The sequence below is a fragment of the Anguilla anguilla genome, chromosome 3 (genome assembly GCF_013347855.1).
Source record: "Anguilla anguilla isolate fAngAng1 chromosome 3, fAngAng1.pri, whole genome shotgun sequence".
NCBI lineage: Eukaryota > Metazoa > Chordata > Actinopteri > Anguilliformes > Anguillidae > Anguilla > Anguilla anguilla.
This window is the reverse complement of record NC_049203.1, coordinates 13,827,667-14,101,356: the sequence shown is the minus strand read 5'-3', so window position 1 is coordinate 14,101,356 and position 273,690 is coordinate 13,827,667. Positions and strand designations below refer to the sequence as shown.

Below are 273,690 nucleotides of genomic sequence, written 5' to 3'. Positions count from 1 at the left end.
AATGTGCATTTAAATGTAGCAATGTGTTTTGTTGAAAATCCTCAGGGGTCAGCTGGAGTGTTTTGAAATTTTACTGCTCTTTCTTGGAGTAACAACCTCTTATGAAATCTGTCCTTGTGGTATTTCTGTTTCCTGAGGCCACAGCTGCCTCCCATCCCTTCCTGGTACATAAGCTCGAGACAAGCTCTCAGGTCGTTGCTAAGCAACCCACATAAACCGATGGGGTGGATTCCTCCAGTTGGTGAGATTGGACCCCCTGTCCTTCATGTTTATGTAAGCGCTATGAATGCATCGGAACACAAAACAAACTAATTGGAGCCGACAGGCGGCTGACTGCTCCTAATTGAGGGACGTACCATAAAATGACAGGAAAATATGATGATGCTTTGTCTTTCAAAGCAAAGAAAATCATAGGCTTTCCCACTGTTGAGCCTAAAATAGGTTTGAAACCAATCAATCACTCGTCCTTAGAGCAGGAGTGTGTGATTCTAGCCCTGGAGGGGCCATAGTGTCTGATTGTTGTTGGTGCGTTACATACTTCAGTGATCCAGAACTTTCTGACTAACCAAGTCATAGGTCAGTCAGAAAGTTCACACAGTTTCCAAGGCCAACATTAGCAGCTTATTGAAAGGAAATAATTAAAACCGGCAAATGCTGAGACCCTCCTCCAAAATGTCAGTTTGAAATACCCCAGCCTTAAAGCTGAAAGCAGGGGTCTGCAGCCCTGGTCCTGGAGAGCCGCAGGCTCTGCTGGTTTTTCATTGTCACTCTACACTTAATCAATTAGAGCAGTTGATGACACAGATAACAAACTTCACCTGGTTACTTTGGTCTGAATTGGTTGCTGATTTTAAGGTGAAAACAAGACCTAGCAGAGCTTGTGGCTCTCTACGATCAGGGAGTGCAGAACACTGACTTAAATGGTACACAAAAACAAGCCACTTCAGTAAACCAGAGCACACAGCCAAAAAAATAAATAAATTAGATGACTGTTGATGAACTGATTAAGGCTCTTTCAGAGGTTGAAAATACAGATTTCAGACAGACTTGCCTCTAATTCACATGGGACAAAACAATGCATCTCCGCTCTGACATGAAAAATGCAATTACTGTGGCTCTAGTGCCACAGTCTACAGAGAATTCCCTTCCAGGCGATAATGTAAGAATAGTTTTCGAGATGACATCTGAGATGATTCACAAGGCAAAAATCAGACAGGGTGACTATTCCCCCAGCACAAGGCAGGAATCAGAGAGTATGACTATCCTCCCAGCACAAGGCAGGAATAAAACAGGGTGACTATCCCCAGCACAAAGCAAGAATAAAACAGGGTGACTATCCTCACAGCACAAGGCAGGAAACAAACAGGATGATTATTCCTCCAGCACAAAGCAAGAATAAAACAGGGTGACTATCCTCACAGCACAAGGCAAGAATAAAACAGCGTGACTATCCCCCAGCACAAGGCAGGAAACAAACAGAGTAACTATTCCCACAGCACAAGGCAGGAATCAGACAGGGTGATTATTCCTCCAGCACAAAGCAGGAATCAGAGCAGGTGACTATCCCCCAAGCACAAGGTAGGAATCAGAGCAGGTGACTATTCCCCCAGCACAAGACAAGAAGAGTGAAAAAAAAAAATCAGATGCAAAATTTGCACAGACAGTGAGAAAAAATTCCAGCTATGTGTCACATGACCAGTTTAATTATTGCTCTCATGCTCTGAATTGAACACAGAACTTAGAGGTCTCTGGTCTTAGATGTTTTAACACTGAATGCTACACACTTATACTGAGAAACTGTAACTGACAGAATGATTCATACTTCTATTAAAATCATTTCCATAGGTAATTGCTTTATAGCATTATTGGATAATATTGAATCAGTCAATCAAAATATTATTCCAACAAAGAAATGTGCTCATGCAATGACATTCAACACAGTATAGCTCAAGTCTAGTTGAGTCTTATGCTGTTTAATTACTGTAATATAAAATAAAAAAACATGCCATTTCTACACATTTCAGAACCTGGTATCAAGACTGTGCCAAGTGCTTTAATCTGTATAAGTGCAGTGCAGGGGGCTGATGACATCTTTCCGTTGATTTAATTGCAACTAATTTTTATAGCAGGGGTCCCAAACTCGGGATCTGCTGGTTTTTGTCTGCAACTCAACTCATCTACTTTCTTGAATCTTAATTGGTTGCTGATTTCAAGTGAAGTGCTTTAATTGCTCAATTAAGTGCTGAGTAACAACGAAAACCATCAGAGCCCAGGGTTTCCAGGACCAGAGTTGAGGATCGCTTCTCTTCGTGTTCAGTTAACATTTCTGACACTATACTGTAGCTTGATACAAATATATAGCTCTGTGCTGTAGACCAAAAGGCCTGTACATTGTGTGAAAATACAGTAAGACTGATTCAGAATGATAAAGATTAAAGGAGAGAAGCAGCAAAGACTTTTTAATACCTGAACGCAAGATAAAATAAATGGTTCAAAAGAACCTCAACGGCATGGCCTTGCAAAAGGTACTGGCCACGTTTAGCAATTTTTCTCATTTAACAAAATTCTGAAGCCAGTTCCCAGAGGTCTAGAAAATTCTGAGCAGCAGTTTGTGACTGCAGGCTTATTAAAAGGGAAGGCTCCCGCCTTAGTTCCATTTGGCATTTACCTGAGAGAACTAAAACATTCTCTCTCTTACATACCTTTGAATGCCTAAACTGATGCTTTTAACTAATTCAAAGCTGCACATATATTTCAATTAGTCCAAAGCATATGGTGGTGACACTTGGAAGCCTGTTCCATTATCCCCATAAATACAAGGAAGAAAAGCATTCATATGCCCAGCTTTTGTTGTTGCGTATATTTTGGTGAAATTTTCTGATTTTGTTTGTAATGACATTGTGCTATATTGATCCTATGAACTACGGTGTGTGTGTGTTCGCTCTTGTGTGATTTCACGTGTGAGAGAGAGAGTGAGGAAGTGTGTGTATGCGTACATGTTTGCGTGCATATGACAGTGTAAGTCTGGGTCAATCACACAGTAAGGGTCAGTCACACTGCTGTACTCCTTCCGAAAATAGGAAAAGCGGTGGGCAGGGCATAGGTACGGTCCAGCAGGGGTGGACCCAGTCTTAGGTCAGCGGGTGTGGCCCCAGGTATGAGGGCGGGGTTGTGCGTAGTTCCAGGTACGAGGGCGGGATTGTGCGTAGTCCCAGGCACGAGGCCGGCGTTGGGGAGATTGTTGCAGTTCAGCTCCAGGGTGGAGAGGAGAGGGCTCTGGGAGTCACAGTGTGCAGCCGTGGGCAGGTGAATGACGGAGGAGTAGCCCCGCCCGGCCCGCTTGGAGAGCGCGCTGTCTGGGGCTGTCTTGCTGGTCTCGGAGCTCTCCGGCTCTCTAGCTGTCCTGCCCTTGGGTTCGGGGTGCGTCCCCCTACGGGCGTCGGCCAGGATCGCGCTGTAGGGGGGCGGGGGGTCCTCCATCAGCACAGCATCCTCGTAGCTTGGCGGCTTTCCGGAAAGATCTTGTGAAAAACAGAAAGCAGGATCTCAGTGTTCTGTTGCCATGGCAACAATAAGGTTTACATTTTGGCATTTAGCAAATGCTTTTGTATCCAGAGCAACTTACAATATGAAAGAAAACACGTACATCCATATTGGTTATATAGTGGATCCACGTGAGTTATACACTTTCCAGTATTCACTGGAAGGGCGGAGAAAGCAGTGGTAGACAGGAAATTGATTATGCCACAAAGAAATCTGGGCCAGTCGTAGGCACTATACACTGTTCATTCAAGATATGCTACACAAATGAAAAGCTTGTGCAGGAACATGAGCCCACACATGTGAGACAGAGACAAAACAGGTGAACCAAACTTCAGGAGACAATTATCCAGCACCAAAGCCCTGCTTACATTTACAAGAAATGATAAGAGCACTGGACTCTGGACAAATAAAAATGTAGTTTTACAGAGGGGTTACAGAGGATGTAACCTCGCAATTATTAATAGCTGATAATAGTAAATCATTGATGTCACGTTTGTGACCTTGTGTAGGAAACATAATGGAAAACTACCTGTGAAAATGATACAACGAACCGTTGAAGAGAGAAAAGGAGTGCACACTGAACACCGAATACAGTCAGTACACTGTGTTCTGTGTCAGATTGCTCCCACCCAATACGGAGAGCCTGCCAGTGTTTCCTGCTGTGTGAGGACTGTCAGATAGAAAATTACAACCCCAGATGAGGGCAGGGAGCTACGGTTCAGATGGTATGAAGGAAACTTTATTTGCCGGCGGTGCGGTTACTGCTGTTAGCGGCTACAGTGAAAGAGTAGCACAGATAGCTGTGAAAACGTTAGACAAAGCACAATCACACACAGGCACCTATGGGGTGTAGGACCCAGTGTAGAGTTAGTGTTGCTTGTTAAATTTACGCAATAGCTATGTCACATATCATGTGACATGAAAAGCTGACACATGATTGGTTGCCTGACTCAGGTTCAGCACTCTAGGAGCATTCCACACAGGCAGTGAGAGTGAATCAATGTAGTTACAGGCATGCCACATGTTTCCTCTCCCCTACCATGGGAGTAATGTTTTCCAAATATACATGGAAGCTATTCTTAAATATTACTGTTGAGTTATTGTGGAAAAGCTTATTATTATTATTTTCTTCTGGGATACATCACTCATTCCTAATACCAGCGTTTTTCAACAATTTATGATCCAGTGACCCCTACATTGGCTCAAAGACATCCAGGGGATCCCTGTCATAAGTTAAAAGGGTTACATTACAATGGTGTTTTGTTTTCAAATATTTTCCCAAATCTGTAATATAATCATTGTCTACCATGACTGACCAGGAACCTCCTACAGTACCTACAGTACTGCAGACCCCCTGTTGTAAACCCAGGCCTTAAACCCAGCTATGATGCTCAAAGCTCTCTTTCCTGTCAGTCTCACATCACTCTCTCCTGTAAGACCTTACAGGTCCCTCACCACCCCCAGACCCCACCCTTTCCATAGGCCACTCCCATAAGCCACATTTTCCATGAATAAAACTGAACACACTCTCACATTTAACCAAAGTGGCATGCTGTAGCATAATAATAATATTTGCTTTTCCCAATGCATTTCCCCATGTCTCAGAGGTTCTATTGTACTTTATTAGATTTTCACCAATGTGCAGGACTTTATACAATTTGGCCATATATCATTAATTTCTCAGTATGTGTTTCTTTCTTATTAATATTTTAGTGAATCTGGTGTCATAACAGAACGATTAGATTTATTGAACTGCTCTACAACTATATAAGCCAATGGGTAATAATCACACAAATATATACAATTTTAAAAAGAATCAGATAATAAAGAAAATATGGTCTCCAACCCTCTCTCATTCCCAGACTAGTGTGATGGTAGTTTTGCTTTTGAATGTGAAGTCACAATGTCTCTAAGAGCTTTAAGACAGGCTCACATTTGCCTGTCATTTCTGCATCTAGATCCAATGATCATTTTAAACACAGTGACCTGTTCCTCTCGATTACATCTTCTAAGTCTTACATAAGACTTATAGAAGAAGAAGAAACATATATTTTCACCAAAATTCAAAACGAAATTATTTAATACGATTTGATATATTCGTTTTTGAGGGCTTTCAAATTTTGCCAGCACCTGTAAGTTAAAATATTCCATATAGCCAGATTCGGTGTGCAGACATTACTGAGTATTGAAGAGGGTGCATTTAAATTGACTGTTGGGAGAAGAAAAGCAGGGACAGATCAGTCCTGAGAAAAGATAAGGCAGCGCTACCTGGGGGTGTGGTCCAGCTCCCCTGGGGGACGGGGGGAGGGGCGGGGCCCTGGGGGGGCTCCCCAGCGGGAGGCGGGTCCAGGATCTGTTGGCGGAGCCTCCTTTCCCTCCGGCGCTTCAGCCTGCGCTGCAGGGAGTTACAGAAGCAGCAGAGCAGGACCACAAGGGCCCACACCAGCCAGAACCCCGCAAAACAGGTGAGGAAGGTGTAGGTGCCCTGTGACATCACCATGGCCCCGCCCCCCTAGCCTCGCGGCGGTTCCGTCGTCCTGGCAGTGAGAGGAGGACCTATCCAGCATTCCCCTGGCACGGCGCGTTGTGCTCACATTCTACGTTGGACCGCTGAGCACACCGAGCACGGAGTTCTGGGGTCCTACCTGGGTGTTTTCGCAGGTTCACAGTGTTACTGTGAGAGGACACAAAGCTCTGAGTCCATGCGAAAGTGAAAAGTATGTGTTCTCCTCTTTATTAGCCCCGGGAGTAATGCAACACTGCAGCTGAAGCTCAAAATGTGCAGCACGTCCACCCCACACACCCCCTCTTCTTGGTCAGGCTCCCCCCTCTCCACGCTGGGTGCGGTCAGTGCTCCTAGGACCTCTACCTTTAGGACAGAAAGAAGAAAGACGAGGGTATGACATCTGTAACATATTTTGCACTAATAATATTCAGAAATGACGCATATCAAAACTTTTTTTCTATGAACAATTATATTGATGTAAATAGATATAATTTCCCAATTTTTTCAGCATGAAATATAACTCATAACCTGTGTTGTTTATTTTATACAGCCTTTTTTGGGAATCTATATCAAGGGTGCCAACAATTACGGTCCTGCCTGTAAACAACAGCAAAAACACCCAGCACCCTTCGCCAGAATCCACCCTTATGATTGGTGACGTAAAACGCAGTCTGACCCACATTGTCGAAATTGATAACAGTAATTATTAAAATGCAACATTTAGCCAACCAGTTGCATTTCAGATAGGTCACTTGTTGACAATATCCCAGGTAGATTTCAACATAAAAGACTTAGACGTCATCATGCAAGGTTACCTTACACACACAAACATACGCGCGCGCACACACGGTTACTTTTTGCTACAAAAAAGTGGGAATTCCTCGCCGGTGGCCAAATATGAACTGCAACAGCAGTGAACACCAGAGATGTCTCACATTGGGTTCAAAGTGAAGAAATCAACAGGGAAACATGACTGTCTAGTGACGCATTTCAGTGAAGGTTACACGTGAATGCAAAGCAGTATACACACATGCATGCAGAAACGCAACTGACCTTGCTACCGATCAGGAATGATAATTATTGACAGCATGTTATGGAGAGGGAGATGACACTGAGCATTATCTTCGCACAGCTAGTCTGGTCACATACCCGTCAGAGAGGATCAATCACAACTATCTATGGTGGTTTATGCGATTGATAAGTGTGACGAATGGCATTTTGTGGCTCGTGTCTCTTGTTAGATGGAATACTGACATTCATGCGACCGCGATCATTCAACAATTCTCGCGTCCCCCGCCCTCCCCAAAATGCACATACATGTATACACATTGCTTCGAACATACAAGATTATACAACATCACTACCATCCACTATTTATGAAAACATTTTTTTAACCACGGTGCACAGCACCGCTTTTTAAAAATATATATTTTGCATGCATCCGTAAAGACGTCTTGTTTGGATTCAGTCGTCAGTGTGTGCGTCTGTAAACGCAAATGTGTAGGTATTCAAAAATGAACCCTTGTCTCACAGATGTATCTGACAAGATATGTAGTAAGTATCTGTTTCAAAGTCTGCTTTCGTTGTCCGTTTTACCTGCGTGAATCCAATTCGCTGGCAGTGGAGTTCCTGGTGCTCTCCAGTGCTTTCGGACAATTGGAGCCAGATGAATAGTTACATCAGCAGAAACTGCGAATAAGCAAAACCCACGTTTCTCGTGTTTGTCTCCACCACGCAACTTCACTTGGCGTGGGTTCCTACTGTCAGTCCTATCGACTCGCCTCCTGCTCGAGCGAGTGTAGCAATGTGGGCAGGTCCCGCCTTGACGTGCGTCTGTTTTCAACAGGGGTGACAATGTTTTTAAATTCAACTGGCGCCTCCCTTTTTATCTATTCACAGTACATAATCATACACACTTATCGACTGACATGATGTTCTTCATGGTATGCGACTGTTTTCGGGACACACCCCCTTTTTTGTTCTTTTTTGGAGCTAATAATTTGTTCCATAGCCGAGGCTACATGCGGTACAACAATATCCACTTCTAATATTTTGAGAAAGGTGTGTGAACGTGTCACAGATCTGCACTAAGGGTAACATGCACGCTAACATAGCACAATCAGTATTCGACAGAGACAATGTTCACATCATACCCCCCCCCCCCCCCCAAATAGATAAATAAATACCACACAAGCAGACACACACACACACACACACACAACTGACTTTACCCAAATAAATGCCCTCACATTTAATAGTTGATAAGAGCCAGTTTCGCCCAGATCTGTCAGACCTTGCTGAAACTGGAATCAAGAAATGCGGATATGATGGCATCACCTCAGTTTGCCCAGCACGAACCCACCAGAGAAACCTGTGAGCTTGGCGCGTGCGTCGCAGGTTGGAACAGTCATTTAACACCCGCTGGGCTGTGTGTAGCACTGATGAGTGAAAAGAATTCTCCCGGAGGCAAATAAAAGCTGGCCTGGATTTGTCAACATTGGCCCTGAACCTTCAAGTGGTGTTTATGTATTTTCCTCGACAAACACAGTTATTACCCAGCTGTGTTGATAAAGAAAAAAAAACCAACAACAAACATTTGTGCTTAGATATCAGACCTGTTTTACAGGGATTTTTGATAGAAAAATTAATGCAATCATCCTCAAACCAAATCCCCACAACAAACCTACACTGAAAATCCAATATTGAGGGGGTCAGAGCAGAATGTGGCCCAGTGAGAATAATCGGAGCCCTGGTTTTTGAGTGGTTTGCATTTGTTTAGAAGACTCCATTTTGGGGCATGCCTGAAGTGTGTGGCTTATTTCTGAGTGAAGGAAGGCAGATGTGGCAGTGGGATTTCTGCCTCCATAATTACCCTCTCTTCCAGGATGTGGCTTTGTGATGGGCAAATATGTGAATAATGGGAACCTCATCAGTGCTTAAGTGGACCCTAAAGAGAGCTGAGGCCTCTTTCCAGTCTACTTACAATGTGAACACAAAAAGGGCTGAGCTTATTTGCAGCTGGCTCACTTTTTGTCTCACTTAGAGTTTTGTCTACTTAAAAAGAGCTATATGTGAAAACAGCCTAATATGTTGTTTTGCTATATGTCTCTTCTCGCTCATTTCAGTGTCTGTCCAATAAGTCACTCTTTTCCCTCTGTCCTTTCAGAAGTAGGAAATCCCTTGTAGCCCCACAGACTGCCTATCCCACAAATGACCGATCAAATAATAATCTGAGCTTGATTATCAATCAGTGGCAACTAATATTGAATTAACAGTTGCTCAGCCAATCAGTGCTCTCACAATACTGCTGAGTATAATGGCTCAACAAAGAACATTTCTAATGTTAAAAAAGCCAAGTTGCTCATAAATAATTATCATATACGCTCTATGTACCCGTAAATAAACACTAGCTAAAATATGCAAGCTCAGTTATCAGATCCAAATGGAATCAAAATGATGGCAAGTTGCAGCACTTACCCCCATGTGACACAGAAACCCAACAAGCAGCACTACTCTGTTTCCTGCTTGCATTTGTAAAGTTTGGCCCAGTAACATTATGATTGTTATTATTGTAATCTCCTCCACACATGCACTTTGGCACTTAACCTTGCATTGCAGGATCATGTACTGACTAATACTATTGGTTGTGACACTGAAGACTTGGCATTGGTTCTGCTCCTTGTCTAAAGTTTTCTGTACACAATGTTGTGTGTCACTCTGGATAATGGCATCTGCTAAATGCTTAAATGCAATGCAGCTGAGATGTCTGCACATTAGCATACAGTATGTGAAAAGAGCCGCCCGATTCATCTCCATGACGACCGCAAAGACAGAATTTCCCTCCTCAGTCATTCTGTTCTGCAGTGCCTCATGGCGAAGGCAGTGATTTCTGTGGTGATTCATTAAACCTTTCATCTCCTTCGTACTCGTCTGCACTTCTACTACACTTAGAGGGAAAGGAAAACAAACAGAGTAGTAGCAATCCACGTAAACCAGAGCAAATGGGCTTCTTATTTTTGCTTTAGTCATACATGTATTTTCAGAGCAAGATATCAGCATTGATGTAGAATAAATCCTGTGGATTAATATGTTAGTAATGTTGTGCATTCATGGATCAGCACATTTTACATCCTTGTATCAGTGATACCGTAGGGCTGATTTGTTAGCAATTTTGTATATTAATATGTCAGCAATTCTGTATGATAATTGGCTAAATATTTGTCAGAAAAAGAGTGTGCAAAGGCATTTTATATAAATGTACTGTAGATTTTCTTATTTTCTGCTCAATGTCCATATTTATACATCTATGTATATTTTCTTCCTGGGCTGGCTATTTCAGTTGAAGCTTGACTGGCATAATATATATATATATATATATACCAACTTTGTCAACTTAATATAACAGCAAAACAAGGGAATGGATTCCATAAATAATGTTCTTAAAACAAATGTATTCACTGTTGCTTCATTTGACTCCTAAAAAGGAGGAAAAACTGTTCACTGATGAAAGGCTTTTTGTAGGGTCTTGTTGACATGTATACAATTGTTTGTTCCTGTGTGGTATCCTACTAGATGTCCACTGCTTGGACATCTAGTAGCCGTCGGTTAATGTCATGCTTCTTTTTATCTTTAATAAATCGCATTTATTTCTGTGGACCAGATGATTTACAACACAATGCCCTATATTTTTTAAAATATAGACTTCTCTCTTTCCAAATGATTCTGTTCAGTTTTAGTTTGTCTGTTTGGTTGGCAGGTTTGAACATTGCTGCGAGACCCTACATTAGGTTGCCAAGAATGGGGAACACTATAAAATACTGCATTAGGTTGCCAGGTATGCAAATTACTATGAATCCTTGCATTAAGGTGCCAGACCTGGAGATTGCTGTGACAACCTACATTACATTGGCAGGTGTGAGAATTGCTGTTAGACTCTTGTTTCCAATTCTAAACATCTTAGTTTTACTTCTGAACCCATGTGACAGTTGACTAAAGAGACTACTCATGGCATGGAAACATACAGTATACTGTATACATACAGTAAGCCAGGAAGAGAGCAGTCCTGTCACACCAAGTCTCTCAAAACTGGGAAACTGAGAATCTTCTCCAGGTGACATAATTCACCATCACAACTTCCCTCCTTCTGACCTTGCGAACCTAGTGCTACCACACTGACTCATTTCCTAGTATGTACATACATATGTGTTTGATTTGCATATATCTGTGTAAAAATGTGTGTTCTCATTTCATGCCTGTGTTTTGTTACAAGGAAAATACTATGGAGTATTACTGTTGCTATTCTGCATTAATAATGTGGGAAATGTGTGGAGAATAATCAACTGACAGACAATGGGCTTTCTGCACTAACAGGCTGCCAATCAGCCAGTGTGGAGGAATAATAATAATAATAATAATAATAATAATAATAATAATAATAATAATAAGCTCCACACCTCATGACAGTGTCAGTAACCGGTTGTACCTAAATGCACACATTGTTTACTGTGTCAGGTTGTCAGGTGTGGTAATATATGTGAGACCCTGCAATGAGTTTTTAGGTTTTAGGATAGCTGTGAAACTTTGCGCTAGATGCAGTGAATTCTGGAAGATTTTGTGTTAGGTTGGCAGATGTAGCGAATTCTATCAGACCTTGTGTTGGGTTGCCAGGTGTAGTGCATTCCATTAGACCTTGTGTTAGGTTGCCAGGTGTGTTGGCACAGTGTGAGTTGAGGGGAGAGGAATGGCCTTTGCATGCTGCTTCTGAGCTAATGCCCTCTAAATGCCAGTGTATTTAATTCCTTCCATTAAGCATGCTACAGACCTTCAGGCACAGTGGGAACAATTTGCAAACACTCAGCAATCCTCTCACAGCACACAAGAATGTTTCTATCTTTTTTATGTGTTTGTGTGTTATCCATTTCATATCAATTTTAGCTTTGTTTGACAGCTTTATCTGGGCTTCTTTGTTCTTTTTCTTTTGTATCGTTTATGTCTTTGTTTTATTGCGAACAGAGAGAGAGACAAAACACTGTTTGCCTCTCATGATATATGTGGCACCTTCAAGTCTGGAATTTAATAACAAAATCTTTAACTGTAGTCACAGAGAAGGTGGGGTGGGGTGTATCTCATTTGTTTCGACTAATGTTAACGAACTCTGAAATTCTCACTGTCAGTTTTCTGTTTACTTCCATATCACTTTTAGCTGTGTTGCCAGGCAACAGAGGCGGCTTGTGCAGAGTGTGGTGCAAAGGCGCCAGCGAGGGCCTGAAAAGGAAGAGTGAAGTGAAAGCGCTCTCTCTCTCTCTTTTCTTTTTCTTTTTTTTCTCTCCCTATCTCGGTCTCTCTCCTTATCTGCGGCTGATGACCACATGCCAAACGATGCCTATTTTGGCAAGTGCACTCGGAAAAAAACGCACCCGCTGCTCGGGTAGCAGTGATGTGCGATCGGAAGTCTGAAGCTTGGTGAGCGCTGTTGCACGAAAGTTCAATCAGAATGTGTTTTGTGATCGCCTGGCACATGCTGAGGATAACACAGGGAAACCCGGCTGGCTTAAATCCACTCTACACCTAGCAGAATGTAACCAACTGTGCTTCAGCACTGTGAACTCTTACTGATGGCTGGTATTGACGTAGCCCCGCCTTAATGCTTCAACTGCATGGCCCAGCCTGCACTTCCATCTTTATTTGTGGATGACACAACAAATAGGCTGTAGCGTATGCGAGATGCTGCATATGTGTGGCTATTTGACTCATATTATGATGATTCTTGTTTTTGCTGTAAATTAAGTATTTACAACTGCAAACTTGTTTGTTCTTGTAATACAGTGTGACACAAATAATATATAAAAATGCACAGGCTCTCTTTTTTGGATTAGCTAATTGCTACTGTTGCTCTGATCAGGGCTATAGTTAAAAAAAAAAAAAAACGTCCTTCATCTCTCATATAGTGTGCAATCAAAGCATTACGTTAAAAAAACCCCAATATCTGTAACACTGTTGGTTTCTGTGCATTTAGAACTGAGTCATATCATTTACAGTTACAGTGATTAAAACCAACAGTGAGTTCAAATGAGGTACTTCCCACTTCTAATTGTAGCCTTCCTGTAAACAATGTTTTATGTTTTGTCACTGTGCCCGTGGAATTCTTTATCTTCCTTCCTTTGTTAGTATTTCCTGGATTAACACTGGAACACATTTAGAAAATGGGTGTTGGTGGCTTTCATTCCAGGGCTGAAATTTCTAGAACCACAGACAGATTTCAGGAGTCTGTTTGTCTGTTTGTATGTCACCTTTCAGCTCACAAATGTCTGCACCTTTGCTCCCCCTCCTTCTGAGCCATGACAGTGAACAATGTCTCTGTATTTTCCCGTTAGAATCTGTTAAAGGATTCTTGAACATACCAGTGCGTAATTATGCCAAATGAAAAAATGAAAATGAAATGAAATGATATAATCATTTTCCTTATTATTTATCTTTTTATGTCTACCTGCATGTATATAAGAACTTTAAAATTGTGATTTACATTAAGAAAGAGAAAGATTTACGGGATCAAATTCGACATGGGCAGCCACTGCTCTCCATGGGACTGTCCACTCTGAAATTTATCTGAAGATATATCTGGTCTCTATGGCAGTCTGCCTGCTGCCATGTTTTCCCTGATAAAATTCAAATGAGGACATTACTGATCTCTGTGTTCCAGTTCATATGTGAAAGGCATTGATTTTGAATGTACTTTCTGTGATGCAGTTCAGCTGAGGACATCACTGATATTTATGCTACTTTCTCTCCCACAGTTAATCTGAGGTAATCACTGACATCTGTGGTTACGTCCCTGCTATATTTTGTCTGAGGGCATCGCTAACCTCTGTGGTATTTTCCCTGCTAAAATTAATTTGAGGATGTCACCAATAGCTCTGCTACAGTCCATACCACAGTTCAGTTGTGGATGTCACTGGTTAGACATACAAACGATTAGACAGATTGCCCAGCATTATAGGAGTGAAATAGTGTGTGAGAGAGTTCCCCTATAATTCAGGCCCTTAAGGACAACTCAGACAGTGCTCTGCGTCCGGCTCTGAATTTCAATGCGCTGTCATCAGCAGCCAGGGTGAAATTTGAATGAGTGTGCCCGTTTAAGTCCACCTGATCTGGCCTGATCAAAGCATGCTGCCCCTCCCTTCATGTTCAGTCCACGGAGGGAGATATCGCTGATGATGTCACATCGCTTCACAAGTCCAGGTGTTTGTCTAAGTCAGGAGCATGCTATAATGCATATCCATCAGGACTGTTAAGATTCAAGTTCTTGTTTACTAGGTAATTATGTAATGATTTAACATGCGTAATATCTGCTGCATGCTTGTGTGCTATATAACCGTATTAACATATTATCTTAAGTTCAGCTTGGCTTTTTTAAACAATGTATTTAAAGTGCTTGAGACAGCAAATTGAAAACTTGATTGACAAATTGCTGATGATGATGATGACATTGATGATGACAATGATGAGGATGAGCTTAATTCAGGTGAAGATGTGGACAAAAATAAATACCAGGCAAGCTTATATTTCTGTAGTATGCCATCTATTTTCTGAGCTTGTCTGAATATAAGCTGATGTAATGTGTGTAGTAGGGGGCAATATTCGTTCTGAACCAAAATAAATAACTAAATTCTCCAGAGCAGCAGTTGTATTTGATGTTTCCTCTCTTCAATGCAAAGCCGGTTGAGAGCCTGAGGTGATATGTAAATTATAGGAATTTAATATTACATATTAACTAATGATAATTATAACTTGTTGTTATTGCTAGTGGAGTATGAATGTTTGCTATGCTCAGATTTATACACTGCAATCCAAGTTACTCAATGGCAATTCTATTTTTATGCAGTTTCCATAGTAATATGATTATCAGTTGGCTGAATTGTAACGCAAAGGCAATGTTAAAGATCAATCGCTATGCATGCTGTAGACATTCACTTGTTTGAAAAATCATGAACTTTCATATTTAATCTGATGAAGGCTTTTGAAAGCAGGTGCATTGACTTCAGGTAGATTATCTCAGTGAGGTTAAGACAATCGTAAATGCTTCAAATGCTCAACAGAAAGGCAGTTTCAGTGCCTAGCAGAAATTCGATAACCTGACAGATTTTAGTATTCAAGCTCTTTCCTTTCCTTTCCTTGGTGAGACCGTACATTCTCATGTGATACTTCCTATCACCTTTGTGCACTGAGAATTTTCACACCATATCTTCATAGCACATTTTCATGGTTCCCTGTAATATATCCTTACACCTACACTGCAGCCTATTAGAATCTGAACAGTGCCACATTTCTTATTGTTTTCGTTCTTTCTTCCAGGAAATTGGATTTGAAATGAGACAGAAAGGTAGCCTATTTGAAGGTATTTCCATCCATATTTAGTGATCCTTGTATAAATTGCAGCCCTTTTTACATATAGTTTCCCCATACACCATTAAATACAGTATAAAGTATGCATGCATGTACATAGATACTGAATACACAAATATATCTATTTTTAACAATGTGTATATGCATATGGACACGCATGCACAGAGACACGAGGGTATTAACACAATGTGTTTTCAAATGGCTCGCAGAGTCTTTCTGGCACAAGAGGTCTGTGCCACTTTGCCCCCTGCTGGGGAAAAGAAGAATGACACAATACTGCCTTTGGACTTTCACAGTACTGTACATCGGATCTGCGGGTTTGGTCTGATATCACACACACACACACACACACACACACACAAACAAGAAATACTTTTGGTTGCTCACTTGCCTTATTGATCTGACAGATTATTTTCCCAGAGCAAATTGCAAGACACAAGGTAAAAACAATAGATGGATTATTACTGCTAGAGCACCAGTTTCCTGTTACTTTTACAGATTGCCTGTACTCTGTTAACCTATTTGTTAAAAATTTAAAAATGTTATCTTTAATGATACTTAATTATTAAATATGTATGATAAAATACACAGTTCCTAAATACAGCATTCACGAGACATTTGTTCCCTTGGTTTATATTTCAGAAATGATAACAAGATAATTAATTGTAGAGCTACATATGTCGTTAAATACATGAAATCAAACTTGCCTGGGAATTGGCTGTGGGAAAGGTCTAAAGCATCATTTTTTTTGAATTTGCATTTATTTTTCCTCTTTAAAGGGGTAATTTTCCAGGGCTGTATAATGTCTATGACCAAAACATTTCTCATTATTGGTTACACAATCACAACAATTCACTAATTTACAGTTCATTTCATGAATTATTTCATGGTCTAACAAGGATGATTAATTGGGAAACCTTCAGAATTTCTAATACAAATGTATGTCACCGCCATTAAATGTATTCCACTAGCATAAATTTTGATTTAACAATTTATCGAACACTTTAAAACCAAAGTACCTTAAACTTAAACTAGAGCTTGAGGTAAGTAATGCTACAATCATATCAGTGCCACTGTAGAGATTCTCAACACAAGACCTGCAAAAAATAGATACATTTTTTTTTAAAGGAGAGGAAAGTTATAATGTTTTTACACTTTAATTGAAGAATAGTGAAAAAAGTAGGTTTTCAGTCTGTTGCTGAAAACAGGCAAATGATTCTGTCTTCTTGCTCGAGCGGGAAAGGTCATTCCACCATCACGAGATGAAGGCAAAGAGGAGAATTAGCTGAAAGGCTGAGCAGCCCACCCGCTCCTTTGTTAGACCACACACAGTGCCATACACCTCTAGCCAATTTCCTGCTGTTTAAAATAAACCTGTGTAGGCGTGACTGTGCCTCTGCAGGGGAAATTGCCAGTAGTTGATTATACCTTAATGTCCACCTTTTAGATCTGATTGCACCTCAATACTCAGCTCTTACTGTAGCAATCAAAAAGACTGTAAATGAAAGTGGGAATGAAACATAGGGCAGGTTCAAATGGTTATTCTCGGTACACAATGTAAATTCATTCCAAAGGTAAATAGCAGTAAGTTGAAAAAGCAGTCTCCACAGTGGATGAATAAAGCTGTAAGGGTGAGTTTGAGAAGAAACAATAAACTTTTTATACAAGATATATAAAAATGACAGGACTGAGAGTAATAAGCTTGAGCATTGCAACATGCGTGATAAGGTTGAAAAAAAAAACTAAGGGTAGCTGAAAGGCTATTTGCCAAAAGACAAATTGCCCAAGATGCTAAACGTAATCCTAAATGTTTCTTTCAATACAGCAGTAGAAAAATGAAAGTTAAGGAGGGAGTTAAGTGCATTATGCAACTTTGTTGAGAATTTTACCAGAGAGCAGGTTACCAATAGACCAGAAGGTATATTCAGTACTCAGAATGCCTCAGTAGGTATTGAGATAGAGAATAAAGAAGTACTAGATAAATTACATAAACTAAATACAAATAAGGCAGCAGGCCCTGATGGTAGAAACCCCAGTGTACTCAGAGTTAGATGAGATCTCTTTAAACCACTGGCAGGTATTTTTAGACACTTTCCAGAAACTGGTAGCAAGGTAATATAGTACCAACATGCTTTAAGAAAAGATACCATACTGATCCAGGAAACTGAGGGCCTGTCAGTTTAACTTGCATCACACGTAAATTACAGGAATCTATCATTTGAAACAAGTTCAGATTATTTCTTGAAAATAACAGCATTCTAAGAAATAATCGACATGGTTTTTACAAGGGAAGGTCATGCCCATTCTTTGAGGAAGATACCAAGTGTTTTGTTTGTAGCAAGGCTTATGATATTATACATTTAGATTAACAAAAAGTATTTGATAAGGCACCACATGAGAGACACATTATTAAAAATGAAGACAGTAGGAATTATAGGAGATATTTCAGAATGAGTTTGGAAATGGCTCTGTGCTCCTGAAGACAAAAGAAAAACATGCAATAAAGAGGATGTTCAACGGTGCGCTGGGTGTGCATAGTACAATGCCATCATGTGCGTGGCTGTAACGCATGTAGGAGAGTCTCTCGTGCTTAATCTCAAGAACCATTTATCCTACTATGCGCACTACACTACAAGGGGCATTCAATTACGAAACATGAAAACATGTTTTATGATTTTAAACACTTGTATTATGTCAAAAAAATTAAAGACTTTTTTCTGCCAGATTTCAGGAAGAGGATAATAATCTAAACAATTATATTTGCTCAGAATCACTGCCTGCGAAAACCAAAGCAAACCTAAGCCAACAGACTGTATCTCCCCTTAGTAAAGCAGAGCACCTAGCAATGCACAGAAAGAGGCCCTAGCACAACACTGGAGGAACCCTGGGCAACACATAGGAGAAGCTGGAGTCACGTATGAAATATTTGGAAAAATATTATCAAATGCATGCAACTGCAGAGAAGAGATTATTGGCTTATTTGGTTCATTGCTATTTAGAAAGTCAATATTTGTCACTGCACAGGTCATTTGGGGCTGAATACATACAAAACAATGCAATATTACTGCATTCATTCCTCCAGCGGATGAATACATATAACTTTCAGAGCAAAAAGACTATATAAAATTTGCATTAAATCTCTAACTGACACAATATTCAAGCTTTCATTTCTGACCAAATAAGCTAAATTTAATTGATAAGCAAAATATGGAGACTCTCTCATTTCCATCTCCCTGTGTTAGCTTGGAAATATTTTCACTTCTCAACTCTTGGGGTCAAGTAATGAATTTTAGCATTAAGCATAATTGCCATACCATATTGCATTTGTTATAGAGCACATGCAATGAAAGCTTTCAAAGTGAAACTGAAGCACTTCACATGAGAACACAGAGACAGTTTCATCTCCACTGGCATAGCCGATTGATCTTGAGACTGTACGAGAGGTAGTAGCAGACAAAAGGGTCAAGGGCGCTGTTCATCGAGGCCAAAAAGACCAAAGAGCGATGGGCAAAACAAATACCAGAAGAGGCTCCCTTCCCTGGACCCGTGGTCAAGCGATGGACAGCATTGACCATCTGAACGGTGTGGAAGGGGAGGAAGCAGACCGTCATTATGGCGATAAGGGTGACGATAGCTCTCAGAGATCTCGATTTCCATCTCTGCCGCGCCTTTGTGGACGTGGTCAGCTCTCGCGCTATGAGGGCGTAGCAGGCCACGATGGCAGCGTAGGGGAGGAGGAAACCGACAAGGGTCCCCAGCACCAGGATCATCGGCAGCCAGAGCCACTGTTCATCCGAAAATGTGTCCCCGCAGGTCAAGTGTCCATCCGGCTGGCGAATCAGCGGCCGCAGAGACACAGAGACCCACGGAAACAGCGTGGTGATGATAATCCACACGCACACGCAGACAAGCCTGCGGAAATGGTGGCGCGCGGTCCATCTCCCATAGGCTTCAGGAAATCGCACGGCGACAAGGCGGTCTGAGGCGATGCAGAGCATGAAAAGACTTCCTCCGTACAGGTTTCCGTAGAACACAGCCACGCACGCCATACAGAGGGCATCCCCAAAGCGCCAGATGCTACCCTGCAACCGATAGTCTGTCACCAGGGGCAAAGTCAGCGCCATCAACAGGTCCAGGGCTGCCAGGTTGGCTATAAAGAGCTTAGAGGAGGATTTTTCCTTTCTGAAGTAGTAGAACAACAGGGACGCATTCCCCGCCAAGCTGAGCAAGAACAAAATGCTGTAACTGACTGGCAGAATGATCTGCCCAAAGCTGCTCCTGTCACATGAATTCAGGATCGGCAGTGTTTGGTTGTTTTCTTCGGATTCAGCAACAGATAAATTTTCCATCTTGAGTGTTACAGCAGCAAACTGCAAAGGAGAAGTTTAACTGTCATTGCCTCATATGACGATAGCATATACAACCACACTTCCTTTTTAGAACAAGCTCGTCGGACAGAAGAGCATGTTCACAAAGCAGTGTGGTTAACCTCTGCTATGATTGACACAGTCTCCTGTCGAGAGATGAACAAAACAGTTTCCTGTCCTCAATACTCCAATTAACAAGACCAGGTTAAAACCTAGTATATGGCTGGACCAATGGTGTAACTTCATCACTCATTCAGTCAGTCACAGACATTCGCGTTTGTAGGGCTGTTGCAGTCCAGCCAAAAATAGCGCTTTCTGTCTCGTGTTCCAAATGTGGCATATTTTACAAGGTCTGTACATATATTGTCAATGTTTGCATATTATTGTGTGTCCTCAACACAATCCTAGTTGTGTGACAACCAACCATTTTGTTATGTTTGTAGAAAAAAAAATCAAAAATCAATGATTAAGGCTCAGGACCTGCATACTGCATACTACTGTGTGCGTGTGTGTGTGTGGTGGGAGGGAGGTACCCTGTGTGTGAATGTGGGAGAGGGTAGGGTAGCTATATGAATGACAGAGGTAGAAAGCAGGCTGCCTGTTTGAGTTCCATCAGAAAAGTTTTTGTTGTTCAGCCAAAATGTATTTAGCAACTTGTACTTTTTCCATGGACTGCAAACCTAATCCAAATATCATCCATATCAACTTTGGTGTGTATTAGATGTATGTGTAATTTGCAAAAATTTGAAAACTGCAATTTTAAAGTGGCACTTTAGTGCTATAGCACCACCTATAGGCTATATTGCACTGTACTGTAACAATGCATTCCTGTGCATACTGATCCACAATATGGGTATCATGCCCTGAAGTAACGTTGCAATTAACCAAAATTTGGAGCTATGTGCATAATTTTGTCAGGCATTTTTGTGAAATTCAAACTGTTGTCCTGCAGTCATCTTTGCACATATCTATGAGTCCTTCACAGTTGTTCATTAGCGAATCACAGTATTTTGCCATTTGGAAGGGGAGTGCCTCTTCAGCCCCTAACCTATCGCATTATAGAGCGACCATGAGTTCTGGGTGGTAATACTGGTATTTCATTTCAGAGCAGAGGGTTTTGAGGAATGCTGGAGATTGATTACTTACATTTGGCTGTTTAGTGCCATCTGCTGGATCCACAGTGCAAATAAAATTTCCACTTTCCCCAACTATTTGCATAGAGCACACTGATATACAATGCCCTCTATAATGTTTTGGATAGATACATTTTTTTCTTGATTTGGCTATGTACTCCACAATTTTAGATTTGTAATCAAACTATTCATATGTTCATTTTTGCCTCCACACTTTGTTCTTGCCATCAGTTTGACACAAGTAAACCTTGGGCTCATCTGTCAAGTCTTCACAAGACTTTTTTTCCAGAACTCTGTTGGCTTTTGTGTACTTTTCTTTTACAACTGTGCCCTGCTCATCCCGTTTTGTGGTTAGCTAATGGTCTGCACCTTGCAGTGTAGCCTCTGTAGTTGTTCTGGGGATAGTAGTCACTGAGATATCCACGCCTGCCTCCTGAAGACTGTTTCTGTTCTGTCGGACAGGTGTTTTGGGGTTTTTGTTTGTTATGATGAGAATTCTTCGGGCATCAGCTGTAAGTGTTTTCCTTGGGCTACCAGGCCCTTTGTGTTTACTGACCTCACCAGTACGCTATTTCTGTATGTATAAAAATACACCTAATAAAAGCTGAGAATCTGTATTTTAACCCCATGGAATTGTTTGATTGCAAATCTAAAAGCTTGGAGCACAGAGGAAAATCAAGAAAAAAATATGGCTTTGTCCCAAATGGAGGGAACTGCCTGCAACATTCAGTACAAAATGAAGGAGGCTGAATTATCTTCAGGTCACTTTATTAGTTTTAATTGTGGAGTAGGTGTTGTTATTGTGATAATACCCATGTGTAATTTGAGTATGCTGGCAGAGTGTAATATCCCAAAATAGAGACATTTACTGTATAATCACTATATAGACTGTTGTTTTCACAGACAGTGATGTTTATTCCATTATTATTGCTCAGAAATGCACTAGAAATGAATTCAGAATTTATTTTACTTCATTTTAAAGGATTTTCTTTAAAATGCATGATATATAAATGATCTGATTTCATGAAGAAAACTTCTGTGCCCATTTTAGGTTCACATAGAGTTCATTTGGATCTCTGGCAGGATATTTGAATGATTAAATAAACAGCCGAGTCCCAGGATTGTCTCAGTGTTGATATACAGTCGTAACAGCTAAGATGGATCCACAAATAATTTCAAATTTAAAATAATAAATAAACTAGACAAAAACTCTATCCTTACTTGTGTTAGACACTGTAAATGATAGCCAATTTTAAGCATTCACTTTTTATAAGCAACCATGAAAGAAAACAGGAAATCTGTAGGGAATCTGTAAAGTTCATGTGGAGTTCACAGGAGTGTTTGGCAGGAGAGGCCATGAATGACAATAAAAAACAGACACTTTACAGGATTGTTCCATTTTGCAATTTTCTCCTCTGCTCGGCACTACACTGTTAGGCTATGTGGCCCATAGGGTATAAAGTAGTCACTCTATCACAGGTGAGAGTATTGGAGAGGTGCACAGCCGTGGGTGTGCTTGTGTGTGGGTGGGGGCAGAAACTCAAGAGACACATTTCCAGAAAACAGTGATTCCTGAAAAAAAGTGATAAAACTAAACAGGTTACAGAACAGGTCAAGCAGAACTATTTATGAAAACTATAAATCACTGCGTTGGGGACTGGCTATGAATTATCACAGCCATTGCGTGGGTGTCTGTGAGAGTCAACATTTTTAAAGGGATAGTTTTCTTTCTGGAGGTATTTTTAATGATCTGATTTCAGTTTTAGTGTATGAATTTCCCAGAGAGCTTTTGTGTGTTGCAGGACATTTGAAATATTCAGATATCTCATGATATCCCACTGGATTTTCAATGGTGGGAATTATAGCGAATTCAGTGGTCTGTGGTCTAAAGAAAGAAAATACACTTCAAATAACTCCATAACAGCTTGTATAGTCACATTATATTTACTGAGGCCATGCCCTTGAGTCGATTCATTTGATAATATTTATTCACAGTTGTAAGCATAAAAATCTATTTTATATTCTTCTGGTAGTTCTTTTCCTCTCAGTTCTCAAGCAGCACAAGCACTTAGCTCCCAAGGACCCATTAAGTAATGTTGATAAGGAGTTGCATAGCCGTAGGAAATAGTTGAACTGGAAATAATATTAAATCTATTTAATAATATAAAACCCCACATGTACAACCTCAGGGGGTATAATGTCTCATATCGCACAAGCTACAATATTTTGGAGTTACCCATATAACTGAAACTATACTCCATATTACTGAACATGGCCAGCAGGTGTCATTGTATCCAAACAAAGCAATTTAAACATGCTCCTGAGAACAACAGTTCCCAAATCGTCTGATTTCAGGGCACACGTAATGAGTGCACAACTTATCTGTGACCTATACTGTATTAAAATACAAACTAGCTGTATGTGCGCTGTAACTAGCATTCAATTTGACCGGTGTGAGTGACTATGGACAGTGCTTGACACTGTGAGGAAAATGAGCCTCATGATCCACCTCAGCCCTTCTGTCACAAGGTAGTGTGGAGATGCAGTCATAAAGAGCATTACGGCTTTGCTGCTCTTCAATAAATTAGAATGGGACTGAGTGAGCTACAGACATGCAGACCTGCCCCTTGTGTCATTATATCTCACATCGGCCATTACCGCCTATCCCGTACATTTAAATAATAGGAAATGGCACTGCTGAAAGATGAACAAAAAAGGCACAATGAAACATGTGAGGAAGTTCTCTCAGGGTCACAGGGCCCTGTCACACAGGGCCACACCCCTTTTATTCAGGGTTTTGCCCTACTCCTGGGATCTGCCCGTACAGGCATTTCTTATGTATGAAGTCATGGCATGATATTTGTGCTGTGTGATGTCTGCACTGAATGATGTCAGTACCGCACGATGCCTGGTGTTTGTACTGCACATTGCGCGTACTGCATGAAGCCAGTGCTGTAAGATGTCAGTGCAGCATGGTGTCGATGATGCCAGATATCAGAGGAGCATGGTGTCTACATGGAGTGTTGTATGTGTTAGTTATCTGTGTGTGTTAGATATCTGGCATCTTTACTGAATGTGGAAGTCACAGGGCCATTCCACAGACAACAAAAACAGATATAAACACTCTGTTCTGTTCTCTGCTGTCCTTCCGAACAGAACCAGGACTTCTATTACTTGCTGTTTTACTTTGAAGCTTGAGCTACAATAAAAAACCCTTCAAGCTCTTTTTTCTTAAAAGAGAAACAAACATACAAAAACACAAAAAATCAAAACAGAAACAATTCTCTAAAATCTCTAAATCGTTCCAGGATTTCAAAACCCAGCTATGATGAATTATGGATATAACATCTTCACTATTTGTGAGAACTGAAAGCCAAATGTATGATCATGAAGGTTTTACATAACGCCACTGGCTCTAAACCTGCCTTGGAGCTATTCATTACAGGAAAGAGAAATAGCAACTTATCGCCTTATATTAGGTGATGCGTCTCATTCTCTTTCCTTTTTGGCATCTCCAATCGCACCTGAATTTGGATCGTCCAATTTGTGAACTATGCACAAGTGTGCTCATACTGTATATGCTCCGGTGAAGGGTAAAGACAACTTTTTCTCCTCCAAAACACAAGGTGCCAGCCATCAGCTTCTTTTCCCACTGCAAGCACGGAGGAGACCCAATCAGACCTGTGCACAGAGAGCAAGTCACGGGGGCCCAGACAACCAACAGAAGTTACTCGAGCAATGAACACTGCTACCCACACCCAGGGGGGCTGCATGGGATTGTGCATTTACAGAGTGATCTACCTAACAGGCCGTTTCTCTTTTCTTTGTTTTGTTTTGTTACTCAAGGACAGGGCTCAACATTAACACCCACCACCCGCCAAATGCAGGTAGAATTTGGCAGCAGTGGTTTGTAACTACTTCACTCTTACTGGCCAATTAGGCAGGTTAAAAAAATTATTGTACTGTAGTTTACAAAAGGCACATGTGTGCATATCCCATCGGCCACCCACTTCGCCCTAACATTCTCTCTTCCTCAGTGGGAGAAGGAAAACTCAGCCAAAATCAAACAACACCCGAACACACGTCGCATACAAACATGTATACATACAGCTTCATATGAATTCTATGTTTTTGATGTGCACAATGTGTGTGTGTTTTTGAATTTTTTTTTGTAATCAGAAGAGTCAAAGTATTTTAAATATGTTTTTGAACCTGGTGTGAAATGTCTTCCTTCCTTTGTCTTCTTTTGCTGTGTTGGAGCAGTATGGTGAATCTTCACAGAGGGATGTCAGGGGAAAGGTCCTGCAAAGTGCAGAGAGGAGAGGAGAGATCGATAGGAGAGGGACTGGGTTTCTTTCTTTTTCTTTTTTAGCTCAATGATTATGGAGACAAACAGCCCAATTACTCTCAACTCAGGCAGCCACTCATATTGATTTAACTATGGTTTGTAACAGAAATGTGAAAATGTCAACCACTATTTATTAATCAGTCCAGAAGAAGCATAAGGGTCAGAACAGTGGAATAATAAGTTATAATAAACAAAAAAAGAATAAATCATCGCCAGACCTTTGTCAAATATGTATTTTAAACATGCTAGTAACCAATATACTACTTGTTCTTGCTTAACATCCACAAAGACGCTTTTGAGTTACTAGATACAACTCCACACTATTAGTATTAAAAAATCTGCCATTGAAACCATAAATTCCAACAGGATGTCTAACAAAAAACAATACTGTGAGAATAGATTTTCTGGACTGTAATATTGCAGGACATAAATGGTGTTACTACCCAGAACTTTCTGTAATTGAGAAGTGGGATATAACATGCCATTATCTGGTGAGTCAAAAAAATGTATGGTTCCAACCAGCAGCCATTCCACCCTGTATACAGGGGTGAAAAGCATAAAAATACAGTTAACAGAAGAGCTATATCTATGTTAACTAATGTTAAAGGTTTATTAGTGCAGATTTATTAGATTTATTTTTAGTGCATTTATATTTGTATGAGATTGGGATTATTTGAAGTGTTGGCATTAGTTAATTCCACTTTCTCTCCTCATGAAGCACCTGTCATCTTTTATTTACAGGTTTAAGCCTGTCAGTGGTTATCTCCTCTGGGAATAGAGCCAGCCAGGGAGGATTACAAGAAAATGTCAGTCTTTTTTTATGAAAATCATTATGTAAAGATCAGGGTGTTAAAGATCACTTCAGAGATTAAACAAAAATAAAAATAGGTTAAAAAACATAGGTTATGCCACTGCCCTGTAATGTTGATGTTGTTGTAAAGATGTCTAAATAATCATACAGCTGCTGTCACTGTCAGTTACAGTCAGTAACACTCAGATGCTGTCTCTGTAACTTACAGTCAGTAACACACTGTGACTGTCAGTTGCAAGTCAGTAACACTCAGGTGCTGTCACTGTCAGTTACAGTCAGTAACACTCAGACACTGTCACTGTCAGTTACAAGTCAGTAACACTCATGGATGTACTATATATAGCAATTCTCTCTCTTTCACTCTCTCTCTCTCTCTCTCTCTCTCTGTTCTCTCCTCCATCCTCCTCTGTTCTCCCACTGAGAATATAAACAATTACGAGTTCTTGAAAAAGGCTTTTGATGAAGTGCAAAGTCAGAAGCAGATGTTATTGCTGTGCACAGTGACTTGTGTGAATGCCCAGTCAATCTTTTTCTTTTTCATTGTGAAATCAAGACAGGCTTCACAAGAATGACGATTAAAAGAAAATGAGTTTAATAAGCTGTGGGACAGGTTGTAGCAGTGGGTCCAGATTGTGCACATTATCAATGGTGATAGACATGGAAAAAGGCCTTCAGGGCAGCCAGAGAGATAAGAACAGAACACCTACCATAATCCCTTAAAATCCTAAACACTATTACTGGCTGGAGAGGGGGCACTTTATTAAGTATGATCATGTGTAAGGCTGATGGACAAAAGGTAAAATAAATGAGCAAATAAATGAGTCTTTTCAGATGATTTTGCAGTGTTAAATGTGTTAACAAGATGGCTACTCTTCTTATGAATAACCACATCACAAATACTATAAAAATTTATAAATTTATAATTATTCATATTTCAGAGAGCACTCCAGCCCTGACCCTACCCTGCTCCAAGCCCATGCCATTTCACAACCTGGAGGTCTAGATGTATCACCTCATTCTTCTGACCTGCATATTACTAATACATACTTCTTTGCTTGGACTTTCAATTTTACCAGCAAGTTTAATACCTCTGGCTATAATCTGGCCAACCATTATGATTATGTGTGTCTCCATTAGCTTCCTATTACCATTTAGTTCAACCTTAACAACTTTAACAATAAAGGGCTGACCAGTGGTGGATGGACTCTCCCACTATAGTCAGGTTCCTCCAAAGATTTCTTCCAAAAGCATTTTTTCAGACCACTGTTTGAGTGTTTTTATGCCCATTTTGTACCTTTTGTTTTTCTTGTTTTCCTGTAATGTGTCTTTATGACAGTGTCTCTGTAGAAAGTGCTATATAAATAAAATCTAATTTAATTTAATATAAACACATGTAGTCATATCAATAACGAGATGAAAGCACATAGAATGAAAATGAGCTGTAAGATAAGAGCTGTCTTTTGGAATAAGTTCTGACTAGGCATTTTAATATCTCGTGTAATTTGTTGAGTGTGTTCTCATAAAATAGAAAGCTCAGTCAGAGATCTGCCTGAAAAGATGAAAGTGAACTACAAACAGTCACAGCACAAAATGACATTGGTCTCTACTCTAAGGATTCAATGGCCCAGCTACACTAAACAACAGGGGGAAATGCTACTTTGGCTTTTTTACCTGAACAGCCCACTAGCAGCAATGTGAAACTTGGGAAACAGGATAGGATCCCAAGTTTCCCCTCCCCCAATAAAAAATCTAAACTTTCCTATTGAAACATAATGTATTTTATTCCCATATTTATTGAGATGTACTTTCCCAATCAAAGGTATTGAAATGAAACAATCCCTCAGAAAAGTTTGAATTTCATAATAGGCTATTAAATATTTATGTGCATCTTGAAAACACTATCGGATCTAAACAGGTTGCAGAATTTTCAGATGTTCTCTTAGCTGAGAAAATGCTATGGCATTTCTTGTTTTTTGCACTATAAAGCTTTTTTGTATTGTCAAGCTCCTTGACTGTCTTACAGAATTATTGAGACTGAGGGAGGTATTACTGCAGAAACAATATATGTATAGCCGTAAATATACATAGACAAGCACATACTGTATATGACTCTTCATATACATACGTAATATGATGTGATGTATTGTTTCACTCGCATTATCTCCTGTATACCTGCATATTGTTCTAAATTATAGATTTAATTCTAGATGAAAGAAACCACATTCCCATTATTGTCTTCCTATGCAACAATCTTTGTGCTGACAACAGATCCATGGCAGTTGAAATGACCCAACAGCAGCAATGTTTTACCGTGGTGGAAACTTGCAAATTAAATAATGAAGACTGCAACCAGTCTGACTCAAAAACAAACGCCTGGCTTAAAGAGATGGTTGCATCTGTGCTTTGGCAACAATTGTCATGGTGGTTAAATCAAGATAAATTTGGGTTTCTCCCCTGGACACCTCACACCTCAAAAAGTGGCAACAGCGAACCATGAAAATTTATTTTCAATAAATATGCATGAACCAAGTACCTGTTATATAGAATTTCAATCTCTCCACAATCGCACATACTTCAGGTGTCTAATGAAGAAAGGGGGAGCGAGTCTGCTGCATGGAAGGAATGTGCTGTTTCTCTTGATTTTCTGCTCCACTGTGTGATGTTTTATAGATTCTGCGAGTGAAAGCAGAACCCTTTAAAAATATGCTTTTTTCAAAATGTAGGATTTTTTTTCTCCCATTTTCTCCCCAATTTTTAGTCGTTATACCAATTCCCTGTGTGTATCACATTCTGGTCGATGCGCTATCCTCTGTCGGTCTGGGGAGGGTGTAGACTACCACATGCCTCCTCTGATACATGTGGAGTCGCCAGCCGCTTCTTTTCACTTGGCAGCGAGGAGTTTCACTGGGAGAGCGTAATGTGCGCAGAGGTTCACGCTATCTCCCCCAGATCCCCTCCCTGCTGAACAGGCGCGCCGACCAACCAGTAGGAGCTGCTAATGCAACGAGTTTTGCAGGTTTTTTGTATGTGTGGTGTTAGAAGAACGCACTAGCGAGATGTTGTGGTCCCACACATTGTGGTGGAACCATTCTGTTGTTTCCCATATGACCAATAAAATAAATTTCAACGTGCACACTTATGGACTATTGGACTCATATGTACTCTGTTAGAGTTGAATTAGCACCAAATATTTTACAGTGTGATGGTTACACGCATAGTAACTCTACTTGGGTCTGCCTGTGTCAACTTTTACACAGTAAATATAAATGCAAATACTCTGTGCACTGGTTTGTGACTTCAGCATGATTGGCTGTCACATTTATATACACACTGAGAAAGAGAGAGAGAGAGAGAGAGATGTGCAGGCTCCTGTTTTATCTTCTAATTCCCCTCTCACTCCTAGGTGATTTTGAGCAGCCATTTTGAATCAGGCCACATCAGTAATATTACAGGGGATTGACACATACTTCTGAGCTTAGCCTGTATAACCTTAAAAATAATAACACTAGCATTACAATAATGTGAAAGAACAGTTAATTTTAAACAATTATTGATGTTCCTGACTAAATCAACCCTAGCATGTAACTATCCTGTGTCCCACAGAGATGCAGGAGCTAAAAGTAATCATCATCAATCCGAGTCTTTATTCTTCATTACTCTAATATTGATGCCACCGGATGCTCTCTGCTGCATTCTAATTAATATTCAATGTTGCCACCTTCTTTTAATTCATTCTGATGGAACCTGGCCGTTTTCTACGAAAGGTAAAAGGCTCTGGCAATGGAAAGGTGAATGCAGCTCCATCAAAAACGATCATTCATAAAGGCACGTTGAATTACATCTATAAAATCCCACACCTCTGTTCTCTGATCATGATTGGAGGGGCCTTAATTGACCTGTGGCCTTTAGTACCTCATCATTGTAAGTTAACTGCAGGACATCTCCAAACATGTTGGAGGTATTCAATGAGCTCACAGAGATTCTGCTATTTCATATCCTGGCACTATGGTGAGCACTATGAGAAACACCTGATAACACCAATATAAATTTGGTGGAATGAATTTTAAACAGAAACTATAACAGAAAAAGCAGCCTCTCCTCCTTTACAGTGTTTTTCAAAAAATTATTATTAGGTTTTATTTTTTATATTTATTAACTATTCAACCAGAAAGCGGTTTCAGGATAGCCATAATATACATAACAAGTACTGTTACTGTCACACTGTTGGGCAATGCTGACACATTATGCTCATGGCAGGTAATTTTACGTGAGAACAAAATGTCAAATTGTAGAACAGAGAATAACTAATCACAGGAAGAAAAAAAGAACGTTAATCTGAGCGTCCTGTGTTAATTGGTAGGGAGAAAGGTAGAAAAGGAAGAGAGAGAGGTAGAAAAAGATCGAGAGTTAGAAAGGGGAAGAGGCGAGGTATGGGGAAAGAGAAATATGCAGAGAAAGAAATAGAGAAAGAGGATTAACTATATGTTAATTCTTTAACTTTATGAAGAAAAGCAGAGATATAGAGATATTAAACTGGCTTATTCATTATAAAATGTTTTATAGTGACACACTGCCATGTCTTACACAAAAACACTGGCGAGTGTTGCTTTCGCTGTCCATGGTCCTGTAGCTCACGGGGCATGACAATTCTGAATGCTGTGCACTAGGTGCAGTCTGGGAGACCAGACAGGTGCAATTCATTCAGACCCTTAAGGGCTAGCAACAACACAGTGAGGATCTGGAAAGCACTGCCCTGCCGGTCTCTCCCGGCTGAATTCAGTCTCCCCCAGAATCTTTGGCAGATTTCACATGTACCCTCCCTGTAGGAATGAGAGACATTGACTGTATGGGCCATTAATACCAAGTACAGGGCAATGCAGCATGCGTAGGTACCAAGTCTGGATAAAATACATACTTGAAATATAAAATAATGCATTGCTTTAATGTATATTTAAAGATGTTTCATTTTTCCATTATTTAAATGGTTAATCACAGTCAGTTTAATGAGAGCTCCCCGGCTACAGAGCCCATGCTGAGTCTCCAATATGAACAGTTAAATCTGTAGTCCTGCTGCTCACGATGCAGTTTCATAATGATTAACCTTTATGGGCAGAGCACTGACCTCCTGGACAGAGTAGTTCGCCACACTAATGGCTTTGGGGGATATGGTGTATATTATAGACTCTTCAACTGATGGCATGGGGGACAAATCCGGCTCACAACAGAAGTACACAATAAGTACTCCGTAGAAATACAGAATCGAACTACACAACAGAAGAAGAAAAAAATAGCATTATCCAGGTGCATAAAAATAGTAACTATGTCCATGTCTACATCTGTACGATTAGCACATGTGACAGTCCAATACGCATTTGCTGTGTGTCAAAAATTTCTTTATATCGTTTACAGATGTTCTATACATTTTATATATAGAATGATTACTTACATGAATAGTGTACAGAAAATGTTCATTTTCCAAATGCACAATTTTTTAAAGAGAATCTTGCATCCAAGAAATAAGTAACAAGGAAACATTATGTTCATTGTGCATCAATGTATTTACTAGTTTGATTTTATTCAGCACTTGGCAGAGGAGAATATTACCTTCCTTATCTTAGCATCTCTATTGTACATTGTAAATTTATAAGCATTTTTGTCTGGTCCCACCAGTTCCTGTTTGCTGATGACAAGAAGCTCAGCAATTCTGCATAAACAGTTATTTTAAATAACATAACCTTGGGGCATTTTACATTCCATTTAGTTCTCAAGTCCTTCATGCAGTTTCACATCATATTTGTGCCTTGGTCATACTATGCAATTATAGAGTGCTGTGCACTGAAATACTTCCTCATACCACCAAGGTTAATTGATGCCAAATGGGGGATGAAACATGTGGTTTGTAGTCTGGCATCTGGCCATCATAATAAACAGAAGGGTTTGTAGAGAGGTGCGTTTGCATTCATTCCATTGGGTCTATAAATGTTAAATCCCTCTAACTCAGCATCCTTTACTGTAATATACTGATGGCGCACATGCATCTTCCGAATGACAACAGATATGTTGTGTGAACTCAGCTAAGGCTCACACAATCTGAGATAAGGCAACTCACACACAAACTATATCTCTGTCTCAAATATAGCACCACACAGGCACACACACACACACACTAGCACGCACATGCACACACGCACATGCACACACACACACACATACACACACACACACACACACACACACACATACACAGAAACACACATGCACATCCTCAAAGTAGAGACCTTGCAGGACACTGATTTGTGCAAGGCTAATCCTGTTATTTCACAGTACGTATTTGAAACAAAGAGTCCTATGTCAGTGCACTGTGGTACAGCAGTACAGTATATTGCTTGCATGGTTACCTCTGAGCATTATGCCTGATTAAGTCTATCTACTGTACTTAAATGTATGATGAGGACAAATTAAACTTTATGACATTGACATGAGTTCACTGCTTAGTTGCTGTGCAAATTAAATACTTTCAGTTTACGACCATGCAAATGGGAACTAATTACATATATAAAGTGCATAATTTAGCTCAATTAATGAATCCCAGTTCCACACTTTTATTAGGTTTCAATTTGAACTTGGTGCCAATGGCCTGATTTCTATGCACATCAAATTGGGCAGCACGTGGGGGAAAATAGCAGGGACTATAAGTGTGATAATGTGTCCTATGCAGTAAAATCCTATACAGATTTGGGCTGGGCCCCTGAGTTCCAGTGAAGGGAAATCTTAATGGTGCATTATACCATCACATTCCAGATGATTCTATGCTTCCCCAACTGTTTGGGGAAGGCCCTTTCCTGTTTCAGCATGGTAATGCCCCTGGGTACGCAGCAAAGTCCACATAGAAATGTTTTTGTCAAGAACGGTGTGGAAGAACCTGACTGGCCTGCACAGAGCCCTGACCTCAATCTCATTCAACACATTTGGGACCAGTTGGAAAGCCAAGTGCAAGCCAGAACTAATCGCCCAATCAGTGCCCAATCGAGTGCTCTTCTGGCTGAATGGAAGCAAATCCCTGAAGCAATGCTCCAACATCTAGTTTAAGGCTGCCCCAGAAGAGTGGAGGCTGTTATAGCCGCTAAGGGTGGACCAACTCCATATTAATGTCCATAATTTTGAATGAGATGTTGGATGTCAAGTGTCCACATACGTTTGGTCACGTAGTGCATATATCTTGTATTACTATGTGGATCAGATCCTCCAAATCTATCTTGCATAAGTCAATGAGATATTGCTCTGCATTGCATATATCAGCGCTCTGTATGTGTATGTATACACGAGTGTGAATAAGTTGTTTGCTCTAGCACCACATTTAAAAAAATTTTTTTTAAAAGAAGAACTTTTCTAGAAAGGTAGCGGGTGGTTAAAAGACTGCAACAAGGCAGCAGATCTGAGGGAGGAAGGGTGGCAGCCCACGGGTGGCACATTAAACACAGAACAGTGATTATAAAGGGTTCAAAGTTAATGCTCACTCTGCTCCACTCGTGTTCTCTGGTCCTATATAGAACAGTTCTGCATAGATCAGAGGCTGAACCTTGGGATGAAAGAACTTTATACTTGTTTGTTCGAACTCTGCAAATGAGAGTCACCAAAACACAGTGTTCAAAAACTCTGGATGTTTTTATTCATGTTATTAAAGAACACAATTCACAAGATTGCAAGTGAATACAAATTTTACGCGCACACACACACACATACACACACACACACACGGCATTACTGCAATGTTATGCTCTGAATATCTTTTCAGTTTGCATAGAAGGTATAAAATTATCCATGGTCAGAAGCAATCGTCTTTTTGATCACAACTTCTTAACAAAGGAAATGATCTGTAAACTCAGTGGACATGATGGGAGACTGTAAACATGAAGCTTTATGGAGGAATATAGAGCCATTTAGAAACAGCTGAACTTTTTTTGCAGTCTGAAGGTGAATATGAAACAAATACCACCTTTAGTCCCATGCAGTTGAAAGAACATGCAAGCACATACAACAAATAATTTTTCTTCTTTAGCACTCGCCTTCATTTTTGGTTGAAGTGAATCTTCTTTTATTTTGTATTCCAAATTCCCTTTGAACTGCCTTTATTGTAGGAAACAGAATACGCCATATTCCAGATCTGATGTAGCACACTCAAGTGTAGTGATTTGTTTTTATAATGTTATAGATTTGCCATTCATCTGACATAAACATGTAATTTGAGTTGCAAGTGTTACAGACTGACAGCATTTGTGTCTTTGTTACCATATCCTTTTTGAATTAAGCCATAGTGTCCAAAAACAACATCTCAATACTTTTTAACACAACCAAGAATAGAAACAAAATCTTTCAGATCCCCTGTTAATCAGTGAAAAATGTGAAAAAACAACAGAAACAAAAAAAATCTTCTAAACTTTTATGTATACACATTTCTATGATAAAATAAGGCCAGTCAAGTGTGGCTAAATGATGCAGATACAGTGCAGCAATGATGAAAATCTGCAAATCTGTATCGGCAATGATGAAATCTAGCCTTTTTTTCACTTTTTCTGTTTCACTGAAGGGCTCACACGGATGTACTAGATGACGCAAATCTATTGCAACGCAAATAATTTCATATTTTATATTTAAGTAGATGCTGCCATGACTTTCTGGCTTTCAATAACACAAGGGTGAAGCAGGTTTATGAATACTCCACTTCTCTGTGGCTCTGGAACACATTTCTTTGTGAAACTCAGAACAAGCCTCACTGAGAAGAACACTGACCCCAGATCAGAGAACATTCTGAGAGTTTCTCTAAGGAGAACAGAACAGTGGCATGAGATCAAGTGAACCATGGGGAACCGGACGTCCTATTGGACTCCCTTTAATCAGTCCATCTTGGAGTTCACACTAGCAATTGTCATTGAAACCTAGAATCCAGCATCATCTGATATACATCTGAGTGTGGGAGAGGATGTGAGTGAATAAATGTATGAGCTTGTGAGTCTGTGAGAGAGACAGAGACAGAGAAAGAAAGACAATGCAAGAGAGTTAGAGGAAGAGAGAAAGTGAGTTGATGCAACGCATTTTATGAAGTATTGTTCTCCACATGTGATATGCCACTTGACGTAAGTTTTGACCAATGTTCATGATCAAATGCTTATTGACGGCTTATGAAAACATTGTTCTACGTTAATTATTTAATTATTGACTAAGCTTCATGAAGAATTCAATCATACTTTGAGTAAATTATGCCAGATTTCTCTTTACTCTTTGTTTACTTCGGCAATCTGCAAATTCACAAATTTATCAATGTAAAATTACATAAATAATATCCTTGTTCAAAATGTGTGGCACACTCACAAACTTTATTTCAAGGAGTTTTTTATTCTGTAAAAATATATTTATTCAATATATCACAACATTGTAAGCATTATGCCTTGGAGATTTCCATCTTTTTTCAATCCTAAAATTTCAATTCAAATCCAAAATCTTGAATTTGACTGAAAACCACATGTGATCACACACAAAAAGTAAATTTTAAAATGGGAAATTCTAAGATTTCTATATTCATTCTATTTATCACCCACTCACCTTCCTAAAAAGGAAATAAAGGAAGAAATAAATATTTCATATGTGGCCAGTTAATTGAATATGATGAGCTATGGGACATATTCTCACAACAACATATTCAGAAAACTTTCTTGTAGTTCACATTGATACTCACCAAATGCAAACATTTTTATACATAAAAACGGCAAAATATGATAAGAGAGTGTAATATTCTAGTTTCATTTCCACAGCTCCTCTGAATGCTGGTCCATTTCACAAACATTTCTCATTTAAATATGCCCTCATTATGTACAACCATCTCTGTAGCAACATTTCACATATTATATTTTAAAAATACTCATTCATTTTTATAGATTTTTTATGTATTTTATGGACTGTTTCCTGGGTGTATCAAATTTAACACATATGAGACTGCATTTACGAGTCAATATAAAATGATCGTTCTTTTCTTCTGAGAAAAAATATTAAAACAAAGAAGAACATTCCAATGGAGGAATGACTCATTAAATGACTCATTTGATAATAAAATGGAAGCAAATGTTTGGCTAGAGCTGGCAGTGAGGATATAATTTGACATCTCGTCTGTGACAGATTGAACAGAGGCCCTGAGATTAAGGCAGTGACGCCATTGCCCTCTTCAACTGTACTGGTCCAGATTGCTTAAGTTAGTACTAAGCCTGAATGGTTCTCTTTCATTACTTGGCCCTGTTGTTTCCCGTTAACCATAGTGGACCAGGCTGGTTCCGTTCATTCCTGGGCCCGTTATCCTGCTTTAACTGTGACCCAGAATGTTTCTTTCGAGCCCCGGCAAGAATGAGAGTAACCACATAGAGAGACCGAGGATGATCCAGATCTGGGCGCAGATCAGAGATTAGACTCATAGTGGGAGGGAAAGAGGTGATGTTACAGATAATGACACAGGCTGATCTAAGCTGTATCTGAAAGAGTCACAGCTGGTCAGACTATGGAAATTTGTGGCTATGTTTGGGAGATCGTCTTCTCATTGGTAATCAAACCTAACAGGGAATATTTGCTTGAATGATTCTGATTATCCACAGTTTGCAGGGAAATTAAAATGTAGTTTTGATGCTTCATGGCTTGCCAAATACATTTAGCATTACTGAGACACCAGATGTATAAGAAAAATTCAGACTTCTGGGCATTAAAAAACTGTACAGCAACCACTTTACAGATACTCTGAAACAGATACATTGAAGATTGATTATCTGATTTACACTGTACAATGTCACTCAGTAATAGGTGGAGCCAAAAATAATAAACTTTCATTTTAAACTTAGAAGAGCTCCATATGAAATGAGCATTTCAGTTTCATTGGATAGCTTTGTGTGGGGTCCACACTTAGCTGGGCATGGTGCTTCTGTTCTATGTTCCTGGACATGGCCCATGTTTTTGATCCTCTTCCTGGTTCCTTGTGCTGTTTCACTCATTATCCTATCAGTATACATATCAATCCCACCAACAACATCACATATATTATTTTTGTTCATGATCTCCATGGTGAAGTATTTTACTTGTGAGCGACAAACAAGTTACAAGTTACTAGCCACAAGCAAGTCAGTGATTGACAGGGTTTGTCAATTTGTTTAGGAATCTTTTTTAATCCTTAACACAGGAACGTCATGGTGGCTTTACTGGAAGTGAGCTAAGTGCAATTGAAAGAGTTGTGTGCTGTTTTTAGTCTTCAGATGGAGTGTAAAAGAAGAAAGCGGGGAGAGGTGAGGTGGATGCAAGAAAGAAAGCCTCTGGTATCCTCCTTCCGCCCAGCAGAGCTCTGATCATCGCCATCCTCATGGATCTGCCTCTTCCCATGCTGACCGATGAACTCACCAGGAATCACTGAACAACTAATGAGGACCACCGAATGCTGACCACGAAACGCTGACCGCACCGTCTGCTGACCGGGTCACAAAGCGTACGATCCTGGCATCTGTGCCGTCGGAATCACAAACAACTGGCCGTCTCTCTCCACCGGTGAGGGGAATGGAGGGCGTGGCCACCTGTCAGTCAGTCTGGTTGTCACTCCGCCCATCAGTTTCATTGGCATATGCTGGTGCTGGTCAGGCAGGTGGAGCCTGTTCCGGCCTGTGAGATGAAAAGCCTCCCGTTGGGACACACGCACGCCTCAAACGCCGCGTGCTTGGGTCCGGCTGACGAGGACTGACCCTGAGGCAGGCGAGGGAGCTTGATTCTGCTGGCGTCCAGCGTTATCTGGAGAGAGAGACACGTATGCACATACACACAAACACATGTACACACGTGGGTGGACACACATGCTCACCCATATGCACATAACAAAGGAAACATTCCCACCAACTGACACGGAACACTTCAAAGTACAGTAAGAGTCTTGGCACAGCTTTCAGAGCTGCTGCTACTCGACAAATCTCCAGGAGACACGTGTGCCTGAACTTCAATGTTAATTCAGTTTGAAGGGCAGGTTACAAGAGGATGCTGGGAAGGTTGGAAATCTCAGGCCGACTGAGAGAGTACATGACTCACTGTTCCGTGTAATGGAAGGGGAATCACTACAAATGAAGCGTTGCCTTTTGTTTTGAACGGTGCCCGTGGGACAGTGCCACACAACACGGCAGCATTTTGTACAATTCTTGCCGATTCCCTTTCAGGTTGATGAGAGTAGTCAGGTATATTGAGAGAAGGCAGCAGTAATGAGAATATTTATCTATGTAAGTGTGACCAAGTTTGCTCAGGCACCCCATAGTATAGGGCCAACTCTTTAACTGAACATTTCTCTCAAATTTATAGGCCCTGTTTTTAAAAAAAATCTATTTAAACAATGGAAAATGTAGGTTAGGCTAAATTTTCAAATGTACGACAAAGCAGCATTACTTTCCAAGTAAATTCCTGAAGCTGCTACATACCTAGCTAGGATACTATTACAGGTTCAATTGCTCATTTTTTAACAGTTATCATTTCATGAATAGATTTGTATAAATGTGTTTTTTAAATAAACAAGTAATTGGTCTGCTTTCCAGTCTGTCACAATTTACAACTTGTGCATAAGTGCATAAGGGTATGGATTGATATGGTGGTCTCTGTACGAGTGGATATTGCTTTAATTCCCTGCCATTTTAATTCCATTTGAAGTTCCCTCAAATCAGATCATGTGACATTAAAACTGCATGCGATCACATCGCACATGATTATGGCATGCAACATTTATTGTATGTAAATTGCATCAAGTGGCCCTTGGGAACCTCCTACACTGTGGCTTTTATCTAGCAGTATTAAGACAATGAAGGTAGACTACGCCATGATTGATAGCCTATGATGATGTATGCATTCATTCGAAGGGATTTTGCGGGTGGTGGTGGAGCCCTACCTGTCCATCCTTGGATTCCAGGCGCATCTCATTTCGGCAGGTGGCCTGGATGTCCCCCGCCTCTGCCAGTAACTGGACCCCCTTGGGTGCCTCCATGAAAAGAGACCGAGTGGGAGACTCCAACCTGAAACTCATTTGTTCGCTTGTTTGTTTTTTCCTGTACGTAAATTAATTTGCGCTCATGAAAAAAAAAAAAAAAAACACCCGCATAAAGTGCATCCCAGAACGCAGCGGAGCAACACATTTATAATACTATCAATAAAATCACGTATAATGATGACGGTAACCCGTTTTGTATGTAGTGCAAAACTGGCGACAGCGATGTTGTCGATCATTGTTATTGTCACGGTGATAGCGGATACGAGGCGGTGTCTGTTGTGAACGGGAGGCTGAGATCGGGGCTTCTGATTTGAGCTGAGAAGCATTAGAGACAGAGCAGTCTGCAGGAAATGAAAAGCTGGTCTGATTCTATCAAACAAAGGAGGCTTAGGCATAAATATTCTACTAGCACACTGCCCAGCTGGACACAAACACAACCAATGCACACTCCATGGGCTGAATCGCAAAACGAATATAAAAAGGTTTATGACTTATATTGTATTTGCATACGCACTCACGCATGCTGATGTGTACACAATCACCGATATGCATGAACTCTCACAACAGAACATACACAAATTTAAAAACACACACAGATGCAATAAGCAAAACAAGATTAAAATAGGATATCTCTACGATGTTCAAAAACCGTGCGTGAACAAACCACATGTAAACACCCAACATGTGAAGAGTACACATGTGAACAATAAAAATAATCCCACTTATAAAATGAGAGCAGAAAAAGGTAACCAATACTATTTTAAGTCACAGGTTTTGCTTTCACATGTGAAAATTGTAGTTCACATTTTAAAAACTAAGTGATAATGATGCAAAAGACTCAATGTGACTTATTCTCTATTCACCAAACACAAAAAGCCAAACACATGTAAAAATGCACAATTCACAGTTTTTTTCATGTGGATACTTTAATTCATATGTGAATATGTGAAATTTTCACATGTGACAAAACAGATTTGATGTGATTTGCCTTGAAAATCCAGGAAAACCTCAAATTTTTTTACAAATGAAGGGATCTTGAGGAATACTTGATAAATGTAGATATTGGGAGTAGCATACTGGTGATGTGCTTGAGCATGAGTTTGTTTGTGGGGGGGGGGTTGGTATTGGCGTGGTTGCAAAAAAAATGAGGGGGGGGGAGTCATTGGGGAACATGGTTGAACATGGAAGGGTGCTTAGAGGAAGGATGACTTAGTGAGGAGTGTGGCTCCAAACTCAAGACTGGGAGGGCTGCAGAGTCACTGGTACTTTTATTTCCATTCAATCAGCAGTGAATAAAGGTGTTCTTCTGTGGATTCTTTAACCAATCAATGATTTAAAATGAATCACTGGTACTGAAAAACACTGAAAATCAGCAGACACTATGGCCCTCCAGGACTGGATTCTGACACCTGTTGTGTAGAGAGGCTAGGCGGTTGAGCATGGGAGGATGAGGGGTGTTGAGAGAAGCGTGTGATGGGGGGGGGGGGGGGGGGTGTGTGAAGAGTGTGGTCCTTATTGCTCATTATTACACAGGCCGCTGTCTTTCATCCGCTCACCAGCCTCTCCTCCCCTCAGCTATCGGCTTTGCGTGCCGTGTGTTTGTTTTAGCTAATGAGAATCCACTTTAATTACTTTCTGATGAGCATCCAGCATTGATCCGCGAGAGAAGTGGCCGCCCAAGAGCGGCACGCGCCAAAACTGCGGGCATCGATCTCGTTAAGAGGCCGGCTTCTCCTTTTAACTCTTTCCAAACGCACCGCTACCGGGAGGAGGCAAACAGCCTTGAGTCCATTATCAAGCCTCTGCCTTCTCGGCCACTTCAAAGAGCTTCTGAAATCCCATACCGAGCCTCCCAGTTAAAGAGGAAGGACACCTATTAGCGATTACCTGTGATCTGCAGTTAGTTTGTGTGAGTGGCACAGATGTAACAGAATGCTTCACGAGCAGACTCGTTACAGTTCAAGGTTCAAGGCCCAGGTGGTGCACTGCTATGGGACCAGTGAACAAGGTGCTTGAATTTCACCAGTAAAATATTCCATTGTATAAAAGGATGGTAAGTAATCGTGTATGCTGTGTGAGTTTTCAATAGGAGAGTTGGGTAAATGCTTGAAATATAAACTGCCGTGTAAAAATGTACAAAAGGAGCTGTAGACTATAAATACAGGAAGTGCGAAGCTGTAGACAGTGCTGACATTCCGCTCTTACCGGAGCTCCTTGAAGGGCTCTGCTCGGACGTGCGGCGTTTCCACAGACCTGCTGAACACGGCTCCCTCAGCACCTGAAACCAAACGCCACAGGTGAGCCCTGAGCACACCGCGCTGTTTCCTCTGATACCTCTGAAAAACCAGATGGGTCTGGAGCAGATCCAGACATTACACAGCAATTCAGCCACAGCTGGCACTGGTCAAACAGCCATTCAGCTGCAGCCAGTCATGAATTGGACAATTATTGATGACCGCTGCCCCCTGATTGGATATTAATTCACCCCCAGTGGATTCAGAAATTTTGTCTGTGATATATCTACAATATCACAGGCCTCTGACAGCTGATCCCAGATCAGTTGATTCTCATTCGTCTTTGCTGGTAAAAGAAAGACGTTTGCCTTTCGGATGTAACATTGTCCCATTTATATCCCCTGGTCTGGCGCTGAGAGCTTTGTTTACGTCCCGAACCCTTGGCTGGCTTTCACAGCCACGCTTGTCCTCTGTCTCATCCCCCAGAGACGCCACGCTCAGTGTCCTCTGACAAGCACTCATTCACCTGCAGTAAACATTCATAAACATGCTGAGTGAAAATCAATACGGCCATTTTAGCCGAGTTTTTCAGGCCCCACAGAAATCGCTCCGCAGGAATGATTTCATCAAAGTGTGCCCATTAGACGGTCCCGAGGTCCTGTCAATCACAATCCCCCCCCCCAGGCCACGCCTAACCTTTTCATTGTGAATGACAAAAATCCTTTTTAAAAGCTTTCTGACTTTGGCTTTATATTCCCAGATTATTAAAAAAAAAAAGAAAATACACAACTCCACAGTGAAATAAAAAAAAGGGTGTTTCAGCCATGTCAAATTCTGAATGCCTCTTTGGGCAGGGATGTCTCCAGATGTGCGTGTGATTCATGACAGATCGAAGCAGAAATTCCCACAAAATGCAGATGAGATCAAATCCAGATTTCACCTTGAAGCTAATGGATATTCTCTGATGTGACTGTTGTTACTTTACATTGTTATTGATTGCTGATCATTTATCAATCATCTAGCTAAATGAAAAGTGTCCATTTCGCGAAATGCACAAGGCGTTGGTGAGCCTGTCCTGACGTAAAATACTGCTGATTCTTGGGAATATCATCTTACTCTGCAAAAAAATATGAACCAGCAGCACGAGCGTGTGGTTGAGTAGCTGTGCTGTGCAGTGTGTATAATGGACTCAATGCCCTGTAAACACTATATGTCTGCTGTCTTTGTCTACCTGCTCTCACCCCATGCATCTTCAGACTCATAAATCTTTACAGTAATATTGTTGTTCTTAATTTTATTGATACACATATTATTGGTATAATTCCAGGTAAAAATATGGCTGAAATAACTTTGGTGTAAACAGTTAATTTGACTATATAATCTGGCTGTAAATAGGATGGATATACAATAATTAGGCTGCAAATATGATGGGTACAGTATGATTAGGCTGTAGTTGTGATGTAGTTCACTAATATTATAGAGGGGCGTGTAACACCAGATTGGACCGAGTTCGCTCAGGAGGTCCCTTTGCAGATCCTTTAAAAAAACTTTTTTGTTTTTGAGAACATGAACATTTAAAAGAAAATGCTTATTCATTCTGGTTTGGTGAGTCCTGCAATCAACACTACTGACATGCCAAACTGACTGCAAAGAAAATTAAAAAAATACTGGTTGAATTCTGGTTACGGTCTAGATATAGTAATCTTTTTTTTAAATTCTGGAAGAATACCATAGCCTTTACCATTGGTGGCTGGCCTCCAACCAAACACAATTAAATAAAACAGAACAAAATAAAATGTGCAGTCACAGGCAAAGTTATAAACAGGGCTGTCTTATGGAGGCTGGTACATTCCTCCCGGTCACTTTGGTAGCATAATCAGTTTTGAGAAGAAAAATTAACTGCCATTATTAAAATGAAATCATTAAATAGCGCAAGCATACTATATTCTCTCTGTAGAGTAATACTGTCAGCAGGAACTTTATGAAAATTCCTCCCAGGAGCTGGCAGGTGTGATATACAGTATCTACACATATCCATATATATCCTTATTTTCTTGTAACCTGGAATGCCCTGGTTACGTGGGTTCCTGCTCATTGCTGCAACCTTCACTCTACAGTGCACCAGGTGAACTTGCACACACATGGGTTCCAAAGGCACTGACCACCCACAGACTAGAACGGTTCTTTAACAGGACGGGCCACACAGCAGCTCTTTATATGTGGTGTTAAACAGAGGACATTCACAAAGCAGACTGACTCCATCCCATCTTAGACTGTCCAACCCACCGGGGACCCGTAACCTGTCTGCTCCCACCACGATCTCCCGGTCGTCAGCGGAGAAGAGCAGCTTTCCGCTGTTGGATTTCACCTCCAGGAGCTTGCTACATGCGCGAACTCCACTTGACCCTGTCGAGAGAAGTTGGAAAATACACTTTTATGCACAATGCCTGAGAGTACTGAGACTTACAGAACACACAGACACACAGGAAAATTCACCCTGCACCATTATGGAACCATTAGAACATTTCCTTTTGTTGTTCACTACCTGTACTGTCACCCTGTGGTACCACACTCCAGGAGTACCATAATCCCATAGTCCTTTTATTTTGCACTCCAGTACTGCAGCATTGTGGTACTCTAGTACAATAATAATTTAGTATAATAGGTCTGTACTTGCATAGCATTATAATATTGCATTACGGTAGAACTATAGAATTTTGTGCTGAAGACATTTAGTACTGTGGTAGTGTAGTAGTCTTGTATTGTGGTCCCATAGCAGTGCACTATTATAATTTTACTGAAGCATTGCACCGTGGCTCTGTATTTGTGTAGCATCGTACCTGTTACTAGTTGGGTGACTGGCACATTTCTGCCATCTAGGATGTTGATTGACACGTTTCTGGAAGACTGAAGGAGCAAAGGACTACCCTATTGGGGAAAAAGCAAAATATTCACACTGGTATTCAATACATATAGTACTGCCCATACACAATTTCACTACATGCAACTAAACAGAATCATAAAACAAAACATTTTTCTTTAAAATTCAGATGATGGGGTTCTGTTTAGTTTCACAGGGATGTGCAGGAATGTTTTATATTTGCTTTATTAAGAGATAAAATATTTTATATGTGTATTTTATGACTCTGGGGCTTCTCCGACACACATCATAACCATGACAATGTACTTTCCTTAGTCCTACAGTGCAGGACTGACTGCTCTTTGCATCTCTTGATACGGGGCCATCATGAGTAATGAGCAAATTTCTATTCAGCAGCCTTGCCCACCTACCACCCCTCTGTCCAGCCCAGTGGAACTACAGAGTGTTGCATGCCACCAATTGTGATGTCATCACTCCGAGACAGACCTCCCCAGACTCTGCCCCCTGTACTCACTGGCCTTGACTGGATCTCTTTGGCATAGAGGGGCTGGAGGAATTCAGAGTCCCCCGCCAGCTCCAGGCCCGTTGGTGTAATTCGGAGGTTACCCATGCCATCCTGTGAGACAGAAAATTTCACTTAACATCACTGTGTTCACAGCTCCCCCACATGGGCGCACAATAAGATGTCACAGACTTAAAGAGTTTCATGGGAATTGTATGCATATTCCACACACCCAGGGCGCAGACCTGATCAAAAGCAAATCTGGTTCTGACATGTCAGCTGACTAACTACCCACAGCAGTCACCTTCTATGGTAAGAATGCAATGCTTCTCTTTAAAATATGGAAGTCAACAAACATCAAGAACTCAAACAGACTGGATTAATTACGAGATGTCAGTGATTTTTATTTTATCTCACACTGATAATTTTGGGATATAATGAATAAATAAAGGCTAGGAACTCCAAAGATTGTAATTGTTTTAATCATGACATTTTCTTCATGCACTTGTCTTTCTTCCTCATTAGGAGTCCTGGGAGGGTTGATGTATTCATTTATTCAGGTTGGGGTGATGCTTTTTGAATTACTTTCACAGAAAATAATTTTACATCAATCAGCATGTGCTGTATGGAATCTTTGAAGTTAAAAAAGGGCATTTCATAAGAGAATTTTGCACTGCTGTGGTTCCTGTTCTTTCCACAGGGTACATTTCCCATCATCATCATTATCATCATCAACATCATCATCATCATCGTCATCATCATCCACATCATCATGAAACACTGCCGTTATTCACATAATATGAAGTTCAGCCATACTATGATCTCTACAGCATTTGTGGCTCATATGAATTCCACAACAGCAACTGTGCTGAGGAGCTGAGAGTGTGCAGTGATCTGAGCCTTTCCTCTAGAGGAATAAGGCCATCCTGAATCCAGATGATTCGCTATCAGATAAAACCCCAGTTTATTGCTCACATCTTACCCTCTGCAATGTCCTGGACCTGATAATGCCCAATACACGATAACATCTTACGCCTGATAACATCCAGTGCCTGATAACAGCCTACACCCCATAACTTCCTATACCGAATAACTTCCCATATCTGGTTGTAGCCTCCACGCAGTGTTTCTTTATGGTCCACTCTCCTCCGTCTGCCTTGTTGGGAAAGTGCTATGATGTACTGACACACCTCTGTCCAATCAGCAGCCAGCCTTGGACTTTCCACTGAGAATTTATGTGCAGAATGCTTATTCATGGTGTTGGAGACCCACAATCCCAAACGAGTATGTGCAAGCCACTCCAATAAAAAAGCTATGATTATTTTACGACTGCTCAACAATTTACACCATTTTACACTGGGGGCTGTGGACATCAACCAATGCCAATTTTGGGGAAATTAGTCGTCAGAAATCAATTCTGCACAGTGTCTTCCAATGATAGCAATTTATTTTAATTTCAGAGCATGAAACTTTCAGAGAAACATGACAGAACAGACAAGTAGCCCTCCAGCCAAACCCCAAATTTGCCAAAATTGAATTTACTAAATTAAATAGACAGGCCTACTGATACACAGACAAGCTAGACCTCTAATGTAATTCATTAGATGTATCACAGCAAATGTCCAAAATCAAAAATTTACATTAGTAGAAATATCTTTCCTTATTACAGTGCACAACATAGTATACTACGCTGGTCTGTATGTACGCACATAATACTTTTAAAGAATAAAATACAGTGTTCTCATTTTAAAAAGAAAAAAACATTTAGATTAACCCTCTGTCACATCTACTGGGACTACTGTGATTTTTAGCATTGCATCAAATAAGAAAATATTCTAAAAAAAATTATCAGAGAAGACTGTAGCACCAAATGGCTCTCACATCCACATGTTGGTTTACAGAACCCAGAACCACACTACATTCACAGAATTCACCTTAAATGCACATATTCAAAGAAGCAAGGATGTTGAAAATAATTATTTGATGAAAGTGTGCAATTCTTATTCCGCAAATGCAAATTTGGTTTACTCTGCTGCAACTGACGCAGAGAAAATTCAGATGCGTTCATAAGATAAGTTGACAACATTGCAGTAATAATATTGCAGCAATAATGTCTTGAATGAGGTCACCACGACAGGGAGTTACTGCTTATTCTGCAGCCTGGTCAATAAGCTTTAAAATGAAAGGCCAGTTGAGACAGAGACAAAGAGTCTCAGTGCTGTGTTTATAGTCATGGGAATACAGAAATTGCCCGTACTCCAGCACCAAGCTCCAACCTTGCTGTAGTGTACGACTTAAAAACAGCAACCACTTCACAAACACCAAAGAAGCTTTATTCAATAGTGTGTAAAAAAAATAAAAAAAAATCTTGGGGGATAAATCTAAATACATTTGAGATCAAAAGCATCTAATCCCTTTCGGGTTTAAGCCAGGAAGAGAGAAAATGATGACTTTTTCCCAAAAGACAAATCCTATTGGATCCATTTCTATGGAAATGTGCCTTCAGTCCTAACTGTTCATTGTATGTATACACTTTTATTATTATCTGTGGCCCTTCAAATGCAGCTATTTCTATTTTTATTTTGGAAGCAAAGACTTATATGTTTAGACCAAACTAACAATGGAATAATGTGTTTTTAAAAAGGGAAATATGTCCATGGTGGTATTAAAATGGATGAAACATTTGTCCAGCTATGGTTTACTCCAGACCCACCAATGCAACTGGCTCTGCAACTTTTAAAGCTCTCTAGAACTCACCACCACACAGAAACTGCATTTATCAGAGCAGCTAATTATACATTAATGAATACCAACTCTGGGGATTATTCAGTTATTTTAGGCCAGGGCTGCCCAACACTACTCCTTGAGATCTAGCATCCTGTATGCTTTCACACCAACCCTAACAAAGGGCGCACCGTATTCAACAGCTAGAGCGCTCGTTAAGATGCTAATTAGTAGAATTAGGTGTGCCAAATGAAAACCTACAGGATGGTAGATCTCCAGGAACAGGATTGGGCAGCCCTGTTTAAGACCATAACGTAGCTGTTGATTGTTATGCAGTATACTGATTGCTATAAATCACCTTTGTTGCAGCTTGGTGGGTTCTTCTGGTACTAGTTTTAGTTGGTTTAATTCAAATCTGGTAGGAAATGCTCTCTGTATATTTGAGTATGTGTCCTCAGAGGTTCCCATTATGTGAGTTCCCCAGAAATCCATATTAGGGCCCATCCCAATCTTAATTTATGTGCTTCTTATTTCTGAAGGGGCCTTCGTTTGGACATTACAGTGACTAGCAATGTAAGTGACTTGTGATGTATGCTGTCATATTCTGTTTTCATAGCTTTTTTGTTTTATTCTATTGCTCTGATTTTTTTTTTTTTAAGGAAAGCAAAAAAAACCTGCTGTGTATGTTTTAATCCATAAACTGAAAGAAAAACAATACAATACATGGTAACAAAAAATATAATAAAAAGAAATTCTGAAAGTGAATATTGAGACTGAGCATCTTGTAGGCACTGTTTGAGTGGGCTAAAACATCCACCACCATGAACCACATCACAACACTGCAGTACAGAATTACGTGGACTGCTTCAGGGTATAGATCAGGATCTGACTAGCCTCACTTGTCAGACTTGTAACCTTACATCCTATGAGCCTGAACAGGCTGACACTGAAGAAACTTACATCCGCCCAGATTCTGGGCATGTGCTTTTCCAATAAAACAAAGGTCAGTTGTTTCTTTTGGGGAATCGTGATCTTGTGCTAGCAGGGCAGCTACTGGGGTTAGCTATTTCAGCCAACTCAATCAAGGACCTACAGTATAATATAACACTGAGTGAAACGTGCTTGAACAAATCTTACTGTAAATCTCACAAGTTGTTTGTCTCACAACTTTCATTCCAGACACCAGGAGATATGTTTGGAGTTGAGATGAGGGTGAGACCAGCTGGCTGTACAGCAAAACATATCAGGGTGAGATCAGCCAACTATGTTGCTAAATAGACCGGGGGAGACCAGATGGTTGCATGGCTAAATAAATCTGGCCGCACGAATTAGAACATCTGGGTTAGACACTGTAGTAACTTTTGGAGTGATTCAGCTCCCACAGGTGCATTTGCTTGATGGTGGTTTATGAAACCATATGTGAAATCCTTGATAGTCGTAGGAGGTCAAAGTACAAAGCAAGAAAACCTTAATTCAATGGTACAATGGAAGATTAAATGTGTTCAATTGCAGCAAACACTGGTGCAGTAAAACCTGGAGATTTGTTTGACCTGGGGAGGGGGTGGGGGGTGGGGGTGGGGGTGGGATTGAGGAGTATCTGGGATATGTCTGCGATCCATGCCTTGAGTTAGAGGCACATTGACACCCAGCAATATGAGGTTAGCCACCGCAAGCTCAGTGCCAGATATTGATTGTCATCGAGATTGTACGGTGATGTCCCAAAAATGTTATTACTGTTTAAAGTGCCGCTTTCCCGCGAGCTCTTGATTGTGCTGTCCGGTTGATTAATGGCGCCTCCTCGAGCCAGGAGGGCATCATGTCGGCGTCAGGGCACAGTCCCTCCGCACTCATCCTCCTCTCATTTACGAGGACTGGGGGAACGATGCTCAGCCGGACCTCTAAGTGATAAGCGGGCCCCATTTTCCAGCACGCTGGTGCGGACTGCTTCTCCACAGTCTGTGACCGAAAGAGCAAAGTCCACTTCTTCGGCTTGTCCCCGGCTATGTTTTTTTTCCGCCTGTGATTTCTAATCGTCGCTTTTTATTATTGATTGGGTTCCTCGTCCCTCGCTTTGCAATTATTCGCCATAAATCTGGCGTCCTTGGGAGTTTTATGTGAAATTCTAGTGGGGAGTTTTAATGGTTTACCCGGTCCCAACAAAACACCCCCAAAACATCCTAAAATGCCACAAATCTGTCCCCCAAACTATTTACACTAGTGTGACTTTAGTAAAGTTTTAGATGAATGAAATCTGTTTTGCAGATGGAAAGGAGGAATGTTAATGTTGAACTGAAATGGCTGAATTTATTTCTCAGCCGTACACCACTCTGCTGTGTTTTTCTTCATCTCATTTTGAAGAAGACCCTGTGGGCAGAAATTATACTGACGCCCAAGGTTCTGAGAAACTTGGAAGGTGTAAGGCTCACATATTTGAGGAAGGCAAAAGAGAATTCCCCTACTGCTGTTGTTCCTGGTCCTTTGAACCAAATTGTGAATTTAAAGTTTACAAGAATTCACTCTGGCTGAAACTGAACACCCATAGGAATGTGTGTGTGTGTGTGTGTGTGTGTGTGTGTGTGTGTGCGTGTGCGTGTGTGTGCGTGTGTGTGCGTGTGTGCGTGTGTGCGTGTGTGAATGTGTCCCATTCCCTCTTGCTCTGGGGGTGTCTTCTGGACACTAATGAAGGGGACGCTTTGTGCAAGAGCACAGAGGCTTTGAACTCAGAGAGGTTAAGGGTGAGACTTGGGAAGCAGAGTCAAAGCACCATTAATCCACATTTCTGTGGCTGGGGCTGGGGGGAAGAGGGGGGGTCTACTGTGATTCAGTCCTTTCTGCTTATACTGTCTTTTCTGTTATCACTGAGATAGAGATACCCTTTCATTTAAGTGAATTACTAATTATCTCTCCATCCCTTTCACTCCTCTCTCCTTCTCTCTGTATCTTCCTCTCTCTTTCTCTCAGTCCCTGTTTCATCCTCACAGTCTCTTTGATCTATGGGAGATATCCTTTTTCCCTTTTATGTACCACTTTGTTCCTATCACCAGAGCAACACTTCGTTCTCTGTCCTTTCTGCACCTTAAATGTGACAACCATGGTGGAAATGTCATTCTATATGATTTGACCATGATCATGGTTCCTGTTCCATACGATTCTGACAGTTTGCATCTCTTACAATCAGTCCAGGGTACAACCACAAGTTATGTTCCATATAATGAGGCCATGACCCTGGGTTTTATTCCATATGGCAGCACTGTGTGTGTGTGTGTGCAGGTGTGTGTGTGTGTGTGTGTGCGTGTGCGTGTGCGAGTGCGAGTGCGTGTGTATGTAGATGTGCATGTGTGCAATAATGCATAAGACTTCATAAGGTAAAAAACTGAAAATAATTATCAGTAGCATGCCAGTGTAACCAGCACAAATACTGAGAAGGAAGACTACAGCAGGCATTTCCTGGCCTGACGTGTTAAACTGGTTAATACGATATGACAACATTCCCACTTGCAGAAAACAAGGGCCATCTCTGTGACCTCCCAACATCTATAAACTGCATGAAAAAAATCTAACTAATTACAGTCCTTGTCACTGAACACGGAGTAGCAACACCAATGAAAGAAACGCTCACACACATTCAAGAAGTTTTTTCAGGGAGAGCTGTTGGGGCAAAGGGTATAAATGAGTTTTCACTGCCTCCGGTGGGTCCAATCAAGGATGATTTGCGTACTCAGACATAGCACTGTATTAATAGACTTTCAGTCAGATTAATGGACAGGACAGGTTGAGGATAAGGCAGGGTAGGTTGAAGGTGAAGCAGGGTAGGCTGTGGGTTGGGCAGGGTAGGGTGTGGTTGGGGCAGGGTAGGGTGCCAGTGGGGCAGATTAGGGCATTGGGTAGGGGTGGGTAGGGCACTTTGGTGGGCCAGGATAGGACATTGGGTGGGGCAGGGTAGGCTGTGGATGGAGCAGGGTAGCGTATGGGATGGGGCAGGGTAGGGTGTGGATAATGTAGGCTGTTGGCGGGGCAGGTTAGGCTGTGGCTGGGGCAGGGTAGAGTGACGGTGGGGTAGGGCAGGTTGTGAGTGGGACAGGACAGGCTGTGGGTGGGGCAGGGTGGGACATGTTCTTGGGTTGGGTGGTACAGTCAAACAATTTCATCCACATTATCAACCCCAATAGCTAAAATGTCTAACGCTGGTTTTTACTTGAAGCTGTCCCTCATGCCCTCCGCAACTTTAAACAAGGCATTCAGGACCTCATCTTGTCACCCCCCTGGGCTCGGTGAGAATCCTGCAATCATTTTCAAATAAAAAAATAAACACTTTCAAATAAATAAATGAAGAGGGGGGCTAAAACCAATGTTGTGGACAGACAGAACTGGTGACTGCAGTTGACTTGTTCATTCATTTTTCATAGCACCCCAGCGTGCAGTCAACAGGCCCTCATATTTTATGCATGCAGACACTACGCAAAACAGTTAATCTATAAGTGATACGTTTCTCTGTGCAGTCATCTCATCTGTCGTTTCAAACCCTGTGCTATACCATTCAAGCAGTTAAGTTCTAAACCTTCTGTTTGTTTGTGCCAATAGCAACTCTTGTTCCAAATCCTGCAATCAGCCCATTTGAACCCTCTACCATCACTGACAGCATGGACTTCTGGGCCAAATATCAGGTGAATATAAATCTGACAGGAATCTTTGTGCTCCAGAATTATAGGAATTTCCATATGCTGTTAGAGGACATGGGAAAACAGCATACAGCTTTGTTTTAATGTTCTGTTTTTGAGAGTTGGGGCACAGTAACTGTAGTGAGAATACCTGACCTGCGATTCTCAGACAGTTCAAATCTGCAGCCCGTCCAAAGTCACCATGGCTCACAGTGCAAAGAAAGGAATTTCTTTGCACTGTACGCTATTGTACGGGGCCATGGTGATTATACTGTAAATGGCGTTGTAGCATTACAGCTGATTCACAATGTTCAACGCGAGACCGACAAAGTCATTACCACAGAGATGTTTAACAAATCCATGTTTAATTCTGTTTCCCTTGTGTTTTAATAATGGATGGGCCTCATTCCAGAAATCTTTCAGCAGTTTGCAGAATATTTTTTAGCCACATTAATGTGGCGCCACCCTGCAACTTATCATCACTCAGTTTATTGCTTCTAGTTGAAGTGCAGGCTGGCTATGAGACAGGAATATCGAGCAGACACTGAAAATCTGAGTAGATGCAGAGCTTTGGCCAGTCTATCACTGAGCGTGAAGATTATGCTCAGTGATTTTAGGGAGAGCTTTATAAATATTGTCGATTGGACGTGAAGCTGTGATATCTTTGATGTAAATGAACAGACTGCCTTTCGCCAGCCAGACAGGAGAGTGAGTGGAATCAGAGAGCTCTGATGTTGATAAGAACACAGTTCATCCGACCTTTATCTTTTCGGCGCATGGCGTTATGGTACTATAATCCTGACCAGGTTGACACAGATGTCAGATTAGTCTGCCCAACTTTTAGAGATGTGCTTTCCTAATAAACCAATGGTTATTAACTTTTAATGACTTGTGATGGCTTTGATGGCACTGAACTGTATGGGAGATCTGCTTGATGAGAAATGCATACATGTGGCTTTCTGTGTACAACAAATGACCATAGTTTCATTTTCGATTTAACATTCACGCTATTCTTATTTTTCAAATATCATTTGTCCAGGAAGAAATTAAATGTGTAGGTAGTGTGTTATTGGTACATTTCCAAACAGGATATTCTGTTTCTGATACACCCCTAGCAGCTGTGTTGTGGATCACATGGTGCGGGTCACATGACGGTGATGTAAGCACTTACTATAGTGAAGTTCATGACTTTGAGGATCCAGATGGTGAGAGCGAGGTTGACCAGGATTAAAATCATGAGGAGGAGCAGGAAGAAGTACAAGCAGCGTTTCCTCCAGCCGGAAATCCCCGCTGGGCAGAACTGCTGTTTCTCAGAGGCCTGGACGTCGTTTCTCTGAGCAAAGTGTTCCTGGGTCATCTGAGAAACAGGACAGAGACAGAGACACGGCAGTGAGGCCTCGTGTGTATGTGCGTGTGAGTGGGTGTGTGTATGCGCGTGAGTGTGTGTGTGTGTATGCGTGCATATGTGCATGTGCATGTAAAAGCGTGCGAGTGCGCTTGTGTGCGTGCGTGTGTGTGTGTATGTGTGCATGTGCATGTACGAGCGTGCGAGTGCGCTTGTGTGCGTGTGTGTGTGTGTGTGTGTGTGTGCGTGCGTGTGGGTGTGTGTATGTGCGCATTCTTAATGCAGGAAGTAGGTGTGTGGCGCCTCTCCGTGTCAGTTTAAATGCATCAGTTTAAATGCAGTCTCTCGTGGAGCTCTGGTGTGTTGCATGCTGACAGTTCGAGGCTACCTGAGCGATGCACATGAGTGATCATTGTTTGCCTCGGTCCCTACTCCAGAGGCTGTGAGGAGTGTAAAACCCAGAGGAAGACATTTCTTACACATCTATTCACCATACCGCTCCCTGGTTCAGTATTGCTTAAAAATGTATTGCTTTCAGTACCATAAAGAGACAGTCCATACTCACAGTCCATTGCCATCATGTTTCTTTTTTTAAAGTTTTATTCCTGGAAATAAGAGAAGGAGACGTGGGGGGGGATGTGGTTTACAAGTGAACAAGCAAATGGACCAGAGGTCGGCGTGAGGATATAGACACAAATTCACTCTTGCTTTTGATTCGCCCTTGCTGACCTGACTGTGGAAATGCAGCTATTGAGCAGGCTGGATTTAAGGCACTTAGCGTAGAGAACTAATGAGTGCATTCACAGCTGAATATGTTCTGTCATGTATCCAATAAAGATGTAAGGAATACAAGAGTTGCAAGTGTTTTTCTTTTTCTCCAACGACCACATCCAGCAAAACAATCACCATTTTTTTACATTTTACAACGGATCAATTTAATCCTTTCACATCATGCAGACTAACTCACTATGCGATGTTAGGCTTTTCTTTCATTCGGCACCATATCACAAACATCATTTCTAATACCATTTATGTATCGATTTGTTCTTGCACAAACTTCAGCAAGCAAGTTAAAACGCTCTTGACGTCAATACAAGAATGCCTCACCACAGACCTGATTTGTCTGCCAATATAAAAACAGAGTCAATTTGAAACCATTTGTGCACAGACATCCTTTTTAAAGTTTTTAAGCTTTTCAGTGGAAAGCCTACAAGAATTTAGACATGGCCCAATCAATACAAGAGACAGAACAAACGTTTCTCTCCGTCTATAGTGCCGGCACTGTGCTGCAGCTCCCCTTCCTGATACTCAGCTCCATGTAATCAGCTTTGAAAGTTCTGTCTCTCTGCCCTTGAAGTTAAAACCTTCCAATTTGTTAGTCTTCTGAAAACTTGTTGCGCGTGTGGCCAAGGCCAAGACCAAGAACTTGTTTAGCTTCTTGTATTGTGCTCAGTTTGTTTGTGCTGTTCTGACCGCCTGAACGTTCAGAACCTGTGCCCCTGATTCCTGAATTCTTCTTTAAATACAGACGTGAGAAGAGGAGAAACATAAATGACTTATTAGTTAGTGTACAAATAACCAAACATTATGTTATAACATTATAGGACTGGCCACACTTTAAGGATCATGGGATTTAAGTGATAAGAAACCTGTTGTCACAGTTGAATTTCTGTAAGTGCGGACAATATTTTATTCTTATTCTCAGTGTTCCAGTCTGTCAGATGGGGGTAACTATATTTAATCAATCTTTTCACTTCTTGTCTAGACATTGAAGTGTTTTGAAAGAAAAGACTTTGTTCTGGACTTGTAACCGTGTGTATGAGTTCTTGTCCCACTGGAAAAGGAGGTCATTGAGGCTAGAATCTGAGCAGAGAGTTTGGATGCTGGTGTTAGCGGTAGGCAGTCTCCTGACAGGATTTTATTGTAAACCAGACGTAAAAAAGAGCACATTTCTTTTCTGTATTTCTGACAAGTGCAGGTGGGGGTTCAAATGTATGTGTTGTTCCCGCCTTATTGAAAGTCTGCAATGCTCTCTTAACGTTCTCCTGCAGAGATCAGATATGGCTCCCACAGCTTTCTGGAAAGAATCCTACTCAGAAAGATGCACATTATATCAGGATAAAAGTGGAAGTTTACATATTTTAAAAAACCACTGATCACGGATTGCAAAACTTCTTCACAAAGTTTGCACAGAGCCGATATTTAACAGGACATGGTTGTTCTGAAGCATGCAGAAAAAAGAACAAATTCACATTTACAAACAAACCCCAATTTAAGACAAAACCCCAGTTAATAATGCAAAACATATGCAGCAGTATCTGCAAGCAGTCAGAAAAAATAGAAAAATAGAATAAAATAGAAAAAAAAAATTCTGTTAAGGCCTGTTTGATTTCTGTTTCTGGTTCATTCACTTTTTTATTTTTCTTTAAAATTTCATTTTTTTATTTATTTTACTTTTTTACATTTTAGTACAATCTGCATTTTTTTGAATGCAGAAGAAGTCTCATCTTGGCCACACAGATTATATACTATTTTATGGTTCCTATAGAAATGGTTCTGCCTTCCGGCCTTGTCACGTTGAAGACTTCTGGAATAACTGTAAAATACTGTTCCCGAATTGTAGATAAACCATTCGACCATTTTAAACATTTATTTGTACACTTTTTAATGGGCTGACAGGTGCTGTCCATGAGGCTGGCCAGGATTATTTAATGCATGGGCACAGTACCTGCTGCAAATAGATAACTATTATCTTGAAATTCATCAAGAAAAGTAACACCCTCTGTAGATGAACACTGTAAAGTACATTGTCTAGTATTTGTTTGCCATTAATAGTACAAAACTGTATTTTACGTGTGTTTAGTGAAGAGGTGATGCCCTCGGAGTGTTTTATTGGACAACATTAGTTCCTTAAATAATGCAGGCACCATTAATCATTGGCAAAACAGTAAACACACACTACACTCTGCAGCCAGTAATGGAACTTTCTAATCCTCAATGCTGTATTACAATTTTGTGGTATGTGTGTGTGTATGTGTGCATGCATGTGTGTGTGTGTGTGTGTGTCTACATGTTTGTACTATTCTACTATACTAAATAAATGAATTAATAAAATCTATCACGGTCTGAAAAGAACAATGAGGGAGAATCTTTTGTCAGTGAAAAAACAGAATTGGGCAGCAGGCGGAGGTCACCCAAAATTTTATGGATATATATTTGAGTGCAAACATTGGATTTGAAAGAGCTGATAATCCTAAATCCTAAATTATTAAATAAAGGTACAAATGGCAGGGCTGTTGTCTCTACAAAACAACTTTGACAGAAGTAAATGTCGTAGGTTGCTTACTTGCATCAAGAAAAGATAAAAAAGCTGGTCGAGTTAGCTGGCAGCAGGTCTGCGGCCACAGATGAATCAACAGATGGCACAGATAATTTTGTTTTGCATGTTTTATTTTTCAATTACATCCAATTTAAAAGCTATTCTTGCTGACCCTGTGTAACTTTAGACTGTAAGTTAGAGCTGGGTTGTGGACAACATTAAAAAAAAATTCTAACTGAACTTTTTCAATATTTGTTTTAACATTACTGCATTTGTTTTGAAAAATGCAACTTAAACACTGGGAAAGCATACTGCTAGAAATTTCTCAAAAGTTAAAAAATTAGTGGGAGAAGTCGAACACTTTTTCAAGCATTGTCCAAGAAGAAAATTGCGCTCCACGGTGCTTCCGAAGCACACAACTGAATAAGATTCCAAACTAGTTAATTAAAAATTATTGGCATGGGAAAAAGACGCTGTACTGACACTCAGAGAGTTCTGACGGAAGAAATCATTCCAAATTTTGCGCAGAAGACAAAATGATACTCTGTTGATGGAGAAAGATGTGGCTCTTCCTATGAGCAAGTTAACACTAAGCATCACCAAAGAATGACAGTGGAGGCGATTAAACAACCGACTATGATGAAACTTAATAACAAAGTTTAAGCCCTGCATTTTTACTTCATTTGAGTTAATCTGTTTTAGTCTTTGATTTACATTTATAATCCATCAGAGCTGCAATGAATTATTTCATTGTTATTCTTAGTTTTTTCTTTTTCTTTGTTTAGTTTTTTTTTTTTTTACTTTTTTGTGCAAGGTAATTTATGTCTTATATCTTTTTTGTTCAGAGTTTTATACTTCCCATAGCTGGAAGAAAATAAATGTTACGACCCAGCACTATGCAAATGTCTGCCACATGCCTACAGTTCTATATACTGAAAGCAGCACACAACACGTGTGGTGGAACTGTTGTCAGTTATCATCTGTGCTTAATTAGTGGCAATTTATGTTGATTACTGGGGAGGGGTAACGTAGTAATTGACTGATATGAAGGCTCTATCTGTGTCCTTCTGAGGGATGACTGAATTGAAGGTGAAAAGGCTGCCTTAGATGAACTGGTGCCCCTAGTTATAATGACACAAGCGATTGAGTGAATTAAAAAAAAAAAATGTTTATGCGTCTAAATTGACTTTGCAAGTCTTTGCTCTGACTTTGCTCTGGATAAGTGTCTGCTAAATTGATGTAACAAATGTACTGTAACTTTCATCTGATGTGAAAATGGGCACTATGGTTCAAGCCGCAGCAGCATAACACTACACATGGTAATTGGGGTTGTTAAAGTTATTAAGAGTGTTTGCTAGAATATAAACGCCGACTAGGCTATAAGGTAATATTCCAGATTATGTTTACCTTATGTCAGTTTGTAATTAGTTTTGGATCCATCACATATCGACACATTGTTACTCTACCATATAGTACCTACAGAGTAACAAAGCTGTGCAGTCATGTGTCATCATTAGTTAGCTTTTGGCTACTATATAACCATCTCTCATAACACACATTAATATTTTCTTCATAAAATGAATGGAGAGGGTGATATGAGTTTCTCAGAGATCACATAGCATAGACTGTATTTTCTTATCATGCAGACAGCAGACCTGGGTTGCTATCTGCCAGTAAAATTTGAACAGACTCCTGCTGTCGCTGAAATGCATTACTAACCAGAGCATACAATTTAAAGGAAAGACACATTTCCTTCTGAAAACAGACTGTTTTAAAAATGGTCAGTAATCTGCAGGAATTTTACTGGCGTCGAAAGGGTAGAAGCATTTCAAGGGAGTACTTGGCTCAGGTCTACAGATTGGCAAGGCTTCTGAGTTCTTGAGAGAAGCAGGAGACACATAAAATAATTATTTTAAAAATCCTCCATGGAAAACCTGATGTGACACTGGGGCACACATAAAACCAGCCCCCCCTCTCCACAGGGAGGCTGAGCAGATTTTAATTACAATTATGATAAATAACATGTAAAAGGAAGGCTGGGTATTCCTGTAGCTCTGAGACATTTGAAGTACAAAGTGCAGCGCTAATACATTTCCAGGAACAGCCATCTGACCCTGCTTTACGGAGAGATCTGTGAAAAATTCAGGGGCAAGATTAAGTGTGCCTGCACCAAATTATTTCTTATACTAATGATGCGCTCACTTTAATAATTAAATTTCCCTGTCTTATGGCAGCTGTCAGGCCGTTTAATTAAAAATTTCCTTCGCTAATGAACTCTGAAAGTTATTAAAGGAGTGAGAGGCATTATGTAATGATTTCTAATATTCAATCTTACAGTGGAGCGACTTTACGCAGATCGATGACAGGGATATAGCCTCCCCCGTTTCTGAAGGAGGCGTGACGAATCCAGGAAATGAATCCTCCGGCCTCTGAGGCTACATGGCTTCAAACGGCCTTTCTGCTCCTGTGCCTCAAGCCAATATTTTCATCCTCACTTAGCCATTGTGCCAGACCACAAAGTGGGATGGAGGGATGAAAAGACATATGTCCAGGGAGAGAAAGAGAGAGAGATGGGGGCAGTGAGAGAGAGAGAGAGAGAGAGATGGTGTAGTGAATGAGAGAGAGAAGGGACAGTGATTGAGAGAGGAGTGGGAGAGAGAATCCACTTAAACAGGATCACATAACCCACTCACAGGTTCCACTCTCAACAATCTACTCTCATACGATATACTCTCGCACATACAACAACATAAGAACCACATAATATGATGCACTCGCACAGATACAATCACACAGAAACTACTCTATTATGATGCAATCTCACAGATACATTACAACAGGATTCCATTCAAATAATCCACAAATAATCCACTCTATTCAAATCTACTCTCAGAACTGTAAGATCTACTATCATGAGATGCAATTGTATAGAATCCACTACTACAGAATGAGTAAAAACTTGTAGATGCTTTGAAAGCTTTTAAAAATAATTATTTCTCTGAGTTGTTTTTCTCTGAGTTTAACTTGACCTCTCTCTGCTCAATGACCTCATTAAAAATGTAAACATAAGCCTTAACACGTGAAGATACATTAGCGTCTGTGAGGAAAGAAAGTTCTGGAGAAATTCAAGATCAAAACCACGGTCACACAAACTGGTTGAGTCACTCATCTTGAAGTAGAATGCATCCTAAAGTACATGTCAGGTCTGATCTATTGAGGATTTTCGATACACTGAATATAGAACGGATGCATACTAAACATTCAGCAATTAATTAAATGATTAAAAAGCAAAATAGTAGCAAATACAGTGAACCCACGATGATCAACAATGTAGGAGTATCTGAACATCCCGTAGATATTTCACTTCTTAATGATCGCTTATTTCAAACCCCGGTATTCAGCACATAAACACACTGAATGAGAAACATAATGATTTTACAAAGTTAAATCAAGGATAAGCGTTTCATATAAATAAACTTGCTAAATAAATGCATTACAATATAAGCGCATAATAAGCTCCTCTGAAGTAATGAATCACAGACCATAAAAATTCCCCATAATTTATGCATATCTCCAAGGACAATTTGATGTTGTTCAGCAGAGAAGCTCCAAAGTCGTAATAAAAATAGAATCAGCCATCTCCACTGACCTAATGAACTTCTGAACAAACACCAGCTCCGAGAGACCAGAAATAAAACGCAATTTAGGGCAAGGTGTGGTCTCCTAGGCCCCATGCAAGCAGAGCGACCAATTTCATAAGCAAAGTCCCCACCCCCCTGTGCGGTCATGTTTTGGCAAGGAAATGTTGCAATAATATTTAATGATTTCACAATCAAACTCGTCTATTGGTTCTCTCACAACCAGACTGGAGGGGCGACACGTCTGTGTGGAGTTTGCATGTTCTCCCCATGTCCGCATAGGTTTCCTCTGGGTACTCCGGTTTTCTCCCACAGTCCAAAGACATGCAGGTAGGCTAATTGGAGACTCTAAATTGCTCATAGGTATGAGTGTGTGAGTGAATGGTGAGTGAATGGTGTGTGTGTGCCCCGTGATAGATTGGCGACCTGTTCATGGTGTATTCCTGCCTCTCACCCAATGCACACTGTGATAAGCTCCAGCACCCCCTGTGACCGTGAGCAGGATGAGCGGGTATAGATAATGGATAGATGGAACAATCAGATTGGTCTGTTGATGTCCTTGTCAGTTACATTTAGAAGCAGTGGGAAAGATATAACTGAAATAACATGATAGTTTATGCCAAGCTGCTTTCCTTGAGTTATAATATTTATGGAGACTTATGTGCAGGTATTTGTTGCTTCCTTAATTTTCCCATATATTTGTGTCAATTTTAATCCTGGGAGAATATCAGTGTCTAAATATGTTGAAATAACAAAGGTTTTATTCTATTTAGAATCCATCCAATTGAAAATGTTTCCAAAAGTTAGTCAGTCAACTCCTTAATCTTGCTTCAAGAAAAAAAACTGATAGTCCTACCATCAAATGATTGGCTTTGAGCCTAGCAATCAGCAGGGAACTGAAAGAGGGTACATTGTCCCATAAAGCTAGCTCAGCAGCAGTCCCAATTAACTATTGCCAGCATAATGCCCAGTACCCGTCCAGCCTATCATCCACAGAGGCTAACGAGGTACGTTGGAACTGCCGTTCAAGGCCATATTTAGCACATGCAGTATTCACTGCAGGCTACACCATGACACTATACATTAAACCATCTTCCCCTTGGATATTTGCAGGATCTGTGGGTTGTTTTATGTTATTTGACACTAATTAGATCAATTTAAATAAATTATTTTGAACACACCATTCTTTGAGTTTGAATTGATTTTGATTTTAAGATGAAAATAACAAAAATCAGCCTCCATGCAATTCTCCAAAGGCCAGAGTGACTGAACACCATACATTATACTGTAACCACAACAGCACACATTACGTTACAAACACCACTATACCGCAACCAAATAGCTGATAATATATAATTCTACTGCAGTGTTGTGTATGGAAACAAATAAAAAATGCCCAAGCAACCTTTAAAGGTTTTAATTTAGTTTGTTTACCATACATTGCTCAGAAAGTAAAAATAAATTCTTGAGAAAGCATATTAGTGCACCAGTGTGATGCTAAAATCCCTGCATTTCCGACAACAATTCTCAGAGCCTAGATCTCCCTCAGCATTAACTCTTTTACTGATGCAGGGATCGGAGTTATTGATATTCCCCTCAGACGTTATGGGCGTAAGGGAAACAATAACAATAAACGCTGACAGACGGCAGGAGTCACAGGTGTCTCCAGGGCGTCGCGGTGCTAATAAATGGATTTATAAGGTGGGGATGTTTCCAGACTTCAAGTCCATTATCTGTGATTAGGAAGCTGGGAGAATGCCGCTCCTACTGATTCTAAACCGTGGCACAGTCACTGTTTACAGTGTCCTAAACACCAGAGCAGTGCAGTAACAGTGTTAAAAACATCTATGTCCTCCTCCTCTTCCTCCTCCTTTTCCTCTTCATGATCATCATCATTTCATAATCATCATTATCATCTCTCTTTCTCTCTCCCTCCATTATGCTTTGTCTCTCTAAAGGGGAATACAGGTACCTCTGTGCTCTGTGTTAAATGTCAGTACATGAGGCTTATAACCTGTAAGGTTACCTGGATATGCAACATAATGAGAAGTGAGATAGTGAGATTTTTTTTATTCTGACCTTTGCTGATAGTGTGATTGTGTTCACTTTTTTATTTTCACATCTACAAAAGCAACTTTGGGAAAATTGCATTAAACTTTAAACTTGTGCAAAAACTCTGCAACTGTATATGTCTGTGTTCAGCCTGGTGGAATTTCTCATGTTGTCACAAACAGAAATGAAGACATGAATCATTCTGCATGGCAGAGCAGCATTACCATTTGATGTCTACATTTCACTCCTTAATTGCTTAATTTAGCTAACATGTAAAGCTGTCAAAACAGATTAGAAATGACTATATTTTCATTGTAGTAATTTATAGACTGACATGAAAGCAATGGCATGGGTTTTACTATTTTATATCATGCAATTAAACAACATTGTGTATTAATGAATGACAATTTTCAAAGAAATAAAATAAAAATGTGTGTGTAAATGCAGGTTTAATTTTCACATAATTTTCACAACCTAAGAATTGTATGTGTATGCGGTTATAGGTCTCGGCTTGTTTTAAAAGATGTCTTTCCTTATATATTTTCAGAGACAGAAAAGAAACTGCCATCATTAGTCTACAGAGGCTTTTAAGAGCTGATTGTATCTGGTTGCCTTTAGGGCTGGTTTATCTGTTTAGCAAACAGGGCATGCAACTCACAGAATAAAATCAGCATTTTGCTCAAGGCTCTGAACATGCACAGCTAGCTCAAATCACTAAGCAAAGAAAACAAAAAATGCTTTAAAAGGATAAAATGTCAAATCTCTGGAAAACTGGCACATGTAGTCTCAAATCTACTGCAATAAAATAGTTCTACATTTTCTAAAGTATCCACAATTTCCAACCTACCAAAAAAAAGTTATATATTTAAATATGTGCTTGTATGAACCAATATACTTCTCACTCTGCAAACATTTAAGCCGCGTTTCCACTGCAGGAACTTTACCCCGGAACTAGGAACCTTTTGAGGAACTCCGTGCGTTTCGACCGCAGGAACTAGGGTCTCAATTTAGTTCCGGGGGCTTTATTTTACCCCCAAAAAAGTTGCTGCTTGGGGGGTAGTACTTTCCAAAAGTACCGGAACCTTTGGGGAGGGGCGCAAGCGCTGAAAATTTCTGATTGGTCGACTACTTGCAGTGTTTTATTTCAACTGCCATGTTTAAAAATCTGCAGCTGCAAACCGATTTATTTTCATAATAACTTCAAATCAAACTTGTATGTTATGCGGCACAGTAGCCTAGTTTTGGTTATAGCCTGCCAACGTCTTGGAATTATAACGTGTGCTATTCTGTTCTTTTCTTGCTTTAGTATTCGTTTTATAAAATGCTAAGCATTCGTGCTGGGACAGCATATTACGTACCAAAACATTCAAACGGATTAATTCAGTTGCTGAATATTTTCTTCCGGATTTTCTTTGCTAGCTCGTTGTAATTGACTCAAAACGTTTGATACAGTTATGTGAGGTATGCGGTAGTTCTGCGTAATTCACATTGGTGATACAGTAAAAGCAAACTGGAAATCACCTTCCGCACTTTTTGTCAGGGTAAAATAACAGGTTAATTCTAGTAATCGTCCCTTTAGCTTTTTCAGACTGCCATAATTTTACTCTGCCATTCTCCAATTCCACAAAAAGACCAGGAAGACTATGGACTAATTTATGGTGCATGGTTCGCATCTGGAGGGCACACTTCGCTGCTCGGCTAGCAGTAACTTCGAAGGAAAGCAAACGGTGGCTGTACCACTGCTAATTTAAATTTTCACGCAAGTCCAAGTTTTCGTTTATAGGAAATATAGGCGATAGCCTATATGGAATTGACGATGAGAAAGTAATCAAACAGCAAATTGTTTACAACATGTGCATGTTTTCTGCTGTTGTTGCCAGTTATATTGGAAATGTGAATGCATTCTGTCGCCTCGGATGTCAAGACATGAAAGTGAATGTTCGCATAAAAACATAATGAATGTGTTTGAGAGGATATATAAAACAGTTACAATCTGACTATTGGCCTGTTATATCCTATTTGTTGCATAACAACGGTCCAAGTTCAACTACCAACGATAGTTTTGCTTGACAACGGCTGCAGAAGAATTTTTCAATTCTGGGTGATTAAATCGATAAAAATCAATAAATACAAAAGTAATCATATATAGTCATTGTTGGTAACCCGTTGTATATAAGTGGAATAAACCCCTCCGGGCTGTCCCGGTTATTAGAAAATAATGTAGGCTACTTCGGTGGTAGTATGGGGTTACAGAAGAAATCATAGGACAGATGGACCGACGACAACGCCGCTTTTTCATACGTCAGTGGGCTAATTTGCCTAATCTTCGCGGGACTTTAGACCGCGGTGGAAACGCAGACAACAATGGGCTGAAGGAACCTTTTAGTTCCTTGAAAAGTAGTTCCGGGTACTTTTGGTGGAAACGCGGCTTTATTCAAATGGTTCCATGTTCTGTGAAAATCTACCCATAGTGTTAATGTATCCATATTTACATAATAGTAGTTCATCTACATTTAACAACTTTTAGCATTTACAAAAACTGTTTTAAATCTTACAAAATCTTCACATACTGCCTCACTGACAAATTACTGCACTATATTAAGCAAAGAACAATGGCTGCTCACTATGTGGCTTTTGTAGATAGACAAACAGTGTTTATGTTCCCTTTTCGGCAGTTAAATTTTCTCATCTCTGCGCACGGTATTGTGAGTTAGTGCTCGGCGGTGCTCAGCGAGGGTTTGGTGTCTGGTCTGTTTGTCTCCCCCAGTGTTTGTTTGCTCTTACGTTGAATGCGGGGGGAATGATACCCTCCGACAGCTCTTGAGAAAGCCGGCGGAGAGGAGGCTGAAAGCTGAGATCATTAGCAAAGCGAAGCGCTCCACGGATTGTCACTCCGGAATTGCGCATTAAACATGCGACACATTGAGACTCGCCTTTGTCTTAAGGGCACTTCACTTCACTTCTGCAAGTCACCTGCTGCCTGCCACAGCAGAGATCCTTATGAGCAAATAACCCTATTACATAATTGACATATGCATATGCATTATGCTCAGCTAGCTAATGCTAGTTTAATTCTCGTGGTCATGGATCATAATGTAGTTGATGTAGTTCATTACCGAGGAGTAAATAAGATAGAAGATAACGCCAGATAATGATACGGTTGGATCATTTGTCTGTTCTGTAGCCACGCAGGGACAGCACTCTTGCTCTGTTCGAAAATACCTTTGCTTTGCTGAAAACAACAATAAAAAAAATAAAAGAATTTGTGACATTATAATAAATTAGCAATTACTGGTGTTTTCACCTCTCCCTTCTTCCCACTATTCTATACGCTCACACTCTTCACTCCAATTCAAATCTTTTAATATTGTGAAGTGGGTGGAGGCAGGCCAAAAGCTGGTGTTGCTGTACACTTTAAGGACAAACACTTTAAGGAGTCATACACACTGCAAAAAAGGGTGTGGCTGATTCATTACACATAGAGAGAGCATGGGTCTCATTCATGAAACATGTGTACGATCATATTTGATCATAAACTGTGTGTAAAAACATTTCCATGAACATTTCGACATTCATCATTTTTTTCTTATCTGTCGGTTTCCTTATGCTAATCACATAAACAGGATTTCACATAAAATTTACAAACAGTCAGCATTCATCATCTCATACACTTGGGATATGCACACAAAACAAAGGTCTGAACATGTGTCATGAATTCAATATTGTTTTTTTCATAGGAACATTTTTAGAACAAAAGTAAGAATAATTTAAGAAAAGTTTTGAGACTGAGGCCCAATGAGAGGGAGGAGCTGAGAAGTAACACAATCAGAGACAGAGGGTATTAAACACAGAGTCATTAAACACAGGGAGGGCATGGCTGTGTATTTAAAACAGTGCAGTTGTTGATTTAATTGTCCTCATTCCTCAATATGATTAGAATAGGAAGTGACAATATTGCTAATGAGATCAATTCCAATCACAGGTTTTAATCTTCCAGGTGAGGTGCAGAAACATGGCAGCTCATAAAGCAGACGGAATAATAACATGACAGAAGAAAATAAACATCAAACAGTATGGCGGTTGGGGGGAGGGGAGGGGGGGGGTGGGCTTTCAATGTCCACATGGGGTTCAGAATAAAGCTTAATGCCCTGTGGAGACAAAGGATGTGCATTCATTATCCCTGTTGCACATTGGATATTGTTTCCTTGAGCTGGGCTGCACTGTAGATCAGATCAGTCTTTATTTTTTTACAAAAAATAAAAAAAGACTTCTGTCACACATACATTCAGTTCAGCTAACGCAGGGGTGTAAAAGTGAATCCCATGGGGGCTGCGGGTTTTTGTGTTTTCCTTTCAATCATCTGCCAATTAAGGTTTTGAGAGAAAGGTGTGTGCATTCCTTAGCCAATCAACGACTTAGCAACATAGCTCAGGAGGTAAGAGCTGTTGTCTGGCAGTTGGAGGGTTGCCGGTTCGATCCCCCGCCCTGGGTGTGTCGAAGTGTCCCTGAGCAAGACACCTAACCCCTAATTGCTCCCAACGAGCTGATTGGCGCCTTGCATGGCAGCCTTTCACTGTTGGTGTGTGAGTGTGTGTGTGAATGGGTGAATGAGAGGCATCAACTGTAAAGCGCTTAGGATATACAAGAAAGTGCTATATAAATGCAGTCCATTTACCATTTAAATGAAACACCTGCGCTGAGAACACCCCAAAAACCATCAGACACTGCGGCGCTCCAGGACTGGAGTTTAACACCTGTGATCTAACAGAACCAAGCCATGAACGTTAATAATCTGACCCATTAATTGGGCCACTGATAGGTCACTCTCGCCTGTCACACAACACCCATGTCTGGAGAGGGGGTAGATATATACCCACCCTCTCTCCACACAGCTATATCAGCTACACCAGCCTGTCAGTCAGTTATGCACAGCGAACTCTGGAAGTTGTTCCGTGTTTGTCGAGTGAAAGAAATGGAAAACGGACACTGTGCGCGGCTCATCAGGCAGGCTGACAAAAAAACCTTCTTCAAAAACTGAGGTCTCACACTTTCCTTTGTCACAGACTCTTTGGCGAAGGCACAAAACTTTTGTGTCAAAACATTGTTTTTAAAATGATACACATATGCTTTTGGAATAAAAATGAGTGTACAATCTCAGTTTAGGTGTTGTCCAAGTGTATCACAGTGTAGAGGGAGACCAGAAAGACCTCCCAGCAGTGGGGCAGGGTGATTAATGCCACGTGTAGTTTAAATACTAATACTAGTCTAATGTTAATGAAAGCTTTAAACTGACCTTTGATGTCTACAGTGCTGGAGTGTTGGCAGATATGGTGGATAATGAATCTACCAATGTAAATTCCCCCGTGAACACAACGTGTGCTGCTGCTATGGCCAGAAAAGCCCCATGCATTTATTGCATCCATAAGCCAACACACATCCGCGCGCACACGCACACACACACACACACGCACACACACCCACACACACACACACACACACACACACACACACTTCATTATCCACTATCCTTCCTCCTTTGTAAACCCTGCATAGGATTTCTCATTATTAACAGCTACAAAATGATCAAAACTGCTTTAACCTTGGAATTATTTCCACTGCATTATTATCCAATTATCCAATAATACAGCGCAGAATCCATACAGAGCTTTCTCAATACATTTCACACCAAAACCTTCTTTAATCTATCCATCCACCTGCTGTCATTTTAAGTGTTTTATAGATCACGTGCATACAAAACTTTGCATGTTTTCTCAATACATATATTTTGTATAATCCTTGCTGTATGTCTGCTTCACAGCAGGACCACATTTCATGCTACTGAAACCATAATTTTTCTTTTGTACAAGTTCATTATTTCACCTTGAGCATTCCATATGTCCAGCATTTACTAGTGCACACATGAAACATATTTCAGTTTACCTGTAAGGACCATGTTAGGTTGTAACACTGAGATTAAAGCATTTTGAAACTGGAAAGCAGTGTTTCTGAAGTAAATGCGAAGGAAATAAATCATTTTTACAGCTCATAATTTTATCGTCATGTTCCAGTCGTGGACAGAAACCCCCAACCCCAAGGCCAAATCCACATGCCCTACAACCTAACCCTCCATCTGCTGGAGTTTCCATAGATATGTGCCAAGCTAAAGACCGAACCCTGATTTGCATATGAAAGCAAGCCAATACCGCAACAGTCTGAATAATGGAAAATTGGAAAGTCAGGCAGTGACCAGAATGCAATAAATTCACAAAGTCAAGCAAAACTGAAGTAGCATGTAAGGGAGATGTAGCTGTTACTCAGTAATACATTTGTAAGCAATTGTCATTATTCAGTTGTACATAAGTAACACATCTGTTACTTAATAGCACACAATTCAATAGCACATTTCTGATAATTATTCCTTATTCAATAGCACATACTTTAGAAATATGTATTCTTCACTATAAGAAATGAGCTTTTCAGTTTCTCCAATGACCTTGATATGCACTTTTGTATGTTGCTTTGGATAAAAGCATCTGCTAAATAAATGTAATGTAATGTAAAAATATTCATTGCCCAATAGCACGTACAGTATTTGAATTGTAGTCATAGCATAATAACACATACCTGTAAATGTGGGTGATTGGTTTGCTACTCAGTAGCAGACAGGTGAGAATTAGTTGCTACTCTGGTGTGCTAATGACCATTACAGAGGAAGATTTATATGCCTTTAAAAGTTCTGTGTCTGGACTTCTCTACCACTGCATTGTTAATGAGTGGAGCTAGACCTTATAATGAAAACATTATCAGTCGTTCTGCCAACACTCAGAGGTCAGATCTCTCACTACAGAATCGCTGCTGATTTCTACCATTTCCCTCTCTTCTATACTCTCCAGCCCTAACTGAACACAAAGCTCATTATCACTTCTTTTATTATGATGACATAATACATAAAAGTGTCCCTTTTTTTTAGCATTCAGACTCACAAACAAAATGTCACGCAGCCGTGTCGGAAAGACTGACTCAAATGCCGACCAAAGATTTCACAAAGACTGACTGTCCTCCGGTGTGAAGAGTGACACCTGCATTTACCCAAAGGACATAGATCAACAAATAAGCTGATTCCCAGTCTGACAGAGCAGCGTAAATGAATCCATCTTGCTAGAGTCTAGCACAAAGGGTCCTGCATCCACTATTAATCCCATTTCAGCTCAGGATGTCTCCAGGGCAAAATTCATGAAAGCTGCAACATTCACGGTTAAGGGCACTCTCTAAATATAGTAAGTTATTGAGCATAAATGATCAGGGAAGAGTTTCAGGTCATCTCATTTTGAGTCAGCTTGAAGTACTGTTACAGTTCTAAATGACGTTGATCCTCTCTCGTTTGGTTTCAGTGTGTGTGACAACATGTGTACAGGTGGACAGGTGAACAGGTTATACAGGTGAGACAGCATGACTCCCATGATGCTTATTGATCCATCTGATCAAGTATTAAAACAAAAGCACCTGCAGAATTGGTACAGAAATACATGCAAATTATTGCATCTGTTTTCATAGACTGTGTTAACTACACTATTGGAATGCGTGACGCTGGAATAAAAATGAATGATGTTGTGTGGATTGGCATTGGCTGCTGGCCACAGCTGGCACAGGCACGATCATGAACAATGCAATAGCGTTCAACACCAATTATTCACATCACAATAGAGCCAACCACTAGGGGGTAAATAACACAGACACCTGTGCTGTGCTATACAGTGCCAGGCTCTGCCATGATAAGTAGTGCCATGCTGTGCCATGCTCTGCTATGCTGCCATGTTTAAGCTTTTACCAGGAAAGTCAGAGCTTGGCTTATATTCCCTACTGTTGAGATGCATTTTGCAAATTGTTGTTTTCCAGCAGTTTATGTGCAGCTGAGGCAGAAGGAAGTCACATTAAAAATACAGACATGCCTGCTGGCTACCCTGCAGGAGTAGGAGAGTTATTCCCTACCCATGGGACGAGCGCAGAGAGCAGCACGGGTAGTCACTGCTCCGGCCCTGCCAGTGAACCCTGCTAATCAAAAACCTCCTCCACGCCGGGTCACGGTGCACGGAAGTATCGACCAACCGTCAGAGCTAACCTGGGGGGGAATTCACAGGGAAACTGGAGACCTGGCTGGGCTGAACTTGTGCAAGTCAGGGCAGGCCTCAGATGCACACACAGGCAAAAAAAAAGAGACCACATTGTAGTTGTTCCTTTATTGCATGTCCCAAAGAACTGATGTTGCCTTGTATTTGAGCTTGATTTTTTCTTCTCTTTTTCAAGTGGGCACGATCTGCTGGGTACTAACGCAAAGTTCTGTGTCCTTGGTTTGACTTCAAATGGATTTGTATAGTCATTGCCTTGGACCGGGCCTGGCTAGCTCTGGTGAGTACAGCCATAAAACCCCTCCAGTCAAACAGAACCTCTCACACCCCACTTCTTCCTCTTCCTCAGTGTCAAAAAGGTCTGCATGGTTGTCATGCCAATCTGGGTTGGTTTTAAAATGAAGTCATGGTCACAGTTAAAAAAAAGTCTCACAGTATGGAAATATGTACATAGCAAGAGCTTCGGACACCCATGACCTGCCTGCAAAACTGCTCATGTATGAATAAAAGTAAACTACACGTATAAATGTAAAAAGCTGCCCTATTTCTATGATCACAGTGATTTCAAAGTAAAAGTGGATATGACAGTGCCAGAATGACAGTGGCAGACCATGAAAACCCATTAATTCAGAGACAGATTGATTGTCTGTTGAGTCATAGGGCTCTATTTTCTGGCCCGCACATGGCATGTGTGAGAATCCAGCTGTAACACATCCATTGATTATATATTCTGGCTAATCCAGCCCATTTTCCACCTGCGTTGCACGCTGCACGATACAAGCTGTGCTCTCCTCGCCTCTGGTCATAAAGATGCAAAGATTCATTCGCCATGCCCAGTGCCTATGTGAGTCAATTAGTGGGACGGGTGCAAGTTAATTTGTTTTATGACCAGGCTAGTGGATACATATTCCTGGAGTCAAGGTAGAGGTTATGCTCTGCATCGCATAGCGTATTGCAGAGACGAGAATCAAGTCATGAGGAGTTCAGATATTAACATCGATCCATACATCAACCACACAGGCAGTGGGGTCTACTGAGCGCAATATAAGATCTCTCTGCATTTGAAGTTAATTGTAGAATTGAGAAGGGTGAGAAGGATGAGTTGTGTGACATTAATCATGGAATTTACAAGCAGCCAACATTATACCAGTTTTTAAGCTATCATTAACATGGTATGAAACAAGACTGGTTCCAGATATCAAACATAAGTTTTGCAGTAAGATTTAAGACACTTAATCCCCCCATGCTTGGCAAAAGAAGACTAATGGGTGGGGGTTTGTTTGAGGTTTTTAAAATATTCAAAAGGATTAATAAAATGGATTACAGATGTGATTTAAACTTGAGTTCTGTCAGCTCTAAAGTCGACTTACCACCTAACCTGTGATATTATCCCTAAATAAACAGCTAGACATGCCAAGTGTCATCATTTTTTTGCCGTTGTCAAACTGCCAGGCCTTACAAAAGCACCTTTAACATCTCCCAGTAAGCTTCAACGGAGCAGAGAGAATCACTTTGTTTTCCTGAATACACTGCACTTTTACCCATAATCCATTGATTTCCTCGTGCTTTTTCACCCCCCTCTGCAGTTGACGGGCACTTTCCTTTGAAAAGAATGACCGCAGCGGACAGTGAGGGGTCCTGATTATGACTGTGGAGGCATCTCTGTCAGTGCCTGTGAAGACCTGTGCCTCTGTGCTCTGTTCTGCCCTCTCACACCCCCCCCCACCCCCCCAGGGGGATGAACATAACACATCATTCTGTGTGCTGAGAAGTCAAAAGCGGCATGATCGCATGAGGGAGAAAGGATCCCTTTTGACAACACATCTCCATGGAGATGCCACTTCTTCAGAGCTGCATGGCAAACAGGACATGGAAGATTTCTCTCTGAGGATTGCAGGTATTTGTGCGTGCATGTGTGTGTGCATGGGTGAGTGTGATTGGCCTATGCATGAGTGGGTGATTATATATATATACATATATATATACAGTATGTGTGTGTGTGTGTGCACCACCTGTATCAAGATAGCCCTTAAGTGGACCACATACACATACAAGATGTTAATGTAATATGAAATGTAAAGCTCACTGTAGGGTAATTACAGTGGAATTATATCTAAATCACACAACAGCAATCAACCCCATTCAGTACATGCACTGACACTATTGGAGGACTGTTAAGTGGCTGAGTGGTCTCATTAGGCTTGACATATAATAGCTTCTGTTCGCTTGAAATGAAAGGTAATGTCTGTTGCCATGGATATTTCATGTTGGCATTAAAATCACAACTGAAAGGCAGTCAAAGAGAATGCCATTCTAGCAGGGTTTTCCATTCGCTCTTTGGACCCCTAATCCACAGAGCTGCTGGAGGACAGAATCATAATGATTTCCTTAATAATGATCTTTTAAAAAAATAATTAAATTTAAGTTTTTGTCCTGCAATGGCACTATGGTCTAATTCAATTATTAAAGCTTCTTGCTTCTTGAGCTTTAACCAGTTCCTTGGCTCATGAAAAACCACAACTAGCATAGTTGTTGATGGTTAACTCTGGATGCGGCGAGAGGGAAGGCTTTAACTCACAGTAAATGAAGCATTTTTAATGTTGGCGAGCTACACCATGAAGAACTTATGTGAGTTCAGTTGTAGCTTCTCAATTATTAAGTTAGTTGTTTTCCTCATTGTAAATGATAGAGACAAGGGAGTTGGCCATTAATCCAAATGTTGCTTAGCTAATTTCACCTGATGAAAATCTGAGTGCAATTTTTGCAGTACTAAGCTACTGATCTTCTGCCAGGCTCCACCCACTCATAAAATCTTCTACCATACTATATCCCAAGCAATACATTCTCTCACAGGCTCCTCCCATCAAACAAATTTTCTGCCATGCTCCTCCCACCCATTCAATCCTTTCCCAGTATTCTATCAATTCAATCCTCTGCCAGGCTTCTCCCATCCAACCAATACTCCACTAGGTGTTCCGGATAGAGCCTGCTGGAAACTCAAAACACAAACGCCATGAATATTTCAATATGTGTAGCTCTTTGTCTGGATAGAAAAAATCAAACCCAATAGAATATGAAACAAAAATATGCACTCATTCAACTAAGTAGTATTAAAATATAAATAAAATAATAATTATTTTTCACAATGGATCCTTCATGCGCTGAATTCCTCATGGAATATTGACAAGTCTTTAAAATTCTGCTGTTCTGCTCCAGTGGCCTTCTCCTGAAACCAGTTGCGTTCAGGTTCTGACTGCTTTGTACTGTACAGTGCCTGTAGAAAACTTGTGTTCACTGTAATTATTTCACAGAGAAATGCTCCAGACTCCTTAATTGGGCTCGAAGGCATTGTTCGTTAATTTCAGATCACATTACAAAGCGAGAGTCTCAAACCAAATTACGATCTCAGATAATAACTTTGGGGACATTAGGATTTAAGCAGCATACCCACTGAGGTACTTTGCTCTGTCAAAAAGCCTGATATGTGAGGTACATGGAAAGGTCACGCATAAGCACACTCATGAATAAATTAAAGCTTTATGAATAAATTAAATCATTGTGAATAAATTAAATCCAAATACAAAAATGGAGAAAGGAAACTTTCAGCTTCATGATGACCCATACTGTACCTGTTTGCGAAACCACTGTATTTCCTCTCAAATCACCACATTCTACATCTCACCCTACCATGGACCCACAGAGAGTTAAACTCCCAAGTTCAGGCTTTCTGGGCAGCTGAAATACCGAGGCAGTTCTTTCGGGATCACACCCTGTGAAATGATCCGTTACCCAAAAAAAGACACTAAGGTGACACTTCAGCTATATACCATATACCTGCATGACATTGCCATAACCAAATATACATGATAGCAAATCACAGCTCAAGACAATGCCAGGACACTGGTATGATCATAATGTACACAGAATTTTTTACAGATTCACAATAACTGGTACAAATAGTTTCTGTATACATTCAGATGGTATTATGACACCTGTTGCAAGCTGTGATATGCTGTCATGTTGTGTACTTCTGTTTCTTACTGTGACAAGGAGACATGCCAAATGCAGTGTGTGAATGTGAGTGTGAGTGAGCGAATGAGTGTCTGAATGGTTGAGTGTGATTGAGTAAGTGTGTATGTCTGTGTGAGTGAGCGAGAGAGTAAATGAGGTAACGAGTTAATGAGTGGAACATGGCGCGTAATTATGCTTCTAAGTTTGAAATTATTTTTACATTAAAAATAAGTATGTGGCCAGATTTGAGTTTGTTTTTTTTTGTTTTTTTCTGACGTTATTTTTCAAATCACCACTCACAGCCTTCTGTTTTAGCACAAGGGTGCAGGGAAAATAATTTTCTAAAAAAGCATGAGACCATGTGTCCTCTCTGATGAAATATAATAATGATGAAATGCATTTTTGTATTCTAAAAGACTTCAGAATGGAATCACGGAATGTCTCATGATTACCTATGCCACTTGAAACCTTGTAAAGGAGGAAACGTAATAATAAAAATAATAATCTGCAGAAGCAGAATGATCATATACATACTATATGGGTTCGGAAGGGGGGGGGGCTTAAACCTGATTAAAGCACTGAATCAAATCCTAGTCTTGTTGGGAGGAAATGAATTTCTGTCTCTCCTCTGCAGACATGCCCATTGGGTTGAGCCCACAATGCCAAGGCTAGGGGTCAGCCAATAGTCTTTATGAGGAGAACCACTCAATAGATGCAAACATTTTTACAGCCCAGTTCCCAGAAACTTTAAAGTCTTTCTAGAAAGCATAAGGTTGATTTGCATGCAAAGGGCTCCATAGAAAGCAGTTAGAAGCATTAATGAAGAGATGAAAATTCGGCTAAGGAGGTTCAACTCCTGCTGGACACAAGTGATTTCAGTTCATAACGTGCAGAGCATCCGACTTATGGAGGTTCAGGTTGGCTAATCAGACCCACTCATCCTGGATGAGAGCTGTATGAGCTGGCAGCAGGACAATGGACAGCAAACAGGAAAATCTCTCTGGAGGGGATCTTCCCCTGAGTAAACAAGGGTGGTGAGAGGAGAACCAATAATCGCTGCTCCGTTATTACACCTGAGGATCTGAGTGCTGTCTCCAGTCTGCCCCCTGCTGGATGTTACTAGAAACAGTGTATAAAAAGTTACACACACACACATACGCATGCACACAAACACACACACATTCACTCATGCACACACACACACACACATACATATACACACACACACACACACACACGAACGTGCACACGCACACACATACACACGCATGGACACATACACAAACATACACATGCACGCGTGCATGCGCGCACACACACACATGAACGCATGGATGCATAAATTAATTCTAGAAGGAAAGAAGGAAAAACTGTTGTGAAATTCTTAAATGTCATTTATCATTTTTCTTGTGCTAATTAATGTATTTTTTCTTGTCACTGTGGATATTTCGATTCCCTTCAGCTAAAGCAAATCCTGGAGCTCCATTATGACAGGAGAGCTGGCTGAGACTATCAGATATCACTGCATTTTAGCACCCACAAACTCATACTTGTCAAAGTATTTTTATGAATGTGTCAGACATGGATTTGCTCTGGAAAAATCACTCTCAACAACAAAGCTACTTAAAACTGACAGTAGGAATCAGGAGTTGAACTACCAGAGCGTGGGGGGTCTTGGGGGATTATTGGGAAGTATATTTTACTTTGAGAAAAATCATCTTGGGGTGGGGGGGCTGGTATCATTTAAATATATGAGAAAATCATTACAACTCTTCCCTGGGAACAGCTCAGCTCAATCCTGAAACTCCACTATAGATATCTACAACCGATCTAGCTCTACTAGGGTTTAAAGGTTGTAATGCAGGTTTAAAGTACAGTAGTTACGGTTCAGACTGCTTGTTGTGCTTCTGTACAGCACACACTTGGGCTGTACAGTCTGGGCTGCTCTCAGTGCTTACGTACAACACTCTCTTTAGTACAGACTACCCTTACTGTAAGCATACCATACTCACGTTTGTTCCAACTGCACTTTCTTACAGTAAATATACAATACTTTAGTACAGAATGTTTTACTTAATGTTAAATGCAGTGCTTATTTTAGTAGAACTTTATTTGTCCCCAGAGGGGCAACTGGTTGTGCAGCAGTGAATACAACAGCACTAGGTAGACATGCTCATCCTGTTAAGATATGCTCATCCTGCAGATGCATAGTGCTCACTTTAGTATGGACTGCTGCTTCTGCTAAAGTTTACTTTTGAACAAACTTCTCTGACTGCAGAGGTACTTTAGTGAAGTGTCCGTCACACGGACGGTGCTGGCCTTGTTTCTGGGCCGATTGTTTGCACATTAATCACTGCACACAGGAGTGCAGGTGGGATAATCCACAGCAATGGCTGACCTTCACTCCCACTTCAAAGCTGGGTGTGAATATGATGAGCCAGGCTAGCAGTCCCTCCTACTGATAAGGTTGCCAGATTCCGGTTTTGTACCGGAAAGCAATCTCGCATCAAACTGGACCCCTGGCCAGTGAACCCAGACTCCACCGATGTGTGCGTGCGCATGGTGTCCGGTTCTGACGAATTTAAAATCTGGCAACCCTACCAGTAGAGTCTCTGGGACTCTGGGAGACCCGCAACTCCGGGAGTTGGAAATCAAATAATGAATGAACTCCCTTCACTGGTCTGGGCCCCTGCTGCAGGCCCGCCTTCCAGCTGGGCCTTAAAGCGACAGTGGAGAGAGGGGAGGGATAAGGAGCAGCTCAGCTAAAACACTGGTACAGAAAAGCAGCTCAGTAAACACAACGGCCTAGATTCAGTCAGATTCAGCATTTATCCTTAGCCATGAGTTGCAACTAAATGCAAGCATTCATTTAATTCTTCAGAGACACAGATTGGGCGAGTTTAGTTAATTAACAAAATTAATTTATCAAGCCGTTTGTGAAGAATGAAAAGAACACTTCTGTCTAATCATAAGTCAAAGTTATGGACGAATGTTGAGTGCAGGCGACTGTACGTAAGTGATATAGGGAGTTATGTTTAACTGATACATCGACATTAGCTCAGTAAATACACACACAGGCCATAGTTTAAAAAATGCTGATACAGAAAGCGTAGTTCAGTAAAGACTTCTATGAAACAGATATAGAGAAATTAGCACAGTAAAAATGCTGAGAGAGACAGAGAGAGAGACTCCTTTGGTATAGGCACTATGTGAGACTAAAGAGTGGTCAGTATTTCCAGTCTGTTAACCTTTATCTGACAGCTTCCTGCAGCTACAACTCTGCATTAGACTTCTCTCTGGTACAAATTTTATCTCATGCATTTTTTCACCTGGTCATAATGATTTACTGATATTAGGTACCATTGCCACATTAACCTTTGTTACCAGTGTGTCTGTCCACACTCTCTCTCTCTCTCTCTCTCTCTCTCTCTCTCTCTCTCTCTCTCCCTCTCTCTCTCTCTCTCTCTCTCTCACTCTCATTATCAGTTCTGTTTAAATGTATGTCTCTTGCACTCATACACTCTCTCTCTCTCTCATTATCAGTTCTGTTTAAATGTATGTCTCTTGCACTCATACATAACTAATATTTTCTGATGCTATGACAGCCTGAACAGGCTGGAATAATGTGGATACATTCAGCTCATAAAAAATGCATATATAATGTATGTCTGCACATACTGTAGAACAGATACCAGCACATACCGCACAAAATTGCACATATTAAGTATACCTGCACACCTCCAATCAGTCTCACTGCAGAATCTGTAGGCAGAAGCATATCCTTGCAGTGAATGTTGCTGAAACAAGGACTTGGCTAGGTTTTCATTAAGTAAGCAAATACATTCACCTTCCTGAGAATCCAAACGTGTTCTTACCTTCCTGACAGAGCAAACACGTTCAAGCTTCATGAGAGACCAAACAGGTTCACCTTCATTAGAAACCAAACATGCTCACCCTCGTGAGAGAGACAAAACACATTCATTTTCCTGCCAAGTGTCAAGCCAGTGAGCACCAATGGTGTAGATAATGCTGAAAGTCAGGGGTTTAATGAATGTAGCCAATATAGCTCTCAGTGGGCTAATCTAGAGCAGGTTCAGCAGAGCTCAGAAAATTATTAAAGTATTACTTATCACTGTGCTTTGATATTCATGCAGTGAAAAAGAAAAAGAGAGTGGGAGAGAGAATGAAAGAAAGAGAAGAGAGAGGAATTGAAAACCGAATATCCCAGAAGCACCAAATTAACTTTTATATTCACATACTCACAGACAGGTGTCATCTCTATTCACATGGAAACTTCACCACATCTTTCTTCCTTTCTCTCTCTCTCTTTCTCATGCTATTTTTATAGATTAATTATATCCAATGCATTTTCAGAAGGTGCTATAACTATTGCGCTCTCACTTTCTCACTTGGTAATTGACAGGATACATTTCAGTCCCATAGTTATAACTTGCAATGCAGCTACTGAAATTGCAAAAATGTTATTTTTTGTTCTGTTTTCCAGTCTAAGCCTTTCATTGAGCATGCAGCAGTGCAAATATATATATATTTTTAAAAATCCTCTCCAGGAAGTTAAAAAGGGTGATAGTCAAAGCCAAACGCTTCACCATTCAAACGAAACGCTCAGAGATCGTTCATATTTCTCTCTCAGTGTCACCAGTAAACTCTTTCAGCAGGGAAAGGAAGGAGCCCTACCTCTTTTTCAGATGCCAGCAGGTCAGGAGATGACAGGGGTGAGCGCTTCTCTCCCTCCTTCAGTGAGTTGTATCGGGCGATGTGCTGGGCTGCGAGTCGGAGCGGTCCACAGGAGAGGCGCGCTCCATGAGGCTCCGGGGGGGGGGGGGGAGGTGCTGAGTCTCACGGTCCCCACGCCGGGGATCGCTCCGACAGCCGCTCCCGCTCTCCCTTACTCGGCAGGAGAGAGGAGAGAGAGGAGCGCATCCTCCAGCAAAGTTTCTTTAATCCTCTGGCGTGTGCGTGCGTGTGCGTGCGTGTGTGTGTGTGTGTGTGTTTGTGTGAGAGAGAGAGAGAAAGAGAGAGACAGAGAGAGAGAGAGAGAGAGAGAGAGAGAGAAATGAAGAAGACAGGGAGTAAAGAGAGAGGTGGGAGCTGCTAATTTTCCTGAGTCTGAGTCTCTCTTCCCCCTCGCACCTCTGTGGCTCTCCGCCTTCCAGGCTCATCTGAGTGAGAGAGGGAGAGCGAGGGTGAGAGAGATGGAAGGAGATCAAGGGGGAGCAAGGGAGGGAGGGTAGGAGAATGGGAGGGAGGGAGAGAGAAGGAGTGAAGGAATATGAGAGGAGCAAGGAAGACAGAGGGAAGGAGATGGAGACGGTGGGAAAGAAAAAGAGAAAGTGGTCGGCTTTGGCAGGACTGAACCACATCAGCAGCTCACAGGACTGAAGAGTCTTCTTCTTTGCAGCAGAAAGAGTCATGGCTTGAAGAAGAGAGAGAAGGACAGGGGGAAACAGGGATGAGGGAGAGAGGGCAGCATAGAGAGAGGATGGATGAGAGCGGGGAAGACGGGTGGAGGAGGAAGGAGAAAAAGCAGAGACAATCAGTCGAGTGTCTGCAGCTGCCATGAAGTTGGCAGATTGACAAGCTGAATCCCACAGGAGGCGGCAAATATTTTGACTCAGAAATTTAAAGGCACGGTGCCCATTTCATCAGGATGATCAAAAGGGGGAAGTTATTTTTTTGTTTAGTTTTTTTTTTTTTTCTGTAGTTGCAATTTCTCATGAAGGAAAAACAACAGTGATAATTTGCCAGACCATATGTGTGCATGTTATGAAAATGCAACATCACTGCTCCCAGATCCAACTCCTGATCAGTGGAAGGTAGTAATTGATTACATGCATGTATTCAGTAGTAGATTCAAGATTGGATTTTAGCATATGTCTCCATCAGCATAAGAAGTGCACAGAAATATTAAGTGAAGATTAGGCACAACAAAAAACATTTTCTGGGCTGGGCTTGTAGCCCAAAGATTACAAGCGAGAAACCCCAGCTGGGCGCTGTCATTGCTTCACACACTGAGACACAGCAAATATCATGCTCTATAAATAGATCATATATAAAATATTAACTATGTTAGTATGAGGCCCTTGAGCTGCATCTCCTCTTTGGCCACAGTGAGAGCTCCTGTCGCCGGGGAAGCCCTCAGGACCATGGACAGCAGCAGCCTCAGCCTCAGCTAAAAGCATACACGGCAGAGGTTGACTGATACTGGGCCCTGCTGTGGCTGGGGCTGTTCAACAGCTTCCTGGCAGGCTTGGATGACTACGGCAACAGTGTAACAGCCCAATGCTCTTCCCTGAACTTCCAATGCAGACACAGTGCGCTCAGAGATGCAGAATGTTTTCTCTTTGAGTCTGCATGCATGCATGCGTGTGTGTGTGTGTGTGTGCATGCATGCGTGTGTGTGTCTGTGTGTGTGCATTCATGTGCGTGTGTATGTGTCTGTGTGTGTGTGTATGTGTTGGCGCTTCTTTAAAGAAATAAAGTGCCATGTTCTGTCATGTTTGTGTTTATGCTTCATCCATTCACTATTACATGTGGGGGAGAATGCAGACATAGCACCCCTTTTGAGGGACTGCGCCAAGCAAGGACATAATAAAATATAGTAAATACACTACAGATTGCTCCTCTGTGTCATAAGTTTAGCCTCCTAATGCAACTCTGTTATAAAAATGCTACAAAGCCTGCAGGCAAACAGAAAGTCATCCATCTGTTGGCAAAAATGGCATCTCGCAGTTTTCATCAAGGTTTCTTTTGAAACCAGAGCAAAACTATTTAAAGCACCTAACATTCTTTAATAAACAACAGTTTGCAGAACTGGTACTGAAAATAAAATGGTATCTAAACCAGGGTGATAATCTTAAACCATTACAGTTTTCTAGAATTAAGGAAGCCAAGTAGCATCTCCGTGATTTAATTAAATCCCAGCAATCTCCACTGCTTGTATACTTTCTTTATCCCCAGGTGTGATCGGGACTAAATACACAAACACTAAAGTTACTGCAATCACAAACGATTCTCCACGCTCAAGTATGCATTATTCCTTTCATAAACTCCCATAACACTGCTGGCTCACAGAAGATCTATGAAAGAAAGTGAATTAGCCGAGACCCGGGCATATGAAGACAAATTCTTTGAGAGATTTTTATATCCACAGCACTCAGGGTGGTAAGTTCATTCCCATACCATCAGTAGAATACACTTCTCCTTCAAGGTTGTTCCTGTCACTGATCCAGAAAGAAGACTGCCCCCTTGTGGCCCACCAACTCTACTTCCTTCCAAGAACTAATTAAGCCCAGCTCTGCTTAGATACATCAGGAAAGAGAAAGGTTCAGGGTGGTATGGCTGCTTGCTACGAACTCATAGACTCAAAATATCATTAAATGAAATATCACTAAATGAACGCCACAAAATTTTGGTATAAAAAATATTATCCTTATGTGTGTAAACTAATAGGTAGTCTTACATGTGACATATCACAACCTCTTGTACATAAGACCTTGTTTCCATTAGAGTGTCTACAACTATTAGCTCATTGTGTCATGTCAAATCTGGCCACCTTTTTAATCACTAATGTGAGCCAGAGATGTGTACAATGTAGACTTGAGTTGATATAAAGTTTTTTAACCGACCATTTTACTCCACTCCTTGTGTTTTACTGCAGCCTTTTGACCTTGAGACACGAGTTTCAAGATCAGGCTGTAGACAGAACTGGATGCACTAGCATGAGCTGGTGCACATTTCCTGGCTCTCATGGATAGATAGGTATCCGTTTGTCTGTGCAACTCGCAAGAGCAGTTTACTTATGCACATACTTACAGTCTTAGTCATGAGACCTCATGCATAATGGGGGCTTAATGGAACTTCTGCTACCCTGGTTACAGTTATTTATTGATAAACTAGGCTTTGCTTTGGGTTTTTGGGCTATTTGTTTCTATGCCTCCCCTTTTTGCCTATGAGAGATATTTAGCACACAGAGACTGGATTCAATCAACATTTGTCTTTCATCGTGAAGTAAGTATGAACTAAATTCAAGATTTTTTATTTACAATTTTCTAAAAAAAACTTTCCACATGCACGACTCCACTTAATCAAACTTAATTTTATGTGACCCAAATTTCACATTAAATTAAGCTTCAGGATATACACAGACCATGTCCTTAACGCAGTAGTTAATATGAGACACACACGCATCTAAAAAAAGTACATAATATAATCCACAGTCTTTTTTTTGTTTAGATGATTGTCTCACAGCCCAGCTCAGTTCCTTTCATGATCCACCACCGGGATCCGGCCCACCATTTTGGAATCACAAAGCAACAAATGATGTGCCTGACATGAAAGAGGAAGGATATCTCAGAACCCACCGCTCTGAACTAAATCCTTGAGCGTGGCCACACTTCTGTTCCTTGACCCTTTGAAAAAAAGCAGGGAAGGAGATCAGCATAAACTATGCCATTCATAAGGACAGACCAGATAGAAGTCGTTGAAAGGAATATAACTGGGACTGTGGAATCAAAATCGGTCATAAGAACATAATGCAACAATCAGCAGCAGAAATGCCCTTTTAAATTTGCTGTGCTTACCTCAACAGATATTTACATTTGCATGTAATATTATTTATTTAGCAGACACTCTTATTCAGCAAAACTCAAACCTAGTGCATGCGATAAGATTCAGTGAACACCAGCATAGATACCGAGCAATGTGCTGTAAAGCTTAGAGATGTAGAGACTGAGACAGTCACAAAGCTTCCTGCTTCTAACCACCACAGTGTGTGTCCCAGGGGTGGGCAAAAATACAAAAATGTTTCTATACAACTTCCATAAAATCCACACTTTCTTCATGACCTACTTTCTGCAGTTCCTAGTCCATGACTATTGCAATTCCCCACTTTGTAGTTTCCCTGACTTGGTACTAGCCTACAAGAAATGATCCATGATAACCAGTTAATCTTCAATGACCAGAGCTATTCCACAACCTGTGGGACACTGGCTAGAGCATGAGGCTATTTGGGTAGATAGGCTCATGAGGCTATGTGCTAGCTATATATGAGAATACACCTGGGCTGAGTTAGTGTTAGGGCCTTGTTTCGCGAAGGTGATTTGCAAGGATTTTCACTCGCAAATTGCAATATCTTGTCAAAGTGTGTTCCACAAAAATCCAACTCTTGCAAATTTCTAGTAAAAGTGAGATGAATTCTTTCTTAGTATGATATTTGCTTTGATTGTATGGAGACAGATGTACACTCCAAAAAAAAGGTGATCACACCTTTAGATAAATATGAAGACAATGAGTTGCTCTGAAAACATGGGTATGAAATATGGAATTAAATGTTATGTTTATGCAATCTTCTTGATGAGATCTTATGTCAAACCTTAACAGGAGCATGTTCTGCCCTTGCCAGTCTTGCTACAAGTGTTCCCATGAAAAAAAGCAGTACATTAAAGTTAAATTTTTGAAAATATACCCATGACCATCATTTAGTTTTAAAAATGTGTTTTAAGTATATTTTAATGTATATTATAAAACTAAATTGAACCATTTCAATTATACTTAAAGTATTTCTGGGAAATATACTTTAAGTATACCATTTAAGAACTACTTCTAAAATTTGTATCTTAAAGTAGTATACTTCATTTTAAAACCCTGAACTAAGTTTCACTTCTGGAAAGTAAAGTGAAAGTGCACTCTAAGTACACTACCTCAGATTTAGTTCAGAAAAAGTACTTAAGGCATATTTTTATTTTTACACATTTATTTTTTGCAAAGGTTGACAGCTGTGCAGTTCCTGGCAACCGGCAGCTTTCTCAGGGTTGCCGGACAATGCCACAGAATAAGCAAAGCCCCCGCGTGCTTCTCTCATGCATCCGTGAAGTGAAGACAGCTCTACGCACTGCAAATACAAATTTCATTCAGTTTCCTGAGCCCCAGCACAGACATTAGGTGAGATTATTTATGCACTGTGTGGCCGCCCAAAAGTCCTTGGTCAAGCTGATGGATAGCAAATTCCCATCGGGGCACCAACTGAGAACTGAGAGAGGAGGGTACCACTCAATAAAAATACTAGTTGTATGTGATGCCAATTGCAGAGTATTAGATTCTATGGTCAGATTCTATGGTTATATATCTTGGGACACATGACGGCTACATTTGGAGCAATTGTCATTTGTGTCACTGCCTTGTTACAGGTGACAGAACTGATGGATGGTTTCTAGGCGACAGTGGGTAGGTTTAATTTGAATATTACAAATAGCAAAATGTCTAACATTACCATAAAGTGTAAGCTATTTTAAGCCTGTCGGGGAGACGTAATAGTTCAAATAAAATAAATAGTGCAAATGACTATTTGCAAATTTTTATATTTTATATTGTAATCACAATTTAATCTGACCGCAGGCCAAATTCCCCCCCTTAGGTACCCCTTGCAGCCTTGGCACCTGACAATCGTGGCCAGACCATGATAGCCAATAATTGTCAACATGAATGCACTTTGTGACATGTGTTTGTGGCTTGCAATTGCAAATTCATCATGAAACACACACAAAGAGTGGAGGAAATCTACTGTATCTCATAGATCTCAGCTTGCATGTCGTAACTGTTGTGAAACGAGCCGAAGATTGATTTAATGACCCTTGATACCACAGACTGACACTGCTGCCATCTTTTCCCGCTTGAATATGAAATTATATTTGAATTAGGCTTGTAATGTGCTCATTGTTCCTGATACAATGTGCAGCAGCAATTCCCCTGGAGGGTGATTTGCACCTGAATCTTTTGATTATATGATCAGTTCCTTGAGCACTGTAATTCAGGACCATCCTCTGATCAGATGCTGATGCTCTACTCCTCTTACACTACGATCAAGATGAAGACCTATGTGGTCAAAGTGTTAACCCTTCACAGGGTAAAAGAAATACTATTATTGTTATTTTTGGAGCATCAAGCGAGTGTGTGAGCCTTTTTTTTCTGATCGTAATATGTTCCTGTGACCCAGAACCTTGCGCTGGTTTTTTGGTGTGCATTTGGTTTCTCTATTACCAGTTGCAGACCAGCTCCTGAAAAACTGCATCCTACCTGAGATATTTTAGAAATGAATTAAAATAGCATGACTACATACTGTCAACATGTTTAGAATGCCCTTCTTTACATGCATGACTGAATACGAAGATAGCACTCCAATTAAAACGTGAAATGTTTCCTATTGCATTCTTTAACACTTAAGCATTTTATCCAAAGCCCCATATCACTTTTATGTAGGTAGGCTGCAATTAAAGTCTAGTTTGCATCCCACACAGCATCATTTCTGGCCCAGAGTCATGTTTGGATTTCCTTCTGCCCCTGCTTTTGCAATATGAGCAGCAACAAAGCTCCTGGAGAAGGATTTCTTACTTCATCGTGTGCTCAGATCCTTAAGTACGATAATGCAAGGCCAGCTGATCTGGAGCTGTAACTCTATCCCTTTTTATGCACCACTGTTGCTATTCCTGAACAACCTCCTGCGCCTGCTCACCCTTACTGTCTGCAAGAGGAACCATTGCACCCTGTCACCAAGACAATAAACTATGACAGCCAACTAGCACAGGCAAGAAATCCATTCTCCAATTAAAAATTCTGTTAGACTGCTAGAACTGAGCATGGCCACCGAAGTCTAATACCACTGAGATGATAAAAAAATTTGATAAGCTGACACTGAACAAAAAAAAAAAAAAAAAAAACAACTCCCCAATTAACAAATAATTCTATTAGAAAGAAGAATTGAGTTGTAGGCTATTTGAGGGTAATTGGCAACCTGCTGATTGGGTTCTGGTAGGTATTGACAGGCTTCAGTCCCAGTTATCTTAATTCTGCATGAACATGTAAGTGTCCAAACACAGACTCTGCTAAACTGCTTTCAGTATTCAATGGGAATGAAAAGGAGTGTGTGAATTTGGTGGTGTGCATATGGGACATGGTATAGGGGAGGGGGTTGGGGGGTGTACCTGAGATATGGAAAGGTGATCCCGGGGGAACTCATATCATCAAACAGGATCCGCATTCGTGCGGAACTGAGACTGAACCGGAGACAGGCAGTTCCTTTCTGAACAAAAATCTCAAAGCATTTTTAGAAAAATATCACAATGTTATAATGAATGCAATGGAGGACATTACATAGACACACTGTAAATGAGACCACGTAAATGAAAGGCAAACTAGAAAAGACATCAGGTCAAGAGATTCCTCACGAAGCAAGTGTTTCATTATTACTACTACTATTGCTAATACTACTTCTACTGCTAACAGTACTACTGAACTCCTTGAGATTCACCGTCTTGTCTTCAAGGGGGCCTGTAATAACTGCAGTTGAAGATGTAAGATTGATGGCAATCTTAGATACCTAATTCTAAATTGTCATCACAGGTATAAAAGTTAATTATATTGCCCATGAGGGCCTCTATTTTCAGGTGGCCTTTTAATGAGTGCTTAACTCGCGGCAGCAAATCCAAAAAGCAATATACATTTTGAATAATGAATAATTACCTTCATTACTGATTCAAGAGGGTCTCTATATTAATTGGCATGTGATTCACTGTAAAAAAAGAGCAGGCACCGATAAAGAGGGGGACTGAAAAAAGTAAAGTCAAAGATATTTTAAAACCAATGATGTCAATTATGTCGCAGAGAATTGGAAGGAAAAAGAGCTAAATTCTTCACTCAGGGGGCTGCAGTTTGAGTCCAGCAATCTTTAGCATTTACATAAATGAAACGGTTACACAGTTGGAGCTGCCTGCCCTTCCTGGGCATTCCTTTAAAAAACTTACTCTGGATGAATGACCGTGTTCTGCCGTCACCCCCAAAACAAAGAGCAGCAGTAAAACTTGTCATACCTGGAGCATTTCTGTCAGAACTTGGTACTGACAGTAAATCTGGATAGGACCAAAGTTACAGCCTCCCAAAAAAAAAGAGGCAGATCTCAGGGAAACAGGTATCAGTTCACCTTGGAAGCCAGCAGCCTGGAGCAAGCCACCAGCACGTGTACCTGACTGGTGTCTCAAGCAGCTTCAACATGGCAATAAATGCATTAAGGGACAAGGTGCATAGGGCCTGCCATGCAATTTAAAAACCAATCTCCAGATTCAACCCCCCCCTCCCCGCCCCTTGTCAGAGTAAAAGACCCGAAACAAAGGGGCACAATAAAAATGTCCAGACTCCAGTGACCACAGCTTTGCCATTTAAACAGCTGGCCATAAAAAGGCCTGGTTAGCTATACTGAACGGGCTGCAGAATCACTGCAACCTTGCAGAGGTGGAGGACAAATAAAATAGCTATACTTCTGAAAAGGCTACTACGATAGAGCTGGCCACCCTATAAGGCTGCCACAATTTAAGAGATGTTGCATTGTCAACCAATGATCCATTTTTGTGTTTGTGTCATTTCACCTGGCCTCCTCATTAAGGATGAGCAGTGAATCAGTTGTTTGTTAGACATGTTAGAAATTCAGTTCTTGCCGTTGTTCATCATAGGTGAGTGTGTTCGGATGTGTAGGAGGAAGGAGGGAAGGTTGTCCATGTCTGCTCTTCTGGGGGAGGTTTTTTCATGTCATTAACAATGAAATGGGGGAAAAGGGGAGAGAGAGAGAGAGAGAGAGAGAGAGAGAGAGAGAGAGAGAGAGAGAGAGCATGATGGAGGTTTCTGCATCTGTCATTTATCCTCCTCTTTTCCTCTCTCAGAATCATCGTAATTCACTCTGTCCAGTCAACTGTGGCTCCGCTTGATTACCACATCATAACTTCATATTAATCGCCTGTAACTCATGTGCTGATTAACATATGATAAACTGAATATTATCCCATTAATTTTAGCTCTTCTTTTCCATTTTTTTTATCAATCTCGTCCACTTCAGACAAATATATCATTCCCAGATTGACTGAATAGTTTATTTAATCAATGCTGGACTGGGTAAATAGCCTGCGTCTGTCTTGATTAATCGAGATCACATGCAGTAAAATGCATTCAGCATGATGACGAACACACAGAAAATACAGTAATGTGATGCAAATTAATTCCATATGATGCAGTCACTGATGAAGAACATTTTCAGTGCTCTGAACGTTAAGATTCATTGTCATCACTCAAATCCAGCCTCTGGATGCCATGATGCAGAGCTGTTTCTATTAAAAAGCAGTTTCTATTAAAGAGTGCTTCTCATCTTTTCTTTCAAATAACAGTTTTTTACTTAATAAAATGCCACCCTGTAAGCAATAGGGTCTATTTCACATACTACGTGGATGAGATACATAGTAGTGTTAAAAGTCAGAATTTATGGAAATATGCAAAGTTTGTGACTGTGCAATGCAGCAGTTAAGGACTTTGGCTTGTAACTCAGAGGCTGATGGCCAGGGGCACACAGGGGCACTGCCATTATGCCCTTGAACAGTGAACCCATCCTAAATTGCCCCAGTAAAATATCCTGTGCATAAACTGTGGATATGTTAAAATATAAGTCACTGTGGATGAGGGCATTGATTGAGCAAATAAGTAATTATAAAGGATAAATGTAGGGAAGAATGAGAGGTGTCACTAGGGATAGTGGTGGGATAGCTTGGAAATAGCATCTGTCTCTTGCCTGTGGGTGCAGTTTTTTTTATGTATTCCTTTGTTTATGTTGATCAAAAACATATTGTCTTTTAGGGAAATGATCTGGTAAGTAAAGCAGGTACAATATACCAGGCACAACAAGGACGACAGGGTATGTATTTTTGAGGATGATTTGTACTGAACCATACAATTAAATAATGCTTTATACTCAAGTGCCTTTCATGCTGAGTGACTGCACCAATCTCACACACAGGCAAACATGAATATTAATTTAACTTATTATTCAAACATAAAAAATAACGTTATGCATCAGAAAGTATAAAGCCTTGAGCAACAGCACATAGAGAAAAAAGATACAAATATAAAAAAAAGTATAGATGCAATTTTCAATAGAATAAACTACAAATGAAAGCTGTCTCCTTGTTGCTAGATGCTTTTGATTATGCCCTCCCCTTTAATATGTTTTTGCCATTCATCCTGTTAAAATCTTCACATCTAACAAAGTATTGACTCCCCAAAATGAACTGCCCTCTTACAACCAAAAACTCTAATATTCAAAGAACCAGTATGCTCATGGCTGCAATAAATTTGTGTGTGTTGTATTGCTTTTTTGCCTTGATCAGGGTCCATATTCATAAGCATACCAAGTTAAGAGAGCTGATCTAGGATCAGGTTTATCTTTTCACTGATAATGGATAAGGTTTGCCCTGGATTGGAAACTGCTGGTCAAAGCAACCTTGAGTTTCAGATATACAGTGCAGAATAACAGGGGTTCTGGGCCTAGCAGAGTTGGGATCAGTACAAGGAGGCAATAGAAATTGGAATTGAAAATGGGGAAAAAAAATCCTTAAGGAAACAGAACTGGAAATGAATTGGAATTTCACAAACTTGAATTTAATTCAATTAAATTCTGTAGTTCAGTGAGTTCATTGCTTTTGTTTCTCACCACATATCTGAGTTTACACAGTGTTGTATATTATCAACAGAGTATATCATAAAATACTAAGGTTACCTTTTGGGTGGACTTTGATGTATGTAACTATTTTTCTAAATTCATATCATCAGATTGCATCTCACAGGCCAAAATACCTTGGCAGCGACATTGAAAATGGGTTCCACAGGTACAGATATTTCCATCAATAAGCAGTGTTCCACAATTCCACTGACTGACAGTCAATCCATGGCTGCACAAATGTGGTAATGCAGGCTTTTTCACAATGTTTAACATACCGTACCGGCTGATGTGAGCACATACATGCACCAACCAGAACAATTCCGCAAATACATGAACGTATCTCCACATACCTGCAAATACAATGTACATACCTGCCCATTCCAGCTTTATGTTGATGTGATTTATCTGGATGCAAGAATATTAATGTCAGTGTAACTTACAGTATATAATGAGCCCAGGCCTGATCTCCACTGGGCTGTATTCATTCTTATGACTTATTTCCATGAAGGCATCTTACTGAAGGCTTGACCCATGACATTAAAATTATGCACATATTAGACTTCTGCATGAAAACCAGTACAAAGGCCATTTTAAAGCTGTAATATTTGCTTTAAACCCGCAATTTGCCTATACATTGAAGTTCATCATGGTTTGTATTAAATTATTCAGCATCTGCAGGTGTTAGTTTGACCTACACATGCACACACACGCACACACGTATGCACGCACACACACCTCTTTATAGTAATGTATGAGAGGAAAGAGGCGGGGCCGGGGGATTTTATGCATGAAGACGGGATCTGCAGAGACAGGTAGCAGCTGTGATGCATGTTAGGCCTTTAGCTTCTCTCCAGGCTCATGACTAATACAGCACACATCCACACCTTCCCAGCATGCATACTCAACAGAAGCACAAACCTTGCTTTTCCTTTTCTATTTTGATTTGCTCCCTCTTTTTCCCATACAGTACTAAATATGTCGAATAACCATGATGATGCACACCTGTCATCCATATGCATTTTCCTCTCATTTTTTGGGAAGGGAAATTTCCTGCAGGCACTGATCTCAGTGTGGCCAGTTAATGTGCGCTACAGTTTTAGCAGGAACCGTGCAGGAGGGGACATGACAGGGCATGCATTATGAAGTTGACCCAAGATCAGCTGTGTAATGACGTGTGTGTTTGGATGCCAGGCTAAGATCATCTGTGGTGCTGTGGCATTGGGCAGAACTTGTTCAAATGGCAAAACACAGAGAGGTGAATAGTTTCATGCCCTCTTCAAGAACAGCAAACCAGCACGGTCAGACCAGTGCATTAAACCATGGGAAAACTCTGAATCTGACAGCTACAGACAACATTTAATTCAAAAGAGAGCACATTCCAACCTGAACACCTTTCAGTCCCTGGTAACATTCCATGCGTCCATTGACTATCATATCACGTCTTCATTTACCCAAATATTCCTCTTCCACATTTCAACTAGGTTGCCTAGCCAGTGATTATGTTTTCATAAATTAGCATAAAATTAGATTTAGAGGATAAAATAATTGTCCCACCTTGCCCAACATGTCCTCAGCCGTGTGCTCAGTCCTGGTAGGTTTAGCACATTCTGCTGAGAAGCCAGAAAGAGGTGGATTGTTATTTTTTACCCTGAGATAAATCCAGGCTCCACAGCTCAATTCATTGACTGTTATCTTGTCTTCTGTTCTGGCGATCTCCACCCTTCAGTAATTACGTATTTTCAGGTTTTAGCTAGTCTTAACCTCAGACTGCCTCAGACCTCTAGAACATCTGTGAAGGGAAATTAAAGTCTACAAGTGTCCTACAATCTGATTGGTCATAGTAAGATATAGCCTTCCAACCTCCCACACAATATCATGATTGATCAGAAGAAGTAGCAGCAACACAAATCACAAGTTGTGCAGGCTTTTCTCACTTTAGAGATCAGACTATATGATCTATTGCTCATTTTCCCTTACCTCCATCTGTAACTCTACCACAGAGTTTCTCCACCCTAGCTCCCCAGTGGTGGATCAAACTCCCTGTTCCTCTACGGACCATTCAGTCATTGCCCATCTTCCGCCAAGGTCTGATGATGCATCTCTTCAGTCTATACCTGGATTAGCCATCACCACTCTGCAGGGCACTCCCAATTTAAGATCTTTCTTATCACTTATATCCTTCCATTTGTTTCTGTAGCACTTTCATGTTACACATGCACCTCTATCCAGCACTTATATTGTACTTCATATTGTTATCTTGATGTCATAGCTTGATGTCATGCCTCCTAGTTTGCCTTAACATTACTCTCTGACTTAGCCAATGCTTCCTGTGTGAACAGGATGTAACGTGTTCATGGCTATGGATAACTGTTACATCATGAGTATTTCACCTTATCAGGCCTGTGTTTTGTAATTGTTCCTATGACCTTCGATATACCCTTATTGTATGTCGCTTTGGATGAATAAATGTAATGCAATGGAATGTAACTCCAGATTCACCAGCTCCATATGTAGCTACGGTCTTCTGCTCCCTTCCTGAGTTCAGAAGCCTGAACGACAATCTGTCTGAGGAGCGCAGGCAACAGGCATGGCTGCTTTCAAATCATGCAGTTCTGTGAAGCACCAGATTCATCAATGCATAATCTAGACTCTTGAATCTATAATGCAATGTGCTTTGTGAATGGAGACTGGGGGACTTTCAAGAGAACGTTGTCCTGGAATTGGATTCAATCAAATCTGAAAACGAAAGCACCCGTATTTTTTACACATATTTCTTTCAGAACTGGAGTTAGGGAGGTGGATAAGTTAAAATGTCAACTTCATTATACCTGTGGTAACCATGGTAATAATCATCTGAACATCAGCACAGCCAATCAGATTGTTTTATTTATTTATTTTTATTTTATCATTGTTCTTATTCAGATGTATGCAGCTATATGCATGGTAAGCAACTGTTCACTCTTTCTTCCTACGGTCAACTTCTACATTATTATTATTATTATTATTTTGGGTAATGAAAAATGCTAAATGCAGAGAGGCATCGAAACATGGCTGTTGGAGCAAAGAAAGCCTGGCCATTTTTATGATATTAAGTCACTGAATAGATGAATACATCCTTACTTTTCTCTACGATTTGATATCTTACATACTTTGCATATATTCATTAACTGACCGTTTCTACAGCGCTCTGTCTGCTAGTGGTGAGCCGCAGTGCTAATCTCACGCCCGGTCCCTCCAGACCCTCCACACAAAGCTCTTCAGATTGCTCCTCGCACCTCCTAATGACGTTCCAACACCTCCCATATCCGCAGACCGAGGAGCCGCCACGCGGGAGAGATAAAGAGCCACCATTGAACGCGGCGCAGATGGGGGAGGCATCACAATGAACGCCTTCTGATAAAGACGGCGGTGACGGAAGGCATACGAATGTTTTCTCGCTGTTGCACAGTACTGCAGAGTGTAATATCACACAATCGTTTTACCTGAGGTAGGTAACAAGCTAACAGGGAACATGAATTCTTATTGAACATGCGTCACATGGTGGGGGTGGGGTTGGGGGGGGAGGGGGGGGCAGGAGTGTGAAGGGTCAGAGAAGCTCCTGCCTGTTTTTAGGCTGCTATCGCATTGAAGCCTTCAGGACCATGGGCAGCATCAACCCCAGTCACCGGCAAATCCAGCTGAGGTTAATTGGTAATCATCCCAGGTGTTGCCCATTGCCAGTAGTAAAGGCAATGTATGCCTGGACAGAACTGCTGCACTGATAACTGCTGATTACATTCTGGGTACAATCTCAATATTTTCTTGTCCACACTCCAGCACAGTAAGTGGCTGTATGCATCTATAATTTGGCTTAAAACTGCCCATAAATCATATAAAGAAGAAGAAGAAAAAAAAATAAAAAGAAGAAGAAGAAAATGTGAGAAGGACATTTTCATGCAGGCAGGCACAGCAGATGCTTATGTACATAAAAGGCTTGCGTTTAAAGCAAATCCTTTCTTCTGTCTTTACATTGTGCTTTGGGATGAGTGACTTTGAATTTAGTATTTATATTACCAAACAAAACGATACTGTGTGTGTGTGTGTGCTAGTGACAATCATACACAATTTCAATTATATTTTTGATGGAAAGCTTGCCTTGCCTACCCTAACTGTATATTCCTGCAAGAAATGTGGCACACAAATAAACTTATGTGCTTAGTACTTTCTGGGTCAATTGGCAATTTGGCCCCTGGAAAATTGCTTTGTCACATTTAAACATTATACACTACATACTGCAAATCACAGCCCTGTACTTAGAAGATGCATCTTTCGCACAAGGGTACAAAAGATGCCTCATAAAAGAATAGATAAACTATGGAAGTAAATCTTCTGTAGAATTTGTTGGCTCCAGGGATGTCTTTACAAAAGCATACAGGACTTGATTTTTATTGAATTTGCACAGCACAGGCATTCAGTGATTTCTGACGAGAAATAAGCTCAGTGCCATATGGCACCTCTTATTTTCCCAACAGGAGAGAAGGAGAAAAAGAATGAGGAGCGGGACTAAAACCAGGAATACACCACTCTGCAAATCATCATCTTCAGAAGCTCCAGAAGAGGTCTGGAACAAGTGCCTCACCTTCCCTGAACCACAATATTTAGCCCTGCACCTTCTCTGTACCTCACAATAGCTAGTTCCTCCTTCTCTATGTGAACCACAATATCCAACTTATGCACAACCAGTTAACTTTACATGAACCACGAAGTGCATTTTGTGGTATACCATCCAGCAATCAGATTTGCCCTTTGTTAATGCTAGCTTCCTAGCTAGCTAACACAAATGTATAATTGGGAATATACATCTGAAAATCTAAATTTAAATCGTCAAAATATGTGAGAACACCATGAAACACGGAAGCAAGTAGTTATGTAATTGGTTTAGTTCTCAAGGACAGCTTCAGATGCCTAGGACAGGTGCCAACACTGAGGGGAAGCTGCACATCACTGAAGAGTAATTAGATGGGAAATGCTGGGAACAGTTCAGTGTAAACAGAAATAAGGGGTTGCAGCTACCGAACCAACAAGGCCACAAGCTAAACCGACACCCTAAGATGATTAGCATAATTAGTAAACATAAAGAATGCTGCTGACTCTGCTTCATAATTTCCCCTCCTGCTTTCTGTACATATGGGAGAATCACACTATTTAGCTGGAGGACAGACCACAGACCAAGTGTCAGAGTCACCACTGCTAACTAAGCCCCTTCAGATAAATACAGCCTTCAGAAGCCTTTTCAAGAAGGAAACACCAGATTAAATGCATGAAGTCCTGCTCTAGGGTATCCAACTCCTTGAGGGACTTCATCGGTTTTCAACTGATAAAATGAATCAGCTTTAGTCAACATGAAGGACTTTTTTTTCAGAAATGCATAATGACACTTACTATAGGTTGTGACACTCAGAACTTCCCACTCTCTTCCTACCCTTTTAGCATGCTCCTCTTAAGTTAAAAGTGTCTGAAAAATCATTTCATGTAATTGTGTAATGCATGAATGCTTTCTGCTCTACAGTTTCTATTCTGTATTTTATTAATATGTGACCCTGTCTCCATGCTGTTGAGTGGAAACAGACCATTATCTATATCTTGCAGCAATCTTCCACTCCGTCTAGCTTTCATATTTGCATCGTCTTTGGCATCCGTTTTTTTCCCAACGTTCACCTGGGCGTTTCACCAGGCTTTAATGTTCTGGTCACTTTTCAGAAGAGGACATTGTCTGTCTCACGGCTGGTCCGCAACAGTTTTGCTGGAACATTAAGCTGAGCTTTGAGTGATGGATCACTCTCCAGGACTCTTCCCTGTGGGATTCCGACTCCCCACTGTTTCGCTCCACAGATGAAAATAATTTTTTTTTTAAAACTGTGCCGGTGAGATGGCAATCTCTATGACCATGCTTCAGTACATCTTTCTGTGTCACTCATCATCACAGAAGAGCCACCCCTCTTCATCATGTGTGTTCCCCTTTAACTCAGAGAAAGAAAGAAAAATCCCTTTCAGCGTATCTGTCTGTTCCTGGCGCAGACAATCCAGTGCTCTTCAGCATGTTCAATTTTGTGGCTACGTTACGATGGAGAAAACCACCTCCTTCAGTGCGTCTCTGGGCTGTGATCGCACATAGAAGCCAGCTTATGTTTCCCTTTTGTTACAAATAAAAGTGTAGTGATGGATGACACCAAACCAGAACTGAATCTCTAGCTACAGACAGGGATGCAGCCAGACAATATATTGATTCAGTGTATACATACGCATAAGTCAGTAAGTTACATCTACAACACAACATTGTATTTACAGTACCGATATTTTGTTCTACATACAGTTCCTATTAATAATACTAGATTTCATCAGACTGTTAATTACAATGATTTTTCAAAGTTGGGGAAAGTAAATTACATAATGCATCATAAAGTCCCCTGAATAGAAATTATTTATTTGTTATCCAAGTATGAATTGCAGCTAAAAATACAAAAGTGAAAGAATTCATTATATTTTCACTTCATTAGTTTGTATCCGTAATACATTATATTCCATTGCCAGGAGAAGAATAGAATAGACAAATTTAGTATGACTTTGCAAACATCCAGTTTGTCATAGTGTCCCCTTCAATAATGAAATGTAAAACAGCCAGTGTATCACGTAATGAGGATAGCATACCAGTAAAAACAAAAATTATGGGGAATTAATATTCACTCAACGTGGCTCTCTCTCCCTGGTCTCTGAATACATATGTGGTATTTTCCTGATTCTCCTATTGTGAGAAAGCTTATAAAATGAAGAAGCATTTTTGCATAATAAACAATACATAAATAAAACAACTCCCTACCCCCTACCCCCCTTTCAGAGCAGCTGAAGGTGTGATGAAAATGTGTCCATTTCTGGGCAGGTCCATGTGAGCGCACAGGCTCAAAACCTGAGCCCTGTATTTGTGCCACCTGAGTAATGCTGTCACGGCTGGGTGGAACAAAAAAGAAAACATCCCATCATGCACTGCTCCTGTTCTCCATTACAATGCCTTACTGTGACAACCCCCCCAGCTCCCCACCCAAGCCCAGCAGAACGCAGTAGAGCTGCTCTGAACTAATGAGGACTCAGGAGACATGGGATCGGCCATTGGCCTGGCCCCTCCTTCACCTGTCTTCCTCAATATCCCCAAAACTCAATCTCACACCCGGCCCCCTCCACCCACCTATTCAACTCAATATTTTCAAATCTTACACTGATACAGAAGCCTTGCCGCAACTATTCTGTAACCCTCTGGCCAAGAGGGCTGCCTGGCTCAGGATCCTCCTATAGCACAGGCTCCCCATCTCTGCTGCATGTCTATGTGCGCGTATTTGTTCTTAGTACTGAGTGGAGGAACACACTGCATCCATGCATTCTGGTAATATGTACTTAGGTACATAGGTCAGATAATTACGTAAAGTGACCTAACGTTTTAGACACCAGTAAAATTGTTGACAGCTTTAAAAGAATAATATCTTTTCAGCACTAAGCAGAAAAAAATTCTTAATTCTAAGAAGATTTTTTCAATTTTTCTGCCATTTTATAAGACACTAACATCATCCCATCCTCTCCAGGCAACACAATGGCCAATCACGCACCATCATGGTTCCACTACTGGCACAATCTTGTCAGAACCACGTGCTAGAACAGTAGCTTAACATGGTGAGCCTCCTGGCACCCCTGAAATGCATTTACAACCCAGGTTTGAATGCAGTGAGGGACATCTGAAGATATTACTCAAGATATGTCACTGTTATGAAACTACTAGTTAATTGTTCTGTTATTTACTATCACATTCTGTAAATATCTTTGTGATGCATCCTGTGTTAGGCAAATAAAGTTATTATTATTATTATTATTATTATTATTATTATTATTATTATTATTATTATTATTATTATTATTATTATTATTATGGGTAATGAAAAATGCAAAATGCAGAGAGGCATTGAAACACGGCTGTTGGAGCAAAGAAAGCCTGGCCATTTTTATGATGTTAAGTCACTGAATAGATGAATAAATCCTTACTTTTCTCAACAATTTGATATCTTAAATACTTTGCATATATTCATTAACTGACAATTGTTTCACCATGTATGTTCTGTGGGAACATCCAGGATGACTTCATATGCTCTCCATCTCAGTAGAACTTTTACAAACTCATTAATCCACCTCAGCTTTTGTTTTCTGCTGCTAAAAGTTATGCCTTCATTCTTCAGCAGCTGTTCTGATTTATTAAGTTTCAACACTATTTACAATAGTAAACTGTTGCCAACTGTTCTCCATAGAGGCCAGACTATTTTATCAAGAACTCATTAAATGGTTGTACTTACTATACACAGTATACACACACACACACATATATATATATATATATATCCAACATCTGGAGGTGTTCTCGGCATGGCAACCGGGGAAGAGGCCCAGGGGCAGACCTAGGACACGATCGAGGGATTAGATCCAAAGGCTGGCCTGGGATCGCCTTAGGATCCACCGGGATGAGTTGGCGGAAGTCGCTGGGGAGAGAGACGTCTGGGCTTCTCTGCTTGCTCTTTTGCCACGGCGACCCTGATCTGGACCAAGCAGCTAGAGAATGGATGGATGGATGAACTGATATATGTATGTGTGTGTGTGTGTGTGTGTGTACAGTGATCTCCATGATGTTTGGGACAAATACATTTTTTTTCTTGATTTGGCTCTGTACTCCACAATTTAGCTTTGTAATCAAACAATTCACATGTGGTTAAAGTACATGCTCATAAATTCTCAGCTTTTATTAAAGGGTATTTTTATACGCTTTTCTTTCACCATTTAAAAGTGCTTGATAAAAGGACTCAATTTCACAGCTGGACACAGACAGAGACTCAGAACTGATGACAGACAGTTATACAATTGATTCGCAGCTCTGATATATGAGCCAATAACCTATAATGTATTGAGGTCACTTTTATTGCATCGCTCCAGTCCTTGTGTTAATAATGAATTATAACGTGTATAATATGATATGAGTTTGACAAGACAGACAGAGAACATTGTCGAATAGTGCTGAGCTGTGGTGCCCAGGGCATTTTCTAGGAAAGTTGTCATTCACTCTCTCAACAGGGCATTCCTTGGAACAGCTGTTATAAGGTACAGTGCTGTCCTTATTTATACTATCATGATAAATGAATGCAATAAATCCATATCCATAATCATAATGCAGGAAATACAGTATAGTAATACATATAATAAAATAGTGTCTGCCTTAAAACAAAATTTAGTTAGAAATTTCAAAATCAAAATTGACAAGAAAGCAATTAAACAGCATGTGGGCAGAGTGTTAAGTAGCAGAGAGGATAAAGAACAGAGCAAGCGTGTACTCCCCTATAGAGTCACACTCACACACCTCATGGAGTCTTACTCTCAGCCTTAATAACCTCTCTATCTAACCTCATTTTTATCACTCAACAGAGTTTTACTCACCCTCCTTTTCTGCCCTTATGGGGCCTTAACAGCCAGTACATGTCTTCTTTTTTAAGTACTGAAGTCAGTGTTCTATTTGTTTACTGCTGTTTTGCCATAAGATAGGGCTTGTTAGACAGTCTATGTTCAGTCAACCTTTGAGGGTCTGGGGATTATTTCAGCTCTGGAGAATCTATAATTTGCTTGAGGGATTGAGGATTAGTCAAGGGAATGTGTAGGCTAAACTGTTCTTTTCATACAAGCAAAGCTTCAGAAACGTTTTAAACCTTTTGTGGAGCTAATAGGGGTTGCTAATTTCAGTTTCAAATGTAGGTTGGTTTGATGATCTTTAGCAAATCTTACCAAAGTCTCCGTCTTTTTACCGGTCAGAGGTTTACCTGCTAAGGAGGACGACACGGTCCCACTCGTATTCAAGACGTGGCTCAGAGTAGGAGTCCTATACTAGGATCAGTTATATCAATTTAGCTTTTTAGCTCATTGTGAATAATAATGTATTTAAGGCTTCATGCTTCTATTTTTGTTTCATCAGCGATTTCTTTTTATTATCTATTATTTGTAATGCAGAGCTTGCCTATATATATATATATATGTGTGTGTGTGTGTGTGTGTGTGGGTGTGTGTGTGTGTATATGTGCATCAGTTCAAAAAAGAGCTTATTTATTCTCTTCATGCCATAATTTCACTGAAGGAAAAGCCAACTAAGAAAGGGAGAAGCTAAACTGATTACAGTAATACAGAACTAGTTCAAACAGGGCTGGTGGATTTAAAAAGAGAAGTTGAGTTCTTTTGATTATTCTGGCCTAGATTCATTTAATCACTTATTTTGGAACAGCTGTTCCAGACCAAAGCAATCAAGCAATAAGTCATGAACATTTCCTTTGTAACATATGAGCCACATTATGTCCAGTGGGCCATCACTATTGCTACATTCAGAAATTGTGTCACAGCTCCGGTCTGGAATTCTGCTGATTTCAGACTGTTGGCAAGCAGCTGACCACATCGCACCATGTCAGCACAACACTATGCAGCTGACACAACTTCAATTCATTTCCAATATAGATGTAGCTATTGGGGAAAACTTTGAAAAAACTGACAGCGAATGAGTCTGTCAGTGGGTGTGTAGCTCATATTCCCCTTGTGCAATAGACAGTTTTAATGGTGTATGTTTGTGCAGCAGCTACATCCTTTGGAGATTCAAGCACAGTGGTGTTCTGTGGCAAGTGATTCAAAAGAAGCAATGCATTTTAACTAAATCATTTTTCATTGATTTGGGGAGAGAGGGAGAGAGAGAGAGTGTGTGTAAAGGCAAAGTTCCCAGCTTATGATTTCACCAGCTGATGGCTGACATATTTTCATGTTAAAATGACAGTGCTCCAACAGTTTTTCAACTACTGATTTAATTTATTCTTATTTTAATGTGTGCTGTATTGGAAGATATATTAATGTCATGCACAACATATACTTATATAAAACAATTATAATTATAGTTTTTTGTACTTTAATCATGGGTGAACAATGTTCATAGATGGTTTTAATTAAAATTCCTCTCTATTTTGGCATCTCGTGGAAATAGCCCTTGACTTCATAAAGAGAGATAATCTACTTGCATGTGCATTTACTCTAGGGAAGAAGGCACGGTATAATGTTCTAATTATGAGAATCAAGCAGGAAAACAAATGATAAAATGTTAATGAAACCCTTTTATAAGTAATCACCCATAAAATAATGAGCACTCATTACATGGAAATTTTCCTTAAGCTCCAAATAACATTCCCTTATGACTAAAATTATACTGTTATATGAATATGATTCCTAAATAATAAAGACATAGCATAAGCTGTTAAACATGAGTTGGTGTATCCTTTGAAGTTCTGTTGACTGCAGTAGAGGGAAACAGTTAATGTGATCTGGACAGATTTTATATAATATGCGATAAAATAATGTGGATTGACAGCTATTTGTAAATGCTTCTGTAATTGGTCACTCTTCTATATATACAACTCTGAATGGATACACTTTTGTGAATATTGCTCTGATTGACAATGTAACTACTCTAGATTTTGCATAATTATGAAATAAATGATGTAGACTATCTTTGACATAAAAATGTGTTTTCTCTTCAATCAATAAACATACACCCAAATAGACTGGCTGGCAGTTATACTGAGATGCATTTGTCACTATAATGAATTAGACCATATGGATAATGGATTACAAAAAGCTGTTAGTTCCATCCTGATTAGCGTTCATCAATAAGTAAAATAAGACATTCTACCAATACTGCAGGGTTCTACTCATATGTCCATTTTTCTTTAGCAAAAGCCTAAGTATCCACAGCACTGTTCAGAGAAATTAATGACTGAACAGCCAATAGTTTGCTGGTTCAGGAGTCAGGTCTGGAAGAGAAATGTAGACGAAAACTCCTGGATTGGAATCCTGGTCAAACGCTGGGTTCTGGCCTGGTATTATACCCTGACCACATTTGTGCCAACTTGCAGCCAATCACAGGATATAACTGGCTATAGAGTTGCCCAATGAGGGAAGGTATTGATCAGCGGGGTTGTCCTTCTTCTTGTCACAGATTGAGTAAGTGAGTATGGGACACCATAATTTGCAGGGCTGTTTAGTTCCAGCCAGAAAAATACTGCAGATAAAAAAGGTCAGTATATCTGACTGAGCTCAAGGAGGATCAATTTGGCTGGATGTTTGAGCACCCATATGTGCTCCCCAGTCAGGACTATGTATGAACTAAAAGCTACATAGTTGAATATCGAGTGTTAATTCCACTCTAGCAGTGTCAATTCAACTTCAACAGAGGAAATTTGGTCACAGAGGGAGCAAATGTTACCTGTTAGAGTTGAATTAACAATATTAGAGTTGAATTAACACTGGACATTTTACTGTGAACAGACACTAAGCGGTGAGAGTGTTCTGGGCCACTTTGGTGAAGGGAAATATACCGATCTAGCACATATCACAAGAGTGCTGTGAATACAGCATTAATCCCAGCAAGAAAAAGTGCTTTTGAACACGATGGGGGTAGTTACTTATTTATGTATTCATTTATGTGCTGGAAACTTTTATCCAGAGGGCCTAACAAAGCACTTACAGCAATATACATATAAGGCATGTTGCATGATCTGCAAAAATAAGAATATAGGTACATTAAAGAAAATAACACATTAATGATAAAGCATCTGTGTAAATGATTTAGCTTGCATTTCATAGATTCTGCAGTTTACACAAGATCTGAGAATGCGGGACAATGTTTCGTTTAATGTGCAAAGAACACTTCTTCATTGCCTCCTCAGCCCACAAGACAGTGATTATTTTACACTCTATGGGTCCATGACCCTTAAGTAATTCATAAATAAAAATGCAGTCCAATCATTCACTACAACGGAAACACTATGATGTTTACCATTTACTAACCATTTAGCTCTGCATAACTCGTTCATATTGATATATATTAAGGAAAAAAATATGATTTATATTAACTTCTTAACGAAAGTCTATTGGATTAGATTACAGCTGCCGGGTATTTGAACTGCTCCCCCCTGATCCTTGGGTGCAGTTTGAATTATCCACAGAACTCTCTGTACTCTGTTCCATTTCACTCACATCAGACTTTTTGATCTTGGTCTTGGCTTGCAGGAATTTGTTATGTTAGCTCAATAGTGACACCTCTTGCATGACAGTAGCAAACAGAAATGAGTCTTACCATAAATGTAAACTCCCCACCATCAAACAATATATTTTTAATAGTTAATTAAATATAATGTCTTGTAGCTTTGTATATATAATAGATGTCATTGCTTTTGATGTGTGCCAAAAGCACACAAATATTTATTTGAAATACTTTACCCTTTAGACATCCATAAAATTACAGACAGTTGTAAACTTCTTCTTCCTCTTCTTTCGGCTGTTCCCGTTAGGGGTCGCCACAGTGGATCAGATCCGCATATTTGATTTGGAATATGTTTTTACACCGGATGCCCTTCCTGACGCAACCCTACCCATTTATCCGGGCTTGGGACCGGCACTAGGAATGCACTGGCTTGCGCATCCCCAGTGGCTAGGTTGCGGACAGTTGTAAACAACTAACTTAATTCATGTTCTGGACACATTTCTTCTTTCATATGATTGTACATTTCGATTACTTAGCATGGTTCATTAAAAATTTCAAGGATCTTCGCGAGTGCTTTAAAAATGTATTAGTGTTCCTGTACCCCCATAGACAGTAAAACAGAAATACAATCTGCCACAAGGCCACCCAGACAGGAGGTGCACTATCATTCAATTTTTCATGGAGAAATACTGACACCTGCTGACAAGAAGTCTATCCTTCAAGCTTCACTAAATCAGGCTTGTTAATTAGCTTCTGTCTACAATGTGGTATAACCTCCAAATATGTGGGAAAGTGCTTTGATAAAAAAATTTAAAAAATGACAATAGTCACTTATTATACTGTTTCTGATTAATCACAATCTTGTGTATGTATTGTATAAATGATGTACATATTAGTCACACTTGTTTGCCGGCCTCATAATCATCCAGCTACCATAATGTTTCTCCTGATGAGGATCGCTTAGGCAGCAAAAAATGAAGATTGCCATTTAACCATTTCATCAAATGACATTTACCAGTCTGCAACACTTTTTCATAAGACACAATCATCTCTAGTGATTCAAAAACAATGGCAAACTGTCTATTAGTAACATAAACCAGTGTTTTTCAGCAGATAAACCCCGTCCCTTCAAAGATTTATGTCACTCTTCTGTAACCAAAACAAAAAGGATAGAATGCCTTGGAAATGTATGAAGTTTACTGATTGGACACATGTACTTTATTAGAGTCAAATGTCAAATGAACACTGGGAATTTTACTGTGTGTGTGTGCAGGTGGGTCAGTGCGCACATGCATGCTTGTGGATGTATATATATATGTATATATATATATATATATATATATATATATTATATAGTGAGCACCATAATTCATTGTACAGTGACACATTTTTTGTTATTTTGGTTCTGTACTCTAGCACTTTGAGTTTGAAAGGATACAATGACAATGAGGTTGAAGTGCAGACTGTCAGTTTTAATTTGAGGGTATTTTCATCCACATCGGATGAACCGTTTGAACATGTTAATTTGATTTTAATTTTGATTCCAAGTTTAAGGCAAATATTGACTGAATCCTGGCCTGAGTGTCTGGAATCAATGTGCAACTGGATATAGCACAGGGAAGCATCAGGAAACCCAAAATTGGTATCGCTATCATGGGTCAGCTGTGACTTACAACTCTGAAACAATGATATAGGGATGCTTTGCAGAGCAAAGTTATCTGAATTTGTCTTAGACAGCAAGGTAGAGCTTTGATGATTATACTGGAGAAGTGTGTAGTTCTGCAATAGTTGAGGACCATACACTATGGGGTTTGCCGTATTGTGGAACTATAGATAATTGGACACATTAAGAATGGAACAAAATGTACCTTTTAATATTTAAGACTGGAATCAATAAATAAAAAAACAGAAGGATGTAAAGTAAACAGAAGTCCAAATATGTGACAATATGCACTGCACATACATTCCAGCAGAAAAATATTCAATTTTCTGATGCACATCACATGCAGCTGCTGTAATTGCTGTTCTGGGTTAATGGACATCTATTTAAAAGGACCCGACTTGTCTTACTTTTCATGGGCGTTTGGACACCCTTATTTGTTTTTGTTTTCTTTTTTAAATCCACAACAAGCTTGTTATGACAGTCTAATGTCCTTTTCATATAGCTTGTATTTTATTTTGTTAAGATTTATGGTTTGCCGCAAGTGTTTTCTGGGAAAGTATCTATGTTCCCAGGGTCCTAAGTTCTACTGTACCTGACGAAACGTTGTGAACAATTTTTCATAATTTCTTGGAAAATATTATTATTATTGAGGACTTCTGAACATAGCTAAGCCATTTGTTTGCTGATAGACCTAGCTGACATCATTTTCTGGAGTAAGACAGAAAATCATTGATCTACTGTCTCTATCTACTGAACACAGATAAGATTTCATGTAGAGCTGGGAAACATAGGACCCTTTGTCATGTTCCCATTGTGTGTCATATAAATCTGGGGAACATAGGACCCTGGGAAAATAGGACCCTGGGAACATAGGAATGACCCATATTTTCTCATCTTTTTTTCATTTTCTTTTGGAATTCATTCATAGGCTACTGCACGGCAAGAATGACATTTACATTTGCACTAGATTTATCATTTCATCGTGAATTATATGCATTTCAATGTCTTCTGTGTGATACATAATTGCACACAAAGTTGCAAAAAAAACTAAGGTACTTCTTATTCTAACACATGTAGCTAACGTGCGCTACATTTGTTTTCGGCTTCCAAATAGAACAAATAATCAAAGCTTAGGTTTTGACCTTGTAAATATGTATAGCTATACAGGAGGTGCTGAAAAGAATACGTAGTTTAAGTTAGCGTTGACAAATGACAGTGATTTGCAGTATATCCACTGTCACTCATTTTGTTGACATTAAACTAGTTTTTAAAAACTAGCACAATCCGAGATTGAGGAAGTAAGTGTACTGTAAGAGTGACATACAGATAGAGCAATCGGAGCAAAGGATGTTCAAGTCTTTGCCCACCCACTTCTTAAATTAACCAATTGTAGTTAACACACGAGACTTCCGTTACGGCGATTTAGACATGTTTCATTGTACGATCTAGTCGGAGGGGGCAGCCTGGCCATTACACGAACGAGCAACGTGTGTGATAGTGGTTTATTTAGTAGTGTCTATCTTCTTGTGTTTGTTTTGAGAAAACTGAACAGATTTGACTCTCAGGAGTGCACGTAACAGAGTTATTTACTTTGGTTCAAATGTCGATAATTGTTTTTGGCTGAGAGACACTGTTAGCTATCGCAAACTATCAACTCTCAGCCGGTGACGGAGAGCTGCAAAGAAAGTGTAGCTAGCTGGTCTTGATTTCAAAAGCCTTTACCGCATGGTTCAGTTGTTTCACTTAGTACAGTTATAGTTTTTGCTATATTGTGTTCCCAAACAGTACAGATAGCTCACCGAAATAATTTGTTCATTTCAGCTGATTGGTGTTTTTTTATTTTGACTTCAGTCTGCAAGATCGCTATCCTGGAAAAGAGCTTTATCACCACTGCATTACAGTAGTCTCTGCTATCCGGCTATCGGAGGATGGTGTCCCGCGTCGCAACGTAGATAAAGGTAGCTAAAGTCAAGACTTCTGGACTGCGTGTGTCGTAATTTGTCACCCATCGTGGATCAAGCTTGGTAGTAAAAATTAGATCACGGAGACGTTACTCACAGACTTCTAGCTAACAGTAAGCTAGCCAACGATTGCAGGAACTGACCAAATTGGTATTTGGTAGCCAAAATAACTCTGTAAGTCGAAACATATAGCGAAAAGCGTGCTTTTTGTTTTCAGGAATATCCAATGTTCGTTGTACGTCACTACATTTCCAAGCTAGCGACCCCCATCTAACATTTAGCAGGTAGGTGAGCTGGTACAATTTGAGAAGTGTGCAGTTGTGTAGGTTTTCGGTGACCGCTAAATTGCTATCTGATAATCGCGAGTAATACTCTTGCTTGTTGCTAGCTTGTTGTAGAGGTGTTGTTGCTGTTGAGCTAGCTAACTGGGTAGCTAGCGAAGTAAACCATCCACGCCTGCGTAAGAAAACAGACAGTTGTTATTTATAGTAAGAATAAGTATAAAATGAATGGGTTTAGTACTGAAGAGGACAGCCACGATGGGCCTCCGGCTCCGCCGTTTTACGGACAGAGCTGCTGTCTTATCGATGACGGGGAGCGCTGCGGCCGATCCGCTGGAAACGCGTCCTTCAGCAAGAGGATTCAGAAAAGCATATCCCAGAAGAAACTCAAGCTGGACATTGACAAAAGCGTAAGTAATGCTCTGCGTGTTAAATCAGACCTGTGAGCAAGAGAAAGTAACGTATTTCGTGTCTAGTAAATGTAAGGAACAGCATTATGATTGAACTTTGCGAGTAATAGACTAACTGTTCAGACCTAGTAAGTAGTAATAGTCGTCACTTGCAGTATTACAATATATGCGGTATTCGTGTTTTTCTGTTGTTTATTCGTGGTAGCTTTGGGTTTTGTTTCATAACGGCTGGAGTGTCTGGTTCCAGCCAACGAAGTTGTTTGTAGCCATTAGCCAGCTCTGTTAGCACTGGCGTTTTACTTCTACTCCACGCCTCCTAGAGTTTTCCCCAAAGATGGCTGTTGCTAAGGAGGGCACAACGCCGCCTCGGGAATCCTAATCCACTCTGTTGATTATAAAACTGGAAACAATGTAACTTTTGCGAGCCTTAGATTGTTGTATTTATTGCGTCCCTGATCTCCCGGACTGCATATACTTTGCCTTTAAAACAAAGCGAAATCTTGCATGCATGTAACCCTCGTTTAACTTCCCGTCTGTGACATCGAACCGTAACGTTTGTAGAGTACACAATAGGGGGCACTTTCAATTTGACTCCACTTTTTTGCATCCTGAAAGTCATCCCAAAAGTGTCTGAATTTTTTAAATCTAAATATATAATAGACCGTTAGATTAAAAATAAAGGTACGTAAGCAGCAGGTTTGATGAGGAATGTACTACTTTATCGCAATGCCGCTGCATTAATATCCGATGTTTTCTACAGTGGTGTAATCTATTTTTTTCAACTATATAGTTGATGTTGCCTACTGACACAGTACAATTTAGTCTTAGAGCTAAGTGCAATAAAATACTGTATATTGGTGCACGTGACAGACCCCACCATATTACCCAGAACAGGAAATTGTTCTAGACCTGGTTGTGGCATGTGGTCCTGACTACAACATGAACCTGAATTACTGATATTTTCAAAAATATCATTTTTGCATATTATAAATCATAGCAGAAGACTGAAGACCTTATATTTAAAAGACAAACAAAGTACTCCGAGTTTGGCTTTTCACTGTCAACTTTTCTAGTCTTCTGTGTGTTTTTTTGAAGACCCTCAATGCAGATGTTTTCATTTCCTGCATTTCTAGAAGGAGATTTTGAAAAAGTAAATATTTTTGTTTCTACAGAAAGCAGGCTCAGGTTAAAGTTACCAGGGCTGAAACCACAAAACTCCCCTCGCAGCGTGTCTAGAAAGGAGCCGAATGGTCTGATTCGCGTTTGTTTTCAGGTGCGGCACTTGTACATTTGTGACTTTCACAAGAACTTCATCCAGAGCGTCCGCAACAAGAGGAAGAGAAAGGCCAGTGATGATGGCGGGGAGTCGCCCGACCGGGACGTTGAAGTGCCAGAGGTGCGTATGACGTGAATACAGAATCTGTGCTCAGGGCTACCTGTAGCATACGAGTGCGCAGTGGATTGCTGTAGCTTAAATCTTATCCTTCGTGCTAATTTTGTGTCTGTATTCCCCCCCTTACATGTGGGAGGTTCCCAAAAGAAGTTGTGGTCTCAGGCTTATAGTTTTGTGCTTATTAGAGTTTCTCAAACCAGTCAACATTTTCATTTCAGAAGTTAACAAATTAAAATAGGAAATGTTTTGCTAATAGTCTTTTTGTAGAGTTAAATAGACGAGCAGAGTCCATTAATGGCTGTTTTGGTTGCAGGTTGACTTGTTCCAGCTGCAGGTGAACACACTGCGACGCTACAAACGACACTACAAACTGCAGACCAGGCCAGGCCTGAACAAAGCACAGCTGGCAGAGGTAACTCACTCCCCCCTGCCCTAACCCCTTCACTTCATAACCCACCCTCTCGCTCACTCTGTCCTACCCTAACCCCTTCACTTCATAACCCACTCTCTCCCTCACTCTGTTCTACCCTAACCCCTTCACTTCATAACCCACTCTCTCCATTCTCTACATTCTTACATATTCAAATCCTCATTATAACTTTGCTGCTCATACACACAGAGACTTAGTCATTGTGCTCACCACTACAAATCATGTGCACAGGATGGTGGCAGGCTAAATAGACTAATTCTTCTGTGCTTTATTGTTAAAAATAGCTACACTAAGAAGAGGTACATTTTTCCAAGATATTTATTTATTTATTTTCAGACTGTTAGTCGCCACTTCCGGAATATTCCTGTGAATGAGAAGGAAACTCTGACGTACTTCATATACATGGTGAAGAGCAACAAAAGTCGTCTGGACCAGAAGTCTGACGGCAGTAAACTGGAATAAAGGTTTTTTTTGTTTGTTTGTTTGTTTTTTTTTACTTTTGTTTTTCAGAGTGTGTAAGCATGTATATTAAATTTGTTAGGACTTTACAGATTCAATGTGTTAAAAGCTTATATTGGGTATAAATATATATGTACAAGCATACAGAACACAAGCATTGTCAGTAGAAGAAATATGTAGTACCATTACATTGAGAGAGATTTCTTTTTCCTTTTTAAAATTGGTGCTGACTGTTGATTCTGCTCTACAAAGTGTATATTATTGTGCCAAACTGCAGTGTGTAAAATATTCATAAAACTTGTGTTTTTAATGGATACTATGGTGGTGATATAGTCAGAGACAGTTTTGTTGGATCTATATGTGCAGGCTTTAAAAGTCTTCTAAACAGGGTCCTTTGTTGTGACGGAAGGTTAGTTCTCTGTTTCTCCCTTGGGGTTCTCCACAGATGGGTCTTCCACAGGGCTCCCTTCCGGATCCTTCCATATCTCACACATTCCCAGTCACAGCCAACACATCACTCACAAAACATGCTTTCCTTGCTGTGTCCTTGCTGTGTAATACTCTGCATTCTACTTACGTGAGAGTGGTTCTTCCCCTCATTGTCTATTTAAGTTTCATCTCTTATCTTGTGAAATGTTAATATTTTAGTCATTTTGATGAGCGTATGAACTCCTCACTAAAATCAAGGGAAAGTTAACATTAAATGTCCAATGGTTAATCCTCTCCCAGGTGGTTTTGTTAGAATTTATGTGAACGGCCACTGTACTTGAACTATAGGCCCGACGTAAACGGCAGCGGTTTTGTTGGAATGCTGCACTCGTCATGTTTTGAGGGGGATTTATTTAAACAAAACTCACTCCGTTTTTATGCTGGATCAATGGTTATCAAAATGGAGAGTCCTGGGGAGGGGTGGGTAGGGGGGGTACGGGGGGTTGGCAGGTGCATGTGTTGGGGAAAATTAATTTATCATACATGCACTTGTCAGATTAATGCTGCACATGCAGCTGATTTGAAGGGTTAAAAACATTTTAGCAGGCTGCTGGGTAGCTCATCTTGTTAAGGCACTATTCTAGTGTGTGGATTATACACCAGGCCATGGCTGCAGCAGCCTCATAGGATGTTGTATAATTGGCCGAAGTATTGCCTGGGGAAAGGGAGATCGTGCACCAGTGGCTCCCTCTAGTCAAGCTGGGCACGGATAGTGTGTCTGCACAATCTGCACATGAGAAGGCCTCCTCAGACTCCTTGTCTGAAAGCATATGGTAATTGTTATCCTGTAGGGTCGCATGTAATCGGCCACACCGCGGCCGTTTGTGTTGACCGGGGAGGGTGGGATTTCATTCAGAAGGACGCCCGTCTCATCGCACATCGCCAACCCCCGTCTGGTCCGTTGAACGGCCGCAGTCGTCCTGTACAAGCTACACGTGACGTGTTCTCCAGCTCACCGGCAGACTCTGGAGTAAGAAAAGCAGTGGATGCTATTCTGTGCTTGTTTGCACTCTTCCAAATTGACAGTGTGCTTATCACTGGACAAATATTGGTAAAATGAAAATAAAAAAAGTACATTATTCCATATTGGAAAGTATATTTGGCTACATTTGAGTAAGGAGTAGGTCACAGAAAATGCAGTCCTACTGAAGGGGGGCCATGGGCTCGGCTATTGAGAATCCCTGTGCTGGATCACAGCTCACAGAGGACCTGACTGAACAACTGTGCCCAGCACGGTTTCTGCCGGGTGTTTCCCTCAAGACCCTCAGAGCGGCTGTTTTCATTAATGTGCTGAGATGCGGTCACAGCGACTTTCTGAATTCTCACTCTGTACTGGTTTATTTCAATTCTGAAGTGGAGGTCAAGTCTCAAGCACTGAAGACTGGCCCTATTTTTTTGGAAGCAAAATAAAATTTTTTACTGTATGCTTTTTATTTTTAAAAATGTACATTTATGCCAAAAACAATTGCGGCGTAATTGAGAAAATACAAGTCGGGTCATGTTTTTATTTTTATGAAATGGGTGGTCACAAGACATTGGTATTGCTGTGGAATGCTTTCAATGAACACTTGATTGTAGTCCATAGTAATTGTCACTGTCAAGACTGTCATAACTCTAGGATCTGAATGTACTCTGGGGCTTTGAGAGGATGTTTGGAATGTATAAACCTGTCCCAGATTGTTTTGTTTTTTTTGTCCTTTTTGTTTGATGAGTAATTGTATCAGTAATAACTTGTGGTAGTGAGAGCAGTAGTGCTGTTTTTTTTTGTTTTTTTTGCTTTATTGTAAGTTGCATAAGGAATTCTTTTTATTGTGTCTCCATGTTTTGTCAGACATTTTTACAGCTCAGAAAAAGTCACTTTTCCAAATACTGCACAGCTGCCTTGCAGTAGAAACCCTGTAATATGCACTCCTGGCAAAACATTTTGTCATCAGCAGTATTTCCCTAACTCTGACTTCATCAGCAGTACTGCCCTAACTGACTCAATTCCTAGTACTGCATTAATTCCTGATTTCTTTAGCAGTACTGCCATCTCCCAGCACAGGTGAAGCTTCACATATTGCCTTACTTTGATGTCATGTTAGCTATTGGTTGTCATGTGGAGATCTTATTTAAGTTGATTGTGCAGAGCACTGTGTTATCTGTCCTTTGCTGGCCCGTGGTATTGAGCTGTGATCATGTCATGTAGCATGACAACATGTAGCAGTATAATGTACACACTGCATGTTTGCTGTTCAGACCTATTTACTGTATTAGTTGTATGTTTGTACACATGGCTGCTTACTGCTTTTAATAAATGATCTGTACACAGAAAATGTTTTGTATTGTGATGATTTTGATGCTTGATCACTGACAGTTAAAATGGTAGGAAACATACGTTCTCATTAGTTGCAATACCTGTACCTCTGGATATGGGATTTCAGTCTATTAAGATTGGCACATTTCTCATAATGATTCAGTCAGTAATCCTGTTGTAATGGTACCATCAATTATTGTTTGTTATAAAGATTCTTAAAGTTGATAAACCAGCTGTTATAATGATCAAACAAACCAGTAGATACACTTGCCATGATTACCCAGCCATAGCATTAATGTAGCTCATGACATGATGATGTAATATTTACTATCCATCAGGTGTAAGTATAACTATGCACCAGTTGCATTTATCAACACGTATAAAATGTATCCTACTTGTTATGCTCAAGAGTTTGATTTTATGTACAATATGTACAATATAACAATTTTATTCTGTTTTGTGTTCTTTGCGGACCCCAGGAAGAATAGCTGCTGCATGCTGCTAATGAGGATCCAAATAAACAAACAAATTGTCTTATCAATGTGGGCATGCAAGCTGGTCAGTAACTGCACACAACCTCAAAACTGGGTTACTCATTCGGGCTGCAGTACTCATAAGCATAAAGTCATGCATAAATCTGAAATGTCAGAAAATGCAGGAGCCTTCTCACAAAATATTTCTTTTTTTAATCAATGCAATATTTTGCCTAAAAATTGGTCCCAATGCCCAGATTAGGATGAAATCTATGCATATGCACAGGGGTGAGGATGGAATTCCTGCCCTCTTCTACTGCTTCTCACCACCACAACAAATGCGGATGAAGACAAACATTCAGGACCAAACGGCTTTCAGGAGACAAAGTCTGAAGAAGAGTAACAAGGTACTGACATACTGGTATACCGTCCATCAGTATGTCGTGGCACTGTTCCTCCACCACAGATTTAACAAATAACATTTGTAGCAGTCAGTGGCCACCAGAGGGAAAACAAGCAGTGCAGTCTTCACAGCTCATTATTATAATGCATATCATGCAAAGACGTACAGCCACTCTGATTCTCGTTGTCGCCAATATATAGATTGTTTTTTTTTTTTAATTATTTTAATTTTAAGTATACTAACATAACTGCATGCACTATAATAGATGTCTACAAAAAAATAACATGCTAATAAATTGACATGCTTAGGTAAAGCCATACATATTTTTAAAACAATATTTATGTATTATTTTCTACAAATCTGGAATGGCAAATAATATTAAAGGTACATTGCATCACTGCAACGTCATCTGACAATTCAAGAGAATACACGCGAGAAAACACTACTTAATTTCACTCTGATGTCCAAGAGCTGAGCTGCAGGTATTGCGTTGAAAGGTACACTGTGTAGACAGATCACAGGTGTCTGTGATATCCTGTGCAGGAGGAATCAGACTCTTGCTTTTCCTCCTGTACCAATCCGTGGCCACATCATCACGGAATCCTTCAGCCAACTTCAAGGCCAGATATGAGCCTTCTACACTCTATTACCTTACAGCAGCTGTAAGACACATTCCAAGGGAAATGCTGCCATGGCGATGTTCCACCACTAAATCGCAGCATAATCACTGTCTGATAATTCATGTCTAATGTCTGCATAATTTCCGCTATTTTGGATCATGATCAAATCCACAGTGTAGGCCTACATACCATATGCAGTATTCGTAGAGGTAATTTCTTATTTTCAAAAACCGTTTATGTGGTTTTCATAAATGGTACACTGATTAACCTTGTTCTGAAAGCTTATTTTCAACCGGCAAATGCCAACAATGCTGTTTTATTGAATTAAGGGGCAGATATGACGTTTATACAACGGATTAATTCACCTAGCCTGCACACCAGAGATAGCCTACTATTTTTTACAAGCAACGATTCCGTGCCAACTTACGTTTACTGATTTATTTAGTGTGGGACAACGATGTTTAAACTACCGTTGGTTAGCTGTGCATATGTAATTGTAATTATTTGTACATTTGCTAGGGCACTTCTGATTTTGAGTACAGTAAATGCACTATGTCTCAATGCAATAAAGGCGTTACGGCAAGCAACAGCATAGCAAGACGAGCAAGAGACGTGCCACTCATTGAGCACTGTAGTAACTACTCACTAAACGATCTATAGCTGCAGCAGACATGGCTGCAGTACAGCAAAGGCACGTATTCAGTCGTGCGGCCTTGTGTCAGACGCATTCACGCTGCGTGCTCGTCATCTTATACTTACGTGCGCACTCCCGTCCGTCGCGTGGTGAACTTCCATATTGTTGCTGTATGTTGAATTATATTCGATATTTTAAAGGGGTGCTCCTCTGTTTCTTATACCGAGATGTGTTAAATGCAAGTGGAAACTCTCATTTTTATATTGAGGCTAATTTGGTGTAGGTTTTGAGTGAAGAAAGACCAAAAAATCGTTTAATTGCGCAGTGCAACACAGTTCGGGTTCCCAGGCTGAAGGCGAATTTGGGGGTAACGTTGGTCTAGCTATCGCAAACTCGCCCAGCGAGGATTAGACAGAGGAGGGAAAGGGGAAATGGCCACTCAGGTGGACACTCTCTTACCCGGCAATCCTCTAACGAAACCGGAGGAGCATGGACATGCAAGCGGTGAAAATCCTGGAGATGACAGCATGGAGCATGTGGCGAAGCGGACGTCTAATGCAGGTGAGCACACATTTCGGAAACGAGACGAGTCAGAGCAAGCAGGGCTCTCAGTCAAGGAGCAGAGCAAAATAGGCAGGTTATACGGGAGTAACAGTCGGAGACGGTTTAAAAAGAAAGTGATTTTCACGCACCGTCTCCTCATCTCGCAGACACTGACGCCCAAGCGGAGAAAGACGGAAAATGCAGCCAGAAGGACCTGGCCGTGGCACCCCCTCCGAAGGTGAACCCATGGACTAAGAAAAATAATGCTGTGTCCGTGGTCAATGTGAACGGACAACCCAGGCAAGGTGTGTACTCTTTGTTGCTAACGTTGGCCAATGTAATGGGCTGTAACGTCAATAAGCAATATGAGCTATTAGAGTTCTGTATTACTTTTGCTATGCTGATGACTGAGTCTGCTGCCTTGTGGCTTCGAAGAATTTCTAGCTAATTAGCCAGCAGTTTACGTTGTTGGGAGTGGTTCGATGGATAACGCTTGCCAATTTCGGCAATGTCAATGTATAGTAAGCTAGAACAACATTATGCTACGGTTTCACGAATAAACGTTATTTTATTCACATGGCCAATGGCTGTGTAAGGACATACTTTGTTCAAGCAAACGTTCAGTATTTCAGGCCCCAAAAGCTAGCTGGTGCTAACGTTAGCTACATTGGAGATTGAGCGTACTACTGCGAGTTTGCTAAATTGTTATTCTACAGTAATGCTACTTCTCTTAGAAAGTGGTAGACTAGTTGTTTAAAAACACTATCTGGAAACAATTTAATAATTAACTAGCGATAGGAAAGAAACTAGTAATATATATCGTAATGTGAGTAACATTATCGAAATAAGTCGTGACTGGCTGGGCACATTCGTAAACAGTCCAAAGTCATTAGGTACGTTGGCTACTGTGTCGGTGAGTTTGCTTGCTAGCCAACCAAAATGCAGCAGGAGCCTGTTATTCTAATCCCACGTTGTCACTGAATTGGCAGTCGCACTATGCATGATAGTTGCTCCTTTCACGGTTTTAGTGCCTCAAATGAACATTTCCCACGTTCTTTTCGGTGTAATTTGCCAGCCTGTCATGACGATAGCCAGATAGCTAGCTATTGAGGGTGGTTTGTGTTTGACATACGTGCATGTCATTGGCAAATAGCGACAGAAACATGCTAACGCAAGTGTCTGACGTGGTGTAACGTTACTGGTGTAAATTACAAACTTACTGCTACGTTCAATAACACAGAGTTGAACGTAGCCAACGTTAAGACATTTTCATGTAGAATTTTCGTGGAAAACAGCCTACAGGCACACTGAAAATTGCAACCCAGGATGAGTGGCCAGTACATTGTGTTAATCTTTAACGCAACGCTAGCCAGAAAGACAGTTTGTTATGCTTGTGGGTTAGCCAGTTGATAGTGATGTCACGTGTCAGTTCTGCCATGTTCGAACTTGGCCGTGAAAACTCGCCACAGTCAACTTTTAAAAAAAATGTCTATGCGACTTTGGCGATGTCCGCAGAACAGCATTATTTGTATCGACTGCTACACGACGTGTGACACTGAGTGATTTCAAACTAGCTGAGCTTAACCAGCTAGTGACTAAAGCATGCTTTGTTGGGCTAAATTCTTCTTCTCTGTTCTCCAGTAAACAATGTGGAGAGATGCTGGAGAAGGAATTTAGTATGTGGTAGAGAAAATGTGGCTGTTAAAAAGGGCAGGCTTAGTCCGTTTAGAAAAGTTTATATATTTCATTCTGTGGGGGTGGCGTGGAGAGCCTTACTGGAAACAGCCACGTAAGTAATACGGTTTTACTCGTCTTTGATTTAAAAACGGATGTAAACTTTTTTAAATGTCCGTTTTTTACTTGCAGATAGTTACATCTATACACTCGATTAGTCGCTTGGTCAAGTACAGGATTTTTAAAAATGGTTTTAAGAATAATAATTTTGTAGACGTTTCATGTTTGCATAATGAAATTGTTTACTCTTGAGCTGAGATCGTTCAGACGTAGGGTCATCTGGTGTAAGCAGGGTAATTCGGGGGAATGTGAGCAATGTTATGCACATGTGGAATTATAAAGCTTTTATTGTGAGATATTGCGTGCCTTCAGGTCCAGACATCCAGACACTGATGTCCTCACATGATCACAGAATACCTGCAACTGTAGCCCACCCTTAAAATGCATACAGACTGCATACAGTCTCCCTTGTGAAAGAGATTCTGTCTCAATGGGACTCTCCTGGTAAAATAAAGGTTAAATAAAATTTTCAGGGCTAAGAGTGAAAAACAAAAGGTCCTTGCCACAAACTCTGGTGCAATGCTTACTAAATTTCTGTGTTGCCAATTACTCAATATTTCCCATCCAAGATGAGAAGGAAAATGAACTAAATGGAAAGGGAAAGTGTACAAAAGTAGTTCAGCACTCAGTTCGCTAAGGCTTTGCAAACATATGGGCTTTGTGCGGATCCCGGTCTCCTTAGCCAGTGTTTTAACAAAGTGTGTTATTTTCAATATGCACTGGACTCTAATTTTCAATGTTCGCCCTGCCAGTTTTATTCAGGGCCAGGAATAGACACAGCATTTCTCCGTTGTTTTTGTGGACAGATTCAACTAAATGCGTCTGCGCCTTGAAAACGATCACAGCTTCCTTTATTTTGATAGTCTGAACCCCAGATACGTTTTCTGTAGAGTCTGCAAATGGACATTGCAATCTGTGCGATTGGTCAATGTTAGAGTTGACTGCAGGTAGCGATCATGCTGCCAGCTGGATGTTGCGGTGAGCGAGAGTTTCAGTGACACCAGTAGCATTTCTACACAGCTCTATTCCCCCTGCCAGAGGATGTGGGTAACAGGCAGTAGATGACACACCTGCCCATGTTTGATTATGGGATGCTTGAGTGACATGTCAAAGCTTCCGACCACTTCCTGGATGGGGTTGTCTTTTACTGCAAAAGACTGTAGAACACTAGGAATATGATTAATCTGCTGCGTATTATTTATTTATTTTGCATGAATTTTCCAAGGCTGGCAGTTGTGTCTAAATGACTTATAAGTTTATTTATTATGATGTAATAATGATTGCCGTTGTAGCTAACGTGTTTGTGTGTGAGTATGATATTGGCTAAGCGTATGTGTATGCAGTGTTGAGAGTTTCTGTGGTATTTGGCTTGTGGGCTGGGTTCATTGATAAAGTGTCTTAGCTTCCTTAGTAGTCTTCCATAGGGCTTTGAACTGCAGACACATTTTGGCTTGGTTTTCGGCTAGCATATTGTACCGTTCTTTGATTTGGCTATTAATTTGCCAAAGTTGTGTCATGCATTGGAGAAATTAGTGTTTACACGCAGTAATCCCACATCCTCTTAACACCTTAACTGGTTTACTTACCCAGGAGTAGGGGAAGTTGTCTGGGAAACGTACAGATATGTTGAAGCCGTGCTTACGCATTTTCCCCTGTGGCGCTGGTGCTTTTTCTGGTTCCTGAGCGTCATATAAGAGTGTGGTGTCTGTCTGCGGAAGACCCTGTCCTTTAGGAAAGCTTTCAGTCAGCAGCTGAAACAATGGGTAATGAGTGACTTCAGCCCTCATTACCTGCACAGCCTGGAGCTCTGCTGAGCCTCTCTCTGCACTGGCCTGCATCTGCCCAGTCACGCCAAACTAGCACCTGCAGGCCATGCAGCTTCTCGCAAAGCCAAAGATCAAGACAGGGGCGTGTTCCTTCTCTATCTCCATCTTTATGTAAAACCGCGTTATGTTAATGCTGCAATGGGATATCGTTCTGAGAGGCTCATTTTCATAATGTATTTCTGTATTCGGGCCGCAGGAGTGAATATTCAAATAGTCGCACCTCGATCCCCCCAGTTCTGCAAGTAATCTGTCGCTGCAAGAGATCCGCATTCGCTCAAACGTTCAGGCAGGGAGGTCAAAAATAGTGGTGAGAGGATATATTTTATTCCATTTTTGCTTGAATTTCCATTGGCATGCAAAGTCAGTATGTGATCTTATGGAATATCTTTGTAACTAATGGTTCAGCTTCATCTGTAGGTTTTGTACTGCACTAACTAGTCTTTACAGATTATTGTGTGTGAATGTGTGAGTGTGTGTGTGTGTGTCTGTCTGTTGTATCTGTATCTTTTTGTTTCTTCACCAGATTAGATTTCCCCATTTTAGATGCTGTTTTGTGAGACTGGCTTTTTAACCTCAGTGGGTGTTGTGTTTGACTTTGCCTGGTTCCCTAAAAGCAAACATGCACATGATCTGTTGCTTGAATGCCAGAGCAAAACAGTGGCTAAAGTCCTGCAGCACACACCAGGCCTAACCAAACCAGAGCCCAGTCATGTTTAGAGACTGCAAACACCACCTGTTTTCACTGTCTGTTCAGCAGATCTCTGTTGGCTTAACACATTGTCAGATGGCACCCACAGATTAGCACGTTTCATTGCCCCTTTTCCAAACTGCTACATCACCATTTCACAGCAGAAGCTGCAAGGAAGACCTGAGTGATAATTAACAAACGTTGCCAACACTTGCCACGTCCGCCAGCCGGCTATGAGCTCTTATCTGTGTCCTGAATGGCAGGGTCACAGTATGTACCAAATTCATGTGGCAAGACCTCAGGTTCACTTATGAGAAAGACTGTCTGTTTAATTCAGACCGGTGTGGCCGCAATGAGAAATACTTACTGCAGTGACTTCAAAATGTAGTCCTGGAGGGCTGCAGTCTGCAGGTTTTTGTGGTTTCTTTTCAGTCGGGAGACTTGGAAATGTGGTGTTTGGGTGTTTGATCCTGTCAGTAATTTAAGACTTAAGAGTGGCACCAAACCCAAGCAGACACTACAGCTCTATAGACACAGAATTTCAGCTCACTGGCTGTGGCTAATTTGAACTTTTGTGCTTATGCCAGAGACTGTTTGGCAAGTTGAGACCTGTGTCGTGATGGCTAAGTTTGTCTCTAATTCAGCCTGGTATGGTCATGGCTATGACCGCCCAGCCAATTCAAACAAGTGTGGTTATGGCTAAGACTGTCTGGGTGACTTAAACTGTTGTGCTTACAGAAAGTCTTCCTTATTTTCACAGCACTAACATCTTATGACAATATAGAATTATTCCACTTGCGTTATATTTACTGTCTCGGTCAATTAGGTGTTGTCCGCCGATGGGCCGTTCTGTTTGAGAGTGATGTTTCAGTGATCTTTAGCGGAGATAGCCACAGAGGTTTTCTGAGAAACCGTGTGCAGACTTCTGACCTCCAAAATGCTGAGTAAGAGTAGGAAATGCTAGTGTTACGCACAGCGAAGTCGTGCAATGCTCTTGATTTGTTAGAATAAACCGAGGGGGAGGTAGCTAATTACAGCCCAGTGTCTGTGAGAACACCGAATGAGTAATGTGCATGCTGTACTCTGAGCCTGCCCTTTGGGAAGAGTCTGCTTCTGCTCGGAGGTGCTGGTTGTGATGTCAGAGGTTAAGGCCTGTGAATGGGAGTTTGGTGGTGTTGCTGGATGGTTCTAGATTGAGAGCGATGCTCCAACACTTTCTCGTGTTTTAATCACAGAAGCATCTCCACCAGCCAGGGTGGTGCGAGCTGGAGCCCCACGACCAAAGAGAGGTGGGAAGGTAAGTGATCCCTACACAAACCCCTCATCTGTGGTAACCAACCATATTCCTGGAGATCTATCATCTGAAAGGTTTTCATTTCAACCATAATTTGATACACCAGACTCTAATAATTAGCAGGCCAACGAGATCTTCTGAATTTTGTCCTCCACCCCTCCTCTCTCAGGTTGGAGATTTTGCTGATACCAACAGCTGGCCTACCCCAGGAGAAATTGCATCTAAAGACATGCAGGTAAGCCGTACTGCTGATAAATATTGGAACAGTGAAGCTGCTGTGTGTTCAAGCCCCTCAGGTGGTCCAGTAATGCCACTGACGGGTCAATGCCATGTAAGAGTGTGTTCATAGAAGGGTGGAGCTTATTGTCTACTGGTGTTTTTTTATTTATATTTATGCTTGTGTTGGAACCTCCAGGCCCCCAGAAAAGCCATCAGCAAGAAAGAGGAAAATAAAGCTGGAGAGAGAGAAGAGGAGGAGAGCAAGGAGAACCTGGAGGAGACCATGGAGGAGAGGAGCAGAGACGACGGCCCTCACAAAGCGCAGAGGAGGAGAGGCGAGTCCCCCGCACCACATCACCTGAAATCCCACCGTGCAGCAGGTTAGACAGGTTAATGAAGGCTAGCCTAGCGCTGCAGGCAGACCACACCAGCCTGGGGCCAGAAGCGTACATTACCTGAAGGTCCGCAGGCTTCACCACAGAGCCACTGCCTGAAGTTCTGGAACATAAGACAGAAGAAGTGTGGATGTGTCAACTCTTTTCCCCTTTTACTTTTTTTCATCTTATCACTCATCTCCATTTCTCTGTCTCTTTCCTGCTCCCCCCTCTCTCTTCAGATTGAAGGATTCAGAGGATTGAAATGGGCGTGACAGGGGTGTTGGACAATCATTTTAGAAACCCCTCGCCCTGTTTCCCTTTCTTGTATTCTTCTGTCTCCCTCTCTCCCTCTCCCTGCTCCTTTCTCCTCTCCCTTTCTCCCATTCCCACTCCCCACCCCTCCTCCTGCTCCCCATCCCTCTCTCTCTCCCTCTCTCTGCCTCTCTATCCCTCTCCCTACTCCTCTCTCCCTCTCCTTGCTCCTCTTTCCCTCTCCCTCCTTCCCTCCTGCAGTGCTCAGATAAGGGCCACGTCAGTTTTTGAGGTCATTTCCCATGTTGACTTTCTGGTGAGGCACTGACCCCTGCAGGAAAGCACCAGCACCGCATCACACAAACTAAAGGGAATACTTACTAACAAGACTTTAAACCGGCCTTATGTGGTCTTGGGAGAAGCAGATCTAACAGGATGTGGTCTTGATTTGAGCTAGAATATGCTGCGATGGCACGGGCTGGCATAGATCCAGGAAGATAGCAGTTGGATGTCATTGTAGAGCAGTCATTAAAAGGATTGCTGTGGACATTGTGTTTGAAAGTACAGGAGAATAGAGGTGCTGACTCACGAGTGTCCCATTGTGTTGCAGGTAACAAACACAAGTGGGTTCCCCTGGTGATCGAGGTTGCCTCGGAGGGGCCCCGCGAACGCTCCGCCTCCCGGAACAACGCCCGGCAGAACGAGCCTGCCAAGACTCCCACCCCCAGGAACGACCTCAGCGGTGAGTGCACGGCTCTTTGTGTCTACACCCTGCTTTGTCTCCTTCTCTTCTGTACAGGCTGATCTGAGATCAGTACAGAGGGTTTCTCTGTACAGGCTAATCTGAGATAAGTACAGAGGATCTCTCTCTGTACAGGCTGACCTGAGATCAGTAGAGAAGATTGCTCTGTACAGGCTGATCTGAGATCAGTGGAGAAGATCGCTGTGTACTGGCTGACCTGAGATCAGTACTGAGGCTCTCTCTGTGTTGCAGACTGGCACAGCGGGAAATATGAGCGGGAGTGGAGGGATGACCAGGATGAGGTGTCGAGTGTGAAGAGCGAGGGCTCCCCCTTCCGCGGTGGATACAGGGGGCGTGGCCGGGGAAGAGGACGAGGCAGGGGGCGGGGCAGGGGCGGAGGCAGAGGTACCTGTCCCGTACTATTACAGCCACCTTGCAGTGACATTTTCACCTTTATCCTATGCTATTCGATGCAGTAATGGTGAGGTAAGCATTGTGTATAATCACGGTCTTTGTGGCTTTAGGACACTACGAGCACCAATATGTGTACAAGCCCTATGAAGGGAAGGAGGGAACATACAGCCAAAAGTTCAACAACAGCAGCAGCATGACATACTACTACGATCACATGAGCAACAGTGAGCTGTACACCGTGGACCAGGGCCTGCTGAAGGACTACATCAAGCGGCAAATGTGAGTCCACTTCCTGTGTCCAAGGTCATCGGGAAGCCTGCAGAATGTAACTGCCTTTCCAAATGAATTTCACAGTCAGTCTCAATATCCTGCATTGTACTGAATGACAGGATATCCCCATTCTTTTGACATCACTGCAGTAGGTTCTCTTGTTTTTTTTATTGCCCTCTGTGGCAATTTCAGTTTCCAGTTTCTGCAGCAAGTCTTGATTCAGTTGCAGGGGATAATATTTATCTCAGCAGGGAGCACTGATCTCCTTCTTTGTAGCGAGAACTACGTCAGTGTTCTCTCTCTGCAGTGTTTATTGTTTAAGTTTTCTCTGCGATGTGTACCGGTTCAGATTTGTCCCTACCTTGAGGACTATTTCAGATGTCTCCTTGCGTTGAGTAACGTTTCAGATTTGTCTCCCTACAGCGAGTACTATTTCAGCGTGGGGAATCTGGAGAGAGACTTCTTCTTGCGGCGGAAGATGGACGCAGAGGGCTTCCTGCCCCTCACCCTCATCGCCGGATTCCACCGAGTGCAGGCGCTCACCACCGACCTCAGCCTCATCCTGGAGGTCAGCCACGCCCACTTTCTTATTACAGCTGGTATTATTTCTCTCAACGTTTTCCCTTAACCAAGTCTGTCTTACAGAACATGGCTTCTTCAAATCAGTGTGGATGTTTGTCTCTTAATTTGGTTGAATTGTCGGCGTGTCTCCTGGTCAACAGGGCTATTTCTGTACAGGCCCAGAGCAGCTTTAGGAACAGAACTGAACAGAACTCTAAAGGCTGAGTCCTTTTTCACCTGCAGGCTCTGAAGGACAGCAAGGTGGTGGAGTGTGTTAACCTGAAGGTCAGGGCTAAGGAGGAGCCAGAGAAGTGGCCCCTCCCTGGCCTCTCTGTGTCCGGCCACACCCACACCGACTTCTCCCGGCTCATAGACTGCCCCGAATTCATCCCCCGTCAAGCCTGCCAAGAACAGACAGGTGACCGCTCACTCATTCACTCTCTTACACACACACACACACACACACACACACACACATACAGACTCACGCACACAGATGACCACTCACAAATATTACAGATTAGTGAGTGTTGAGAGCTGTGTTGAGCTGTAATATTCAGGCGGTGAGTAACATGCTGCTCTGTAACAGTGGTTCCAGTGGACTTCTCTCCTGAGCTGCGCCAGAGTGAGGACCTGGGGTCCCTGAAGGCTACGCCCAAAGGGCTGTCTGCCAGCCTGCCTGACCTGGACTCGGACTCCTGGATCGAGGTGAAGAAGAGGCCACGCCCATCACCTGCCAGACCAAAGGTAATGTTCACTTGCTGCTTCATGCGATAATGCTCCTTAAGACCACACATGTGACACCTGCCTCCCCTGTATTTGGTCTGTGGCTCTGCCACTACTCTCATATATTGATAATAGCCCCACCCCTTCCTCATATACTTATGTTAGCCCCACCCCTCTGCCTACATATGCATAATTAGCCTGCCCCTCCCAAATGTATATCCCCCTTATTGACGGTTGCTCCCCTAATGTACAGAAGCCAGAGGAGGCCCGGTCACACCCTGGCCCTTCCCCTGGGGCGGAGCCAGAGGCTGAGGAGCTGGACTTCCTCTTCGATGAAGAGATGGAGCCACAGATGGACGGCCGGAGAAACACCTTCACCGACTGGTCGGACGAGGACTCGGACGGCGAGATCGACGACCACGACGTAAACAAGATCCTCATCGTGACCCAGACGCCGCCCTACCTGCGCAAGCACCCCGGCGGGGACCGCACCGGCAACCACACCTCCCGCTCCAAGCTCACCGCCGAGCTGTCCAAGGTCATCAACGACGGGCTGTACTACTACGAGCAGGACCTGTGGGAAGACAGCAACGAGCCCGAGTACACCACCATCAAGGTGAGCCCCGTTGCCTCGGCAGCTAGTCACAAATCACCCTTTTACAGATCGTTCTTTGAAACTACAGCCGAGATTAAATGTAGTCCAGAGAATCGCCCTGTGAAACTGTGTTGGTGTAAATTAGCAACATAATCTCCCTTTTAAACTGTAGAACACGTGCTCCTAAGTTGAAAAATTCAGGAACACACTAATGCATCTCAGTTAGTATATGTTACTTTTCCAGTTAGCGCACATCAGTTTTCAGGAGCAAATGCTCCTAAAATGGGAGCACTGTAGAGCCCTGAATTGTTCCTGCAGAACCACCTGTTCCCACACCTTTCTGTCTCGTCTGCAGCAGGAAGTTGAGAACTTCAAGAAGGTGCATCTGATAAGCCGGGAGCAGTTTGACTGCCTGGCCCCCGAAGCGCCGGTTGACCCCCATCAAGAAGTTCCCCCCGGACCCCCACGTCCCAGTCAGAGTAAGTTTGGACTACCCTTCAGTCTGCATACTGCACATTATTGCATTATCATGCACATAATGAGAAGTGGATTCTGGATCTGATCTGGTCATAGGATCTGAGTGGATTCCTTACTGAAGGCCAGTGGATCTGACTGGATTCCTTACTGAGAAGCAGTTGATCTGAATGTATTTGTTACTGAAAGGCAATGGATCCAAGTGGATTCTTTACTGAAAGGCAGTGGATCTGAGTGGATTCCTTGCTGAAAGGCAGTGGATCTGAGTTGATTACTTGCTGAAAGGCCGTTGGTCTGAGTGGATTCCGTACAGAGGAACAGTGGATCTGTGTGGATTCCTGGCTGAAGGGCAGTGGATCTGAGTGGATCCTTGCTGAAGGGCAGTGGATTTGAGTGGATTCTGTTCTGAAAGCCAGTGGATCTGACTGGATTCCTTACTGAGAAACAGTTGATCTGAATGTATTTGTTACTGAAAGGCAGTGGATCCAAGCGGATTCCTTACTGAAAGGAAGTGGATCTGAGTGGATTCCTTGCTGAAGAGCAGTGGATCTGAGCAGATTCCTTACTGAAAGGCAGTGGATCTGAGTGGATTCCTTGCTGAAGGGCAGTGGATCTGAGTGGATTCCATTCTGAAGGCCAGTGGATCTGACTGGATTCCATACTGAGAAGCAGTTGATCTGAATGTATTTGTTACTGAAAGGCAGTGGATCCAAGCGGATTCCTTACTGAAAGGATGTGGATCTGAGCAGATTCCTTACTGAAAGGGAGTGGATCTGAGTGGATTCCTTGTTGAAGAGCAGTGGATTTGAGTGGATCCTATTCTCTTTATGGCATGTCCTCTGTCTTCTCAGTCCCCACAGACGATTTGGCAAACAAACTGTTTGGAGCCCCAGAACCATCGACAATCGCCCGCTCCCTACCGACGACGGTGCCCGAGTCCCCCGTCCACCGCAGCACCCGCACACCCCGAACGCCCCGCACCCCACGGCTAAAGGACCCCACACAGACGCCCCGCTTCTACCCTGTGGTGAAGGAGGGGCGGCCTGTCGATGCCAAGGTAACCCAGGCCATATGTGTCCGTGTTCGCGTGTGCGTGGGGGTGTGTGTGCGTGTGCGTATGTGCCTGTGTGTGAGTGTGTGCCTGTGTGTGTGTATGTGCGTGTGTGTAACGGATTTGTGTGTCTCAGACTCCGCTGAAGAGGAAGACGCGCCACAGTGCTAACCCCCCCATGGAGAGCCATGTGGGCTGGGTGATGGACTCCCGCGAGCATCGGCCCCGAACCACGTCTGTCAGGTACACCATTGCATCTGTAAACCACACTCAAAGTACATTTACTCCGGCACACTTGTAAACCAGTGTTACAAACCATGAATTTTGTGGAGAGTCGCCAGTTTCAGGTTGTCACGTCACAAATCTTAAATTTCATGGAATGTAAAGCAGTCGTCAGGGGAAAAGAATGCTGAATTTAAAACGTAACACATTCAGCTGTCCACCACGGTTTACTGAACATCAGACATGACATCCAACGCTACACTCTTACTCCACCTGCACACCTGTGCACCTGTACACTCCACTCTCACCATACCTGCACACCTGTAAATCACACATTTACTACACCTGCTTACCAATACAGTACAGCTGCACACTTTGTGTCTGCCAAGTTTAGTTTTTTATGGCTCACTCTGTTTCCTCTGTAGCTCCAATGCCAGCCCTTCTGAGGGCACCCCAGCCCTGGGAAACTATGGGTGCACGCCGCAGTCCCTCCCCAAATTCCAGCACCCGTCCCACGAGCTGCTGAAGGAGAACGGCTTCACCCAGCATGTGTACCACAAGTACCGCCGACGCTGTTTGAACGGTACGCCAAAGCATTTTATACACAGCCGCCAAACCTGCGTGTGGGTCCCCATGAGGGCTCATAGCCTGTGTGTGGGTCCCCATGAGGGCTCATAGCCTGTGTGTGGGTCCCCATGAGGGCTCATAGCCTGTGTGTGGTTCCCCATGAGGGCTGAGTCTGTCTTCTGGTCCCCATGAGGGCTCATACTCTGTGTGCTGGTCCCCATGAGGGCTCATAGCCTGTGTGTGGGTCCCCATGAGGGCTGAGCCTGTGTGTGGGTCCCCATGAGGGCTCATAGCCTGTGTGTGGGTCCCCATGAGGGCTCATAGCCTGTGTGTGGGTCCCCATGAGGGCTCATAGCCTGTGTGTGGGTCCCCATGAGGGCTGAGCCTGTGTGTGGGTCCCCATGAGGGCTCATAGCCTGTGTGTGGGTCCCCATGAGGGCTCATAGCCTGTGTGTGGGTCCCCATGAGGGTTGATAGCCTGACTGCTGGTCCCCATGAGGGCTGAGCCTGTGTGCTGGTCCCCATGAGGGCTCATAGCCTGTGTGTGGGTCCCCATGAGGGCTCATAGCCTGTCTGCTGGTCCCCATGAGGGCTGAGCCTGTGTGTGGGTCCCCATGAGGGCTGAGCCTGTGTGCTGGTCCCCATGAGGGCTCATAGCCTGTGTGTGGGTCCCCATGAGGGCTCATAGCCTGTGTGTGGGTCCCCATGAGGGTTGATAGCCTGACTGCTGGTCCCCATGAGGGCTGATAGCCTGTGTGCTGTTCCCCATGAGGGTTGATAGCCTGACTGCTGGTCCCCTTGAGAGCTGAAGGCTAGTTTCTCTCTCCCTCCTCACAGAGCGCAAGCGCCTTGGCATCGGCCAGTCTCAGGAGATGAACACGCTTTTCCGCTTCTGGTCCTTCTTCCTGCGCGACCACTTCAACCGGAAGATGTACGAGGAGTTCAGACAGCTGGCCGTGGAGGATGGGAGAGAGGGGTACAGGTGAGCCCACGCCGTGCTGTCAGTCAGACTGTGCTGTCTAAAACTGTGCCTCATCTGTGCTTTACACTCACGATCAGTCAGTGACCCTAATATCGCACTACAACTGTTGAGACAGTAACCCATACTGGACTTAAGATGGCGTGCTGTGTGGACTGATTAGTACACTTGGGTGATTGATTAGTGTACTGTCTGGATTAATTTGCATATTGTGCAGATTAGTATGTGATCCAGACTCAGTTATATTTACACAGTGGTGATATATTAGCATATTATATGGATTGCTTAATGCACAGTGGGGATTGATCAATATACTGTACATATTTGTATCGTCCTCCTGTTCTCGGTGTTCCAGGTACGGGCTAGAGTGTCTGTTTAGGTATTTCAGCTACGGACTGGAGAGGAAGTTTAGACCCGACGTATTCACAGACTTCCAGGAGGAAACCATGAAGGATTATGAAGCTGGTGAGGTTTCTGCAGCTCGACCAAAGATATTTAATGTGCTTCTTGAGCTGTCTCTCTGAACCCGTTTCCCTGTCGCTTCTGTAGGCCAGCTGTACGGCCTTGAGAAGTTTTGGGCATTCCTGAAATACTCCAAGACGAAAAACATGGAAATCAACTCCAAATTGCAGGAATATCTGAGCAAATTCAAACGATTGGAGGATTTCCGAGTGGATGTGAGTATTGCTGCGTGGCGGTCGTGTGATTGACATTCTTTCCACACCTCTAGTCAAAAACAGAAACCGAAGACCAGTAATGTTCAGTGGCAGCACTGCAGCACTTTCTGTTGTGTAGAAGTTACTGTGACTGTCCCAGACCAGTCACTATGATCATTTTTGTATTTATGAGAGTGCAATAAATATTTTTATTTAAAAAAAACTGGTGTCCCCAAGAATCATAAGAAAACCAACCATGATCTCAATTCTAAGCGAGAACATTGTGATTCTCGTTTTATACAGGATACAGCCACGCCTACGATGTTGCTGCTTCCAGATCTGGGGGCAGTCTCAGTTCTATTGAAATACCTCATGATGGCCGTTTCTCAAGTGCGTCTGTCTGTCTGTCCTTACAGCTGCCGATGGAGGATGGGGGCCGCCGCCGCCACCCCCCTTACCCCGTCGGCCAATCGGATGCCGGCTCCGTCCACCCCGCGCAGGGCGCCCCCAAAGAGGACCGCAAATCCACGACTCACAGAGGCGCAGCATCCGATCGCAAACCCCAGCAGTGACCTGCCTCCTTCGCTTATCGCCACGGGCTCCACAGTGCTGATGCTAACATAGACATGCCTGGTGCTAACGAGGACCTCTCCAGAGCGCACACACACACACACACACACACACACACACACATACACATACACACACACACACACATACACACACGCCCCAGGGCTAATGAGGACCTCCCCAGGCCACATACATCCCAGCGCTAAGGAGGACCTGTCCACTGCACACATCCCAGCGCTAAGGAGGACCTGTCCACTGCACACATCCCAGTGCTAATGAGGACCTGTCCACTGCACACATCCCAGTGCTAATGAGGACCTGTCCACTGCACACATCCCAGTGCTAATGAGGACCTGTCCACTGCACGCATCCCAGTGCTAATGAGGACCTGTCCACTGCACACATCCCAGTGCTAATGAGGACCTGTCTACTGCACACATCCCAGCGCTAAGGAGGACCTGTCCACTGCACACATCCCAGTGCTAATGAGGACCTGTCCACTGCACACATCCCAGTGCTAATGAGGACCTGTCCAATACACACATCCCAGTGCTAATGAGGACCTGTCCACTGCACACATCCCAGTGCTAATGAGGACCTGTCTACTGCACACATCCCAGTGCTAATGATGACCTGTCCAATACACACATCCCAGTGCTAATGATGACCTGCCCAGGCCACACACATCCCAGTGGTAAGGTTGGCATGGCCACAGCACGCACGTCCTCATGCTAACGAGGGCCTGTCCTAACAGCACGCGTCTCTGTGCTAATGCTAACATGGGCCTGACCCGACCAACACATCCCCAGCGCTAATGTGGACCTGTCCGGACCTTTCACCGCTTAAAGCCTCAGGATTGAGAATCAAGGTTCTTCCTATTAAAGACTTTTAAAATAAGGAATATATACATGCTTTTTTTTAATAGTTTATTTTTAAACATTTCCCAGTGGAGACGCCCACAGGTGCGGATGGATGGGGACCTGTGTTTTGTGCTTGGTTTTCCTTTACTTTTCGGGTTTCTCTTTCACGTTTTTGGAGGGTGTGGGGAAGGTCCCCATCCCGCACCATCATGCTGGCCAGAGGACAGGGAGCTACCTCCCCTGCAACATTTCATGGACTCTTGGGCTGAACCTTTACTGGATTGGTTGGGAACAGAGAACTCAAAACTCACCCTGGGACCCTATCTTGCCTTACAGTCAGCCTGGCTCTTCTATGCTACCATCCCCCGATGCTAAAAACCTGCAGCCCCCCGCCACCCGCCCCCCCCAATACTTTTCCTCCCCTAACTACAACCTCTCATATCCCAGTGAGCCCCCATACCCTCCCACCCCTAACTACAGCTTCTCGTACCCCAGTGAACCCCCATACTCTCGCACCCCTAACTACAACCTCTCATATCCGAGTGAACCCCCATACTCTCCCACCCTTAACCTCAGCCTCTTGTACCCCAGTGAACCCCCATACCCTACCACCCCTAACTACAGCCTCTCATACCCCAGTGAACCCCCATACTCTCCCACCCCTAACTACACCCTCTCATATCCCAGTGAACCCCCATACTCTGAGCTGAATACTTGAGAAAGGATTATTTCACAGATGACCTTCTGCTGCTGGTGCTTTGGGCAAATCCATGGGGCCTCCCGGCATCACCCCCACCCCCATCCCCCCATCTTACATCTGCTTACCATTTAAAATCATATTGGGATAATTACTTGGATTTATGGGCAAAACAAAATCTTTGCCTTTTTGTATATATGTGTTTTATTCTCTTTTTTTAAAGAAATGGTGTCATGTAATCTTTTAATGCTTTTAGGTTTCTTTTTGTGGAGTTCTAAATTCTTTTTCTGCTAATGAAATGTGCTGATGTGCTAAGCGTTGCATATGCAAGTTGAAGTGGGCAAAGTTCTGACCATCAAAGGGAAACTGAAATTAGAAGTCTGCACAAAGCTGGTTTTTTTTAATTTTTTAAAAAGCCCATCTGTTTACAAAAGTGTTTGCTGACATCGTGTCCATCCAGCAATAGCTGGAGTCAGATATGAGGACTTCTGTGAACTCCTGCCACACACACACACACACGCACACAAACACTTGGTCATGCAAACAAGCACAGGCTTCCAAAAGCACACACAGACCCACTTGCACCAAGGAGCCACCCTGCTTCCTTTCAGCGTGTCCAGCCTCAAAATGTGTTGTGTCTGTTGGTGTTCCTGTAAAAGCACTCATGGCAGAAACAAAAACTTGTGTTATTGGTTCCATTTTTGGTCTCGAGTGCTTTTTACCATCAAGGTTGAATATATCCATGCTGAAAGAGAAAAGCTTGAGCAGAATAGTATTTCAGTAAACAATACCCTGGGTAACACTAAGGAGCAGCGCAATCACAAAGTGATTCATCTCAAATCTTTTACTTGGAATTCCAAACCTCCCCATTGGCCCATAATCCTCTATGGCAGTAGTTAGGGGCGTGGCCTATGGAGGAAAGTAGCAGTGTTTTTTTTTCTGTTGGGCTGCGGGAGCCACAAGTGGCAGAAAGCCATAATTAATAATCCAGCATAGTGTCTATATTTCATCACCATAAAAGAAAATCCAAGGCGTAAAAAAATTAATTAAATTTAAAGAACGTAATCTATTGGACAAATGTAAAATACTTGAATGAGATCCTGTGTTTAAAAAAAAAACAAAAAACATTTATTATTCATATCTGCTTTGTAGGCTGATGTGATTGGCTGTTGGTGTTATTTGTAATTTAGTAATTATGCTTTTCCTTAAATAAAACTCACCAAAAAAACCTTAAATACAATTGTAAGGCTTCTGTCTCTTTTTTTTGTTTTTTGTTTTAAACATTTGTCATTGTGGCTATTTGATTGATGAAAATGTCATCAGCCTAGCTTTGCTTTTGTTTGTTGTTTTTTGTATTTTTTACTTTGGTTACCAAACTTCTGCCACTTTCACTTCCAGAACTTGAAATTCCATTTATAAAGTTCTATTATTTCAAAATGTATCTGCTCATTTTCATTAGAAAATTGTTAGAGTATTGTTGTTAATTGTTTTAACCAAACACACATTTCCGGCACGTTTGTGTGATGCAAATCGTGTTTTGTGGCCTTTCTTTTATGGCCCATCTACACATGATGGTCATTTTTCTCAGGGCTAAGTAAGTGCCTTCAATTCACCACATGGTGTCGCTGTTTGCCCTTGGCCATGCTAAATCCTGTGTGCAGAGCCTTTAGTTTGCCACTAGATGTTGTGGTTTTGTTAAGTATGTTAGTACCTCTTTACTCTGCGTTATGAAGCGCAGGTAGATTTGACATTGCCAGGAAGCAGACTTGTTTTTTCCTGAATTGGAACCCTTCAGTTATTGCACACTATTGTATTATGAGGTGAACATTGCTATATTGAATGTAAATTACTATATACATTCAATAATGTAGTGTGCATTATATTTTGTGCACCTGCTGAAAAAATCCTTTTTTAGTACTTGAAACATGTTGATTTTCTTATTGTATTGTTCTTCTATTTTCTTCCAAAAACACTTTTTTTAAAGCGTGAGTGTATATGTGCCTCACGCAGGGGTCTGGGGATCCAGCATCCTCAGGCTTCCAGTTTTCTGTGAGAAGTACAGTTTCTTTAGTGTGTGTGTGTGTGTGTGTGTGTGTATGTGTATGGTGAGATCATCAGAGGAAGCACAAACTTGAGCTGTTGAACTCCTTGTTTGCGGGTGACACGACTATCATTTGTATACGCGGTACGACTGCTCCCCCTCCGTTTTTTGTAATTTGCCAATGTGCACGTAACAGGTTAAATAAAAAGCAAAATAAATATGCTTTTAGGGACAGGTGTGGAAGAGAGAGAGAGAGAGACATGGGTGTGGGACAGAGACCGGCAGTATCATGTGGGTGGTCGGTGTGGGACAGAAGGGAAGGAGTTCAGGTGCCGAAGTCACTGTAATCAATGGCTTCCCCCTGACAGGCTTTTCCTTTGCTTTGAGTCTGCAAACACCAGCGTCTTGCCGGAGAATGCCCTTCACAAAGCACCGAGCTCAAAGGCTGCTCACACAATGAGAGGGCCTAGGGGAGACTTAAAGCTGTCAGTCAGGTGAGGGTTCCCTCATTGGCTGGAAATGTCAGTGGGGCTGGTGACTTGCACTCAAGGTTTAACTGAAGGATTATCAGTGCGACTCGGTTTTGTCCCCTGTAGGGGACATGAGTCTCTCGTAATTGCAAGAACCATGTATGTTGCTTTGCTGAAACCAACAATATTTTTGGAAAAAAATTTTACTGCAACATCGAACATCCACTTGTACTGTGTTTATTTATTTACTTACTTATTTATTATTTTTAAAAATTTATTTTATTAAGTCTCAGGAAGATTTGCCTCAGAAGTGGATTTTAAGGCATTACTGTGTGTATTGGGGGTGTAACCATGAAGTTTACTAAGGATGCCTATTTGCTGATGCATAAGTGAAAAGCCGCTCTTCCTGTGGGCCACAAAGGCAGCTGAAATGTCTTGAAGTGCGCTCCTGTCTGTTGTAGGGACATTATTGTCTTTGTTGGCACAGACAATTTCTCTCAGAGAGTGAAGTCACAAGTCCAGACAGAGTGGGGGCCCTGAGGGCACAAACACACCTGACTGCGTACCTGTAACTGTACCTTTTCTGAGAACTGAATTCACAGCAACACACTCACACATGTACCTGTGCATGACCTATACAAGCTCTGCACAAATACAAGCTGTTCTGTTACACACACAACAACAACAACAACAACAACAACAACAACAACAACAACAACAACAACAACAACAACAACAACAACAACAACAACAACAACAACAACAACAACAACAACAACAACAACAACAACAACAACAACAACAACAACAACAACAACAACAACAACAACAACAACAACAACAACAACAACAACAACAACAACGCACACACAAACTCATGCAATTGCATACGCAGACATTCTTATATTCACACACTTTTTCAACTCAGCGGAATTATTTGAACGGTGTTTTTTACAAACGCACTGCCGTAAAGGCACTTTAAAGGGAAACAGTGTTTTCAAGCTGTGTTTGTTTTTATCTGAGGTACGACCGGCGGTACTTATGGTGTGCATGCATGTGTGTGCATGATGATAGGCTTTTGGGCCAACAGACTCACCGATAAGTGGGTCCCACAGGGGTTTACGCTATTTACATTGCAATTATTGGCACAGCGCAAGTGTGAGTGTTGGAACTTGATTCTTGTCAGTGAGTTCAATGGAAATGACTACATAAACCAATGACTATGTAAGACATCTTGTGATTAAAGAGGGACTTTTCCACTTAAAATTCTATTTCCTTAAGTATTTTGAAGCTTCCTATGTGCCGAACACCTGGCATTTGTTTTAGGTTATAAATAAATCATTTTGTTTGAACGTGCGCAACGAGGAGAAAGGGTGTATGGCCTCTCTCAAAGAGCCAAGGAGCTGTGAGACAGCTATGGCTTTAAAAGCCTTTATCAGCAAGTTCAGCTAGAGTAAAAACCAGGAAGCCTCTGGCACTCTAGGATTAGGATTGCCTACCCCTGTTCTAGACAGTAGGGGAAATGAAGAACCCACATCTATGGAATGGCCTGCTCTTGTCATCAGACATTGCCATGTTCTTATCTTCTAGTGAGCTGTCCATGGTGCTGATGAAAAGGGTCTTTTTTTTAACCAAGCATCTCTTGTTGCAATTTTATTGATCAAATCATATAGTTAAATTTAATCATAATAATAATCATCATCATCATCATAATAATAGATTATATTTTACAGCACCTCTCATCCACTGAATGGCAATGTATAAAGTAACCAAGAAAAACAATACATAAGGAACAAAAGCTGCAATTAAGAGGTGAGTTTTGAGGTTTAAGTGCCAGGAGAACACTGGACTGTGGAGCTGTGGGGTAGTCCTTGAACAGAATCGCTGATGGTGCGATGGTGATGTCAGGTACAACCAGTCAGACCAGGTTTACGGTTTATTTCCTGAAAAATTATGGATCAAGGAAAGCATTACTGCGCTGCCTTTAAAGAGCGTGCTATACATGGACATTTGACCTGAATGTTTATATATGTGCACACCAGAACTCCCAGCTCTGTTTTCCTGAAATCTAAACTGAGTCTAGGAATTCATCATACTGTATTAACACACACAGCAATCCCTATTTTACAGAGATATTCTAATGGACACATTGCCATGTGTAAATATTAGAAGGTCTTTGCACATTTGTGAATTGAATTGTGATGTCATAATAGATGTGGGATTCTTAGTGTAGAGTGACAGAAAGTGACAGAAATGCACTGAGAGGTGAGACCCATCGCTCAAGTTTCAAGCCTCTCTCTCACACACACACACTCACACACACACACACACACACACAATTCACATACATGCATAGATACAAATACAGAACAGAAGTCAGTATTTGAATGAAGTCAGTCATTTGTGTAAGTACTGTGTACTTCTGGGAAAGACATGGTTAGCAAGTTGATCTCCACATGAAACAAATGTAAACATAATTTGCCTTTCCTTGGCTTGATAAGAAGTGTCATAAGAAAAACAACCTTTGCACCTGCGACAATCAAACTTCTATCTTTCTGAGGAAAGCAGCAAAAACAACAAGAGTAAACAAAGTGCATTTGCCAACAGTCACAATGCATTTGTACTATGGATCGAGGCTATTTGGCAGACACGTTCATGCCATTGACTGAGAACACAAAGGTGTTCGCACACCCTCCGGTTTGGCAGCTCTTGGGACTGCATTGTGCTTCCTGTCAAAGACGTACCAGACTGGGGTGAAAGAAGGGTCGTTTGCAGTCCAGGTGGACTGATATTTGTTTGTAAAGGGCCAATGAGGAGCATTCGACAGTTGAGCTTGGCTTCCCCGAAGAGGGCCGAGAGCTAGGAGATCCACCCAACGGATCCAGAACGTTGAGAGAGATGAACACAGACAGGTGCCTGCAGAAACTAGTTCATATAAATACCTTTAAAGTGAGTAGTTTGGACAATTTGGATAATTTCTGTCCAAACTGTGTGAATATTACCAGTGAATATAATGGTGTGATAATTTATCACATAATCTTGTGAGAACATACACATGTATACACACACATACTCAGGATGTAAGAAGAGATGTCTCACCATGCCAAACCCAATTTTGCTGGGTTAGTTTTTTTTTTTTTTTTTGGTTCTATAATTCAATGCATTTCTCAAACCACAGAATTACCCCCCCCACCCCCGGCCCCCCAGGCATGACAGCTCAGGGCGTGGTTCCATGGCAGGAACACAGAAACAGGGTGTGTTCCTTCTTCTGAAACAGAGCATGTCCTTCCTGTCAAAACACATCTGTGCAAAAGGAGTGGCCAGTTTCACCTTTAATCTCACGATCCTATACATCTTGTGTTCTCTTTCCCTCACTTCCCTCCTTCTCCCATTCTTTCTGTCTCTTTGTCTTACTTCAATCTTTCAATACCAAATGCTTTGATTGTATGATAAATTTGAAAGCACTGCCAAAGATGAATAATACTTTGAAATAACTTGCATTCAGATGTATCCTTTTTTTATTTTAACCGTTGCCATCTTTTAGTTTAGGTTGTAGATACTGACCTAATTCTGTCCTGAGCAGTAAGAGAAATACTCCAGTCATGCAGTGATGGTGTACTTCTGTCATGTCCAGATCCTTTATAGATACTGGTGAAATTCTTGCAGACTGCTCATAATTTTAAATCAGATATATCTATGTTCACCGATATTCATAACAAAATGTTTCCAAAATGTCTTTTGTTTATCATAATATGTCTTCAGTTGCGGTCTGCTGATTTCAACCCATATGGGACTCTCCTCATGGTGCCACACTGCATCAGATAATTATGAATAGATGGTGTCATACAACTCAAGAAGATTTTCAGTATATTGTCCTTTGGGCACTGATCAACTTCCTTTAATCCATACTGTACTTTAAAAAAGCCATGAAGCAGAGATATTGACTGTAGGATTCGCTAGGAACATTTTGTCCATTCTTCCAAACTTTAAACTCAACGTGGTCTTTACTGTTAATGTCTCCTGGGACACATAAACCTCACCAGCCTTATTCTTGTTGTGGTCTCCTAGTCTCTAGGTTTGTGTTTTCTCCTTGTATCGGAAGAATGCCGATACAGTGCTGTCTCTATGATGGGTTCACTTCCAATAGCTCCGAGACTTTGATGATGAAACTGACGCACTCGTGTGACCAAACTGTGTGCCGTGTGACTTGACCTTTGACCTCCTTCGCTGTGATGTGTGTGAATCTGGGCCAGTGTTTCCCTGAAGATTAGCAGTTTGTTCTCCCAGGGGAGGGATGTTCTAGCACCCAGAAGAGAAAATATAACCTTATAATAACATATAATTTTCTCATTATGATATAATGTGCCCTCATTGAGGATGAGTCACATTCTCAAGGCTAGGATTTCAAATGCTAGAAGAGTTAAGTGAAAGCAAAATCTAGTAAGTCTGTGAGAATTTGTGTGTGAGTTTACATGAGCATTTGTGATTGTGTGCATCCCTGAGTGCAAGAGTGTTTGTGCATGTCTATATTATTATTATTATTATTATTATTATTATTATTATTAATAATAATAATTTATTTAGTGATAAATATCATTTTATGTGTTTATAAATTATGAATGACCAAGAAAATGGTCCTAAAAGACACGTATGTGTATGTGTATGTGTACGTGTTAAGTTATATGTGGTTTGTGTAATTTGTGTTTGTATCTGTTTCTGTCATCTTTGTTCAGATATCCGTTTATTGAATGTGGTACAGGCATGACTGCAGCTAAATGATTCCCATCATAAAACCATAAGAAGAACAGTCCATTCGGCCCACCTAGACCCTATATAAAAGCATCTAGCACGGAGTAAAGCCTGGTCCTAAATGCTAAGAGTGTTTAAATTGAGGAGCAGGCCTGATGAGCTGTTCTATTCATTCATAGCTGAGTGGAAAAATCTTTCTTGTGTCTGTGCAAAATTGACATTTAACTTAACTTGTTCTGTTGGCAGAACTCTAAACCTAACCTAAAACAGTTGAATCTGCTTCATAAATCCCTTTTCAAAAATATAAAATGTCAATCAAAATCAGTCCCATTTGACTGACACCAAAGAGATTAGTGGTGGGTTTGGGGGGAAAAAGAAAGGCTCTAGAATTCTGAATGCACTTGTGCGATGCCCAGGTGTCAAATACACTTCTGTTGGTCCTACATGTCAAATGTTTTCTGCTGGGCTCACGTGTCAAATGCACCCTTGTTATGTCAGATCACTCTTTTCACAAATAACTTGGTGCATTTGTGGACCTAGAGTAAGTGCTGGGAGAATTCGCATCAGCTACAGAACATAAAATGTATACATATCTGGTGTATGCATGAGACTTGAGTTGCATGAGCACGAGTTGAATTGCACACACACACACACACACACACACCCACACTCATGCACACATGCACACACACATGCGCACATGCACACAGACACACACACAGTCCATCTGGTTCATTATCAAGTGAATGGACCAAGAGTACAACCAGAATGGACAGTACTGTGCATGTTTCTGATTGGAGGAGTAACTGTCCAATAAGAAACCCGAAGTACTGTGTGTAGTACATTCCACCATTAAAGGGGTGTGAATACCACACAATGAACAGATCACTGATCAAATGTGGATTTCTTTACTGTTACAGCAATGTCTTCACTGTAATTTTACTTTGTTCATGTTTTGCTTTTACTGTGTACCGTAACTCACAAACAAAATAAATCAGCCATGCCATCATTTCAATGCTCAGTTCCCTACAGCCTGTGGCTGCAAGATCTGCTGATTTATGTTTTTACTTTGAAATCCGCAAGAAATTCTGATTCAAAACACCAGGTGAACTGATCAATTAAGTACCGATAACAACAAAAAATTGTATTGTGTGCAAAACTTTACAATTAAGAAGAAGATTGGCTATGTTTAATTTGAAATTAAACATAGCTAAAGGAAATTAATTTCTACACTTACAAGCACATCTCATGCACAGCACTCTGCACATCATTAGTAATCAATCATTAAGGTTATTACGGTTTCACCAGGGCCAATGCAGATAACTGCTATTTATTATTTTGTGATGTTGAGACAACCACTTTGAATTCGAAGTTATATATTTCATTATCTTTAGATAACCACTTTGATAATATGAAAATCCTGACATAATTATCTTCTGATGCCAAGAAAAGAAACAGCATTAATATAATTTTACCACGACCTCAGTGAGCCACCATGCACCTTATATACCTACAAAGGTTTGGGGAGTAATCTCAGTTTCAGAGGGAGGAGCATCATGGGGTAATCTCATTTCAAAAGGAGGAGCTTCAGGAGATGATCTCATCTCAGAGGGAGGAGCTTCAGGGGATGATCTCATTTTAGAGGGAGGAGCATCATGGGATAATTTTACATCAAAGGGAGAAGCTTCAGGGGATGATCTTGTCTCAGAGGGTGTTTGGGGGTGATCTCATAAAAGAGGAAGGAGCTTCAGGCCAGAGCACTGGCCCAGTGACATGAGAATGTTTTTCAAACAGGGTTTCATTTTTATTACCATAGATGCTGAAAAGTAGTGTGTATAAGTATATAAGCAGTATGTACAGCAGTGTAAATAGAGACTGAAAAATAGTGGGTGGATAATAAATTTACATTTTAAGCAGAATGTTTAGGATGCCAATGGTTTGATATTTTTGACACTGGCCCTAGCACAAGCAGGTAAATTTCCTTTTTTTCCACAGGTGAATAAGAGCACTTTCCTCCAGTAAGGTGTGTACAGGTGTGTTTATATATTCAAAGCACAGCCACAGACATCCACTCAGGCATGTACATGTAGACAAATGTGTTGTTTTTAGCAGGAGGGCTGGATGAGTATAATTCTACTGTATGTTGTGGGAGATGAGACTGTAATCAAGCAAGCAAGAGGGGAAATGTTCTGACACAGAGAGACCAGCAGTCATTGTGAATTAGAGAGACTGACCACTGTAAAAAATACAATGAGACTGGTGGCTATTGTGACACAGAGACTGCTGCCTACTGTGACAGAGAGACCTGGCTACTATTGTGACAAAGGGAGACTGGTGGTTATTGTGACACAGAGAGACTGGTGGTTATTGTGACACAGAGAATTATGACCATTGTGACATAAAGAGTCTGTTGGCTATTCTGACACAGAGAGACTGGTGGTTATTATAACACAGAAAAAAGACTAGTAGTTGTTGTGACACAGGGCATACTAGTTTTCTTCAGGACTCCAACAGCACAGACTCAGTTGTCAATGAACATCAGCAGATTGAATTCACTAAACAAAAGCCAGCCTGTCTTTCATTCAATCATCTTTCTTCAACTTACAAATGAGTGCACTGGATTATTGTTGTTTTTTTTCTGTCACAGACGAGCTTGTTTTCTTGCCAAACACAGATTGACTAGTTTTTCTGAACCTGCTAAACTCAAGTCCAGGCTGAAGACAAATATCAGCTAATATTTTCTGGTCATGTCTAAACAAACTCCAACATTAAAAACACACAAGTGCCCTGTTGTAAGCCTATTATCCTGTGTGTTTTATTGCAAAATTTGACCCGAAATACCAGTCAGAAATTATCATTTCTGAACTGTTTATCAACAAAAAATATTTATTTATTTATTTATTTATTTATTTATTTATTTATTTATTTATTTATCAAATGCAATTTGTTCGTAGGTGCAGAGAACCGCATATGCACAAAGCTCCGCTGGCACATCGCGAGTCTTAAATATGTGTGTGTCCTCCTTGTTCTATAAACCTCCTGGGTATTAAATAAAGTTTTACCTTTCCGCTTAGACAATATAAAGAGTTATAAAGACTGTAGACTGCTGTGGGAGGGACCAATTTGGGGGAGTTAATGGGTGGATCCTTTTTTACGCTTGTCATTTCAATTCAAGAATATGGTTTATCTTCCGCGGAAGCGGAGTTCTCAGTTGCGTGTGAGAGCTAGATGTGTAAAAGTAGGTGACAGGTAGTGACTGCTTAGAGGCAGATTCTGCATAATTTTACCATAACATGGCAGAGGTTTGAAAGCAAAGCTATAAAAAGAGGCGAATTGGTGGCTTACTTTATTTAATTATGCTATTACAAAGATGTTCTTCCGAGGGTGGGATGGATTTGAACGGATCCCCAGTGAAATCGCCAAGTGACGATTCTACCTTTCACCTTGCACGAACTTCGAGCAGCATAGGTGAAACAGAGCATTCAAGCGGCGAGTCATCGGACACCGACATAACAGGTATAAAAACTATGCAGGATAAACATTTAGGCAACAATGGGATGGGAAATATTTACATTTTTTGATAGTAGCTACTTAAATTTCAGGATTCATCCTAAAAAGACACATGTATTCTACGGCAAAGCATAGAGAAATTAAAGCAAAACTCGCCTGGTGGCAGTGGTATATTATAGCCACACTTTCGTTCTATTTCAATGAACATTAGCTTATTAGCCTATAGAAAATAATATTTTCTAAGGCACGTGATTAAAATAATATCTGTATGCATCAGTAGGAAATTTTGATATTACTTTTGTTAAAACGCTCAATTAGTTTAATGTCGACTTGAAACTTGGTCAATTCAATGAAAAGCATATTTTGCGCTTTGGTTGAACCGATGCTGGAATTGTCAATAAGGTAAGCAGCTGTAATATTAATGGCTTTAGAAGCTTCATGGTATATTTCCTTTAGTTATTTTAGAGAAGCACGTAGTCAGGGTAATTTAGGCTGTACAAACTTACTTCATTCATTTTACATTTTACATACATATTTATATAGCTGGATATTTAGTGAATCAGCTGAGGTCTGATGTAGGCTACTTATTTAAGAGCACGGCAGCTGTATCCCATCTGGGAATCAAACCCACGACCTTTGCACTATCAGTCCTGTTTCCTTACCATTACAATCATTCCATTCAACAGATTTCATTTTCTATTCTGGACTTCATTCATAAAATAGGAAAGAAAAGACCCATAAGTAATAGACTTATTGAACGCATCAGATCTGCACTCTGCAATCACCTGAACATAGCCAATGGCACTCTTCAGTGTGTGTGTGTGCATGTGAGCTTGTGTGTGTGTTTTCTTCGTGCAATATATTTATCATATGTTATTCCATTGATATTTAATTTTAAATATACTAGATATGTTTTAAAAAAAATATTTTGTAAAGTAAAACAAAAGGAACACAAAACTAAGTAGAATTGTGTTTCAGTTGGAACTGGGCTGGAAGGTGGGGGGATGGTGGGTACAATATAGGGATGCTTATTTTTCTTAAACCTGTGAAATAAAAACATGTTGTGCATGTTCATCTGAAGAGAAGGAGCATGGCACGGAGCCCTTTGGAGGGGACGGGAGTGGAGACGATCCCAAAACAAAGAAACAGCGAAGACGGAGAACTCACTTCACTACCCAGCAGCTACAGGAGCTAGAGGGAACCTTTCAACAAAACCGCTACCCTGATATGAGCACCAGAGAAGAGATCGCCTTGTGGACCAATCTCACAGAAGCCAGGATTCGGGTAAGGAAACGATGGCCACTGCAGACATCTGTGCAGGTTATACAGTGAAACAATGAGGAAGGGTGTTTCTTCTGGTTTTAACCCTTTAACTACCCCACAATTTTTTCAACTAGTTTGCTTTTAAATTATAATATAATTATTATTATTATCATTATTATTAGTCATAGTTATATATTATCAGCAGGATCAAACACCATACATATTTATAAATGTAGCTCGATGTACACAACAGTTTTGAAAAATCAGATCAAAAGTATGTTTGCAATCATATATCGTTATATGTCTGTTTTCAATTAAAACTTAGTAAATTATTTTATTCTTTGACATTTTTTGTGAATAAATGTCTAATTCAACAGCCAGCTAAATGTGTCTTGCCTTTTCCAGGGCATTTCAAAAAAAGCTGTTACTCTTCTTTTTCTAATAAATGGTTTTATTAGTGTTGTTATTATTAGTTATCGTTTGTTATATTACTGGCATTTAGCATAAGTTCTTATTCAGAACAACTTACACAACTTTTTGTATTTTTACATAGAATCCATCTACGCAGGTGCATACTATAGCAATTCAGATATAGGTAACACGGCCAGTTCCTTACCCATTATACTACTCTGCTATCCAGGGTCCAGTGTATGATAGTCAGGCATGATTGGTAACTAAGCGTTACTGGCTCATGTCCCTTTGCAGGTGTGGTTTAAAAATCGCAGAGCTAAATGGAGGAAGACTGAGCGTAGCCAGGCAGAGATGTGTAAGAGCAGCTGCCTGCCCCAGCTTGGCGTCCTGGCACAGCCCTATGAGGACATATACCGGCCCTACGCCTACACCAGCTGGAACGGCAAGACCCTGCCGCCCACATCCCTCCCCTTCTACAACACCATGAGCCCACACCCGTCCCAAACCATGTTCCCCTCCCCCAGTGCCCTGTCTCCCATGAGCCTGTCCCCCTGCACGGGACACTCTGCTCTGCCCGCCATGTCCGCCACGCCCTCGTCGGGGCTGAGCAGCCTTGGCGGCTCGCCGCTCGGTTCGGCCATGTCTTCTCCCGCCGGCCCCGACGCCTCCACCGTCCCGCCATACGGCATTTACCGTGACGTCACGCGGGGCCTCCGCGCGGCGTTTACCGCGTCACTGCGCTGAGGCCGAACACTGAGCGCCTCCCTGATCTGCGTGCCTGTCAGTACCCCGGCAGGCCTTCTCAGCGTACTCTGGACAGAGGAGCACTTAAACAAACAGACCACGGTTCAGGTACTTTCAAATGGATTATGGGAGTTGAAAACTTGCATAATGCCACTTTGGACTGTGTTTGGAAAGCATTTTTAAACATCTTTCATCCCCCTATTTTTTATTTGTTGGTTTCTAAATTCTATAATGCAGGGTCTCATTTGCTGGCCCCATCCACTGTTACAACGTGATCCTTAAATTCGGGTGACCAGGCTAATGTACACATCACATCCACTGAAACAGGTCAAGGCAGCCGTTGCTTCTTTTCAGCTGGCAGTCCAGCAGAACTCAGGATGGCAGAATGAAAAGCTGAGGACAAGCAGATCACAGGCAGAGGGAGTGAGGGCCAAGAGAAGGCCGACTGCCAGTCCCCAATCAACAAGAGGAGTCCTTCCTCAGGGAGTCATGCCAGTTAGAATCGTCCCACCCTGGTCAATGCGGTGTGCACCACCTTGTTGGGCTGCCAGCCAATATTGACACTGTCACAGTAAAGGACACACTACAATGGTAAAATCAACACTTCTTTCGTTTGTATACATATGTAAGAATTTGTGTACCTTTGTTCAAATTTGCAGAGGTACCACATCCCTGTTTACTGAGAAAAGCATTTCATCAGAAATACTGTTTATATTCATCATTTAGAGTATACAGACTGCTTCGTTGTAAATTCAGCTGTTTCGCATGTACTGTTTCGATACCAATAAAAAGCTGAATCCAGTCAGCCTGTAGTACTCCAGACTAAAGGTGAAGACTGACAGATGAAGATGCATGTGTGAAAGTAACATCTGCATAAATTAGAGCAGATGTGGAACTTTAGTTCTGATGCACATTATGGATAAAACTTGAAAAGGCTTCTATCATAAGATAATGTGGCCTTGGCTTACTTACGGTGCTATGCAGTGGCTTCAGGTCAGGGGTGTCCTTTGTTTGATCACTAAAATTCAGAAAGGAACCTTTTCATTCTTCACACACTTCTCATTTATCTCAATTTCTGCCAAATTCGTATGTGAAGAAACAATTTATTTTTAGGCAATGTGCTCTTTTTGAACAGCATTTGCAGAACTTGGCACTGGAGCAACAGACTCCAGGGTACAGCAGGGCCAGAAATTATATTAAAACTAAAATCACCTCCTTTTTAATACCCTCTCTTGGGAAGCTGAAGTCATACCACAAGATATTAATAAAGCCTTACCCTTATGACTAAGAGCGTTTTATTCTTTGCTTAATACACCCCAGTCCACACACCTGAGCTTAAGGTGCCAGGGTGACTGATATGCACAGGTAGCTCTCTTTGCTACCTGTATCAACCTGGCTTGCCTGAGCAATGAGGTCTCAGGTGATTTCTGACAGATTGTCGCTCTCTAGCCTCATCATACAGATGTACAATAAAAAAACTTGCATATGTGTTCTGATAACACTTGTGTTTATGTGTATTGACAGCTGTCAGAAATCAGCGCAAGTTTATGTACATATACCTATTGGGGGGGCAGCTATTTATATATTTTTAGCCCCATTTACCAGTGTAAAGGTGTGAACAAAAATGGAAACAATAGTGTCCCAACAGAGAAGGGTTCTGGTGGTCCCAGAATGGTGCGGGGGGCATTTTCCAGGCCTGGTTTGGCTGCACTCAGACCCTAAGAAAAGGTCAGAGGTGAATATAAATCCTTATTAAATGGCACTGCATGATTGTCTTCACTCATTGTCTGGTTCACTCCTGTACTTGAGCACAGTAAAAATCTCTAAAATACACCTGCAGACTGCAGCTGTAGCTGGTGCTTATACAAATGTCAGATTAAGATATGATTGAGTTAATTAAGTTATTAAGCGCAGATGTTTGCACAAAATCCTGAAATGGATCGGCCCTAGTTGTGTACCGGAGCTGTATGTACTGTAACTATATGTGTGTACTGTATTTGTACTGTAGACAAGGGGTGTGAACTGTTTAGCCAATCAATATCTTAAGTACAAATCTCCAAAGTGCTAAAACATACCAAAATCCTGCAGACACTGTGTACCTTCAAAGACTGTCCCATACCCCTGATCTACAGATACGCATTAAAACATGAGCTTTAGAAATGGTGGGCACTCTGCCAGCATGCCTAAGGTGTGGCCCTCTGAATAATATGCTTGTGGTTTTGGTCAGCAGGGCGGACCATAATCACAAGCACATAAGCAAGACAAATTCATGATACATTTCTGCCAGAACAAGAGTCAACAAAAACTCACTGTGACTCACTGAGTCAGTCCCACAAGTGTTCATGATTGGATGTGTTCCCACAGCACAATAACACAGACAGCCTCTAACCCTCACTATATGTGTATTATCTGACAATCTGTGCATGCTGCGGATTACTTATACTTAGTGTAAATACTATCTTATAAAAGCACACTTATTTGTGTTGAATATATATTTTCTGATTTAAAACATGCAGTTTATAAAATGATGCTTCAGTTATGATTCTCAGAGATTTTAAATTTTCATATTTTTCATTGCATAATTTTCTGATATATACAGCAGCTTATACAGCAAAACTTAGGAAGAAAAAAAAACAAATGTAAATATAAAGCCACTCAGTCAAATCTACATGGTCAGGGCCACACGGTCAATAAACTTGGCCAGTTTGATGTCTCTTTTTGACAATCCTCCGCAGTCATGCGTTATCAAGGTTATTTGAACCTGAAAAGGACAAAAGGAATCTGAATTAACAACTGAATTTTGAGGCAGCAGAAAAATCATGGCACTCCATGCACGTCACAGTGACACCTAGTGACAAAAATTAAAATAACAATTTTTAAAAAGGTTTCACCACCTAAATAATCCTGCATCTCTTTTGTTAAACTACGCCATTTTCTCACAACAATGCCTGCAAGATGACGCGAAGGGCTGACATCGTGGAATTAAAAGATTAAGAAGAAAAGCACTAACATCATTTCAACATTTCAACAATGGTAACATCACATCATGTGATAAAATTTAATTGCTCACTTCAGAATTTTAGAATAAGAGCACATGTACTATTTGTGTTATTACCTTGTTGTAAACATTAAACCACTCAGGATGGTGGTTCATCTTCTCTGCTTGCAAAGCTACTCGGGACATGAAGCCAAAAGCCTTCAAAGAAAAAAGAAAAAACCCTTCAGACCAGAGACGCAACCCCAAACAAAGAGCCATGCTTCCCCTGCAGAAAACAACGATCACTCTGAGGGGGGAGGGGGCATTTACATTTCACTCAGTTTGCATAATTAATTACCCAACTCATTCACCTGATTGGACATTTTGCTGCATTTATTGGTTTGTGTAACATTTTTGTAAACTATTGACAACTGCGTAATTGAGCCAGGGTACTCAGTGAAAGCAAAATCCTGCACACACACCAGCCCTTCAGGAATTCCACACACCTACTGGAAAAAACAACTCTCAAGGACCCAATGCATTTAGCTCACAAGCTACAAAACCGCTTAATTGCACTCATTAAGCATCATTTAAAACATTAGATGCATTACAAAGAGGCAGTGTAAATGAAATGTGTCCTTCACTTCTCATTTAATAAAATGACTAATTTGTTTCCTGCTTGCCCTGAGACACAAAGACTCAGGGATGGAATAGAATAGCTTTATTTTTTTTTTTTTACAAGAGAGAACTTCAGGATTGCCTCTCCTTCCCGTAATTTATATATTTACTGTAGATGGATCACACATGCAATGATTGCTCCATGACATCATGCATGAGCTCTTGCTAAAAACCGGTATTTGTGAAATGTCATACTCAGTTCTAGCAGAGCAGTAATGGTGGCTCGATTAGAATGGAGTAATGTACCTATGCCCCAGGTACCAGAGCTCAACTGACACAGTGATGTAACAACAGCTTTTCCAGAGCCCAGCTGATACAGTGACAGAAAAATGGCCCCATCAGAACTGAGCTGAAAGTGATGTAACAATGGCCCTATTCGCAAGCAATTTGAATTGCAGTATATCAGATTTATTCAAGCTACGGTTATCGAAATAAGGTGTTTACACGAGTCATGTCATTAATATATGAATATTCATATTAACATTGGAATATTAGTTTGCATGTAAATGCAGCCCTTTTCCCTTTCCGAAAAGAGCTGTTGTAGTTTTGTGTTATTTGCCATTATTTGGCTGAAGCTTGGGCACGTGAGAAGTGTTTTGACTACAGCAGCAGATTGTGGGTGTGCGGCTCACCTGGTTGAAGGTTTTGAAGTCCAGCTCCTTATAGATGGCATCCCGCCCCTCCACCAGCACCCAACCTGTTGCCTTCAGTTCCATCAACAGCCCCTCCCTCTCTGCAGGAGTCAGCCAATGGGAGTCTGATGCCTGATTGCATAAAATACATTTCCTTTTAACACAAACAGAGATGATAAACACATTATTGTTTAGGTTACTTCAGCATCTGATTACTATTAAAATGTAACATCTTGTCAAGCCCTGCTTGAACTGTTGGAGGAATGTGAATTCAGTGACATATGTGATGTATCTCACCATAGTTTTCCCAGTTAAATGACTAGCTAACTAAACCTAGCTAAAGGCCGGGGTCTTCATAACAAGCCAATGGGACAACTGGGTTTTTGATCCAGCTGTATAGTTTAAACTCCATCATCAGTCGTCTAAACTTCTAGCAGGCGACCCAAGAAGTTTTTTGCCACAAAATACCAGACATAATTAGCTGGCTGCTGGGTAGCCATCACTAGCAACTATTAGCAACATATTCTGAGTTTTATGATCATCTCTATTAACATTTTTACAAGCTTTCACAATCACTGAACTAGGGAGCAACAGACATGGTTGTCTGTCTGTACTACTTTTAGTTACTAAAATGATGGTAATGGTCCTTCGTTGAAATGCCCTCAATTCCACACAAACAGCTGCTGGGGAACCATTACAGATGATGACAGGCGACGGTTTCCCAGGATTTTCAAGGACTATATTAAATCATATCACATATTTAAAAGGGCTAGGTTCTAATTAACAAAATATGAGCAAATGTCTATGTCGTGGCATAAGGGTCAGTCACTGCTTTGCATGGATTTGGGGATAAAGTACTGCACAACTAGTACGCACATCCTCGCAGTCTTTTTATGCACACATGGATGCGGCTCCGGTTATTGTGTTGGAGAACCTCGCGTTAGATAAATAAATCCATAAAATGTTAGTATGTTAATCTACGCAAATGTGCACATGACCAAAATAAAGCTTTGAAAAAAAAGGAAAATAATCTAAAAATCCGGAATACTAGCGAACGATACGGATATTAACTGGCTCCTGTACCAGTTTCTACCCAATTAACCTTAATGACAACTGGTGCTTTTGTAAAAACATGGACAAAAACGGTAACAAAGTTCTCACCATTTTTGACGAACGTCGGGTAAGCAGTATGTTGCAAAGTTTAGAAAGAGGAAACTGTGCTCTGCTGTTGGCCCTAGGTGTAAACATTAACCACAACATAACCCAGCTCAGAATAGCGCAACGACACTAACTATCACGTAACAACTGTATAGCAGTCGTGTGCGCGAATTTAGTAGATCGTGCATCAGGACCCTTTAGGCTGCCTTTTATATTGCCTGTAGGAGAAATTGAAGTCTCAGCCGTTTGGTTTTCTTGCCGAATAATGCATCGGCCTATAATATAATGGCACTTCCCAGTGATTGTTACCAATTCTGTAAATGACCTTTTGAAACCACTGCCCAGTCCTTTGAAGGGAGATGAATGTGCTCGCAATGAATGCTGTTTGTCCCGGTCTGTCCCTACGGAAAATCCACCCTGCCCTCTCAGTGGCATGTAAGATAGCAAGTAGCCTAAGAGGTGATTGTGATAGTTGTTGTAGATTAATAAATGGACTACGTCACTGGGGCAATCATAAATCGAACGGGAGACTAGCATTGTACATTAAATACCGCAATGCAACATTAATGCGACATCCTGGAGCTAAACAATAATTCCTTGAACTTTAACAGAACTTCTGAGGTGGTTGGAACTGGGCTACCGATATTGCATGGACATCCATTAAATATACTGATTGGCCTAGTTTACGTACGAAATATCAGTTGTACATTTCAATGTGTTTCTTTCATTTGGAAGCTGGTCAAAGGATAAGGTTTGTTGTTTAAAAGCAGTCTATAAGTCTTAGATCACGAAAGACAGACTGAATTGGGTCACACGACATCCGTCTCCATTTTCTTGTAGGACTATCTCTGACTATTCATTAACTCTCTCTTTGCAGTCTATTACTCGGTTTACCAGTTACCTTACACGACACTACTCAACACATTATTTAATGTAACAAAGTTAGCTTACTTGTGCTCTTTCTATATTTATGCATGGTGAGTACCATGAGTCCTTCAATGATTGTGATCCGGATAATAACTTTTCAAACAGAGAAACCACAGTCTATATGTCCATGTAAAGTTTATTACACAACTTCTCTACACATTTTACAGTCATGCACAAAAAAAGAAACAAAAAAATATTTTTAAATGTGAACTGTGTTATTAGACCATTGCGATGACCGGGCCTCATTTCAAACTACATCCCATCAGTGACACAAAGAGTGAGTTAAATGTTCAGGCTACGTGTCTGTTCAGGAAAGACAAAACATAAATGGAAGAAAGGAACTGAAACTGGTGGTGCACAGTGGCTACTGCAAGGATTGTTACAAATATGAAAAAAGGACATTGTTCAAACATTTAAAAAGTACATAGTCTTGCAAATATCATCACATAATTTTCACAGCATGACTTCCAATGTTTCTGCAGAAACATTACTTTCAACTCACTGCCAATAAAATCAATTTAAGCTCTGCCCACATGCACTGACGCTTATTTATGCTTCAGTTTTGTGTGTTGAAACATGGGATTAGATTCTTTATTACCAACTGTAAAAAAATGTTTTGAAATGTTACTGACTGTCAACAGGCCGTCCCTGACCAGCTGTGTACACCACATTGTAACACCACAAAAGAGCCTACCTTCCTAAAAGTGAAAGTATAGCAGGAATGTCTACTTTTTTGGCTATTGTGTATTTAACCCCAGGTGTAAATGTTAAATGTTATGTAGATTATTACAACTTGTACCTACTTCTGTAAACTCATATACCTTTTACAAAACATATGATTATCAATATACTATATATGTGATAAGCAGTTATACCTTTGTGAATGACAAAGCATAACTGGTTTTATAAGATATTGACAAATGGTTAATGTCCACACTGCTAACAACAGAACAGTAGGTGTTCAGTATCATCAGTTAAGGAAGAAACACAGAAATAAATCAAATTAAAATATAGCAGTTTGTAGTTCATAATGTCAGGCTGAAGACAGAGTCCATCCTTCTTTAAGATTGCTGACAAATATTAATAAAAATATATATGCGTATATGCATTCTGTATGTATCAAGAATGACACTGCTAATTACAAGCACAGAAAAGGCAGCTCAACAGAAAAGCAAAAATAAGATGGACACTACTTTTCCACATCACAGGGGTTCATGTCAATGATTCCATGTCAGAATTTTTAAAAGCTCAAGATGACTAAAAACTGTACAGGTGCCTTAAACGTTTTTAACAATACTGTGTGGATTAATTATATAAATAAGAAGAAATGCTCAAGATCACAGAAAAAAAAAAAGATTTGTTAACCCTTTAAGAAAAGTAATGTACTGTGTGAGCTAAAGGGTTTGTCCAGCTATTTCGACAACCCTCTCCTGACCACCATGCGTAGAACAGCAAGGCATGGGAAAGGGAGGTAAGACCGGATTCTTTGGTTGAGAGCCAACTACACTGTGAAAACTAGACGTTCACAGATTACTGGTGTTAAATTTTCAATGAGGATTTTTTAAAATGATCTCATTCTACAGTGTTTATCATTCACAAATCTGTTAACCCTTTACAAAGACGAAACAAAACAACAAATAAGAAAGATTGTTAAAAGAGTTCTTTGAGGCGAAAGCCCATATTAATGTACAAAGCTTTCAACAATAAGAATATTTGCTTGAAAGACAAGAAAAGAAATAATGTACACCAGACAGAATATTGCACTCAAAAGTGATGCCACAGGACTGTAGGCGCAAGAAAACTGGACCATTAACAGTGAAATAATGTGAGTATTCAGATGACTGTATTTTTCAGTAATGATTTAAAAACATTACAAAAGCACCGCTCTTCTCCAAGGGCATCATTACTCCTGAGGGAGAAACAGTGGTTTTATTCTAGTGCAGAACACACAGGTAACAAAGGGTTAAAATATGAACAACACATTTAATTACTTTTATTCACACAAACACACGCGCTCACACACACACAGATTAGCACATTACATCATTATGTTATTAGTGACAAAACCCTTTTGTGAAATGGGTTTTATCTCAGGACCCCACCCCCCCACCCCCCCAAAAAAAGAAAATGTCTTTTCTAGAATAATATTAGACGTGTTCCAATTTGTGATCCAATGCAAACTCACTTCCAATTTGGTCATTCACTAACACCTGAAGTGACAGAATTGATTCAAAAGCATGAAATAAGAAGTAGTTTTAGATATGTCAAATGTGTACGTTTTCTCTATTCTTTTCCCATAGTTAGAAGCTTCTATGATCTCATATATAGAGCATAACACATGTGATCACCATTTCACTCCACAGAGTAATGTCTCCTCATTTAAGAAGTCAGTTATGGTATTTATTTTATATAGCTGTGCTACATTTTCCTTAAAAAAAAAAAACATATATATAATATATATATATATATCAACTGTAAAACTTAAAATATACTCAGGTATTTTTGTCTCATACAATTCCTGGAGCTGAATTTCAACAATGTGTATCTGCCTATCCTAAAATATAGTTGTGGGGAAAATACCTTTTTTTTAAATTAAGGGACTAAGTTTGCGATTATTAAATTAGGGTGTTAAATAAACCAATAGGAACATAGAGCTTTCCAATGAAATTATAATGTGAATAAGTATAGTATATTATTCGTAAGTCCTGTGGCAACATGTTTTAATGCAAAAACAATGACTATAGATTTTATTTCTACTTTATAGCTACATGTTTCAGGTAAAACATGACTGACTGAGGCAGACACACGGTTGATGTACATGCCAATCAAAAGATAGCCCCTCCCTTTCTGATCAGGAGTTAGTAACGTAAGATGCCCCCACACTCAGAGCAGGTTGCACACAGCCATGCTCTCAGCCAATAGGAAAGTAGTATTTACTGGTTGGGGTCCTTCTCCTCGGGGGCTGCGGCCTCACAGGGCCCCATTTTCGGTACGGCGGTGTAGGGGAAGGCCGCCCCGCTGCAGGTGCCGAAGCCCAGTTTATTGAGGCGCGAGAGGTTCTTGATGCTGCCAGGGGGTCTTCCGGGGCTCACCTTGTATCCCGCCGCCTTGGTGGTGCCCAGGGGCCTCCCGGGGCTGGTTTTGAAGCCTGCCGCTTTGGTAGTCCCAAGTGGCCGGCCTGTGCTGGTTCTGTAGCCCGCCAACTTGGTGGTCCCTGCGGGCCGGCCCCTCCTCCCTGATCGCCCCGGAACTTTCTTTTTCTTGGAGTCCTCTGGCTGCTCAGGGTTCTTGCCCACGACAGACTGGGGGTGCAGCTCGCTGCGGGAATCTTGCCTCTGGCATGACATGGATTTAAGGGGGTTCTGCGGTAGTGGGGGCAGTGGTGGGAGGGAAAGCTGAAGGGGGGGAGGTGGGGCAGGAGGAGGGTAGAACTTGTTGGACTGTGAGGTGCACAGGTCATAGTGGCTGCTGGCATGGTGCGCACTGTCTTCACCCAAGCAGGAGGCTCTGCCGCTCATACAGTAATCGCTGCTGCCCACCCCACGCATCATTTTACTCTGGTAAAGACAAACAAACAAACACATAAATAAATAACACAGACGTCTTTATGTCGAGATTGCCTCAGGCCCGATCTTTAACGCACGTGCACAAGAAGGGCCAGAGAAAAGTGGGTCAGTGGAAAACCAGCGCCCAGGCTCACACCTGAGGCTCACACCTGAGTAAAGCTCTGGAGCTCTAGAATAACCATTAGCTCAGGTATCTATCTTGCACTGCATAAATGCCTTATCTTACCTGTGCTTCAATACCTGTGGTCCATGTTATTAATTTGTATTATTTAATTTAAAAAAAATGAATACAAACAATGCACGTGTAAGTTGTTTTTTTTTACTTTTGGCTTATCAGTTGTCCTGATTAGTAGGCTGTGCATCAAAGAATGTATGATGCTGTAGTTTTACTGTTAAATAGTAGCCTATGCACTAATTTAACAAAACACATTTATGGAATTCGGTGTAGGCCAACGTCAAATGCAATTCAAGCAAACCCACATTAGCCAGCTGAAATAATCACGCCTATTCATATGGCGACGTTACCTTATGTCGCTGCAAACTGTACCTGCGGCACAATTTTAAGGACAATGAGCACACATATTCAAAAGATTTGGATTTAAAAAACCGCGTTATCTAACGCATGACAGTCGTTTAAAACACAGGCCACATACAGTACATTATGTACAGACACTGTAACGCCAGCTAACGACTCGCTAGCTAAACATGTTATTTTACTTTTCTCACTGCGCATAAAATAGGCTACATTATCGGCCTGCGCCTATACGCTAGACTCAATGCGTATTATTCTAAAATTAAGCGAATACACGTCTTATCATTAGCAAAATGGCCTACACTCTGCAATAAACTGAAAGTGTAAACAAAAAAGGCTTCTGGTTTCGTCATAGCTAGCACTAAGCTACATTAGGAAAATGAAATGAGCCGATGCGAGAACTATCCTCATTTGGAAATAAGCTATGCTGGCAATAAAGAACAACTGCTGTACGCACAAACCTTGCATTAAGTAGGCTACACCATCCATAAAGGAATAAATGACCATACCTCGATTGTCTGTGGATCATGGAATGCAAAGGGTTAAACATAAAAACGATATATCTTCCATCCTTTAAATTCTACAGCAGATTCATTGTTCTTGATTAGAGCAGCAAGCGGTTCGCCAGAAAATTGTGTAACGTGTCTAAAGAAAACCAGAGCAATCGAGCCACTGACTAGATTTTTATGTTTGTGCTTTTTTCCCCGAACCAGAGGGCTTTAGATGAGAAAGGCAGCCATTTCCATTAAAAATTAATAAAACGGCAGGAAAGCGGCAGCGAATACTGCGCATGCGCACCCTACCAGCTGGGAATTGCGGCAGCACCAAGATCAAATAAACGCTGAAATTTTAATCAGCTTCGTGCGGCTCCTTCAGCTCTCGGCGCTCGCACCACAAACAGAAAGCGAGTAAATGAACAATAAACTAAAGCTGCAACATTTATAACCTGATTTTATGGCACCATAACTGCTGGATTTTCCTAAAACCGAAGGTGGGATCCCGTGATAACTCCAGTCGTCCGGACACATTCATTTGCAATGCAACGGAGACAATGCTACATTTAACATTGCGTAAAATCAGTGCTGACGTCAGTGCAACTAAACAGTAAATTTACTAGATTTTCCGGTGTATTTCGTTGGTAGTTTGTCGTGAGAGTATAACCTGGAAAACTACCAGCCCTGGAAAATGTGGCGTGCCCAATGTATTTTTTCTGTGTCACTAAACTGCGGTTTGTTTTAGCTGGAGAGCTGAAATCCGAAATGACACACCCAGCTATAATTAAAAAATCTTCAGTATGGGAATACACTTTCCATCAAAAACCTTAATTAATTTCAAAATGGTGCCAGAAAGCTAATACGATTGCTAAATAATTTAAGATTGATTGATTTTTAATTTTAAAAGATAAAGATTTATCCAATAAAAACAACTTAAATTCAATTTTTAGATGAATTTGCATGTGCATATTTACGATTCTTCTCAACATTTTAATGACTGGTCTGGGTTTTATGCAATTTGTATGGCACATCAGGGCCTGTATTCATAAAACTTTGAGTCATACTGCTCATCTAGAATCAGGTTTCCTAACCTTATCTGAATAAAAAGGCAAAAGTGAACAGCACTCTTACTCTGAAATGTTATGAATATGGGCCTTGAAGCCTATACATCTCTAAAGATAATTGAAATTAGTTATTTTATATAACACTGTAAATTACTGACATAATTAGACCCTTGTGGAGACAGGAATTATTGTTTACATTTGTTCCTGTTGATATGGGAAACTCACATCCCAGATGATTTACAGTGCAATTATTTGGGCTCAAGTTATTTCCAATGTAGGTTTGTTTTTAAATGGTAAAACTACATTTAACAATGCAGAGGCAGCTGAAATAAAGAGCAACTGAAATAAAGCTACCAAACTAATCAAACCGGAAACATTTATACAAATATATATATATATATATATATATATATATTTAAAAATACATTCCAGTCCTTATGCGTTTAGGCAACAAAGGAAGCTCTTTACTAACAAATACAACATTGCAATTGTATTTATTAAGAAAATGATACAATAAAAATGAAATTAATTTATAAATAAAATGACTTGTACTAAATTCATTATTATTATTTTTAACAATGTAATATTGAAAGTTAGAATTGACATGCAGTATAAATTGGGATTATAATGTTGGGTTACCATTAACCCCTTCAACAGCTCCCACAAGCCACACAAAGAAAACACTCACAAATCACCCAGAAATAACACTGACAGAACACAGTAACCCCCTCCTCTGTACACATGCTACACATTAAATTACTGTAATCAAAGGAAGCTTATTCATTAAGTAATCCAGCTCCGAAAACCTAACCAACAAATGAGAGACAATATTTACACACATTCAGCATTCAGGTTTAAAGATTTAAGTCGTTAACTAAGTAAAGTCTTTAACAACGTAAAATAAGTTTACCACACAAAAGACATACTTTATACTGCAATTAAAGGGACTCCGTGTTGAGTTATTAATCAATATATAAAGCGACAGAGCCATGTTACATTCTTTAGTTCATCCGAAGTTCTGATAAGTTTATTTGTATGATAATGTGATTCTCAGATGGTCACCAGCCCTCTTCCTGAAGAGCCACAAGATCTCCCAGTTTTTATTTTCACATTAAAATCGGAATCCAGTTTAGGCCCAAAAAACCAGCTGAGGTGAGGTAACTGTGTAAAAAAACGTATATTATTAATGCCAAGTAACACTAGAAGTAACACCCTGTGGCTGTCCAGGACCAAGTTAGTAGTGCCATTCCCTCCAGCCCTTGAAGAGATGCAGGGTGGTTTGGGGTTACATCTTTACATTAGCAGCTAATTCAGACGAGGGCAAGTGTGAATACCACTGCTGTAACGTGTGTGGTTCAGGAGGCTCTCTTTGGAATGGGTAAAAAAAAAGGTGTGGCTGACTGCATCATCCAGTGGTTGATGATGCCTTACACCAGTGAGCTCCGACCTTTAGGTGCCTTCTAAACCAAACAGGAGGATCATCTCATGGCACACGATGAAGGTGAAGAAGTAAACACAGAGGTCAGTGAAGACGTCGCCCATTTTGCTGTAAGTGTCCATGGAGCGGTTGATGAGTTCGGCCGGGATTCTTGACAGCAGCAGGGCAGCAGTCAGCATTGTGGTCTTCATCTTCCTCTCGCTCTGCAGAGAGAGAGGGAACAGCTTCATGGGAGAGGGACAACATTCAGCATCCAGGCCTAAACAGCCAGTCTTACAGCACACTCTCTCACACCATTCTCTCAGTCTCACTGCAAGTCAATTTCATTACATATTTACACATTTTCATAATGACATTAAAATAAAGAGCTTAGTGCTGTGACTTACCTTTGGGAAATATTTGTAAGTGCCCATGTACACCAGCTGGAGGGTTAGAAATGGAGCGAATATGGACTGAAAAGGAGATAAAAGGCCTTTAACAAGAACAGGGTTCCAGCACCATCTCACAATTATTCCTGTCAAACCTGACCTAACAGAGTCCAGTGTGGGAGCAGGACTCACAGCGAGTGCAACACAGTTCAGCTGAAATTAACAAACTGAAACAAGAAAGTCTCAAGCTCACCAGACAGTTGCAGACAAACACACGGACGATGATGGCAAGAACGATGCTTCCAATGAGCCGGACAAGACGAAAGACATCAAGCGGCTCTGGGTCTGGGTCAGAGTTGTTCTCCTGAGCCGGCTTCTCACCAGCCAGCTGCTCACGTAGTTTCGTGGCCTCGTCAAAATGGGACAGGTACTGCTGCAGTCCCTGAGTCCCCTCTGAAGGCAGTTCTCCCCGTGACCTCAAGTTAACCTCAGTCGCCCCTCTGTCCTCGCTACAGCTGCCCGGTGTGCCCCTGCTCTCCTGCAGAGGAGACCCCTTCCTGTCCAGACCAAGAGGGGACAGCCTGTTGGAGGCTATGGAGGAAGGCCAGGCCTCGGGTCTCTCTTGATCCAGTTGAACTCTGGGCTCCATCATAGTTCTGTCACCCTCTGCTGGTGAACAAAAGACATGGCACTTCAGACTTTTCAACAGCAAGGAGCTCTTTCTCACCGTCGGCTGAATTAGATTATTTGGTCATCTTCTGTAGCAACAGGTGATAAAACGTGCTTACTCTTCTTTCGAACAGGGTGGTGGGAACGCATTAGGAATAAATCACATGCGTACTGCATGCCTCACTTCCTTAATTACTGGGGCACTGTGGAATAGCTAAATTACCATCACGGTCATATTCAGCTTTCTTAATCTTTTCACTGAAATTATCATTAATATGTACATAATTCATATTATGTTCATAAGGTTTTACACCAATAGAACAACTGAACAGTTATGTCAATTAAACTGAGCAAAGGAGTGCAGAAAGTTCATTTGTTCGTTCGTACTTTGATAACAAGCAGGCCTATGCAAAACAGTTATGAAGGTTGGAAAACACAAAATAGTTTTTAGTTGGCCAGATTAGCAAGTCTTTATTTAAAGATCATGTTTTATCTGCTCCTGCCAAGACCTGTAACTAATTTTGTTCACTTAGCCAGCTGCAGGTGCGTATAGAACGTCATCTGCTCGAGACAAACTCGTTGATTAACAGTATCTCCAGTATATGTGAGATGTAGTCAAAAACAATTAGACTCACCGTTATCAGCATCATTCTTTTTACTGCCACTAAATCCCATGATCCTGGTCATTCTGTCTTCAGAATTCATCAGCAATTTTCTTCTTCGGACTTCTGCCCTTTTTTTCGCTGCAGAAAGAGTACCCTTTTCTTCTGAGTCGTTTGGACATTCCGCATAAGTTTCCATATCCGTACAAGCGTTGCCTTCTTTTTGCGCGTATCAAACTAATAAATTATCTTACAAAAGCACTACAGTAATGAGTTGCACTTTCCAGCCACAACAATGGAACAAACCTCACGCAGACGCACTTTGATGATCTCATTCTTGAGACGCCCCTTCTGTCAAAAAAAAAAAAAAAAAACACGTGACTATGATAGCGCACGTCACGGTACTTGTGTGTGTCTGATATTATCTGCTGCTAATCCTGAGCAAGCTTGGGAAAACTACAGGCTGCAGAAACACTCACCATTTCAAATTTCACTTGGAAGACGTATTATATTAATGTACGAAGTCTTTACAAAATAATTGCTCCTGCTTAATATTCACAAAAAATTATCCAGTCATGAGTCACCGTTCATGATTTCAACTATTCTCCAAAATGAAGACATCTGGATGTTTAAAAATACATTTTTAAGTATTTGCCATAAAACGTCTACTTCCATCTTTGTTTATTTTTTATTTAACCTTTATTTACCCAGGGTAGGTTCGCTGAGCACGGATGCTCTTTTGCAGGAACGCCCTGCTTCACACACACACATTCACACCTGGGAGCTGCCCAGTACAACCACAATCCTCTATTGTTGGCCACTGAGCAGCTCCACTATACGTTTTAATTTGAAGGTTGTTGCTATTGATATGGTCGCACTTATACACTTATAGTAAATAACTGGCACCATTTTTCAAAAAATAACATTGAATTATAATAACTGGGGATTAAACTGTATGTCAATATGCCGTTTATTTCATTATTAGATGTATTATTAGGCAAATTGGGGCGTATGCAAAACCATAAATTCAGCAGTATTTACCTCATCACACACTAGGTGGCACTATAATTTCACTTGAAATTACAATATAATGAGAAAAAAGTAAGAAATCACCAGTATTATTTAATGGTCTGAAAATTTCTGCAGACTATGTTCACGTTTCACATTTAATTTTGTTCCACAACACACAACACAAGCGGTCGCAAATTTTCTCTGAAACACTTAAAATACACTCTTACATACTGACATTCAATAACCGTTGTTCTTATTGAATCCATACTGTGCCAAAGGAGAACGGAAATCAATTTCATTTTGGCACAAATGGTAAGAAAGTCATTAAATCAAAACTTGAGGGCACTGCATATTCTGACATTTGGTGGGGACACACTTCCATACTGCTGCTGGCTTCAACAGGTTTAAATCACCTTTTTATTGCTCTCTATTAGAAGTCCCCCGACACCAATACCTAACAGGGCAGGAATGCAGAGACTGATCTTTGGCTTCACTGACTTGCCGTTAGACTTCCCATTGGAGCCTCGCAAAACAGTGCTGTCCTCAAGGGCCGATGCGCAGCTGGTGTGGCCACAGACACAATGTGTTACTTCACCCGGTTCCGTTCATCTGGAGAACCATTTGTCTCTGCATCACAAATGGGTCAGCCACCAAGGGGGGAGTGGGGTCGCAAGGCACACAGAGGATCAGATGGAGATGAAAACCCCCCTGACCTCCCGCCACTAACAAAACATTTACAATGCGTTCCTTTCCACACCAGAGACGTATGCAAATAATTCCCTTGTGCTCCGGTGAGGCCTTGGGCCTGTGCAAAGATACTTATGCAATGTGCGCATTCCAAAATAACATCCCCTGCCGCAGAGAGTCCCACAGTTCTCCCTCTCAAAGTATGCAAATGATAAGTGCTTTGCCTTTAATGGCATGCTGTCTGAATGTTAAGCAAAGTCATACACTATTTTCTGTTTTAAACAATTTTAGGCCACAAACCCACTTCATTCCCTCAACAAAGACAAGACACACACCTGTACAGGTAATACAAATAATGCAGTAGTGGTAGTCCAGATAATGCCAGTTGACACAGGTTTATTTTCTATTATATCAGACAGCTAGAAAATTATATTATATAGAATTATAGAGCTGATTCTGAATTTATCTCTTTCCCAGCAAATGTTCAACTAAACTCTGGTGCTTTCTATTCCCGAATGGCAGATAGAGCATTATCTAGCAGATGCTTAAATTAATTAAGACGGTGTATATAAGGTCTCCTGCATGACTCTGTCAGTGAAGGAACTAATCCAAGCCACACGCAGTTGCAGGTTTGAGCCTTGTCCTCAGCTCTGTTACCATTAGGACTCCACAGTGGACAGCCATGAGTAGGCTTGTCCCACCCGTAATAACTCATACTTGAGTCCCACAAGTCGACACATTAATAGCCATAGAGTCACTCAGGAAAGGAGGGTTCCCAAACACAGCAACCAATGGCCCCTTTAGTGTGGAACTACTCCTTTGCTTATCAATATTGTTAAAGCCTTTATTGAGGCACAAAAGGACAGAACATTTACCAAAAAGGAATAGTTTAAATACAGTATATCCACCATTCACACTGCCACTTTCTAGATACATACACTGCCTATAGGACATGGAAACAGGAAGTATTTAAACCTTTCTTCTCTAAAAACATCTCTTTTCTGTATTATCCTTCTCGGGGTCAAGATTAGAAAGAAAAAGAGAAGTGCATTCATTGGACAGGAAAAAGCACACTGGATATGCCATGAAACAGGAAATGAAGTTTTAATTCTGTCTTCTGTTAAAATGTCTCTTTTCTGTGTTGTCCTCAGGGTGGAAATTAGGGGTAAAAAGGAGATGCATTCATTGGGACAGGACAAAGCACACTGCATGTGGCTTTTTGGGTTTTGATTAATAGGCTGACGCTGACATCATTTGAGAGAGAGAGAGAGAGAGAGAGAGAGAGAGAGAGAGAGAGAGAGAGAGACTAAATGTGTGAGAGAGAGAGAGTTCTGCATTTTACAACATAAAATGATAACAGAGATGGGATAATGTTAAATGATAATCAAACTTAAAAACTTTTTCTTGAATTTTGTGAATTGTGAAACTTCATTTGGGAAGCTGCAGAACCTTGTGTGAGTTCAAATCGAACAACCGTGACAAGGGTGTGAGGGCGCGAGAGAGAAGAAGTATTGCTGGCCTCAACTCAGCCAGCATAACCATCTGTCTCCCATATCCAACAGGCTTGTGTAGACAAACCCTGTCCAGTTTTCTTATGCAGCTGCAGCTGTTAGTGGGGGGAGAAAAAAAGGGGGAAAGGATGATGATGACCAGACAAATACAATTGTACAGAAAAAAGAAGGAAAAGGCATGCAATCTGTGTATATATACCAAGTCATTGGACATATCCATACATGTAGTGTAGTTTCTTCTTTTCGCCATTGGACAGTTCGATTTATTTCGGTCGGTTATTTTCAACTGCGATATGCCATAACTGAATAATGTTATAAATCTGCACAGTTGTTAATATAAAATAATACAATTGGAAGCTTCAATGCATTTGTTGTGTAGCCCATAAACTTAGAAAAAAACTTAACAAGTGTACTTACTGGACCTGGGCAAATACATTGAGGTGGTTGTGGCTCTTTCAGAATTTTACAGAATAAAAATTCTTTAGATTTATACCATGCCAAAATCAAAATTCTTAGCTTTCTAAATAGGTCCTGATGGTACATGACATTTAATGTATGGAAGCGTGTTAAAGATGTGCAAACATACCGATGTTAATTGGCTAGCTGGATAAACTAACATGTTTTCAGAAGATGTACAAAAACTTTACTTTTAACGAAAAGGATCTTATGGTAGGTACCTTCACAGGAGGACAGGCAAATTAATTTAGCCACAAAATCAATTTTCTAAAAGCAGAATGGACGCATGTCTAACGCGGACTAAAAGAACGCCGTATATGATTATTTTGTATTGTATTCGTTTTATATTCACGTAGATTAAATATTTGAAGGTACTGCATTAATCGTCGTCATTCACTAATATGTGTCACTAAAATAAACTGTTTGTGTTTTCATTACCGCAAAAGGAAGCAGATTGAGAAGAGGTTATTAACGCACAAATGCAGACGTTGAAACCTTGCACCGCAATCTCAGAGTTTGATTCGCTCGGAGGTAATTTAGTTCGTGGTGCAGTTGTTGGACTAAGGAGTTACCCATGCTGCTGCGCCCTCCCACGCGACGAAAACTCATTGACAGAGTTTATTTACAGTTTCGCGTAGTCGTGGATAAGGACTTTCCCCAGATCTTCGGTGTTTTTGTTCATTAATCTGGAATGCAATGGCTAGCCCGAGCAACCAAGAATATTTCAGGTCCGCCAGTACTGAATCGTCCGCCTATATGATGGTTCCGACGAAGAAACGGCCAGATACACCCTCAAAGTTGTGGCTAGCCATGGTGGTTATTGTCGTTGTCGTACTCCAGATTGCTTCGACCACCGCACTCTTCGTCTATCTGAACATGTCGATATCTCAGGTAAAATTAATATTTACTTTTATTTTATACAAATGAAGGTGGACTTTTTCTTCCTTAACAAACCTTATGCACCAACTTTTTATTAGATGCTTTCTTGCCCTTTGTGGTTGAGCACAGTGGTGCAGTGACAACGCTGTCATAAACAAGGTCCTAAGAATTAATTTATTTACCAAATAAACCGACTTCAGTAAAAACTTAATAAACATAGATTGTGTATTGTATATCAATGTCCAAGGATACGAAAATTGTACTTCTGTGTTCAATTTTTCATTCAAGTAATTGCTTTTCAACTTCAGGTTTGAGGCTTCTGAACAGACACACACCTTTAGATGGACAACTGTTGTACCCTATAGCAGATTCCCAAAGTTATTTTGAGCTCACAACCTACATAACCATAAGTTAATATATTTTCCGTGACCTACAGTTTATTAAAATACAGTGAAATACATGTTAAATACTAACTTAGAATTAATTATTTAATTATATATCTAAATGACTGTATGAGTCCAGTAACAACTGTAGTGCATATTATTAGTGCAGTGTTTCATTTGACTGGTGTGAGTGGGCTTATCTGTGGAAAGTATTGTATGCATATGAATGCATTGTTTGACTAAACTCAGCCCCTCTCATTATCATAAATAAATAAATAAATAAATACATGATTGCAGGGGCTTTGCAATGAACCATTTAACTAACAAAAAAATACAATTGTATGAAAGAAAAAAATGTGCTTATTTAAGTATTGGTGTAACTAAAATAGGCTAGAAGTTTCTTTTGAAATGGGCAGTACTTATGTACAGTTTTACAGCACAGTGTATTCAGGAGCTTTAACTTGTGTTTAGGCCAACCAGTGTAGTTGAATATACTGCAGTTTCCAATTCACTGCAGACAACTGTGTTAAATTATGTGCTTGACCTAGTTAACAAGGTAACAGCTAAAGCTCTGATTTTGTTTGTGGGTGAAATAATTTTAACTGTATGCACCAATTGCTAATCAGCTTTAATAAACATGGCTGAGGTTTATGTAGCAACATTAATGATAAAACTGTAGAAAGAGGTAATGGTATTGCCTAATATCAGAACCTTTCAATGTGGATGTCAAGTGGTGTCACCTGTTATTTCATGATATGCGTGCCTTGCTATTGAGAATGAGAGTCAAAAACAAACACACACAAACACACACACACATTGCAGTCTATAGTGCTCGCACCTTTTACCCACAATTCTTCCTTTGATATGACTGTCACTTCGTGTGTACGGTTTCTTCAACTGGCAGATGCTTTCAGCCTCAGTGACTGACAAAAGTGCACTTCACAGGGTGAGCAATCACCACTATAGCTAGAGTTAGGCGACGTTCCAATCATATCAGTGACATTATCAGGGCGCATGCCTCAAGTCCTGTGAGATAAAGAGAGGGAAAGGTTATGTGTGGTGCAAGCGACTGTTTTTTGGACAGACAGCATATTTGTCTGTGTATACGTGTAAGTGTGTTTGTGTGTGTGTGTGTGTGTGTTGATTGTTATAGCTGCCTCAAGAAGAGGGCATGAACACTTTAGCAAAGACGAGGAACCGTGTTTTGGGACTCTACTTGAACATTATTAGAATGACAAGCTCTATGCAGCCTGGATTGTCCTGAAAACCTGAAACCTAAAATAAGGTGTTATCGGATCAAGTTTTAGAGGAAAGAATTTGTTGACACTTAAGATGGTAGTTAATCATGGCCCCTTTTCAAGCACAGCCCATTTAATGAAACAGAAAAAAACTTGGCATGCTTAGCTGTCATTTATTGGCAGTCTTTAAAAATTCTTCTCCAGATGGCTGCTTTCTAAAATGGAATTAGTAGTGTATAAGGGTTAAATGTGCTTTTATATATCCTTATGGTACGATGCTAATGGTGGAATGTTGTATGTTTATTATAGTTTATAGTTTTATTATATTGTATGGCTTATTAGGCCTGGTTTAATGAAACCGTATTAAGCTGCTTATACATGATGATGAATGCCTCATCCCTGTTTTGGCCCACTTAAATCCAGCAGGGACACATTATAAGATGTGATGTATGACATTAACCAAATCTCTCTCTCTCTGTCATTAACTGTTTTTATTTCATAAGGCTTTTAGTTGATGGGTAGTTTAGGAACTCGCAATTCTGATCTAAATCTGTGAAACCACATGCAAGTAACAATGTTAGTTATGTTAAATATCAGCAGACAAACAGGCTTTGGACATAAATAGTTTTTGCTTTCTACGTCAGAGCACACATTCACTGTAGGATGTCATCATTCTGAGCAGAAACAGGAGAGCAAATACATCCATGTTTGTTGGGAGTTGTTTTATGCATACTCATCAGTTTTGACGGTAAATGGCATAAGACTCCTTATACTGACAAGTAGGCTAATAGACAAACAGTGACGAGTGTATCTGTTGCTTTTTGACTTTTTGACCTACTTTTTGACTACTTCCACCTGTTTCCCTTTTATCTCCGAGCAGCCCAGGACTGATCACAATCAGATATCATTGCTAGAACACAAATATTCACAGTCATAGCTAAACATCTCGTGCAGGGGATGTGGAACTAGCATTATTAATTGGCTGTGCATTCTGGAATTGGTGCTGACCTACTTCCTTGTGTGAGCGTCAGGGGAGAAAAAAGTGGTTTTTTGTTGTTGTGATCTTTTATTCCTTTGTTTTTGGACAATAATAATAGATCTACCCCCCCCCCCCCCACCACCCCTCTCTCTCTCTCTCTCCAGTGGCTCATTCAATGTGTGCATGAGAGAATGTCCTTAATTGTTTTTACCGCATTAACGTATTACTGTGTGCGCACTACAAGGCTCGTGTACAGTTCTGAAGAGGTCTTAATCAGCAGTAATATTTTGTGTAAATACAACTTCGCTGCAGTGCAGACCTCTGCCAGGTTTGCACTCCAGCAAATGTGAGCCTCCCATGACATCAAACAGAGCCAAGAAAAACAGCGCTTTCTTGGACTCTGGTCCAAGGAGAACTCGACTGAAACCACACTTTTTCTGCTGAAACTTCATTGTGGATTTAGTTACATTGTGGTTCAATGGAGGAGATTGTTTTTTTTTTTTCTTGTTAAGTGACATAAGCTATTCTGCAAGTTTGAGACGTAAATGAAAAGCTGGCACTAGGCTTACAGGAATGTTAATGAATACCCTGACGCGCAACGACCTTCAACCATTTGAGTTTAAATGTCTTGCTTGTTCGATCACCCTATGGCGTTGAACTCTTGCCTTAAAACTGATGAGAGAGAGGGGGCTTTTTTCTGCTAAATGCTAACCTGCAACATGTTACAGGTGTGTAAAAGACTAAATGTATTAAAAATAAATGATTTGACCAGGGTCTACTGGAGACTTACAGATGGTGCCAGCACAGTTGGGTTGACCTGTGTATACAAGTGCCAGCCTCCCAGGAAAACGCCAAACACGGTGCACCTCTGAGCATGCCCAGTGTGCTTCACGTGTGCCTCAGGGCACTGAGCTCTCACTCTCATGTTTGTCAGGAAAAAGAAAGCTAACCTTTGAATAACTGTGAAAGAAAGCTACCCGTTGCTTTCCATTTCTCACTGTTCTGCTCACCTTTATCACTCCTGGTCTTCTTTCTTTTAAATCGGCCATTTCCTGCACCTACAGTCGTAAACTTGGAAAGCCAAAACTAGCCAATTTTAAAGGCACTGTTAAGGCTTATTTCTGGGGGGAAACATGACACGTTGCTTTGTAGATATATTTTCATGAGAAGGTCTGTCTGGTATTACTTATAAAATTCCAGCAAAGTATTTTGAAATTATTGACAGTGAAAGGCCTTAGTTTTACAGTGTCTGTTATAAATGTACAACAGGCATGATTCAAATGATTATTAAAAATACTTAAACCCTTCAGGCACCAGTGGAATTCCAGCAGAATGTTGAACAGATAATTCGTCTTTCTTACAGTTTGACTGTAGGTTTGACGGTTTGCTGGAAAACAGGGATCAAGTGGAATATTTTTCAGTTTTTAAATTTGTTCATGTATTTTACTCAGGTCTGATGTACAGTACCAGGTATAAAGTTTGAGGACCTTGCCAGGCCGATTTTAGCCTTACAAGTGCTTGGTACTGTATGGCCAACCAAACCCTTAATATAGCTCTGTACTTTCCCTCTACACGTGAGTTTACCACCACCACACCTGAGTTTCTCACCTGAAAGAAATCTCTTCAGATGCCTGAGGCCTTCCTTCCTGGACCGCGAGGCAGTTTGGAGTAGTCTTACCCGCCCTGACCGTGGATTTAATTACACGCCTGGCTTACTTGTTCCTAATCTGGGGAAATATGCGGCGCAGAATTGGAGCGAAGCTCAGCGGCTTTTCTGCAGTCCTGCTGCCAGGGGCGAAGGTAACACAAGAGTATTGTTTCTGGATTCCTGTGTCTCGGGGATCAAAAAGGGCTTTGTTTGCCATCAGTGCCACTTCCTGTCACCCCCCCCCCTCCCCCCTTACAAACCCCCAGTGGGCATGGATGTCAATTTGTGTCGTATTTCATTATGATCTAATATCTTTCATTAGCCTAGATGAGGTATTGACCGATGCTTTGTATTCACATCCACAGTTGCAGTGATTATTTTAACTGTCCCTTTTGTAGTGCAGGAAGAGAATAATGGGCAAGGTTCAACTTGCTTTGGGTTTTCCATTGTCTGCAAAGCAATAGTGCTCTGCTGGTGCTGTCAGATACCTGCAGGAGGTCCTTGCTGGTTGTGTTAACAGGTACAGACAGGTAGGCAGTTTTTGGCATGGACTGAATAAAAGTGGTTAAGTAGCTGTTTTTCCTTGCGGGGAGAAAATGCCGGCCGGAGCAGAAAATGCAGGAGTACACTTGCACTTATTACTCATCAAGTGGCGCTACTGTTTCTGGGACAAAAACGATTTTGTTGTTTTTCAAGATGTGACCTACTTTGGTGAACGACACGTTAGCAATGTTTTTACAGGGTACACAACCAATATTCTGGGGGGGGGGGGGGGGGGGAATGCATACTTTCTGAATTTTGAGGGATTGTCTGCAGAGCTTTACAACTGTTAACCATATTTTTAATAACTTGACAATAATTGCTTGCAAATAATTGCTGAAGATACACTTCAGCAATTATTACAAAGGATGAGCCATGCTTGTGTTATTTAAAAAATGTTTTGGTTTCGATAGATGGTTTCATGAGCAGTGACAAAGAATTCTAGCTGGCCTTAGAGTAAACCAACTTGTGTTGTGTGCTGATATTGACAGGTGAAGAATCAGGGCGTTACCGAGGAGCTGAAGTGCTTGAGTCTGCTGAATGCTCTGGATAAGCAGCAGGACATCCCAGAAAACCTCGCCCAGCTCTTCGGAGAACCCTGCATGAAACTGGCAGAAGGCATCAAGGCTTACATCTCCAAGGTTGGCATGCTACCATTCCAGAGTGGTGCTCATTTTTACAAAATATCCTGTGTTCAAAAACTGGCCATATCACCTATCACTCATTGGCGGTGTTCTAAGTATTCAGTTGCTTAATGGGTTTTGACTGTGGTCTTCTCTGGCTTATCCTTGTGAGCACACTAACGTTTGCGTGCACACACTGAACTTGGGCACTTTCACTGGAACACTACAGGACTGTGGCTAAAGGGTGTCAATCCCAGCTGAGGCAAAACATTTCAGGAACATTTTGGAAACATTCTACCTGAAGTACGTGAGGCCGTGGTGTATTTATTGTTCCAAACTATTTCGGTCAAAATTACTAAAAGAACATTACAGATATATTGCATACAAACTTAATGTACAAGTGGTATTTTAAGCATTGAAATGCTAGATTTTGCTAAATTCCCTCACAAAATTAAGATGAATGTCCATCCACAAATCTTTTTTAAGAGATTGGAATAACTGAATAACATTTAATGTTTCTTGTAGCTCAAAATAACGTCAAGGAAACTGGGGGACATTTTAAGTTAGGAACATTTACCTTAGTTTCTGGGAGTGTTCTGGGAACCTTCAAATTGTCTATTGGGAAAAAAGATAAATCTATATGTAGCATATTAATATACAAATGGTTCTCCCTACTTCATCAAAAGCGTTCTGTTTATATATTGCAGATTCATGTATAGTTTCTTCTGTCTCTGTAAGTTTATACGTTTTATTTTTGGGCTTTTAGGCTTAACTCTCTTTTTCAGTCAAAACTGAGAATAAGGAACAAGGAAGAGGTGTGAACACAGATTCGCTTTTGTTTTCTCCAGCTGGTCCTTGATACAGTATCTTACATCAGACCTTTCCTCTGCACTTAAACTGTGCCTCTTATCAAGACAAGAACTTTTATTGAACCCTTGCTGTAAGTAATATGAAGGCAAGTGAATACACTTTGCCCTATCTCTGGTCTGTAGTTCACCGTTCAGTTGAACCATTTCCCTTTGAATGATGAGAACTGGGATTACACTTTGTTCTATCTGTTCCTGGATCAGGCTTTGGGGATGCAGTGCCTGCCCAGGCCCTTCTCTGGTATTGTGTAATCCAAACCTGCTTACATTTACATTTTTACTTTAAGATTTAGGTGATGCCCTTATCCAGAGGAATCACCTGGCTTACTTAATATAATCCATTTATACAGCTGGATATTTCACCAAAGCAATTATGAGTAAGCCCCTTGTTCAAGAGTACAATGGCAGTGTCAAATCTGGCAATTGAAACTACAGCCTCAGAGTTACGAGCCTGTGTTGCAGACCTGCTCTGTGGTTGGCCCCCCTCATCTCACCTCTGTTGTTGACCCCCCTCACTGCCCTTTCCAACCTCTGTTGTTGTTGCCCCTTGCCCCGCTCTCCTCCTCCATTGTTGCCGCCGTTCTGTTTGCGCTGTCAGTGCCGAGTCTCTGTATGCTAATTGAGCGAGGCTGCAATCCATTACTGGCGGGGGATCCAGAGGCATTCGGCCCCTAATTCGAAACACATGTGCCACTCTGAGAGAAAATAGATGCAATCGCCAGGCCGTAGAACGGCCCAGATTGAGTTACGGACGTGACCGTGAGGCAGAGAGCAAGAACACAAATCTGTCCTTTACCGATGGAGGAAATGGGAATTGACTCTCAGCGAGACTAAAATAAATAAATAAATAAATAATGAGGGGGCGAGCAGGCAGGGGTTTATTTTTTGAGAGAAGGAACAACTAAAGGGGTGAAAAAAGGAGAGGGAAAAACTACTACCGCACCTGGAAGTCATTACTGCCAAAAAAAAGAGGGAAAAAGAGGAAAGAAAAAAGAAAGAAAGAGACGAAAGGGCTCGATGTGACGTATTGGCATTCCTGTCCGGTTGCAGCTCCCGGGTCTTACTCTGCATGTTTTTGTGACTGAGGGTAAGGAAAGGGCAACGGGAAAGGTGTTTCCATAGAGTCCCCTGACCCCAGCGGGCGTGTGTGTGTGTGTGGGGGGGGGGGGGGGGTTTGGCCGGTTACTGCTGCTCGCTTGGCAGCCCTGATCGTTTGGGCTTTGATCCCTGTTTGTCTGTAAGTTTGAGCGAGGGGGTGGGGGTTCTGATCTCACAGCGGTGGAGCTCTCCCACTCATTGGCGGGAGGCACTGACGGACAGGTCTGAGGATTCAGGTCTGTGGTGGGGGGATAGACCTTGAACCTGGGGCTGTCTGTCTGTCTGTCTGCTTGTCTGTCTCTTCCTCTCTCTGACTCTGTCTCTCTTTTCCTCTGTCGCTCTCTCTCTCTCATGCACTCAACCCTGTGTATTAGTGAGGAAGAAAGTTATGGATACCCTGTGCCAAAGTTACACGTCTTACTGTTTTCTGTTTCCAGCATTAACACAATAGCACTGTCTGTTGCATTTCCTCTGTGGATCAGTGTGCTTGTGTCTGTGGCTGGAAACTGCATTTGTAGTTTGTGTTTGAGAGCATTGTATAAACTGGCCTGCTCCACAACATGTAAACATCTAGGAGTGGGAGGATTGCAGGAGAGACTAATCCAGCGGTCCAGCGCTGGCCCGTTGAAAAGCCAAAAAAATGTGAGGTGTGTGCAGTTGGTTTTTCCTGAAGGTCAGCTTTGGCAATGCAGTGTGTCCAAATTTCCCCTTCAGGGGGTGCAGGCGTTGAGATATTCACAGCTTCTTATGAAAAACGAAAAAACTGCTATTTTCCCCTCGTATGATGTGGAACTGAGCCTGTAATGCCTTTCAACAGTCCTTCTATTAGGAAAAAGATAATCTTTGACAGCATTGAAACTTTAGTGGCTTCCTGTAATTTAAAGCGGACCGGGGGGGGAAAGTGATGATGCAGTCCCCTTGCCCCACTCCTCAACCACCACCCGCCCCTCCCCCCCCAACCCGCACACCCCTTCGGCAATCCCACATCCGGGCAAGGCTGAACATGTCCTCTGGCCATCCTTTACTGAAATTCGACCAGCTTTGAGGCATGTCTTAAGTGCTTGAATCATTGCGGAGTCTGTGTTGGAAAAGTGACTGTGCCGTTTTGTCTGGAGTTTTCATTGTAAAACATGCGCACCCCACAGTGTACACTAAGTCTGTGGACCATAGAGTTTGCTGTGGGGAGTCGTAGTTCTAAGTCTTTGTCTTTTTTCTCTGAGGTGCAGACAGCATGTGGAGAGTGAGTCTCTTGCATTGTGGGAAGTCTTAGTGCAGTCAGCTCTGACAGATGAGCCTTAGGTGGGAGTATATTTTCCCCGGTGGACCGAGCTGGAAGGCTGAGTAATCGCCGTGTCTCGAGGGATGGAACCTTTCCTGGTGGGAGCTCCACATTTTAGGCACGATTGAGAAAGACATTACCTCATACTAGAGTCCCATTCCCCCCCCCCCCCCCCCCCCCCACCCCCAATCAATCACAGCAGTCTTTCAGCTCAGATAACAATTACTGCGCATACTTGATCTACAATGCTAGTGTTTATTTTGTTTATTTTGGCAATGCTTATTGCTAAGGGTGTGCCTGCTGTGCTTTCTCTGTGGCATTGCTGCCCCATTGTATTCCTGGCTGGAGCACTGATGTTTTGTACTTTGCTCTGGATCCCTCCGATGTTGGGCGGTAAAAGCAAACATAGTTTTTAAAACTTGTATTGAAATCTGTACTTGCCATGTCCTTCATTTAAAACGGATCTCTTTGACTTTCCTGCAAACAACGTTGAGAGTGAGTGTGTCTGTCCTACTGATGCGAAATACGTCAGTCTGAGGATTTTTATCTACAAGATTGATGTTTTAATTTAGCCTTATTAACGATGAGCGCGTCGATTTGCCATCAAAATGGATGTTTAGAGTGAAGTTCCCCTTTGCCTTTTGCAAAAAATGAGGATTTACTTCTATATCTGACCTAATCTTTCTCACCAAGTACATATGTGCATGCTGCAGCTGTACCTCATAACTTTTAACAGAAATGTCAGATAAGTGGTTGGGGCTAATTCAGTTATTTTCCTTCAAATTCAGATGAGGTATGGGGAGGAATAATATATTGCTTGCCTTGGGCATGAATGTTAAGCATAGTAATGTCTTACTGAGAAACCTGAACGTTGCTGTCCTGTCAGAGTGGAGATCCTGACTGGCGTTGTGTTGATTAGTCCTTGGAGGCTGTCCTGATTTATGGTCCTGACAGAAGGGGGATTTGTGTGGCTGCATTCATTAATAACCTTCAGTCATGGCTAGAGTCCAACACCTGTACTTTCACAGGAGGCAGGAATATGGATCTGAAAAGACCTCAAGAAGAAGTTAGAAATAACTCATTTTTGAAAAGAAAAAGAATCCTTAACTCCCCAATCCGCTCAAGTTCAGCTGGCCGTGGAAGTGTATTTTTTTCATTGTTGTTATCTTTTTACCCCTTGTATTCTGTATTTCTATTCTGAAGTCGTTTGCCTCGTGATCCTGTCTCTGTTTCTAAATGGAGCATTTTGTCTTACAGGTGACTGAGAACATCATATCAAAGCAGACATTTCAAGGTAATTCATTACCCCTCCCCTTCCCCAAACGAACTGTCCCACCGGCGAGGGCAATTTGCCAAATGGTTTTACCCAATTTACCCTCATGGCTTACAGTACATCCTGTCTCAGAGGACACGTTCTTATGGGCCGCCACTGCTCATAGCTTGTTGCCATGGTGAAAAATGACTATAGCCCTTCACTCGATGGGTGACTGCCAGAATAGACACTGGAGGTTCAGATGGAGTTTCCATCCTCCCTATACCCTGGACAGATAAACTCTATCCTTCTCATACTCCCTTCCTCACACCAAGAAGATAGAGGTAGAAGCGTGTACTCACCAGCATTGTTTCATAAACATGTCTTAATGAATGATATTAAGCGCCCGCAGATCCTGCTTTCAGCTGTCTGCACTTAACCGGTGAAACTCAAAAGTAAATGGCATTAAATGCTCCAGGCTTATTCAGTATGAATCATAGGGTTTTATAGATCACTGTTCAAGTTTTGACCTGTAATTAATACCTTTTTTTTTTTTTTTTTTACCACAGAAGCGAGATCCTTGCCTCGTACATTCAACACATCAGGGTCAAAGGTCATCACCACAGTGACTCAAAGACCGTCTGCCCACCTCACTCTCCTAGAAAGCAGCCTACAGGGTAGGTGCAAGTGTGTGCATGTAGACGCACTGCATATTTTCTTTCTGCTTGGTACCCCTGAGGAGTGTCATTAATCTCTGTTTAATATGAGGAAGTAGAACAAAGCCAAGATGCCGGTGTATTTACATGAATCTGTTTAGAGTAAATGGGTGTAGTCATGAATACTTCGAAGAACAACATGTGAAACATGTTGACCTGCAAATGTTTGAAAGGTGGTAATTACCATTTATTACTGAGGCTCCAAAAAAAAAGAAAACTTTAAAAGGTCAGGACAGTGCTTTGTTTTATGCAACAGAAACATGAGAACATGCCTGACATCCAATTCATGATTTAAAAGTGGGGGAAAAAATTGTTTCAGTTGAGAATATTTGGTGCAGATAACCGAGTGCTTAGACTGAGAGAGAAAGAGGAAAAGGAGTAAGGGACACGTGTAAAAGGAGATTTTTAGACATCTGCCGCTCTTCAGTATTTCTGTCTCCCTTGCTAAACAGGACAAGAGGCATATCAGTGTCTTTCTGTGTGGAGTTTTAGGAAGGGTTCTTATCTGACAGTACTGTTGGCTGAGGAATGTGACTTTGTTTGAATAACCCTTCCTTTACCTCTTTCCCCTCTGTCCAATTGCTCTGCCCTTCCTCTTTGCTTTCTTTTCCTCTTTCTAAACCCCCTCTCCCTCACTTTCCTTTGTCTGGCCTCTTCGTTCTGCCTTTCTTACCATCTCTCCTGCTTTTTCCTCATCTCATCTTCCACTCTCCACACTTCTCTTTTCCTCCTTCCTTCATCCATCCTTCTCTTTCCCTTCTCCCCTCTCCTCCTCTGTTGTTCCTCTGATCCCTCTCTTCCTTGTTCCTCCCTATTCAATCTTCCTTCCTTTTTCCTACCTGTTCAATCTCTATTCGTCTCTCCTCGCTCTCTGATCCCTCTATTTACTCTTCTCTCCTCTTTCTGACCCCTCACTCTTCTCTGTTCGATCCCTCTTCCTCTCATCCTCTCTCCTCCCTCTCTGATCCCCCTTTCCCGGTCTCCCCAGCCCCTCAGCCGGACCTCCACCAGTCCTGCCGCCACCCGGTCCGGTCCTGGGGAACCCAGAGCTTCGGCGCTCACCTGCACAACATGACGCTGGTTAACGGGCACCTGCGCGTGCCCCTGGACGGCCGCTACTTCCTGTACTCCCAGGTCTACTTCCGCTACCCCGCCCCCAGGGAGGGGGAGGAGTCCACCGTCAGCCACCAGCTGGTGCAGTGCGTGTACAAGAAGACTTCGTACCTGCGGCCCATCCAGCTGCTGAAGGGCGTGGGCACCAAGTGCTGGGCGTCCGACGCCGAGTATGCCCTGCACTCGGTGTACCAGGGCGGGCTGTTCGAGCTGCGCGCGGGCGACGAGGTCTTCGTCTCCATCTCCTCGCCCTCCTCCGTTCACGCCGACCCCTCCTCCAGCTACTTTGGGGCCTTCCGGCTCGACCTGTGAAACCCCGACCTCTCACCTCTGAACCCTTGGGGGGGCAGGAGGAATGCGGAGGAGTTGTCATACCTGAACGTTTGGGATGCTGTTTGCACACCTTTTTCCCCCCCCTCCCGATTCAATGTCACACTCTTTTATGCTGGACGGAAAAAGATGAGAAAGCAGAGGAAGCCTCTTTTTTTAAGAAAGAGAGGGAACAAAGGACATTGTTGTTTAAAGACAGATGGAATGTAACTGAGAGCTAGATCACATCATTGGTGTGGAATGGTAGCAAACACACAGCTCATTTATTCTAAGAGGGCCGGGGGCTGGGATGGACGGTCTGTGCCACAGTCCTGTGTTTAGAGCGTAGCCTGGACAAACACTACCACCCTGCAGCGTGACCTGGGTTAGGCGAGATAGTCTGAGTTTAATGTATCATGTTAAACAAGGAAACAAGAGAAGAGCGAAGGAATGCTGAGAAGATTCCACAAGCTGCGAGAAATATGCGGCACTACCAGCCACCGATGAGGGCTCAGGAATCTTTAGCGGGAAGAGGGGCCGTCCTTCAATTCTGAGATCACCTGGTCCGGCCCAACCTGCACGGCAGCATACCGGGCTGGAACGGGAAAGCACTGCGGACTGATAGTTATTATTCACAGAGGGCCACGTGCATACAGTCAAACACGCAAACAAACACACGCACACACGCACACGCACATGCACATACACACACACACACACACGCGCACACACACATACATAAGAATAAGTGAGCTCTGGCTAAAAGGAGCATGCCTCTCCTTAAAGGTGGCTGACTGGAAGGTTTAAGCAAACTGAGTCATCACATGAAGAGAAAGCTGTATTCTAGACTGACACAACAGCTGTCTGCTTTGTCCAAAAGCACACCTGGAGATTTCCTATCGGCTTTTGTTTCTCCCGAGCGTTCGTCTTACATCGGTGCTTTGACAAGCGAATCGAGCTCTTAACTAACCAGTGAACACGTTCTTTTTTAGGATTTTCTCCTCCTTCTATCCAACTGCTTAATGTTTTTCCCTCTCCCTTTTCTCAGGGGGAATGTTTATGTAAATATTATATGTACTGTGTGACATTCAGGGACACTAAAGGAACTGTCAGTGCGAGGCTGTGTCTGTTTCCCATTATGGAAGTGCAGGATGGTAGTAATTTTGGAAAAAGCTCATTGTGGTTGATATGATCTGAATCTGAGCCCCAGCAGTCTGTGTATATTTGAAATGGGCTGATCTGCAGAGATTTCCCAGAATCTCCATGTGCAGCTGTGTCACACAGTGTGAAAGTGCTCTGCAGCTGCACTCTCCGTAGCAATATTGTAAATAAGGGATTTTGGGTAACATTTACAAGGGGGATTCAGCCCAGTGAGTAGGAACAGATTCGTTGAAACACACCAGATACTCAGGTACTATTTTACTTCTGTCCTCTCTAACAGAAAGGTCATCACAGAACGCCCATTCCTGCTATGTTGTATATGGCCACGGCCTTTAATGAATTTTCAGAACATTGATCAAATCAGATTGCTCCTGCTTCAGAAATAAGTAGACAGCTGAGTATCTGGTAAGTGTACACAATCTGTTGTAACTAGAAGACTATTCTGCTGTTCATATCAGTGCCATGTGATCAGAGGAATGACAGGTGTTAGCCCCCTCATGCTGCATTCCTGGTAAAAATGAAGTGGCTTTTGATTAATGGGTGTTTCCATTTTGCCCCAAACACTTTCAGATTTAAACTAACTGATTATTCCATGAGGAAACATCTGGCAGTAGTGTAACTTTGTAAGTGTAAACAAGTGTATCTATGTGTGTGTGTGAGAGAGAGAGACAGAGAGAGAGAGAGATAGTGTGCACAAGTATTTTATATAGAAAATAAAATAGGAGGAAAATATTCTTTAGGTACCTCTAAAATTCAAACCACAATCTCAAAAATCACAAGGACTTTTTAATGCAAAATATGTCTCACAAAATATATCACAATAAACACTTCAATGAACACTTCAAAACTTGTGCCTAGAGCAATAAAAAATCAATGTGTTTGACTTGAGGTTGTGGTGATGGCTGGTACCAAAGAAATACTGCCAGGAATATCTTTTATTGTTTTAATCTGTCATTACTTTTTGTGGGTGTTGTTAGAAAGGAGGTGGATGTGTGGTACATTTGGTTTATCGTTATAGGCTTTTCTTTCCCAATTTGAGCACATTTGAGACAAATCATGAATCACATAGCCTAATTCAGTTCCCAGTCACTAAAATCTGAGTTAGCTTAAAACTAAAAGTATTGTACAAGACCTGAGCTTTTGACATGAATTAAAAACTTTGTTACCACTCCTGTACCTTTTGTATGACTCCGACACTGTCCATGAATGTTTTAATTTGGATAAATTATGAATGTACTGCTTATAAACATCTGTATTGTTTTCTTAATGTTTCAGCGGTGTCTTTGAAAGTGCAATTGTTTTCCAACCAGATTTTTCTGTGTAATTTGAAACAATAAATGGCTGTTCTCAGATGAAGTATCGTTGTGTGTGGAAACTGTCTAGACGTAAAGCAAAGGTCTGGGCTGACGTTAAATCAAATTCTTATGACTTGTGGTGTGTCAGGGTTCCCACAGACGACCCAGTTTGGCATTCTGTGCATCATTGACGGGGAGAACTGGTCACCCATTAGCCTGAAGGCATTACTGAACCTGATACCCCATTTCCATGTCTGCAGACTGTTGTTTCAACCGGTCATCCATCAGACTCAAAGCAGTATTGTATCCAGTTCCCTCATCCATATCCCCTGGCATTGCAGCTAATCAGCCATCATACCATGGAATGGTTTTATAGAATATGTTAGCATGTGGTATAGCACGATAGCACATGGCAAGATAGCACATATGATAGGATATATGGTGTGATAGCACGTGATCGGGTGTGATCTGGTATGGTAAGATAGCATGAGTCATTTTTCTCTTTCCCCTCACTTGCTCCCAGTCTGTAAGAGTTGGATGACAGCCATTCCTCAGCAGAAGACTCATGTCATTGTTGCCAGGTTTTTTTTGGCTGATTAATCACCAAAGTCTCCAGAAGACATACTGGTGTCAATACTTCATAATGTGCACACAGGCATCACCATGATCAAGTCTGAGCAGAACACTGAGCAATTAAAAAAAATGTTTTTAAAGTTAACCTATTTTTTAAAACTTGTTCTTGATATATGTGTGTGTTTATACACTACATGGACAAAAGTATGTGGACACCTGATGTCAAACATCTCATCCAAAATTATGGGCATTAATATGGAGTATAAGGGTAGAAAGTTAAATGACTCAAATTGGAAGTAAAAGTAAAAACACATCTTTAGGTAAATAATAAAAACAGCAGTGCTTTGACAACAAAGATAAATAAAGAAAAAGGGTGTTAATGTGGTCCCCTAGCGATCTGGTAATTCACTAAGTTGGTAACGCTGCTTCCTGTCAATTTTCCACAGGACAGTTTCACCTTATAAGAAAATCTGCAGTTATACAGCATTTTAAGCTCAAAGTGTGTAATGCAGACAAACCAGAGCTCTTGTGTAGCCGAGTGAAGTCAGCCAGGATTGGTGGGCTGCTCATTTCTACAGTCTCTGTTCTGGAAGGGGGGGGGGGGTGACACGAACAATGGCATTGCCAAACCATTGTTTCCAATCAAATGACTGGGATTTCCTTTTAATTTGTTTCAGTTGTCTTCACATGTGCTTTTGAACTCGCGTGGCAGATTTTTCCCCATTGCTGATTCAACAAGTCTACACACGCACAAACACACAAAGAATAAATACGTCTTCTCCTCGTAAGTTTCACTTTTTTAATTTATAGTAAATGTGAGTTGATTCTGGGAATAAATTATTTTGATCAGTCTCATTCATGCTTTGTGGTTGCATTCATATGCAATCAGAAAATGATACAAACAACGTCAGATCTCATTTTCTCGTATGTACAAGTACAAAATAAATACACATTCCATTGTAAGCCAATGTTATGTTATGGAAATATCTCCAGAAAAAAATTGAAATAAAATAACAGACAGACAAGGACATATTATGTATGGAGCGCTTTTTAGTGTATCACAACTGCTATATGTTTTAACACTTCTCTGAACAGCAATACCCAGAGTTCCGTGCTACTGAGACTGGGGAGTTCAGAGTTCGAGTCCCCTCTGTGACTCCATCATGGCAACAGGGACCAGAGGCAGTGACATTAACTACTGCAATACAGAGCCATGCTACAGAATCTACTGACTAAAAAGATACTCTGCTCCACTTTCTTCACCCTGAACACTCAGCCTCCCTACTGCTGATGCAGAAACATTCCAACCTGGTGAAACTGATGAACCTTCATGAAAGGGTCGTGACCAAGTACGACGCAGTACCGTTTAACATTCTATCCCATAGCGTAACACAGAAGAAGAGATCGGGAGTGGAGTATCTGGTTAGCCGGCAGAATCTCTGGCCGCACGCCGGCCGTGTCTGAGAAGCCGGCCTGGACGCAGACGGGTGTGCGGCCCCACCGTGGGTGTTTGGTTAACCTCCCTCCTCCCCCGGGGACACTTTCTCATGGTGTGACCAGGGCTTAATGCGCCCTCTCCCTCCTACCACCTCCACCGCTTAAGTCTGCATCAACAGTGCTTTTCTGTCTACATCGCCACAGTCTCTCACTTATTTATTTCTTTTTGTCGCCCTTTGAAAAAAGAGACAGGAAGTCGACTTTCCAAGAGTGGGAGCCGGCCTCGCGGCGAACGGGGCCCGGTGGAGGAAACGGGCTGAAAACATCCTGGCAGCCAGCGGGCCGCTGAAGCCGCCATCAGCCCAAACAATAGGCCCTGGAGCCAGGCCGCCCAGGCTCCTGGGATTAGAGAAAAGGCCTGACGCACAGTCCAGTCGCTGCCTCCCTCAAAACCCCTTAAATGCTTTTTAAAACACAGGGAGGGAGGGAGGGAGGGGGAGGGGCTTACAGCACGGAGGAAGAAATTTAATTTGACGAGACATTATAGTCACGGAGTCTCTCCTGGATTTTTATTTTACTACACTTGCTTTTTCCAAATGGTTTTGTTGAGGTTGCATTACCTCACATCTGGGTTGTCTTGCCCCTGCACCAAAGACAAAGATGAGAAGGGCTGCCTGTAGACATAATTTAAAAGGGGTGGGCTGTGGATCAATGATTATGGGAATCGTGTTGGACAAGGGAAGTGCAGTACATGAAGCGATGTGGCTTCGAAAGTGACCAAACGCATGAAAGTGGAGCTTCGCGGCTGTAACGTTGACCTCCTGTCCACATTCACCTCAGAACATGAACAAGATGTCCGACGCAGGCAGTGACAGTAGCACTCGGGAGCAGAGACGGTGAATACATGGAGGGAAAACTGCGTGACTAAATCCCTTTTTTTCCCCCACCAATCTACAATATCAGAACATGGGATTTGTAATATTCTGCTTGCTCCCAAAGAGGTGATTATTCACAGAATGATTTTGCATACATTTTTTTCTCCTTAAAGACATCTGCTCTCTACACAGTCTCAGACACGAGCTACAACCAGTGCCAAAACTAAAACTCAAGCAGCGGTGACTCAGCTTGAACAATCACCATCTTTGAAGAAACTAACAGATGAGCAACAGCACTGCCTAGTGGCCAGAGAGGAGAACTGCAACCCAGTGGCCGTGGCTGAAGGCTGGCAGGCATTTGCAGGAAGCGGCAGTTACTGAATGGATCATAAGTGCAAAACTGCAGTGGGAAGTGAAAGTGCTGTCCACAGTAACAATCAAATAGTTTGTGTCCTTCATCATGCCAGAGAAACAGAGCACCACCATCGGTACGCTCGTACACATTTACAGACCGGAGATCAACCTCTGAGTCCGACTGGATTTCTCACCCAGGTGCACGACCAAAGGAAAGCGGACAACCCTGCAGCCTACTAGGACTGGAAATGACCAGCGCTACTTAAGCTGGAGTCATGCTTTTCCCTTACTGCAGAGTAAAATCAACTGCACTTCCACTTCAGCGTCTGGAATAAGTTCATTAGAGAACAAGCTGAAATAGCAGCCATTATGCAATTACTTTTTTTTTTGCCAGTTTAGCTATGAATCCCACAGAAATATCCCACAAATCTAGCCAATTTAGCTAAATGTGCCACAGCAATATCCCACAATTCAGCTGGAAGTGGGACGTCGCAAATGGAAGAGTACTGTTGAAGTCTCACACAAACTACACAGTACATTTTGTCTACAAACTCTCACCAGGCTTAATGGAATTTCCAGTCGACTACAGCGGGATTTCGAGGTCCCCGCAAATGGAAGTGGGCTGACGCTAACACTGGCTGTGGGACGGAAGCCAGGCTGGTCTCCATGGAGACAGCAGCCAGTGAAATACGGAGTGTCAACAGCTGGATAGATGCATCCCAAATTGAAATGTTTCTTTAACGTGGCAAAATAAATAAAAAAACAAAAAATTAGCAAACCAAAACTTTGGTTTTCATTCATTATAGCTACACGCTGTAAAGTGATTCCTTGTATCGCACATCATTATCAACCCAGATGTCAATCTCATTACAGTGTCACTTGTAACATGAGCATTTCAGAAACTTCATGAAAGAAACATGCCAAGGCCTCAAAGGTCACGTGATGCCAAAGCTCATGTGGGGTCATTTAAGCCATTTCTCCAAAACGGAGAGTTCTTTAAGACTTGTACCTTAAGATTCAGATTTGTTTTATCTTTACGGCCTTTAAATCATGCCTAATTGTTCACCAGTAGATTTCAACCATCCAAAGAGCCAATCTGATCTTGATGGTGTCTTTGCAATGCCTGTCAGCACAGCTTTATAGGGGTCTTCATTAATGTGTAAAAGCGCCGGCTTCGGATGACAATAAAGGGAGGAACTTTGTTAACTAAGGAGAAATGGATGAAACATTAAACAGGACTGTGGAGTTTTTTTGCCTCCAGAATGCAGCATTGAGAATCAGTGGGAGGCCGGACCGGTTCCCAGTATGCAGCAGAAAGCCGGGGTCGTGATTCCCTGAAGAGTTGGCGCATGTCAAGCAGTAACAGATTTGTCGACGCACACATTAGTATCAAATCACAGCTCTCGTGGTGGTGATATGTATTTTTGCAACAAAAAAAAAAGTTCTTTGTTACCCCCTTTCCAGCTTCAGAACCCCCTCACCGTTCCTCCCAGCGAACCAGGGAGGCCCAACGCAAGCTGGCTCCACAGATGGGGGTTCTGGGGGGGTAGACCACTCTCCACCTCCTCCTCAGTAACGCTGCTGTCAGACACCCCTGCTCCTCCCCAAATCTTCGCCCCTCCCAGTAATGAAAATAGTGCAATTCTGTGGGCGGGTCTGAAGGTGAAATAAATATCTAAACATCCCGGGGGTGGGGGGCAGCTGACAATGGGATGTCCCGAATGGAGGGGGGGGGGGATCAGTTAAAGAGGATGGAATCAGGGTCCCGATTGGCCATCTGAGCCATGTGTTTCAGTATGTCCTTCTTGGTGATGATTCCTAACAAACGCCTGCAAGAAAACAGAAAGAGAATCGGAGAGGGGGAGGTGTCAGCATGATACTGGCAAGAACTCAAACAGTCATCAAATACGGCAACCGTACAACCCAATATGATGCGCTGCTTCAAACCATATGCAGGCACATGTACACGAGACAGCGTCTGGCTCTGATCCAAGGTCAGTGAAGACCACAAGAGTCGCTCTGTCGGCACAGGCAGAACAGACCGAAAACGAACGGTCAGAGAAATACGCGTAAACACGCGTAACTAGACGAACCCAGCGTCTCCCGTTCAATTATCCTCAAAGATCACAAAATGAAAATATAAGAGAAGCCACATTTTGGAAATGGCTTTCATTTTCCACACCACATGTGTTCATGCTTAGCGAGACCATTTTCTTCATAAGAAAAAAAAATGAAAATAAAAGATGATTGAAGATGAAAATCAGGTCTGAAAAAATACAAAAAACTTCAGCCACATCCAACAGTACACCTAAATAAACATGAATCTAATCTTGTAAATCATTCACTTACCATGAATAGTCTCATTACAAGGTTATTTTTCTTGTAGTATTTCCATCTAGAATAGTGTGGTTTCCCCCTAGCCCTCTGTACTCCCAGTACTCCTTCTTACTTAACCCATTAAGCCTTATAAGATCACAAACGTGATTAGAATGTTATTAACTGTACATTCTAATGATGATGTAACAATCACCACTGCTAAGTGAAAGCAATGGAGTTCTAGAGCATTCAGAATTTAGGAAAAACATTCCAAAAAAACCTACTGAACAGAGAAACACAGACACCCCCCCTCCCACCCTCCCCTGCCCCCGCCCCAGCTCACCCGTTGTGAGTGACCAGGCACTGGCGAAGGCCCAGCTTGCGGAAGATGTCCACCACGATCTCCATGGCGGTGTGGTCGGTGACCGTGAAGGGGCTGAGGTCCATGATGCCCCGCAGTTTGAGGGGGGCGGGGCTTTCGGGCGGCTGGGGGGGCATGTACTCGGTGAAGAAGATGCGGGAGGTGCTGACGATCCCATCCTGACGCATGCGTGCGTTTTCTAAGGGAGGGTGGGGGTTGGGACAACAGACAGGATTATCAGTTACACACTCCCCCAAAAAATGCAACAAATGCCCACAAAATATGACTGTTTCAAAGACGCCAACCAACGCACACTCCCCAACACCCCAACATAACCAAACACAACACAACCATCCTAAAAAATGCAATGGAACATTCTTTAACTCATTCACACACAAATATGGATAAACAGAAAACTAACTACCTCACTCAACTCACATTCTAAACTCACTCAGCTGAATCACCCAGCTCACTAACTCAGATGAATCACTCATATCACTCACTCTGCTGAATCACTCAGCTCACTAACTCAGATGAATCACTCATATCACTCACTCTGCTGAATCACTCAGCTCACTAACTCAGATGAATCACTCATATCACTCCCTCAGCTCACCTATGGAGATGATGAGGTCTCTGCGCAGCACGAAGCCCACCAGGCGCTGGGACTCGTGGGAGACCACCACGGGGAAGCCGCTGTAGGTGGTCTCGGCGATGAGCGTCTCCACGTCCTCCACCGTCAGGCTGTCCTGCGTCAGCACGGAGAGCGGCGGGTCGCTGCGCCGCGGCCGCATCACGTCCATGGCCAGCGTCTTGTGGCTGAACTCCTCCTTGGCCTCCAGGAAGGGGTAGCCGTTGAGCCGGATGTGCGCCTCGTAGATGCCCTCGCGGCCCAGCGCGTCCGCCACCCACTTGCTGGTCATGGCCGCCGCCATCAGCGGCACGATGTACTCCAGCCCGCCCGTCAGCTCGAACATGATGACCACCAGCGACACGGTCATCCGCGTCACCCCGCCTGCAAAACCGCCACGGAAGGTTCAAGAACACAGACTGTGGCGACGGTAACTAATGGCGCTGAGGGGAGAGGCTAGAAACGCTACAGCAGAACCATCAGTCACACACAGCTGCACCACGAGAATAACACAGACACCGTTACACTGGTCTTGAATAGAACTCAATTTTCAGGAATTGGCCAACAGGTAATTCTGAATACTGGGGGGGGGGGGGGGGGCTTCTGACTAACTTACACTGTCACAATGTTACCCAAAACTCCTAAAACTCATGGGTCCCCCAATGGCCAGGACCCCAGCCAGTTGCCTGCCTTGCCCGTTCATAAGATTTATTGCCGCGCCCGCCAAACAATCGATTCAAACCATCCGTTCCTAAAGCAATTAACTGCAAAGCCATAAAGAAATCAAGGAAAGAAAGACGATGCTTATTGGCTTAAAGCGACACCCCGTTGGCCCCTTACGCAGGAGACGCCGGGGGGGGGGGGAGCCTTACCCAGGCAGGCGGCCGCGCCCACCATGGCGTAGAGCCCCGGGGTGATGCAGTCCGCCCCGGGGGAGCACCAGCCCCGGAACACGGCCCAGTCGTGGTGGTGGTACGCCAGCTGCTCCATGCCCACCCCCAGCAGCCTGCCCGCTATCGCCCCCACCGCCATGCTGGGGATGAACAGACCCGACGGGACCTGCGGGAGGGGGAGGAGAAGAACAAGGGATGAGGAGAGAAGCACGACAGAGACGGTGAGAACTGACTGCGTAGTGGAGCAATGCAAAAAGAATATAAAGCATATGTGCATCCTGAGAATGTGGACTGTTCATCGCTCACAATCCTCAAAAGGATCACGACTGACTTGAAAGGCCATTTGAATAACAAAAAAACATCTTTGATCAAAAGGCCTAATTTTTCTTGCCTTCAAGGAAGGCAGCATTAAAAAACAATATTCAGTTAACTGCAATTAATTAGGCACTTCCTGCTCTATGCTCTAGCTTAGAGATAAAACAATTAGGCATTTCCTGGTTCAGAATAGTTCACTGTAATCAAATGCAGTTCTTGTTCCACAATAGTTTATAGCGATGAACATATGAGGGACTTCCTGGTCCTGACTGGGTATTTTGTTAACCAATTTGATCTCTGGGGCACCACTGTGCTGATATGTCACACAACCATATTTGGAGACCCAGGTTCAAGCACTCTCCCCACCACAGACCTGAATGCTATACCATAACCCCCTTATACTGTGCTACCAGTGAGAGCCAGGTGTGTATGAATCAGGGCTGGATTACCTTCATGCCGAAGGTGACCACGGTGATGAGCATTTTGAAGATCAGGGCGAGGGAGAGCTGCCACATGGCGGTATAGACGTTGTGCCCGGCGGGGCGGTCGGGCAGCTCGTTGCTGCTCTTGCTGGCGTTGACGTTGATGTAGTCGCACAGCTTGGACGAGTCCAGCAGGCCGCAGTCGTTGAAGAGCTCCGAGATCAGCTCGCTGCCGCTGGTGCGCGTGTAGTCGTTGGGGAAGGCCAGCACGGCCGTCACCGCGGTGACCACCAGCACCTCCAGCACCGGGTAGTGGCCCAGGCGCGTGGTCTTGCGGCAGCGGCACCAGGCGATGTTGGCGCGGATGAACAGGGCGCCCCAGATGCCCCCGAAGATGCCCAGCAGGATGAAGGGCACCAGCTCCAGCAGGTGCCAGGGGCTGTGGAACTCCACGTAGAACAGCACCAGCCGGCTGTTCCCGAACGGGTTGATGGAGCGCAGCGTGAAAGCCGCCACCAGGGCGGCGAAAAAGGACCGCCACAGCGTCTTCAGCGGAAAGTAATAACTCACCTGCCATAAGGAGGAACGATTCTCAGATTTAACCTTACGCAATCTGATTGGACAGAGCAATAATTCATTTCATAAAAAACACTGGTGGGCCAAAATTCTTTACAGAGGACTTTAAAGTACTTTAAAGACATTTAAAAGAATGAAAAGTGAAATATGATTCTAAAATATGTCCACAGAGCAAAAGGCAGAGGTGCAGATAGAACTGATAATTTTTGCAGAGAGGCACAGTGAATCAGAAAGTAATAATTTAAAAACAATAAAACGGAGGAAGAGAACCAACTAAACCCAACAAGGGTAAAGGGTTATACACAGTTAAAAGCAATACAATATGATATTTTTTCAAAGGCTTGTGAAAGGGGACACAGACAGGCTCCAGCTGCTAACACTCACCTCCTCCAGACTGAAGAGCACCCCTCCAATGGGAGCTCCGAAAGCCACGGACACGCCCACTGCGGCCGCAGCAGAGAGGACCTGAGAGAGACACGCCCACCGGGTCAGCGGACCGAGACCAGACCACACCCACGTTCTATACAGACGCGCACGCACGGTGCTCCATCCATGCACACACAGTAAAGGGTGCTCCATCCATGCACACACAGTAAAGGGTGCTCCATCAATGCACACACAGTAAAGGGTGCTCCATCAATGCACACACAGTAAAGGGTGTCTCATCAATAGCTCCTTTAAAATCTGCCACATAGCAAACCCGCACATGCGTTATGCCACAGTCTGTGCAGGGCAAATCACCACGTCTGGCAATAATGGTACGGTGTTTATATAAGTATACAAGTCTGCTGAATATGCTAACACTTGTATTTCCATTGCAGACTGACCTCTCTGCGCTTGGCCTCGTTCTTGCGGTATTTGGTGAAGAGGTGGCAGAGGATGTTGCCGCAGCAACAGGCCACGTGCACCAGCGGGCCCTCCTTGCCCAGGCTGAGCCCGGACGACACGGCCAGCACCAGGGTGATGGTCTTTATCACCAGGGTCCACTTGCCCAGGTAGCCGCGGATGATGAACCCGCTCAGGATGGTCTTAATCTGGGGGGGGGGGGGGGTGAGCAGGCAAACACCAGTAAACTTCAGGTTCACACTAAGGCACTGTAAAGCTTTAACACCCCCTTAATAAGCACTGACATTCAGCTGTTTCCTGTGGAGCTCGTTTCTGTCCACAGTTTCAGAGTGGATCAGCAGTCAATAGTTATTCAATTTACAGGCTGGGAGTGCAGCATTGCCAGGGACCCACACTTTAAGGCTTGAGTTAGGCTAGGGTTAGGTTAGACTGGGGTTAGACACGCAGGTCCTACCTCAGGGATACCAGAACCACACGCATAGGGAGCGAAAGACCTGACCAGGGACACCGCCAGGAAGGAGAAGAGCAGTGCCCAGCAAACGTACATCAAGTAATTCACGATGTATGCAAACGCCCCCTGCAGGACACAAACAGAATCGTAAAAATCACACCATTATATAAAAACATTTTTTTTTTTTAACAGTAATTTTTCCCTTTTATTTTGGGTCTGTAGCTTTAATTAAAAAAATAAACATATAATCATTGCTAAAGCACTCAAACTGTAACTGCAGTAACTCACCAGAAGAGGGCCTTCTACGCCCTTTAAAATTTCCACTGCCACTTTAAAGCGGAATACGATAAAGTCAGGCTACGTCACATTTTCAAGCAATGGGGGCTGAGGTCGAATTTAATAGACATGAGCAGCAATAAACAAGCAATGAAGTGGAGTGATGAACTGCTGAGATCGACGGATTCACCTCCGTGGTTCCGATGATGAGCTCCGCCCAGCTCTTCCACTGCGGGCACTTGTCGCGCTCCTGGAAGGTGGTCTCGTTGGAGTTCCAGCAGCAGTGCTCGTGGTTGAACCAGAAGCCGTTCAGACACACGCCCTCCTTCAGGTCCGTCATCCAGTGGGCCGAGATGTCGATGCCTCCGGCCAGGGCCCCTGTGCGACAGTACCGTCACAGATAATGTCAGACGCCCGTGACGATGCTTAAAGTCCAGACACACTGATTTATCCGGACAAGGTGTTTATCAATTTAATAGGGCTCTATGAAAAATTTGAATATGTTCAGTGTAGGGGGAAAAAAGGAAAAAATCTGACAGCGAACTGCATAAATTTAATTTGGGAAAATGAAAGATCTACAAGCCTAACCCGTAATAATTAGGGGTCTCCAACTACAGTCCAGGAGAGCCGCAGGGTCAAATGGCTATCTTTGTAACCCAGAACTTTATTGATCAGTTGATTACACTGATAAATTGCCTCTGTTGGCTCCTTCGGGTCTGCATTGGTTGCTTATTTTAAGGAAAAAACTAAAACCAGCAGACCACATGGCTCTCCAGGACCAGGGCTGGCCACCTCTGGTAATGATGGTTGAAACCCACAAACACACTCATTTCTGACCAATATGTGGACCAATTTAAAGCCACACCCTTGGCCTCTCTGACAAATCAAAAAATGTATGCGAAAAAGACCAAGCGGGTTACACAGATAATTTGGGGACATTCCGTTTTTTGTCGGTGTAAATGATTCATCCCACAATTAGATCACTCTTCCATTGGACATTTATGTAATCAAATCCAAGTGAATTTGGATGACTATCACATTGTATCAGTGTAGTGATCGAGTGACTTGTATGTATGAAAAAGTACATTATGTACAATTGAGTTCCTCCCTCCCCTCCCCAGACGGCCCTGTAATGAGTGACAGCGGCAGGGGGTGGGGCCTTCCCTACTGACCAGCCATAAGGCCAATGAGGAGCATGAGAAGCCAGCCGGAGAAGGCATCGCTGACACTGTGGAGCAGAGCCCACGTCGACTCTTTGCTTTTACTGGCAATCTGCACACAAACACAGACGAGACGGCGATGAGACGGTGACCAGACGGCGATGAGACAGAGATGAGACAGACGGAGAGCAGAGCATTCTGAAAACAAGGAGAACGACATCCGCGCGGTGTGCGTAATACGATATCTCGCTGGTTGACGAAAATACTAAGAGACAGATCATTTTACTCAGAAAAGACAAGTGAGGAACAATAAAAAAAAAAACAACTAAAGATGTGTACTGAGCTGACATGACCAGCGCATCTGTGAAACACGTTTATAAACCGTGGCCTTTGAGGCAATAAGCGACAGACAGGAGGAGACGGAGGCGACGCCCGTGTCCGGTAACCGTGGCGACCGGCGCACCTCTCTGTGGCGGTCGCGGTCCTTGGACTTCTCGCGGACCCAGTCGATGGTGTTGAAGTCCTCATATGTGCCCACTCCTGGGGCCGCCTCCTCCAGCAGGTCCATTAGCCTGGTCCCTCCGTTCAGCATGTCCCCCCCGCTGCCATGGGTACCGTAGCCTGTGACGGGGGGGGGGGGGGGGGGGGACGACGACAAGGATTAAGTCACACACATGCATACATGCATAAACGCATGAACAAACACTAACGTACGCACGATAATGCTAAACAACAAGCCAAGACCGACTGGACTGCCAGTTCTTGTTGTGAAGCACTTATGTTCTATAAGTCCGAAAAACACTACTTTTCTGAATGCTTAGTCATTTATTCACAATAAAAAGAATGCAAGAATATCAAAACAAGATGTGCTGCATGATCCCTGTAAAATATCGCCAAAACTCAAACAATGACGTTTACTCTGCAAATGCAAACCAAAAAGAGCGCGCACAGTAATCTGGGTAGGCTTGAACACAATACCGCTTCAAGAGCCAAAACGAAACAACTAAAGCATTCCTGACGCGTTAAATAACATTACACAAACACAATGCTGGGGAACCGGACCTAATAACAGCCTCAGAGACTAAACATCAACCCAAACAGGAAATGGCAGGAATATTGCAGGAGGGGACTTTGATCATGCTGCTGATACCGCAGCTTATTTCTGGTCTTTGCACCACAAACAATTCAGGAGATGCGAGACATTCCGCAGAAAAATAAACAGACACCCCCACACTGAACCTTTCCAAGAACCCTCCTTGTGTGGACATCATAAAATCTTTTTATGCGCTGCTGCCAACACTTTAATAGAATGGGCAAAACCAAAGCCCTGAGTGTCCGCCTCAGCCGAGAGAGGACCAGCACCAATCACACGACACCTTATTCAAGGCAGTCCACCGAGATGTAAACCACCTCCGCCTGCATCAATCAATGCCATGAAAGTTGGAAAAACAAATGCATTTGTATATGAGTGTGTGAGGTAATAATAACCAAAGCCTCTTGAATCAAAGACTCGGTCAAGAAACAACAAAGTAAAACCAGCTCATGAGAGATAGTAACTCAGGCGAGTGAGCCCCTGAAGCCCCACCCACTTCAGCCCAGCTGGGGGGAGCCGCATGCTGAGATCGCATTCCTGCAGGAAACCGCAGGGCTGCACACGCACACGGTTGGCCTAAATACGCGCCTACGCAGCGCACAGCAGGGGCGCACCACGAGGGCCCAGATGCTGTGGGATTTTGTGCCAAAGTCTGCTCTTAATTATTTCATTAGCCCATTCACTTATCCAAGCTGAAAATGTCTGATACGGTCATGGGCACAGCAGACAGCACACGCGTCCTTGGCGACCCTATTTTACTGCAGTATATCGGCATGTAGCATGCAAACCTGATAAGCGCGCAGCATGCCTTAAACGGTTGCTAACGAGCAGAGGGAACAATTCAAGCAAACTTCTATGCAAAATAAGATCACGCACTGTACTGTTTTTAACAAGAATTTGACACACCCCCACATTAAATTTCAGTGACCTCAATCTCATTTTATAGCAGTGCTTAACTGGAGTAGGAGTATAAAAAATAAAAAGACAGGCTGGAATTTCCCTCGATGCATGTGTCTGTGTGCTTTATATTGTTTCCTTATTAATAAATGGGGAATCTGAATCAGGAAGTGTGCAACCTTAATTTAGGTTTCCGGTTGGTCAAGGAAAATGCAAGTGTTTAAATCATCAAAATCTGACCTGTCACTGGGGGAAAGAAAGACACTTTGTCAGAAATGAAAGCAGGTGAGAAAATTCCGGGTATGAGTCAGGCAGGTCAGACTGGTTTTACTGAGGAGAAGCAGGGCTGCTATGCCAATCAAATTAAAACAAGAGACAAGACAACACAAACCCTGCAAGCAACACAAGCCCCTTTGTATGGTGCCTGCTGCCAATAAAATTCAAAGAGTATTTGCGACATTAGAGCATTTACATTTGGAACGTGACATTTGCTAAAGCCAAGCTTTAACAAACACATTAAATCACAGTACTTTAAATCAGCCATTTTATGTCAGATGTTAAATGCTGACATATTAACAGATTACCAGGCAGTGAGCTGTTGTGATAAGGAAGCAGTGGCTTGCGCAACTGGGAGCTCGGGCTGGGTTATACACGCCCAGACCCAAAAGCGCTGTTCTTATGAAAAACGCAAAGCCTGCTGGAGGAACTCAGCTGGCCGACGGTGTGCCTCGTGACCCTCGCTCTCCGGTGCGCATTTTAAAGGGAGCTGCATGCACCGCGGAGCTTTATGGCCAAATGGCGTGAGGTGAGGCGAGGTGATAAAAACTCACTGGGGCCTGAGGCTGCCGGACGGAAGCCCGGCCCTTTGCCCTCACCAAAACTCCTGCCAACGCACGGGTAAAAAGCACAGATTCTGTAGACACGCCAGATACTCAGCTCCTGCGTTCTATCCAGGCTTCTTTCCTCAACTACAGGAGGTTTCCAGTTTGTAACAGGGGTTTGGGCTGCTATATTACAGAGTGTCTATTTATACAGTACTGTACTTGCTCATGCCCCTTAATGGTTTCTGACGCATTAAATAGGAATTTCAATTATAAGGACAGGGAGGAAAGATTTTGGCGGGTCAATATTCTCGGATTGCCAAGCAGCGTTCTTAGGAAACTAATTTTTCTTAGGAAATTAACAAGTCACTTTTTGAACCCAGAGGTGACTTTCAACTGAGAAGGTATTATTACCAGTATTTTCATTTCAGAACGCCTCTTCTTAACTGCTTTGTTATCCAGAGAAATATTGTGTGCTCTCCAAAATGATTTTACCATTTAATGTTTACAGTTGTTGACCTTGATGTTTTATTGCTGATCATCTTGTTTTATTGCTGATCATCTTCTTTTATTGTTGATCTTATTGCTATAAAGATATTTTGCTATCCGTATCTTTTCTTAAATCTGACAAACAAATCTGTTTATGCATCCCATCAGTTTATTTGTCTGTCTATCTGATAGCCAGGCCGGGGCTGGGAAACAGGGCCGTGGTGTACCCCTGAGTCATGCTTACTGTAACCCAATATCCCAGCTGCCCCGGCGAAGCCCTTTAACACAAAGGGCAGCACGCCAGCCAAGTGAGCGAGACGACACGGATACAGGCAAACACAAAATGTGAGATACAGAGAGATACAGAGAGCTCCTATTTCACCGCTGTAGCGTTCGTCGGGACACGGCGAAGCCTGTTCGTTTTTAAAAGCTTCGTATTACTGCACGGACACGAGAAAAACAAACAGAGAAAGCCGAGCCACCGACGCCAGAGCTGGGAGTGAGTCTGAGTGATTTCTGAATGTAGCTTCCCCACTGCAGTCCCCTGCTGCTGAGAGAGAGAGATAGAGGTAGAGCGAGAGAGAGAGAAAGGGAGAGAGCGTGAGAGTGAGACAGTGAGAGAGAGAGGCAAAGGTAGAGAGAGATGGAGATAGAGAGGCAGAGAGAGAAAGAGATGGAGATAGAGAGGCAGAGAGAGAGAGAGGCTGAGAGAGGGGGGTGAGAGGCAGAGACAGAGAGAGGGGCAGAGAGAGACAGAGAGAGGGGCAGAGAGAGAGAGAGAGGGGGGCAGAGAGAGAGAGACAGAGAGACAGAGAGCCAGAGACAGAGAGATGGGTAGATCACATACAAAAACACAATTCTCAGACCTCAAAGGTTCTGTTGTCTTCCTACTTCCCTCCAAAACCAGGGTTTCGGCATGTTGTTGGTTTTGACAATGGTGAGCCGCACCTCGTACCTGGAAGGTGAAGTTCTCAGTTCCATCTGGGAAATGTGCTCAGGAGAGGGAGGGAGAGCCTGAGAAAGTACCGACTGAGCCGGACTTGGTCATGCGACCCCCACGCTGACCTCTGACCCTATGTTTGACGACATTCCCTGCTTCCGTGGCGGGGGACCGCTTACGCCAGAGACGGGATGACCTCCGTGAGCCTTAGGTTCCCAGGACTACATTTATAACGAGGCACAAGCGCTGTTGAGGCTGAGGGCACAGCCAAGGTTGAGGAGCAACAGGAGAGGAGGGGGCAACCATGCGAAATGACGCTGGCGTGGAGAAATGACGTCTACATGAACGAACCCCATACACCAAAGCCAAGTAGAGCAATACAACGATAAAGGGACTGGACTGGAAACTCAGAGGTACAGGTTCAACTCCTATGAGGTATACTAGCGTTGTACCCTTGGACAAGGTAGTTAGCAACAACTGTATTTCACGGTATGTAGAAATGTAAGCTGCACAGTCTTTTAGAATAATGGCGTACACCACACATGCTAAAACCCTCAAAAATCTGAAAGAATTTGGCAGGTGTTAAGATTCCCCAGTGCTAATGCAAGAAAGATTAACAGTTACATTAACTTGGATAGCCTGAAAACTGACTGATTCCATCGCCACTAGACACAAAAGTAAATGACTGTGTTAACAAAAACGCATAGTCTAAATGCTCTAAAGTTTGAGGAAGCTGAACTCCAAGACAACAAAGGTTCTGCCCCCTCATCAGGTAAAACCGGCACTGAAAACCATGCTGAGGCAGGCGAAAGGGGCGGGGTTCCAAAAAAACAAACACAGCGTTGTCATTGCTGTGGTTCTCACTCCTCACATCCCTTTCCTTCACCCACCCCCAGTTTCCGGTGGCTTCTTCCCCTTCGTCTCGGCCAGCTCCCAAACCAAGCTTCCGTGGTCTGTGCTCAGAGACGTCACTCCTATCGGGGGCGGACGTGCAGTTGCAGCCGCAGAGCTCTACACTAACATTTCTTCCAAGGAGCAGACGTGCTCCAGATTAGAAAAAAAACCAGGAGCACACTAATGTGTCCCAATTACTCGATGTGCTCTCAAATTATTTTTGTAGTTAGTACACATCAAGTTTCAGGAGCAAATCCTCCTAAAATGTGAGCACTGTAGAGTCCTGAGTTGCAGGTGATCCCCTGCCATGCACACCAGAACAGCACTGAGGAGGAACAGAGAAAGGAAAGAACTGAAGGGGAAGAACTGCATTCCAACAAATGACAGTTACCTCCTACAGATAGGTACCCTCCACCCTTACACTCAGAGCATCTCATATAGATTTCATCATCTCATCAACAGGACCTTACACAGTATGCAGGCTGGTTAATTTAACCCCAACACAATTTGCCCCATGGGCACTTTTATGTCCCACACACAGAACTGTCCAGACTATGCTGGTGTCACAAACAGCCCCTCTGGAGGCTTCGATCAGGATGACCTGCCCCAGGTCAGAGGGATCCAATCGCTCAAGCACACGGGACTCAAATTTACAATTACAATTTTAACATTTGCCAGATGGCTTTACTTGAGGCGATTAAAAAAATGTACTCTTAACATGGTAAACTGAAAGGACTGTTTTTCTTTTCTCTCTCAAAAGGGGCAGCATGCAATTTACAGCATGGCTGTTCACCCATCCATCTCAGATTGCCCCAGATTTTTTACTGTATGTAGAGGCCTATGAATTTCACAGGGACAGAGCACAATATATCATATTTAATATGGATGCTGGAGCGTTCATCCTGCATACTGTACAACAACTTGGTCAGAGATTTTTCAGAACTGTCCCTGGGCAGTTCTGAAAAATGGCCTCGTCTTCCACAGGAATTAAGCTAGCCCTACTTCTAATGGTCTACACCAGAGATGGCCAACCATGTTCCTGGAGCACCACTAGGATGTCATTATTCAGTACTTGTTAGAATATTTAAGCAGTTTCTTACACAGGTAAATTCCCTCAGCTGGTTTCTTATATCTAACCATATTGTTGGTTGCCGGTTGAAAGCAAACACCAGCCACCCTGTGGCTCTCCGGGACCAGGATCAACCATTGCCAGTGATGGTTGAAAAACACAAACAGTGATTTCTCTGACCAAAACGTTTATCAGTTTAGTACTGAACACCCTGGTATTTCTTTAGGACAAATCAGATACAAAAAGAAATCACATCAAAGTAATATTTAAAAAAATTAAACTTCAAATAAAAACTGGTGGCTGGTTTTCAGGGATCAAGATAATAGAACACAGCAGACCTTGCGGCTCTCCAGTAGCTGAGCTCGCCACCCCTGCAGGGGATCTTCCCATCTCTCTCCCCCCCCCCCCATACACACACACACACCGCCACCCCCCACCTGCGCGCCGCACGGCTGGTCAATCTCCTACCCTTCTTTCCTTGCTCTCGCGGCCTCTTGTCTTCATTACAGTGCAGCTCGTGCCGACTGCATCAGAATGCTAATGAAGCCCAACTCTCTGCAGTCCAGTGGTGCACACAAACACACGTGGTGCAGCTTGCTCACTGCTCCTGATGCACCCTAACACACCGCCCCCCCCCCACACCAGGACTCCACTGAAAACACGAGGCCCCATTAAACCTTAACCGGAGGCCACTGCAGAGAGGTTGCTATTTCACCCACAACAGCTGAGTTCGTTGGGTGTTCTTTTCAGTATGTAAGCACCCAAACAGCTTTTGCTTATCTTACTTTAATCAGCGACCCTGGAGAGTTTGCAAAAGAGGAGTTATCAGTCTGAATGGGCTTTTCCGCTGTGCCATGAGAGTTTTTTCTGGCTCCCCTCAAAAAGGCCAGACAGGAATATAAAACCTAGGGTCGGACACTGAGTAAATAAGAATCAGAGGAACCAAAAAATAAAATGCAAAAACTTTGAAGGAACTGCAGAACACCTCCATGCAGAAAAGAGCCAGGAGGGGAAACATACACTCTATACAGAACACAAGCCTGAGCCACCTCCTGTAGTCAAATCAGCATCTGTAAATTACCAAGCAGGAGGAAAGTCAATTAGCAAATGTTTTAGTCTAAACTGGCCCGTGGTCACAGTTTAGTGATTACCAGTTTCAGGAGCCATTCACGCGAATGACAGCTCATCCCTGAGATAAACCAGAAACATGGATCACATTCAGGTGCAATTAATTCAGGTCTGCCTGACAGCACCATACCTTTCACCAGCTAAAGACAAGAGTCTTGACAAGGTCAAGTGTTAACAGTAATGCTAGACCAAAATCCTTTTCGCATCATCTTGTCATTATGTATTCTCATGTTCCTACGTTGTGGCCTTCCGATGGATGACTATTGCCAAGAGTGTTTCCTGCATGTCATGGACATATCTGTTAAAACCCAGGACACCGAAATCAATCATGTGACAGGAATTCTATTCTTTTCCAATATAAGTAACTTACCTTTTTGTGTAAACACAGTGATTCGATTAACTCACTACTTTTCCTTATCAACAGACACACTGTACAAGAAAAGCTGACACACACAAATAGGCACACGCACACACACATACATACATACATACATACAAAGTAGGTGACTATGATATCAGTGTTTTGTCTCACGAACAGTACATGGTGTGTCCACCACCAGACATTTAAATGAGAAACTTAGACAAGCATCATGGAATATCTAAACCCAAACAATTTTTTTTTATTTTAAGTGCAGCAGTCTTGCACTGAACTTCCTTAATGCTATTTAGCCACAGAGTCAAAGGAACGTACAGCTCTTGAGCGATTCAGTCAAGCCAAATCATCACATGATGGGGCTGGGCTCAGCAAGATGCAACACTACAAGCTAACTTTTAAGATAATTAAAGCTCTTAAGCTAACTTGAACACTGGGCTTTTCGTATCATGAAGCTGACTCACTTTAAATCAGGGTATATTGCCATGGTAAACTTATGCTCCACGGCTAGCCTGGTCATGCTCAAGCTATCAGACTGAAACATATGAATGCACCGCCCCTTGACAAATCTTCTCTTTGGAAAAAGGTGTCTCAATTTCTCTCGGATCCCGTAGAACTCCTGTAGAGCTTGGGGGTGTTTTTGCAGGGTGGAGATTATTTAGAGGCCAAATTAATCGGCCGGGTTTCCCCGTGGATACTCGGTACAAAAGATCTGTGGTACAGGCACAAATGATGAAAACACTGTACTTAAAGAAGAGGTTTAGTACTCTTTAAAGAAAACATTTCTCTGTGGCCTTTCTTCTGCTGTCACGTCACAGGTAAAAATTTACACTATTAGCAATTCTTTTCCAACCCTTGTCCCTGGCTTTGTTTGTGGCAATGGTGTTACTTCTAACCATTATGAGTGTTTTACGTTCTTCGCATCCGTCCAATATATCCTTCCATATCGGTCTTTCTTCCGCAGGTGAGAAATACGCTGCCCAAGCAGGTGGTCCATGCAGTGCTGCTCTAGGCTCATAAGGGAATGCGCACAGAGCTTGATTAAAAAAGCCCATGTTCACTTAGCAAGCTGATAACCACATCTGTGATACCGGTAAAGCCTGATTGTGGTTGTTAGGTTACAACTACTATGCACTCTAATGAACTTAATTGGCTAAAATCATTCCTTGACCCCGCACGATATCTACTCATACCTGAGGTATAGTCCCGGTCCAGGGGCGGTACGTCATCGGTGCTGGAGAAATCGAGAGTGGCGCCTGCTATCTCCACCATGTCCTCGTCGCTGGTGCCACTCTGCAGGCTGTTGAAGCTCTCGTTGCAGTACCCTGAATTGTCCATCCTGACCCCTGGAAGCGCAAGGAATTAAATATTTAGCTTTTGTGACCATTCTAACAGCGTATATCGATAACGTCATAACCACAAAAAGTAATAGCGAATCTAACTGAAGATATTACAATTGTAATTGTACACCACAGAAGGACAATTTGAAAGTAAAAATATGGCAGCTTATGAGTTAGGGTGATAAGCTAAATTACTTAAAAAATGTGCTAATGACACAATTGAATATGACAGCAACAATGGCGCTTAGATGACGGCTTGTATTCAATCAAACATTTGTCCTTAATTTGGATATTAACAAGAAGTGTTAAATGCCAGTGCTTTACTTTTTCTTCACAAACTAGGTTTGGCAAATTAGTTGGAATGTTTGCTGAATTTTCAAACTGTGGGGAAAAATGTCATTGCTTTTAATTGCTATTAAACGAATGCTGAATGAATTTAGGCCTACGACAGCATATACAGTACCCTCCAAAAGTATGGTAACGGTAGAGAGAAATTTGTTATTTTTCCTATATGTCTACCTAAGGCATTTAGATTTGAAATCAAGTGATGAATGAGACGAAAGTACAAACAGTATGCTTTTATTTCACGGTACTGTATTTACATGCTTATGTTTTACCATTTTACAGAAACAGCTGATATTGTGTTGAGTCCCCCCATTTTCAGATGTGCAAGAGTTAACTGATTAAAAGTAAATGAAAGCAATAAAGTCTAATATTTGGTTTCATAGCTCTTAAATGCAATAACTGCATGATGTCAAAGACCCATTGACATCACCAATGTATGGCATGTCCTTTGGAAATGCTTTTCCAGGCCTTCACTGCAGCTGCTTTCAGATGATCTTTGTTTCAGGGGGCTTCTGTCTTCAGTCTCCTCTTCAGCAAGTGGAATGCATGCTTGATTGGATTTAAATCAGGTGTCCGACTTGGCCAGTGCAGAAATTTCCACTTTTCCCACCAAAGAATGATTTTGGTTGCACAGGCAATGAGTTTGAGGTCATTACCTTGCTGCAGGATGAAGTGCCGGCTGATGAGGTTGGAGGGATTTCTTTGTATACAGCCAGACAAAATCAGTCTGTACACTTTCTAATAAATCCTACTGCTGCCATCCTCAGTTACATAATCAATAAAGACAAGTGAACCTGATCCACAAGTAGCCATGCATGCCCAAGCCATGACACTACCTCCTGCATAGTTCACAGATGAAGGGGGGATGATTTGCATCATCAGTCTTCTTTTTTCCACAATTCTGGTTTTCCATGATTTTGGTAAAGGTTTATTTTGGTCTTGTCTGTCCATAAAACTGAACCAGATCTCTTCTGGTTTGTCTCTTTCTAATTTTTGGTGAATTTTAATCTGGCCTCCTAATTCTTGCTGCTGATTAGAGGTTTGCATCTTGCAGTGTACCCACTGTAATTCTGTTCTTGAAGCCTCTCTGTATGGTGGCTTGAGATATTTTCACCCCTGCCCTCTGAAGACTGCTGGTGTCACTGACCAGTGTTTTAGGGTTTTTCTTGACAGCTCTTAGGATTTACAGATCTCTCCTTCGGCTGACCTGTATGGTGTTTACTTCTGAGTCCACCAGGTTTCTTTCTTTCTTTTTTAAAACTCTCCAAACTGCTGTACTTGATATTCTCTGCTATTCTTCTTAATTAATCCTTCAGTCCTCTCAGTTTACAGTTGAGTTGTCAGCCATAATTTGTTCTGATTTTCATGCTGATGTATACCAAATACAATCTCCACAGATGAAAACAAAGACTAGAATCAAGATAAGACTAGACACTCAGTGCATTTATGTGAACAATCCACACAAATGGAAACTCTTGAGCAACAGTTAAAAACCTCTTAGTCATCAGTTAACTCACTTTTGCACAGCTGCAAATGGGGGCTTCAACAGAAAACCAGTTGTTTCTGAAAAATTGTAAAACCTATAGGCTATGCATGCAAATGCCATGAAATAAAAGCTGATTGCCTGTACTTTTGCCTCATCATATTCATCATCGAAAATCCAAATGCCTTAATATAGCAAAAATATCTAACTTCACTCTACCGTCCCCATATTTAGGGTGGCATTGTAAAACCATCAGGCAGTATTCTTCAAGACAAGCAGCAGAGCGAGTGACAGTGACACACGAGGCAATGTCCGTCCCGTAATCGTTTGTGTGAGCTCGGACAAACTGCTGCATAAAGCTTGATAGCCAACAACGAGCGGTGAGCATTCATTACAACTTGTCACACACCACGGCAGTTGAAGTAGTCTAGATATGCTACCATTTCCGATAAGAACAGACTGCCAGTGCGACCTACTGACCGACATTGGCAAATTTCACAAACCACACGAGCTAGCTATAGCTACCACAAAACCACCACAATGGACCTCATACTCGTCCGTTGTAATTTCTCAAACAGTTCAAGTAGCGAACACAGCGGCGGAAATGTCTTTATTAGATTGTGAGAAGCTACCGAAGTAATACAAAGTGTGAATGCGCCGACTCCCAACACAGTGACATTAATTAGCTAGACAGCTACATGACCATGATAGCTAACGTTAGCTCTGTCAAATTTAAAATTCTATTCTAGTTACACATTACCGCTAACTGTATCTAACCCAGAGTCGACTAAAAACAAATACGACGAAACTGACTGATCTCATCATTGCTAATGAAGCTATCGTTATCGTAACGTTAAGTAGTGTAACATCAATTTGTGGTAAATTGTTTAGGTTAGGAACCTACCACCCATTTGAAAACGAATTTTATAAAACAGAGCCAAGTTAGTGCCAACTTACTATATATAGAATTTCCATCTAACGTTAGCTAAATGATTTGACAAATCCCAAATTATTCACAGATCATGCAGGTAGCGGGACATTTACACATTACTAGCTAGCTAACTAGCTAAAGCTACGCCGACACGGCTAGATTCAGAGAATATCTTAAGGGAACTGCTGTCCTTACGTTTTTATTATTGCTTGCTAGCTATCTTAAATGTTCTGAACCAAATTAAGGATGGCTAGCCTAGTTTTACAGAAACGTTACTATTTGAAAACTAATATTTTTGCTAGGTGGATAAAATGTTAAATATGAGAAAGCATGCAAATCTACCTTTTGCCAGCCAGCGCTAACGAGAAGAGTTTGAAGTGACGATGGAAACGGTAGCTAAGCCAGCTAGCTCAATCGCTAGCTAGCGATGTCTTGTGACACGGCTTTTGAAATTCTGTTGGCCAGCTTGTAAGCAGCAGCAGCAAGCCCCAATGAAACTCTCACTTCCGGTAAAGTTTCTCAACCGAGTTTCAAAATAAAAGACAACAAAAATGTTTTAAAAACACAATTTTCACGTCATTACTGTGCACCTAGCCTCGCGAGCCAGCCTCTTTTTTCACTTCGTTGTGCACCCCAATGGAATATAAGATAAGCACCATTATTTTTGTATTGTTTTATTATTTATTGTATTATAATTTTTTAAAATATCACTTCAATGGTAAATTATATTAAAATGCTATGTATGACACTATGTTATTATTATTTAAAATATTATAATTTATATGGTGAATTATTTCTCAAAACCATAGATTTTGTTAATGCAATGGGGTATGAAGTTTAATACCTGTTTTGTATGCACACAAAACATTTGACATTGTTCTAGTCATTATTATCATGCTACATTGAATATTGTAGACACACCCAGATGCATATGTTTATATTAAGTTAACTACTTTTTAGTATAGCAATATAATTACAGTAAAACCTTTTAGGTGCCTATCACGAATGTAGAAGTACGGTCGCCGCAAGGGCTTTTATTGTGGTACATAGAGTCCTGACATTCAGACTGCAAGTCAAAAACAGGAAGCGTTATTGGGGATCTTTGGATTATTCACAGAACGAACTCTTTCCTCTGAACTTCGACTGCAGACAACACCAGATAGCTACTGCCAGGCCCACGGTTTTGGAAAACACTTTTTCCCGTTTGCACCGCCTTCTCTACATGCGAGCTAGGTCTCTGTTTGTGTTTACAAGGATCATTAGGGAAACCTATAGATTCCTTCCAATGCTACTGAAAATTCCAACGCTGCACTTAGAGACACTTTGAATGAAAACAAGGTAAGGTATCTAGAGAGCTCATATTATCACATTTAATTATTGTTTTCTTATGTAGATATAGCTAGCTAGCTTATTTCCATCCAGCTAAACCTCAGTTGCGAATCAATTAGTTATATTTGTTTACAGCAGTCTAATTAAATTGTCAACAACTTAAAAGCGGATCAAAAAACATAATATTAATGATATTATATTTATTTTTAATTATGTGTCTTTATTAGTTGACGTTAAAGATACCCATAGCTAATACAGTACGCTGTACGCTCCCGTTGCTTTGAAGTCGGGCAGGAGGTAAATAGGCTGGAATATAGTTGTGCCTACGGGCTAGGCATACGTTTAGCTGTCTTGTAGTAGCTACTAAAGCGTGTCAGTAGTATAACTGCTTCTCAAAGGTTTGTCAGCAGTGTAGTTAACTCACATGCTGATCAGTAGTAAAGCTTGAAAGCGTAATGCACTTTCGAGATTGATAATATTGACAATAACATTCACGTTATTGTTAATATGGTCAAAATAAGTTTATTTTTGGTGCCTGCAGAACTAACTCAAGGACACATCCTGATGGGTCAAGTAAAAATAACCAAACGGCACGTTTATAAAAAGAGAAATACAACAGCATTGAAAAAGTACCGATTTAACATTTCTGTTGTTTAATATAGCTAGTTTGCTGGAGATGCGCTTATTTTCAGTTTACTGATGTACTTGTAAGGCGATGATTCAGCGCTTGCAGGGAGGCATATATTCCGCGATATATTTCATCTGTTTTTATACAAAACGCTATTTAGAACACACCAAGTCGTGACGTAAACGCACTAAATAACAATAAAGGGAAAGTAATTTTTCAGTGGAACTTATTTTTCATGACATCGGCGACAGGGGGCGGCAGACCTGTTGCTAAGATACAGCCTGTGGGAGGCAGGATGATGGAGGAAAAGGATGCTGGAGGATTTTTTTCCGATGCCCTGGAAATAAATGAAATGATCATTTAAAATATCCTGTTATTTGAAAGTACGTGGCCTTTACATTAACAGAACTTAAAGCTTACATTTCAGATAAGGGTCGCCAGTTTTTTTTTTGTTTGTTTGTTTTTTTTGCGATGCGGTTAAATAATTTATAGCTAATCCACAAATGGCTTTGAAGGTGGTCGCACTGGCTAGTGCAGGCCTACATTGCTGCAGCACTCCATCCCGTACATTGAACGTGTTTTCCGGGTGAGGGTCAGCTACCGTTCCGCTGAGTCAAACTGCGGCAGCCTCGCCATCAGATGAATATCGAAGCGGACGAGGAAGGTGATTGCTCAAATACAAAAGTAAGAAGTTTTCGCTTGCGGTTTTCTTAGGAAACGCGTGAGTCGTGATAACTACCTAGCATTAGCATACACCAACGTTGCCTAGCGTATCCAAGCTAAGTTAGTTCGCTGGCTATAATGCCATGATAACGAAGCTTTTTACGAATTTACGATAGCTTGAGTGTCGTAGCTAGCCATCTCAGAGTCTCCTATCGTACAGCAGACTCGCTAACAAGTTACGTTAGCAAACCGCAGTTTCATTATTGGTTCTTACCATTCTAACGACTTCCTGGTACGAGCTAGCCAACCTTTAAGTGGCTCGCCTGCTAGTTACCTATTAGCTAACACTAGGTACAGCTTCAAGCCTTCAACAGCTATGTAACTATAGCTAATGTTGGCTAAGAAAGTTATATTTAGTTGTAACAGCTGACCGGCGTTGGCAACAAATGCTAGTTTCAGTAGGTAATGTACTTTCATAACTGCTGTTAAGTCAGTGTGTTTTCTCATTATCTCAAGACTGTGTCAGATCAAAAAAAGCAAAAGCGAACATAAACAGCCTGCCATCTGAAACAGCTGCAAACTCTTTCATCTTAAATATGAAGTGTTGTGTAGAAGTTTTAAGGCCAATATCTAACAATATATATCTGCAAAAATCTGGCATTGAGTTTGCTTTTGTCTAATTTGCGCCAGAAATGGGAACACAACAGGCATGTGATGAAAGTTGTAGCCAGCCATCTTGCTATATTATTTGGCTCACAAGTTTTAAAAGGCTAAATCACAATACCAGCAGCTGGTAACTTTCGAAAAACAGCTAGCACATAGCCTACATGAGTATGGATTATGCGAATTTTAGGCCTTCATCTTTTCATATCACAACATGGAATCTGAAATCTCCGGATCAATGTTCAAATCTCGAATTCCTTAGCTTGCCTTACATTCGATAAGTGATTAATTAAATGTTAAGGCCTAAATAAGCTAAGGAAGTAATTGAAGTCATTTTGTCGCATACTAACCGGAATGTTTAGTTTGATTTCATTCAAAGGTATGAAACGTCAAAACCATGAAATAAATGTAATTTCCACAGCTACAGCAATTTGTTATCTTATAAAGTACATAACTGGTACTGTCTCCGAGGAAATACGTTACATTTTTAGAGAACGTAGAACTATGTTACAGCTCAGGTAAAGCGTGAATGACTTTTTTGTCTTCGAACCAGACGTCTTTCAAACAGGACACTATTTAACTGAACTTTCTTCACCGTCTGCTCTTCAGTGTGGGGTTCCTTAAATTTCAGCGTATGAATGCAATGAAATGTAGTCTAGTAAAGAATTGCAATTTTAACCATTGAAATGTATACTTCAGAATTACGTCAATACATTCCATAGTTTCATTGGTGAGCCTGATTTCAAAGAACGGCAGAGGCAGAGATCCATGGATTTAATGGAGGCCTATTTTCAGTCACCTACATCTCAATGTACTCTGCATACCTCAAATGATAGCCTATGTTCCTAAAGTGATGGGATTGTACATTCTCTGTTCTTGCTCCTTATATATGCATTGTACAACAGTTTGCTAATGTGATGTGTCGAGGCTGAGCAGACGCCCAACTGTCAAATCTGCTTGTGTTTTCCTCCGAGCTTCTCACAACAGCAGGGAATTCCAACTCGGCCTTAAGCACGAGACATGGTGCGTGACCACGTGTCTTTTATGTTCACACTTGGAGCACGCGTTTAGACATTCTCTTGGCTGTTGCAGACACCGAATGGGGTGCAGATTTTGAAAAGACACTGCATAACACAAGTATGTGTTCAAGTTTCTTTCTTTTTGAGTTGTTGCTCTGTTTACAGACTTGTGATCTGTTGTTTTCGTGAGCTATCAGACAAGATCCAGACATTTTTTTCTGTTTCAGCCTAGTTCTTGCCTGTGGTGGCTGATGCAAAAGTGAAATTGTGAAGATAATTTATGAGAAAATATAAGGCAAGGGTGTCAGATTTCAGTTCTGGAGGGCTGCAGCGTGTGCTGGTACTTGTGGTTTCCTTTCAATTAGCTGGCAATTAAGGCCTTCGGTACAATGTGTGAGATTATTTAGGGAGTCAACAGTGTAAATGGATCACCAGAGGCTGATACGCAAAAATAAATGAATAAAATAAATTTTAAAAACTCCTAAAGATACTATGGGCCTCCATAACTGTAGTCTGACACTGACACAAGTAAATGTAGGCTAATCCTTCCCCAACAACCACCATCACTTAAAACGGCAATGTAGATTTGCACTGGTGTATTTTTTATTATGATGAGTCATCATTAAAATAAGACCAATTATCTGAATAAAATGAAATGATTTTGTCAAACGAAATACAAAATTCTGAAAGATTATAACACTGTTGCATATTCAACAAACCAAAACCACCAAAACGATTCAACTGCAAACATTGAAATAGGGGTACGATGAAGAAATGATTTTTCCTATAAACAGAAATGATTCAGCAGCGTAGTTAAACTCGTAACTGATTTGCAGTGTTTCTCCTCTGTATTTGTAAACATATTTAGCCTAAATATTGATGGTGGTCTTGCTGCTTGTGGCCTTGCCTTTTTGTTTTTGTTGAATAATGGGCAGTGGATCCCAAAGCTTAGCTCACTGGCCTATTTCCAGAGGTTTAGGATGGGTGTGTGTATACCTCTCAGTGTGTTCAGTTGAACATTTGTTTTCTGGCATCAGTGAGGCCTTTTTTGCAGTACTATTTGCCCTGCAGTGTGAAAGTTGGCTTCCTCTTAAGGTAAGCTTCAGTCCAGTGCTGCTTTTCCCACTCATATGAACCTTTTTGTTGTTGTTTTGGTGGAGGTGTAATCCTGAACCATTTCAATTTTCTGAGAGCGAAATGGCGATTGTTAACTCTGCTCACGCCCACAGTTTGACATTTACAAACTGCCCGTGCAGTCAGTGAGACTAAGAGCTAATGAAGGGTCTGCAATTTCCGCATCTTTGATGTTGGCGTTGTAATTGCATTTGACTGTTTGTGTGCTGGTAATTCTGCTGCTCTATAAGATGCAGACAGAATCAACATTCATTCCTCTCTTTTTTCCAGTGACTCCCTCTGAAAATCAGAATTTTTCTTTTTTTAAATACAAATGGTTTTTCAAAAAGAAAAATTCTGATTTCCAGAGGGAGTCACTGTATAACTAACGCCCCTCTTAAAGTTCACCACTATATTTTAACATACTGAAACTAGATTCTCTAGATTTTGGTGTCTGTATATTCCTTCCAGAAGGAAAAGTTTCAGTTTGGTAATGATATCATTTTATGTTTTTTAAAATATGAGGGCACTTATTGTTTTGCCTATTTTAGTTGTGGCACATAACAAGCAGTAAGGGTAAACAAACCAGATATCCCCTGGGGGGACTTTAATCGCTCATTATAATTTCAGTTATGTTTTCTTAAACAAAACAGTTTCCCTGAGGAAGGCAATATTCCATCCATTCCAATATTTCAATCTAAGTGTTCTTTGAAAAGATAATAGTTATTTATTGATTTATTAATTTATTGACAGATTTTACAATTAGTCTTCAGGAATTCAGGAATATAGTTGGTTTCATGGTTTTGGTAAAGTGAGAGGAAAAAAAGTACCAATGCCAATCCAATTTTTATTTGTTTGACAAAAGTGTTTTTAGAATGGTTATCAAAATGTAATCTAAAATGTATCAAAACGTTTGAGAAACACAGGGTTTTCAGATTTTCTTTCAGAAGTAAAATTTCTATTTTAAGTAGAAAAAATAATAGCCACATTGTAGGCTATAAGGTAGTCAACGTAAAATGCAGCATAACGTGCAGCCTAATGAAACACAACAAGAAATAGTGCATTCATTCCTTTGAATCACAGAATGATTGTCAGTTCTTAGACACATAATAGTTTTTCCATTTGATATTAAAATGCAGTATTTTACTACATTAAAGTGTATAGAAAGTGGTTGAAGTCTTTAGCATAAGTCACACTTGCGAAGCAACGCTTGTATATTGTTTTATCCACCATTCCCCGTCGCTACCGTCCTTAACACAAAATCGCAATGCTCTCAACAGTAAATTTAAACGTCGGTGGCTGACCGACTGGCGCCTCAGCTGTAAATTGCAATTGCTGCAACCTTACCTGTGCTAATAGTTCCGGTGGATTTTTTTATTTCAATGAAAGCAACGCGAGTTAACTAATCTTTGTATTTCTTATTGTATTCCGTGTTGTATGATACCAAAGAGAAATGGACAAAATTAGCTTTACATGAAAATATCAAAAGAAGCATAACGTTGGTTGATTATTTTGCATGTGGAAGCCATGTTTTCTTAAATTGTGTAACCTGTTTTCTAATACATTAACAGTAGGGGAGTAGTAAGTTACAATTTATTCCTGGTTTTCTGCATTAATTTACATGCAAATAAGTCCCCCAAGACTGCAGCATTCCCCAGGACACGTTTAACAACCTTGGGTCTTATGATGAATGCAAACTTTCTGCTGGAAAAAAAAAAAAGTAAAATGTAACATAAACCCCCACTTACACAACCAGTTTAACACTGCGAACTAGTCTGGCGGGCTGCGGTGTCGTAGCAAAATGAATTGTCACAATCTAAAATATCGGCATTTCAAGCTCTTTTCTGGCACAGGCACCTCCTCGAAATGTCACTTTGAAAACGAATATTAATAAAGCCTGTTATTGTAGCAGTTTCCTGTCACGCGTCGGATTTCACTTTATCCATTAGAAGGGCGCGCACGATGCTGCACAGTGTAGGCCTTTGTGAAAGTAACCAGAGAGAGAACGTTTGATTAATCTAGTAATCTGTCTTTTTGCTTTGTTGTGCATAGGGGTACACATCGATCACGTCCAGTGAAACTCCAGGTCCTTCTCCTCCATGTTGACGATGACGATATTTATACGTGAATTTTTTGCTGCGCTGCAGCTCCGTGTTTTGGCAGAAGTCGTGACTCCACTAAAAAGCTGCTTGCCGAGGACAAGGCTCGGTTGCTTGGCAACGCGTGTCACGAGCTGGGATCTGTGGAAATCTGCTGTAGTATCATTTTCCCGTCAGGGAAATCACGATAGGTGTGACTGCATTTTTTGCAGCAGTGTGCGTACTTTTTTAGGGTATTAGTCACGAACCAAAATTGACCTTATTTAATATCTATGTCATTAAATATTACATTATTCAGCCATGCAAGCTATATTGTCGCAAATTTACCGAAACCCGTTAATTTTCACCTTAACTATGGCAGCACTTCCACAGCATTAAAAAAAAGAAAGAAAGTTTGGTCTTTGCCGTGCTGTCATTCCTTGACTTAACAGAGCAACATGCTGTACATAAACGGTTCCTTACATTTTATTGTTGGTAATTTCTTTGGTTACTGCAGGCATGCCACTTTAGTGTAAGTGTTTTCATAAAACTAATATTTTATTTGAGACCCTTGTGGAATTCAAGTCTGGGGTTTATGTGGGGCTGGATTCTTACATCACCCTATTAAATGGATAGTTTGCTTTTTGGATGTTTTAAAACTTGTATATTTTCTGTTTTATTTGTTTGGTCCAAGAAATGTTTGTGATTCAGAAGTTTCTGAAAACATAATTTATCTACAATCTAGACCAGTTACCTTCATTTCTGGTCCTGGTGGGCTGCAGGGTCCGCTGGTTTTTGTTGTTTCTCTGCACTTCATTGATTAATTAAAGCAGTTGATTACACAGTTAACTCGCCGCACCTGGTTTCTTGTGTCTGAATTAGTTGCTGATATTCAGGTGAAAACAAAAATACCCTTCTTCACACATAAATTTTCTGGGCCAATCAAAAGTACATACTAAAACAGCTAAAACATTTTTAAAAACCTCCAACAAGTGGACTATCCCTTTTATGGGTGATTATGGGTTAGTATTTTCACTGACTTTTAGAAGCGGTTGCCAGAAGCATTTCTGAGGAGTGTTTCCCGTAGTGACTCTTGTCTTACCGCCTCCCCATTTCTATCTTCTCTTTCTCTGTCCTTCCCAGCTCTCTCCTGCGCAGCTGGACCGGAGGCTCTGAATCTGCTCTCTCCTGCGCAGCTGGACAGGCGGCTCTGAATCTGCTCTCTCCTGTGCAGCTGGACAGGTGGCTCTGAATCTGCTCTCTCCTGCGCAGCTGGACAGGCGGCTCTGAATCTGCTCTCTCCTGTGCAGCTGGACAGGTGGCTCTGAATCTGCTCTCTCCTGCGCAGCTGGACAGGAGGCTCTGAATCTGCACTCTCCTGAGCAGCCAGAACAGGAGGCTGCATCTTTACTCTCCTGCGCAGCTGGGACGGGGGCTGTGACGTCGGGCCTGCGCAGACATCTGCGGGGGCATGCCGAGAGGCGGGGCGAGGCGGAGGTGAGGGGGCGGCCCGGGATGACCGGCTGGTCCAGGGTGGAGGAGCTGACAATGGACGAGGGACAACGGTCCTCCAGGGAGAAGGGGGGCGCCAACGGGGGTGGCGAGTCGGGCGCAGAGGAGGGCTCCAGCTCGGAGAGCGAGGCGGAGCAGGAGCTGGGGCAGGAGCAGGAGCAGGATCAGGCCGGCCGTGGCCGGAGGAAGGAGGGGCTGATCTCTACCAAGCCCCACCGCCAGCTCTGCCGGTCCCCCTGCCTGGACCGGCCCAGCTTCTCCCAGAGCAGCACCCTGCAGGAGCTCCGCTCCGATGACACCCGCCCGTCAGCCCCCGCTGACCGTGGCTACCAGGCCAAGATGGACTTCGCCCTGAAGCTGGGCTACCCCGGGGAGCAGGTGGAGGCCGTGCTGGGCAAGCTGGGTGCCGACGCCCTGATCAACGACGTCCTGGCTGAGCTGGTGAGGCTCGGGAGCAAGGGAGAGGCTGAGGGCCCCCCCGGTGGGGCGGGGGGCGGAGCTGGGGGCGGGCCAGGGGTCGGGGGTGGAGCTGGGATACCCAGAGGCCCCTGCGGCAAGGAGATCAGCAGCCCGGAGACGTCACTGGAGGACGAGTCTGTGGACAACACTGACAACCTGCGGCCCATCGTCATTGACGGCTCCAACGTAGCCATGAGGTAGGCCTCCACCTGTGAGCCCCAGTTTCAGTACAGCTGAAATTCCCATAACTGTTTACCTCAGCACCCTCCCCATCTCCCCCTGTCTCTCATTCTCTCTCCTTCCTTTTTTACTCTGGCTCCCATTCTCTTTCTGTCTAAAACAATTCTGATAATAATAACTTTGTGTGGTTAATGTATTGTATTGTTGGGTTCTTGGTAGCTCCTGGTTCTGTGTTTGGATTTTTTGTTCTCCTTTTTGTTTATATGTTTCCTTTATTCCTCATAGCCATGGAAACAAAGAGGTGTTCTCCTGCCGTGGGATCCAGCTGGCGGTGGATTGGTTCCTGGAGAAGGGGCATAAGGACATCACGGTGTTTGTTCCAGCCTGGAGGAAGGAGCAGTCCAGGCCTGACGCCCCCATCACAGGTACCAGAGAGGCCGTTCACGACTGCGTCCGTTTTCGTGTTGGGTTACCCAACGCCGTTCCTCAAGGCATGGTGTGTATGTGGATTTTTGTTCCGCCCAATTGCTCTGGCTTAAGGTCGTATACAGCAGTGTACACCAGCGCTGGTTCGCTGCTATATCTGAGCACAGTAAAACATTTTCACCAAGGGTGCAGCTGCAGGTCATAACTTTACCAACACAAAATCTAATAAATGTTTGGCTTAAGTAATTAAAAAAACAACAACTTGGCCCTCATTCTGCTCCCTCGTTCCATGTAGTTATGACGTTAAAAAGCACTGAAAGAACACCGGTGAACATTAGCAAAAAATGTCTCTGTTTTTGTCCTTTAGGCATAGATGGTGAAATTTAGGAAGAACATAAAAGTAGGCCTGTGGCAGCCCAAGTGCTCTTTGGTGCCTGTAGCACATCTGCTTCTGTATATGCCCAGTTTGTACAGTACTGCTTGTATATGTGCAGTCATCCAGTGTGACTGGTACGAATTTGGAATTCTGAGAGCACTCGTACTCAAGAGGAGTTTTTTTAAAAGGTGAGGAGGAAAATTATGTAACAGCGATTTTATCGCATGGTTCTTGCATGTTTTTGGGTTGTGCAGAAACGCTTGTCAGACTGCCATCTTTATTCTGAAATAACTATCAAGCGGAAGAGAGTGGGTTGAAGAACAGGTGCCAAAACTATGGTTGGAAGGAGTACAGGAAAAATGTAAAGAGAGCTGCATCTCCAAAACCATGTTTTGAGTGTAAAAACAAAAAGAAAATGATACAACAGCTTTCAGTGGCTAATACTGTATGGTGCTTGATGGAACAGGTCATGGCCCATATGTATACACATGTATACATACACACACACACACACACACACACACACACACACTCACACCTGATTTTTTCCCCATGGGTTGTCAGATCAGGAAATCTTGAGAAAGCTGGAGAAAGAAAAGATTCTGGTGTTCACCCCCTCCCGGCGGGTCCAGGGCAGGAGGGTGGTGTGCTATGACGACCGCTTCATCGTCAAGCTGGCCTGCGACTCGGACGGCATCATCGTATCCAACGACAACTACAGGGACCTCCAGAACGAGAAGCCTGAGTGGAAGAAATTCATTGAGGAACGGCTCCTTATGTACTCCTTTGTGAACGACAAGTGAGTCATGCCATGTAGCGATGGGCGGGGAAAGAAATCACATCACTCATGCGATGTCCTTCGCAAAACAATGCTCCGTATTCAGATGTGAAATTAACCATTTTAATATGACAATATAGCTGCAAGCAGCAATTAAGGGGGCCAAGTATCCACCATGAGGCCATAGAAGTAGTATAATGACCCAATGACCCATTGTTGTGTAAACACAGAATTTCTCTTTTCATAGATTCATGCCTCCAGACGATCCTTTAGGAAGACATGGTCCAAGTTTGGAGAACTTCCTCCGAAAAAGGCCAGTCATTCCAGAACACAAAAAACAACCATGTCCTTATGGTGAGTGTCCATACAGTAAATGTAAAACTTTTAAAAAATGTTGAATGCCTCTACAACCTGCATTACTGAAATACCTGGGCCTTTATTCATAACACTTCTATGATTAGAAGAGCTGATCTAGGATCAGGTTTCTCATGTCCATATCCTAAATCTTGCCTGTTTTGACTTGAAGGAAAACTCTGAGATCATCATTGTTACTCTGAGATACTTTATGAGTATGTACCCTGAACCATGCCAGCTTGTTATTTTACCAGCATATTTGGTTATATGCTGGTAAAATTTGAAATGCTTCTCAAGATCCCTGAAAATTGTCAAGTGAAATGCATTCCTAAGTACCACAGCTGCCATTGTGGAACAATTCTGAACATTCTGAATACTGAATCTTCAGTTCTGAATTCTGAATATTGCTAAAGTGGTTTCTTGGCAGTTACCTCCAGGTTGTCCCATTTCCTCACTTGCAGGAAAGAAATGCACCTATGGACATAAGTGCAAGTACTACCACCCCGAACGGGCCAATCAGCCGCAGCGGTCCGTGGCAGACGAGCTGCGGGCGTTTGCCAAACTGTCCGCGGTGAAGACCATGAGTGAAGGGGCGCTGATCAAGTGCGGCTCAGGGTCCCTGGCAGGGGGGAAGGGGGACCCCGGATCAGAGGCCAAGCGCGTGGCCCCCAAACGTCAGTCGGACCCCAGCATCCGCTCGGTGGCGGCTACGGCGGGCTGCGAGGCGGACGACCGCCCGTCGGCGCCCCGTCGGCCCGACTCGGGCTCGGTGCCGGCCCTGGTCACGGCGCTCAGCGTGCCGACGATGCCGCCGGTGAAGAGCCACGCGGCAGGGGCCCTGAACACCCGCTCGGCCAGCAGCCCCATCCCGGGCTCCTCCCACTTCTCCTGCGGCTCGATCGAGCACGCCCCTGGCGCGCAGTACCCGCCCATCCTGGTCACCAACACCCACGGCGCCCCCCTCGGCTACGGCGAACCCTTCCCCAAGTACGACTCCACCAGCGACCACGGCTACTACTCGATGCTGAGCGATTTCTCCAGCGTCAGCCTGGGGAGCATGCACGCCGCCGACAGCTTCTACAGCATGGAGGAGGAGCCCAGGGCCTACCCCAAGAGCCAACCCAGCGCCGAGTCCTATCCCGCGGTCCGCTACGCCGGCGGGGAGCTCTACATGGGCTCGCTGGACAGCGGATTGGAGGAGAACGCCAAGGGACAGCAGCAGCAGCACCCGCCCCCCCAGACCCAGCGGAGCCTGCCGGCCTTCGCCCACGGCTTCCACCACGAGGCGCTGACCCGCGTGCAGAGCTACGGGTCCGAGGAACCCAAGCAGGGCCTCCGCAAACTGGCCCGCCTGGCCCCCCACCTCCAGCACCCCCTGGTGGGCGCCCGGTCCAGCTGCCCCGGGGACTACCCCCTGCCGCAGGGCGTCCACCCCTCCTCGCCTTCCTCCCCCTCCTCCTCCTCCTCGCCGTCGGGCCCCGCCCAGCCCGGGCGGACGCTGGGCATGACGCGCATGGACAGCGTGTCGGACTCTCGGCTGTACGAGGGCGGCGTCATGCGGCAGAGGCGCCCGCCGCTGTGCCGCGAGCAGCACGCCAGCTGGGACCCGCTGCCCGTGGGGGGCGCCCCCGAGCACTGCGGGTGCCGCCACCCCTTCCCGCTGGGCGGGGCCCTGATGCAGCCCTGCTGCGAGAGGGTGATGGTGCGCAGCATGCCCGAGAAGATGGAGCAGGCCTGGCGCTGCGCGTCGCCGTGGGAGGAGCCTCCCGGCGCGCCCGGCCCCGCCGCCACGCCCGCCGACCCCCCTGAGCGCCAGGGCGTGCCCGAGCAGCAGTACCAGACCTACCGCAACCTCTGCAACATCTTCCCCGCCCACGTGGTGCACTCGGTCATGGAGCAACACCCCCACGTCACCGACCCCCAGCAGCTGGCCGCGGTCATCGTCAGCAGGCTCCGCTCCGGCCGCTAGACACCCCCCCCACTCCGAGTCTCCGTTTCTGTCCTGCTCTGAACCAGAGATCACTACCGCCCCCTGTCTCTGTCTAACTCTGAAGGAAAAGGGAGGAAAAAGTAAAAGTATAATATTATATATTTACTGGCTGCAAAACCACTGTTGTTTTGTTTTTACAAAAGAAATGTGTAAAGTGCACAAAGCCAGAAGAAGCGTGCGGTGTTATGGCCTGCCTTCACATGCACACGAGCACTTGTGTTTATATATATTTTGCGACTTGAATCTCAAGTTTTTTCCTTGTGAGATTTTAAGGAAAAAGTGAATATAATTTGGGACGTTCTAAAGTGCGTACCTCAGTGCATGGGATTTCCGCTTGTAAAAGGCCTTATATTTACATGACCTCACATCGTTGTCGACCACTATTCATTTTGAGTATTGAGTGTTGCAGCTGAAGAGGTCTTTTCAGTTCTTAAAGTGTTAAGCACTAGCAGTGTGTAGAAATATTTTCTCAATAATTTTCCTTGCATAAACTGCCTTTGTTTTGAGCAGGAATGTGGAAAAATGTGTATAATTTAGACAAAGTACAATGGCAAAAAAGAAAGAAACTAGTCAATGGCTGGTTGGCCTTTTGGTAGATGCTACAGTTAAATTGGAGCCAATCTTCATATAAAAGAACATTCAAGGTTGCCATTGTAAATGGGTATTTGAAGCTGCTGAAATTATGCCAAAAAAGATAATCAGCTGCGTCATATTTAGACCCAGCAGTCGTGTTTATATAATGTCCGATGTTGATGTTGGCTTGTGGGGGTTGAATGTTAAACATAGACTTTTCCTTCGGTGTGTGTGCTAGTGTCACGTGCAGTTGTACTTACAGTATGTTTGTCCGTATCGTTTATAATATTTGAAAAACGATTTGAAGGCGTGTGACGCGGTTTCTGTCTCACGGGAAGACAGAGCAGGCTCGTGTCAAGGAGCCGCGAAATGACGCTTTCGAACACCTTCGTTTTATAAAGGCGCTCCGGTTTTCTGTACATACCGCTGCGCGATGAAACGTCACGTTGGCTTATTTGAACCAACCAATGTCTGTAATGAGGAAGTAGTCTGTGAGCTGTCCGCAGAGGCCTCCACTTAATCTAACCATGGTGCACTTCTTCCTTAACTTGGCTTTTTTTTAAAAACCATAACGTGTAATTTCCAAATTAGCCAAAAAAAAAAAAAGTATTACTTAAAATTAGCTTAAATCAATTAATCAATTACTGGAAGCTGAGGACAAAGCACATTGAGTTTAAATTGATTAGAGGCCTTGAGATATATATATATATATATATATATATATATATATATATGATGTTTTTGTGTGAAATTAGAGGGAGGGCCACAAGCAGCCTGTTGGTTCTTCATTCGAAGGTGAGACACTGCCTCCATGTTTCCTTCAATGGAACGGTGGTTGGGCAGGGCTGCTGTCATTGGTTGTTTCTGGCATTTGGCGAAAGGCTTCTGCTATGCTGCCGTCTCTCTCTTTACCTACCTGTTCTGTATCCCTCTTCCCTGCTTGCAGCATTTCACTGGGGCGGGGCTGGGGGGGGGAGGAGCTGGTTTCTCTCACTGAGCTTTAGCAAAGGAGACTGCGAGCGAAACGTTTGCGAACGGTTTAAATGTGTTCTGACTGAGTGTAGAGTTACAGGAAAGTCTTTAACTATTTAAAATTAAAACACGGTTTGTGCATAAATAAATGTACACATTTGAAATTTCTGTGCAGCACTACTGTATAGTGTGTTAAAAATAATCTTACTTGTATTTTGATATCTGTGACTTATACTGCATGGTTAAATTTGTTGTGAATTCACCTGCTAAACTTTTGATAAACGATTGCAGTTTGCGTTCGACCCCACACTAACGATCTTTCATTACAGCACGCAGCAAAGCCTCAAATGTCCAGAAACGACCTTTGTTTGTTGATACAAATTGTATCTATTTCTTGATTGTAAAAAATATATATTTATGAAATGTACAGTATCATATATAGAAATACCTTTATGAAAAAAAGAAAAAAAATGCAACAATGTTTTGTGACACTGTGTGTCACTGGGAGTAGCCCAAAGGACCTTTTCTTACTGGGCACTGTGTTTATAGACCTGAGTCCTTTTTAACCTGCTACACGGACATGCACTCAACTGTGGTGTGTAGCCGTTATAGCGTTATTGTATTCTCACTAGATGTTTGGTTTAAAAATAACAACGCTTTCCAGCAGTAAAGTAATAGTGCTAATCAGCGCAAGTCGTTCGCTGTCTGCACATTCTTGTGACGTTGGTGTGGTAACCCGCAGCAACGGTAGCATTTTCCCTCCACTTCCAGGATCTTTTCCTCCTTGATCTGGTGAAAACTGGCCCACGTCTTTATTTCTCACAATCTTAATCTTTCTCTGCCCCAACACCCCACCCCTGCCCACACACACACGAACACACACTTACACTCTCACTCTCACACACAGACACACACATGCATGCACACACACACACGCACACTGACATTCTTGTTCACTTAGGTTCAGTAGCTACAGATGCTGTAAAAATAGCTGGGTTACCACACTTCTCGGGAGCAGAATGATGACTTTAAAGTCCAAGTCTCATGATTTTTTTTGTTGTCATTTTTGATAAATACATAATTTAAATGAAACACACATGCGGAAAACAAACAAAAATTTGACAATCCTGTAAAATCATAAAGCGCTTTAAATTTGGTTTCTGCCCTCTCCAATGGAAAGTCCTCTTCCTATGGAAATCAGTTATGTTTTGTGATGTCACTCCTAAAATAAATAAATTATTAAAAATATTAATTATGAACATCATAAACGTTTTCTAATTTGCTTTCCTTTTTAAGTATCTAGCAAGTTTCAGGAATTCACCAACCAGATTTGCAGCTTGTTATCACTATTGGAAATATGCTGCACCTTTTGCAGTTTGTAGCGGTGTTTTTGAAAATTAATTCTTGGTTATAATTCAAGTGCATTTATAATGAACTAGATTTTCATTTTTGAGCATTTACTTTTGGTTGTGCTCCATTTTGTATCTGTACCAAACCCAAACTAGTGATGCGTGGTTTTCTGATGGGACTTGGACTTTAAATGTTTGTCTCTCTTCTGTGACACTTCTGTGATATTTTCGCCTTAAACGTTGTAAAATGAGTGGAGAGTTGAAGCCTTTTGTCTCAGAATCTTCTAAGATGTCAGCATATGTGTTTGAGTGAAGCGTGTGGCCAAGAGCCTTTGTAATTTGTATACCTGTTGAGAGGGTCACATGATTGAGCGTACAGCTATTTTGTGATATTCCTGAGGTTATCTCTGTCTGGTTACCCATTTCTTTGAATTTAGTTATGTATCTGTAGTAGTAGAGGCATGCCATGATAAATAATATATTTTTGGAGTCGTTAAATCTGTAAATCTAATTGACAGAGTTATCATTATTGTACAGGCCTATTATAATTTTGAAAATATCTGCACTATTTGAGATGAAAATCAATGGTATTTCAACACGATCGCAACAGAGCAACGTTGAAGTTCACCGAATTTTTATGCACTCTGATTGAAGACGTGCGCCCAGTTTAAGCAACTCTCAGGTATTATACGAGATTTGTGACAAACTTGTATACTTTGCTGATGTGTGTTCTTGACGTTTGCCGTTCTGAATGAAAATTGATTTATATTTGCCAAGCTTGGGTGCAGATCTCTGTGGCGTGTGTCTGTAATTTGTGCTTAGCGGTCTTGTAATGTACTTTATGATGCCGTGCTTAAATGTCACAATGGCGAGTTGACTATATTTTAGTCTTGTGTTGTAATGAGCTGCAATAGTTTGTTTTATTCTTTGTTGAATGAAACACAAAGCTTTTTAAAAATTGTTTTAAACCGACGGAAAAACAAAAAACAGCCGTAAAAAAATGAAAATAACTCATATAAACTCTTTGGGTCTGTGGACTCAAACAAAATGTAAGTCTCAATGACAAAGGGGTGTCTGTTTGTGTACATTACTCCAAAATGAATGGGATGTTTGTGCAGTGATTTTAATGGGGTGTGAATCGTGCCACCGACACTGCAGATCCAGGGACTGCCTTTTCAGCTGGTATGCAGACGTGGGTTACTGGGGAACCGTGCAATTTTAAGAACAGGATAATGGCGTTACTTACAGGGCTCCTCTGGTTATAGCCCAGTTACAAGTAACTGGGTCTGATCTGATTAAACCAAGCCACATTTAAACCAGGGGTAATCGTGGGTTACAAGAGAACCTTGTCCAGGCTCTGCATGCACAAGATGGCGACGATTTATTGTAGTGTTGTCTGACTGCATCCGAGTTACAAGTAACTCAGTCGAGACTGATTATAGCAACGCAAATATAGCATCTACACCACAGCCAGCCATCCATGGTACCCAAGTGCAGGAGATGCTTCTGGAACACACATTGTCACATTTGTTGGATAATTAATTAATTGAATGTATCTGTCAGATCAATTATGTAATTAAGCGAAAAAAAAACAAAAAAAATAAAAAAAAATAAAAAAAAGACTCGCCTGCCCTGTTCTGAGCAGTGGTCTATGAGCAGTTCCACTGTTAATTCAAACATGCCCTGACAGAATTTATGAAACGTGGCACATTTGCACCAGGAACCATACGCAGAGTTTATGCATCTACACTGGCATTGCATGGCAGCCATGGTCTACGAAGCCGTAGAAGTTAAAGCTAGCATGACAGACCTCTTTAGATGTGATTTTGGCACTCGGTGTACTCTGCAAACGAATACAGAAATGCCCTGGATACAGGCATCTGCAAATTGTGTGTTGTTGTTAGAAAAAGATAAACCTCGCAACGATGATGTGGAAAGCTTTCGTGGCTTTTGCCAACGTTTGTGTGATAACAGTAAAGTGGCTTTTTATGTTGTTATTTTTAAACGTTTTTCGTTTTAGTGTGGAAGAACATTATTCTTACTTCATGCCAACGTTGTTTCGACCAGGCCAATACTGATGATGCTGTCCTTCATTGGGTTATCAGTGGTTCCTCAACCAAGGTTATCCAATGGCTAATACACAGATGTTTTTTTTCTTTTTTAAAGATTTTGTAATCACTGTTTTTCTTTTGTTTCCACGCAAGTAATAGATATTAGACTTGCAAACAAATAAAGTGTAACTGTAAACATAAACAGGGCTCATGTTTGCATCTTTCATGTATGGTTATCTCCCCCTTAGTTCAGTCTAATTTGTTAATAAGCTGCAGGCAGGCTAAAGTTAGCCATGCTTGCTAAGCTAGCTCACCTTGCCCTAGCTGATTTGGGCTGCTAATACATTTTTGAAATTGCAAAGATATTGCAAACCACTTTTAAAAAATATATTATTATTATCTACCCCCTTCCCAAAAAATGGCCTTGTGCTTTATCCACCGAGTCATTTATGGCAGGGGCCCCAACCCTAGTCCTGGAGAGCTATGAAGTATGCTGCTTTTCAATTTTAACTTAAAATTTGCAACCAGTTCAGACGTACAAAACCTGCTTAGGTGATCTCCCCTGCGGCACTCCAGGACCAGATTTATGATGTGTTGACTATTTTAGTTGTAAATGCACCTTCCTTTACAGTATTTTAAAAGTAACGTTGTGCATTTATTATTTGAAGATTTAAACCCTCAACTGAAGTGTCTCTTCTTTCCTCATTTACTATGCTGAATGTCCTTGAATTGCATTGTGAAGTGGCTTCAATGTAATCAACAGTGGAAATGTTTTCTTTTTTGTTTTGCAATAAAGAAGCAGGTTTACACTTAGAATTGAATCTCATTCTTCTTTGCATTTAAAATTTTAAATCCTGCACTTCACAGTCCACTGAGGTTTTTCATTATTTTTTTTATCTTGGACTTCAAAGGTACTGGGCAGTTTTAGCATCACTTCAAATATTATACTATCTTTTGAATTATCTCTTTACATCCGATCCTTTGAAATATTATTTTCACAAGATATGAATTGGTGTAAAAGTTTATTTTACTATTTTTTATGCTGTGCAAAAGAATTATTTGGACATTATCTGGAAAGTATTATCACTGATTTCACCCGTTAGTTTTTTTTTTTTTTTAGTGTACTAATTATTGTTGTGGGCGTTTAAACAGCGCCACTTCACGTTTGGTCCTTGAATCAGGGTTTTAATTGTCGTCGAGTGTACCGACTGCTGTTTCCCAGCAGGTGGCAGCAGTGCGATATACGTTCGAGGCTTTTCAGTTCGGATGTGCGTAAAAAGAATAGGGTGTAATCATGTAAGATATGGCAAATCAGTGTTGTAGGCCTTTTTTAATGGCTTGGATATTCAATTTAAAGTTTGTGTTAAAGGCAAAATATCATAGTTTGATGCTGCAATTATAACATGTTTGTTTACAAGCACATTAACAGGATTAGACTATGAGTAGGCCTTCTCTGTCTTGAAATACACATCCAGTTTGTGACTTGCCTCACACCAGTTTTAAAACCTCATTCATGCCCTCATCAATAGTCATATTATTTAGATTGAATATTAATATTATTTAGATTAATTATTTAATTCATTATTGCATGTCTGATGTTGATCAGCCCTTCCTTAAGTAAATATCAGCTCAACTACCATGTTATAGCAGCCTTTCTATTTTAACCAGTGCATCACTGATAACGAGATTTTTTTTTTTCATTTTATTTCCATTCTCTCATTATTGTGTCTATTGATTGCCTGTTTAATGTTATGACAATGATCTGGTTTCAGATTATACCACACATAATCATCTGACAGCTGTTTGCCTTTGTAGACTGTAAAAATAATTGTTGTTTTATATTGTAGGGAAACCGGGTCTGCGTTAGCTTTGAGCCAGACAAGCTCAAAGCCAAGAGAACGAAATGAAACTGTGAACCAACACCATCGTGGAACAGAGATTCTTTGGAAAGGGTTCCATTTGAAGGAATAAAAAGGAATTGTCCGTCTCCCGGCAAGCACGGTCACTCTGAGGCTGACGTCATGGTACATTTAAAATTACAATAACAGGAAATGTTTAGGTATTGGCCCAAGCTTGAGTGTTTTTTTTTTTGTCTTCTTTTTCCAACTTCCTGCCTAGTGTCTGCTTCCCCTGATAATAAGACAAAAAGAATGTTGAAGATTTGATGGATCGATTTAAAGAACTTGAGTTCTTCCCATTCTGGTTTTGTCAGAGAGGGGGAAAATTACAGGCAAGAAATATAAGGGAGAGAGAGAGAGTGTGTGTGTGTGTGTGTGTGTGTGTATATATAGGATTAGGGTTAAGTTAAAAATTATGTCTTTGTCCCAAACATTATGACATGCCATACTGTTTGGGACAGAGGCATATTTTTATAGATTTGACTCTATACTTCACAGTTTTAGATTTGTTATCAAACAATTCACGTGGGGTTGAAGTGCACATTCTCAGCTTTTACTCAATGGTATTTTTATACCTTTTGGTTTCATCAGATGAAATTACAGCACTTAGCTAGTCCCCCATTTTAGGGCATCATAATGTTTGGGACAAATTGCTTCACAGGTATAAGAAAGCTTTCTGTATAAGAAAGCTTTCTAGTATCTAGTCTTGATTCTTTGCTTCTGATTACCTCTGGGGTGTGTTATTAGTGTTTGTCAACATGGGGACCGGAGTTGTGCCAATGAAAGTCAAAGAAGCCATTATGATGCTTCACACGAATGAAACAAATGTAATTCTGTTGATGGTACTGTAGGGTAAACTGCCTCAATCTCTAAATTTGGTTACTGTGCTCGTTCGCTCGTAAACGAAGAGAAACACTCCGTTCCCAGTCATGGGCCAGAGAAAGGCGAGGCGAGGGTAACTCACTCAGGACGGGTGGGGCCTGATTACAGTATGTTGTCATCAGGAAAGAAAAAGGGAGCCGCTAGATGGCGGGGAGGGGCGAGATGCCGCTAGTTTGACTCAACAGCTGGATGATAATTACTGCGGTCTAAAAATAGATCTGGTGTATTACATCTAGGTTTTGTGGGGAATTCCTCTTTGTACGAGCTGCAGCGATCAAGCTAAACTTTGGGCTTACGCCCATCAACTCCAATTTCTCGTGCTATTCTATTCAACCCAACTAGGCCATTATAAAGACACCAATGTGTCTACGAGGACAGGTCGATTCAAAGTGGAAAATATATATTTTTTCTATACTATATATATATATATATAGTCTATGACACAGACACGCACACACACACATATACACACACCATATAATATGTTTTGTGAAGATGAAATATGCAAACTAATTTTATCGGATCGATAAATATAAGACCATTCAATTCTGTCAGTTCTAGGCGGATAGAAAACACGGAAAATGACACATCTTTAACCGTCACGACATCCATTATAGTAGGAATATCCCGTTGTAATACAGACAAGCGTGGAACTTCTCAATGGCTCACTTGTCATCACTGGCTGGGAGTTCATTGAAATAACAGGCGGAGTCTGCACGCCCGCAATTCTTCAGCTTGCTGCACGTTGCCTGGGTGTGGCTTTTCAGTCAGTTCCGTTAACAGGAAATCGACCCCAGGACCCCCAAACTCATCGCCAATGCGCGACATATATCTGTGGAATTGAAGGTGCTCAGTTCGATTTTGAAGAGCAGTACCGCAGCTTTGTTCTTGCAGTGGCAGTAACTGTCCGGGCTGTATGCGCGTGGGCTATACTGATGGGAAGAAGTTAGAATTGTTGAGAAGTTTCCACAGTATCTTCCGATTTCTGAAGTTGTGAGGAGATATCTAAAGGCTGTTAAAATGCCGAAAACGGTGAGTACATGATGCACGACCCATTCATTATTTTGTGTTTTCGTCCACCAGAGATAATTTTTTTCTCAGACCGTTATTGCAACCGAGGATGCGGTCTTGCAATATTTTCTCCTGTGTACTTATTCGTGTCTATAGACTTGTAAATATATTTGGAAATATAATGCTTGGTCATGCACATTGTCCGAATTTGGGCTATATTATTATTATTATTATTATTATTATTATTATTATTATTATTATTATGTTATTGTTGTTGATAATAATCGTAATAGTAATAGTAATAATATATATGTCTTGTTTGTAAATTCTATATTTTTCCAACTATCATAGTGAGCCAAAGTAGCCAAAAGTACCAAATGTACATGCAAATGTATGCCATGTTATTCCTTGCATGCCTTAATAAGAAATAAAAGATAAGTTTCGCCGGTGAATCGAGTTTACAGTCAAAGATTATTTGGCGATATTGTTTCGAAGGATGCTGAACTGTTTGGTGTCTTCAATGAGAAAATGTTTTCCTTAACGTGATTGGATACAGAGGGTGCGCCTCATGCTTTCACAAGCTTTCACAAAATTCAAAATAGGAGTGAAGCCTCTCCCTTACTTTCATACGAAGTTTACTGTCCATTTACAGAATTAAATCAATGAAGGTGCTCATTTCTCACGTGTTACTAAAACGCAGTAATGAAACGTAACATTTTTAGCCATCTTCTACCTATTCCATTAGTCTATGTGGGCAATGAGTTTTAAAAATATAATATTGTTTCATTCTTCAGCAGTGTCATCTATAAATTAATTATTTCCTCACCCATAAACTGAAGCATGACAGAGAAATTATAGGGGAAAAAATTAGAAAAATGTAATTCATTGAACCTTTTATGTTTAAAAGCAATGAGCATTTAGCAGTTACAGTATAGAAGTCATTAACGTATGATTTTATGGTTTAAGTTCATTGTATTGAAGTTTTATGACAAAAAAAAAAAAAAAAACTGAACTGATAGACTGGCATGCCAGACTCAACAATTATATTGATCTTTTTAATGTAGGAAAGGCAGTACTAATACATAACAGAATTACAGAAAATGCCTTCATAGCACCCATTTCTGAGTGTGAGTGCCTTGCCACTGGAACAAGGAAACTGTAAGACAGATTTTAGTACCACACCTTTCTCCTGTTATATTTTTGTATCCTCTATTTGGCATTGTGACAACACAGATGTCTGAAATTTTAATCTTGAAGCAAAGACGCGATTTTATATCACAGTCATGCCAGCAGATTAAGAGCAATCTCAGCACATTCACACACCCACCATGGACACACTGTAGCCACGCAATGCCAAAATGTAGGCCCAATGAAACAGCTTGGTCTTTGCTGAGATTCTAAAAAAAACTTTGTGGTCCCCAGAGCACCAATAGTCACATTTCCTCTTTGCCCTTTATGGAGATTTCCAGGAAAGTACCGCAGAGTGACTCAAGTCTCCCAGGGTTACGTCAGCCTCTTTCCTGGCTCCAGATTACCTGACACACAGCTAGCACCATTAATTGACATTTAGGGGGACCCCACCAAAGAAACCTTTGCTGTTAACGAGACATTGACACACATGTCCCCCGAAGCTGGGTGTAAACTGAACAAATCTCGCAAGTAAATACATCCCCCAAAAAAGAACAAAAACTGTGAGCCGAAGCAAATGAATCATAGGATACGCTGGCCTTTCATTTCACTTTCACTCTTCCATGCATACCGCACATCATGTCCCTCGTTGTATAAAGTTGATTAAAGCAACATTTTACCCAGCATAATGTAACTTTTAGAGCAGATATATTTATATTTAATATTATTAGAAGTGTTATAGTGTTGCCAAAATGACTGCTAATTTGTACTAACATTTCATGCATTTAGCACGTGTGTCATTTCCCAGCTATAACATTGTGACATTTTTCGTGTCAGTTCCTGATAAATGTGTAATTGATGATGTGCTCAAGACTGTCCTGGCAGTAGGCACTTAACCTGAGGAAAATAACACGAGTAAATCACTGGGATTACAATGGGAACCAGCTTTAAACAAGCAGTTAGCTACTGGAAATGTACTGTATTGAGTTGATTACTACTACTACTACTACTACTACTACTACTACTACTACTAATAATAATAATAATGATAATAATAGCAATATACTGTAAACATTGTATTTATTACACAGGGAAAGTAGTCATAGATTATTCATAGTGTTTGGGCATTTACATTACCTGTCAAATTTGGTACACCACAAATGCATCATACAGTATCATTATTGGTAACATTTAATTACGTAAGTGCCACAATGTTTTCTATCTATCAGTGGGTTAAATATTTGTGAGACAATAGTTGGCTATCATATTTTCTGTACTGAACTTAATCCATGCATATTTATTTAAAGCCTCACACTTTTTAACTATGAAATGACTGGGGAGTATTAAACTCCTTGTGCATTCACACAAGATTAAGCTAACAATAGCTCAATAGCTCAAATTTTTGATGGATTCATCACAAGTTTACACTGGAACTTTTCTCCAAACCACTCTTCATGCACACACTTGCTTGGCCAATAGCTGATCCAATAAATAATTATTTCCCATTAATTAAATTTATTAACAGCATCTTCAGGTTTTCTACATTAGGGTCGAGCAATGGGCATGATTATTTCCCAAAAAGGCTCAAATCAGTCAAATGCATCATCAGCCAAAGCAGCATCATTGTAAAGATGGAAAATATACTGTACACCAGTGTCTTGACTAAAGACACAAAATTTACAATATAAAACCTGAGACTGCAAAAGGGTACAAAACCATGGTGGTGATTTGTCAAGAGAACACCTAAGGGTCAGTGAAAGAAACAACAATAGAGAGCGTTGTAGAGAGGCGGTGGAATGTTAGTGGGGACTTAGTCCTGTGGGGGAATGCACAGCAAAGCTGAGATTAACAGGCTGGAAGAACACTAAGCTCCAGGGGGTAGCCTCTGTTAAAAGGCAAATTATGGGAACCATCCGGACCTCCACGAAAAGGGTGTAACATGGGGGAAAGAAAGCTATTCAGTTTTACTTTGTGTGTGTGTGTGTGTGTGTGTGTGTGTGTCAGCATGTGCCATAAGTATATGTTTAGTCTGATTGTGAGTGTATGCGTCTGTACATGTTTGTGCATATACAATGTGTGTGTTTGTAGGGATGCGTGTGGTTCTCTGTTTTATATATTAATTTTGATTAAGACTGTGGAGTGGGCCATTTGACAACAAATGACATAAATGGTTGCTCCTATTTATAACATACACACTAATCTGAAACCTCTGTGAAATTCTAAAGATATTCCGTCTGAGAATGGAAGGTGCAGAATCTTTCATGTCAGTGCTGTTGCAGTCAAATTAGAGTTAGGGTTCACGTTAGGATTAGGGTCATTACTGTTGTGTTGGAGTACACATCCGTGACCTGTTTTGACATCTCTGATTGAGACTCTTTTGGATCGTGTCAGTGTCTAGTGGTTACGGAACTGAGCTTGCAGTAAGAAGGTTAGAGGGTCAGTTCTCAGGTGAATTTCAAAGGTATCTCTAAAGAAAGCAAGTAAGGTCACTGTTGTCCTTGAACAGAAAACACAACACCCTTGTTTCGACTGCTCTTTCTTGTTGTGTCAAACATTGCTGGGAAATTTTGGCAGTGGGTGTTTTTGCCTTGGGCAAAAACAGTGTGCCAGAATGATGTTCAGTGTGCCAGAAATCCACGAGAGGTCTCCTTGTGAGACCAGTGTACTCGCATTTATTTTTACATATTGGCTCAATATGATTTTATGTAGTTTGGGAGCCATATCCATGCTGTGAAGCATAATAATCATTGTCACAGACGCGTCTGATACACCTGTAGAATTAATGGTTTGTTACAGGGATACACTTGTTATTATTTAGTCAGCTACCCGAGAGGGAGGTTAAATTATCCCATGGTTTGTAAATTCTGCTTCACACAAGGAGACCGTTTATGATCATTTCGTTCTCATTTTTCCCTGTGTGCCTGCAGTCAGAAAAGAACACAGTTATTTCAAATGGCAGGCGGCATTCTAAATTTGTATTGTCTCGACAGTTGTGCTAATAAAAGCCCATAGACAGCTTCCAGAGCCCCGCCCTTGGTGAGTGCCACACCCCGGTTCCAGGCAGAGGGACTCATTCCTATTTTCCCTGTTCGTACGGAAATTAACTCTTTTTATTCATTCTGAGCCGACCCTAGCTGGCATCCTGCAAGCTGATGGCTTGAAAGAATATACACCTGCAGGATAAATGCACAATATCTATATTAGTGTAAAACAGTGGTAATGTTATAGGTATATTGTGCTAACAGACAGTGAAAATGTTACAGACATGTAGGGCCCGAAGGCTGAAGTCTCTACAACTTGCTAACCTTGTAACCTTATTTTCTCTGGAGCTGACCAAGACAGGAAATGATATTACGACAGGAAGGAAGTGGCTTTGTTAAAGTGAATGGCATCTCAGGTTTCTGTGCTGCTGATAGGTTGGAAAATTACACAGCCCCTAAGCAACTGAGAAGGATTTGTTAAAAACTGTAGAAACACCTCCCTGCACACCCCACAAAACTCTACCCCACCCCACAGCAGGCTTGGCTAACATTTGCTATTTAATAGCGGATTGTTTTTTTCTGGTCGTCTGGACTATGAAGAGAGCAATAGTCATGTTATAACTTTGTTAAGATCTTTATAAGCCTTTTTGCTGACCACTGAATGAAGTGCCACAACATGTTTGTAATAAGAAGAGTTTGCTATGCAACAGTAAAAGGGCTCTATTCAAAGAGCTTGCATAATCTGGTGTTTAATGCTCTGATATCACCATGGCAACAAAATATCTTTCCTTATTGCTTATTATTTTCCCATTTGCAACATAAATGTGCCATAAACCCTAAAATAGTTCAGTTCAATTAGTTCATGCTGGAAAAGTTTATGATATGGATAGGGCATCATTACTCTGAGGTGCTTTTTTAATAATGTCATATGGTGCTTGGGAAAAAACATGGAGCTGATTGATTGAATAGTTGCTTTAGGGAGGCATATGCTGTTCGGTGCCTGATGCAGAGGACAGGAAGAACAGGAAGAGATGGAAACGGATGATCCGCTGTGGCGACCCCTAACGGGAACAGCCGAGAAGGAGATGCTGTTCGGTGCCTCATTGGACAGCTTCATGAAGTATCAAGCTGGCTCAAATGTAGTCATCACCTTATTCTTTTCTTTGGCCTTGAAGACCAGAGAATGAGGATTATGTCATGCATTACAACAAGTGAGCACCTTTTATTTGATGCAGGTTAAAGCCTGAGGCTCTGCTGACAATGGTAAACACACACAAACACACAGATGCACACACTCTCACCAACAAACACACACACACATGAACACACACACAAACATGCTCACACAAACAAACAAATAAAATTTAAAAAATCAGATAACAGTGTTTAAGTAATGCAACAACAACTTCCTCATCCCAAAGCCAGTAACTGGAACCTAACTGGAACCATCCAGATTTATAGTTCATTCAATGCACTATACATCTGGATGATGCAGTCAGTTTGTCCTTAACGTCCATGTCTAAATATGAGAGTTATATATATATAAAGCGATAAGTTGGGCGTTTTCCATTTTTCCTAACTGTTGAACAATATCAATGTCAATATCATTTGTCGTCATGGTAAATCAGAGATTAAGATATTATGTTTGTGTTTATGGAGGTCACTCAGACAGATGTGCCCCTGTACCTTCCCAATCTTCCCACTCCTCACCACAAACTGCTGGGAGTCTGTGGACTTAGCCCCCCAACCAGGCAGTACCATATCATAGTACCAATGAGGGCATGCTCAATGCAGATGTTTTCCACAACACACAAACCTTCAAGCTTTTCCATTTGATCACAGGAGTTTAGGTCTTGCAGTGTGCCATTCTCTGTGGAAAGGTCAGCTTGGAGGGGTTAGCTCCGAACCTCCCCTAGATCTGGGGTTAAGGTGCATTTTCCCGGGACTGATCCCGGCTAGCACCCTGGGCTGCCATTGGACGGGGGCAATGAAATTGACAGTAAGTAGCGGAGTGGGGGGTGGGGGGAGAGTAATCTCGGGAATAACTGCAAGCGCTTTCATATGACCTGGTGACTGGCTGTGGGGGACCTCTGTAATTCAGCTGAGAAGTAACGACTAAAAAAACTCATAGAAATGTTTGTAAGTATTCTTTTCGTTCACTTCACCTCATACTGTGTGGGTATTGTGAGTTTTGGTGAAGACTGTGTGTGTGTGTGTGTGTGTGTGGTCTGGTCAGACGTTTGACTGCGAGAGCAAATTTATTGTGTCCCTCTTTGTTCTTAATGTCCTTGTACCCAGTTAAGACTGGAAATTGTCTAAAGGCTTCAGTTACTGTGGTGAACAGTATTGTGTAATGTATAATGGATATGAATTGCAAATGTGTTTGCGAATTTCAGAATTAATGTTAATGTATAAATTAACAGTAACTGTATTCATGACACAGATTAATTAGAACTACGGTAAAATGTAGCAATGAATGTTAACTGTGGAGGAATGAATTTGTAACTGAGTTAAATATAGTTAACAATTATGTTTACTAAATGGTAAGGCTGAAGAAATAACTATTCAGGTTGGAATAAAAACAGTAGATACAGTAGTTACTTAAATGACAAGGGTTGGAGAACCATGCACTCTACAATGAGCGTCTGCGCTGTAACTGGCCTGGGTGAAATCATTTTGTTCTTTAAATAAAACAACTTGTTTATTATTATATCTGTAGGTAACATAGTTCACATCTCATATTGTTTTTGTATTACCTATGAAATCCTTTTTCATGTGTTTTAAAAATATCGGATAGAACCCTGTCATTTTCTGTGCGGTACTGTGAGATTGTTTTAATGGGGCTGATGCTTTGGTTGGAGGGGCATGGAGGATGGCATTTAACCGTGCTCTTTGCAAGGCATTGGCTCCACCTGAGAGCTTTTGGTCTGAGTCAGTGCAGCTACAGACCTGACCTTGGTGGTTTGCTCTAATTTTTAACCCCCTAACCGCCTCAGAGGTGTGTGCCTTTCTCAGTCTGGTCATGTCAGTGGAGATTCAGGAAGTCATTACTCACCTCCTCAGAGGTTAGGCAGAGTAAGCCTATACCAGGGACTGAATGCAGCCTCTATTTCCCATAGTGAGACATGTTTTCACCTATCACCCCTCTCTGATGCTGACAATTTTCAAAGATCCCAGGCAATTTTAGTTCTGTGATGCTCTTTATACTCTAGTCTGTCTTCCAACCAAACTTTATAATCAATCATCAATCAATCATCAATCAATCAGTCAGTCAGTCAGTCAGTCAGTCAGTCAATCAATCAATCAATCTTCCTGTCTATCTGTCTTTTTTGTATAACACCATTTAGAATAAAGTTGTCACTGTGTGTCACAATGTGCATTTTCCAAATCAAAAACCAAAAAAAAAAAAAAAAAGGCAGAGTCAATGTGGGAAAAACAGTAAACATATCTCATGATCCCTAAAAGGAAACCAAGCAGAACTTCTGAAAAATAGTAGGATGCAGAAAAGAATAGCTTCTGACATTTTTTTATCCCTACCTTTCCTTTATTTCCCAATCTGGAAAGCCCATTGGCAATTGTGCGCCAGTTCCGTTGTGCACTAGTTCCGTTGTGTCAACATCCTGTGTTGATTAAGGAAGGGACACATTGGCCTGTGTGTCAGCCAATCACCCGAATGAACCTCCTCCTCACCGCAACATTAAGAAAACCCCATATACACGTACTTCATATTAACGAGTTAATACAGTGCAAGCAACCGCATGCAAAATGGTCAGCAGCAGAAACAATCATTCAGATGTATTTCTTTACACATTTCTGGGCTCAAATGGTAAGGGCCTGGAACTGAAAAAAGACTGCTGCCCTGATTACTGAATGTATTGTCGTGTTATATATCTACTGCTGCATAATAATTGCACATTCTTAGAGGTATTGACTTCCTTAAGCAACTTAGCATTCAGGGTCCGAACAGAGCTTGTACAATAGTTTGGGTGCGTGGCCTCTTTGATCACTGTTTGACTGGAAAAGAATGAGAGTGAAAATTGGGCTGGTCCAATAATGAGACCAGATCAACTGATAACTAGTGAATTAGCTGATATATATCTTAACATTTTTAACACTTTGGCAAGGACCAAATTCAATCAAGATTCAAGCATCTGAAACTGCATAATATGTATAAACTGCATACATTCAACAAAACAAGACCAGGTCAAAACCTAGTATATGGCTGGACCTAACACACGTGATCCAGCCGGCCAATGGTGTAACTTCATAACTCGGCCGACCAATGATGTAACTTCATCACTCACTCAGTCACTCAGTCACAGACATTTGCATTTGTAGGGCTGGCCCCACTGTTGTGGTCCAGCCAATAAAAGGTTTTTGGAATAAATGCTTGTCATAAAGGTAGTATATTCTATATAAATGAAAATAAAAAGAAATCATTGAATAATTAAATAAATCATTAAATAACGGGTGCACTAACAAAAACTTTAAAAATGCATGTTCAATTTATATGTATATGTGACAAATACAACCTACATTATTACAGGAAAAGAGAAATAGGTATTTATGAAAGTATTTCAGTCTTAAGAATATGTTTGTTGGTTAGGCTGTGGTATTTCTGTTAATGGTCATTTGTGGTTGTGTCTCTAGATTAGTGTACGAGTCACCACAATGGATGCCGAGCTGGAGTTTGCCATTCAGCCCAGCACAACCGGCAAGCAGCTCTTTGACCAGGTATGTATTCCGTGTGTGTGTGTGTGTGTGTGTGTGTGTCTTTGTGTGTATGTAAGTGTGTGTGTGTGAGCATGTGTTCCTGCATGTGATTTTGTGTGAGACAAAGCTGCAAGATTAAGGAGATTCATGCCACTGATACTTGACTTATAACATGGCACTGTTGTCCAGCAAGCATGTCTGAACCATATTTAGCCTCATTTTAGACAAAGTGTGCTGACCACAAGTCAGTTCAGCAGAGTGGTTTGAAGATTGAGTGGGCAATGCTAAGTTAATCTTGTTACATTGTTTAATAATAATTAATTGCCATGACAATTAAATGAAATTTGAACTTGAGTGATGAGTGACAGAACCACTCAGCCAAAGGGTCATGCTAAATAGTCTGGTTATTCATAAATATTTATAAGCATTGCAGATATTCTTGTTTTTGAGGCCTGTTAAGTCTATAGTTCGTAGATTTTACATTGGGAGCTTTTGCCTTGTGACTTAATGAAAGAGCAGGCATTTATGAACCTGAAGGCTATGTTCCAAAAACACGGCAGTGTTACTTAAATCAGCCAATTTAAACAGTGAGTTAAATATGATGTTATTGTTGGAATAACTTTATTTAACGAATTACAGAATGTTGCTTTGTTCTTCCAGTACATTTTCACAGCAAAAAAGAAGGATAAATTAGAACAGTTTTCAACCACGCTGAAAATAACTGCTGACAATGCATGTAACGTAAGGATTTAATAGCCACCGGGGAGTGAAGTCAAAAAGTTGTGTAAAGTGACTCCATGTGTGAGAACAACTTTTTTTGGCAAAACGGCTGTTGAAACCACCCCCAGATGCTAATCTCACCCTATATTCTGCTGTTGGATGACAAACAGCTATTTATAGAAACCAGGAAAGGGGGAATTTTTTTTCCATGGAACAATTTTGTTTCCATGGTGACACTAATCTTCAAATTGCACAATCCCCTGGAATTAATGAAAACTATAATTATGTTAAGAGAAAAGTGCTTTTTGGTTAAAATCTTTTTTAATCCCTTCAGATGAACCCAGATATATATAACAAGAAAGTCTCTTTTTATCTCAAATTGATATGACTGTTGTTATTGAATAACAGGGTGAATTCATTGTTGTTAATTCATAATTAAACTAACATACATTTCAGGATTATTGAATATTTCCACTTTAATTTAACTTCTGCTTGCTGGGTTTGATTGAATCCCAGGACAAGCCTATTATTCTGATCTGTTATTGGCTATGCATCCAGTCATATGACTTGCTGATCTGTGGCCAGTGCCATTGCAACATTCTGAAGGGCCCCTTGCAATCCATCTCCAATAGTTTTCCTGTGTGCAGTTACCCCTCTGTTCTACTTTCCTACCACCAGACTGTTAGCACTAGTATCAGAGCAGTTGTATTGCATTTATTTAAAATCAATTTAAAATAAGATTTGTTGTCATTAGTTGTGCTTAGAGACTTAGGGATTTGCAGCTTTGTGTTTGTTAATGTTTGTTGGGTTTGTGTTCTTTCTTGGATCTGTGGTTAGTTTCTGCATCTGGAAAGTGTTATTTTCTTTTAGAAGCACAGCAGAGTGTAGATATGAGCAGTTACCCCTGCTGTGGTTAGGATTTGCGTATGCTAACATCTTGGGGCTGTAGTGTCTGTACCCACACTCTGGAAGGTGGCAGTGCCCACAGGCTTTCAGGCCCATGGGCAAGTTTGGCTATTTATACCCTGGCTCTGGGTGTGTCCATGTTTTAAAGTAAGGTGGGGAAAACTCTGGAACAAATAATAATGTAATTATTTCTCCATATGCCAACAAAAATGTAATAAATTTCAGTAATGTGATATTTTTTTTCTGTAAAGTTTGTTGATTTATTACAGTGCTGCCCATCCCTGCTCCTGGAGATCGTCCTTCCCGTAGGTTTTCATTTCAACCCTAATTTGGCACACCTGATTCTACTAATTAGCAGCTGGATGAGATCACTAGTGGTTGTATGAGGTGTGCTTTGTTAGAGCTGGGGTGTGCTGATGGTAGATCTCCAGGAACAGGGTTGGCCAGCCATGATTTATTACATTATTGGAGTTTACTACATTTTTGGTGGCACTTAGAGCAACATTTTACTACACTATTGGTCAGTTATTACAGTATAAGTTGTTAGAAACTGTGCTGTATGAAGATCATCAGGAGCACAGCTGGGTTAGCTCAGTGAACCAGCCCAAGCATGTCCATCGTTTACCAGCATCTTATTCACTCCCCAGACACCTAGCACCATGGCTTTAAGTACACATAATGACTTCAGTCATCATTATTTACTTTTATTTGATGTGGTAGGTCAACTGAGAACTGAGTTAATCTCTTTAGCAGTGAGAGCTTGGAGAACAAGGGAAGGGAATGGAAAAAATTATGCAGCCAATCAGATGTAAGGAGGCTGATAAATTGGTCAGATGTGGAGAGCCAGTTAATGGAGTGAATTTGACCAGGACACTCTTTAATAACCTCAGGGTCTTGGTTTAACATTTAATTTGAAAGATATTGCCTACAGCAGTATCCTCATTATATAATTAAGAACAGAGTTATAATGAAACAATAAAACAGGAAGAAAGCTAAGACCTTTTTGCAGTTAAACTTAAGGATCGGACTTATATTTCTGAGAATAAACTTTTTAAAGAATGTAAAGAAGTAAATTTATATAATCTGTGAAAAACCAAGTGGTTTGTGTCAATGTGGACAACACTCTAGTCACTGAAGTCAGTGACACTGATGTTCCTTTTTCAGTGGTTCATTAAAGATGAATCCACAGTGCCGCTTTAATGATCAAAGAGAAAATATAATGGTGAAACAGGGAAGAAAAATGCTGTCTTGTGTACCACAAACCAGACCTCATCCTTGGTTAATAATGATATGTGTTAAAATGAATAAGCTTACTCTTTTACCCTCTCCCAGTACCAATCTAATAATAACTGTGACGTTGGAGAGCTGCGCTTTAGAACTGAACAGATTTACCAGGGCAGGGACACGAGGCCTGGGAGGGGACGGGATTGCAGACGAGGCGAGTCTGCTCAGGGGTGCGGGGGAACCGGTCCAGCTGTTTCAGGGCCATTGCATCATTCAGTCTGGTAGTGATCCTGTGGGCCTCACAGTGCCTACTGGCAGGCTTATCCACTTTCCCAGACAATAACGACTTTGTTCTGGGGCCTCCATGATCTCATTCTCTCCTCATCCTGCCAATCGCGGTGCTTAGCCAATGGGAATCGCCGCATGCGACCGGGGGAGGCGTGCCTTTCCTCCAGTTTCACGCTCTTAAGTGCTGTAGGTTAACGGTGCAGTTGTGTGGGATTTTATTTCATGGTGAAGGGGGGGCACCGCGTTGAAATTTCATGTTGCTGATCTTGTTCAGAATGGAATCAGATCAGTCTAACCATAGCTTATAAAGAAATAAAACAGCGCTCTGCCTCAGAACATGGGGTAATGTCAATAAACTGTTTAAATAGCAATGCAGGCCCAGGGGACAGCACTCAGTTTAGATATACTGCATGATATGCCTCTTATCTGTATAATGGGTGAGATCATTGCATTAGCACTGTGGGTGTATTTTCACTGCCAGGAAGCTGCTGTGACTGCTGTGAAATAAAAGGAAAGTACATTGTGGCTGAACAGAATTTGGGTCAGTGTTGTTGTGGGTGTAAGAGAAACAAGCTAATGAATCACATTGTATAGTCCTGAGCCTAACGCTGAGGGAAAAATGTGTTAATGTACACACTGGCCAGTGGTTGCTGAACTCATGATGCCTGATCGTGACCTGGTTAATCTGAAAGCATTGGCCTGTTTGCACGTAGCACCACAGCAAGCATAGTATCTCCTCTCTCTGTGCAGATCAATGATGACATTTCTACATGTCCACATTTATCTTGATTAAATAATTTTTCATGATACATGAGGTTCATAAAACCTTTTCAGGCAGTATGTTTTTATATACTTTATAAACGCTGCAATGGAGCTCCATAATCTGCTAAAACAGGGAATAAAATGGACTCGTTGTACGTATGAAACCATTGTTGGTCGATTGCTAGCCCAGTCTTCAGGCCACTGACAGGGGCCTGGTGCTGTGTGGGCACCCTCCATCTTGTTTAGCCAGACAAAAGCTACGCTAACGCAAACATGCACAAGTCAGTCTGAGGATCTAGACGGGTTTCACTCCCCAAAAAGATGCAGTCTGAGCCACTCCGGAGCCCCCATTTCCCTGGGGGATGGAAAAGCGAAATGTTTCCGATGCCCTGGGCGGGTTAAGATGGTGTGCAGCGGCTGTCTCCACCTCCACCTCTGAGTCATTTCAGACACAACACAGAGGTGCCGATGAGCTGAGAGCTTTGAACGTCCAGCTGCTGGAGACAATGTAACGTTGTATATGATGTGAAGAAACTGTACAGGAGAGTACGGCTGACATATCCCAGCAGGGACCTGTTGTTACAGGCAAGTGTTTCCCTGTGGTGTGCAGCATAAATAATGGAGGGTTCGTATGCTGGGGATGCCATTTTAAACAGCCATGCCGGGCAGCACTCACCATGAGACACAAATCCTGCACATATGAGAAGTCGGCAGACAGTTGCGTCTGCCATTTTTCAACCCCGTAGCCTTGGGAAACATTGTTTCTGTTGGTGTAAAGCAGAATTTGTCAATACTGGCCTGAGCGTACTGTTAAGTGTTGATGTGGATTGGATATAAACTTACCTTAGTCTCCAGCTGGCAGTACGCTTGAGTCAAATTGGAGGTTGGCAGTTAAGGTAAGTCATGTGATTATCTGTGGAGGCTGTGGTATTCCCTGTTGCCTTGGAGGACCACAGGGTATGCTTGTCTTCACTGTGACTCAGCATTTAATTGATCCTTTGAAACAGTGAAGAGTTGAGTGTTTTTATTTTATTTTTAGGTGTAAACAACAACCAGCTACCCTATGACTCCCCAAGGGCAAAAGCAATTATTTTTGCTATTGAGTGTTCCTGACAATTAATGTAACAATTATGTAAAATTTAATGTGAAGACAGTTGCTTGAATTTGGTGTTTTTAAAATGACCTTTAAAAAATCTTTTTAATGTTTTTACAGTGTTCCTTTATGTACAATTTATCACAGTTCACTGTCAGAAAAACCTAGTTAGTGCTCAATTTGGTGCTCTCCAGATGGTGAATATCCATGGGTATATTACATTACATTACATGGGCATTAATGGGCAATATATTAAAAGTGAACTATGCAATCTGCTCTGGGCACTGTTAGCTGACAGTTAGCCAATAGAAAATGACCTGCAACAGAGAGATTTCTTTAAATAGCACACTGTCCAAAATGAGCGTTGACATAAGGCATTTGGAATGAGTCTGCTTTTCACAAAGGTCCTTTATGTTTGCGGGCGTCAGAGCTACTAGACAGGAATGATGCACCATCCAAATGGCATTTCACTTCATCTGAACCTCCCAAATGCAACAGTCTGGGACACATACTCCTCACTTTCCCTGAAACATCAGGGCCTGTGACCTTCCCCCCTCACTGCCACTCACCCCCAACATCCCCTCCCCTACCCATGCCACCAAGGGTCTAGGGCTTAGTTCATTACATGTCACCCCTTCAATTTGTACTTAGTCTCACAGTTTACAAACCATTCCCTTGTCAGCCAGGTGACCAGTTATTGTTATTGAGACTACAAAATTTCTAAAAATTCTTTTTTTTTCCTTTTTCATGTCAGCATTCGTCCTTTATTTCATATTTTAAAGATAAACTTCCGACTGAAAAAAAAAAAGAAACTTTTTAGGCTGTAAACACTTTTTTTTTGTTTTCTCCGGAAATGAAAACCTCATTTGAAATGTGTCTGCATTCAGATTGTGAAAACGATCGGACTCCGGGAGGTCTGGTTCTTCGGACTGCAATACCAGGACACCAAGGGCTTCTCCACATGGCTCAAACTGAACAAGAAGGTGAGCGTATTACAAGAAGGCAGTTTGGTCACATGACCTGCAGGTAAAATTGGAGGTGTGTAAGTTTTATCGATATCAGTTGTTGAATCGGACATTACATGTTGCCAACGTTAGCTGTTGACGGCAGTGATGATCTGAATCCCTCACCCTTCACCTTTCACCTTTAACCCATCCTGTCCTCTGCTTCCTCCGTTGCCTAGGTCACAGCCCAAGGTGTTCGGAAGGAGAACCCGCTGCTGTTTAAGTTCAGGGCCAAGTTCTACCCGGAGGACGTGTCTGAGGAGCTGATTCAGGAGGCCACACAGAGGCTGTTTTTCCTGCAGGTGAAGGAGGCGATCCTCAACGACGACATCTACTGCCCCCCAGAAACCGCCGTGCTGCTGGCCTCCTACGCCGTCCAGGCCAAGTACGGAGACTACAAGAAGGACTTCCACTCCGCGGGATACCTGTCCAGTGACAAGCTCCTCCCCCAGAGGTAGTGAATTTGCACCTGTACCCTGAAGAATGCTTCCCAATGTTTCAGTCCTACGTCGCCCTTGCTTCTTCTCACAGTCTTACTGCCTGTGGGCATTCCCCTCTCTCAACATTATTACTGTGCTTTTTCCATTTGTATACCAATGAGAGCTCAATATGGAGTGAACGTATTAAGCTGTAACTATCGTATCTTGCTGAATGTAAGGTGGTATGATCTGTGCAAATATTAGTTTGCTAGATACTAGTAATATTTTCAAAGTGATGTGTAGTGATGGTTTAGGATTACGGATCCACAAAAGGATGTGTGCCTGTACTGGGTGTGACAGCGCCATCTGTTGGCAGGGTTCTGGAACAGCACAAGCTGAACAAGGAGCAATGGGAGGAGAGGATTCAGGTCTGGCATGAGGAACACAAGAGCATGCTGAGGTATGTCAATTTTTACTCTTTCTTTCCTCTCTCTCTCTCTTTCACACATGCACACGCATGCACACAGATACACACGCCCACACACACACACACACACACACACACACCACACCAAACCACACATAATGAATGGATTGATTGTTTAAATGTTTTACCGTGGTAACAAATTGATTGATTCATCAATTGATTAACTGAATAATTTACCATGCGGGTAGGGAGGACACCATGGTGGAATATCTGAAGATCGCGCAGGACCTGGAGATGTACGGCGTGAACTACTTCAACATCAAGAACAAGAAAGGCACCGAGCTGTGGCTGGGCGTGGACGCGCTGGGGCTGAACATCTACGAGCAGTCTGACAAGTGAGTGAAGCATGGGAGTGAATGGAGCAGTACACTCTCCTTTCAACCCAGCGGTTCCCAAACTGCCCTGGAACCAACTAGTGAGTCTCGAGAAGCAAAATTTTGTCTACATATGGTACAAATTCCTGTGCTGTTCAAACCAATGATACTAAAAAGCTTCACAAACATTGCATTGGCAGAGAATTTATAAAGTCCACGTAAGCCTTCTGCATTCTTTGGGTAAATACTCCACATTGGCTTATTATGGGTTCATTTATTCCCTGTCATCTTTTGAAACAGGATGACACCAAAAATTGGATTCCCCTGGAGTGAAATTAGAAACATTTCCTTCAATGACAAGAAGTTTGTGATCAAACCAATTGACAAAAAATCGCCGGTAAGTAAAGCCCCCCCGGATTGTCCGCTATTCAGAGCTGTAAAAGCTCTTTAAATGCAGGTGGTTTAGTGCTGCATTTAAGGTAATTTGAGCTGAATTTATCATAGTTCATAGTGTATTTATGGTAAAAAAAATAAAATAATAATAACTGCCTGGTGGTCTCTGACCTGCTTGCTTTTCCCGTTTTAGTCTATTTTCACAATTTTATATCTTTTTTAAAATACACATGAACAGTCAGTCCCGGATAATTTCTGGCAAATCATGATGAACAACAGAATTAAGGTAACACGGTATAAAAACAAACACAAACACTGGGGGTTATTCAGTCTCAGCACAAGTGCGCTTTGGTCTTTACTTTGATTGACTCATTGTTACACATGATCCTGAATTCATTGACCAATGAAGTTAAGGAAAAAAGATTGTGTAAGAGTTTATAAAAAGAAAGGAATTGCTCCCTTTAGGTTGTTGCGCAATGGCAAAGCACAGTGGTGTTTAGATTGAATGGCCCCCTTTTCTTTCCAGGGGTACTTAGAAATGAGAAATATTTCTTCTTTATGCGCGCAGTGGCAACGGCTTAACAGAGATTAGCGGGGTTGCGGGTTAGCGGATGGTGGAGAGTGACGCATGGCGGTGTCTCGTGCCGTGATGCCAAGCCCCCTTGCCCCCCTGCCCCTCCCACTGTACCTCTGGGAAGGTGCAGATAAGCAGAGAGAGAGAGAAAGAAAAAGAAAGAGAGGTAATGAGAGAGAGAGAGAGAGTGATAGATACAGTGAAACAGAAAGAAAGGGAGACAGAGAGAGAGGAGGATTGAAAGCAGAATTGTGAATTGGGGAGTAAGAGATAGAAAGACACAGCCTCCCTGTGTTTTTCAGGACTTTGTGTTCTACGCCCCGCGCCTGCGCATCAACAAGCGCGTCCTGGCCCTGTGCATGGGGAACCACGAGCTGTACATGCGTCGCAGGAAGCCCGACACCATCGAGGTGCAGCAGATGAAGGCCCAGGCCCGCGAGGAGAAGCACCACAGGCAGATGGAGAAGTGAGCCCTGGCTTTAGCCTTTTATATCTTGTATTCATATTATATTATCTTTTTTATGTTTTTGCTCATTGCCATCTTTGCACTGTTTTCTGCTGTCAGTGGTTGAATCGGTTCGGTTCCAGACATTCAGAGATTCTGGCCTTGGATTCAGTCCTGTGAATGTTCTAAACTTTTTGGCTAACAGTTAAATGTGAGGCTTATTCATTCTAAAGCATTTTGAATATTTTGATTTTATAGTCTCCAGCAGTGTTTCCATTTCCTGTTTCATTTGATTCAGAGATTCTAATTATCTATTTAAACAGTAACTTTTGCCTTATTATATAAACTGTTGCAAGTTTATATAATAAGTTGGTTGCAAGGTTGTAAGTTCATTTCTCGGTTCACTGAACTCATTTAAATCTGATAAAGATGACCAAAAAAAAAAAAACTGATACCTGTACTAGTGCCATACAGTGTTATGCAATACTCCAAGCCAAAACGCTGATCCAGTGTATTGCTCTGTCCCCTCCTGTTCTTCACCTCCCTCCCCTCCTCCGCAGGGCACTGCTGGAGAATGAGAAGAAGAAGCGAGAGATTGCAGAGAAGGAGAAAGAAAAGATTGAGCATGAGAAGGAGGAGCTGATTGAGAAGCTGAGGCAGATCGAGGAGCAGACCAAGAAAGCTCAGGAAGGTCAGCTGTGAGGCTAATCTTTAGCGGCAGCTAAGGCATGTTTGTGATTGACATTACAAACAACATTAATACATAAAGTAATAATGCAGATAACAAGGAATTATAAGAGTGATCAACGGCACAGATGGCTACTGAGTACTAGAAATAGTACTAGTTTTTCTTAACACATAGCTTCTGTTTATTCTTACTACAATTTGCACATTTATTTGACATGCACACACACACAAACACACACACTCCCACACACACACGCAAGGCATTCTGGTAATGCTACCACTACTGTAGTGTTTCTTCAATACTATAAATATTTGACTAGTACTGCTACTTCACCTACAGCTTCTAAGTTTAGTGGTGCGTACATCAATGCATATGTGTGTCTGTCTGCTTGCGTGCGTGTCCCTGCTCATGCAGAACTGGAGGAGCAGACACGCAGGGCATTGGAGCTGGAGGAGGAGAGGAGACGTGCTCATGAGGAGGCGGAGAGGCTGGAGAGGGAGAGGAAGGCTGTGGAGGAGGCCAAGAGTGCCCTCCTACAGCAGTCTGAGAACCAGCTGAAGAACCAGGAGCATCTGGTAGAGAGACGTCCCTGTGATGCCTCTTAGCTCAAAGTTACTGTACATGGCTAATCAGCCTGACTAACATGGCTAATCAGACTGAGTAACATGGTTAATCAGAATAACATAGCTAATCAGACTGAGTTACGTGGTTAGTCAGAGTAACATAGCTAATCAGCCTCAGCAACATGGGTAACATGGTTAGTGAGATTAACATAGCTAATGAGAGTAACATGGCTAATCATCTTGAGTAATATGACTAACCAGAGTAGCATACTGTAAGTAATTGACCTGAGTTACATGGTTAACCAGAGTAACATAGCTAATCACCCTGATTAACTTTGTTAGTTAGAATAACAATGCAAAGCAGCGTAACATGGCCAATCAGCCTGACCACTCAGCTTTCAGCAACCTATTTGATGAAATAAATACTACCAGATTCAGTATTGACTGAAGAGAGGGGGTGATATGTCTAATGATATTATTACTTGAGTTTGAGTTACTTGCACAGCATTCCAAACTTGCATTGATACTTATTAACTCCAGGAAGCCAGTGACACTTGCTTGAACTCATGACAACGTGTTGTCATGACAATAGGGGATGGCTTCAGTTTCAGTGACAGTCTCTTGCCATGTGCTGATATGTGCTGTATAATCACTTAGGATATCAACAGTGTTTAAACCAGCTTTCCATCACTGTCCACACAGGCCACAGAGCTGGCTGAACTCACCTCCAAGATCTCCCTGCTGGAGGATGCTAAGAAGAGGAAGGAGCATGAGGCCACCCAGTGGCAGAAGAAGGTAATGACACGCTGACGTCATTTGGAGACTTGAATTCAGCAGGGTGATGTCACATATGCAGGAACACACTGTACAAAAGAGAGCACAGCATAGAGGTCTGATAAAAGCCAGAGCAAGGTGACCATTACATATGATCATGTTGCAAAATAAGGCAAAATAAGTCAGTATTGATATTACTTCATATGGTTATTTGACAGTGGCAGTGCAGTGACAGTGATGATAAGTGCGTTCAGTATGTCATACCAGAAATTGATCTTTCACCTGAGTTCCCAGTCCAGGTTTAACAGTACTGTGGGCATGTTTAAAAAGCATAAACAGTACAACAGGAAAGGAAAATGGTAATACAATTTACTCGGCTTGACTGATTCTGGATATCAAGCAAGCTCAGAGAGTGTGTTATGCTGAGTAGAAGAGACCCATTTTCACTTTCCTGTGTGACAGAGAAGGTGCTGCTTCCCAGAGGGATGGTGAGGGATAGTGTGATATTTTCCACACTCTACAGCATCTGGGGAGAATGCAGTTACCAGCAGCCAATATCGCGCTCACTGTGAGCAAACGCATCGGTGTGGGTATAGCTCAGCTTCTCTCCACACTGGAGGACCAGTCAGTCTTTAGTCACTATTGAGGACACAGTTGTTGGCAGCTGGGGCTAACCAGAAGGTTTAAGATTCTCATCCCAGGTGGGACGTAAACACCTACGCTGAGATGCAGCAGCACATAACTGGCTGTGGAAATAGCATACAGTGGTTCCTCTCTCTGGAAATAGGTGTGGATGTGGATTTCTCTCTTGTTATTCACCAGACTGTGGTTCCTGTTTGGGCATGTTTTCTCTTTGGTGACTAAAATATATGTGATTTATTTGTTGTGATTGGTATGGGTGTGGTTGTTCTCTGCTGTGATAGATATGGGCATTGTATTTCTGTCCATGATATATGATGTGGGTGTGCTCTGTACCCAAAGTGCTTAATGTGGGTGCGACCTGTGTGGGTTATTTGCCTCCATGGTGATTGCTGCAGGTGTGGTCTTTCCCTCTGTGGTGATTGATGTGCGTATGTTTTCTCACCACAGGCCACCATGGTGCAGGAGGACCTGGAGAAGACCAAAGAAGAGCTGAAGAACAAAATGATGGCGGCCCACGTGGCGGAGCCCGTCCACGCCGAGAACGAGCACGACGAGAACGACGAAAGCGGCGCCGAGGCCAGTGCAGAGCTCAGCTCTGCCGGAACTCTCCGTGACCGCAGCGAGGAAGAGCGCATGACCGAGGCCGAGAAGAACGAACGCCTTCAGAAGCACCTGCTGGTGAGGGCCGCCGGCCAGGCCTGACCGACCTCTGCTGAGCTCAGTGACTCAATGACCTACCTGACCAATCACAGCTGTGCTAAGGGATCTGGCTCTGACCAATCCCAGCTGTGCTAACGGATCTAGCTCTGACCAATCACAGCTGCGCTAAGGGACTTGGCTCTGACCAGTCACAGCTGTGCTAACGGATCTGGCTCTGACCAATCCCAGCTGTGCTAAGGGACCTGGCTCTGACCGGTCACAGCTGTGCTAAGGGATCTAGCTCTGACCAATCACAGCTGCGCTAAGAGATCTGGTTCTGACCAGTTGCAGCTTTTGCAGCATAGGACTGATCAATCACAGTTATGATGAACAATATAAGCTCTGCTGAAGGTCTTCAATGAGCCTTTGGTGGAGGGGGCCATTTTAGAGTAAAATGGCCTATTACAGAACTGTTAAAGAAAGGGTCCAGCATTAGAGAAGAAACAAGATGCTGTATTTTTCAGTCTGTTCCCCAAACACTTGCACTGTTTGACCATTGTAACTCATCAGTTCACTTATACATTTAAAAGATTAGAGGAGTTATGACTGCTGATTTTGAACTACTGGCATCTCTGATTGGCCCTAAAAAAATTTAATTGAACGTTTGGCACTGATCCCAACCCCCCACCCCCTGGACAAGGACATAAATCTGCCGGTGGGTACACTGAAGATATGAATGCAGATATGAATATGAAGCAGCACATCAGCGTCCCAGACCTGCTTATAAACATCATTAAAATTCCATTATAAGTATGATCGTGTCTGCCACAAACCCCTTTAATTTAAAACCACTGACAAGCACTTACTCAAAGTGATTACTTTAATCAGGGTTTTCAAGCTGTGTGTGTATAATTTCTGGAATCATCCGGCATGCCGCAGATGTGTTTTTTTAGAGAAAAGTTTATGTGCGCAGTGCTGTTTCTGACGAAGGCGTCCATTGTTTTCAAGTTCACACAGCTTTCATACAGAGTTTAGAATTTGCGCTTCTTTTTGCAATCTTCTCAACAGTTCTTAGATTTCTGTGTGACTTCATGCATTGTACTAGAAGCCTTGCTGGATGCACTTACTTGTAAATTGTCTCGGGTAAGAAACAAGCATCAACTAAAGGGGCTACAGACCTGGGTCAAATACGTATTTGTTTTGGATTCAAATACTTTTTCTGTGCTCTATTGATCTTGCCTAATGTAATTGAGCTTGTCAATATGACCAGGAGGCGGGGTTTGCACTTTTTGAGAGTATTTCATTGGTTCCAATACACCAGACAAGATCAGTAATGCATAGAAAAGTATTTGAATCCAAAACAAATACTTCTGTCAGGACCACTGTCATCAAGTAGAACTTTATTGACAATAAAGGCAATACAGTTATGTTTGGCGGTATGGCTCTGTTCTGGAGCTCTCCCGCCAACCACGCAGCCCGCGTGGATAAGGCCGGGAGGCCAGCAGCCAAACCCCCCCTAGAGGGGTACACACAGAACAGATCCAGCAGCAAAGCAGTTTAACACATATGAATGGAGCAAATGCAATTTCTTAAACACATAAGGATGGAGCAATACAACTTCTTAACACATAGGAATGGAGAATGCAAATTCTTGACGCATGGGGATGGAGCTGGGGTGGTGGAGGGGATTTACGAAGCAACGTGCAGCGCTTGCATGCAGGAGGAGCAGCCGAATGAGTAGAGGGAGGCTGTTTAAGTAGACCGCCCTGTTAGTGAATGTACTGTGATAGGCGAACATCACTCAGCTGAGCCGTCAGCTGATTCGGCCGGAGCGCTTGACTCTCGTGACCTGCCAGAACTACGCGATGCTCCATGTATTTGACCCAGGTCTGACGGGCTACTATGAAAACGCAAGAGACACGATCCTGTCCCTGTGTCCCCTCTCAGGCCCTGAGCTCGGAGCTGATGAATGCCAGGGACGAGACCAAGAAGACGGCCAACGACCTGATCCACGCCGAGAACGTGAGGGCCGGCCGGGACAAGTACAAGACCCTGCGGCAGATCCGTCAGGGGAACACCAAGCAGCGCATCGACGAGTTCGAGTCCATGTGATCCCTTCTGACCGCTCAGGGAAGAGGGCAGGACACGTTCTGTACTTGAACGTGGGCCCCGCCCCATCACGTGTGTACCTGATATGGGAACACACAGAGCAAGCCTGTATACGTTTTCTCCTGCTATTTTATAACTTCTGTGAACTCATCCCATTTTTGAGGATGTGTGCTGATTTGTAAAAGCCTGTTCCTTTTGGTAATACCTGTTTGAACTCAACCCTTGTCTGGAAAAGCTAAAAACAGAACTGTACCTAGTGAGAAACAAACTCAGTTAGCGTATGTCTTTGCACGTAGATTTTGCAAACACTAATCAATTGGATCTGGCTTTCTTCACCAGCCATTACAGTTTGTGTTTTAAGCATTGCTGAAAACAGTATGAAGGACACAGTTACCTAAATCATTTAGGAATCTCAGTATTTTAACTTCCTGTTATAAACAGGAAGGTAAACGTTAAGGAAATAAACCTTTTAGTTTTGCGGTTCAGGTATGTTTTTCATGTTGTCACTAGACCCATTGCAAAAGCTCAGGAGATAACTAGTTACAGTAAAATTAAGTCATTAAAATTAGCCCATTTTATCAAAAGTGATTACTCCATAACATTTTGTTGTTGTTATAGTAGTTCTGTTGTTTAACTAGAGTTATCAGTATTATCTGGAATACCAAGTTTTTTAAATTAATTCCACAACATTGAGAGCTGTTGTAATTTATCAAAGAATATGTAGTGAACAACTACAGCAAAAACACTCGTGACTCAAATAAAAGGTGAAAGTTCATTAAGAAAGAGTTGATCAGAGTGCATTAATGCCTTGCTGTGGCTCAGAAGCAGTGTACAGATTAGACATGCCTTTGGTTACGAGGTGCCATACATTAAAGTGGGTTGTTTACCCATTTCCATAACAGAAGCTTCATGAAGGGCTCATGTTATTGGAGGATGACCCTTCCCCACCCTCCTCAGCTATATTAATTTCATTAAATACATTTTTGCATTATATTTGACTTAATGTTGATTTTTGGCTTTTGACTTAATGCTGCGCTGTATTATCTCAGTTCAGGCTATGTTAATTTCAGTGATTCTTATATTCAGTGTTTAACAGTCAATAGTCGTACAAAATTGCAGTTTTAAGTTACAGTTGTGTTAATTCAGTATATTGCCTTATCTTTGGTTTCCAATTTTATTTATTTTTTATGTTCATTCAGAAAAAGGCTGTGGTACAGTGAACAAAGACATATGTCAGAACCAATGTTATAAAAAATAACCATAGAGCTTTTTTTCCAATTATAAAGCCTACAACACATTTAAAACAGAAAAAATACCCATCTGAAGAATTTTAATGTTAATAAATGTTCAAATATAAAGACAGTCAATACAATGTTTTTGTTATCTGTTATAAACACCAGATGGCAGTAATGACCCGGATGTGGTTATTTGTCTTTTCTTCCTTGCGCATGTCCAGGATTTTGAACCAGTTTTGTTTGTTTCACACAGTCGGCCTAAAATACTGTAACAGATGTATTCTTGTTTGGCCTTGATTTTTCGTGCCACGTATTTCAAAAACATCTTCCCCCCTCCTCATTCTCAGCATGATACAAAAGTGCTGAGGTTTTGCTGAAAAAAAAAGTGGGTGGGGGGAAAAAAAAACTGGCCTGTTTTTTGGTACACCGGGCCAGCAAATGAGAGAGTGCCCTCCTTTAACACATTCCAGATACAGCATGTTAGTAAGATGCCTTGGTTATCTGACAGATGCACCATAGTTACCCAAGTTTCAGACATGCATGCACGTGCAAGAATTAAATCTGGAAATATCTAGAGGTGTTGTAGAGAGGGGGAAAAAAATGTTCACTCTGAACTTTGTCCTGAAAAGAAAAATGAAAACACTTGAGATAGGAAAAGCAGTTGGATTTTCCCTCAGCCCGTGTAATTCTAAAAATAAACTTTGAAATCCTACACCACAGCACCTATTCAAACATAAAGCTTGCTTGTGTTACAGTCCAGTGCATATGATAACTCATAACTTCAAGCTCTAAAGAAGCCAAAACTTAATCATGCGTAGATGCAAGACTCAATATTGGCTACTCAGTTTAGTTAATCACTGTAATATACGGTATCACATGATATTGTACCTGTGCTCTGATTGGATATTGCGGAAATTTATTTGTTTTTAGTTTGAACAGGATTGTTGTCAACTTTTGATTAATTGCAACAAAGTTGTGCAAGCAAAAAAAAAATAGGTTATTGCTTTCTTCGCAGAAATAAATGATGTTTGCTAAGTATAGTATACATAATGTATACTATACTATTGTAATGTAAATGTAACATAACATAAAGAACATCTTACAACAATGCGATATGTGTGACTGGTCAACTCTGCTGCTGAATGACAGTGGAATGCCAATGAAGTAGAGTTTAAAACTTTTACACACACACACACACACACACACACACACACACATACACAATGAATAAATGTTATACGATTAATCTAATTATATGTAAAACTTGAGGAAACATATGCTCTATACACACTGTTTTGGGGTTACTTGAAGTATATTTTCTTGTTGTTAGACCACAAACCCACTAATGCTTGCTTATCAACCATTGTAAAGCTGACAGGTCCTTAGAAACTTCTGTAAATATCTAAAATTTCCTTTTTCAAACACAAACACTGGGCCAGTAGAAAACATACACTAAAAATGAAATAGAACAAGAAACCCCGGAAAGTGAACTATCCCATTTAGGTAATCACTTCACAGCGTAAGTACTGTATTGTTGACTTACATTGACATGCTAAATGTTTTCCTGATATGCATTATTATGTGAAGCTAAGCTTCATGTCTGCTATCACTGCTCAACAACACTGTAAACACACGACTAACCTTTAAACGAAACCTCATTTAGTCAATAAAAAGCTTGAAAATGTATGCTCGGGTAACACATTGTATACGTGTATGCTTATGTGCATGCATGTGTGTGAACATCAACTGTGCTATAAATACAATGTAAGTGGTACAAGGGGAAGTAGGTGAAAAGAGGTAGAGGGGGAGAAGAGATGGAGGATAAGATTAGGTAGAGGGGATCGGTCTGATATACTGTGTAAGAAAAAAAAACTTTATGGTATATAATATAATATATAATATAAAACCAGGTATATATAGACTAATTGCAAGAGGTTAGTCTGAAACCCCTCTCCTTCCACAGTCTCCATTTTAAACTTAATAATATTAATTGCTTTCAAAAGACCTCTGAACAGGAGTCACGTAGGTACATTAATGACCTTCCTCGGATGATTTCCCCAGTGAACACGTAGTAACTGTGAACGACCTCTATTCACGCTGATGAATTGAACTCACCTTCCTCGTAGGACGGGGTTCACTTTCAGCAGGAGGGGGAGAAATATGCTCCGGAGAACTTCATTTGTCACACAACTAGTTAAAATGAAGACATAAATGAAAGCCATTTCCCTCCGAATATCCCAAATATCCTAAACTGGACAAAAGGGCAGAGAGGGGGGGGGGGGGAGGGGGTGTATATGTCTACCTGGTGTGTGCATAACAATAGAAAAAGAAGTATGCATACACATACACATATAGAAAAATAAGTATGCATACACACACATACACAGACTATATATACATAAATGATATATATATATATATATATACTGTACACACACTCACACACTATCTAAAGTAAACATATATGTATGAGCAAATGAGAGAGTAGACATATTTGGCATATACAGCACATTATAAATTAAAATAAAAAATAAATGAAAAAACAATAAGGGAAAAGAAGGATGTGTGCATAGCAAGGTTTATGTACTTTTAAAATTTACTTTAATTGTTTGCATTATCTATATATATTTACCTGAGGAAGATATTTAGCAATATATTTTGGTTCTATTTTTTTGGTATTCCACTGTTTGGCTTTTCCCCTTCTTTGTATTCTGCATTGAGCAGCTCATCCCATTTTGCTCAGTTCTGTGTGGATTTCTGTCACATGCAATATTTACAAAAAAGAAAAAAAAAAACCCAGGTGGACCAAATGCTCGACAGGCTTGACTGAACACTGTCTTCAACTGAACTCTCTCTCTTCCAGACAAGGGTTCTCTCTCTCTCTCTCTCTCTCTCTCTCTCTCTCTCTCTCTCCCTCCCTCTGCTTATGTTGGACTTCAGCTACAATTAGGTCTTCATGCTACTGTGTGTAACAAATGGGTAAATGTGCGTGAATGTCACAGACAAGCAGCAGATGAGGCACTAAAGGAAGTGGAATAAGGCCCATGTTACGACACCCACAGGCTGTTGTAATTAGGTTTGTTAAGCTCAAGAATTCCAGCTCTGATGGGCTGCAATTTAGAGCTTAGAAGCAAGATGTGTGAAGCATTTATCCAAGTAATGACTTTTAACGATTTTTCGTGCAGAAACACGCCAGAAAACTGCACACTTCAGGACTAAAGTTTGAGATGGCTGTCGTACACAGAGAAACATTTTTGGTGAAAGGTGGATGTGGGTGCAGCCTATTGTTCCAGCACAGCAAGAATACACCTGATTCAGCAAGTCCAGATCTGGAGTAGACACCATGATTATTTCATGAGATGAATTTGGGTATTTTAATGCTGTCCTAGAACAGAAGCTCACACTGACATCTTTTTGGGAAAGTCAAACATTACAATAGCTTATGCCATGCATGTGTGTCTGAGTGTGTGTGTGTGTGTGTGTGTGCATACGTGTGTGTGTGTGTGTGCGTACATGTGTGTATGGGTGTGTGCGTGTGTGTGCATAGGTGTGTGTGTGTGTGTGTATGTGTGTGTGTGCATGCGTGTGTGCATGCGTGTATGCATAGGTGTGTGTGCATATGTGTGTGTGTGTGCATACGTGTGTGTGTGTGTATGTGTGTGTGTCTGTATGTGTGTGTGCGTGAGTGCATGTGTATGTTTGTACATAAAGCTGAATTATATGCAGGTGGAGTTTCAAATTTATTTCCTCTTTCAGTTCTCATCTTTGTGTTCCTGCCTCTTTCGGAACACTTGATGTGCCTGCGCATCTTTTACATAAGACGTGCAATCGAAATGGTAAGGGCTGTGGACCACTCTGAAATACACTGAAGAGTGGAATAACTTGTGTTAGGTTATACAAGTACCAGGCTCTGTTATTAGGAAATGAACAAATTATTATGGTCATAGCTTTCCGACTTATTTCCCCAAACAGACTGCTCACCTATTTTGTATGATTCAAATAAAACTTGTCAACATATATCATGTGATTGGATGGGAATGCACAGCAAGGGCCAATCTGTTTAGGGATCTCATGCCAACTTCTTCTACTCAGTGCAATCATTTATCTGATTGGACATGTCCTGACCTACAGCTGCAGATTGCGCATGTATCCTTGGCAGAAATTTTAGTATGCTCTAATACTGAAGTCATGCAGTGTTGGTGTACACTGCTGTTTACAAAGTTGAGCCAAAATAACTACTTAGAGCAGAAAACAGCACAAACAGCAATCCTAAGGGAACTGAATTGTGCACCCCTGGGATGTGGTTTACTTTTTCAATATCGGATTGAAAAAATGTTTTTACTTTATTTGAGTTTCCTGAATGTTTTGACACGGGGTCTAAGGGGAAGAGGGTGTTAGTGCTACTTTGTCGGATTACAGAGTTTGCTCCTTCAGAACCCCGTCATGCACATACCAGTGTTAGACACATGCAAACACGAATAATAAATATAGAGAAACGGGAGCTCATCTACAGCATGTACAGTGGGTGAGGCTGGTTTAATAACAGTATACTTGAACGTACTTGCATCATGCATCAACTAACACTGCATATTACACAGACTCAGTAACTAACTTAGTAAGAAATCTTTGTATGCCGTGTACATCATAATTACTGTGGCCAAATTAGATATCAGAATGCCAGCAACAAGCTGAGACAACTTTGTTTTACAGATTATAATAAATCGAGTGTGTTACACAACTTTATTTCATCAGCAAAGCCCAGTACAGTACAGGCTAGGAAGTGAAGTACTTCCCCTTTACCAGTGGACTTACTATCTGAACAACAGTGTCAAAATTTTGGCTTGGAATCTACTGCTTGTCCTGCATAAGCGTTTAATGAGTTTTTAATTTGAATACCAACCGTGAGCATTAGCCCTCGGGCATGAACTTCACTGCTGAAAGGTGTTTTGTAGCAACACCAAATCACAACTGCCAGACCGCGTTTGTCAAAAAACAAACACACGTATTGTATTTCATTACAAGTTAAGGAGAGGCATCCAATACGTTCCGTGCAATTCTTACTGTGGCCATAGATAGCACCCATGCACGCATTCATGCATGCATGCATGGATTAACACATTATATGTTGCCTTCGCTCCTCCAGAGAAGTTTGGACCCTGCTGTGAATAGCTGGCCGAGGAATGGCAGGTGTTAATGGGGTGCAGCTGCCTGGCAGAGGTGAGATTGATACGATGTTGATCGCAGCATCTTGATGTGACACAATGTTGTGAGATGGCGGGGAGGGGTGCTGATTTAGGGAAAGAGACAGGTCCTGACAACAGAAAGCTAATTGCTTCCAACTTTCCGTAGATGCCTGGTCACAGCTGGCCGGTGACGTAGCTGAGGGTAAGGTTTGAGCCTGCAACTCCTTAAGGCCTGTTCTGTGCTCACGACGAGCACTTTTACGGATGGAGCCACTCAACAGCCCAAAGTACCGAAACCCATTGTGTTCGAAAAATGAATTTACGGAGGAACCTCTGTAAACCACTGCAGACTGACTTGTATAAAAAGGAAAAACTATATCTTTGCAAAACTTTGTGACACCAAGCAGGGCTGGGGTCAATTTCATTTCCATCAATTCAGGAAATGAACTGAAATTCAGTGCATGGTTTGACAACTTCACATAATATTCAAAGAAGATTTTTCAATAAATACATTTAAATTTCAATTTCCTGACCCGGCTGAATTGAAACAGAGCTGACCCTGCCCTGGTAACCCCGCGAAGCAACCGTCACAAATCGCACATCAAAACGCGATAGAACATTTCCTCAGTTTAAATTGCTTGGCGAAACCTTCGCTTGTGGAATTGAGCCCCCCGAAATGAGGTGCGACGCACAACAAAGGAGACAATGAGAGGCCCTCAGCTGTGACAGCCGGAGCTAAGAAACTGTCTGTTAAACGGCGGCGAGCTTCGTGGCAGAGAAAACCGCGGCTTCATTCAGCTGAAGCAGACAAGCTGCGCTGCATTGCCCTGCTCACCCCGAACAATTAACCCTGATGCCTCATTCTGAAAGTTCTTCTCCTTTCTAAAGCGCCCCCACCCCCCGCCACAAATAAAATTCAACTGTTCAAATTTTCACTATCATGTTATAAATGTAAAAATAAGCCGCCAAACGTTATCGTTGTTTTCATTCCTGTCCGCAGGAACTGTGAAAATTTGAAAATCAACAGGCGGTTGTTAAAAGCACACGTGTCAATACCAGCGAGCATGCCGAAGTGCCATGTTTGTCAGTTAAGCAACCCCCCGAAGGCCTGTTTGCAATGAGTGTCGCAACGGTGACTCTTTGCCACTCTGGTTGCAGCCACTTCCTGTCTTCTAACCTCATGGTCAGCTTAGCCAGAGCTCAGCTTCCTCTTTGTAAAAACTCCTGATAAGGACAGGCTGCACAGTTCCCCTTGCACTCTTTCAAGCTCCGCACCATGGAGAGGACACCCTCGAACCTGCAGCTACAGAATACTGACAGACGGGTCCGTCACGTAAGTACGGAGAACAGGAACTTAATATTCTCCTTTAACGGTCCTGAACCTGAATTTCGCAAGTAGGCTGGTCAGCACTCTTTCATACTGGCCAACCATCCATCAGCAGCCAATTCAGACTCAAGAAACCAGATGGCACGAGCCACCTGCTTTAATTGATTTGAATCGATTAATTGCTGAGCAAATGAAAGCTGTTACCCTTGGCGGCTCAACAAGACAAATGTCAATGGATAACAAAGCCTTTTTTATTCTTTAATGTGTAACCCTTCTTTTAAATTGCCGTGCTCATACAGTTACGCTAATAGCAAGTCAAAGTAGGTTTGGGATCACTTTGAGGTCAATGGCAAGGTACCTGCCTGTCCTCGTCTGTCAGTGCTGAGAAAGGGAGTCCAGATTGTGTACTGAACAGTCCTAACAGCCTCGTCCTGACTCATCAGCCACCAACAAATATAGAACAGGGGTGATTCAGGATTCTTTTCCTTTGCCACTGCGATGATTTCCGCAAATTGAGCTCAACGGTACAGATGCAAGCATTTTTCACTTTGCAATGATGTTTAATAATTACTGATGCATCCATTGAAGGAATCTGTACTTTGGAATGCTACCTTATGTCTAATAATGATATTGTACATAACGCAGAAGGGCACTGGAAATGTAAAATTTGATTTAACTTTAGGGTTTAGATTATGCCATACAGCCAATACATCTGAAATATATACTGCAGAGACACTGCACGTGTAATTGAAAAGCCCAGCCGTTTCATTGACTTGGAGCTTCGGGTCGGCCTTGTGCCGACATGTTTCATAACCAGCCATTGCTTCTTGTTGAGGTCACATATTGCTTCCTCTCTTTTAACATTGTGAGAGAATTTCAGGTTCCGGAAGGCTCCACCAGCGCTGCGTGAGCGTACGGGTCCTTACACTCAGTGTATTTGACAAGCTGAGCTTGACACTCATCCTGATGGGAGTGTCAGTTTGTCAAATACCCCAAGTGTGAGGTCACTTGTCATCGAGGTCCAGGTCCATGGTCTTGCTCCCGGGAACCAGAAGGAGAGAGTCTGCTGGTTACTCTGGTTAGTATGTACTGTAACGCCATATGAAAGGTTAAGGTAAAAAGATCAAGTTTTAGAGGTGCGCCACACCTGCAGTGGCTCCAGTGTTCATGTGGCATTGCAGGCTTTGCTTTTGTTTCTGGTGATGTTCAAAAAAGCACAAACTGCAATATCCGTTGTTAAATAATGCATTAGTTCATTATTAATTATTCTTCATTAATCTTTGCAAAATTATGCAAGAATCTAGCTGATGGCTACAAGGGGAGAAAATGAGATTGCATTAGGTCACCAATCATTATAAACAATTCCAACATAAATCACGAAAGTGACTACTGGTGTATCATGGAAATAACTACTTGGCTTTCAATGCAACTGTGTGGATATATTTCAGGCCATAGTTCCTGAGGCAGATTGGAGAGGCAGGTGCAGACTAAAGAGGTGGGTGGATGATGGAAGGTGGGTGAGTATATTTCTGCATGAATGCTTGAGTCTGCATACATTTATAAAACAAGGCTTTTGGTTTTCCTCTTAAATTTAATGGATGTTAAAGCCTGTGGGGAAAAAGACAAACTCACTGTGAAGTCAGAGCCCTTAAACAGTTCACTTTTTAACCCCCCCCCCCCGAATACATTTCAGATGGTGTCTGATTCAGCTGTGGTGGTACAAGACACTATGTTTTATTATTAATTCTCAGAAAAAAAAATGTTTGCAGATCTGTACAAGGGAAGAACATGAAAGCGTAGCCAAGTCACATGGAGAAAAAAAGAGCGTTGCTGGTTCTTGCTGTTTCTTCACAGTGTATGCTAATTAAGGCAGCCAGGACACACACGCAGAGGATGTGGCCTATCTCGTGATCAAAAGGCTATATAAGGAGATACTCTCTGCGGGCAGAGGCGAAACAACGCTGCTCTCATGAATTCAGAGTTCGTTTATGCAGTGCATTAGGCAGCTGCTGCATGCTGCAAAACCCTTAAATTTTTACTTCCAGGGCTTTGCTTTGGTGCGATGACTCACGGGTTACAGTGCACACTGGATTTATGGCAATATCTGAATAGTGGTATCTCATTGCATCTGGATTGCCAGTAAAAACATCTATCCCTCAAACAAGTTTCCATGAAGATCGAGTAAACTACTTTGAGTGATCTGTAAATATTGCCAGAGCTCTGCTGTTGGGTAAACCAAAAAACATAGCAGAAACTGAGAGGTACACAACAAACATCTGGTTTGAAAGAACGTGAAATCTGCTTGAAAATTGAGAGATCACAGCGGTTTATAATCAATTCCACAAAGTGCTGTGGTTCCTCTGGGTATTTCAGTGCCATGCCTATTGCCTTAGTACTAGGACAGGGATCTCAAATCCTGCAGAACCACAGTACCTGCTGGTTTAAGTATTTACATCACCCTACATTCTGTCAGCGGTTTGTTTTCTTCTCCTGGATGCTGTAATGACCAGATGTGTTTTGTCTGCTGCCCAAAGAATTGCTTTGTGTATTCTGATCAAGCTGATTAGATGGATGAAAAATGTATAGGTCAGTAGACCAGTAGACTGATCTGTACACAGCTCTGTGTGTGTGTGTGTGTGTGTGTGTGTGTGTGAGAGAGAGAGAGAGAGAGAGAGAGAGAGATTTGATTTTTGAAACTCCTTTCATTGGGACATTGTTCAAACACAGAAATTACAGAACTTCAAAAAAACAGATCAAACAGCAAAAAACAAGCCCAAACAACAACCTCAGGCAGAGAGAGAGAGAGAGAGAGAGAGAGAGAGAGAGAGAGCTGGGTTTGACTTAGTGAAGGTTTCCTTGCCAACCTTTTTCCTAGACCTGCAGGTGTTCCACCAGTAATCCTGTAAGTGGCCTTCATTTGGGCCTTCATCTCATTTGGGCTCTTTGTTGAACTTGTTCTTTTGCTGGGGAGCTGGGGAAGGTCACTATGCTTTTTCTGTTTTTGGTTTGATATTTTCTTTTATTTATTATTATTATTTTTTTTACAGCTGAGAACATTTAATGTCAGGTTGTGGTGCAGTCACACTTCTTTCCTACCAATATACAAATAACATACCTTTCCCTTCACTCCAGCATTAGGATAGCGCTAGTTGAGTCAAGATCAAATGTAAACACTTGGAATGTACGTTTACTGTGTCAAACTTATTCACTGCCAGTTTAAAGATAGACATCAAACTTCAAAATCACTAACCAAGGTGCTTACATTTGGAATTAATTTGGAATTCGATACATTTGGAATTCATTCCCCTCCCCCTCCCCCTCCCCCTCCCCTCCATATCACTGACCTCTCCTCAAGTTTGTTTAATGAAATCTGTTGCTACATTTTTTTATTTACTGAACTGAATGAGCCAACAGTATAAACTCATGATAGCAGTTAGGGTACCCCCACATATTCTCATTATGGATGGTAAATGTGAACTTTTATGTTGTATTTATGTGAAAATGAATAAAATTTTAATAAAAACATGTTCACTGCTCAGTATTGATTTACAAGTTAACTAATGAGCCCCAAAGGGATCAAATTTACTCTGCTGGAGTTGATTTAACATGGACATTTAATGTGCAGTTCACTGGTTGCCTCTGTAACCACTGAACATCTGCTGTGTTCATATTCCGTGTGCAGGGGCTCTAGGGAGCACACAGCCCCAATGTCAAATTACCAGCAGCCTAAAGGCTTGTAGGTGGCTAATTGCCTGCAGAAAGAACAGATTACATTAGGAATTGGGCTGACTCAATTAATTCTGAAATCTTTTTAACTGGAACAAGGGGCTGGTGTAGCCTCCCATGGCCCGTAAGCTTGCCATCTCACCCTTTGTTCTTCACCAGTCGATGCCTTGTTTTTTCCTCTGGCTTTCTTTGGTGGGCAATTACTGGCATCATTGGAGATGATTATGTACAGGACCGCCCCATTCTGAAATGACATCACGGATAAACCTTTGGAGATGGTGATGTAACCAAGCTGAAATTCTGGCCATCCCGCAGAATCAAATATTTAATACTTTGTGGTTTTGTCTAACTTTTACTTACAAGACTTTGCCATCAATGTGATGTGTTTTTTTTGTTGTTGTTTTGTTGTGGACTGTTTTCTTTTGTTGTCCTGATTTCTCTCTTGTTTTGATACCAGTGTGGTGCCATCCGGGCACAATTCCTGGCACAATTTCCCAATCCCACAGGTCGATTATTGCGTTTGAATCAGGAAACGCGCCCTCTCGCTCGATCATTCGCTCACAAGATAGCCGTTAACGAAACCCGATCCATTTCACCCCCCTTTTTTAACAGATGAAAAAGCCAGGAACAGAGGAAACGGTTTTCCACAGAGTCTCTGTAGCATTCTCTTTATCCGCAGGCCCATTCAAAGCTCGGGGGGACAGTTTTTTTGAGCGCCGGAGGAAGGCGGTCAGAGGTTCTCCAGCAGTGTCCCGCATTTCAAGGATCGCTGTGTGTTTTTTTTTTTTCTCTCTCTTTCTCTTTTTTATTTTACCCCCGCCTCCAGTGGGAGCCGGCCATCTGAAGGCCATGAGAAGCTGCCAAGTGCTGACAGACGGATGCTGACATGCTTGAGATAAGAGCCAGACAGAAACATTTAACACCTGCAGCTGCACAGAAAGCCGAAACCCACAAACGCCCGTGGCACAACCAGCACCCATGTTTTCACAAATTCTGAAGTATCTGTAAATATGGATATTTGTTCCAACACAACCTCGATGACTTCTCGGTGCAGGTGTGCAGCCGGTTAGACACGCCATGCAAATAGCAATGTTTGGGTACGACCTCAACGATCTCTCGGGGGGGGGATGCATGCCGTGATCGGATGATTTTTATCATTCCAAATCAACCTTGGCGGTGTGTTGTGACACTGGGTATGTCGGTTTTCCAGCATCAGTTGGGGAGGTTCGGCGCAACATATCGAGTGTGTGTGTGTGGCCCAGTGTCAGTGCGATAGTAATGCCACAGATGCAGTCTGGTGCCTTCATGCTAGATTTCACCGATCAAGGTTGAGGGAGTGTCCTTGATGGCACACTAATATTAGAACCAACCCCTGCCCCAACAACAACAAAAAAAACTGCAGAAGTGTGTTTTGTAAGTGAAAAAAAGTTTCTCACGACTCTTCAGGGCAATGCGGTAAAATTCACTTACACTGCGCCCTGACGACAAAACATTATTTTAATGAGCCTGGCACTGGGCAAAAGCGAATAGGAACTTTTTACAATTTCCCAAGACATTCAGCGCTTGCATTGAGATATCTGCACACTTTTCCCTTCAGCTCTTCTGTGCAGGAACCCCCGCCCCCCTTTTCAATTCTCGCACAAATGACTCACCAGCTTGTACACATAGCCCTAGATCAGGAGTTGCCAAAGAAGGTTTATGCATTTTTGTGGCCATCAATTTCCCTGACCCTATTAGCTAATTAGCTGAATTCACCAGTGCTGGATTCACTGTAAATTAGAAAAAAAATAAAGGCTGCCTTGTGGTTTATTCAAAGTGCAACGTTTTGAGCCAAGAGGTCTTGCTCAGGCATGTAATCACGTGAAGGAAGTGGGGGGTATATATAGACACACGAGTATGTAGGCACACACACAAATACATGCATTAACATCATAGGCACAATGGCTTAACAGTATTCAGGCTCTGTTCAAGTTTTTTTTTTTTTTCCAAAGAACCAAATTTTTTAAACAAAAACATACAAATGATGTACTGGCACCTTATGTAAGCATGATGTACGTGGGTAGGCATAAAATCTACAAGAAGGAAAAAACACATGATAATTCAGTGTGAATAAACCCAGCTCGAACATTAGGGGGAGACAACAATAAAATTCAAAGGGAAGGCTCGATATTGATATCCTTATTGAGACCCTCAGGATACAGAGTATCGCGGGTGCGAATCCGGTACGTTTCGTGCTGAAGAAGCGCCCTCTTGTGACCGCCCCCTCTGTTCAGTCTGTCCACTCTCTCAGTGCCGGTGTATCCGCAGGCACTGACATTTTGACCTGCCTGTTTAAAAAGGCTGCTGGGCATCGCTCATCACCTAATCTAATATTGCTCCTATGTTCCCTTCTCCTTGCGCCTAAGGCACTTACCTGTCCACATAGGCCAGTCCTCCAGGACACCTAACAACATAAGCAACATGCAGACAACATGCATAGTGTTGCATGTAATTACACCCCGTATGCTATGCCTTGACCAGTGTGAGGATGATTGTATGATTTACTGTCAGAGATGGGAGGTAATGGTGAGGAGCGCGGGTGAGAACGCATGTCAGACCTAATGAGGCGGTCACCTAGATTGACAGGACATTTAAAGACAGGTTTAGGAGGAACCTCAACAACCTTTTTCAGCTTCTGGTCAGATTCAATTATGTGTGTGTTTAAGAATGATTTTCTTGAATTCAGATCCAAGAGAGGAATACTTCTCAGAGTGCGGTTCTCAGGTTGTTTGTAATGTGCCTTCGGTAATAAACATTCTGCCTGGGATATGTAAATAAAACGTTCCTTAGCTGAGTTGATCCATTCAATTGACCTCTTTTGAGGAACCTGTCAGTGAGGTCTATAGCCTGCGTGTTCTACATTTGGCCAGAGCTGCAGATTCTCTGAGCGCAGTAGCCAGTTTCTGTCCAAATATAATGCCACGATCAAAATCAAAATCAAAATCATCAAATCATATAAAATTTGTATAGCACTTTTTACAGAAAACTATCACTTTACAGAATAATAGAAAAAGAACAAAAGGCCTGGATCAGGCCTGGACCCACAAATAGCAAGTGCATGAGGTAAAAAAAATTCCCTGTGGGGAGAAAAAGCTTCCAGATGAGAAAAAAATCTCAGGAGGAACCCAGCTGTAGAGGGGGAGCCCTCTCTGTTGGCCAGCCTGGTATAAAGTAGGGGTCAAATGCATGTAAGAGAAATGTAATAAGGAATCTATCACAACAATCAAAATGAGTTGAGCAGGTTACAGCTGAGGTAATAAACTAGCTGAAAAAGTAGAAATTCAAACGAAGGTAAGTATAGTGTGTACACTGTGCTGTATAGTGTATACATTGTGCCGTTTAGAGGGGCAGGGTGATGCATCTGGAGCCCCAGGCTGTGTCAAGGCATGGGTATGATCCAGGGGATGAGCAGGGCTACTGGTCCTCGACCATAGAGTGAGAGATAGGGCTGGAGCGGTCCCGTGAACTCAGGGAGAGGAACAAGGCTGGGGTGGTCCATGAACTCAGAGCGAGGGGAGGGCTGCAGTTCCAGGGAAAAAGAAACAGGGAACAGATGGTTAGGCACTGGAGAGACTATCAACACACGGAGTAGGTGTAGTCTCTAGCATAAACACTCATATAGAAGCTTCATCCCGCTGCTCATGAACATCCTCAGAGCTTCTTCTCCCGAAGTATGCCAACTGTGTACATCCAAGCAAAGTCTTGTGCAGGCGGACTAGTATGAAACTTGAGTGTGGTGATGCAACATTGACAGAATGCAACCATTTGTTGTAGTTTCGATACAGCAGCTTGTTCACTAACACGTTTCTACATTGAAACAACAACAAATGGTTGCATTCTGTCAATGTTGCATCACCATACTCAAGTTTCATACTAGTCCGCCTGCACAAGACTTTGCTTGGATGCACACAGCTGGCGTACTTTGGTAGAAGTAGTTCTTGATGAAACTGCACAAATTAAGGTCTATCCAAGGATGTTTTTTTGTATTTAAATATACTGTTTTGTCAAAACCTCTATGTTATATACTTACGATGGTACTGTCTTTTTGGCCAGGATTGCCCTGAAAATGGGTTTTATATCTCAAAATAATAAAATAAAAATATAGAAATTGTGAGGACTACGCAAAACGGTCAACAGCCAGTTACCCTATGGTATAGTAGATGAAGCCAAGGACATTAAGCCACCTTAGCTCTTACCTGCAATTCTTCCACCTACACATCCAGAGGCCAGAAGTATTAGGCCACTGGTGGTTTAAACTAAATAAAAACTTTAGGCAGAGAAGAATTCAGTTAATTTATATGCATTTATGGAATAACAAACCGAAGTACAAACATTTTTTTTAAAGAACACAGACCGTTATAACACAAAAATAACATATAACAAAAAAATAATCTTAGACATGACTTTCCTCAAAATAGCCTCCTTTGGCTTCAGTTACAATTTTAAAAATTACTGGATGTCGGCACAATCATTTTTCAAAGTGGGAAGTGGAGGGGTAATGAAATTGAGTGATATCTTATCTACCATCCGTTATTTTTTAAACCGCAGGTAGTCTAAAACCGTTAGCCTGTAGTGCGAGTAAAATAGGCACTGAAGTTGCAATAAATATGGCAAAGATGATTATTTTAAGTGAAACTTGTCGGCAGAAATAGAAAAAAGAAAAGTTTATACTTAGGTTGGTTATTCAATAAATGCACATATATTAACTGAAATCTTCACTGCCTAAAGGTTCTAAAAAAATAGCAGGTGGCCTAAAACTTTCGGCCTGTACTGTACAGTCACCACTCACTGAGTAGACAATAGAGAGATGGGGCGTGAGTAAAATGTATTTGCTAAAACAATTATCAGAGTTTACCCATGACATCATCCATGTTTGATGTGGCTTGCAAAAGCCCAGAGCAGGTCCAGTCTAAAAAGTTTTTTTTTGTTGTACCAAATAGGCAGGCAGCAGGCAGCTATTGGTTATGAGTGCCTGCCGCCACAGATTAAATATTGACTGAAACCTTGGCAGAATTACAACCGTGTGCTCGAGAAAGATGGCTTGATGGGGTGTGGGGGACGGCGGGGGTGCATTAGGAGGGAGGACTAGGTGCTGACTTCACAGTCCACTGCTCAAAAACACTGAATCTACTGCCAAGAAGCTCTTTCCCAGTCTCCGTGGAAACATCCATCATTCCGGCGACCAGAACAATGCCTCATGGCCTGATGTGCCAGCCACTCGCAGTTTCTCATATTTCCTTCAAGGTTACCCAGCTTGAATGTTTCAGGTAACAGCGCTCAGTGTCTGTGCTTAGTCGATGTTGGTGAGGATTTTTTTTATACACCACGGCAAGTGTTGAAAGCCTGGAGCAGCTCATAAAAGACAAGCCAAACACCGAATTCTAAAAAAAAGAATAAAACTTTTTTTAAATACAAGGGACCGGATTGATTAGACTTACAGCTTCTTCACAAACTGTACCATAATTACCATACCATAATTACCTCACCAACCTTTTGTTTGTAGAATGAATAAAAAAACTATGTAATTTTCACTGGAATTTGTGCATCTACTGGTATCCCACAATTTGGCCTCCAAAATATAGTATTATAATGGGCAATGATTGGGGGGCTGGAGCCTATCCCAGCATGCATTTGGCGAGAGGCATGAAAAAACCCGGGACAGGTTACCAATCCATTGCATTGCAATATGTATTTCAACAGAAAATCAGCCATCTGATGCCCATACATGTATCTTTCTTTAACAATTTGTTATCTGATATCTAGTCACACAAGATTTCTCACCAGCATACCTAAACTATGCCAAAGTTCATCCATTGTCTTGCTTTCATTTTTAACATATTTGTGATGTATTAAAATTTGCATAATTGTATTTCGGGCACACCTTGTGTATGTATGTATAATTAAATGGATTGTTATTAGTATCAGTAATCATTGTAGTAACACTATTAACAGTAGTAACACCTTGTTTGTGAAGCATGTCAAGATTACAGCAAAAGCACAGTAAACTTATTTGTGTGATTATGATTTCCTACCAGTAAAATTAAGTACTCCTCCCTTTAGTTTTAATGTAACTTAATGTTATTTAATGTAACAAATGCCTCAAATGACACACTGTACTACGCCAGCTTACCATCCTATTGTTTTTGTGGGCTCTGCTTTTCCCCATTTGTTAACATGAGCGGAATAATCTCAGCACAATATTCCAGAAAAGTTGCTAGGTGCTTTACAACAAGCTGCTGATGCCCTTAACTTATATAATACTTAATACTTCATCATAATACTTCAATTGTTAACCAATTCTTTTTGTTATTGAAATTCACCTATTTTGGTGCTAGATGGCATATTAGCTAGCCACAGTATAGTCAGTCTTAGAACCGACACTTGGAAGACATTAGAGAATAATTCAGTCATAGCCACATTAATTTTAATATGCTAAATGACATGCTTTCACGTGCAGTCTAAATATGTCCTTGACTCACTAGACCACAGTAGTAGCAGTAATGACGATGGTTAGAGAGAAAACCTTTGATAAGATGCAGACTACGTCTAAATAAACCTTTATTTAATCAATTTTGTTCCTATGAAGAACCACAATCACTTCCAGGCAACAGGTGCCCCAACCATTCTTTCAATCAACAACCATTTTTTTTCTCAAATAAAGGGGACAAATAAAGAAAGGTCAGTGCCATAATGAAAACAAAACAATGAGTTTTCTGCCACCCAACTGCATCTCCTGTGAGCAAAAAAAACGATCACACTATATAATGTTATACAGTTAATTATACTGCTAGCCAAAAATCTGCTTGTAACAATTAGCATTCACCACTCAAGTTATTGAGTAAATAATCGTTATTACAGGTGATTGATGGGAGCCAGGTGCCATACAGTAGTAGAGGATTTGGCATGATTTACCCCTTGTATAAGAATCCAGGACATGTGTGGAATCAGGCGAGGAGTGCCACTGCCAGTCACAAGGTACCTGTAAGATACTATCGAAAATACCCTTTTCTGGTCAATGTACGCACGTGAAACCAATTCCGGCGCAGCGGCATGTTTTGGCGAGGGCGGCCGCGGGCTCTTCTGTGTTTACCCAGTACCCTGGGGGACGATGGTGCTTGGTGTTCTGGCTTTTCCTGTTCTCTTCATTCAAAGGCACCCTGACCTGTTTCATGCGATCGGCAAGAACGCCCTCCTACTGTCGCTTCTGACAATGCATCTGCTGCCTTTCCCCCAAGTGTGTCCCCCCCCTCCATCGCATTCCTACTCCACCAGCCATTACACACACCCAAACAAAGCGCCAAAGATCAGTCAAGAATGCTTGTTATTATCATTACCATTCTTTATTTTTTTTAACTCCATTGGTCCAACAGTACAACTGGTCAATAGTAATTTCACTAAAAGTAGTGTGCTTACAGGACCAGTATTTCAAATCCCAATTTTCTTCAAAAAATATGGTTTAGCTATATGACAAGCATTATAAGTATTTAAAGAACGAAGAGACAAGGCTGACAACAACAATACCCTGCAGCAGTAATTAGGCACTGTTGCCACTCTACATATGAGGCAGAAGGGAAAATGCGGTTGCATCAGAGAGTCTGGATTATTCAAAAAAGCTCCTGGCTGCTTCCTGGTTGCCCCACTGGACTCTGATATTTGGTTGGAACCTGGAAGGCCCCCAGGGGAGATGGGGGTAAGAGGCCAAATGGCAGAATCTATCTCGCGTGGAGAGACGGCTGAGATAGCAGCCTCTCCTGATCAGTTTTTCCCTAAACTGCATGTGTTTGTTTTACCTCTATTTTACCAGGTAGGTCAACTGAGAGCTTAAAACACAGAGGGTTCAAAGACAGGGTGAGACCTGCCAAAATAAGCATACTAGCAGTTGAAGAGCAAAGATGGCACAATTATATTTACATTTTATATTTCAGGCATTTAGCAGATGCTTGTATCCATGGTGATACTTCTTAAATTCTTTTACATGCAAAGCATTTATGTTATAAACGTGGGTGTTTTCTCTAAAAAGCAAACGAAAAGGTTAAAAAGTGAATCAATTCCCATTTTAAACATGCTTATGAATTCCTAACTTATCTCTTACGTCTCTGATTTAAACAGTACAGCATGCTTTGATAGAACTGCAGGAGTTTTACTTTTGAGCCATCTCTGCTTTAATGTTGTAAAAATACTTAATTGCACATGCACCTTTCAATTCTTGAAGCTTCATTTCAGAAAAAAAAAACTTTGACAGATAAAAAATAAGTCAATAGGAATTTTAAATTAATTTACATTCCACTGTAGGCAAACTGTCTGCCACAACAGGGGAGGACAACCCTGGACCTGAAGTGCAAGGAATTCTTCTGGTTTTTGTTCTACCAAAGTCTTATTGAACAGACTGACCCATTATTAAGTGAGCCTGAAGAAGAAAAATAAGTGGTGGAAAAAGAAGAACTCAAATGATCATAATCATCATCATGATGCACTTAGGGCCATAAGCATGCCGCAAATTACCGTCAGTGCTGCAAAATTATGCATCACCGCATGTTTTGAATTCAGCAGGGTATTTACTAAGACTGGTTATGTAACTGAGCACAGCCAGCGAGTTCATTTAAATGCACAGCTGGTATTGAAGTCTTGCATTTGGCAGGAAGGCACCATTGCCGTACAGCTCCATTGCTGGTGAAGTCATGTTTTGGACAGGCGTCAGGATCCATGGATGCGATGGATAGGCACCGTCGCCATTCAAATTTGAACAGTCTCATTAGTAAAAACTTAGATTAATCCTGTACCCAGTAGCCAGCCATCTCCAGAGTCACCATCTCACAATTTCTCTGAAAGGCAGCTGTTCTTAAAGATGAAAGAGATGTGTTTTAAACAGATTTAAAAGGACTTTCTCCTTTCGCAAACATTTGGGGGAGTCGCCATAAATGTAACGCTTGGTACAAGTAATACACCTACAATCAATTACATAATATACAATGCAGTTACCATAGCCATTTTAGGTTTGCACATGATCAATTCAGTCCTCTACGACCTCGCAAAAGAATTTAAGACCTGCCTTTCACAGATGTTAAAAAAACATATAATTACCTTTGCCACAAGGGCCACCAGCCATGATAAATCACCTGTAGCAATTAATTCATATGCATAAATTTACATTCTCTACACCCATATTTTGGAGGCCTACCATCAGAACACTCTAAAAAACAAACGCAAATTTTAGGGATGCTGCATTTTTCTCGTTTCACCAGTCAGATCTCAGGCACGGCACCTTAGTAAATATGAAAAAACCGCTATTTGTCTCGTTAGCGACTTCAAAGGCACCGCTAATCCATAGTAAATATTGCCCTTAATCGTTGGTGTGCAGTAAAAACCAGAAACATCTCTGGGACCCCAGGTCCACTGCCACCTCACCCTTCTGCTCACTACACAATGCTCCCAGTGTACCATGGGATTGTCCAGTCCTGAGCCTTAGTCTGGGATTTATCTACCTTTTCTCTATTCGTCCATCTTAACTGGTTATGCATGTATTGTGTCGCTATCATTAATTTAGTTTGATGCACAGAAAGCTCTGTGTTGTCATCTTAACAGTGAGATGCTGACCAGGAATTAATCAATTTCATTTCATTGATTGAGCAATAACCTGAGTAGATGAATCATTTAAGCACTGCAATCATAATCTGTTGCATCTCAACAGCTTGCAACCCCACAGCCTCCCCCACCCCCCCACCCCCTCACCCATTTTGCAATCTCCCCACACTGGTCTCACTTGGCACCTGCACAGAGACAAGTGAGCAATGAGACACATGGCAACCCTTTGCAGTAACTGAATTCACACAATGCCGGAGGGGTATTTACCATGCAAATGCTGCAATATTCAAATGAAACACCTTGTTCAACAGTACAACAGTATAGCTGGTGGAATTTCTCCCGGCAACTTGAATGAAATTCAACAACAACAAAAAGAATTAAAAGAAATTTAATAATAGGAATAATCATTGCCGCCATCATTACCATCATCACACCCATTATAATAATCATTCTTTATCGTACACGGAGTGCTGTCATTCTTGTTTGGCCTGTCTGGTTCGGAAAGTCAGGCCATACTGACTACATTATGCAGAAGAGACCGAGCCATGAATGCTACAGACTAGAACTGCTAAAATCTTTCTCACACACTGATGAACTACACTTCTGTTTATTGATCAAAAGCAGAAAGTGATTGAGTAAACCCAGACATTTTCCCACAGTGACAGCCCTGACAGGCTAAATACCTGCCAGTCCTGCCCCTGAGATGGCAGGAAATTCTCTGCCAAGTACATGTCTACACGCAGGCATGTCTCTACAGGTGCAGGTGGGTTTGATCCAAAGTCTGATCCAGCCAAAGTGGGGCTCTGAGTACTCGTTAGAAGAGGAAGGCACCAGGCTGCAATGGCACAAACCAATGGGCCACCATTGGCTACATTTAAACGCACCACATTTCACGACTCTTAGAATGATGTACTGTCCACCTTTTCTCTCCCCATTATACCATACCTTATTAGTCCATATAGAAACATAGTATTATCTCATATACTGTAACTTATTAAGAAGATTAACAGCTACACAATGAACAGATGTCCCTTATGTCAAATTTACAAGGTATGAGAACACCTATTCTGTTGGATACTCCGCACTGCACATTGGGCAGATGAAGTCGTTTACAAGGAAAGAAGAAATGGACAAACATTTAAATAGTTTTGTATGAAGGATGTTGTAAAAAAGGTTGTAACCACATTGGTTTTTATTTATTTTTTCAATGTTTTGTTTGCAACACAACAAATCTTGCAATAAATATTATCCTGAAGCAACTGAGATTGCAAGTGAAATCTGAAAAGATGAAATCCATAAAAAACTGCCTTTTATATCATATCAGCCATTTGTAAATATATTATGTTTTAAATCATGGAAACAAAAGTATCATTGTCAAGTCAAAATATTTCAATACCTGCCACAATACCTGCACAAAAATTCAGGACATGAACAAACTGTAAAAAAAAGGCTTCATCAGTCTGCTTTTGATTCAGATCATCAGATGCTTTCAATCACCAATCACAACATCCAGATACACAACAGATAAAAAGCTAAAAGAGATTGGCTAATGACTTCTCCATTTCTGAAAAACCCACACAAATTTGTGAAGAAAATAGGTCAAGGGAGGGGTTGAGGTAGCTTGCAAAATACTGTACACATTAATAATGACTTACTGTACACAATGTACTTTACATTAAAACTGGAATCAAATAAGTGTTCTTGGAACAAACCGGTTAAATATTTGACACTTTTTACAATGCACATAAAATTGTTTTGACATATGTTAAACTCATTTTTAATTCTGTGTTACAACATTTAAACGCTTATGACTCAGAGAAACTCTCTCTTTCGTCCCAGCAAGCTGCACATTTCTAAGTAGTAGTATTAAATGTCAGAGGTGAAAAAAGCTGTTAAAAACAAAACAAATAAACAAACAAAAAAAAAAAAAAACAGTATCACATCGCATTCAATTCCCCCACGCATACTTTATGAGCATGCAGGTCATGATGACTGCAAAACAAAATCTGGAAACTTCTGGGTGATGTCAATGTTTCCAGAATACTTTGTAGAACCATTGTTTCCATGCGGGTAACATGAACGTTTCAGTTAAATAATTTTGCAGGCAGCTACCAATTGATGTTTTTAACAGTGGCATTTTGGACGCTGTACAATCCTTTTTTTTTACAATGGGCAAAACCCCCCGGACTGTGAAAATATTTAACTGAAATATATGTAATGGATACTTTATGATAAACACAACTCCAAACAAATATTGTATAATGATGTAACAGTTCTCAAACAGAGCAAAGAAAAAAAAACCTTGGTGACACACTGTACTGTACGTACATTAGGCCTGCCCAGAGGACAGATGTAATAGTTGAGATGCACATTTATTCTGCACTTGTTTTTATTTAACGTACATAATTACGTGCAAGTGTTACAAAGGCGAGCTGCCTTTATAAAGAAAAATGAAACATGCCTTTAATTGTGACTCAGAGTTTAGAACAATTGCTCATTGAATCCAGGCCTCACATTTTCAGTTTGTTTTGAGGACTTCCTGTGCTAGCCTGTAGCAACAGTGTATTATGCAAATAAACAACAAAGACATACTGACACGCACACATTAATGCTACACACGTGGACATGCACCGTAAACACATGCAGGGGTATTTTTCATGTTTTTTTGTGTTGCTTATTTATTTTTCCTGGAAAATAAAAGCAATCACTCATTGTTTGAGCTGAGAGCTGAGGCAGAACAACAAATATGTATTTGGTATTGCATTAATAAATTGAAATATCAGTGTTCACATTTTGCAGGATTTGAATTTTTTTGTTTGTTAGCTCGGCATCATGCTCAATATCAAGAACCGATGTTCATTTATGATACTAATATTTTTGCAGCCTTAGTTTTGCTGAGGATGCATCAATACCTGACAGTCAGCCAATGCAAGGTTATTTGACTAGTATAGAAGCTATCACAATTAAGTAACAATATAATAAATACAATAATTACTTGGGTCTGGCCTCAAACCATATATTACACCTCAAAAAGCATAACCAAACAGAGATGTCGTTTAAATGCCATCTGTTATTTATTTAAACAAGCAGCTTCAGTGGGCAAAAACTATTTTGTATTCATAAACGGAAATAGTATAATATAATTCAGCTCATCATATATTCTGGTCTCTAACTGGTGTAGAAATACTATACCTAGACATATAAACATATTAAACAATATGCTGCAGGTAGTTCGGTATGTATATGATAGAACATATATATATGTATATATATATATATATATATATATATATATATATATATATATGTATGTATATATATATATATATATATATGTATGTATACACATAAATATAAATATATAATTTTTATAAAGCTATCCCATGACTTTTAGTCAAAATATGTTTTCAGAGTTTGGTGGGGGGTACAGTCAGAATTCAAAGTAATGCATTCACAACCAAAGGAACCCAAACACAGACAACTGTAGTAAACATGATAGCATTTTGCCTCCATGAGGAAGACGACCTTGAAATAGAATTTTGTTTTCAATAGGAAAAAGGATTAGACTGCCAAGGAATTATTTACACCACTTCTCTGTGGACTAAACCAGTGTGTGTGAAAAGACGTCTGATGTTAGGAAGCTGGGAGGGACTTCATCATCAGGTTTTACAGTTTGCGTTATAAATTTGCGTTTAAAACCCTACCGTTTCAAATGTGTCTATTTGTCAGCAAATTACGTATTTCAGAAAAGCAACTAGACCAAGCAAAGTTCCACATTTATTAACACATGCACGAATGCTACATATAAGTCTTCACTGTTGCTATGTTAAGGGCATAGTGACCGCTGGATCCATTGGATTTTGTGCATAGCTTGAATGAACTTTACTGTTATTATTTTAACAAAATTTAAGTATAAGTATTGGCCATATATAATACATTTAGCACGGATATCAAGTAACTGAATAAATATCTTGATCCAACAAGTACTTTGTCTTGCCACAAATAAACAGAAAACATATTTTTTTTTTTACTATTTTTGTTCCATTCCATTTTGTTATACTAAGTTTCTGCCATTTTCTTTTCAGAATATTTTCATCTATATTACAAGGAATATGGAACATGAGCCTATACGAAAGGGCCGTAGATTTTGAAATGTCAGATATGGAATTTAGCCTTTGCTTTGGAAGGCTATGCCTGGGCATACCGTGCTCACTCCTTGATTTGACCTTTCATGAGCAATAAAAGCATGTGATTCACCTAGGACAGCCCCTTTGTCATCATTTGTCACTTGACCTGTCAATCACCTGGGGCTTCTGTCCTTTTGGCCAATACATTTGAAATTGTTGGTGCAATTATGAAAAAGGGACAGTAACACTCCAATGTTAGTTCCTGGCGAAATTCCAAGGCGAAAGGACACTGTGACTCCTGACAATCTATTCCTTTTGCCCCTCTGGATTCATGTGTGTGTGTCGATGCTAGCTCTATCAATGCCTGTGTTACGTGCCTGAGCGGAATATGGCTTTTGACATGAGTTTGACTGGAGGGTTCTTCGAGGTAATTAATTTTCTTGCCATCCACTGAAGGAGTCAGCTGTACCAGATGAAATATGTGGTTTGTATTGCTAACCTCTGTATGGATTTAGCCTCAAACATCATGCTCACATGTGGACTTTTGAAAGCTTGTACACACCATTACCAAGCAAGGTATCAATTTTCCTAAAGCTACTGTAGGCCAGGCATTCATTTACATGCAAACTCACTTTGCCTTCTCTAAAGCTTGGCAAAGCATCAGTCATCAACACAACTAGCCACAGACGCCTATATCCACTAATTCCAGACTTTTGCACTGCCTCAAAATGTATCACCTTTCTGTGAAAACTATGCGAGCAAAAAACACCTTGTAAATGAATGCAGATTGTCTTGAATAAAACAACAAAAGAAAGGTGTTCTGATAGAACAAGCTTGTGAGGTTTCTGCCAATTATCTCAAACTTATCCAGCAACATGACCTTTCATTTTTTCAGCATCCCTGAATTTACTTTCATAAATTCAGCAAAAATATACCAGCAACCTAACAACTAGCATTCATTTTTTGAGTAGATAGCTGCCTGAATTAATGCATTTAATATGAATTTATATTATTGTATAATATTTATTGCATTAGATCAGCCAAAAAGTCCCTCCTTCCTGACAAAAACATAATTGCAACTTTCTACATTACAGTGGGGTTGTGCTAAATAACAATGTTGGAGAACTGTCTCTAAGAAAATTTTGCCTTCTTTTACCACCTCCAAATCACAACTTTGCATCAAAGATGCACATGCTGCTATTTCCAGGAAAACGGTGTAAAGATCATTAACTGGCCACTTGACAAATCCAGTGCTCATTATTTTCTAGTTTGGATAGCTGAGTTTTTTGGACATAGCTGTGTGTTATATAATCAGATAATGTTGCGGCAATGTCTGTGCTTTCACAATACACAGACCTGCTCCAAACAGAAATAATATTTGCAGCAGTGACAGACACTTCGTTTTAATGCAGTACTTTAATTGCTTTTTTGTCCCTGAGAATACATACATACATACATGCCGTGCTCATCTTTG

General features: G+C 41.7%; 13 protein-coding genes and 3 long non-coding RNA genes across 26 annotated transcripts; 7 read left to right on the top strand and 9 right to left on the bottom strand.

Annotated features, from left to right (window-relative positions):
* Nucleotides 1-1,681: 1,681 nt before the first annotated feature.
* On the bottom strand, nucleotides 1,682-7,973 carry LOC118224191 (proline-rich protein 7-like). Its single transcript, XM_035411456.1, has 3 exons — nucleotides 7,646-7,973; nucleotides 5,812-6,412; nucleotides 1,682-3,521 (listed from the first exon to the last, which is right to left on the bottom strand). The coding sequence occupies exons 2-3, from the start codon at nucleotides 6,041-6,043 to the stop codon at nucleotides 3,052-3,054; spliced, it is 702 nt and encodes a 233-aa protein (XP_035267347.1). The 5' UTR covers nucleotides 6,044-6,412; nucleotides 7,646-7,973; the 3' UTR covers nucleotides 1,682-3,051.
* A 10,876-nt stretch (nucleotides 7,974-18,849) lies between these two features.
* LOC118222570 (G-protein coupled receptor 183-like) lies at nucleotides 18,850-19,800 on the bottom strand. The gene has a single exon (XM_035408251.1). The coding sequence runs from the start codon at nucleotides 19,798-19,800 to the stop codon at nucleotides 18,850-18,852; it is 951 nt and encodes a 316-aa protein (XP_035264142.1).
* Nucleotides 19,801-33,756: 13,956 nt separating this feature from the next.
* Nucleotides 33,757-80,147, bottom strand: LOC118222688 (delta-sarcoglycan-like). The gene is made up of 8 exons (XM_035408456.1): nucleotides 79,335-80,147; nucleotides 53,320-53,505; nucleotides 44,779-44,880; nucleotides 44,224-44,311; nucleotides 43,670-43,789; nucleotides 41,355-41,427; nucleotides 39,051-39,174; nucleotides 33,757-37,918 (listed from the first exon to the last, which is right to left on the bottom strand). The coding sequence occupies exons 2-8, from the start codon at nucleotides 53,503-53,505 to the stop codon at nucleotides 37,745-37,747; spliced, it is 867 nt and encodes a 288-aa protein (XP_035264347.1). The 5' UTR covers nucleotides 79,335-80,147; the 3' UTR covers nucleotides 33,757-37,744.
* Nucleotides 80,148-106,403: 26,256 nt separating this feature from the next.
* On the top strand, nucleotides 106,404-112,713 carry LOC118224068 (histone deacetylase complex subunit SAP30L-like). The gene is made up of 4 exons (XM_035411243.1): nucleotides 106,404-107,627; nucleotides 108,901-109,023; nucleotides 109,334-109,432; nucleotides 109,787-112,713. The coding sequence occupies exons 1-4, from the start codon at nucleotides 107,442-107,444 to the stop codon at nucleotides 109,910-109,912; spliced, it is 534 nt and encodes a 177-aa protein (XP_035267134.1). The 5' UTR covers nucleotides 106,404-107,441; the 3' UTR covers nucleotides 109,913-112,713.
* Nucleotides 112,714-114,950: 2,237 nt separating this feature from the next.
* LOC118223489 (la-related protein 1-like) lies at nucleotides 114,951-132,441 on the top strand. Of its 2 annotated transcripts, XM_035410097.1 has the most exons (20): nucleotides 114,951-115,385; nucleotides 115,535-115,672; nucleotides 120,911-120,972; nucleotides 121,139-121,204; nucleotides 121,385-121,523; nucleotides 122,428-122,559; nucleotides 122,812-122,964; nucleotides 123,084-123,252; nucleotides 123,667-123,811; nucleotides 124,048-124,222; nucleotides 124,394-124,551; nucleotides 124,784-125,146; nucleotides 125,481-125,604; nucleotides 126,451-126,656; nucleotides 126,787-126,893; nucleotides 127,298-127,455; nucleotides 128,277-128,421; nucleotides 128,774-128,883; nucleotides 128,968-129,095; nucleotides 129,491-132,441. In XM_035410097.1, the coding sequence occupies exons 1-20, from the start codon at nucleotides 115,256-115,258 to the stop codon at nucleotides 129,644-129,646; spliced, it is 2,964 nt and encodes a 987-aa protein (XP_035265988.1). In that variant the 5' UTR covers nucleotides 114,951-115,255; the 3' UTR covers nucleotides 129,647-132,441. The 2 variants fall into 2 exon arrangements, with proteins under 2 accessions (XP_035265988.1, XP_035265989.1); XM_035410098.1 differs by lacking the exons at nucleotides 114,951-115,385; nucleotides 115,535-115,672 and adding an exon at nucleotides 116,767-117,156.
* Nucleotides 132,442-141,693: 9,252 nt separating this feature from the next.
* On the top strand, nucleotides 141,694-144,389 carry LOC118222566 (pituitary homeobox 1-like). The gene is made up of 3 exons (XM_035408245.1): nucleotides 141,694-141,977; nucleotides 143,053-143,255; nucleotides 143,940-144,389. The coding sequence occupies exons 1-3, from the start codon at nucleotides 141,818-141,820 to the stop codon at nucleotides 144,387-144,389; spliced, it is 813 nt and encodes a 270-aa protein (XP_035264136.1). The 5' UTR covers nucleotides 141,694-141,817.
* Nucleotides 144,390-146,925: 2,536 nt separating this feature from the next.
* LOC118222567 (pterin-4-alpha-carbinolamine dehydratase 2-like) lies at nucleotides 146,926-150,022 on the bottom strand. Of its 2 annotated transcripts, none has more exons than XM_035408246.1 (4): nucleotides 149,838-150,022; nucleotides 148,677-148,808; nucleotides 147,505-147,585; nucleotides 146,926-147,150 (listed from the first exon to the last, which is right to left on the bottom strand). In XM_035408246.1, the coding sequence occupies exons 1-4, from the start codon at nucleotides 149,934-149,936 to the stop codon at nucleotides 147,055-147,057; spliced, it is 408 nt and encodes a 135-aa protein (XP_035264137.1). In that variant the 5' UTR covers nucleotides 149,937-150,022; the 3' UTR covers nucleotides 146,926-147,054. The 2 variants fall into 2 exon arrangements, with proteins under 2 accessions (XP_035264137.1, XP_035264138.1); XM_035408247.1 differs by having other exon boundaries at nucleotides 148,677-148,830; nucleotides 149,838-150,020.
* An 855-nt stretch (nucleotides 150,023-150,877) lies between these two features.
* On the bottom strand, nucleotides 150,878-156,070 carry LOC118224152 (UPF0461 protein C5orf24 homolog). 4 transcript variants are annotated; one of them, XM_035411378.1, is made up of 3 exons: nucleotides 155,806-156,070; nucleotides 153,699-154,318; nucleotides 150,878-152,670 (listed from the first exon to the last, which is right to left on the bottom strand). In XM_035411378.1, the coding sequence occupies exons 2-3, from the start codon at nucleotides 154,310-154,312 to the stop codon at nucleotides 152,595-152,597; spliced, it is 690 nt and encodes a 229-aa protein (XP_035267269.1). In that variant the 5' UTR covers nucleotides 154,313-154,318; nucleotides 155,806-156,070; the 3' UTR covers nucleotides 150,878-152,594. The 4 variants fall into 4 exon arrangements, with proteins under 4 accessions (XP_035267269.1, XP_035267268.1, XP_035267271.1 ...); XM_035411377.1 differs by lacking the exon at nucleotides 155,806-156,070 and adding an exon at nucleotides 155,369-155,754; XM_035411380.1 differs by lacking the exon at nucleotides 155,806-156,070 and adding an exon at nucleotides 155,321-155,343.
* Nucleotides 156,071-156,892: 822 nt separating this feature from the next.
* Nucleotides 156,893-159,833, bottom strand: LOC118222412 (calcium signal-modulating cyclophilin ligand-like). 2 transcript variants are annotated; one of them, XM_035407994.1, is made up of 4 exons: nucleotides 159,528-159,833; nucleotides 158,477-158,892; nucleotides 158,242-158,307; nucleotides 156,893-158,058 (listed from the first exon to the last, which is right to left on the bottom strand). In XM_035407994.1, the coding sequence occupies exons 1-4, from the start codon at nucleotides 159,691-159,693 to the stop codon at nucleotides 157,867-157,869; spliced, it is 840 nt and encodes a 279-aa protein (XP_035263885.1). In that variant the 5' UTR covers nucleotides 159,694-159,833; the 3' UTR covers nucleotides 156,893-157,866. The 2 variants fall into 2 exon arrangements, with proteins under 2 accessions (XP_035263885.1, XP_035263887.1); XM_035407996.1 differs by having other exon boundaries at nucleotides 158,477-158,889.
* A 3,849-nt stretch (nucleotides 159,834-163,682) lies between these two features.
* LOC118222841 (tumor necrosis factor ligand superfamily member 10-like) lies at nucleotides 163,683-178,600 on the top strand. Its single transcript, XM_035408732.1, has 5 exons — nucleotides 163,683-164,050; nucleotides 169,318-169,467; nucleotides 173,950-173,986; nucleotides 174,514-174,621; nucleotides 175,649-178,600. The coding sequence occupies exons 1-5, from the start codon at nucleotides 163,856-163,858 to the stop codon at nucleotides 176,083-176,085; spliced, it is 927 nt and encodes a 308-aa protein (XP_035264623.1). The 5' UTR covers nucleotides 163,683-163,855; the 3' UTR covers nucleotides 176,086-178,600.
* A 1,296-nt stretch (nucleotides 178,601-179,896) lies between these two features.
* On the bottom strand, nucleotides 179,897-202,302 carry LOC118222840 (H(+)/Cl(-) exchange transporter 5). 2 transcript variants are annotated; one of them, XM_035408730.1, is made up of 13 exons: nucleotides 202,170-202,302; nucleotides 198,922-199,074; nucleotides 190,488-190,645; nucleotides 190,037-190,136; nucleotides 189,055-189,242; nucleotides 188,592-188,714; nucleotides 188,119-188,325; nucleotides 187,676-187,756; nucleotides 186,743-187,285; nucleotides 185,958-186,144; nucleotides 185,071-185,469; nucleotides 184,437-184,653; nucleotides 179,897-183,606 (listed from the first exon to the last, which is right to left on the bottom strand). In XM_035408730.1, the coding sequence occupies exons 2-13, from the start codon at nucleotides 199,064-199,066 to the stop codon at nucleotides 183,516-183,518; spliced, it is 2,439 nt and encodes an 812-aa protein (XP_035264621.1). In that variant the 5' UTR covers nucleotides 199,067-199,074; nucleotides 202,170-202,302; the 3' UTR covers nucleotides 179,897-183,515. The 2 variants fall into 2 exon arrangements, with proteins under 2 accessions (XP_035264621.1, XP_035264622.1); XM_035408731.1 differs by lacking the exons at nucleotides 190,037-190,136; nucleotides 198,922-199,074; nucleotides 202,170-202,302 and having other exon boundaries at nucleotides 190,488-190,622.
* Nucleotides 202,303-202,904: 602 nt separating this feature from the next.
* LOC118223499 (probable ribonuclease ZC3H12B) lies at nucleotides 202,905-221,156 on the top strand. Of its 3 annotated transcripts, none has more exons than XM_035410127.1 (6): nucleotides 202,905-203,165; nucleotides 210,464-211,488; nucleotides 211,757-211,896; nucleotides 212,838-213,072; nucleotides 213,299-213,405; nucleotides 213,867-221,156. In XM_035410127.1, the coding sequence occupies exons 2-6, from the start codon at nucleotides 210,836-210,838 to the stop codon at nucleotides 215,372-215,374; spliced, it is 2,643 nt and encodes an 880-aa protein (XP_035266018.1). In that variant the 5' UTR covers nucleotides 202,905-203,165; nucleotides 210,464-210,835; the 3' UTR covers nucleotides 215,375-221,156. The 3 variants fall into 3 exon arrangements, with proteins under 3 accessions (XP_035266018.1, XP_035266020.1, XP_035266019.1); XM_035410129.1 differs by lacking the exon at nucleotides 202,905-203,165 and adding an exon at nucleotides 203,191-204,167; XM_035410128.1 differs by lacking the exon at nucleotides 202,905-203,165 and adding an exon at nucleotides 203,191-204,468.
* Nucleotides 221,157-223,795: 2,639 nt separating this feature from the next.
* On the top strand, nucleotides 223,796-248,407 carry LOC118223859 (moesin-like). Of its 2 annotated transcripts, XM_035410867.1 has the most exons (13): nucleotides 223,796-224,152; nucleotides 232,891-232,974; nucleotides 238,834-238,929; nucleotides 239,130-239,404; nucleotides 239,746-239,829; nucleotides 240,045-240,191; nucleotides 240,471-240,567; nucleotides 241,440-241,603; nucleotides 242,143-242,273; nucleotides 242,685-242,845; nucleotides 243,536-243,628; nucleotides 244,697-244,927; nucleotides 246,836-248,407. In XM_035410867.1, exons 1-13 carry the CDS (start codon nucleotides 224,141-224,143, stop codon nucleotides 246,998-247,000), a joined length of 1,740 nt encoding a protein of 579 aa, XP_035266758.1. In that variant the 5' UTR covers nucleotides 223,796-224,140; the 3' UTR covers nucleotides 247,001-248,407. The 2 variants fall into 2 exon arrangements, with proteins under 2 accessions (XP_035266758.1, XP_035266759.1); XM_035410868.1 differs by lacking the exons at nucleotides 223,796-224,152; nucleotides 238,834-238,929; nucleotides 239,130-239,404 and having other exon boundaries at nucleotides 232,916-232,974.
* A 286-nt stretch (nucleotides 248,408-248,693) lies between these two features.
* On the bottom strand, nucleotides 248,694-251,115 carry LOC118223860. The gene is made up of 3 exons (XR_004764511.1): nucleotides 250,865-251,115; nucleotides 250,348-250,422; nucleotides 248,694-248,853 (listed from the first exon to the last, which is right to left on the bottom strand). It is a non-coding gene; the product is annotated as an uncharacterized LOC118223860 (long non-coding RNA).
* A 3,549-nt stretch (nucleotides 251,116-254,664) lies between these two features.
* On the top strand, nucleotides 254,665-258,269 carry LOC118223865. The gene is made up of 2 exons (XR_004764512.1): nucleotides 254,665-255,820; nucleotides 256,191-258,269. It is a non-coding gene; the product is annotated as an uncharacterized LOC118223865 (long non-coding RNA).
* On the bottom strand, nucleotides 258,140-258,859 carry LOC118223866. The gene is made up of 2 exons (XR_004764513.1): nucleotides 258,829-258,859; nucleotides 258,140-258,712 (listed from the first exon to the last, which is right to left on the bottom strand). It is a non-coding gene; the product is annotated as an uncharacterized LOC118223866 (long non-coding RNA).
* Nucleotides 258,860-273,690: the final 14,831 nt, after the last annotated feature.

Excerpts from the sequence above, each read along its gene's own strand:
- LOC118224191 (XM_035411456.1), bottom strand. The coding sequence starts at position 6,043 with ATGGTGATGTCACAGGGCACCTACACCTTCCTCACCTGTTTTGCGGGG. Across the intron at positions 3,522-5,811 it reads GAGCTGGACCACACCCCCAG|ATCTTTCCGGAAAGCCGCCA; the intron begins GTAGCGCTGCCT and ends GTTTTTCACAAG.
- LOC118222570 (XM_035408251.1), bottom strand. The coding sequence starts at position 19,800 with ATGGAAAATTTATCTGTTGCTGAATCCGAAGAAAACAACCAAACACTG.
- LOC118222688 (XM_035408456.1), bottom strand. The coding sequence starts at position 53,505 with ATGACCCAGGAACACTTTGCTCAGAGAAACGACGTCCAGGCCTCTGAG. Across the intron at positions 44,881-53,319 it reads AAGTCATGAACTTCACTATA|GATGGCATGGGTAACCTCCG; the intron begins GTAAGTGCTTAC and ends TCTGTCTCACAG. Across the intron at positions 41,428-43,669 it reads AGACAGGTTACGGGTCCCCG|GTGCTGAGGGAGCCGTGTTC; the intron begins GTGGGTTGGACA and ends GTTTGGTTTCAG.
- LOC118224068 (XM_035411243.1), top strand. The coding sequence starts at position 107,442 with ATGAATGGGTTTAGTACTGAAGAGGACAGCCACGATGGGCCTCCGGCT. Across the intron at positions 107,628-108,900 it reads AGCTGGACATTGACAAAAGC|GTGCGGCACTTGTACATTTG; the intron begins GTAAGTAATGCT and ends GTTTGTTTTCAG. Across the intron at positions 109,433-109,786 it reads ACAAAGCACAGCTGGCAGAG|ACTGTTAGTCGCCACTTCCG; the intron begins GTAACTCACTCC and ends ATTTATTTTCAG.
- LOC118223499 (XM_035410127.1), top strand. The coding sequence starts at position 210,836 with ATGACCGGCTGGTCCAGGGTGGAGGAGCTGACAATGGACGAGGGACAA. Across the intron at positions 211,489-211,756 it reads GGCTCCAACGTAGCCATGAG|CCATGGAAACAAAGAGGTGT; the intron begins GTAGGCCTCCAC and ends TATTCCTCATAG. Across the intron at positions 213,073-213,298 it reads TACTCCTTTGTGAACGACAA|ATTCATGCCTCCAGACGATC; the intron begins GTGAGTCATGCC and ends CTCTTTTCATAG.
- LOC118222567 (XM_035408246.1), bottom strand. The coding sequence starts at position 149,936 with ATGTTGTGGTTAATGTTTACACCTAGGGCCAACAGCAGAGCACAGTTT. Across the intron at positions 148,809-149,837 it reads CCCGACGTTCGTCAAAAATG|GCATCAGACTCCCATTGGCT; the intron begins GTGAGAACTTTG and ends TTATGCAATCAG. Across the intron at positions 147,151-147,504 it reads GGTTTAATGTTTACAACAAG|GTTCAAATAACCTTGATAAC; the intron begins GTAATAACACAA and ends TGTCCTTTTCAG.
- LOC118224152 (XM_035411378.1), bottom strand. The coding sequence starts at position 154,312 with ATGATGCGTGGGGTGGGCAGCAGCGATTACTGTATGAGCGGCAGAGCC. Across the intron at positions 152,671-153,698 it reads GAGGAGAAGGACCCCAACCA|GAGTAATGATGCCCTTGGAG; the intron begins GTAAATACTACT and ends TTTCTCCCTCAG.
- LOC118222841 (XM_035408732.1), top strand. The coding sequence starts at position 163,856 with ATGGCTAGCCCGAGCAACCAAGAATATTTCAGGTCCGCCAGTACTGAA. Across the intron at positions 164,051-169,317 it reads TGAACATGTCGATATCTCAG|GTGAAGAATCAGGGCGTTAC; the intron begins GTAAAATTAATA and ends TGATATTGACAG. Across the intron at positions 169,468-173,949 it reads TCAAGGCTTACATCTCCAAG|GTGACTGAGAACATCATATC; the intron begins GTTGGCATGCTA and ends TTTGTCTTACAG.
- LOC118222412 (XM_035407994.1), bottom strand. The coding sequence starts at position 159,693 with ATGGAAACTTATGCGGAATGTCCAAACGACTCAGAAGAAAAGGGTACT. Across the intron at positions 158,893-159,527 it reads AAAGAATGATGCTGATAACG|CAGAGGGTGACAGAACTATG; the intron begins GTGAGTCTAATT and ends TTTGTTCACCAG. Across the intron at positions 158,059-158,241 it reads CTTACAAATATTTCCCAAAG|AGCGAGAGGAAGATGAAGAC; the intron begins GTAAGTCACAGC and ends CTCTCTCTGCAG.
- LOC118223859 (XM_035410867.1), top strand. Across the intron at positions 239,830-240,044 it reads GAACACAAGAGCATGCTGAG|GGAGGACACCATGGTGGAAT; the intron begins GTATGTCAATTT and ends CCATGCGGGTAG. Across the intron at positions 243,629-244,696 it reads CCACCCAGTGGCAGAAGAAG|GCCACCATGGTGCAGGAGGA; the intron begins GTAATGACACGC and ends TTCTCACCACAG.
- LOC118222566 (XM_035408245.1), top strand. The coding sequence starts at position 141,818 with ATGCTATTACAAAGATGTTCTTCCGAGGGTGGGATGGATTTGAACGGA. Across the intron at positions 141,978-143,052 it reads ATCGGACACCGACATAACAG|AGAAGGAGCATGGCACGGAG; the intron begins GTATAAAAACTA and ends GTTCATCTGAAG. Across the intron at positions 143,256-143,939 it reads TCACAGAAGCCAGGATTCGG|GTGTGGTTTAAAAATCGCAG; the intron begins GTAAGGAAACGA and ends GTCCCTTTGCAG.
- LOC118223489 (XM_035410097.1), top strand. The coding sequence starts at position 115,256 with ATGGCCACTCAGGTGGACACTCTCTTACCCGGCAATCCTCTAACGAAA. Across the intron at positions 123,812-124,047 it reads ACCTCAGCCTCATCCTGGAG|GCTCTGAAGGACAGCAAGGT; the intron begins GTCAGCCACGCC and ends TTTCACCTGCAG. Across the intron at positions 127,456-128,276 it reads CCGCCGACGCTGTTTGAACG|AGCGCAAGCGCCTTGGCATC; the intron begins GTACGCCAAAGC and ends CCCTCCTCACAG.
- LOC118222840 (XM_035408730.1), bottom strand. The coding sequence starts at position 199,066 with ATGGACAATTCAGGGTACTGCAACGAGAGCTTCAACAGCCTGCAGAGT. Across the intron at positions 189,243-190,036 it reads CCTCATTGGCCTTATGGCTG|GGGCCCTGGCCGGAGGCATC; the intron begins GTCAGTAGGGAA and ends ACTGTCGCACAG. Across the intron at positions 184,654-185,070 it reads AGACCTCATCATCTCCATAG|AAAACGCACGCATGCGTCAG; the intron begins GTGAGCTGAGGG and ends ACCCTCCCTTAG.